The 263,858-nt window shown below is 38.9% G+C and overlaps 6 protein-coding genes and 1 long non-coding RNA gene across 32 annotated transcripts in view; 4 read left to right on the top strand and 3 right to left on the bottom strand.

Annotated features, from left to right (window-relative positions):
• Nucleotides 1–26,013: 26,013 nt before the first annotated feature.
• On the bottom strand, nt 26,014–154,109 carry CLHC1 (clathrin heavy chain linker domain containing 1). 2 transcript variants are annotated; one of them, XR_014235115.1, is made up of 14 exons: nt 153,218–154,109; nt 149,113–149,300; nt 146,205–146,335; nt 144,407–144,608; nt 144,179–144,291; nt 143,703–143,787; nt 142,221–142,327; nt 136,110–136,284; nt 129,379–129,581; nt 123,884–124,063; nt 121,037–122,525; nt 107,756–107,903; nt 78,509–78,573; nt 26,014–27,423 (listed from the first exon to the last, which is right to left on the bottom strand). XR_014235115.1 is itself a non-coding variant. In XM_082358172.1 (11 exons), the coding sequence occupies exons 1-11, from the start codon at nt 153,392–153,394 to the stop codon at nt 122,329–122,331; spliced, it is 1,758 nt and encodes a 585-aa protein (XP_082214298.1). In that variant the 5' UTR covers nt 153,395–154,109; the 3' UTR covers nt 117,340–122,328. The 2 variants fall into 2 exon arrangements, 1 of the variants encoding a protein (XP_082214298.1); XM_082358172.1 differs by lacking the exons at nt 26,014–27,423; nt 78,509–78,573; nt 107,756–107,903 and having other exon boundaries at nt 117,340–122,525.
• Nucleotides 46,707–72,531, top strand: LOC309612496. 3 transcript variants are annotated; one of them, XR_014235213.1, is made up of 3 exons: nt 46,707–51,492; nt 51,687–51,867; nt 52,411–72,531. It is a non-coding gene; the product is annotated as an uncharacterized lncRNA (long non-coding RNA). The 3 variants fall into 3 exon arrangements; XR_014235214.1 differs by having other exon boundaries at nt 46,707–51,867; nt 52,411–52,695; nt 54,342–72,531; XR_014235215.1 differs by having other exon boundaries at nt 46,707–51,867; nt 52,411–54,491; nt 56,648–72,531.
• A 5,123-nt stretch (nt 154,110–159,232) lies between the features above and the next one.
• Nucleotides 159,233–162,255, top strand: RPS27A (ribosomal protein S27a). The gene is made up of 5 exons (XM_082358378.1): nt 159,233–159,297; nt 159,777–159,831; nt 160,239–160,324; nt 161,007–161,138; nt 161,524–162,255. The coding sequence occupies exons 1-5, from the start codon at nt 159,250–159,252 to the stop codon at nt 161,671–161,673; spliced, it is 471 nt and encodes a 156-aa protein (XP_082214504.1). The 5' UTR covers nt 159,233–159,249; the 3' UTR covers nt 161,674–162,255.
• Nucleotides 162,256–162,669: 414 nt separating this feature from the next.
• MTIF2 (mitochondrial translational initiation factor 2) lies at nt 162,670–188,699 on the bottom strand. Of its 14 annotated transcripts, none has more exons than XM_082358155.1 (16): nt 188,573–188,699; nt 188,090–188,179; nt 187,451–187,570; nt 186,458–186,683; nt 185,977–186,088; nt 180,002–180,173; nt 179,377–179,537; nt 178,293–178,469; nt 176,193–176,332; nt 170,370–170,494; nt 168,865–169,069; nt 168,262–168,514; nt 167,467–167,607; nt 165,695–165,859; nt 163,464–163,604; nt 162,670–162,887 (listed from the first exon to the last, which is right to left on the bottom strand). In XM_082358155.1, the coding sequence occupies exons 4-16, from the start codon at nt 186,674–186,676 to the stop codon at nt 162,715–162,717; spliced, it is 2,184 nt and encodes a 727-aa protein (XP_082214281.1). In that variant the 5' UTR covers nt 186,677–186,683; nt 187,451–187,570; nt 188,090–188,179; nt 188,573–188,699; the 3' UTR covers nt 162,670–162,714. The 14 variants fall into 14 exon arrangements, with proteins under 14 accessions (XP_082214281.1, XP_082214277.1, XP_082214279.1 ...); XM_082358151.1 differs by having other exon boundaries at nt 188,090–188,258; nt 188,573–188,683; XM_082358153.1 differs by lacking the exon at nt 187,451–187,570 and having other exon boundaries at nt 188,007–188,179.
• A 5,559-nt stretch (nt 188,700–194,258) lies between these two features.
• LOC309612338 (brefeldin A-inhibited guanine nucleotide-exchange protein 1-like) lies at nt 194,259–201,274 on the top strand. The gene is made up of 2 exons (XM_082357953.1): nt 194,259–199,376; nt 199,678–201,274. Exons 1-2 carry the CDS (start codon nt 194,730–194,732, stop codon nt 199,978–199,980), a joined length of 4,950 nt encoding a protein of 1,649 aa, XP_082214079.1. The 5' UTR covers nt 194,259–194,729; the 3' UTR covers nt 199,981–201,274.
• A 10,741-nt stretch (nt 201,275–212,015) lies between these two features.
• Nucleotides 212,016–213,962, top strand: LOC309612451 (prolyl-tRNA synthetase associated domain-containing protein 1). The gene is made up of 2 exons (XM_082358361.1): nt 212,016–212,171; nt 213,445–213,962. Exons 1-2 carry the CDS (start codon nt 212,088–212,090, stop codon nt 213,874–213,876), a joined length of 516 nt encoding a protein of 171 aa, XP_082214487.1. The 5' UTR covers nt 212,016–212,087; the 3' UTR covers nt 213,877–213,962.
• Nucleotides 213,963–216,161: 2,199 nt separating this feature from the next.
• CCDC88A (coiled-coil domain containing 88A) overlaps nt 216,162–263,858 on the bottom strand; it is a 127,075-nt gene continuing 79,378 nt past the window's right edge. Inside the window, exons 14-34 of one of the 10 annotated variants that reach the window (XM_082357926.1) lie at nt 259,716–259,853; nt 257,282–258,352; nt 255,815–255,942; nt 252,944–253,082; nt 249,134–249,298; nt 245,336–245,497; nt 243,952–244,229; nt 243,577–243,720; nt 240,716–240,902; nt 236,607–236,752; nt 233,419–233,511; nt 233,075–233,289; nt 229,665–229,748; nt 228,465–228,668; nt 227,781–227,852; nt 227,143–227,229; nt 226,717–226,797; nt 224,579–224,838; nt 223,921–224,383; nt 219,657–219,756; nt 216,162–219,130 (exon numbers count right to left, since the gene is read on the bottom strand). In XM_082357926.1, coding sequence (XP_082214052.1) covers nt 219,692–219,756; nt 223,921–224,383; nt 224,579–224,838; nt 226,717–226,797; nt 227,143–227,229; nt 227,781–227,852; nt 228,465–228,668; nt 229,665–229,748; nt 233,075–233,289; nt 233,419–233,511; nt 236,607–236,752; nt 240,716–240,902; nt 243,577–243,720; nt 243,952–244,229; nt 245,336–245,497; nt 249,134–249,298; nt 252,944–253,082; nt 255,815–255,942; nt 257,282–258,352; nt 259,716–259,853 — 4,182 coding nt within the window. In that variant the 3' untranslated portion in view covers nt 216,162–219,130; nt 219,657–219,691. Of the gene's footprint in view, nt 219,131–219,656; nt 219,757–223,127; nt 224,384–224,578; nt 224,839–226,716; nt 226,798–227,142; nt 227,230–227,780; nt 227,853–228,464; nt 228,669–229,664; nt 229,749–233,074; nt 233,290–233,418; nt 233,512–236,606; nt 236,753–240,715; nt 240,903–243,576; nt 243,721–243,951; nt 244,230–245,335; nt 245,498–249,133; nt 249,299–252,943; nt 253,083–255,814; nt 255,943–257,281; nt 258,353–259,715; nt 259,854–263,858 lie in introns of those variants that run through there. The other 9 variants (XM_082357927.1, XM_082357928.1, XM_082357930.1 and 6 more) reach the window with 9 other exon arrangements.

Raw genomic sequence — 263,858 nt, 5'->3', positions numbered from 1 at the left:
AGTACACTTGAAAGCCACTGCTTGAGTTGTGCCAAGGCACCAGGGGTTCTCATTACCATTCCTTTGCAAAATGAGTGAGGAGAGTGGTACAGAAAAAAGAAAAGCAAATAATTTCTTAATATCATTATGAGAAAAATTTGGACCTTTCAGATTCTCTTAAAGCATCTCACGAGGCCCCAGGGGTATGGGGGCCACACTTTGAGAACTGCTGAGCTAGATGAAAATTCAGCTGAAGAAACTGATACATTTTACCTAGTTCAGAGCCAACCCTAATGAGACTGATTAAAATAGTCGTGGTTAGCCCAATCACGTTCAAGAAGTCACTTCTTTAAGACATGTAGTTCTAATCTTTATTACTGAGATGTGGATAATGCTTCTCATCCATGTCAGCATTCTTTTGGAAAATAAAATACCAAAATAATTTGGCCCTCTCTACCTCCTTCCTTCCCCCCAAATCGGAAACTCTCTTTAATACTCTAATTGCTCCTCTTATTTAGTACATTCAATTCTGCCACTGTCTAAGAGCAAGCTGAAAATATCTGAATGTCCAGAGACTACCTATGCATAGTTCACTAATATTAAGCAAATAGGGTTACAATGTGTAGGGCAGTGTGGAATATAATTGTTTGTCCTCTTCCCAAGAGAAGCATAGTTTACTCTGCTTTTGGGAAAATTAGCCTGTGGGTTTTCTTTAAGGCACTCTGGGCAGGCTTTCAAAAATAATAGCAGAAGCTCTGAGATAGGCAGTTCCCAAGAGAGGCCCAGTCAGCATTCCTGGTGGTGCCTTCAAGGGCCTGCAACTTCATCCATCACTCAGTCTCTTCCAGACTGTGTGCTCAGTCAGAGAGCAAGTGAGAGGGGCCAGAGTGGAGAGGTACCGCATCAGTTTGACATCAACGAGGAAAAGGCTGGGGGAAACACGGAAATATGAATTAAGCCGGGGAGGTGGGGAAGATGACAACTGGGGAGCAAGGACTGAGCAAGGAGGTGAAGAATTAAGAGGAAGAACCATATGGGACGGAAAGGGAACACATTATTGAACTCTCTTTTTAAAAGTTTTGCCCATCATTAGTTTATGTAATTCTGATGGCAGAGACTGAACATGTGACTAATTGAGAGCATGCCAACCACCATTAACCAAGGCAGAGAGACATCTAGAGCAGGGTTCCTCAAGTCTCAGCACTGGTGACATTATGAACAGGATAATTCTTTGTTGTGGGGTCTGTCCTGTGCTTTGTAGGATATTTAGCAGGAGGCCTAGCTGCTACCCATGAGATGCCAGTAATACTCCCTCCCAGTTAAGACAATCAAAAATGTCTCCAGGCATTGCCAGATATCCCTGGGGAGAGGGTTGAGGGGAGGTGGCAAAATTGTCCCTGGTTATAAACCACTGGTCTAGATGTATCATTACCTCAGCATAGAAAACTCTCCATTTCTTTGTCTCCATCAAAGACAAACAGCTACTCTGATTTTTTTTTTTTAATGGAACTGCAAAACTATAAGCCCAAGCTGAGTCCCTGGAAATAGTTTCACATTCTACCTCACGTCTATAGTAATAATTTACTGGCTAGAGGGGCTCCTGCTTGTGATCTATAAGAGAAAATGTCCAGCTCAGAGTCAGTCACCCTGCGTCCTATTACTGCTCTACAATTAAATCCTTGTGTCTCGGTTTCATCATTTCTCAAATGGGTGCAATAATATGTCACCTACCTTCTGTACGGGTGATTATAAGGATACAATGAAAGGAGATGTAAAAGTGCTTTAAAAAATTAAGGGAAAATATACTCAGATGTAATTAGTCATGTTCTTTGCAAAAAGGGAAACCCATTAACAAGCAGCCTCAAAGTGTTTGGTGCCCTTTTCTACTTTTAACTGCATATGATTTGCCTTGCCAGTGTAGGAGTGGGACAATTTGCCACTAAAAATATCAGTTGTTTGCTACTGCTAGTGCACAGAACAAATGTGATCTGATTCTATGAAAAATACTGCAGGCACTCACTGACTTCAAACACTTAATTTCTAGATCATCTCTTCTTAGAAAACAGTAACACAAACCCTTCATCAGAATCCCAGCACTGCTGCCATGTTGTGATTGTAATGAAAAAAATCCAAACAAAACCCCAGAATCTTTTGAGAGATTCTGTGGATTTATTAGTGAAGGAAGGGAAGAATCATAACAGTTTAGGAGAGATGAGTCTACATAACTTTGTGACATAGAGGTGTTATAGTGACTGAGTTAGCTTGAGGATTTTAGAATCCAAAAGGAGAGAGAAGAACAGAAAGGAAAGTTGAAAGATTTCTAAGATAAACTTCATTTATCTGAGAATTTTCCAGAATACAAGAAAGTAGAAATGTTCACCATACTCCTCCCCCTGCTTCCTGCACTAAATAGCCCCCATCTTATCCTGTATCATTAAAATAGTCTCCCTTTGTATGGGTGTGCACAATTTATGTAAACAATTACTTATTGATGGAAATGTGAGTCATTTCTAGTTTTTCTTTCTTTCTCTTTTTAATTATAAATAAAACTGACTAAATACCATCAAAGAAAATTGTCATGTGTATCTATATTTCCTTGGGATGCATTCTTGATCACGAAGTTTCTGCATCACGGGGCACACACATTTTTAAAGCTTTCATTTTTGATAATAAGTTTTTTGAGGAAGTCCCTTTCTTTAATTATCATGGTGCCATCTTGGTGTTCTAGATATATCTCCACCACTTAGCACTTGAGTACATGCCTAATGAGACTTGATATACATTCTAATTTTGAAACTGTCCAAAGGAATGTTTACATGATCTTCAAATTTGGAAATCTCTAAATATAAAGATTATAATTATAGCCATTCTTCATCTTCTTTTTCAGGGTTATCATTTGTGCTTTATACTTCCTCAAATGTGCCATATTTCTTTCAGATAATCAAAAGATAAATTGTTAGTGTTCTTGGGGCTTCCCTGGTGGCACAGTGGTTAAGAATCCGCCTGCCAATGCAAGGGACATGGGTTCGAGCCGTGGTTCGGGAAGATCCCACATGCTGCAGAGCAACTAAGTCCGTGCACCACAACTACTGAGCCTGCGTTCTAGAGCCTGCCTGCCACAACTACTGAGCCCACATGCTGCAACTACTGAAGCCTGTGCGCCTAGAGCCCGTGCTCCGCAACAAGAAAAGCCACCGCAATGAGAAGCCCGTGAACCACAACAAAGAGTAGCCCCCGCTCACCGCAACTAGAGAAAGCCTGCGCACAGCAACGAAGACTCAACGCAGCCAAAAATAAAATAAAATAAATAAAGTTATAAAAAAGAAAAAAAAATGTTAGTGTTCTTTCTGTAACTCTACCCCCTGAAACAAGATTCTTCAGTTGCTGTGCTTTACCATTTTTTCTCTTATTCAATTGCCTCTTCTAGTTTCGATTCCCCAACACAATTATTTATTTCTGCAGTTTTATTAGGCAATGCTACTAAGAGGCTAAGCTGAACTTCATATATTTTAAAATAAATCATAAAGAAAAGTTTTACTGTACATACTATACAACAAAAAACAAGACAATTCTAACTAGCTCTATTTCCCACAGAAACCATTTTTAAACGGAGTTTATTGCTATGCATACACTTAAATGACCTTTTTCTTTCCTGCTGGGGATAACCTTTAGCTCAATCTCATTATTTATTTCTCTCTATAAATATCAAACAACCAAGAGTATCAATTTAATCAGTGTGCATCTCATCATATTTAACTATCTATGGCATTGTCTACAAATAACTTTATAGGAAACATAAATATGCAGTAGCATAACTTTTGGTTGTGACCATTAGAAGAAACAGTGTAGTAGTTCAATTCTCATGTGCTGTCCACAGGGCTAAGAGTAGAAGGAGAAAGGGGAATTTGGCAACAAATCGGTTTACTTAAGGAAATGGTTAATGACTGCTCCAACATCTTCTGGGAATTATAGCAAAATGCTAATATGTGAAATCTATATGAAGCTATATCATGGTGTCAATGTACAAAAATTCCAGGGATCCATTAGGTACCACTTTAAATACAATCTCTAGAATTCCCATTTGTCTTCAGACTGCTCATACCAAAGGCTTTCTGAAAACATTTGCTGAATCGTGTACTGAAAATTATAATCTAACAGCCTGATTCACAGATATTGAGAACTGAAAAGAACTCTATAGGTAAAGCACAATTTTCTTCACTTAAAGGCAAAGAAAGAGACTGATAAACTTGTCCAGATCACTCATTGGTAAGTGGCAGTGCCAGAACCTGAGCCTCAGTCTCCAACATGAGATCTGGCACACCACTCACATCACCACACGCCCTGAGGGCCACCTGCCCCAGTCACTTCACCAGGTTATATTAATTGTAAGGCTAAGCCAAAGCCACAGCATGTCCCAAAGCAACTCACTTGCCTAACTCAATCAATGAAATTAGGTGGCAACATTAGCACAATCCACCCTTGGCATAAATTTCAAGTCTTCTCTCAGACACTCACATTCGTGAAGGTGATGTGCTTCAGTAATTCACTTGCATTGCAGGATGTTGTGAAAGGTGGTAGTGACTCTAAAGCTAGCTCACAGATGAGCATCATAGAATAAGAAAACATCAGAGACCTTCAAGATGGTGGAGGAGTAAGACGTGGAGATCACCTTCCTCCCCACAAATACATCAGAACTACATCTACATGTGGAACAACTCCTACAGAACACCTACTGAACGCTGACAGAAGACCTCAGACTTCCCAAAAGTCGTGTGGCTGACAGGATCTTTGTGCTCCAGCCGGGTGTCAGGCCTGTGCCTCTGAGGTGGGAGAGCTGAGTTCAAGACATTCGCCCACCAGAGACCTCCAGGCTCCACGTAATACCAAACGGTGAAAGCTCCCCCAGAGATCTCCATATAATCGCTAAGACCCAGCTCTACTCAATGACCAGCAAGCTACAGTGCTGGACACCCTATGCCAAACAACTAGCAAAACAGGAACACAACCCCACCTATTAGCAGAGAGGCTGCCTAAAATTATAATAAGGTCACAAACACCCCAAAACACACAAACGGATGGGGCCCTGCCCACCAGAAAGACAAGATCCAGCCTCATTCACCAGACACAGGCACCAGTCCCCTCCACCAGGAAGCCTATACAACCCACTGAACCAACCTTAGCCACTGGGGGCAAACACCAAAAACAATGGGAACTATGAACCTGCAGCATGTGAAAAGGAGACCCCAAACACATTAAGTTAAGCAAAATGAGAAGACAGAGAAATACGGAGCAGATGAAGGAGCAAGGTAAAAACCCACCAGACCAAACAAATGAAGAGGAAATAGGCAGTCTACCTGAAAAAGAATTCAGAGTAATGATAGTAAAGATGATCCAAAATCTTGGAAATAGAATGGAGAAAATACAAGAAATGTTTAACAAGGAACTAGGAGAACTAAAGAGCAAACAAACAATGATGAACAACATAATAAATGAAATTTAAAATTCTCTAGAAGGAATCAATAGCAGAATAACTGAGGCAGAAGAAAGGATAAGTGACCTGGAAGATAAAATAGTGGAAATAACTACCACAGAGCAGAATAAAGAAAAAAGAATGAAAAGAATTGAGGAGAGTCTTAGAGACCCCTGGGACAACATTAAATGCACCAACATTCGAATTATAGGGGTGCCAAAAGAAGAAGAGAGAAAGAAAGGGAATGGGAAAATATTTGAAGAAATTATAGTTGAAAACTTCCCTAATATGGGAAAGGAAATAGTCAATCAAGTCCAGGAAGCACAGAGAGTCCCATACTGGATAAATCCAAGGAGAAACATGCCAAGACACATATTAATCAAACTATCAAAAATTAAATACAAAGAAAAAATATTAAAAGCAGCAAGGGAAAATTAACATAAAAGGGAATCATAACAGCTGATCTCTCAGCAGAAACTCTGCAAGCCAGAAGGGAGTGGCAGGACATATTTAAACTGATAAAAGGAAAAAACTTACAACCAAGATTACTCTACCCAGCAAGGATCTCATTCAGATTTGAAGGAGAAATTAAAACCTTTACAGACAAGCAAAAGTTAAGAGAATTCAGCACCACCAAACCAGCCTTACAACAAATGCTAAAGGAACTTCTCTAGGCAGGAAACACAAGAAAAGGAAAAGACCTACAATAACAAACCCAAAACAATTAAGAAAATGGTAATAGGAACATACCTATCGATAATTACATTAAATGTAAATGGATTAAATGCTCCAACCAAAAGACATAGACTGGCTGAATGGATACAAAAACAAGACCCATATATATGTTGCCTACAAGAGACCCACTTCAGACCTAGGGACACATACAGACTGAAAGTGACGGGATGGGAAAAGATATTCCATGCAAATGGAAATCAAAGAAAGCTGGAGTAGCACTACTCTTATCAGACAAAATAGACTTTAAAATAAAGACTATTACCAGAGACAAAGAGGGATACTACATAATGATCAAGGGATCAATCCAAGAAGAAGATATAAAATTGTAAATATTTATGCACCCGACATAGGAGCCCCTCAATACATAAGGCAAATGCTAGCAGCCATAAAAAGGGAAATTGACAGTAACACAATTATAGTAGGGAAATTTAACACCCCACTTTCACCAATGGACAGGTCAACCAAAATGAAAATAAATAAGGAAACACAAGCTTTAAATGACACATTAAACAAAATGGACTTTATTGATATTTATAGGACATTCCATCCAAAAACAACAGAATACACTTTCTTCTCAAGTGCTCATGGGACATTCTCCAGGATAGATCATATCTTGGGTCACAAATCAAGCCTTGGTAAATTTAAGAAAACTGAAATTGTATCAAGTATCTTATCCTACCACAACACTATGAGACGATATCAATTACAGGAAAAATTCTGTAAAAAATATAAACACATGGAGGCTAAACAATACACTACTAAATAACCAAGAGATCACTGAAGAAATCAAAGAGGAAATCAAAAAATACCTAGAAACAAATGACAATGAAAACACGACGACCTAAAACCTATGGGAGGCAGCAAAAGCAGTTTTAAGAAGGAAGTTTATAGCAATACAATCCTACCTCAAGAAACAAGAAACATCTCAAATAAACAACCTAACCTTACACCTAAAGCAATTAGAGAAAGAAGAACCAAAAAAACCCTAAAGTTAGCAGAAGGAAAGAAATCATAAAGATCAGATCAGAAATAAGTGAAAAAGAAATGAAGGAAAGGATAGCAAAGATAAAGAAATCTAAAATCTGGTTCTTTGAGAAGATAAACAAAATTGATAAACCATTAGCCAGACTCATCAAGAAAAAAAGGGAGAAGACTCAAATTAACGGAATTAGAAATGAAAAACGAGAAGTAACAACTGACACTGCAGAAATACAAAGGATCATGAGAGATTACTACAAACAACTCTATGCCAATAAAATGGACAACCTGGAAGAAATGGACAAATTCTTAGAAAAGTGCAACCTTCTGAGACTGAACCAGGAAGAAATAGAAAATATAAACAGACCAATCACAAGCACTGAAATTGAGACTGTGACTTAAAATCTTCCAACAAACAAAAGCCCAGGACCAGAGGGCTTCACAGGCGAATTCTATCAAACATTTAGAGAAGAGTTAACACCCATCCTTCTCAAACTCTTCCAAAATATAGCAGAGGGAGGAACACTCCCAAACTCATTCTACAAGGCCATAATCACCATGATACCAAAACCAGACAAAGATGTCACAAAAAAAGAAAACTACAGGCCAATATCACTGATGAACATAGATGCAAAAATCCTCAACAAAATACCAGCAAACAGAATCCAGCAGCACATTAAAAGGATCATATACCATGATCAAGTGGGGTTTATCCCAGGAATGCAAAAATTCTTCAATATACGCAAATCAATCAACGTGATACACCATATTAACAAATTGAAGGAGAAAAACCATATGATCATCTCAATAGATGCAGAAAAAGCTTTCGACAAAATTGAACACCCATTTATGATAAAAACCCTTCAGAAAGTAGGCACAGAGGGAACTTACCTCAACGTAATAAAGGCCGTATATGACAAACCCACAGACAACATCGTTCTCAATGGTGAAAAACTGAAACCATTTCCTCTAAGATCAGGAACAAGACAAGGTTGTCCACTCTCACCACTATTATTCAACATAGCTGTGTAAGTTTTACCCACAGCAATCAGAGAAGAAAAAGAAATAAAAGGAATCCAGATCAGAAAAGAAGGAGTAAAGCTGTGACTGTTTGCAGATGACATGATACTATACATAGAGAATCCTAAAGATGCTACCAGAAAACTAGTAGAGCTAATCAATGAATTTGGTAAAGTAGCAGGATACAAAATTAATGCACAGAAATCTCTTACATTCCTATACACTAATGATGATAAATCTGAAAGAGAAATTAAGGAAACACTCCCATTTACCATTGCAACAAAAAGAATAAAATACCTAGGAATAAACCTACCTAAGGAGACAAAAGACCTGTATGCTGAAAACTATAAGACACTGATGAAAGAAATTAAAGATGATACAAACTGATAGACAGATATACCATGTTCCTGGATTGGAAGAATCAACATTGTGAAAATGACTATACTACCCAAAGCAATCTACACATTCAATGTAATCCCTATCAAACTACCAATGGCATTTTTCACAGAACTCAAACAAAAAATTTCACAATTTATATGGAAACAGAAAAGACCCCAAATAGCCAAAGCAATCTTGAGAAAGAAAAACGGAGCTGGAGGAATCAGACTCCCTGACTTCAGACTATACTACATAGCTACAGTAATCAAGACAGTATGGTACTGGCACAAAAACAGAAATATAGATCAATGGAACAGGATAAAAAGCCCAGAGATAAACCCATGCACATATGGTCACCTTATTTTTGATAAAGGAGGCAAGAATATACAGTGGAGAAAAGCTACCCTCTTCAATAAGTGGTGCTGGGAAAACTGGAGAGCTACATGTAAAAGAATGAAATTAGAACACTCCTTAACACCATACACAAAAATAAACTCAAAATGGATTAAAGACCTAAATGTAAGGCCAGACACTATACAACTCTTAGAGGAAAACATAGGCAGAACATTCTATGACATAAATCACAGCAAGATCCTTTTTGACCCACCTCCTAGAGAAATGGAAATAAAAACCAAAATAAACAAATGGGACCTAATGAAACTTAAACGCTTTTGCACAGCAAAGGAAAATGTAAACAAGACGAAAAGACAACCCTCAGAATGGGAGAAAATATTTGCAAATGAAGCAACTGACAAAGGATTAATCTCCAAAATTTACAAACAGCTCATGCAGCTCAATATCAAAAAAAACAAACAATCCAATCCAAAAATGGGCAGAAGACCTAAATAGACATTTCTCCAAAGAAGATATACAGATTGCCAACAAACACATGAAAGGATGCTCAACATCACTAATCATTAGAGAAATGCAAATCAAAACTACAATGAGGTGTCACCTCACACTGGTCAGAATGGTCATCATCAAAAAATGTACAAACAATAAATGCTGGAGAGGGTGTGGAGAAAAGGGAACCCTCTTGCACTGTTGGTGGGAATGTAAATTGATACAGCCACTATGGAGAACAGTATGGAGGTTCCTTAAAAAACTAAAAATAGAACTACCATACGACCCAGCAATCCCACTATTGGGCATATACCCTGAGAAAACCATAATTCAAAAAGAGTCATGTACCACAATATTCATTGCATCTCTATTTACAATAGCTAGGGCATGGAAGCAACCTAAGCGTTGATCAACAGATGAACAGATAAAGAAGATGTGGCACATATATACAATGGAATATTACTCCACCATAAAAAGAAATGAAATTGAGTTATTTGTAGTGCGGTGGATGGACCTAGAGTGTGTCACACAGAGTGAAGTAAGTCAGAAAGAGAAAAAGAAATACCGTATGCTAACACATATGTATGGATTCTAAAGTAAAAGAAATGGTTCTGAAGAACATAGGGGCAGGACAGGGATAAAGATCCAGATGTAGAGAATGGACTTAAGGACACGGGGAGGGGGAAGGGTAAGCTGGGACAAAGTGAGAGAGTGGCATGGACATATATACACTACCAAATGTAAAATAGCTAGTGGGAAGCAGCTGCATAGCACAGGGAGATCAGCTCCGTGCTTTGTGACCACCTAGAGGGTTGGGAGGGAGACGCAAGAGGGAGGAGATATGGGGATATATTTATATGTATAGCTGATTCACTTTGTTATAAAGCAGAAACTAACACATCATTGTAAAGCAGCTATATTCTAATAAAGGTGTTAAAAAATAAAATAAGGAAACATCAAGGTAGAAATAATAGTTTTGCCATATTATTCTTAAGCCAAATATTGTAGATTTAGAAATGATATTCCAGTTTTTCTTTAACATTATAGAGGCAAGGAAACAGTAATAAAAGATAAACAAGTTCCTATTACTAAATACTTCTTTGCTTTGTAGAAGACTTTAACCTGCCTTCCTTTTCTTCTCTACTTCAACAAATATTGAAAACCTGCTAAAAAATACTTGCCAGATACCATTCTGGGAGTTGTGGGCAATACAAAATGAACATACCGAATGGTTAAAATATAAACTCAAAAATGAAGTTTCAAAAGCTTTGCTGTCAAGTAGGGACATTATTTGTAAACACAGACTGAAGGCGGAAGTGCTTTAGAAGGGGTGCATGTAAAGTGCTGTGGGAATTTGAGGGAGAGGGTAATTACTTCCAGGTAGGATCACAGAAAGATTCAAGGAGAAAGTAAAATTTAAGGCTATTGAAGAGAGTTAAATTTGAATAAATGGAAGGGAAGGAAGAGAATTTTAGTTTGAGAGAAATGGAATGATAGCACAAGTAGAAAAACCCAGGGCAGGTACTGGCAAAAAAAGAGGTTGAGTTCATCTGAGCACTGGGGATAAGGATGAGAGATGGGAAATGGAAAATAAATTCAAAAAGATAAACTGGAGCCAATAGACTGCTAGGAGGTCATGGATTAGTATGGTCCAGGCAAGGGGCGAGGACAGCCTGTATTAACATGGTATCTTGGAGGTGGGCAAGGAGAATATAGAGGAGGTTGTGGGCATAAGAGGTTTGCTGGTGTCTCTATGGTTTAGCAGTTGATTGATCTACTAGGCAAAGACAAGGGAATAACTAAAAAGGTTGCCAAGGCTTCAAATCTCAGTGTCTGGAAAGATGGTAGGGAAACCCAAACCAATCTTGGTCTTTATGGAAGCAAAAAGTTTACCAGTGCTAGTGAGAAATTAATTGCGTCTGGGTGGTTGACTTATCATGAAGGAACAAGTCCTATTTCTTCTCCCATCTCTTGGGAGGGCAGACATATCTTTGTGTCCTGGAAGGCTAGGCGTAGATGACATTGTTTTTTTTTTTTCAAGTCTGGCCTACTGAGTCTGTCAGGTAACCTAGATGAGTAAAGAGCTTGAGTATAACCAGAGAGAGCTACTGGAGCACAAATTCCTGTGTAAAGTGGCAGAAGACAACGAGCTCCAGCCTATGGTCCAGTGGGAACATTGGCGGTGTTGCCAGACCTTGTGATCTTTCAATAAAAGCTAGAAATTTTGACTTTTTAATGAATTCTCTATATTTTGAATGTTGGCAATTAATTCAGAATGTTGAAAGATACTACAGTCACTGAACAAAACGTGTCTGCTCTCAGATCTGACCAGAGGCCACCAGTTTTCTGACTGAGTGTCAGATCATGGAGCAACAGATCTAGACTCTCTTACAGAAACATGGTGCCTAAGATTAAAGGGATGAAGAGTCTGTCCCAATGTTCCTGAAATGCATAAGCTCTAGAGTTGGTATTGTCATTAAGAGAACAGATTCTCAGACTGCCTGAGTCCAAATACTCACCCCTTACTAGCCAGGTGATCTAATGCAAGCTAATCTCTGTACCATAGTTTCTTCAATTTAAAAATGAGTATAATACCATGACCTGCCTCAGATAGTTGTGATGATAAAATGAATTAGTATGTCAGAGCAGGGCCTGGTACAGGTTGTGGTCTATGTAGCTTGCATTATAGTTGGCCTTCCCTATCAACAGATACGGAACCCACAGATATGGATGGCTGACTAAGGGACTTGAAAATCCGTGGAATTTGGTATCCACTGGGGGTCCTGGAATCCCCTATGGATACCAAGGGACAACCGTACTTTTGTTTAATCTCAAGGGGAAAGGAAGGGGCCCTACACTTTTGAGTGTAGGGAGTGGATCCACACTGAGTGGATTTCCAATCATCCTGGTTAGGTGGAGGTACTGAGTCAAATTTAATTTGATATAGAAAAAGAAAGAAATGTGACTCCTTGTATCTGAGTGACAAAGAGCAAATTCATACGAGTTACCATGATTCTGTTGTCATATTTCATCTCCATCACGATATTTCTCTCCACATTCTGTGTCAGACTTATAATTTTCATACCCTCTTTTAATGCCTTAGTACCACATTCCTCAAAGTTATTCATAACAAGAATAGACCTTGTTTCATTTCAAACATGATTATGCTTCAAACTCCTCTTTGAGAACTTTTCAATGACAAGTCTCTATTGAAAGCAAAGGGCATTGAAGAAAGGGTAGGAAAAATTGAGTAGACTGAAACCACCTTTCTATTAAGAAAAGATTTTTATCTTCTTTTAAAATATTCTATTTTTCCTAACATATAGGGCATATGGTCCTTCCTCTGTCTTTTATTTATATCCAATAAATTACAGTGTTTTTGCACATTTATACACATGATACGTACCATAAACTATGCTTTTGACGGTATCTCTCTAGTCAGACTTAATTAAATTGATTTGAAAGAACTTTACACTATGTAGACAATAGGTAACCTCTATCTTTCAAAAATCTTTTGGTCTTAAAAGTGAAAAAGAAAAAAAAATTTTCTTTCGGGAGTGACATAATACTTTTTTCCCTGTATTTAGATCTTTCAAAGGGGCACAGTGCCTTCCCCCTCTCTTAAGCTGCTACGCACAAGAAAATGAAAAAACTCACTCTTTGTCTAATTTAAATGTCACATTTGCAACACAGCATTATATGCATATAAATGCACAGATAACATTTTGAATATAAACATTCCTGATTATTGCACTAATTGCAAATCCAGAGAGTTTATTTCATCTCGGTGATAGAAAAAATGGAAAGCTCCTGCCTTTCTGCTAATCAAGATTGCTAATTCATTTTTACCAAGTGTGGGGAAAAGGAGACCTGAACACACATAAATTCTGCTGTTTATCCTCATGCTGACTTTAAATACTACAGCCATTTTATTCTTCCCAGTAGGTGGGTACGTTTCTTAGTAAAAGGCCTAAATTGAATTTCAATCTTTGATGTAATCTCTAGGCATAAATGTGCAAAAATTTGTATCTATTAAGATTGTATTTGTAATTTCTGAAACTACAGAGATTATTTCTCACTGGATCTACTATGTGCTTGTTTGGAGCTCAGGATCAGGCTGATAGACCTGTACCCAAGGTGCTTGTTAATATAGGAACCAAGACACGTTCACCTGACACTTTGGCTTTCCATAAACGTAATAGTAAATAATCACCTCTGTCATTGTTTTCTACACACTCAAAAGTTATGTCACAACTAAAATGTTATTGGAGATACATTTCCCCCCAAAGTCAAGGACTCAAGAACAGCCAATTCAGGAGTAGCCCCCAGAAACACATTCCTAAATAAGTTCCTAAAACAGGTAGTCCCCTGGTGGGCTGCCATAGCAAACCAATCTTGGTGACTAGCCCAATTTTACCCACCCGTGGCCTGGTGGTCCTGGTTTGTTCCCTTCCTTATAGGACAGGAAACTTCAGTGCCAGCAGGACTCAGAGCCAAGCCCCGTGGTTATGACTACGGTCATGATTCATGGCAGATGAGGCCTGCTGCTTTCATGCATAGATACACTTCCTATTTGTATAACAGCACTTAAATCGATTCAAACCTTTTAGGAGACCAATCTATAACATGTTTAAAAGGCCTTCCTTTGACCCAGTAATTCCACTTAAGAAAATAATCCTACATTTCTGCAAAGCTCACTAAAGCAGTCAATAGTTCAACAAATACGTACTGTACTGAGTATGATGCACCATAAACCAGATTAGGTGTTGGAAATAATAAAACCACTGCTTGCCCTTGGGAACTTTACGGTTGACTGGAAATTTTATATTTATCATTTACTGAATGCCTACCATGTGCCAGGTACTCCACTAGGCATTTTATGTTTTCTCACTTGATCATTATAACCTATAAAGTAAAGTAGTAGCCTCATCTCACACTAAAATGGCTGAGTGACTTGCCCTGAGTTATACAGCTAAGTAGCATTTCTGAAATTCAGACCCAGGTCTAAAATCTCCAAATTTTAGGCTTTACCCACTAAACTTTGCTGCATTATGATTTAAAACAATAGTAACAACAATCAGTGTATCAACAACCATCAGAGGTAAACAATAGAAGGATGAATAAATAAATTAATATCATTAGGTTGGATATGCAGTCATTAAAAGTGATGTTTTCAACACTTTGTCACAACATAGAAAAATGCTTATATATAAATACAACAATAAAAGCAGGACGTGAATTTGTATATGCAGAATGATCTAAACTATGTTTAAACACACACACATACACACACACACATATATATTGGAAGGAAAAATACCAGTTTTGTTAAAATAGACAAATCTATATGTTCACTTAAATAATACAAAATTAAGGGGAATTGTAAGAGGAAACGCTGTACTTTCATATGTAATCCAGAGAAAACAGTTCACCCAAGCCTGCAGAATTCACTTTTAAAAAAGGGCATTGGATCTTCCTTTCTCTAACAGCCATAAAAATTTCCCTCTCACCCTCCTGTCATCCTTCCCTCACCTAACCTGTATTAGTCAGGGTTCTCCATAGAAACAGAACCAATAGGATATATGGAGAGAAATATAGAGAGATTTAATCTAAGGAAATGGCTCATGCAATTGTGGAGTTGGCAAGTCAGAAATGTGCAGGGCAGGCTGCAGCTGGAGGTCCGGGGAAGAGTTGGCATTGCAGTCTTGAGTCCAAGGGCAGTGTGGAGGCAGAATTTCTTCCTCCTGAAGGTGTCTTAGTATTTTCTCTTAAGACCTTCCACTGACTGGTAATGTACACTCATATATCGAAGGGTAATCTGCTTTACTTAAAGTCTACTGATACAGATGTCAGTCTCATCTAAAAAAATACCTCACAGCAATATCTAGACGTGTTTGACTAAACAACTAGGTACCATAGCCAACCAAGTTGACATTATAAATTTAACCATCACATGATCGTTCCCCAGTCTACGCAGAAAAAAATGAATTTGTGTTTCAGATCCTGTCCAGGCTCATCCCATCCTTTGACACACATCATTAAGGACCCCAGCTTCTGTCTGACATTAGGCCTTATGAGACATGAACATCAACTCACTATACATTTGTTGGATCATATTAAATCACATTTGTAGCTCCTTAAGGTTTAAAACATATGTTCATGGATATATCTTGTGTAATCTTCACAAAAAGCCATTATTGTAGTCCTAACTGAGTCAAACCTAAGGCCAGAGAGAATATTATGACATGTCCAAGATCACAGAGTTAACAGATGATAGAGCTCAGACAAGTCGGGACTTCCAACTTCAAGCCCTTACTATCAAATACGTGCCATGCACGGAAGTGCCACACGCCCCCAAGGACAGCAGCTATTTTAATTTAATTTAATTCAATTTCCCAATTCATCTAAATTGAAAACACATAAAGATTAAGGTGCCTGCCTGGCTTATTGCCCAGTACGGGAATATAAAGCTGTATAACAAGTTCAGAAACTGACCACTGTCTACAAATACATGTTAGGTTTGTTTGTCTTTTAACTTTGATTAAAGTATAACATGCTACTCAGATTATAAATTTACAGCTCAATGAATTTTCACAAGATGAATACCCCCATGTAACTGCTACTAAAACCAAGAAATGGAACATAACTGGCATCTCTGAAGCCCCTTAGGGAGCCCTCCCAGACATCACCTTTCCCCTAAAGTTACCGCCATCCAAAGGTCTATCACCATCAACCAATTTTGCCTGGTTTTCAAGTTTATAAAAATGGAGTTCTATTGGATGTGCTTTTTTGTGTCTGGCCTCCTTTGCTCTACATTACGTCTGTGAGATTAATCCACTACTTTGTTCGGTCCTGTTGCTGTTGTGTAGTATCCCATTGTATAAATGTAACACAATTAGTTCATCCAGGCAACCATTTGGGTTGTTTCCAGTTCGGGAATGCTGTGAACAGTGCGGCTAGGAACATTCTTATACATGAGTCGTGGCCCATCTATGTATTTCTGTTCAGTACATAGCTAGGAGTGGAATTTCTGGGTCACACATCTGCATATATTCAATTTTACTGGAAACTGCCAAACAGCAATGGTTGTACTAACTTACACACCACTAACAATTGATGAGGTTTCCAGATGTTCCACATACTCACTCATTAATATTTGTTATTGTTATCTTTTCAATGTTATAATTTTACAACATATGGATAGATCCATAACAATAACATTGGCTTGCATTTATAAAAAGTTCATATAAGTGGTATCACGCCGAAAATATTCTACAACTTATTTTTTGAGATTTATCTATTTGATACAAATAGTCCAATGTATTCTCTTTCACTGCTATACAACACTCTGATTTTTCAAATCTGAATCCTGTTGATGCCTATTTTGGTTGTTCCCATTTTTTCACAGTTATACATGATGATGCAAAGACTGTTCTTATTCATGTATCTTTGTACCTTTGTGAATTTCTCTAGAGAGCAATGGCTGAATTATAGTATATGTATATCTTCAGTTATACTAGATATTGCCAAAATTGCTTTCCAAAGTGGTTGTACCAACTTATACTGCTACCAGCTGACTTCAGGGTGTCCTTGCTCCAGATCATTTGTATGGTCAGGTTTTTAAAAAATGTTTGTCAAGCAAATGGGTATGTAATGTTCTTAATAACTCTCTTAAGCTTTCCAAATCATTTATAAATACAGACACTTGCATTTGCAAAGAGAAAGACAGCCTCATTCCCCTTCTCGGTTCCCACAGAATTGTGGTTCTAGAACCTTAGTGCTCTTCGTCTAAGTAGGGCCAGGAATCTGCCTGACTGTACATGCAGATGTCTGAGAGCTTAGGTCAGGGAATGCGCCTCAGGGCCTTGCATGTCCAGCTACAGCAGTTCTCTCAAGTGGTTAGTGGTTAGTGGTTTACGTTACCTTTGCCCAGCTGGGACGTGAGCTGCCGGGGGGCAGAGACAAATTCTATGCACAGTCTTGTATCCCTAGGGCCCAGTCCACAGAGGGGACTCAATGAGTATTCAAGGACATAGGAAAGGAAGGGAAAGTGGAAACGACAGCTTTTTCCCTGCTTGGTCTGCATCACAACTTAGAGTATGTGGGGACACGTAAAGTTTGTTTATTTAAAAATACAAACCACACATGCATTCTTTTGGATTAACTGTCAGGTGATTTGATAATACTCTTTAATATAAATAGTTTTCAACTTGGACTAATGGCACATCAAAACCTGTTATATTATTTTCTCATATATTCTCTCAGGAGGACTATATATTGGAATGTGTTCAGAGCAGGGCATTCCCTGGATCTAATAACTAATAGCACATGATATGGGGCTGGCAGGGACGGACAAACCAGGAATTGTAGTCAGAAGGCACCTTAGAAATCATCTAATCCAAACACCTCATTTTACAGAAAAGGGAATAAGAAGACTTGCCATGTTTACCGATGACGAAGCAGACAGTGGGGTTTCCAGGGCGCCCACAGTGAGGCCAGACCACGTCTTCCCAGGCCAGGGTCACTGCTCCACCAAAGGAGCAATAGTTCATAACCATAACCCAGAGCTCATAACTCCCTCCTCACTTCCTTCAACCATTGTGTTGCCCCTCAGAGTAGAGTCCTTAACCTGGGCTCCATGGATAGATTTTAGCAGCCTAGACAATGAATTTTCCTTTACATACATTGTTCTTGGGTAAGGTCTATAGCTTTCCTCAAAAGGGCCTGGGAAGCAAAATAGGTTAAAAATGACCACTTGGATTTGGTGAAAGGCAGAAAGAAAAGAATCTTCTGAAAGCAAAGGAGCAGAGACGGTTGGAGACAGAGGGAGGAACACAGAAAAGGAGAGAGAGAGCCAAAAGTGAAGTTTGTACAATGGTGGCGCCATCAATCAGGAATGAGTCCACATTAGACAACATTTTTTTAACGGCAGCCTATCCGGTTTCCCATCCTCTGGCCGATTTATCTCAGGATACTACAGAGGAAACAAAGTGTTTGGAAGAACTGAATCCACAGCACATATTCTATCATTAACTTAAACATCAGCATGAATGCTAAAAACCAGCACTAATGTACCCAGTGCAGCGGCAAGATACCCACCCCTTCCAGGGTAGCACTGCTAAACGCTTAGCTCTGGGGCCAGGGAAAGGTCTCTGCTTTGGTTCTGAGGTCACAGAACCCTGAATGTATCTTGTCCGCCTCCACAGTTCTTTCTGGTCACAACCGATTTTGATCAGCCCAGCCACTTTCTTGCACTGTCTGCATTAATGGACATATCAATTGCAGAAAAACCTGTCTCCTTGTCTGGATGTGCTGAAAATTCAGTTAAAGAACAGAAATGTTCTGCTCCAGCAAAGCGAACGTTGTCAACTGCATGTTTTGTGCTTTAGCTATTTCTGTTTCTAGTTGTCATTTCCTAAATCTGTGAAATGCAGAAGCACTTGAGGTACAAGTCTTTTCCAAAGCAAAATGCCTTCCCCGGGCCGCCACTCCTCTGCAAAGCACTGTGGTCCCGGTGCCGAGGGTGGGGTCTTACTCCTTTCCCTGCCACTGGTCTCTCCAGGCGTGTGGTTACGAGATGCCTCCTGGGATAGCCGGGGCATGGAACCATTCCCCCATTACCCACATCAGTGATCAGGGAGCGGCAACGAGACTGTACGCCCTCCTCTGCTCCCTGCCCCCACAAGCTGTCTGAAAGTCAGAATAGGTACAGGGGTCAAGACTCTTCAGGGATTGTTAAAGTTGAGAAAGGCTTACTTTTTACAAATAGCAAATGTTTTCTAGGGAGAGATTTGTTTAATGAATGTTCTTTTTTTTTTTTTTTCTTTTCTCTTTTGTTTTTTCCTGAGTACTTGGTAGATTTGAAAAATGGGTCTGGAGCTACTGGGGAGAAGGATGAGGCAGGGGTAGAGAGAGCCTGGAAAGTCCAGTAGCTGGGAATGTGAGGTATCATAAGACCATAGAAATATCCCTAAATATGCCTCAGGTAGAGTGAGCCAAGACATTTTAAAATCAGGGAGGAGTAATATTCCATTTAACGTTATTACTCCACGCTATTCATACACTCTGTCTGAGGCACTCACCTCTGTCTCCAGCAAATCTTTAGTGCAGTTTCCTGCACACTCTCTAGCTTGACTGGCTATGGAAATCAAGGAAGTGGCTGAATTCCTTCCCTTGGGGGAAGGATATTGCAGAGGAAGAAGAGACAGTCCATAAACTGCACTGATTCAACAGAAGCAGACGCGGGAGCTAGGCAGAGGTGACAATGAAAGTGAAGCCACCTCCTCCCCTCCGTCCACCCGGAAGTTCCGCCACATCATCTTAAGCACTGTGGAGATCCACGAAATGTGGAGTAGGGTTTTGAGCCCATTCGAAGGGGCAAGGTGACTGCAGCTGATGATTCCCAAAGACCTGTCTCTAGCACTTGACCTTGGATCCAATTGCCTAATCAATTTCTCTTCTTAGATGTCTAACAGATAACTCCAATTTAAAGTGGCCAAAAGCCTATCAGGCAGGAGGTAAACACATGAGCCACGAGATGATTCCTTGTGCTGCAACCAAGCTGGGAAATGTTGCCTGGGGAATGCATGGGAGATGTAATTTTCACAGTCCATTGTCTCTGGACTTCAAGATACTACTTTTGAATAATATAATAGCGTGGATACTTACTTGACTCCTATTGGAGGAGCCCAGTGTTCATCAGAGAATGAAACGAAGCCTTTATTTCAACTTCTCCTTCTGAAGAGGATAATAATGAAACATTTTTTCAGTGTTGAATAATGGCATTTCATAGCATGTGATTAATAAATTGGAAAAAGATGGTCAATTGAGTCAGTGAGTATGAAAAAGTTTGTCTTAATTACATAATGAGTTTTTTCAGAAATTTAGGATCTTAAATAATCTGAAGATGGAAACATACTGAGAACAATTTTCTCCATTCTCTCATACCCAGGTCTGAAAAGATAAATAGAAAAACATATGTCCTTTTACAAATGGGAGTATTTTAATGGAAAAAGAAGAAACAAGCACATTATTCACCTGTGTATGTAAAATACCTACTCTTATTGTCATTGAGTGAATGTTCACAAAGTACAGTTAATACGAAAACTTAAAGTTGTAGAAGATTAATGACTAGGTAAAAGTTAAGTTTTATTAGTTGAAATCCCCTTAAATAGTGTATTTTGATATATCTGTGCTGGTTCTAACCTCAAACAAAGGCTTCAATTTTAAAATATAACCAGAGTTGTATTGTACTACATTTTAATAGGAGCTATTGCTGAGAAGTCTAAATATTGTGGCTTTTGTTTTGTTTGCAATAGAATGAGTTTAGATGCACCAGGATAAATCTTATTTAAAGGAAGTCTGTTTATAAATCACCACCTTTAACTTATTGCTTATATAAATTCAAGTTTTGTACTTGATCTTTACTTAAAATTAGGTTCATATCTGTAGTGTATTATGTTCTTTGCTGTTACATTTGACTCATGTCCTATATATTCTGTAATGTCTTAAAATAGTGTTTTGTATTACTTAAGTGCTGGATAAATTGGATAAACATTGAAGACAAGAATCTTTCCATCACTGCCTTTAGCACAGTTAATTGCTCTTGCCCTAGTGAGGTGTTCCAAGTCTGATGTCAGATTTACTAGATATGATATGCTTGACAGTGAAATTTTTTAAATAAATTATTTGTTTATATATTTTTTTAAAAATGGCCAAAAGCTAAATTCAACTCCACCTCATAAACATGCCCCTCCCTTCATCTTCCTCATCTCAGTTAACAGCCCTGTATCCACTCAGTTGCTCAAGCCTCACACTTCAAGTCATCCTTGATTCCTCTTTCTCTCGTCTAACCAAGCCATCAGCAGGCCCTGACAGCCCTGCCCCCAAGACACACCCCAAGTTTGGACATTTCTCACCTTCTCCATACACCTCTGATGACCCCACCCAAGTATCAGCCACCGTTCCTCAGCTGAACTAGTGCAACAACCTCCTTACCTCCTAGTCATCCTGCCTCTATTCTGGCCCCCAGTGGTCTTTTTTCTACATATCAGTAGCAGCCAGATAGGGGGGGTGTGTGTCCAAGTCAGAACATACCAGTCCACAGTGTAAAATCATCCATGGCATCCACTGAAATTCAAACTCCTCCCCGTGGTCTATTGGGCCCCTTGTGACCTGGCTCTGCTCACCTGTCTGACCTCATCTCCTTCCTCTCTTCCTCCATTCCTGGGGTGTCATGCACACTGACCCCTTCTACACACACGCACACACACACACACACACACACACACACGGTGCTCCTTCCCTCAGAGCCTTCGTACTCGCTATTCTTCTGCCTAGCATGCTTTTCCTGTAAATTTTTGTATAGCTGCCGCAGTCCCAGAACTTCTGCCCCCTTGTCACTCTCTACGTTTTACCTTGTTTTATTTCCTAATAACACATATTTGCTGTTTGTTTACATATTTTCATCTTTCTCTCCCCATTAGAAAGTGAGCTCCTAGAACAGCACCTGGCACAGAACAGTCATGATGTGTGAAAGAACGCATCTGAGTTTCATTTGTTTCCTGTTTTCCCTCCACCAAAGGCCATCCTGAACTGTGGCATCTGCTAAAAGCCTCACTCATTTAAGTTCTGTCATTTAACTGTTCCCCTAAGTCAGGTAAAATGGACCAGGGCCTCCCCTGGGAAAAACAGAGGCGTTGCTAGAGCTGGCAGAGGCCTGAGGAAAATTCACACACAAAGTTTCATTCTTTCCAAGTATCCAGTTTTGTTTCTTTTTATAACTTTATTAAAATGTTCTGCTCTTGCCATTTCATTTTTCTTCAGACCTTTTCCCAAAGGGTAAAACATTTGTGTTTGACTTTTAGTCACTAACCACAGTTAATGACTAAAAAATTCACTTTTTTATTTATCAATTCAATGTTGCTTAGGATCCTGATAACTAACATAAATAATCATGTGTATGTGAGTGTGTGAGTGTGTAAACAGCACATGATGAGGGCCTTGCCTTGTTCTGGTTGGTTGAAAATGCTTCTGATAGCCTGTGATGTATATTCATGAGGCTGCAAATTGCAGTAGCAGCTCTTGTAGAGAAGGAATGTTGCACATGTTTATTTTTTTATGCAATACAGAATTTCTATTTGTTCTTAGTAAATACCTGTAAACACCTAGTTCAACAGATTCTGTGCTTGAAGTGCTCAAAAATACATTTGAACTGTCATTGACCTCTAACTGGCCAAAAGCACATGTGCAAGTATATTGTTTCGTGTGTGTGTGTGTGTGTGTGTGTGTGTGTATCTTGAATAACTTAAGCAGTAAGCTCCCTGGGCCTCAAGAAAGTGTTTTACATTCTCCTGTTAGGCCAGAAAGGTGTTTGTTGTGGTTGAGGGAGGCCCTGGCCCCCATAATCCCTAAGGGATCCCCCAGCTCGGCTTAGAAGTGATGTTTCTCTCTGAGCAAGGCCTGCATCTCGCTGAGACCTGGAGTGTGCAAGGTTACCCACAGCTCTCCCCCACAAGGGGGAATTAGGAGAGAGTTAAAGATAAATGAGGGTAGGAGGGAAAGAAAAATTGGTAAGAGGAAAAGGGTAAAAGGGTAAATATGGCCAGTTTTGCCCTCCCCTAATTCCAGCAGAGCTCTTTACTTAACTTCCCTTTAAGGTCTGCTAAGGAAAAGATGCATTTCATTTAGATATACTTCTGCTGTCTGCATGCTTTGCTTTGTTTAAGGAGAAAAAGAATGGGAAAGAAATTATAAAGAAAAACATTTTCTTGCTTTCCCTTTTTTAAAACAGGGAGTATGAGTAGGACATGGAAATACCATAAGAGTCGATTTTCCTGCAATCACTAACGTATCTGGGTGGCAGAGGAAATGGAACCATAATGGATGGTGCTATAATCTTTCTTTCTCTCTGCCATGTGAGGACACAGCAAGAAGAAAGCCATCTGCAAGCCAGGAAGAGAGCTTTCACCAGGAACCAAATCAGCCAGCACCTGTTCTTAGACCTCCCAGCCTTCAGAACTGTGAGAAATAAATGTATGTTGTTTAATCCATCCGGTCTATGGTATTTTGTCATGGCAGTCTGAGCTGACTAAGACAGTGATTTGCATGAATTCATTTAGCAGATATTTTCTGAGCGTCTCTGGGTACTATCTCAGGGCTGTGGACAGAGCAATGATAAAGCAGATGGGGTTCTGCCTTCCTGGTGGGACTTGGATTCCAGTGGGGAGATCTGCCACAGACAATAAACGTGTAAACAAACAAGCAAATTTTAGATAGTGATAAGAGCCATGAAGGAAACACAACAGGGCAATACAGTGCAGAATGACTGGGGAGGGGTTACTTTAGATCAGATAGTCAAAGGAAGCTTGCTGAGGAGGGAATATTTGAGTTGAATGATAAGGAAGGGCCAACTAGGAGATAACCTGGTGGAATAAAGTCCGAGGCACAGGGAACAAAGATGTTAGCATTGTGCTAACTGATTGTTACCTCTGAGTTAGGCCAGGTGAAGAATGAAGTAGACTTGAGAGAGTATTAATATCCAGAAGTGGAAGTAAGAGATGCATAGCAAGAGGGGCTTCCCTGGTGGCACAGTGGTTGAGAGTCTGCCTGCCGATGCAGGGGACACGGGTTCGAGCCCTGGTCTGGGAGGATCCCGCATGCCGCGGAGCGACTGGGCCCGTGAGCCACGGCTGCTGAGACTGCGCGTCTGGAGCCTGTGCTCCGCAGCGGGAGAGGCCGCGGCGGTGAGAGGCCTGCGTGCCACGATGAGGAGTGGCCCCCGCTCGCCGCAACTGGAGGGAGCCCTCGCACAGAAACGAAGACCCAACACAGACAAAAAATAAATAAATATAAATAAATTAAAAAAAAAAAAAAGAGATGCATAGCAAGAATACTTACATAAGAAGCTTCAGACTTTGAATATCAATGAAATAATAATGGTCTCAGAATGACCTCCTAAACACTCCCATTTACCATTGCAACAAAAAGAATAAAATACCTAGGAATAAACCTACCTAGGGAGACAAAAGACCTGTATGCAGAAAACTGTAAGACACTGATGAAAGAAATTAAAGATGATACCAACAGATGGAGAGATATACCATGTTCTTGGATTGGAAGAATCAACATTGTGAAAATGAGTATACTACCCAAAGCAATCTACAGATTCAATGCAATCCCTATCAAATTACCAATGGCATTTTTTACGGAGCTAGAACAAATCATCTTAAAATTTGTATGGAGACACAAAAGACCCCGAATAGCCAAAGCAGTCTTGAGGCAAAAAAATGGAGCTGGAGGAATCAGACTCCCTGACTTCAGACTATACTACAAAGCTACAGTAATCAAGACAATATGGTACTGGCACAAAAACAGAAACACAGATCAATGGAACAAGATAGAAAGCCCAGAGATTAACCCACGCACCTATGGTCAACTAATCTATGACAAAGGAGGCAAAGATATACAATGGAGAAAAGACAGTCTCTTCAATAAGTGGTGCTGGGAAAACTGGACAGCTACATGTAAAAGAATGAAATTAGAATACTCCCTAACACCATACACAAAAATAAACTCAAAATGGATTAGAGACCTAAATGTAAGACCGGGCACTATAAAACTCTTAAAGGAAAACATAGGAAGAACACTCTTTGACATAAATCACAGCAAGATCTTTTTTGATCCACCTCCTAGAGTAATGGAAATAAAAACAAAAATAAACAAGTGGGATCTAATGAAACTTCAAAGCTTTTGCACAGCAAAGGAAACCATAAATAAGATGAAAAGACAACCCTCAGAATGGGAGAAAATATTTGCAAATGAATCAACGGACAAAGGATTAATCTCCAAAATATATAAACAGCTCATTCAGCTCAATATTAAAGAAACAAACACCCCAATCCAAAAATGGGCAGAAGACCTAAATAGACATTTCTCCAAAGAAGACATACAGACGGCCACGAAGCACATGAAAAGATGCTCAACATCACTAATTATTAGAGAAATGCAAATCAAAACTACAATGAGGTATCACCTCACTCCTGTTAGAATGGGCATCATCAGAAAATCTACAAACAACAAATGCTGGAGAGGGTGTGGAGAAAAGGGAACCCTCTTGCACTGTTGGTGGGAATGTAAAGTGATACAGCCACTATGGAGAACAATATGGAGGTTCCTTAAAAAACTAAAAATAGAATTACCATATGACCCAGCAATCCCACTACTGGGCATATACCCAGAGAAAACCGTAATTCAAAAAGACACATGCACCCGAATGTTCATTGCAGCACTATTTACAATAGCCAGATCATGGAAGCAACCTAAATGCCCATCAACAGACGAATGGATAAAGAAGTTGTGGTACATATATACAATGGAATATTACTCAGCCATAAAAAGGAACAAAATTGAGTCATTTGTTGAGACGTGGATGGATCTAGAGACTGTCATACAGAGTGAAGTAAGTCAGAAAGAGAAAAACAAATATCGTATATTAATGCATATATGTGGAACCTAGAAAAATGGTACAGATGAGCCAGTTTGCAGGGCAGAAGTTGAGACACAGATGTAGAGAATGGACATATGGACACCAAAGGGGGAAAACTGCGGTGGGGTGGGGATGGTGGTGTGCTGAATTGGGCAATTGGGATTGACATGTATACACTGATGTGTATAAAATTGATGCCTAATAAGAACCTGCAGTATAAAAAAACAAACAAAACAACTAATACTAAACTTTCATTGGGTTATTTGTATGGAAATATGTTAACATAAATGTTTCAGACATTACATGAAATTTCTAAAAATCTTATACTTGTATGTGTATGGAAATATGTATGGAAATATGTTAATATAAATATTTCAGACATTACATGAAATTTCTAAAAATCTTATATGTTCTGGTATGATGTTATATGTAATAATCCTAGTTATTACTTTAAAATGTATATCTCAGAAATAACTAATTTTCTTGTCAACTGCATTATTATGAACTTTCATCAAATCTTTAACTGTGGTCATTTTTAAGTCTTTTGTCATTTACAGACAGTTCTGGGTGTACTCTGATGCTTTTGCAAATATGTTCCTATAAAAGGCTTTCATCTTCAAGAAATTCATGGAAAAGACTCTGACAAGTACAGGTTTCTGGTAACTGACTGTACTGCTGAACTGAATGAATAAGCATTTTCAGAACTCTAATGAAAAACTGATGAACTCATAAAAGTGCTAACAAAAGATCAAGATGAAAAAAAAAATTAATTACATGGGACTGAGTGAACTGATGAGGATGAGTATAATTTTTGTGACTTTCTGTCTGAATTTAAAAAAAAAATCCCACAAGGACTCAGAGGCAAAGAATATACAAATCAATTTTCACTGCAAAGTAAAGGAGCTGTTACAGTAGAGGATTACTGGACTGAATGTCAATATTATGACATAGTATGAGTGTGTTTCATGTTTGGTAATTGCAATCATTGTTGCTTTTGTTGTGGTCATCCATGTACAATGTTTGGTGTCAGTCTATTTATCTCTTGTAAAAATAAAATACAGTGTGTGTGTGTGTGTGTGAAAAAAAAAAAAAAAAAAAAGAATGACCTCCTACTCCACACAAATCCTCCCCTGTATTTCCTACACCATCATCATCTGCCATCCATATAACATGTAACAGCCATACAATATCATGATGTTAATCACAGCATCACCCACCTCCAAGTCAGTTTTATTAGATCAGTGGGGTACATCTGTTACAGTTAACAAACCAATGGTGACATGTTATCACTAACTAAAGTCAATACTTTATTCAGATTGCTAATGTATTTTTCTGTTCTAGGATCCCATCCAGGGCATCACATTACACTCAGTCATGTCTCCTTGGGCTCCTCTACGCTATAACAGTTTCTGAGACATTCCTTGTTTTTGATGACCTTGACAGTTTTGAGGAATACTGGCCAGATATTTTGTAGAATGTCTCTCAATTGGGATTTTCTGTGTTTTTCTCATGATTAGACTAAAGCGATGGGTTACTGAAAAAAAGACCACAGAGGGAAAGTGTCATTCTCATCACACCATATCAAAGGTACATACTATCAACATGATGCATCACTACTGATGTTGACCTTGATGCTTTGGCTAAGGTTCCAAGTCATTTTTGATTCCTCACCTCTCATCCCTGGCATCCTACCAACCACCAGCTTTTACCTAATATAGGTCCCAGGCCCGAGTTCTCATTGGCATCATCCCTACAGCCTCAAGTCCAAGCTCCCGGTCCCTCCCCAGCATCCTCCATCACACTATCAAAGCTGTCCATTCTAAGACAAGCTCTCGTCATGCCCTTTCTCTGGTCAAATAATCCCACTTAGGAAAAAAAAACAAAAAAACCTTTGTTTTAGTTGGAAGATAAAGTCCAAGTTTTCCAACATTACATGTAGGCTACTGACCATAAACTACTTTCTCGTTTCGTCTCCTGTCTTGAGCTCTGGGATTGGCACTAGCACTCGTCACTCACAACCTGCTCATTCCTTCATGCATACTGCATGGGTTACTGTTTACCAAGCTTCTGTTCCATGATGGTTATCCTTCTAAGCCCTGGAGTACAGAAACTGCTGAGAAAGGGTTCCCTACACTCAAGGAGTGTGGGGTAGTTAGAGTGACAAGCCTTGTAAAGGGATAATTGCAGGTTTGTGGGGTAGATGCTAGGTGTTAATTTAGGTGTGTACAAATTGCAAAGGGAGCATCTAGGCCAAAGTTCCTCAGTGGCTCCAGTATGTTGGGGAGATTACACAGGGGAGTGATATATGAGCAAAGACTTGAAACAAGAAAAAAGTTCACCAAGTGGCCAAGAGGCCAAGAGAAGTTCTAGGCAGAGGAAGCCACAACCATGAAGCAAGTTAACACGGAAGTATTTGCAAAGCATGAAAAAATAGCTAGATTGTGACAAAACAAGCTAAGGAACTTGGATGTTAACCCACCGGATAGTGTTTTCAAACTCTGGGTCTTAAAATCCATTTAGTAAGCCCCTGACTATCATTATTTTAGAGTGAAAGCAAATAGAGGAGAAAAAATTAGTTCTGTGAACATTTAGTTTCTGTTACTGAACACGTAAATGTTTGCATGTCTTGGTTTGCAATGTAATCTCTATTTCTTATTGGAAATCACCTTTAAATAAGTTCTTTAAAACACTGCTATAGGGAGGTCTTACAAGGATGGTATCAGGCACGTGTGTTCAAACAGTATTTCTCAAACTTCCCCAATAATAATACTAATTCAGAGCCTATGTTATAAAAACACAGATTCCTAGGCCTCAACCCAGACTCAGAGACTCAGAATGTCCAACTAAACACCTGGTAATCTGCATTTGTTACAAGCACGTTGGGTATTTCTGATGAGGGAAGCTTGGAACACTGATACTCTGACCGCAGAATAGAAAATAGATCAGAATGAGAAGAAACTGGACAGAAGGAGCAGTTAGAAGACACTTGTTATTGTCCAAGAGATGCAAGCCTTGAACCAAGGCAAGAGCAGTGGAGAAAGGAGGAAGTGGTGGCTTCAGGAGACCTTTAGAAGGTGGACTGTAGATGTGGAGGTGCAGGACACGAGGGCACCTGAGTCTCGAAGGTTTCTATCTTGGACACTTGCACAGACATTGGGAATAGAGAAAGAGTAGGTTTTGGGGGAAAGGTAATGAGTTCAGTTTTTGGACATGTTGAATTTGAGGTGAAACCCATAATGAAAAGCAGGCATTTGGACATACCATTCTGGAGCTCAGGATAGAGGTTAAAGTTGGACATAGGAATTTCTGAATTGTTAGCATATAGGTTAGAACTTGAAAAATGAGATTTCCCAGGAAAGGGAGTGGAGTCTGCGGGGCCAAGGGTGATGTGGGGGCAGGGCTTGCAGCACTCACGGCTCCTCATCTGTCCTCAGCCTCCCATCTTTTCCTGCCATGAGATAGCCCTTCCGGCACTCCCTTTCTCTGCCTAACACAATCTAACCAAAGGCTATCTCTCCAGCTCTCACCACCCCAGAGAGAATTAACCCCAGCACTGTGCTACATATCATATCTCCAATCATTTTGGATTAGGGCTGGCGTTGTCCTATTTCCCTTTTCTTCCTGTTAGAGGCAGAAATGTGTCTGGATTCCCAGCACCTCGCACAGAGTAGCTGCTTAATACCTGTTGGTGACACTGTGGAGAAGATTTAAGGAGACCTCATTAATTTGGACTTAAAACTCTAGTATTGGGAGATTCAAGATGGCAGAGGAGTAGGTGGACATGGAGTTTCTCTCTCTCCACAGATGCATCAGGAATACATCTATAGATGCAACAATTCTCACAGAACACTGGCTGAAAACTATCAGAAGCCCTTGGACACCAGGCTATAAAGATCCCTGCATAACTGGGTGGTGTGGAAAAAAAAGAAGGGAGAAGGGGGAGGAGAAGCGGGATGGGACCTGCACCCCGGAACAGGGGAGCTGAAGCAGAGGAGAGATTCCTGAATTCTGGGAAACCCCCTCTCTGACGGGGAAACCCCCTCTCCATTGGGGAAATTGATTGGGACAGAAGGGAAGCATTTGAGGCTGTTGGGAGAGGGTGAAGCGGCCAACCTGTGGCAGACGGGACAGAGTGAGAAATACACAGATGGTCCATACCTCAGCCCTAAGTGCCCTGGACTGGGACGTGTGTTTACAGGTGTGCGAGAGGGTTGGGAGCTGGTGTGTGGGGATTGGAGAACAGGCCCAGAGCGAGAGCTGCTGTTGGCTGTGGGGAGATGGACTGGGGGACGGGAGCGAGGAAATCTGCAGCAGGGAACGCCTATGGAGGAAGACGGGACTGCCATGGAAGCAGGGCGCTACTGCTGAGTCACACACAGTGGAAGGAGCCACTATTGTAACCTCTCTCTCCCCACACACCAGTGCCTGCCTAAGATAATAAAAGAAGCCTGCTTAGGGCTGGCTCTTGTGCGCCGGCTGCTGGGCAATAAAAAAAGCCCCCTCAGAGCTGGCCCTCACACACTGCCTGCAGGGTAATTAAAAAAAAAAAAGCCCTCTCAGGGCTGGCCCTCACATGCCTGCTGCTGGGTGCCAGAAAAACCCCGGCCAGGACTGGCCCTCACGTGCCTTATGCCAGGTGCCAGAAAAGGCCCTCACTAGGGCCATATCTCTCGCGCCCGTGGCCACCGGCTTCCCTGTGCATTTGGCACCACTGGGGCTCCTGCAATCCAAGCAGTCATACCACCTCTGCGCCCGGTCCTCACAGGGGCAGACCCAAGAGCTCCAAGGCAGCCTCAGGACAAGACTCCTGTGGGTGGACCACACACAGAGGTGGGGATAAAACCAAAGCTGAATCCCAGGGATGGGGTGACTAAGGAATAAGATTGAAAATCTTTCCATCAGCTGTACAAGCTGCAGATTAAATCCCCATGATCAGCTAGACGCAGGGTAGACCCTGCGTCTATGGAATATCTGAGTAGACAATAAGAGTTCCCACAAATGAAAACTGTCTACCTCTGGCAGCTGTGGACTTTGGGGGCAGCACACGCAGGAAATGGGCCAGATCAGAGGCTGAGTGGTCCCCACAGGGCACACAGCAGGTCCAGAAACCATCCCAGAGGCAGAGGAGAGCCTCTTGGGGAGGCGGAGGTGGGCTGTGGCTCACGGCATGTGCAAGGACACTTACAGCAGAGACAACAGGAAAAGATAATTATTACTATTAATTTTATTATGTTTTGATTCATTCTGCTGTTGGTTCTAACTGTTTTTTTTTTTGGTTTCTTTTTCTTTCTTTTTTTGCTTGTTTGTTGTTTTAGTTTTTTTAGTTTACTTTTTTTTTTTTTTTTTTTAGTCTTTTGGGATCTCTTATAACATATTTTTATTTTTTATTTTTTTACACGTTTCTATTTTTACTTTGCTTTTCTATTGTCCTGTGTTTTTCCCTTTTTATTTTATTATTATTATTTTTTCAATCATTTTTATCAGTTTGTTTTGTTTCCTTGCTTAATTCTTCAGCTGGCACACTGCTTGGTTTTGTTTTTAGGTTATGTGTTTTTGTTAGTTTTAATCCTAATTGTTTGATTTCATTTTTGAGTTCTTCTATTTGTCTGTTGTCCTCTTGCTTTTCGTTTTCTTTGGCTCTGTTTTTGTTTCTTTTATGTGTGCATGTGTTTCCTTGTTTCTGTTTTTATTTGTTTGATTTTGTTTTTACCATTTCTCTGGGGTTTCGTTTGTCTTTTTTTATCTTCAATATATTTTCTACTTTTTAAAATATATTTCTGTTTCTATGTTGCTTTTCTGTTGTTGTCTTCTTTCCCCTTTCTCGTTTTCTTTCTTTTTTTAAAATATATATCGTTTTTGTCAGTTTGTTTTGTTTCTTTGCTTCATTCTTCAGTGGGCACTCTGCTTTGGTTTTGTTTTTTGCTATTGGGTTTTTGTCAGTTTTCTTCTTAATTGTTTCATTTCATTCTTGGGTTGTTTGTCTGGTTGTTTCCTTGCTATTTGATTTATTTGGTTCTGTTTTTGTTTCTTTTTTGTGTGTGCGTGCTTCCTTGTTTCTGTTTGTTTGATTTTACTTTTTACCATTTGTCTGGGGTTTTGTTAGTCTTTTTTTTTTTTTTAATCCCCTTTATTGCTGGGACAACTGATGTGTGGGGTCTTGGTCCCTCAACCAGAAGTCGGGCCTGAGGCTCTGGAGTGGGAGCACTGAGTCCAGGATGCTGGACCAATAGAGAATTCCCAGCCTCAGGGAAGATTAATCACTGAGAGCTCTCACAGAGGTCTCTATCTGAATCCAAGACCCGGCTCCACCCAACTGCCAGCAGCTCCCAGTGCTGAACCACTCACACCAAACAACAAACAAGACAGGACCACAAACCCACCCATCAGCACACAGACTACCTAAAGACATACTAAGCTCACAGACACCCCAAAACATACCACCTGGCACGGCCCTGCTCATCAGATGGAAAAGACTCAGCTCCACCCCCCAGAACACAGGCACCAGTCCCTCCCATCAGGAAGGCTACACAAGACACTGGACCAACCACACCACCGGGGGCAGAGAACAGAAGCAAGAGGAACTATGACCCTGCAGCTACAGGGAAAGGAGACCTCAAATACTGTAAATTAGACAAAGTGAGAAGACAGAGAAATATCTTACAGGCAAAGGAGCAATATAAAAACCCACAAGAACAAATAAATGAAGAGGAAATAGGCAAACTACCTGAAAAAGAATTCAGAGTAATGATAGTAAAAAGGATACAAAATCTTGGAAATAGAATGCAGTAAATACAAGAAATGTTTAACGAGGACCTAGAAGAACTAAAGAGCAAACAAACAATAATGAACAACACAATAAATGAAATTAAAAATACTCTAGAAGGAATCAATAGCAGAATAACTGAGGCAGAAGAACGGATAAGTGGGGCTTCCCTAGTGGCACAGTGGTTGAGAATCTGCCTGCTAATGCAGGGGACACAGGTTCGGGCCCTGGTCTGGGAAGATCCCACATGCCGCGGAGCAACTAGGCCCGTGAGCCACAATTACTGAGCCTGTGTGTCTGGAGGCTGTGCTCCGCAACAAGAGAGGCCGCAATAGTGAAGAGGCCCACGTACGGCGATGAAGAGTGGCCCCCACTTGCCGCAACTGGAGAAGGCCCTTGCACAGAAATGAAGACCCAACACAACCAAGAATAAAAATTAAAAAAAAAAAAAAAAAGAACGGATAAGTGAACTGGAAGAAAGAATGGTAGAAATAACTGCTGCAGAGCAGAATAAAGAAAAAAGAATGAAAAGAATGGAGGACAGTCTCAGAGAACTCTGGGACAACATTATGCACAACAACATTCGAATTGTAAGTGTCCCAGAAGAAGAAGAAAAAATGAAAGGGTCTGAGAAAATATTTGAAAAGATTATAGTTGAAAACTTCCCCAACATGGGAAAGGAAATAGTCAATCAAGTCCAGGAAGTGCAGAGAATCCCATACAGGATAAACCCAAGGAGAAACATGCCAAGACACATATTAATCAAACTAACAAAAATTAAACACAAAGAAAAAATATTAAAAGCAGCAAGGGAAAAGCAACAAATAACATACAAAGGAATCCCCATAAGGTTAACAGCTGATCTTTCAGCAGAAACTCTACAGGCCAGAAGGGAGTGGCAAGATATATTTAAAGTGATGAAAGGGAAAAACCTACAACCAAGATTACTCTACCCAGCAAGGCTCTCATACAGATTGGACAGAGAAATTAAAAACTTTACAGATAAGCAAAAGCTAAGAGAATTCAGCACCACCAAACCAGCTTTACAACAAATGCTAAAGGAACTTCTCCTTTAGCAGGAAACACAAGAGAAAGAAAAGACCTACAATAACAAACCCAAAACAATTAAGAAAATTGTAATAGAAACATACATATTGATAACTACCTTAAATGTAAATGGGTTAAATGCTCGAACCAAAAGACATAGACTGGCTGAATGGATACAAAAACAAGACCCATATATATGCTGTCTACAAGAGACCCACTTCAGACCTAGGGACACATAGAGACTGAAAGTGAGGGGATGGAAAAAGATATTCCATGCAAATGGAAATCAAAAGAAAGCTGGAATAACAATACTCATATTAGAAAAAATAGACTTTAAAATAAAGACTGTTACAAGAGACAAGGAAGGACACTATATAATGATCAAGGGATCAATCCAAAAAGAAGATATAACAATTGTAAATATCTATGCTCCCAACATAGGAGCACCTCAATACATAAGGCAAATGGTAACAGCCATAAAAGGGGAACTCAACAGTAACACAATAATTGTAGGTAACTTTAACACCCCACTTACACCAATGGACAGATCATCCAAACAGAAAAGAAATAAGGAAACAAAGTTTTAAATGACACATTAGAACAGGTGGACTTAATTGATATTTATAGGACATTCCATCCAAAAACAACAGAATACAGTTTCTTCTCAAGTGCACACAGAACATTCTCCAGGATAGGTCACATCTTGGGGCACAAATCAAGCCTTGGTAAATTTAAGAAAACTGAAATCATATCAAGCATCTTTTCTGACCACAATGCTGTGAGACTAGATATCAATTACTGGAAAAAAAAACTGTAAAAAATACAAACACATAGAGGCTAAACAATATGCTACTAAACAACCAAGAGATCACTGAAGAAATCAAAGAAGAAATCAAAAAATACCTAGAAACAAATGACAATGAAAACACGATGACCCAAAACCTACGAGATGCAGCAAAAGCAGTTCTAAGAGGGAAGTTTATAGCAATACAATCCTACTTCAAGAAACAAGAACCATCTCACATAAACAACCTGACCTTACACCTAAAGCAATTAGAGAAAGATGAACAAAAAAACCCCCAAAGTTAGCAGAAGGAAAGAAATCATAAAGATCAGATCAGAAATAAATGAAAAAGAAATGAAGGAAATGATAGCAAAGATCAAAAAAACTAAAAGCTTGTTCTTTGAGAAGATAAACAAAATTGATAAACCATTAGCCAGACCCATCAAGAAAAAAAGGGAGAAGACTCAAATCAATAGAATTAGAAATGAAAAAGGAGAAGTAACAACTGACACTGCAGAAATACAAAGGATCATGAGAGACTACTACAAGCAACTATATGCCAATAAAATGGACAACCTAGAAGAAATGGACAGATTCTAAGAAAAGTACAACCTTCCAAGACTGAACCAGGTAGAAATAGAAAACATGAACAGACCAATCACAAGCACTGAAACTGAAACTGTGATGAAAAACCTTCCAACAAACAAAAGCCCAGGACCAGATGGCTTCACAGGCGAATTCTATCAAACATTTAGAGAAGAGCTAAAACCTACCCTTCTCAAACTCTTCCAAAAATTTGCAGAGGAAGGAACAGTCCCAAACTCATTCTATGAGGCCACCATCACGCTGATACAAAAAAAACAGACAACAATACCATAAAAAAAGAAAATTACAGGCCAATATCACTGATGAACACAGATGCAAAAATCCTCAACAAAATGCCAGCAAACAGAATCCAACAGCACATTAAAAGGATCATACACATGATCAAGTGGGGTTTATCCCAGGAATGCAAGGATTCTTCAATATATGCAAATCAATCAATGTGATACTCCATATTAACAAACTGAATGATAAAAACCATATGATTATCTCAGTAGATGCAGAAAAATCTTTTGACAAAATTCAACACCCATATATGATTTAAACTCTCCAGCAAGTGGACATAGAGGGAACATACCTCAACATAATAAAAGCCATATATAACAAACCCACAGCCAACATCACTCTCAATGGTGAAAAACTGAAAGCATTTCCTCTAAGATCAGGAACAAGACAAGGGTGCCTACTCTCACCACTGCTATTCAACATAGTTCTGGAAGTTTTAACCATGGCAATCAGAGAAGAAAAAGAAACAAAAGGAATCCAAATCAGAAAAGAAGAAGTAAAGCTGTCACTGTTTGCAGATGACATGACACTATACATAGAAAATCCTAGAGATGCCACCAGAAAACTGCTAGAGCTAATCAATGAACTTGGTAAGGCAGCAGGACACATAATTAATGCACAGAAATCGCTTGCATTCCTATATACTAACAACGAAAAATCAGAAAGAGAAATCAAGGAAACATTCCCATCTACCATTGCAACAAAAAGAATAAAATACCTAGGAATAAACCTACCTAAGGAGGCAAAAGACCTGTATGCAGAAAACTATAAGACACTGATGAAAGAAATCAAAGACGATACAAACAGATGGAAAGATATACCATGTTCTTGGATTGGAAGAATCAACATCGTGAAAATGACTATACTACCCAAAGCAATCTACAGATTCAATGCAATCCTTATCAAGATACCAATGGCATTTTTCACAGAATGAGAACAAAAAATTACACAATTTGTATGGAAACACAAAACACCCCGAATAGCCAAAGCAATCCTGAGAAAGAAAAACGGAGCTGGAGACTCACACTCCCTGACTTCAGACTATACTACAAAGCTACAGTAATCAAGACAGTATGGTATTGGCACAAAAACAGAAATATAGATCAACGGAACAGTATAGAAAGCCCAGAGATAAATCTATGCATATGTGGTCACCTTATCTTTGACAAAGGAGGCAAGAATATACAATGGAGAAAAGACATACTCTTCAATAAGTGGGGCTGGGAAAACTGGCCAGCTACATGAAAAAGAATGAATTAGAACACTTCCTAACACAATAAACAAAAATAAACTCAAAATGGATTAAAGACCTAAATGTAAAACATAGGCAGAACACTCTTTGACATAAATCACAGCAAGATCTTTTTTGACCCACCTCCTAGAGGAATGGAAATAAAATAAAAAATAAACAAATGGGACCTAATGAAACTTAAAACCTTTTGCACAGCAAAGGAAACCATAAACAAGATGAAAAGACAACCCTCAGAATGGGAGAAAATATTTGCAAACGAAGCAACTGACAAAGGATTAATCTCCAAAATATACAAGCAGCTCATGCAGCTCAATATCAAAAAAACAAACAACCCAATCAAAAAATGGGCAGAAGGCCTAAATAGACATTTCTCCAAAGAAGATGTACAGATTGCCAACAAACACATGAAAGGATGCTCAACATCACTAATCATTAGAGAAATGCAGAGCAAAACTACAATGAGGTATCACCTCACATCAGTCAGAATGGCCATCATCAAAAAATCCACAAACAATAAACGCTGGAGAGGGTGTGGAGAAAAGGGAACCCTCCTGCACTATTGGTGGGAATGTAAATTGATACAGCCACTATGGAGAACAGTATGGAGGTTCCTTAAAAAACTAAAAACAGAATTACCATATGAGCCAGCAATCCCACTACTGGGCATACACCCTGAGGAAACCATAATTCAAAAAGAGTCATGTGCCACAATGCTCATTGCAGCACTATTTACAATTGCCAGGACATGGAAGCAACCTAAGTGTCCATCGACAGATGAATGGGTAAAGAAGATGTGGCACATATATACAATGGAATATTATTCAGCCATAAAAGGGAACGAAATTGAGTTATTTGTAATGAGGTGGATGGACCTAAAGTCTATCATACAGAGTGAAGTAAGTCAGAAAGAGAAAAACAAATAACGTATACTAACACACATATATGGCATCTAAAAAAAACGGTACTGATGAACCTAGTTACAGGGCAGGAATAAAGACGCAGACATAGAGAATGGACTTGAGGACACAGGAGGGGAAGGGGAAGCTGGGACGAAGTGCGAGAGTGACATATATACACTACCAAATGTAAAATGGATGGCTAGTGGGAAGCTGCTCTGTAGCACAGGGAGATCAGCTCGATGCTTTGTGACCACCTAGAGGGGTGGGATAGGGAGGGTTGGAGGGAGGCTCAAGAGGGAAGGGATATGGGGATATATGTATACTTATAACTGATTCACTTTGTTGTACAACAGAAACTAACACAAAACTGTAAAGAAATTTTACTCCAATAAAGATATATAATTAATTATTTAATTAATTATTTAAAACTCTAGTGTTTACATTGTAAATGAATTTACTCAAATAATAGCTACCAAACTATTATACATTATTGCCATTGATATTTCTTGACACAGTACCATCTGGGTTCTGTCTTCCTATTTCTAGCTTAACATTCTCACATTTTATTTTAACAAGAGCTACTCAAATTTATCTTTTTCATACCACTGCATAGCATAGAAAGGGTATACATTAAAATCATGCGTGATAGAATAAGTTTCATTTTATCTTAGTATCTAAAGGATTTGGGGCCAAATTACTCATGTATTCTTTGATCAGAAATAGTGTGTACCTTGTGCAACCCCAAAATTAGTTATTTCATTAAAAAATTTTATGATAATTTTTCAAACATATATAATAGTAGAATATTAATAAACTTCCATGTACCCATTATCCACTTCAGTAATTACCAACTCAGGGCCAGTTCTGTTTCATCTCTATCCCCCACTCCTTGCATATTATTTTGAAGCAAATGCCAGAGAGCATGTCCTTTCATCAGTAAAAGAGAAGCCTTTAAAAAAATATATCATTATTACACCTAAAATAATTAACAGTATTTCCTTAACATCATCAAATATTCAGTCATCATTCATATTATCAATTTTTCATAAACATAACTTCTTTTTTAAAAAAATATATTTATTTGTTTACTTAATTTTTGGCTGCGTTGGGTCTTTGTTGCTGCACACGAGCTTTCTCTAGTTGCGGCGAGCGGGGGCTACTCTTTGTTGCGGTGCGTGGGCTTCTCATTGCAGTGGCTTCTCTTGCTGCAGAGCATGGGCTCTAGGCGCACAGGCTTCAGTAGTTGTGGCACATGGGCTTAGTTGCTCCGTGGCATGTGGGGTTCTTCCCTGACCAGGGCTCGAACCCGTGTGCCCTGCGTTGGCAGGCGGATTCTTAACCACTGCGCCACCAGGGAAGTCCCAATATAACTTCTTTTACAACTTAAAAAATAAGATCTATATAAGGTTCACACATTGCAATTGGTTGATATGCCTTATCAATTGGTTGATAAGATATAAATAAGGTTCACACATTGCAATTGGTTGATATGCCTCCTTATGCCTTTTCATCTGTCTCCCTCTTTTTTCATTTTTCCTTGTAAATTATTTATTGACAAAATCAGTTCATTTGTCCTGTAGCGTTCCCCACAGTCTGGGTCTTTGCTGCTTGTGTTCCCACAGTGTAGTGTAACATGTTCCTCTGTCCTCTGTATTTTCTAAAATTGGTAGTTGGAATGAGAAGCTTGACAAGATTCAGATTTTTTGGCAGGACTTTTTCATGGGTGGTAGTGTCTTCTTCCTTCTTCCATCAGGAGGTAAATATTGTTTGGTTGTCTCTCTTTTTTGTTATGTTAGTAATCAGTGACGTTCAATGTCAAGATCCATTAGTTCTTTAGGAGTTGCAGAAAGGTAATACTCTAATTTTACCATTCCTTTGTCATTTAGCAGCTGAAATACTTCTGTAAAGAGGAGCTTCACTGCATGTATTATTCAGTTACTCAGGGATATTGTTCACATAGGGAAGAGAGGTAAAAATAATAGAATTTATTTACCAGTTTTCAAATCAATAATGAATTGCTTCCCAATCATCTTTTAAACGTGATGAATTTTTTAAGCATCATTATGAACTCATAGATTTAAACATATTTGTATATTTCAATCCCCTGCTGTTGTTATTCCTATTGATGCTCAAATTGTCACATCTTTGGCTAATGGGAGCCTCTTTAGATTGGCTCTGGAGTCCTTTAGGAATGACCCTAGTAGTCTTTGATAGCTTTCTTGCCATCTGTATGACAAGATGTTTCAAGTTTCTCTCGTTCATTTCCTGCCCCAGACCTTGAATCAGTCTGGCTCCTTTTTATTTTTTTTAATTTTTAAATAAAAAAAAATTTGTTTTTAATTTTAAAATGAAAAAAAATTTTTTTTTCATTTTAAAATTATTTTTACATCCTGGCTCCTTTAAATGGAAGATGGTATTTCCAGACCTCCATCCAGGCTCTGGGGGTGGTCACTGCCCTTGGGTTGATTTGACATTGACTTCAGAGTTTTAAATTTCTCAGACATACTGGTGGCTAACAACGCAGGCTCCAGAGGTAGACAGGCAAGCAGCAGAGGCTCCTGGGTTTGAATCAGGGCCCTACCACTTATTAAGTATGTGACATTGGCCCATTTTATCAACTTATCTGTGCTTCAGCTTTCTCAGTTGTAAAATGAGACTAATAACAATGCCTAAATTCACAAGATCCTGGTGAGATTTAAATGAGGTAATTCCTGTCAAGTGCTTAGAATGGAGCCAGACCACAGGACTTGTGTAAGGGTTGGCCATTAGTATTCTTATTACTACTCTCTTTTTAGCCTTGTCATTGTTGTCTGCTCATACTGTGGGTCATCTTGTATGTGACACAGACTTAGTGTTATTCATAACTAGTGACACAGTGATTTATTTTAAAAAATGATTCTAAAGTTCCATCTGCAACTTTTATCCCACTAATGTGCAGCTCTAAATGATGTAACACTCACACATATTAGAACATTTCCTATAAAGGAATCCAAATTCAACAAAGCTAATAGCATTCGTAAGGTCCCCAAGCACCAGGGTACTTCCTGCTTTTTATACTCGTCTGGAAAGGGGCAAGTTGGCAGGAGCCTGGCTGGGAGTGGCCCAACTGGGGAGTTAAGGTCTCACTTTCCACTGGAGTCACTGCCAAGCCCCATTTGTCTGGTCTTTCATAGTGGAGCACAGGGAGCTATTAGGGGCGGCATCTCCCAAAGCCCTCCAGCTCTGTTTCTAATCAAATTGGTGGAGCTGTGAGACATATCTCAGGTCACATAACACTGGTCCCGTCTGGATGCCCATCCGTATTATCAAATATCCATCCATTCAGCTATTTGCAATACAACTCTTTCTTCAGGTTTGGGGGTTAAAACATTCAGGGCCGCCGCCACTGAATAGTTCAGAATAAAGACAGTGAAAGAGAAGCCGCAGCCTGGGGGCTGTTTCCCTGGTGGTCCGCTAGATTCCAACAAGGCTCCAGGCACCTCGCTAAACCGGAAAGCCCAACAGAGCCCTAACATGAAGAGTGTCTAAACTGCTTATGCCATGGGTTCCTTGAAACAGAGGCGTTTGCTTGCAATTATACCTCCTTGCATCACTGACATATAATTGCACTGTCATTGCATCAGCTATGCCAAGTTGTCAGCAAGGCTCTGGCCAGAAATTCCCAGGATGTACCAGGTCTATCATTGCCTAAATAAAAACTTACTCAGTTGTTTTCCTCTTTTTTTTATATGTGAGTGTGTGTCTTGATAGAAAGCACTCAGGATTTTTTTTTGAGTAGCTTATATGTTATTAAGATGATAAAGCATTTAAAGCACTTTAAAAATAATAATTGTAATCCAAATGTTTGTCAACAGGGACGTGTCTGTGGATAAATGATGGTAGATTCATATAATGGAAATGATTCAGTCACTAAAAATAATAAAGTGGATCTTTCGGTGTTGACATAGAAACATGTTTTTGAGAGGAAAAAAAAGTTTAAAAACAGTATGTATAGTGGGATCATATTTTAGTAAAATAATAATTATTATACATGTTGGCATATGAATAGAAAAAATCTGAAGGATAGCCCAAGCTGTTAATAGGGATTATCTCTAGGGGTGAAATTATAATTGTCTTTTCTTATATATTTCTATAGTCCCTGAATTTCTTATGAATAAGTATTAAATTTTTTAATCAGAAAAAGAGATTTTTGGAAAAATCAATGTTGTTATTGATATATCTTGTTCAGAACAGCGAAAGAATATATTATCAATTGTAATAATATTAGTGAGATTTCTCATGGTAGCTTCTTGGTTGAGTGGTATAATATTAGTAAGCCTCTGTGAAAATAGAAGTTATTATTAATATAGTAACTGATGTGTTGAAAAGCAATATACCTAGCCTTCACTGAATCCAAAATAATTTAGTGTATGTTTTTATGCATATATACAACCAAAAAGTTTGATAGAACAATGAACAAATCACATTCATTCATTAAACGTATTTTCCACTAATAGTATGTTCCAGTCAATGTGCTAGATGTGTAAGTACTAGCTAGACAGTGGTGAAAAAGATAAACCCAGTTTCTGTCTTCCTATGGTATGAACAACCGTATGTATATCCTGGAGCATAGCAACAATTAACTAGAAGAACTGCTGCATGTGAATAAATAGTAAGCAACTAAATTAATTGTACTGCTCAAATTTTTATGGCTACAGTGAATTTTTCCTTTGATAAGGGCTAAGTGACTAAAACTGTATATTTCATCAGCATATTCAAATTTTACAAAATTATCACTCACTGTAGGATATAGTATCATATACTTTGACACTTCTAAATCAAACGTAAAATTAAAAGAACATAAATAGTTGGGAAATCTTCTTTCTTACTGGTATTTCAGTTTTAGATGTGATATCTGAATTCTAAAGACATGAAGAAAGTCTCTGGTCTCATTTTGAATTATAAAGTTAACAAGTCAATTTTTAAAAATTATTAATATTAACTTTCCTTAAAGATGAGATGTTCTTATTTCATAACCTTCAGTCCAAACCATGCCCACATATTTTAGTCCTTTCTTTGCAACAGATGGCGATTTAGGGGGAAAGAGAAGGGAGGCTCAAAATGTCAAGTGAAATAGCATTGGATTTAGATTTGGAGAGTAGAAATTCCTTGAAGATGTCATATCTACTATTACTCTACGCCAGGGGTCAGCAGACTTTTGCCGTAAAGAACCAGAGAGTAAATGTTTGGGGCCTTGTGGGCCATAGAGTCTCTGTTGTGATGGGGTTCAGGACATACTATCCCAAAAGAGGGCACCTTGGCATATTAAATATTTTAAGCCAAAGGAATTTTAAAAAACAGCAAAAGCAGGAAGGTCACTCAGGCCTCTCCCTACTTGTCCTCTTCCCTGAAACAGGTTGTAAAACTCCCATGTGAAAGGTGCCTTCCCTGTACCAGAAGGAAAGAAGACATTCTTAGCACCAAAAGCAGGGAACTGAGGACCGAGAAGGCTGTACAAGCAAACCTGATTAAACTAACCCTTATCTTCCTACTTATTTCTTCATCATTTACTACCCCAGCCCAAACCTCTTTGTCTTGTCAATTCTTCACAAATGTATTTGTGAAGAAAGTTATAAAAGCTTCCCATTCTGGTCACTTTGGGTCTTTATTCACTTGTAAAGGCTCCTACATACACATAAAAATTCAATAAAATTTATATGCTTTTGTCTTGTTCATCTGTCTTCTGTCAGTTTAATTTTCAGACCCAGCCAGGGACCCTACGAGAGTTAAGGAAAACTTTTTCCTCCCCTACCATAGAGATGACTCAACTCTGCTATTGTAGTACAGAAGCCCCCATTGTCTACACATAAACAAATGGGTGTGGCCATGTCCCAATAAAAAGTTATTTAGGGACCCTAACATTTAAATGTTATATAATTTTCAAATGTCATGAAATATTGTCTTCTTCTGATTGTTTTCAATCATTTAAAAATGTAAAATTCATTCTTAGCTGGCCAGTCTGACAGAAACCTGGTGGTAGTCAGACTGGACCCATGGCTATAGGTTACTGGCCTTCGCTGCAGGCCAGCCCTTGATGGCTGCTTCTCTTTATACCTGGAATCGGGGAGGGGGGTGTGGTAGGTAGGGGAAGGAATACAAGAGATTTGTAAAACAAAACTTCATAATGTTATGTTTCTAAAAGCAACTTTGTCTCTTTATTAATCTAAGAAGTTACTAACATAAAGTACATTTTTAAACCAAGTTAAGAAAACATTTAAAGAAACAGTGAGGCAGCTCTGAATGAAAGAGCTGTCCATTCTTTGCCAGTGTTCTTGCTGGACATTGGTTAAAAACTGAAAACAAAAACAAAACTTTGCTTGTATTAAGAGGTGAGAAATAGCATCTCTCTATTGTTTTCATTTACATTTCTTTGATTACTACTCATATGGAATTTTTCCATGTTCATAAGCCATTTATATTTCTTTTTTGGTGAATTGCTCATTGCCTTCTGCCCATTTTTGTGTTAGGATATTTATTTTTCTAATTTAGTTTACGCAAGCTCTTTGTATTCATATGAACCCTTTATCTACTATTATAGGTAACAAATATTTCCCCATTCTCCCTAGCTCTCTTATGTTATATAGTGTGTTTATGATAGTTCATCTTTTTAGTCAAAAGCAATCTTTTCACAACCTACAGACTGGGAGAAAATATTTGCAAATGATGCAACCAACAAGGGTTTAATTTCCAAAATATACAAAAAGCTCATAAACTCAATAACAATAAATAAATAAATAAATAAACAACCCAATCAATAAATGGGCAGAAGACCTAAATAGACTCCAAAGATTTCTCCAAAGAAGACATACAGATGGACAATAAGCACATGAAAAGATGTTCAACATCACTAATTTTTAGAGAAGTGTAAATCAGACCTAAAATGAGGTATCACCTCACACCAGTCAGAATGGCCATCATTAAAAAGCCTACAAATAATAAATGCTGGAGAAGGTGTGGAGCAAAGGGAACCCTCCTACACTGTTGGTGGGAATGTAAATTGGTGCAGCCACTATGGAAAACAGTATGGAGGTTCCTTAAAAAGAAAAAAAGAAAAACAGAGTTATCAATATGATCCAGCAATCCCACTCCTGGGCATATGTCCAGACAAAGCTCTAAATCCAATAGATACAGGCACCCCGATGTTCATAGCAGCACTATTTACAATAGCCAAGACACTGACACAAACTAAATGTCCATTGACAGATGAATGGGTGAAGAAGATGTGGTATAAATAAGATGGAATACTACTCAGTCATAAAAAAGAATAAAATAATGCCATTTGCAGCAACATGGGTGGACCTAGAGATTATCATACTAACTGAAGAAAGTCAGACAAAGACAAATATCATATGATATCACTTATATGTGTAATCTAAAATATGATACAAATGGACTTATTTACAAAACAGAAACAGACTCACAGACATAGAAAACAAACTTATGGTTACCAAAGGGGAAAGGCGGGGGAGGAATAAATTAAGAGTTTGGGATTAGCAGATACAAAATACTATGTATAAAATAGATAAACAGCAAGGTCCTACTGTATAGCACAGGGAACTATATTCAATATCTTTTAATAACCTATAATTTAAAAGAATATGAAAAAGAATATATATATATGTATAACTGAATCACTTTGCTGTACACCAGAATCTAACACAACATTGTAAATCAACTATGCTTCAATTAGAAAAAAGCAGTCTTTTCTTTTATATTTTATTTCTTTTATGTTTAAAATAAACTTCCCCGCTTCAAGATCACATAAACAATTGATTATGTTTCCTACTATTTGGGGAGTTGCATTTTGTTTTTCTTTTTGGCCACAGTGTGGGGCTTGCAGGATCTTAGTTCCCCAGCCAGGGATTGAACCCAGGCCCTCAGCAGTGAGAGTGCGGAGTCCCAACCACTGGACCGCCAGGGAATTCCCAGGAGTTGCATTTTCTATTAAACTGTTGGGACTTGGAATTTACTTTGATGTATAAGCTAGGGATCCAAAGTAATATTTTCCTAAATAGCTCATCTATTTTCCTATATTCAAATCCTGCCTAATCTTCAATCTCAGCTCAAATGCATGTCCTCCATGAAGGCTTTCAGGATCTCCCACTTGGGAGAGAGCTCACTCTCCTCTCAATTCCTACTGTCCTATGGTTTTTCTTTCTTTCTCGTATTATGATTATCTGTGCATCTCTCTTCTATTGTACCACACTGTAAGTTCCTCGAGAGCTGGGACTGAGTGGTATTCATCTTTGTATCCCCCAAAGGTCTCACACACTGGTGGAAAGAAAGGGTGAGTGATGGCAGCTCAAGGCCCTACCCCCATGCCTCTGCTGCCTCTCACAGAGGGAGGGTGGATCAAAGCTCACAGCCAGGAGGGAACTGCCTGCCTAGTGCATCTGGGGGATTTGTGGTGGCCATGAGTCCAAGGCAGCTGTTATTTAAACAAGACTGGTATTTATAGAACAAGGTCATGCACTCTGGGCTGAGCAGATACAAAAGTGAGCAGAGATGTCAGTCAGGCTCTGGGTAGATAAAGGGCCCTCTGGGCACCCGGAGACCTCATATCCGTGAGCATCAGGAATGTCCACGCCACTCCCAGGCAAACAGGGATCCCGAGACAGGATTTCTCACCCTTGACCAAGTATAATTACAAAAACAGAGTTTGGGAAATACTTCTGAGTGACTCGGGAAAGCCTATCTGCCGTGCACGGAAATCAATGTAGACTAGGTTCTGAAAAATCTCACTGTGCCCTCCGCTACATTAGAGACTGGGCTTTAACTATAAATCTCACCTTTCTTATCATGTTAAATTCAGGTTTTTTTATATACACACACGCACGTGCACATGCACACATATATAGCTTTAGGGAAGTATGATTAAGCATTTTAAAATACTGGCCTATTTCAGTTGTAATTCTCCAAATTCTAAGCTGTAGAGCAAGCACTTAGTAAATTGAGTGTTTATTTCCTCCCAGGGTAGAAAGGGAACAGGATGGAGAGGGCTCCAGGGTGGAGGATGGACCTGGAATTCCACGGGTGTTTGTGCGTTTTGTGTGTGTGTGTGTGTGTGTGTGTGTGTGTGTGTGTGTGTGTGAGAGAGAGAGAGAGAGAGAGAGAGAGAAAGAGAGAGAGAGAGAGAGAGAGGGAGAGACGGAGATTGAGATTGAGAATGGGGATTTATTAGAGGCAGGAGTCCCTTGCAGTACATGCGTGAGTGGGGTTTTTTGGTTGTCTCTTTGTTTTGTTTTCACTGTATTTTGAGGGGAAGAGTCAGCAAGAGTGGCTCCGGTGGAGAAATTGGGGAAGGGGTGTTGATAAAAATCGTCTATTCTGGATTTGGAAATAAAAAACCACTAGGCCTTGCCTCTATCTTTACCGACCTCTCCTCACTTATTACTCTGATCCCCCAAAGAAATAAGAGAACAAACTCTATGACTAGAATCCAGAAAATAATAAGAACAGAGGATCTACAGGAACTCTTAACAGTTATATTCCTCAGAGAATAGTTCCAGGAGCTCTGTGCTGAACACGTTCCTGAAAAAAAATGGCAAAGAGAAGGTCAAGGCCAGAAGTTTTTCAGGTCCACAGCCTTTTCTAGTGACCGCAGGCTCAGCTGGCTATTGCTCCAAGTACCATTTCTGAATGATGAGAAGCAGAGTTGTTTTAAATCTACAGATTGAGCTATTATTTTTAAATGCATCCACTTGTGAAATGTTTCAGCCACAACTCTTCAAAGATTGGTAAATTATAAACTCTTAAAATCTTGAAATTTGAAAACCCAGCTATATATGAAAAGAGTGCTAAATTCCTTTTAAAATGCAGTAAACGTCCAAAATCATAAGCCATAACACAGAGTCCGACAAGTAGGTACCTGCATGGGAGAAAGTCCCCGAGCAGCTTGAGCCCTTCAACAATAGATGCAAAATTGGGCAGATGTCAACACTGATGATAAACCAGGGTGACTGAACACACCTTGGACTCCATTGATGACTCCTGGTATTATCGGTGCTTACAAAAGCCAAATCCTCACATTTCTTACAGAAGGACCACCAGGTACAGTATCACGTAGCTAGGTGAGCCCTGAATAGAAAAGGGATAACTCAACTTTAATGAGAAATCCGCCCCTGGAATTTCTGTCCTCTGAAATTTTTCACTCTGGATATTGACTTGGCATTCACCAAGCATTCTGCTGAAACACCTTCTAGAACAGGAAAAACTTGAGCAGGATGGCTATTTTGCTGTTATGCCCTAGAGCAAGAGGGTGTCATTATGTAAGCACCCTGTTAGGAGTTTGTCAGGGGAAAAGCAACAGTGACTCAGAGCATGGGATGGCCTGGGCGCCCTGCAAGCGCACAGCATCTCCAGGCAGAGAGCAGACAGCCTCTAACTATCTGAAAATGAGGATCACTCAGTCAAGGAAAGAGGAGACTGAGGGCACACCCACATAAAATCTCAGACTTGTGCAGGGGTATTATTACTCGCAGGGAGCAACTGTGTGCCTCTACACTGAAGAGTGAGACATTTGGCTTACACCCATAAGTAGGAAGAGAAAACTTCGGGTAAAGAAGGAATGTTATCAAAAAAAAAAATTCTGGCATCTCAATTTCAGAGGGTCTCTTTCATCAGTAGAAAGTACAACTGTAGCTATAAATGAAGCAGGGGCAAGGCCAGGTGACCCCTTCTCACCTTCCATTTTCTTATGACGATAGGTATTTACTCAAGGTTACAATAATATCAAAAGAAGCAGGGAATTCCCTGGAGGTCCAGTGGTTAGGACTCTGTGCTTCCACTGCAGGGGGCACGGGTTTGATTCCTGGTTGAGGAACTAAGATCTCGCATGCCGCACAGTGTGGCCAAAGAAAGAAAGAAAGAAAAGCTATACTTCAATTAAAAAAAAAAAAAGAAGCAGAACAATCAAGAATAACTTGTGATATATCAGAGCCAATAAAGGCTGGAAAAATTCTTGCTGATGAAGAAAACAAACGTTCCCAAACAGCATTTCCTGATTACTTATTAATAATGCAGACCAATGTCAATCTATCTTAAGAAATATATACATCCATTTGGATCCTTTTTTTTTTGTTTGTCTCATTCTTTAAATAAATACCAAATGTGTTCACTCCAGAAATAAAACTAAAACCCAACCTCAAATCAGAAAAAACACAGGTTATAAAAAAAAAAAATTACATTATCTTTCTTTTTACTCATTTGCTTACAAACCTTGGGAAATCTGCTAGTTGCAAAGTTGTTTTTTCTTTTCCAATAATTTCTGAGAGAACATTGGAGTATTTGCAGGAAAGAAACCACTTCACTTTAACCTCACTCTTCCACGATTTCCAAACAGAAAGTAAGGATAGATAATGATGAAGCAGTTTTAGAGACATCCTCATATCGTAGGCCCAAATAAACAGTGGTATTACCAGAAACAACTAAATTTCCCCAGCAACTGTGGAAAAGAGATCTCACGGCATAGTCCTTATTGCAAGTCACTTCCTTCTGTGATGACCTCAGGGAGAAATCAATGCTTTCCTCTCTTGTTCCTATAATCCCACCTTGAAGGTTGTGTGCATGCGTGGGGTGAGGGGAGGAGAGGGTTGCCCCCCCGTCCAGGACCACACTAGTGACTTTCCCCTCACAGCCACCTCCCACCCTCCACTGGGTGTCAGAGACTAGCCCCAGGGACCCCCCTCAGGAGGGTGTCTGGCTGTTTGAGAGGAGGGGGTCCCCACTGGGCAGTTTGGGTTGGGCTCAGCGAAAGCAAAGTCCAATTGTGGAGGCCAAGTCGCTGGTAAGTGTTGAATAAATGTTGACACCCACCCAACCCTGCCTTCATCCGGACACATTAAAGAGAAATATTTGCTAAAATCCCCTTGAAAATTGTTGTGTACACCACAGTCATTCGTCTTCCTGACTGCTGCTGCCTTTTGTCTTGGTGGCTGGCTCGGCACACACCCTGCAGGATGACTCAGCGAGCTGAAGTCTGCCTTGTGGGCATGCACGGCTCTAAAAACTGCTGTAACTACCAGAAGCAGCTGATTGCAGTGGTCCTCTGGGGACTCTGCTCCAAGGATGACAGTCAAAAGGAAGTGAGCACTTGGGCAGTGCCTTCCAATTCAGTGCTGCTGAAATCAGGGAAGGGTGCACCTGAGCCTTGGGAAGAGCTCGGGGGCCAGCTCGAGAGGCTGCTTGGGGGTGAGCTTGCTGAGGACTATACCAGGCCCACCTCACCAGCTCATGATATTGGGTGGGGTGACGACCGTGATGACAACAAATAACACTGCTAATAAAGGCGCTGTGGACCGCACGCTTATCACTCGCTAAGCACTTGGCACGGACAGCCTCGTAGCAACCTTGGAAGGCAGACATAAAACCCTCGTTTTACAGGTGTGGAAACTGGGGGTCACAGAGCCTACAGCCAAGTGGTGATGAAGCAGGATTTGAGCCCAGACCTGGGGATTAGGAGTCCAGGCTCCTAACCCCATCAACACTCCTGGCTTTCAAGAAGCTACACGGTCCATACCTATACAGTTCCAAACCTAAGTAAGCATGGCCAGCGGAAAGGCTAGGAAGCCCCCAGCTGGCCTCTGAGCTTTTTATAGAGGAGCCTCTCCCCAGGCACTGCCCCTGCAGTGAACTTGGAGCCGGACTGCCTCAGTTATGCCTGCAGCAGCCCTCAGAGGCTCTTCCGGAGCCTGACCCTTCAGGGCACTGCATCCACACTGCTGCTGGCTCCCAGCCCAGCCTTGCAGCTCAGGCTGTCTTATGGAAACAGATTTCCAAATGGATAAACACTGAGGTTTCAGGGGGAGGCCTGCACTTCTATAACTGAGTAAGTAGGGCTTGAAGGGGCAAGGATAACTATAACAGATGACCCCCGACTCTCATCTAACGCTAGAATCAGAGTTCTCCTCTGCTAGAGGGTTCAACAGAGCTGCTCATGACTCTGGCTTACTTGTTTGATTTCTTCTGCAAACCCTCAACTGGAGTTTGTGGAACTACAAAATAGCTAAAAGTGAAAAGGGGAAGTGGCAAGAGTCTGGCACCTACAAAGATGGGAAAATTGGTTTCTGAAGAACACACTGTAGAATGAAAACTTGTGACCAGAACAACGTGGGCAGCCAGGAGCTCAGAGGATGGTCCAGAGAGAGCAGGCCTGGTCACACTGTGATTCCAGGGCCTAGAGGAAACCTCAGGGCTGGCATGAGAAGGAGGAACACGGTGACCTGACAAGGAGAGAAAGGCTCTGTCCTGTGCTTGTCACTAGAAAAATAGAAAGACTCACCACCAAGAGGGACCCCCGCACTCTTTCTTCCGGGAGGAGGGGAAGGGGCTGGGGCCGTGGCTCCCTGAGATGGGGGAAGGCGTGTTCTCTTCCTTGCTGGAGGGGGGCATTGCTTACCTACGGAAGAGGGACCATCAGAGCCCCAGTGCTGGGGTTTCTACAGTCTGGGGACACTCAGGCCAGTGTGGAATTGAACACAAGCCTCATGGATACTCCCTGACAACAGACTAGGACCTCGGGTGAGGCTGTGTTTGCCTTTCTCCTCATTAGCAGCCCTGAGTGCTCAGCCCTCCCGGGAAGCTTCTGTCAGTCAGTCTACAGTAGGGAGAGGAGACAGGGTGGCAGTGGCAGCTGCTCTGAGAGGCAGTGACCCTTGTGGCAGTTGGACAATATTATAGGCTCATCAGCCTGGTTTCCTCTCACATAGCACCTCCCCCCACGTAGGAGTCGCAGAAGCACTTACTACCCTTGTGGGAAGATGAGGGAGAGGTGACCTCCAGTCCAAAGCAGCTGGGGGCCAGAAGGCCAAGGAGCCCCTGGCCCAACAGTCTGGTGCCAAATGTAGGAACTTCTCTGATCCAGGAATGTTCTTGGCCACCCCTCCCCGGCCAAAAACAGAAAATCAACTCCTTCTGACCTGGGTCCTGAGCAAGTAAGCCAGGTTGGGAAAGAAACGCTCCAACGCTCGGCCTCTTGGCCCCTGAAATGGCCTCACAGCCTTGCTTTGGGAAACCGTATTTTACTTAAAACTTGATTTTCTTTGTACTTGTTGAAAGTTTTGCTTTCCTTTTACAATGCTAAATATTCAGTTTATAGAAAAATATAACTAGGCTTCTTTTTTTCCAGTCAGCAGTGTGGAATCAATTGTCTTTTCATGAATCTATAATAAGACAGGCACAGTTGAAGCATTTTGTGATGTCACGTCTTTGTTCCGGGACTTGGTGCATCTTTTGCTCCTAATGATCCTGGCTTGTTCTTCCTCCCACTGCTGTGAATTAGTCTGCGGCTCCACTGTGCAGCCTGAGAGGTGAGTCAGCACAGGGAGAAAGCTCCCTTCTCTAAGCGGGGGCTGGAGCTGGAAGGGGACAGGAGGCTCCAAAGTCTAGGTCACGAGAGATGCCATGATTGACTAGGGTCACTCTGAGAAGCAGAGAAGGTTACACACCCATCAGGCTGCCTTTGACAACTGGTCCTACTGTGTTCTCCTCTGAAGCTTCTCTGGGTGCAGACGCTCAGGGTTGGTGACAGCATGAAGAACAGCAGTCCCCATCCCCTCCCCGTGTCAACCCCAGGGGACACCAGAGGGTGTATCAGCTGACAGGCAGCATTAAAATCAGCTTGAAAAACAGAGGTACTTACTGCACTAACACCTACATCTGGGCTTATAGGTCTCATGAACTTGGGATATAGAAGCCAAGACTGAGAGAGAAAATTAAAAATTCCCCCCTCAATCTACCAAATTATATTCTTGCCATATGGGTTAAACTGTGTGTATTAGATTTCTACAGCTTTTGTAGCAACCTACAACAAACAAGTGACGTAAAAGAACACAAATCTTATACTCTTACAGCTCTGTAGGTCAGAAGCCTGACAGGGGTCTCACTGGGCTAAAATCAAGACGTTGGCAGGCCCACATTGCCTTCTGGGAGCTTCAGAGGACAGTCCCCTTCCTTGCCTTTTCCAGCTTCTGGAGGCACCCACATTCCTTGATTCGTGGTCCTCGTCCTTCATCTTCAAAGCCATCAATGGCTGGTTGAGTCTTCCTCGCAGCGTATTCCCCTGAAACTGGCTTTCCTGCTCCCTCTTCTTGGAAGAACCTTGTGGGTCCACCCGGATAAACAGGTTCCAGGGATTGGTATGTGGACATCTTTGGTAGGGGGGATGATTCTACCTACCATAACTGTGGAAGGTCTTTAGAAATTTGAGAATAAAGAAAAAAATGCCCTTATCATAAAATAGTGGAAAAAGAAGGGAAGAAGTCCACCCCACTGTCTCAAGCTGCCGATGTCACTGCCCAGGAAACACAGTCTGTTCCCAATATCCCTCAGTAGTCTACTCCAGGGCACTAAGACTTTGTCATCAATAGAAGGAAAACATTCTGTCAAGCTCATCCCTTTCGGCAGTTGCTTCTTCTCTCAGCACATGTGAGCAGGGGAAACTGTCAACTTTCATATCCTGTTCAAAGTTAGAGTCACCAATATGCCACTACCAAATGACCGCCAATTCCTTTAAGCTGTCCTTTCAGGACCATTTTCCAACCTTTGAACCATTTTGACTGCTCATTGCTTGCAGAATCCCAATTCAGTGAGGCATGAGGCTTTGGGGCAAGCCAGTGCTTATAAAGTGACAGCTAAGACCCTCTGGCATCTACTATGGCTACCATTGTCGTCACCAGTTTCTGTTGTGAGAGACAACCCTCAAAAGAGGATCATATAACAAGGAGACGGGACCATCCTCAAATTCCAAAGCCAGTCTCATTTGTTTCAAGAGGCTGATCTAGAACAGGCAGCTGATAGGACCCTGGCTGTGCTAGAAGTCACGTGAGAGGTTTGAAACAGATAACGAGAAAAACACACCAAGAGTACCAAAGCCTAGACATAAAAAGATGATAAAAATAGCTAAGAGTTACTAACACACACAGTGGTTAAGAGCAAAGACTCTGGTGTTAGGCTGCCTCCACCACATACTAGCTGTGGGATCCTGAGCAAGTTTTTTAACCTCTCTGGGCCTCAGTTTCTTCATCTGAAACTGAGGGTAACAATAGAACCAATCATATAGGGTTGCAGAACCTAGCACATTGGAAGCATTCACTGTTAGCTGGAATTATTATTAGCTAGATGTTACGCTAAGGATTTTTCAAGCATTTCCTAATCAATCACCAAAATAGCCCCATGAGATATGTACTATTATTATAATCTCCATTTTTAAGGTGGAGATGAGCTTAAGGTCACCTAGTTGGTAAGTAGCAGAACCAGAACCAGAACCCAGGTTGGACTGACTCAAAGGCCTTGCTCTTAACCTCTGTGAAGAGCAAGAGTCTAGGGGGAAAGACTGACAGAAATTGTGTCTTAGATGTCTTGTCTCTTCTACTCTTTCTAGCATGTGCTTTAAGCACAGTTGTTGTTTGTGTGATGGATGAGAAAACCTGAATGAAACTAGCAGGAAGACACACATGTGTTGCCTTGAAACAGTCCTGGGTCACCCTGTACCTGATCCAATGCCACACACTGGTTGAATGTTGGGTTTTGAGGTCCCTCAGAAATGTTGGGAGCTCAGAGTTCTGAGCATTTCCTTTCTGTAAAGGAGAGGTGCCCCCTCCTGAAGGTCCTCCTAACCATCTCCTCCATCCCCATCCCTGGCACAGAGAAGACACAGCTGGACACCTGGAGCAGTCATTCCCAGTCCTCATTTGGCAACATCCTGTGGAATCCACGATTGGCTCAAGGAACACCATGAAATTCTCACTAACCAAATTAATTTTAATTTGCTGTCATTTTAAAGGAAAATCTGTGCAGCTTTGAGGCGTTGCTCTGGATCCAAGCAATGAGAGGGTACGGCAGCTTTACCAAGGGCAAGAATCGCTGTGTTGAAAACTTAATGAAATCTCGAAGACAAAATGTTGAGCAAAAGAAACCAGACACCAAGGAGAAGGTACTTAGTAATTCCATTTAGATAAAGGTCAAAAATAGACCAGACTACGCTGGCCTATCTAGGGGTACAGTTTTAGACTGTAAAAATATACAGGAAAGAAAAGAAGTGATTACCACAGGAGTCAGGAGAGTGGTTCACTTTAGGGTAGAGAAAGGGTTTGGGGTTCCACTGAGAAGGCGCCTCCTAGGGTTCTTGAGCTGGGTGAAGTGACCAAGGGTTACTTTTATGATAATTCATTTAGTTTTACAGACTTCCCTTTATATAATTCATCTATGTGCTCTTATGTGCGTTATATTTTGCAATAACAAAGGCTGGGTTTGGCTTTGTTTCACTAACGAAATTTTCAGCAACCCCACCGGAGAAGACATAGAAAAAGTTATAGGAACAATTAACTTTTAGTTGGACTGTTGAGACCTTGAGAGATCACCTAGCTCAGTAATTTTTAAACTTTAGCATGCATAAGAGTCACCTAGAGAGCAGGTTAAAACACAGATTCCTGGGCCTCACCCTCCAGGGATTAGGATTCAGCAGGAAGAGTCTGGGGCCCAAGATTCTGAGTTCCTGATGAGCTGCCCGATGATGCTGATGCTACCACACTCAGTAGCACTGATCCAGTCTGTTCCCAAAGTTTTGCCCTATCCTTTAAAAGACACCCAAGGAAGACAGTCCGCATGACACAGGCTGTAAGATATGGTCCTCAACTTGATTGTTAATGCAGAATCTGTCTAGCTTCTAGTCTTGACAGATTATTGAATCTAATTCATTGTTCTTACAGGAAGTACTCCTCCCTGCACCCCAAATACACACACACGCACTCTCTCACTCTCAACACAATCAATGATCTGTGTCCATTTGAACTTCTACAAAACCAGAAGTAAGTTTAGTGGTGTTTGAAATCATGCGACCAGCCATCAGTGCAAAGGGAAAAGGACAGAAAGCTTCTAGCTCCTGGGATCCTGAAAAGAGACTGCTCCCTAATGCAGATAAGGGCACAACCATTCTGCCGTTCCCTGTTCTACTGACTGCTCTCAGCCAACAGCCATCAATATGGATCGCTGCCAATTGATCAGGGAGAAAACAGCCTGACTTCCCTCCTGCCTAAATTCTGCATTATATTTCCTTGTATGCTATGCAAAATGCAAAACAGAAGCTAAAATTAGAAGCTGAGGTGCTAGTGAGGCTGATGTGTGCTGGGGGGAAGGCAGAGAGGAGAAGTCATAGGGAGGGGTTCAGAGGAGAGCTGCCTGGGGCCCCTTCCCAAGCTGTCACAGACAGCAGCCTGGAAAAAAAAATACAAGGGAACCGGGATGAAGGTGGGAGGCTGCTGGACCGCCCAATTATCACACCTGCAGAGAATCCTTGTGGGTTTTTTGGGTTCCCTAAAAGTGCCCTGACCTACTTTTCAAAATGTTGTTTCCTTATTCACCAAAATACATTCTTAGTGAATTGCAGTCAAATTTTCTGCAATTATCCAATCTAAAGTTTTAGTTTCCACTGTGAGAGCTATCGTATGTGTCTCCATGCATAATAGTAATATATTCAACAGTATCAGGCTGATGGTGGATACGATGAATTTCTTAAAGTGACAGGCAAGCTGCAGTTTTAAATGAAATCTATCTGGAAAGCTTAGAGCAAAGCCTTGGGTCTATTCAAGAACACGTGATGGCTGCTGGCTTCATCCCTCAGCTAAGGGGCCCAGGCTCACCAGATGTGAGTATAAAAGCCTTAAAGTGGAAGTAAATACAATGATGCCTTGGACGTATAGGACCCTTTTCTTCACAGAACCTCAGGCATCCCTCGTTACAGTGTAATCCCGTATTCTCTGGGCAGTGACCAGACCACCTTGGAATCTCACTCAGCCACAGTGGAAATTTTGGAAGTATTACAGGGAGCAAAAAAAAAGAACAAAAAAACAAAAACAAAAAGCTGGGGGGAGAAGTAAATACCTCCCCTGGGATGTCGCAGAGCAGCCTTGCTCCCGGGCAGGTGGGGCAACACTAAGATCCAGGGCATGTGGTTTCAACAGCTGCCTCCTCCTCCCTTCTGTCAAAGGGCTGCTGAGAAAATGAAATGGAACTCGTGGCCAACCCATAATTATACAGGGGCGTAGGAATCAGGCCACTGACTAGTCAGCTTCCTATTTCTCCTTCTCTTAGCCCCTGGCCAGCCTGAGAGCTGGGAGGATGTGGACGGGATTCTGAAAGTGCCTCTCCATTTGCTTCTCAGGAGCTGGAAAAAAAAAAGCGCGGTCAGTGCAGCGGCTGTCAAGTGCAAGCCCATGGCTGGGTGTGGGCCGTGTGCACCTGGACCGGCCAGGAGGCTGAGAGGAGGGTGACGGACGAGTCCCACGCCCACCCTGGGCGCCGGCCTGGCCCCCGCAGCACCTGAGCAGGGCCGGAGCATCACAGAGCCTCTCCGAAGAGCAGAGGCCCAGGCAGAAGGAAACAGAAGGTTCCTAGAAGGAAGGCAAGCCTTCCTGTCCTCTGAGGCTGCTGCTCCCAGCAGGCCTTCCCCACTCCCGGGTTCAGGGCGCGGGCACATGCAGGAGCAAACTGCCGCTGGGCCCCTGGCAGCCCCAGGGAAACTAGAGCCCAGGCCCCAGGCCTCCCCAGGGGCCCTCCTCGTGGCCTGGAGCTGACACCTAGCCTCTCACTGTGCCCCAGCTCTGCTTGCCCCCTACCCACTGCTCAGCAGCCAGAAGTGGAGCCGGGCAATCAGAGAATGTGAACCTGAACAGATTAACGTGGAGATGGTTAAATAAACGTCCAGATGATTTTTCTGTGTTTCAATGCTCCTCTGACTCCCATTCTAAGACAAGTGAACAGTGTCTATGTGAGTGAAGGCCTGGAGCTCTGGCTACGAATATAGTGTTGTTATTATTACAACAACTGGGAGGGAGTCATGCCACCTCCGGGCAGGGCTCTGGTGGGCCGTGTGGGAGGCGACTGTCAACAGCTGCTGGGTGGAAAGCTTGTTTATTGTCAGAAGCCTGGCGCAGAGATCAAGACAAGCTTGGTCTCCAGATCACACCCACGTGGCTGCAGGCAGCGGCTTCTCCAGATATTGCATCCAACTGCAGGGGTCCCCAGGGTCTCCACTCAAGGATGATTCAACCAACAAGGAGACCCAGGAGGCCACCAGGACAGCTGGGAGAATTCCTGTGGGACCACCCAACTGAACACTCCCAAGAGAAAAGTGCAGCATACAACGCCTTCCCCAGCAGTCCAAACACAAGAACCCAGAACCAGCTGCAAATCCCACACAATAGCTCCATGTCCTGAGACAGTTTCTCATTCATTCACCGAATACTTATTGGGCACCTTCTCTGGCAGATACTGTACATGGGACAAGGAATAAAGCAGTGGACTAGGCAGCCCCAGTCCCTACTCTCAGAGTTTACAGTCTAGAAGAAATCACTTGCAATTAAGCTGGTTATTATGTGATGACTGTTTTGATAGCGGAGGGTCAAAGAGCCAAGAGCACAACAGTAGGGGAAATGCAAACTGACCACAAGGAATTGCCTTGATAGGGAAACTGTCACTAAGAGATACTGTGAAGTTCAAACTATTAGGGTCTCAAGAGATGTCAGCCTAAGGCTGTCACTGCTTTCTCTCTTTCTTCAGCTAATTAAACTTTTAGCTAATATCTACCCATCTGGTGCCTGTTCTATTTCAGTACCAGTCACTCGAACATAAAGCTCTGGGAATAAATAATTATAACCATAGGGCATCCATCAACGTATCCAGAGTTCTCCGGGAAGCATGACTGACCCCTTTATCCATTGAGGTCATTATAGTCAGCATGCTATCATCATGTTCCATTATTCTTACTCTTCCCCTGACAATGATAATCACCAGGAACCTCTCCCCCAAGAGCGTCCAGCCCTTTGTGGTATCATACAAGCAGCCTTGTATCAACTAAGAGCAGAGGATGCATTAGACACCCTCAACCACAAAGACAGAAGAAGCGAGGTGATGAGAAGTTTCACCAACTTCCTCCAGCGCAGCAACCAAGGTGAATCCTTTAAAATGTAAGTCAGATGATGTCCTCTCCTGTTCAAAACCTTGCAATGCTCCCCAGCTTGCTCAGACTAAAAGTTGAAGTCCTGACGACGGCCCACAAGTCCCTCCACAAGCCAGCTCCTCATGACCTCTCCGACCTCCTCTCCTGCTAATCACTCTGCGTCAGTCATATGTGTCTCCTGGCTGGTCTTCTTGAACACACCAAGCACACTCCCTCCTCAGCACCTTTGTACTCATCCCTCTCTGCCTGGCACTTTCTTCCTTCATATAGCCACATCCTCATTCTCTCACTTCCTTCAAGTCTCTGCTCAGATGTCACGATACCAGTTTGTAAGGGGCTTTCTCTGGCCGCCCTATTTATGATAGCCATGCTTCCTTCAAACTCCTTGTCCTCCTGCTCTGCTTTATTTTTCTTCACAGATGATATCGCTATCGGGCACACTGTATGCTTTGTTTATTGTCTGTCTCCTCTGCTAGAATGTATACTTCTTTAGGACAGAGGGGATGTTTTCTGTATTTTTTTTCCCCCTACTGTTTTCAAGTGCCTGGCACATAGTAGAACCTTAACAAATATTCATTGAATGAATGAATGGATTAATCAATTAATTAATTAATGATAAATTAATTGGGAAAGGAAGACCTTTAGTAAATGGTGTTGAGACTTGGTATTCCAGACAGAAAATAATAAATTCAATTCCTATCCTGCACCACACACCAAGCAAATTCTAGATGGATTAAATACCTAGATATAAAAAGTCAGGGCTTCCCTGGTGGCGCAGTGGTTAAGAATCCACCTGCCAATGCACGGTTCGAGGTTCGACACAGGTTCGAGCCCTGGTCTGGGAAGATCCCACAGGCCACGGAGCAACTAAGCCCATGCGCCACAACTACTGTGCCTACGCTCTAGAGCCCGCGAGCCACAACTACTGAGCCTGCGCACCTAGAGCCTGTGCTCCGCAACAAGAGAAGCCACTGCAATGAGAAGCCCATGTACCGCAATGAAGAGTGGCCCCTGCTTGCTGCAACTAGAGAAAGCCCGTGCGCAGCAATGAAGATCCAATGCGGCCAAAAATAAATAAATAAAATAAATAAATTTATTTTAAAAAATAAAATAAAAATAATAAATAAACAGTAAGTCAATTATATCTCAATAAAAAATGGAAAACATTAAAAAATATATAAATAAAAAATAAAAAGTGAGGGCTTCCCTGGTGGCGCAGTGGTTGAGAATCTGCCTGCCAATGCAGGGGACACGGGTTCGAGCCCTGATCTGGGAAGATCCCGCATGCCGCGGAGCAACCGGGCCCGTGAGCCACAATTGCTGAGCCTGCGCGTCTGGAGCCTGTGCTCCGCAACAAGAGAGGCCGCGATAGTGAGAGGCCCGCGCACCGCGATGAAGAGTGGCCCCCGCTTGCCACAACTAGAGAGAGCCCTCGCACAGAAACGAAGACCCAACACAGCCATAAATAAATAAATAATAAAGTAAAAATTAAAAAAAAAATAAAAATAAAAAAAAAATAAAAAGTGAAACCTTCAAACTTTCAAATCATAAGATAGGAATCTATCTTTATGATTTCAAAATAGGAGAAATTTTCTTAAATAAGAAGTAAAAAGCACAAGCCATACAGAAAAAGATTCATACATTTAACTACAACAAAAATTAAAACTTCTGTACATCAAATGATACCCAAAACAGCAAAAGAAATTTTAAAATAAAATTTTAAAACCAACAAAGTAGGATAAGAGATCTACAACACATTGGCCTCACAAAATATTAGAATTTGGAATATATAAATAATTCCTATAATAATAAAAGGTAAATCCCAGTAAAAAGAAAAGAAAGGCAATCACAAAAGAAGAAATTTAAATGGCCAATAAATGTAAGTAAAGCTGCTCAACTTCACTAGAATACAGGGAGACATAAATAAAAGCCATGAGCCACTCACCTCTATTAGACTGCCAGCAGTTGAAAATCTGATAAAATTTTATGTTGATGAAATTTTGGAAAAACTGAGACCTCTCATTTACTGTTAGTTTAAGTCTGAATTTGTATAGCAACTGTGGAGGGGAATTTGGCAGTCAAACTGCAAATGCACACACCGTCCAACTCAGCAATTTTCCTTGTTCTAGAGAAACCCTTGCACATATGCATAGGAGGACATATGCGAGAATGTTCATAGCAGTTCTGTTTGAAGAGTAAAATATTGGAAGCAACCTCAGTGTCCATCCATGGGGAATGGATTGCCATATGTTCATAGATAGGGTTACTATCCAACAGGGCTTCGTATACTTTTTCTGGGTCAGATATTAAATGTTTTAGGCTTTGTAGATCACCTAAGTCTGTATTGCAGATTTTTTTTTTTAACAAATTTTAAAAATGCAAAACCATTCTTAGCCAGATTTGCCCACTGGTTGGATGCTTGTAGCCATAGTTTGCCAGTCCCTGCTATAACAGCAATTAAAATGAGTCAGTTGGGTCTATTTGTATCAACTTGAATAAGTCTTAACAACAAACAATGAGTGACAAAAACAAATCCAGAAAAAGTATGTACAGTTTAGGGAAATATTTAATCTTCACAAAATATAAATATACATACATATGTAGTAAATCTATAAAAATGTGTATGTAAAGGATATATATAAATTCACAGTAGAGGTGAATTGCTTTTAGGGAAGGAAGAAGGAAAACAGGATTTGAGTAGGACACCAAGTAATACTATATTTTTTTCTTTTATATAAAATAATCTGAGGCATATATGATAAAGTGTAAATACATATTCATTCAGGGTATTGGGCACATGAGTGTTTCTCATGTTATTCCATGTACTTTCCTATAGCTGACATTTTTTCCTGAAATACATAGAGAAAAACAAACAAACAGCAAGATTGCTAGATCATATATCAAAATTTTAACAGTAGTTTTTTCTGCTAGCTGGGATTTCTTATTTTTACTTATCTGTATTTTCTAAATCAACTTCTGTCTCTAAAAACTGGAGTTGATTTTTTAATAAGAAAATAAAGTTATACTAGCCACAGCAATCAGACAAGCAAAAGAAATAAAAGGTATCCAAATTGGAAGGGAAAAGGCAAAATTGTCATTATATGCAGATGATATGATACTATATATAGAAAACCCTGAAGACTCTGTACGAAAGCTACTAGAACTGATAAATGAATTCAGCAAGGTAGCAGGTTACAAGATTAACATACAGAAATCAATTGCATTTCTTTATACCAACAATGAAATATCAGAAAGGGAATGTAAAAAAAAACAAAACCTTTTAAAATCGCACCCCTGGGGACTTCCCTGGTGGTCCAGTGGCTAAGACTCCATGCTCCCAATGCAGGGGGCTGGGGTTCAATCCCTGGTCAGGGAACTAGGTCCCACATGCTGCAACTGAGAGTTCATATGCCACAACTAAGGATCCCACATGCTGCAACTAAAGATCCCACATGCCACAACTAAAGATCCTACATGTTGCAATTAACAGATCCTGCATGCCGAAACTAAAGATCCTGCCTCCGCAACGAAGATCCCGCACTCGGCAACGAAGATCTCACGTGCCACAACTAAGACCCAGCACAGCCAAATAAATAAATAAATCTTTTTAAAAATAAAAATAAAAAAATTAAAATTGCACCCCCAAAAATAAAATACTTAGGAATAAACCTGACCAAGGAGGTGAAAGACTTATACATTGAGAATAATAAAACATTAATAAGGGAAATTAAAGAGGACTCAAAGAAATGGAAAGATATTTTATGCTGTTGAATTGGAAGAATTAATATTTTTAAAATGGCCATACTACCCAAAGCAATCTACAGATTTAATGTGATCCCTATCAAATTACCCATGACATTTTTCGCAGAACTAGAACAAATAATCTTAAAATTCATATGGAACCATAAAAGATCCAGAATTGCCAAAGCAATCCTGAAGAAAAAGAACAAAGCAGGAGGCATAACCTTCCCAGACTTCAGACAATACTACAAAGCTACAGTAATCAAAACAACGTGGTATTGGCACAGAAACAGACATATGGATCAATGGAACAAAATAGAGAGCCCAGAAATAAACCTAGACACCTATGGTCAATTAATCTTTGACAAAGGAGGCAAGAATATACAATGGGAAAAAGACAGTCTCTTCGGCAAGTGATGTTGGGAAACTTGGACAGCCGTGTGTAAATCAATGAAGTTAGAACACACCCTCTCACCATTCACAAAACTAAACTCAAAATGGCTTAAAGACTTAAACATAAGACACAACACCATAAAACTCCTAGAAGAGATCGAAACAGTCTAGACATAAATTGTACCAATGTTTTCTTAAGTCAGTCTCCCAAGGCAATAGAAATAAAAACAAAAATAAACAAATAGGACCTAATCAAACTTATAAGCTTTTGCACAGCAAAGGAAACCATAAATAAAATGAAAATACAACCTACAGAATGGGAGAAAATATTTGCAAGCAATACAACTGACAAGGACTTAATTTCCAATATATAAAAACAGCTCATACAACTCAACAACAAAAAACCAAACAACCCAATCGAAAAATGGGCAGAAGACCTAAATAGACATTTCTCCAGAGAAGAAACACAGATAGTCAATAGGCACATGAAAAGATGCTCTTCATTGCTAATTATTAGAGAAATGCAAATCAAAACTACAATGAGGTACCACCTCATACCAGTCAGGATGGCCATCACTAAAAAGTTTACAAATAGCAAAGGCTATAAATGGTGTGGAGACAAGGGAATCCTCCTACACTGTTAGTGGGAATGTAAGTTGTTGCAGCCACTGTGGGAAACAGTATGGACGTTCCTCAGAAAACTAAAAATAGAATTACCATATGATCCAGCAATCCCACTCCTGGGCATATATCCAGACAAAACTATAATTCAAAGAGATACATGCACCCCTAAGTTCATAGCAGCACTCTTCACAATAGCCAAGGCATGAAGCAACCTAAATGTCCACTGACAGATGAATGGATAAAGAAGATGTAGTACATATATACAATGGAATATTACTCAGCCATAAACGAAATAATGCCATTTGCAGCAACATGGATGCAACTAGAGTATCATACTAAGTGAAGTCAGTCAGAAAGAGAAAGACAAATATATGATATCACTTATATGTGGAAACTAAAATATGACACAAATGAACCTGTCTACAAAACAGAAACAGAATCACGGACATAGAGAACAGACTGGTGGTTGCCAAGCGGGAAGGGGTTGGCAGAGGGATGGAGTGGGAGGTTGGGGTTAGCAGATGTAAGCTTCTCTATAGAGAATAGATAAAAAACAAGGTCCTACTGTATAGTACAGGGAACTATATTCAATATCCTTGATAAACCATAATGGAAAATAATATTTTTAAAAAAGAATGTGTGTGTGTGTGTGTGTGTATATATATATATATATATATATATGTAACGGAATCACTTTTCTGTACAGCAGAAATTAGCACAACATTGTAAATCAACTATACTTCAATTTAAAAAATTAAAATTAAAAAAATTATAAAGTTATAAAAACTTTCTAAGGTACCAGCTTCACTATTGAACATGTCTTATTTGGGGAATCCTGGATGAAGAGAGAAATCCCACTTCCATCTTTGGAGAACTTGAGTGTCATCCTGAAGAAAGCACTTGGACTGGGTCAAAACAAGTACCAGTCATCTCACCTAGACATAAGACCACGTCTGCTTTTCTGTCTCCTGTTTCTCCATCCAGTGAACATTCTTCTCCTTGGCTGGGCAAGGCCTTAGGACACTGCCCACATTCTCTAGCACTGTTAGAGGATGAGGCTGTGATGATAGTTAAGCACCAGTGGGAGATCTGCTACCTGGCACCTGGCAATGGTCATCCCCTATGCTCAGCTGGCCTCTCACTAGGCCTAGGTCACCAGCTCTTGGGGCAGGAATGGGGAGAATAAGTACCATCTGTTACTTATTGTGACTTCCTCTCTACCTTGGGAATATAAGTTTTTCAAGCTGTTTATCGGTATGGAACCCCTACTTTACAACTTAGGATGTGCTGGGTTTCCATTTTTAGAACACAGTCCTGGTGTTTATGGGTCCCCGACTTGGAGCGCTTTTTGGCTTGCAGTACAAAGATGCTTCTGCTTCCCCACCAAGGTTTGCATCCATGCCCTGAATCAGGGCTGACTCCATGGGTTTGTAACCTGTGCAGTCATACAGGGCCCAACTCTCAGATTTGGTTCAATTCTCTGTGGCCACTCTCTTGAAATACCTCATAATTTTACCTTTGAATTTGTGTTTTGTAAGCAAAGTCTGATGATACAACAAAGCATGTGGGTGAGCAGAGGAGATACTCTGACAGCAGAGCACAAAGACACACACACACACACATACACACAAACACACGCACACACTCCAGCCTGTGGGCACAGCAGGCAATGTGCTGAAGGGACAGCCAGGCCCAGATCTGAGCTCAGATTAGTGACAGTGGTGGTAGCAACAGAAGAAGCATTGATGGCAGTAGTGGCCACAGCCCCAGAAGAGGGAGAAGCTCCTCATGGAAGCAGTGCCAGTACAGCAGTGGGAGGCCAGCAGACCCACCATCCCCAGAGCCCATCCCTGCAGCATCCACACAAATAATAACTCTCCAGTCTGAGCTCTGGGATGGGAACTATTGCTCAGTCAATAAACAGGTGTCAGTAAATTATTATAAAATAAAATTGTGCACATGGACATTGCAATAAAACCTATCAGAAAGTTATTAGAATTCTTTAAATAGTTTAGAATTTCTGGTTTTGAAAAATGTTACAGCACTACAAAGCAAATATCCACAGACTTAGAAATAGAAAGTAAAGTTAAAGACCATTGCATTCAACAGAAAGGACATTATTTTCATATGAAGCTTCAGATAAGCCAATTATTAATAAGAAATAATTTTAAATTAATTAATTTTATTATAATGAAAGATAAAGCAATAGAATTCATAAATAAGCATTTTTAATTATATACAAATCATGAATTGCTTTCAATTTCTTGTACGACCTCTGCAAGTTACTGGAAATACCAGAGGAAACATTAAAATGCTATTGTATAAATTTATATTTAAAATTAAATTCAGACTTACATGAAGCTGATCATCAGCTCTAGACGTACTAACATTTCTATTTTGAAATAATTTACCCTATTGTTTCAGTCTCTAAAATATACCTAACATTTCCAGTAAGAGTTGTACCACAGAAGGATCCTTCTCAAAATTAACGATTTTCAAAAATTATTTGAGATCTTGCATTTGCCAAGAGTGACTAAAGTCACTTTCAATTACATCAATTGAAAATGAAGTTACTAAAAGTACAACTTTTGATGACCTAATAAATGAATTTGCAAAAAAGCAAACCAGTAAAATCTTATGATCAAGTTATTGCATTAATAAAGTATGATCATTTATTGTATTATGTAATATTATATGGCACCAAAAGTATGTGTTTGCATTTTTAAGTTTATGTTGTAATTTATGTAACATTATTATGCCTATTATGTTTATAAGCTACAAGATCTTTTTAAAAGAAAAAGTTTTATATTTTAGTATAACAGCACTTTTCTTTCCTTCTTTTTGGACAGGGGACCCATATTTTCATTTTGCACTGGGTCCTGCAAATTATGTAGCCAGCCCTACCCTGGACCGTTTTCTAGAGGTGATCTGGCCACCACTGCTCTTTGTAAAGGAGGTCAGACAACTATCTCTTAGGCAGCTGGTCTTGGGAAGCAAAATGACCCATTCAGAGATGGACTGGGGACCTTGTGTCCCGATTACACTGGCCCACAGCTGAGCAAAGGCAAAATAACACACAGGTCAGTCACAGGCCTCTTCTCTGTTGACCACAGTGGAAATGCCAGCTCCCCATACATAAGCTCCGCAGCCAGTTATGGCTGAAAGCATCATCCCAACCTCCCTCTCCTTCATCAATGTCTTACTTGTCCTTCTCTGATGGATATCTGCATTACTCTGGGGACACAGCACGGAGCAAGACTGAAAACCCACTGAGAGGACTCAGCATAGGGTATGTTACCTTGTTGTTATTCAGACCCCAACAGCCAGTTTCTCAGCCTTTCCCTCTAAATCCTGTTTGGTGACTCCTGTTAGATACCCAGAAGCTGTCATAGGGTCACTTCACCAAGACAGTCAGAGTCTTGGCAATGGAGAAAAGCCCTGCAGGCACTTAAGGCTAAATCAAAGGAAAAGACCGTCATCCTTAGAGTGAGGAGTCTGGGACAGAAGCTGCCCCACGTGATGCTCCACTGTCCTTCAGAACAGGGCGGGACAAACAGATTCTGCTGACAAGGTGATCTCCTTTGGATCGCTTCATTTCACTTCACACAAACGACTTTGGCAACTTTTGTAAAAAAACAACCATGCATAGGATTGTACTCGGGCCATCTGAACCCTTCTCCAATTTCCACTACCGTACAGTTTGACAACTTGATGATTTCCTGCCCTGAGCTATTTTCTGTTTCCATGTGTCTTCATCACAAGTTCCTTGAGGACAGAGACCATGTCTTCTCCTTCACGTGTCCCTAAGGCTCCAGGTAAAACAACAATGCTATAGTTTCTAGAACACTAACATTCACTTTCTCATCCATTAACCCATCAATCCTCACAGCACACACCACGCCCTCAAGCCAGGATAATGCCCATTTTACAGAGGAGGTGATCAAGACCTGGAGAAGGTCACTGGTTTGCCCACACTCCACAACTGCTAAAGGGCAGAGCTAGGACCCAATCACAGACCTGTCTGATTCTGATCACAGCACCTCTGGGGAAGGGGCCATCTCTAACAAGGCAGGCATCACTCCTTTTTTGCACACTGCCTAGCACGGTTCATTACAAATGCAGATACTTGAGCGAGACCTTGTGATGATAGATGTTTTCATGTTTAGCAACAGAACCACAACTGCGTGTCTGCTTTTTCTACTACATGGCAGCACATCCTAAAAGTACCTCTCCTGTTACGCCCATCTGCACTGTTCCAGGACTGCTGAGTGTGTCAAGGACTTTGGGCAGGAAGGGATGGGACTCTCCACAACTCTGGTCTTCCCGGTGGCCTCACACTTTCTGCACCCTCCCAGGATGGAGTGGGCAGCAACAGCAGCTTGAGGCGCTCTGTCTAGACTTGCTTCATGGCAGCAGTGACTATCTACAAACTGTGGCTTCTGTTCTTTGCCCTCCTAAGATGAAGGAAATGTGGAGGTGTAGGCCTCCAGGGCATAGCGCCCCGACCTGGGCTTCTCTCCTAAGTGTCTAAGACCAAGCAGATGCTGGCCCACAGGATAGTCGCAACTCATTGCAACTTTAATAAATGTTTTCACATGTTTATAACCATGGCGTGAGGAAGGCCTACTTAAGGTTCAAAAACACAGAAGCCATGAAGAAAAAAGACTAAAGACCTGGGCCACATAATAATCCAAAATTTGGAACCATAAAAGATATCACAAAGTTAAAAGAAAATAACATATTAAAATATCTGCAGCATGTATAACAAGCTAGGGTTAATATTCAGCATATCAACAATTCTTACAATTCATTAAGAATAAGGTGAACCATTTAATAAAAAGGGGGAAAGAATATAAAGAGGCACTTCATAGTGAAAGAAATAGAAATGGCAAACAGCAAAGGAAAATATGCCATATCTCACTGTAAACAAAAATACAGTTAAAATACTAAAATATCATAGTTCATTAAATTAGCAGACATTAAAAAGAATATTAATATCCAGTGCTGGAATTTTAGTTGGATTTGCCAAGCAAAAAATGAGAGAAGACTCAAATAAATAAAATTATAAATGAAAGAGGAGACATTACAACTGGTAACACAGAAATACAAAGGATCCTAAGAGATTACTATGAACAAGTATAGCCCAGCAAATTGGATGACCTAGAATAAATTGATAAATATACAACCTACCAACACTGAATCATGAAGAATTAGAAAATCTGAACAGACCAGTAATGAGTAAGGAGATTAAATCAGTAATTTAAAATTTCCCAGCTAAGAAAAGTCCAGGACCAGATGGCTCCACTGGTGAGTTCTACCAAACGTTTAAAGAAGAATTAATGCCAATCCTTTTCAAACTTTTCCAAATAATTGACCTGAATAGACTTCCAAAGAAGACATACAAATGGCCAAAAGGTACATGAAAAGGTGCTCAACGTCGATAGCCATCAGGGAAATGCAAATCGAAACCACAATGAGATATCAGTTCACACCTGTTAGAATGGCTATTATCAAAAAGAAAATAGATAAGACAAATACTATATAATCTCGCTTATATGTGGGAAAAAAAGCCAAACTCATAGAAACAAAGTAGATTGGTGGTTGCCTGGGGCTATAGAGTAGGGAAAATGAGGAGATGTTGGTCAAAGAGTATAAACTATTACTTATAAGAGGAATAAGTTCCGGGGATCTCATGTACAGCATAGTGACTATAGTTAACAATTCTGTATTGCATACTTGAAAGTTGTTAAGAGAATAGATCTTAAATGTTCTCACCATAACAACAGCAAAATGGTAATTATGTAAGGTGATAGATGTGTTAACTAACCTTATTGTGATAATCATTTCACAATATTTTTGTGTAACAAATCATCACATTGTACACCTTAAACTTACAGAATGTTAGACATCAATTATATCTCAGTAAAGCTAGAAGAAAAGAGAGAAAAAAAAAATATCCGGTGTTGGGAGTTAGGAGGGCAGTTAGGTTGCATCAAACTTTAAAATGTGTTCTGCTCTTTGACTTGGCATTCTACTTCTAACAGCTAACCTAGAGAAACATGTGCACTTGTGAATAAAGAAGCACGGGCAGAAATGTTAATTATAACACTGTTTATAAAAGCATAACATTGGAAATAACCTAAATGTCCTCTAGTAAAGGCATGGCCATAAGGCACGGGACAGACATCGCAGGGAACGTTATGCAGCGGTTAGAAAGAATAGGTGATATGCTGAGCACTGACATGGAAAGATTTCCAAGACACAGGACGTGAAAAAAAGTGAATTGTTTAACAACATGCATAGTGTAATCTATATTTTAAACATGTAACCCCATAAAACCACACATTTCTATATGTACATATATGTATGTGTAAATGGATAGAAATACCTCTGGAGAAAATACTAAACTGGCAGTAAGTTCTCTCTGGGTAGCAGAGTGGGTTTGGGGAGGCAGCAGCGGAGGGGCTCTTGCTATGACTGTTCTGTTGGCTGATATTTTTACAAGAAGAATGTATGCATATATTACTTGTGCAATTTTAAAAGAAAAAGGAATTAACATAGGTCCAGGGTTGCTAAAGGACAGACCTATCAAACCCATTAGGTCTACCCTCCCTTTGGGGGCCCAAGTAGCCCAACTGGGGTCTGGAGAGGGGGGACGGGGTAGAGAAAAGGAGCCACTACCTGCCCAGTGTCAGTCCCCACCCACGTGCCAATAAGTCTCCTGACTTTCTGACAGATGTTATTCTATTTTCCACTGTGTCTCAAGTCAGGCTCCCTGAGAAACAGACTCTGAGACTGAGATTTGCATGCAAGAGGTTTGCCGGGAAGAGCTCTGGGGAACAGCACCTCTGGGGGAGTGAAGACAGGACTGAGCAGAGGGAGAAGCTGGGCTGTGGTGCCGTCACAACAAAGGTCTTAGCAGGTCCCAGAAGGAGCTCTGGAGCTGAGAGGGCTCTTCAGAGTGGTCCCAGCATGGGGGGAGGGGGCTGGGCCTTTGCACCTCCGCATGACCAGTCACTGGATGGGGGCTGCCTCTGGGAAAGGAGTGCAACTTTGGCCAAAGCAACTCACTTCAGCTGAGAGGCCGGTCCTGGGACAGACTAGGCTGTGGGCAGCAGTTGGGAGGAATGAACACCTCAGCCCTGAAGGGGAATCTGGAGCTAAGTGAGCATTTGTCTCAATGTCGATTCCTTCAAAGATGTCAGGTTGCAAAAATGAAGAAATAATTCAGACTGACCTAGCACCAACTCTGGCAGGTCCAGAGCTAAGCCTCTAAACTGCATTGTCTTCTTTAAACGTCACAAGTCTGAGCTGAGTACTAATATTATCTGTTTTACAAGTACTAATATTATTTGTTATATAGATGAAATTGAGGAAATTGAAGGAATTATACAATAATTTTACAATACAGAGGAAACTGAAGCTCAGAGAAGTAAAGTAATTTGCCTGAGGTCACACAGCTATCAAGTAACACAGAAAGGTTTCAGTCTAGGTCTGGCTGATTCCAGAGCCAGCAAGAGGGGAGGTGGCTTACAAAAAGCTCAGCCAGGACAAAGAAAAATAAGAGCAACAATGGAGAGGTGTTAAGAAGGTAATTAATACCATTCTTCTGAATAGCAGGTTGGAACAGAGATGTCCAGGAGCCACACAAAAAGTCCTGGGCCCCCTGTTTGTCTTCATTGTATACAGAAAATCAAGTATTTAATTCCCTACATATCGTATGATGCTAATTTTAGCATGTTTTAAAACATGCAAATATTTACTATTTATTATAGTTATCAATATTTACTATTATTTATTATTGATATATATATTTTTTAATACAAACAAATTAGTATAAGTATAAAGACATGCAGGAGAGAGATAAACACCTATGGAGGGAGGGGTGCTGGATGAGAAACCATTTAAGAAGCTTCCATTTATATTTATATTATACGAATTCTTAAGCTGGGTAAGGAGTACAACAATATTTGTTATATAATTGTCTCTACAAAAAGTAGAACGAATAATGCCTTTTGTATTTTGAAACAGTTCATAATAACTGTTTTTCAAAAAGAAAGGTGTTCAGATAAGAAAGCTTATAATAGCTAAACAGTAGCCCATTATTTAAACTTGTATTTGTTGTTTGTTTATTTCGATCCATACTCTAATTTGAGGCATTATATGGCTTAAAAATAGAAAGTACCTATTAATAAATGTGCAGGTCCTTTAATGAAGACTCATTATAGAAAAAACCCTGGTGAGTGTGTGCAAAGACAGCCCATGTGCCAAGTCTTTAACCTAATTCTAATGATGTACCTACTATCCACCTGGATCTTTTATGGAAACAGGATGAAAATTATAAACACACATGTAATGTATATACAGGATTGAGGAGGGCTGGTTTTAACACAGGAAGCCACTGCCTCCCTTCCCCCACACACCCTGATCACGTGATCCACCGCCCTTCGTTCTATCACAGTCTTCCACTCATGGGGGGCACAGAACAGTAGACCTCTGGTTGCCAAATATACAGGCTCCACCTGCCCCACCAGCTGCCCCAGGGTTTCTACTAATCCCTAAGGACATCCCTAGCTCTCCTGGGCTATAGATGACCCAACTTCCTCCTCCTAAGATTTGACTGCAAAAGTGCTTGGGGCCATGTTCCTGCACTAGGGGCAGTGGAGAAGGGGGTGCAGAAACCAGAGATGAAGAGCACACCCCACACTGCTTTTGGGGAGTAAAAGCCCAGCGACAGCTGAATCTCTGAAGCTGCCCATTCCCTTAAGAATCTGGAGTGTCAGGGACACCAATTCCCCCTCCTTGGCTCCTTGGGGCCTCTGGGTTCCCGTGGGGGGCCCCTCTGGGGAGCAGGTTGGCTGGGAACCACACTGTCACGTGTGGCCTCTGGCTCCGCGTCCACTGATCAACCACAAGCCAGTGAGTGTCGCAGTCGCACAGGACAACAAGAAATGACCTTCAAGCAGATGGCTCACAGGCCACAACCAAAACAGCAGTTTTTAAAAGTGTTTCTAACAATATTTTGTAAAGCTCCCAGTATTCTTTTACTGGTTCAAACAAACAAATGGAAAAAGATTTTTTAAGTCAATCAGGAAAATTTAACACATTATTATATAATGTTTTTTAAACTACTGTTAATTGTGTTGGTTGTGCTAATGGCATTATTTTGTTCTGTCAGAAGTCCTTACCTGTCAGAGATACTTATTCAAATATTTATCCATAGAATGACGTGACATCAGGAATTTGCTTTAAAAACCACCAACAAAACAAAGTAGTGGTGTGAGGAGTGAAAGAAACAAAAATGGCAGTGTGTTCATTGTTGAAGCCAGGTGATGGGTACTACACTTTCTACTTTTGTGTATGTTTGAAGATTTTAAATAAAAAATTTAAAACTGATCTCTTGAGGGGTTAGTTTCTCACCACACATACATACCTTTTTTGTTTGTTTTTTTCCCTTTCTCTGCCTTTTTTCACTTACAAAAGTAATATGTTCTTGTAAAAAATGTCAAGCAATACAGAGGGCTATAAATCCACTTTCCAGTAATAAAGGCAAGAACTGTGTCATGTGTGTTTCTTGTCACCTCATCCTTATGCAGGACACTGTCCAGCACCCGTATGTGCTCAATTTAATGCAGTTAGAATCACTGCCCCTCACACAAGACTGGAAGGGACCTTTAAGGTTGTTTATTCCAATTCCTTCATTGTACATATGGGGAAACTGAGACCCTGAGGAGAAGGTAACTTGGTCAGGGGCCCTGAGCTGGTTAGTGGCAGAACTATAAAAGGCTCTCACAATCCTTAAGGTAGCATTTGTTGGGTAACTCCCAAGGAGATCCCTCAACCACAGGGCTGGTGAAGCCCCGATTTGTCCTGTCACCAGCACCTCCCATTCCCCCCACCCTTCTGACTCCTTCTTGACAGGAGCTGAGGGCATTGAGAGGGCAGATCCCAGACTCAGAGAAGGCCCCTGGGTGAGGTCCAAGGCTGTTCTGCACCTGCACTCTCCCCAGCTGCAGCCCCAGACTCACTCCACCTCTCAGAAGCTGATACCCACACAATGGGTGCCCTCCTTAGCTCCGGGCAGCTCCTCTTCCTACCCCAGTACCCACCCCCTGCATGCAGTCAGTGAAGTAAATTTGTGACCTCATGCAAAAGGGAAAGTATTATAAGATGGTGTTCTCTTAAAGCAAACAGATATGCTACTTTTCAGGCTTAAACAGAGAGTAGGATGGGAGGTGGGAATTCACACAAAATTCTAGGTTTATGATCCAGACTTTCCAAAGCCACTCTCTGACCCACAGCCCCACAGGGCCCAAGAGCTTCAGAGCCACAGAAAGGGCCAGCTCAAAACTATTCCAGCTGCAGATTTGAGCTGTTTGCTCAGGATTTGCCCAATCTGAGGAGAGGGGAGGGAGATTCACGAGAGGGTCTGGATTTGTGGTGTCCAGCATGGTAGCTACCGGTCAGTGCGGCTACCGAACACTTGAAATATCCAGTCCAAAGTGAGATGTGCTGTCTCTATAAAATGCACGCCAGATTTCAAAAACAGTACAAAAATAAGAATGTAAAAAATCTCATTACTAATTCTTATATTGATATGTTAAAATGATAATATTTTGGATATATGGGGTTAAAATATATTATTTAAATTAATTATTGTTTCATTTCTATTACTTTATTGAAGTATAATTGATGTACAATCAACTCCATGTACTTAAAGTGTTCAATTTGACAAGTTTTGACATGTACACACTGTGAAACCATCATTACATCATATAATGTACATGTCCATCACCCGCAAAGAGGTTTTCTCATGCCCCTTTATAGTCCCTCCTCCCCACTGCCCCCCCATCCTAAGATAATTAAGGATATTCAGTCTGTCTCTATGGAATAGCTTGCATTTTGTAGAATTTTATGTAAGTGGAATCACATAGTATGCATAATTTTTTACTGCTTTCACTCAGCATAATTATTGTGCGATTCACTCACGTTGTTATCAGGAGCTCATTTTTTTTAATTGCTGAGTGTTATTTCATTATATGAGTCTATCATAGTTTTTTTATCCATTCACCTGTTGATGGACATTGGGGTTGTTTCTGTTTGGGGGCTATTACAGATAAAGTAGCTATGGACATGTGTTTATCTGTTTCTTTTAACTTTTACCTTTTTTTTTTAATGTGGCAGCTACGAAATGTAAAATGTGCTCACGTTGCATTTCTACTGGACGGGGCACACTTAGATTCTCTTCTCAGCCTTCTGCTTTCCTGGCTCAGGCCAATTGTGTTTAATTCAACCAACTGGTGCCCTGGGCCAGGTGCAGAGCCAGAGCCGGGAGCTGTTGCTACAGAGGTGAAGGGCCTGGGGAGAGGGGGACCCTGAGTACGTCACCCCTCTGTGGCCCCCAGACCCCCTTTTCCAGGAACTGTCTCAAGGCACTAGCCACGGGGCAGGGAGGTGGGAGGCAGATGCATAAAGTCACCTTGAATTCAACATCAGAAGCCAGAGAGAGATGCATAAAGGCTCAGGTGATGCAGAGGAGGAAGCATGTGTGTCTGGGGAGTCTGGGAAGTTTTCCCCGGGAGATGACATTTGCACTGGATCTTGGAGGAAGAGAATTCACCAACCAGAGTGGGGGGAGGAGTTTCTAAGTGCAGGGGAAAGTTCTGAAATTCCCCAGGGCAAAGCAGGTTCCAGGAACTGGGAACTCTGTGCAGAGAGGAGGGCATCAGCTGGGGTGGAGAGAGCTCAGGCTGGAGAGGGGCTGGTGGGCCAGAACAAAGGGCCTGCTATGCCATGGGGGAGAGGCTGGTCCTTACCCTCCAGGCAAGGACACTAGGGAGCCAGGAAAGAGAACCAGGCCAGACTGCACTTTAGAAGAACCTCCAGGGGAGGCAAATAGGAGTGATGAGTATTTGGACCATGCCAGTGGGAATAGACAACAGGGACTAAGTCCTGGAGAGTTCAGAAGCTGGTTGGACACGAAGTGGCAACTAACCGGATGTGAGGCACACAGAAGAGCACAACCCTGGGGTCCTTACAGCTGGCGCTCCTGTGTGGTTGCCATCCTCTCTTGCCTAGATTCTGGCTACATCCCCCCCACAGGTGTCCCTCTCACCCTATCCAGGCCACCCACCCCAGTGTTGGCACAGAGAGATTTAACTCCACAATTGTCTCCTCCCAGCTCAGTGTCCCCTGTGGCTTTCCACCACCTGTAGGATGAAATCTCACTTCCCTTAGATAGGCACAAAGCCCTGGGCAAGCTGGGCCCACCCACCCAGGTGTGCGCGTGCACGCACACACACACACACACACACACACACACACACACACACACGGTGCAATAGTGCCCTGGCTCTCCATCCCCATGGTCTCTCGGCCTGAGGGCCTTGTCACATGTCTTAGCCTAGACTGAACACAAAACCCTCCTCCTCTTCCAGGCACGGTTTAAGGCTCCTTCTCCAGAAGCTCTCCCTGAGGGCTTCAGACCCCTGTGCTCAATACACACTGTGCATCTATAACCTCTTTCATGCTCACTAAACTGTCACTTCTTGAGGGAAATGTCTGTCTTTTGTTTCTGGAGCTGGAGTACTGGAGACAGAGATATGAGGGTAACCTGATGTTGGCAGTAATTGCCTTAGGAAGGCTGAGATGAGGGCAGAGCCCCAAGGGCAACACTCTGGGCACCAGGATTTCTGACCCAACACAATGTGGAAATAGGGTCAGAGGCGATCGCTATTCTCTGCTCTGAAAAGTCTTGGGAAGGCTTATTTTGTCACAGGGGAAAGAGCTGTATGGAGATAAGAAAAAACAGCCAAAGGTCCCTGCCCTTAATATGTTCATAATTAAGATGAGGATGATAAAACAAGCACACATAAAAGGACATCAAAACAGTGGATGTCCAATGTTTTAAAAAGAGCAACAAATAAATGTGACTTACAGGGCAAATCTGCATGGAATTAACCAAGTATTTATTGAGCTCTTACAATGTAGTCAGGTCATCCTGGAGCTGTAAAGGATGCCACAAGTGAACCTAAGTTGCCTGCCTTTGTCTCAAAGTGTTGCCACTCACGGTAAATGTCACAGGTGTCTGGAACGGGGCTTTCAAACTTTACTGTGCATTTGGAATACCCAGGGGTCTTGTCCAAATGCAGATTCTGATTCAGTAGTTCTGGGGTGGAGCTCAAGATGCTACATTTCTCACAGGTTCTGAGTGGAGGTCCCAGCTGCTGGTCAGGGCCCCATTTTGAGTAGCCAGGACCTTAGTGAATGAAGAGAACCACGTGAGCTGGAGCGTTCAGGGAAGGCTCCATAAATGGGACTGAAGGAGCGGGGACGAGACGAGGCAGGAGGGCATTCCAGGGGCGGGCAGCCTGAGCAGGGACATGGGACAGAGGCAAGCTCACAGAGGGGGAGAACCACGGCGCAGGAAGTCCATACGCTGGAACTGAAAATTCTCATTAGCCAGCAGCAGGAAGTGCAAGGGACTAAGTTATGTGGAGTCTTCAATGCCACACTAAGGAGCTGCAATTTAATTAAAAAGGGAAGAGTGAGCTGGGGTTGGTTCTTGAGTCATATTTGGCTGACACATTCAGGAAAAGTAGAAAAAGAGTGAGGAATATATATCCATGCAGAGGATGAGGGGAGATGGAGTACAGTTTCTCTCACTTCTTACTTCAAGGCATTCAGTTCAGTTCCTTGAGGCCGCGTCTCCATCCCCTACCCTCCATCCCTTTGCCTCAGTCCAGGCCTTGCTCCCTGAGTCCTTGGCTCTAGAAGCCTTTTAAGTCTCAGATGATCCATGAACACTGGGAAAGAAACCTGCGGTTCTGTGCAGCCTTTCTTTCTCTCCACGGATGCATAAACAATTCAACCGCACATGATAAAAGCAAGGGGAGGGGTACCCACATTAATTTCCTCGAGGCAAATGATAAGCTGGCAGATTTGGCTCTATGGGAGGAGATAAAAGCTCCAGACACAGCCGAATGGCTCTCGGGATCCGAGCCTGGTACGGATGCAAATTAAAATAAAAACTATATAAACAGCAGCACAATGGCACCATTCAGGGCTCCTTCATTAGAAGCCAGCTCTCCAGCACCACTGCCCACAAAGACAATTTCCCTTTCTTCTCCCTCCTAACGAATTTCCAAGCTGGTCAACAAAAGGAGGCTAAGGACAAAAGCAGTTCTAATTGATGAGGCTCTTGGGAGAGGGTCGTTGGGGAGATTCATTTTATGTGTGCAAATCAAAAAGCAAATGTGATGTGTCAGACCAGCTGAGGACAGGCCTCCCGCTGGGGGTGGTAGATGTGCCAAGTCCCTCCTCTCAAGGCTCCATACAGCCAGATAACAACCCAAAGGTCACATGCACCAGCCAGGCCTCCCAGAGCCCGAAAGAGCCAGCTTCCTCAAATGCTGCCTTGCACAGGGGGACCCCATTCAGCATCCACGCGCAGGATGCAACAACTCGCTACCATGGCAGCCTCTCCTCTGTATTGCAGAGGACAAAGTTCATTCGTTATATTACCATGAAGCATCTTTAAGGTGGGCAGTCACTGGGGTGAGGAGACTCAGTTTTAGCAAAATCCACCACGTATTGAACGTTCAGGCTCTGGGGGGAATCTCTGCTCACAAACCACAGGTATCCCTGATTTTTTCATTTCTAATCACCTACGCCACTTCAGAAAACTTTTCAAGTGACAGTGCTCTCCACCTGTATCGTTCATCCGCATGACTTGCTCTGCAGCCATGAAGACTTCTTCACTTCCAGATCCCTTCACACTCATCTCCCAACCCACACGCCTCCCCAAACTTGGAATTCCCTACTACATCCCTGCTGTCCATCTACATCCTCTTCGCCTCATGAACCTCATGTTTCCTCATTATAAGATGGAGTGATAATCCTTGCTCCACTCATCTCATGGGCTATTGGGAGACTCAAATGAAATGAACATGAAAGCAACTATAAACAGCATACATATTTCTGTTTTAACAGAAATGTCTTAGCTGAGGCTGTAGCACTGGACCATTTAGTGACTGCCAAAAATCTCTCTCTTCATTGTTAAATGAGACTTTTTTCAGCCAATAGGACAAATGAAGATTTGTCCTATCCATCAACACCAAAAGGAACTCCCAACATTTGTAAATGATGGAAACCCAAACAGCCAAAGCGAGCCATCCCCCACCTTGGCCCCTTCATGGTTCCCCAGATTATCTCACCAGCACATGCTTGGTACTCACTCTCTGCTTCACCCAGTTTATGCTTCCGGCCACACTGATCTGACGTCAGGCCAAAGGGCTGGTGCCTGGGAGAGGGAAAGACCAAAGAGAGTAGTGAGGCTGGGAGGATGTTTTTTCTCCAACTCTGAATGTTGCTTTACTTTGCCCCTTTAGGGAAGAGCCCACCATTTAGAAAATGAACTGTGTCTGCAGTCTAACCGGCAGCAGCTGCTGTGGATGGGAGGCCCTTTTCCCACTTGTAGGCTAAGAAGCAAAGGAGGAGTGAAGAGAGGAGAGAGATATGAAAGTCCCATGACCAGACTGCCCTTTCTAGCCCTCCACAGCCAGCCGGGTGGTCACAGAGCTCTATAGTTATTCTCTCATTTTCCCAGCTGATAAGGATAAGGGAGGTGCTATCTGCCACAGTCACCCCCGGCTTTAGGGCTGGTGGTTAATAGCACATGACCCAGCACTATTTTCCTCAACACTTCCAAGCCCTGGCTGCCCTGGACAATGCTGCTGAAAAGATAACAATGTGGGGTTGATACGCTCAGGTCTTTTCCGAACCACACTCACATTACCACTTGTGTGAGTTTCCTAGGGCTGCCATAACAAATTACCACAAACTGGGTGGCTTAACACTATAGAAATTTATTCTCTCACACTTGTGGAGGCCAGAAGTTCAAAATCAAGGTGTGGGCAGGGTTGGTTCCAGCTGGAGGCTCTGAAGGAGAATCCATTCCGTGCCTCCACCAGGGGCAATCTACGGCATTGCTTGGCTTGCGGCTATATCGCTCTAATTCCTGCCTCTGACTTCACATAACCTTTTCCTGTGTCTCTGTGTGTCCTCTCCTCTTCTTATAAGGGCACCTGTCATTGGACCTAGGGCCCACCCTAAGCTCAGGATGATCTCATCTCAAATCCTTACATTATATCTGCAAAGATCATTTTTCCAATAAGGTCACCTTCACGGGTTCCAGGGGTTAGGACTTGGACATATCTTTGGAGGGGACCACTATTCAACCCACTGCAGCCCCCAAGCAAAGGGGAAGGGACAAGAGAAGGACACTACACTGAGCCTCTGTTGAAACCTCCAAGAATTCATGGGGCAAAGTGGGAAGGGGAGTTATTCAGCCAAATTATGGTGGCAAGGGCTGTGGGATACTGAATGGGACTTCAGCATGGCTGCAGTAGGGAGGAAGGGACACTGGCTTGGGATCTGCCCTCCACTGAGACCCACAGAGGGCACCAGGTGGCTGCAACAACAAAATAACAGGGAAAGAGCCACACCATCCATCTCTCCCCCCACTTACCCACCATCTTCCTCCCACCTCACTTACCCCTGCTGGGTAACCTATGAATCAGCCTCCTTTTTACCCTCCTGGGGGTATAAGCGAGGTGGCAGCCTGTGATGAGCCCTGGAAACTCTCCCAGCAGCCTGTTAGTGAACTTTGCCTGCCTGCCTGCCTGCCTTGTGGAAGTCAGCCAGCTCTGTCCACTGAGGGGCTGCTCAGATGACTGTATTTCCACGCCTGGTTTGTGAACACAGATTCAGCACTTAACTGTCTTCTGCTGCTGTTCATGCTTACAAAAGGAAAAGCCCTCCAAAACTTAGTTCACAAAATCCAATTTAAGGATCAGAAAAAGGTATGCCAGGTACAAAAATTCTAAAAGGTCATTTCTCCAAGGAAGAAAATATTGACTGAATCACCAATCCCAAGTTTCAAAAGGAACAGTTCCTTAAGTTTCCCGCCAAGAAATCCCTGAAATGTGTAAATAGAGAAGATTTGTCAGTGATAGTTACCAAGAAAACTTCTGAGGCCTGAGATGGCAGGCCTTCAGTCAAGACCATGCCTATAATATGCCGTTAGGTCTTGTTTTTTAGGCCTGGAGTTCATTAACCGTCAGAAGTCAAACTTTTCCCTACAGTGCTAGGAAGAGGAAGTCTGGCAAATGGGGTCTGAAAAACTTCTATGGATGAGTTGAGGGGCAGGTATTTGTTGAGTGTGTACCTTGTGTGGGTCACTCTGCTAAATGCCAGGGATATAGCCAGGTACAGCAATTCAGACATGGCCCTGCCTTCATAGAGAGGGAGGAGGGGAGACGGTAAGCTCACTATCACAAAAATAACCATAGTTGAGCTAAATGGTACAAAGCAAGAGTATGGACTGTCATGGAATCATACAACAGGGCACTTGCATACCTAAGAGATGATTTGGATGGAAGGTTTTGTATAATACATACTCCCTCTCCTTCTTTCTCAAGGATAGTGGATGGAGGTCCTTGCCCCTCTAGGAGCTACAAGTATTTGAAGCAAACCTTCAGACAGATTTTGGGACTGTGTGCCCAATGAACCTAGAGGGGATACTAGAGTCCTTGAGAGTGGAAGAGAGATGCTCTTGGAAAGATGAAAGCGATAGAAGCGGGTCCCCAAGGCTGAAATCAGAAAATAAGACTAACAACCTCATACTTAGGATGTATGTTAGGATGGCTATTATCAAAAAAGCAAAGGAACAAATGTTGGCAAGGATGTGGAGAAACTGGAACTCTTGTATATTTTTGATGGGAATGTAAAATGGTGTAACTGCTATGGAAAACAGTAAGAAGGTTCCTGAAAAATTGCCAAAAAAATTACCATATGATGCAGCAATCCCACTTCTGGGTGTTTATCCAAAAGCATCAAAATCAGGATCTCAAAGAGATATTTGTACTGCCATGTTCACTGCAGCACTACTCAGAAAGAATCGGCCACATGCCAGAAGGAAAGTTTGACTTTCAACTGTTGATGACAACAAGGATAAACCTTAAGGACACTATGCTAAGTGAAATAAGCTGGTCACAGAAGAACAAATACTGCACGAGTCTACTTATATGAGATATCTAAAATAGCCAAACTCATAGAATAGAGTAGAATGGTGGTTGCCAGGGGCTGGGATGAGGGAGAAATGGAGTTGTTGTTCTACAGGTATAAAGTTTCAGTTATGCAAAATGAATAACTTACAGAGTTGTAGAGATCTGCTGTACAACACTGTGACAATAGTTTACAACACGCAGTTCAAAATTTGTTAAGAGGGTAGATCTCATGTTAAGTGTTCTTACAAGGGAAGGAAGGAAGGAAGGAGGGAAGGGAGGGAGGGAAGGAGGGAGGGAGGAAGAAAAAGAAAGAGAGAGAGAAAGAAACAGTAAAAGAAAAGAAAAGGAAAGGAAAAAGAAAAGAAAAGGAAAAGGGAAAGAAAGAAGATAGGACTTTGGACCAGGGGTTGACTAACTGTGGCCTATGGTCAAATCCAGCCTGCTGCCTGTTTTTGTAAATAACACTGTACTGTAACATGGCCACACTCATTTATTTACATATTGTCTGTGGTTCTTCGGCACTTCAACAGCAGAGCTGAGTGGTTGTGATAGAGGCTGTATGACCCACAAAGGCTGAAATACCTGACCACTCTGTGCAAGGGTGTCAGCTGTTGGCGGTCTTCGGATTCTCCACATTTCTGTTCTTGTTATTCTCCTACAGGAAAACTTGAATCCTTTCCCTACTGCTTATTAGTTTGTCACTCAACCCAAGGACTGGGCTTAGCCTTTTTTTGGCCACAATTCTAATTCACATGCACCTAGGTTGCTACCTGTAGTCGCTAGACACACGTGACTACTAAAATGCAAATTTAAAGTATTATAATTACCTCTGGGCCTTCACAAAAAGAACTTTGCCACCTCTTGCTTTGGATTCCTCAGTACTCTTATCACCACACCAGAATGTCTTAAACACCTTTTATCTGGGCTGCTTTGGAGGGAGGAGGGCCAAAACCTCAACAAAAGTCCATGTGCTAAGAACATCAGAGTGCACTCATAAGCACCTTCTGTGAGCCAGGCTCTGTTTTGGAAATAGCAATGCATTTAAGCCCTCACATTAACTTTTTGAGGTAGGAATGATCATCCTGATTTTACCCATGAGAAAACAGAGGTTCAGAGATGTAAAGTAAATTGCTGAAGTGGCAGAGCCGTATTCGAACTTAGATCAGTCTCCCTATGCATGTTATCACTACATCCAACTTCCTACACTGCCTGCTGCTTAAACATTTCTATAGAATTACTGGGAAGAATTCTATCACTTTGGATAAAGAGAGGATCAGTAGGAAATACACCAAGTGAATTCATTCTGCATAACAAACAGTATCAGGCTGCCCTCATAGCCCAATGTCACTGTGTTGGTTGGTTCCTTAGAGCCTTGGAAGCTTGGAGGGTCAGTTACCACTGGGTTCTTTTTGAATTCCTGTAGTTGTGTGCTGCAGTAAGGGTGCAGGGAGGAGGGGAAAGTTTGCCTTATTATAAGACCATCTTCCTGCCAGTTTATTATTACCCCAGCAATCACATCATAAAAATTCATGCTCCTCATCCAGACAAGGGAACCAGGATTGGGAGGCAGTTTTGGAAACTACATCAACAAAGGAAATTTACAAGACCTGGGGATGTTTAGTTCAGAGAAGAGAAGCAAGCTAGCTGTGCATTATGTCTTCAGGAAGCCCTGCCATATTGAGAAGAGCAGCCTTCTGTGCTTTCTGTCAGAGTTGAGAATGTAGAACAATAGTTTGAAGTAAAATGAAAGATTTTGGCTCAAAGTTTGAAAGAATGTTCCAACAACTGGAACTATCTAACAATGCAATGCGCTTCTGAGATGAGCTCACTCAACTCTGGAGATGTCCAAGCAAGAGCTAATGACACTTGTCAGGGATGCTGTGGCATGGATTTCTGAAACGTGTGAAGGTTAGACTAGGTCACCTCTACAGCACCCTCCAATTCAAAGAGCCCACAATTCTGTGAACAAGAGATCAGCCTGAGGACCACACTGGGAAAAATCAGCACTTTGAACCAAATGTGTTCTTTCTAACTCCTTCCACATCCTAATCACAACATCTCACTAAAAGCAACTGGCTGTTTTCAACCAAGCCCCAGTCACCTCTGGGCATATTCCAGGACTAACTGAATATTTATGACATAACTATAAGAATGATTTTTCAGTTTGTCAAGTGAAGCTATAAGATCTCTGGCTTTGGAGGAGGCAGCAGGGAGTGGGTGGTCAAAATAATAATATTAGCTAACATTTACATTAACTTTGCCATTTACAGGGGAACCTACGATCCAGTTAATCTTCACAACAGCCCTGTCGGACATGTTAGTCGTTATCATTCATTCGTGCAGGAAGAGGCTGCCCAGTTCCCCCACAGCTGCAAACGGCTACAGACCTAGTGAGTGACACCTTGAAGGCAGGAGGGATCACGTTGGTGGACAGCATTTTGAGAAATGTACTACAGAGACTAGCTGAGAGTTTAGGATTATTAGTCAGGATTTGTTTCCAGTTTTTGTAAGGAAGGTGGTCATTTTGGCTCATGAAACCTGGCAGAAGCGAATGCATTGCTCAGAACATCGTGTATTTACAGTTTGTAGTTTTTACAAAACTACCAGTGTTTTCCAGTGCTTCAATTATCAGAATGAGTTTCACTTTCACATCCTGAGGAGGCATTCAGCTTGGGAGGCTAGAAATGGCAAGAGACAGTTATCAAGGCTCATGCCGTTGAATTATAGGCTGTCTTTATTGCTCATTGCTCACATCAGCAGCATTGGATTTTGTATCCTGTTTATCCATCAGGTCTGGACTGAATTATCCCCTCTTCAGTCACAGCGCTTGCCTTTGGAGGCTCCCGGAAGGGAAACAACGAGCAAATGTTAGTTAACCTATGTGAGGCCTAGAGGATGCTTGCAGACTGTCACCTGGAGAAACCCTCCAGTGTTGCTGGGGTCCTATCAGCGTGATGAAAGGGCCTGTAAATAACTGGGGATGGCCATCTTTGCTTCTAAAAATGAAAAACATCCCTCATCAGAAACATGTAAGGCAGGCAAAGCTTTTAGGTAACGAATTGGGTAGACAGGTACAGGGTAAGGCAGGGGAAAGCATTCCAGGCAGAGGATCCACTTGAGTAAAGGCAGGAAGGCATGAAAATGAAGTGCCTCTTCTCTTTAACCAGAGTACAGGGTGCGTACAGGGGTGCACACAGGAGGCTGAACAGGTGGCTTTTAGTTTATAATATGATGTCTCTTCAATGGCGGGCTCCAGAGAGCTGGGGTCCAGTGCTTGTCAAACATGCATCAAAATCATCTGGAGGGCTTGTTAAAGCACAGCTTTCTGGTCTCCACCTGCAGAGTTCCTGATTCAGTGGGTCTGAGGTGGGGCCCAAGAATGTGCATTTCTAACAAGCTTCCCAGCGATGCTGACGCTGATGGTCCAGGGACCACTTTGGGAACAACTGCTACAGCTAGTCAGCAGCTGATAACTGTTTTGAGTAGGGAAGTGAGGTGATCAGAGCTGAGAGCTTACTGTCTTTATCTGACCAGTTTGAAGGGCCGATAATTCTGTGAGAAGATATGTAAGGAAAGGAATTTGTGAGAGAAGGAATTAGCCCAGGCAGTGAGCATATGTTCAGTGGTGAGATCTGATTCAATGCATTTGATTTTTCACCTACCTGGCAGTGGGGACTAAGGGAGATGAACCACATGACCCATGGTCCTCATAGGAGAACAATGGAACATCAAAAGTTCTTTAAGTTACCAGATAAAGCATGTCATTTATAAAGCTCTAGAATGGAGTTTTTAACCCCTGAAATGCATTTTCCTTTTTTTTTTTTTTGAAGTATAGTTGATTTACCATGTTGTGTTAATTTTTGCTGTACAGCAAATTGATTCCTATATTATATGTGTGTGTATATATATATATATAAAATTCTTTTTTATATTCTTTTCCATTATGGTTTATCACAGGATACTGAATATAGTTCCCTGTGCTATACAGTAGGACCTTCTTGTCCAAATGCATTTTCTTAGTGTCAGTTTTTCTAAAGACACTGACCATGTTAGTCATCAATGACCCCACTGGCTGGAAGAAGGAATATTTCATGGCTTTTCCTCCTCTACTCTTGATCTCTTAGGTGTGAAGAAGAATGACAGATTATGAGATTTAATCTAAAACGTCTTGAGTTTCACTTCCATCACAGAAATGGCAACTAGAAAAACACAGGAAAGGCCCAAAGATCTGCCTTGTCTAAGAAATCCTGACATGGCCCAAAGAGGAAAGTCAACATGGTGTACTTCTAGGCTCAACACTAACAAAGATGCTGCCCTAACTAAGGTGGGTATGTGCTTTAGGGCAAAGCAGAAGGAGGAAAGAAGGGGGAAGGTTTTCTACTGGTAGTAGGGATGGGAGCAGGTTATTCTTAAATCCTATCCTATTGGCCTGGTTAATGTAAGAGAAAGCTGTCACCCTCCACACTAAAGTATTATTGATGATTGGAGCTTAATGCATGGCTTCATTTTGTATTTTATCAAGGTCTTCATGAGTCAAATGCAATAGCCCAGTCTAGCTAGAGAACATTGTATTCTAAGGTTACACTGCAGAAGAGAGGACACCCTGACCCAGCAATTGGAGGACTTGGGGTTTTTTCCCTGGTTCTGCATCTCTGAATTTGGGCAAGATCTTATCTTCACTGGATCTCAGATTCTTCAGGTGAGAGAGGACAGAAATTGTACCTGGTCATCTGTATGATCCCTGCCATGACTGGTCTTCAGCAACTCTGTACCATCTATGCTGAAGCCAGCTTTACGGAATGAGAGTGCCCTGAGCAGTGGTCATGGCACCATCCCCCTCTTGCCAGCTGGTTTTACCTGAACTCTGCTAAGTTTAATTCCCTGGTGTCATAAGCATTTATCTCTGTGTTGGCCAAAGAAGACCAGGGTGGGAAAATTTCAGTATCGACTAGTAAGAAAATGATCTAGGACACTAATGATCTCATCTGGTTAGAGTGAACGAGGAAGGTTCAGTCCTCATGTCCTCATCAGCAGTATTGAGAGCATTTATGCCACAAAGAGGAACAAACACCATCAGTCACTTTAAGGGATTTCCAAGGAGGCCACAACACGACTCTTCCCATTCAGATCACTAAGGCTGGCCAATCCCATACTCAGCTCACACTCAACACTTTCTCTCCTTACCCATCACCCCAACTCTGTTCACTCCCCTGTATTACATGTGTATGTGTCCATTTCCCTAACCACCCATCACAATGTCATTCTCTATGAGGACCAGGGACATAGTTCATTCTTCTTTACCTAATCTTAGTTTTCTCTACCCACCAAGTCTGGGGAAACAATTAAGGGCACAACTGTAATACCTTTGAGTCCTGATTCTCCACCCAGAGTCACTGCTGGAAGTCTAAGCTCCCCGTGGGTCCCCACCATTCCCAAACATGCCCCTTGACTCCACTGCCCAAGGATGATGGTCCTTCTCTGTAACTCTTCACTACTACCACGGGTGGAAGAGGAGTCCACAGAGCTCACTGCTGCTGGCAGCAGGAGACCAGGGCCCTGCCTCTGCCTGGCCTAGTGCTCACCATGGGTCCGCTCTCACAGTTTTTGCTCCTGTCTCTCATCACAGAAGGGGAAGCTTCCTTTTTCACCAGTGATAACAGTTCCTATGAGACTCCTCCCACCTCCCAAGGAAACCCGCTATTCTTCATTTGCAGCTCTGTCTGCAGGTGAGCAGAGCATTCCCAGAGCTAGACAAGAGGGTGTTGAATGATACCTTCTCATGTCTTACGCCCACCAACCATGGTAGAATGAATGGGTAAGAATGTACATTTTCTCCCGCCTCACAATAGGTTCCTTCTCCACCTAAGGGTATTAGGATCACCCATTGTCTCCCCTCCTAATACATAATTGTGAAATGTTTACAATATTAGGGCTCAACTTAAGTCCCAAAATTCTTCTATTTTTTCCCCAGAAAGTCTTAGGAGATTCTCAGATACAATAACTGCCAACGGTCTGTTCTGAGTTCCTGGAAAGGTGTATCTTCATTACATTACTTCTCTGTGGTGCCCTTCACAGCACCTGGATCAGAGAAGGTAAATGTTTGACAAGAAAATAAAGGTATCAGATAATTCACTCTCATCTTGGAAAATGCAAAGCAAAGCTCAGAAGTGAAGGGCCGTGGGTAGTTAGTTTGCAGGAAAACGTGAGTAGAAGGAAAGGTGAACAGACTCCTGCCTGGGTGGTGCACATTCAGATGGGCAACAGGGTGTGGGGGGAAAGGAGGCTAGCGGTCTGGGAACTGGGAAGGTAGGAAAGGACACGTGAAGAACACTGAAATACTGTGGCTGAAAGAGGGAAACAATGAATAAGAAAATGAGACAGGAAAAGAGGAAATCAAGGTAGGAAGATACCAAATAGCTATTTGGCCCAGACTGCAGCTATCTCACCAGAGAAGATGGGGCTAGAGAAATGGCAGTGTAAACAAAGAAGAAAATGATGTGGATACTGTGCAGATAACTCTGTCCTCTAAAGACAGGCAGGAGGTCGGAGGCTGAGTCACCAAATATTGAAGACTCCACTGTCGGGGTCCTAGTCTTAGCTCCAGTCTCCATCCATCTCTCTGTCCTTTCTGAATCCCACAAGACTTCTGCGTACTTAACATACTTCCCCGTGAGGCTGCTGTTGCCTCCCTGTCTAGGGTATAAACTTGTTCTTGGCAAGCGCAAAGTCTCACAGTAGGTCTCCAGTCGTCACAGCCCCTAGAAGAGTGCCAAGCACAGGGTAGCCACTTACTGATTGGACTGCCATCACAGACTGGGGACTTCCCTGGCGGTCCAGTGGTTAAGACTGGTGCTTCCAATGCAAGGGGTGTGGTGTTCGATCCCTGGTCGGGGAACTAAGATTCCACATGCTGTGTGTTGATAAGCGATCACAGACCGAAAACCAGAAAGACAGCATGGACCTTCCCATCAGCCTTGCAGGGGAGAGTACAGATTTTGCCACCCTAAAAACATTCCTTCATGCTCAAACACCTGGTCTGAAGAATATCCGTGTGCACTAAGTATTCTTGCAGGACTGTTCAGATGAGAAAGTCAATGAAGGACCTTTTCAAACTTAATCCAGCATCTATTCCCTGAATGCCCACGATGTGTCAGGCACTTTGCGGAGGCTGGGGCCACAGAGAATAATGACACGATTCCCTATTTCTTGGAGCTCACAGTTTGGTGGGGAAGATGGGCATTAAAAAAGAAATTACACGTGTGACGAGGGTTACCAAAGGACCCTCAGAAGTGCTTAGAAGTTGGGCAGCCAGTTCTTTGCTATGGTATTGGCATCTCCTGCCCATCCAGGGGGTGGTACATAAGGGCCAAAACGGAGACTGGAGTGAGGAAAGCTTCGGTTGCTCCACGAACCATCAGCTACTTGTAAAACAGAAATCAGAGCAGGGGTTTCTGTCAAAGTCAGGCCAGGAAATAAAGGACACATCATACATACAATGAATCTATAACCTATGAGGTCCCCATACAGGCTGAGATGCGTTTCCCCAAGCGGCAGGCAGCTCTGCTCAGTGTCAAGGCCAGTAACACCCAGGAGAGCAGGAGGCTTGGCCTTCCTCTACCTTCCACCATCTACAGCAAAGCTGTGAATTCCAGAGTAAATGAAGAGGACCCGTAAGCAGTGGGCTGCTGTCACAAAGCCCACGTGCTGAACTTCTCCAGGGGAATAGAGCCATTGCCGAGTCCTTACTCCTCTGTGAGAAATAAGGCTGTGGATTAGAAGCAATAGAACATGTGGCAGCAGGGAGAAATGAAAGTGGAGAATGCGAAAGGTCCAGGGGAATAAGGGCTCACAACACTCTAGCTAACGGGGGAAAAAGGGCCAACTCCATGTGTCTCAACTGCCTTGAGAAAATCATTGACTGACAGCAGTATTGCACAATTTCTGGTATCGATCAAGTCATTAAAATAAAAATTATATTACATTAAATATATAATATTTAAGAAATCAAGACTATACTACAAAAGTTTAAAATCTAATTTTTAAACATCTAAAAATTAATTTTTTTACTTGAAGTGGTAAATTTTAGATACCAGAAAAAACATGGTATTTGGAATACACCATTGCCTGAGGAGGCTAGAAAGTTGGAAAAATAGAATGTTACTGTATATAAGAACTGGCTCTAAATTTCTGCCTTTTTGTGCATCCTTACCTAAGTAACTAAGTATTAAAGTGGTGATTACCGCAAATAGGAAAAAGAAAGTCTTACACATATGACATTGACGGTGATTACATAATATAGAAATTTGACAAGTATTCTGGATATTGTATATAAAAACTCTGAAGAGCTAATGATAGGCCCTAGGGAATTCTGGTCCTAACAAAGCACCAATACAACCAGCAGCTTCTCCCCAAGCATCAAAGGCTATGATCTCCCCCAGAGGGGTTGCTGACAGCCCAGCCTCTGAAAGAGCTACCAAAATCAATACCAATCACTAGACAATGACATTCAGAGGACATCGAACACTAGAATGATTGTGTCAGGGTACCATTTGCCAGAGCCAAATGCTTGCATTTCCAAATGGCGAATCCTTTTCGGGAGCAGATGTATGACCATGAAGGCCTGGCTGTGCTGAGAGCCATGGAAACTGTTTTGCAAGCTGGTATCGTTAAGCAAGTAATAACACTCCTTAAGCCTGCTTCAGTGCATAATTAAGGCGGGTTTCAACTCATCAGCCACCACACCTATTGTCTGAAAGCACCACAAAATGGGTAAGAATGCATGCAATAAAATGAACTACGGCAAAGTTAACAGCTTCCAGGTAAGCTATGTTGCCAGAAAACTGGGCCTTCTAGAAGCAGCACAACAGAGGCACAATCCCCAGCGCCCCATGACACCACCTGCCTTCATCCCTCTGAACAAGCGGTCGGGTGGGCACATAGGCGGCTTGCTGCAAAGTACAAGAGGGGAGAGGGACCTGGATGTGGGATGAGTCTGCCCCAGAAAAGAAATTCATTCCTTTTCAGAGCTCCTCCACACAGCTGGGAACTAGGAATATGCAGCCTTCTACACAAAAAAGGATGGGTTCAGCTCAGATAGCATTTCTGCCAAAGGCCAAGGAAAAGCCACTGCACTGCGGTGTGTCCACCACAAGCAGCCTCAGGCACATCCTTGGGGTGAGTGTGGGCACCACCAACGCTGTGCTAGGCACCACACACTCCGCGTCCCTTTTCTGCTGGGAGCTGCCTCCTCTAGCAGATTCCACTCCTTTGCCCTCAGAAATCTGAGAAGAGTGGCCCGGAGCCGGTGGCGTGTAGTGGAAAGGGTATGGCTTTGGAGTCAGGTGGACCTGGGTTACAATCCTGGCTCTACCACTTACTTGCTGGCTCACCTCTATCCTTTCCACCCGCCTCTCTAGGCCTCAGCTTCCACATTATAAAGAGGGATTAATAATACTTATCTTTCATAGCTGTTTTAAGAATTCAAGATAATATCTAGCAGAGTGATTGGCATAGAGGAGTTGGTCAATAAAGAGTAGCTATTATTATTACTAATAAATTATCACATGGGGTGTATGACTACGTGGGGATGATTAGAAGAGAGGTGGGAAGAAAAGAGACATTGGCACAAACAATGAAATGGGCTTCACTTTGAAGAAAGATTTTTCAGAGCACCATGTAGCTCTCCTATAGAAATCCTGCCTCCCTCAAAGGTATTACGCGTGTGTAAACACTCTTTACTTTCTTTAAGCAAGTTTCCCACAGCCTTGTGATCTGCAGCAGGCAAGTTTCATCCTGTTTTCATGGGTAAGAGAAACTGAGGTACAAAAGATCACCCGATTCTCTGAGTGAGTCAGAGGAACCACCCAAACATCAACCCAGGGGTATCACAGTCTCCACTCCTTCTGGACCCAAACTGTTCTAACAAATTATTCATATTGGGTAGAACTCCCAATTAAAAAAAAAAAAAAAGATTAGTCCTCCAATGGAGAGCCCTAGGTGTGGGGCAACCAGGAAGTCAGTGTGCAGAAGACCCAGGCTGGGCTTCCACAGTGCATGCCCCAGCACCATCCTGTGCCAACCTCTCCTCTCTCGGTCGTGTCTGGTTCTCAAAGGCGTTGACCAGGAGCACACACAGGTGGAACCCACAGTATACCTTCCTCCCTACGGCCTTCTGGCCTCAACCACAGGGGGCCGTGTCCACGCCAGGCATCTGCCTATCCTCAGATCCTGGCTCTTGGACCCCACTCACCGGTTCGTAGGCACACACCTTTCCACCCAGCAGGCTTATTCAGATTCGGTTCACCCAGCCTGGGCTGAGAACAGGCAGAGTGCCCTGCTTGCTGTTGTAAAAGGAACCAGCTTCATCAGAGGCAAGCCAGCTTCCACCACTTTGTAGAATGTGACAGCGGGTTTTGTTTCCTGCTTTGTTAGGTTATTCCCCCACCTCTTGGTCTCATTGCCTCCTGCATACACAGCCCTGGAAAAGGGCCTTTCCTTGTGAAACTTGGTAGCCTCACAAAGTCCGGAGGGGGATGAGGCCAAATGGCTACCACAGACCACTGAAGAAATCCCTTCTCTCATGCCCTTCTATTAGATGGACAGTTCATGCTTCCACTGGAAGAGCTCGAACCTGGCATTCCTTGCTCATTTAGTTGAGTAGTGTCCTGATCTTGTGCATGTAAGAGCATTGTACAAGGGAGGCATTTATAAATAGGCACCTGGTTTTGTGCCCAGCAGGGTGACTTGAACATAATAGGGACAAAAATGTCTGCTGAATGAATGTTCATTTTATTGGTATACCTAAGCCCTTATTTCATGTCTTGCTACTTTTTAACTGTACCTTTAAGTGATGATATACAGCTTTTAGAAATGCAAATTCAAATTAAGTTCTTTCAGAGAAACCATTAGAATTTAGCGGTGTTGAGGAGAGCAAATGCAAGGACCCAGTCACCTATCTCATTAGTAATTTTCCCTGTGAACATGACGCAGAGCTCCGTCAACTGTTATTCTATTTCGGGGACCACAGGCATTCCTCTGTAGTCAGGGAGAGGAAACCAAAGCAACTTCTTGCGACAAGTTCAAAAAGCCAAAGAATCTAGCAACCTAGAAAGGTCTCCCCAGGCCTGTACGACTTTGCTGCCAAGGTCACCAAGACAATAGCAACATAACAAATATCAGGGACATCAGCTGGCTGGAGAGTTTGCTGTTAAAATACATCTGGGCTCGGTCCCTGGTACCTTCTCTTTCCACTTTTGCTAAATGTACTGCAGCAGGTCAGAAGCTCTGTGACACGGAACTGCTCCCTCTCCCTGCACATTCTTCATGCCAATCCTCTTTGTAAATGTTTACTTTAAACATAATCTGCAGCTTTACTAAGATTATGTCCTGAGCACATTTTTTTTTCGTCATCCATATCTGTGCTAAGAGAGCTGATGCCTTCCTGCACCCTGAAGTCTTGCCTCCAGATTTATTCCTCAGACTTTCCCCAGGCCTTTCTGTTCTGATGGGGGCATTTCAGAATCAGAACGCTGCAGAATCCTTGAGGACAAGGATCACTCATTACCCTTCCTTTGTATCTTCTATGTGCCTCACACATAGGAAGCACTTGATAAATATTTTTAGCAAACCGGTCTATTCATTGCTCCCTGAACTCGTGAAGCACATTCCCATCCCTGAGCTCTTGCTGAAGCCTTGTCTCCTGCCAAGAATGCACTCTCTGCTCCTTCCCATTTATGCAAATCCTGACTGTCCCTCGGGACCAAAATTAAGCCCTCTGAGATCTTACAATTAACATACTATTTTTTAAATTAGTCTGGGTCTACATCTCATCTCCTCAACTAATCTGAAGTCCTGTAAACTCTGTCTGGGCTGAAGCAACTTGACAGAACCAAAACGAGGTGAGAAAGGGGGTCCAGTGCCAAAGCTTTGCCTCAAGGGTGATGTCAGGGGTCTTTCCAAATTAGACACTGGGATAGCAAATGAAAGATGCCTACTTGGAGGTAGAATCTATGTAAATGATTTAGACTCAAAGGCAAAAGCAAAGGAACAGAATGGGTGCAGAAGCTGAGGTTAGGATATGGTCAGTCCAGAAGGATGCCCTAGGACAAGGCTCATTGGCCCTGACACTGATATTGAAAGTCCAGGTCCTGCCCCCTCAGGCAGGAGGACTTGGCCCTTAAAGTAGTCCTCCCCAGCTCTGGCACTGGCACTGACACTGCCCAGTAGGAACTGCTGAATCCCTTATTAGAACACTTCCATCCTCACCCAGGATCTAGCACAGTGTTATACAAACAGCAGGAAGGAAGGGAAGCAAAGAGGGCAGAAGGGAGGCGAGTGGATCATTGGTCCACTCCCCTCAGCCAGTTCAGAAGGCCAGAGCGAGCCCAGGCATCCGCCATCCTCACACACACCCAGTTGTTTTTAGTAACTGCCACATCTTTCATGCTTTGGGGATTGCTTTGATCTCTCTGGAAGGTTTTGAGTTCCTCAAGCATGGGGACGTTATCTGCTCTTTTTTGTATCTACCACTGAGGAACAGGTACTGGTTCCAGCCTCCAGGGGGGGCAGGGGGTGGGCGTGGGGTCTCACTGCACTGCTCACAAGGGGCTCTGGGAAAGATTCTGCTTCCAGTTAAGCAAGGGCAGCTGGGACACCTCTGTGGGTTCAGCCACTCTGCCTTTTCCTAGTTTCCCACAGTTGTCTCTTTCTCCATCCCACCCAAAACACACAAGGTCAACCATGCCAAGAGGGGAGCAGAGTCCCGCCTCCAATAGGGCTTCCCCAGGCCTCTGCCTATTTAGGGATGGGGGTGGGGGACTGGGTCCTCATGATTCTTCCCATAGCCAACAGCAGAGGGATGGGGCCTCACCCCAGGTCCAGTTTATGGCCCCATCCAAGTTCTGCCAAACTCATGACTGCCAAGTGCACCAAGAATGGGCATGGTCTGAGCATGACTTGAGGCCGGGCCTGCCCTGTCTCCCTCCTTACTGTTTTTCAAGGCAGAATCACACCTAGGGGAGGGGACTGTTAGCACTGTGATGGCTTCTCCCTCTAATCACATGCAAAGTTGAAAAACTAAGTGTATCAGGGGAATTCTGAGCAGTAAAAACAAAACAAGCTTAAAAAACAAAACCCAAACCCCGCAAAAACAAAAGAATGGGAAGTTCTGCTCCATTCTGTAAAATCCGATTTCAGATCAACTGAGTGTAAAAGGAGAAGATAGTCCGCGTTACAGAAGAGTGAATCAGCCAAGCAAAATCCAAATGGCAGAATGAAGGAGGTACGTGGTTATTTTTATAATCAATGTGAAAGAGGCAGGACTGCCAGAGAGAGAGGCTGATGGGCCACAGCCACAGAGAAGCAGCTCCCTGAGCAGACAGATGGCTGGGGCTCACCTTTCCTGTTCCAGGCCCTGAGTGTTATTTCTGAGCAAACAAAAGCTTGTCTCATTATCAGCTGACAGTGCTGACCCAGCACTTGATGCACACAGAGGCTCCCCCTCGGAACCTGGACCACAACCCTGTGGGTAGGCAGCACAGGGGCTGTTAAATCCATTACACGTAGGAGAAAACCAAGTCCTAGAATGATTTGCTCCAGGTCTTCGAATATAAAAATGAGATAACCAGAACTTGAATTTGTCTGTTATAAAGCCAAGGTCAGAGCTCCCTGCACAGGCTCAGGGGCCCTGGGGCCTCTGCTGGAAGGGAAGGAGCTTGGCTGCATAGTCAGTGTGGCCCCCTGGGCTTTTTCACCCCTTCTAAACAGGAAGTGAGAGCCCAGACTCCTGTCCAACCTCCAACCTGCCCTATTATTCCAGTGAACCCCCAGGCTCAACAGACTTTGGATGGCTGTGAACTGGCCCTCAACCAAAGGCATGAGTTCAGCCGCACTCTTTTTTGCCAAAGCTGCTTCTGGTAAAACAAATCTATAAAGAGAGGTTTCTCCTAAGGAGGCCCCACCCAGCTCAGCCAAAGGGAGAGAATGGGTGGGTGACAGGGCTTCCTATTTTAGGAAATCCATCAGTTCTCTATCAGCAGAGCCTGGGCCTCCAGCCAACAGGTCCCTGGAGGGAGGAAGAATGAGGAGTCGGGTCAGCTGTAGAGAATGAACGCATGTCCCCAGCCGCGGGCTCCAGGGAGGGGCAGTCTCAGCCCCTCTGAGCTCTGGCTACAGAGAGGCCGCTATGGCCTGGCTCCCCTTCCACTTCCGCGGGGCAGAGGCACTGCTTCCCGCAGCCTGGCCCGAGGCCCCTGGGGAAGGGGAGGGGGGGTTGAGGCTGTGCCCCTCCCCCAGCAAAGTGTCCAGACGCCAACAGGCCCACATCTGTCCTCTACCCTCGGAAGAGGTAGCCCCCTGCTCTGTGACCCTGGGCAATTTCCTCACCTGGAAAAAAGCGACAGCGGCACCTCCTTCATAGAATACTGTGGCACTCACGCAGGAACCACTGTCCCCTCCTCCCAGCAGATACTCTGAATCCTGTGGTCTCAGCCCCTCAAAGATCTTGTTCTGTGTCATCAAATACAGTTTTCCCTAAACCCCAAACACACTTCTCTCCACCCCAGCCACGTATTGCTGTGTGTAGCTCCGGCAGTCCCATTTCCGGCCCTCAGTTCCACTGGATATTTCATCTACCAAGCACTTACGTGCCAGCACCAACTGCACTGGGGAGGAGCACAAAGGGAAGAGTGTTGGGGGCAGTGTGGCGGGAGGGAGCAGCCCCGGGGTGCAACCCTTTTACTTAATCGTCACCTAATTAGGCTGCCACCTAATGCTCCCACCAGCACGCAAGAAGTGCTAACTTTGCAAAGGAAAATTTGGTGCCTAACCCTCATTTCTATCTCCAGATGTAGTATATTTCTTCTCTCGGGGTGTTTTCAAAATCTTATTCTGCAGATTTCTGATGTTAATGTGTTATCTTTCTTTAAGAACTTCCCTTGGATCAGCACCCACCCTCGCCCTCCCCCCTCCACCATTCATCACAGGACTGAAGCAACCTCAAGAGCAGAAGCCAGCCTGCTGGTCCAGCAAATGAGTGTGGACGCCCTCTCCTCTCAGGCCTCTTAGCTCAGCTAAGGAGGACATCAGTTACAAGCTGGGGGCCGCAGCCGGAGGAGTGAGCGTCAGCAGCTTCCAGAGAATGAAGCAAGACATTTCAAGTCAAAAATCTCTGCACGGGCCCTGGGCCAGGGCAGCATAGTGCAGTGCGATTACAGGAAACAATCTAAAAAAATCAATCTTGAACGGGCAGCCAGTGCAGTGCCTCTGAAAACAGACAACCACTGGGTCCTCTCCTCTGAGAAGCTGGCAGCCACTACCTGCGGCAGCACAAACAAGCGAACTTTCTAAACCAAAATAGTATCCTGGATCTGAGAAACAACGAGGGACAAACACCAGAGCTCAGGGAAGAGTTTTATGAAGGTTTAAATCACCTCTGCAAAGGGAAGCTAAAATAAGGTAAACCTGCTGAAGGGCTGTCAACCCCCATCATCATTGTGCCCCTGTTAACTAGTGATAGTGACGAGGACGAGGTGGTGTTGTGTCGTCATCATCACCATCATCCCCCGCATCATCATGGCCCACCTTCACCGCTGGACACAGCTCCTATTCAGCCTCTGGGCCTGCCTGCAGGTTTGATGAGGCAAAAGAGGAGGCTAGATTTGTTTAAAGAGGTCGGTGTGGGAATGACAAGAAAGCAAGATAAAAGGAGAGAGACGCAGAAGCACAAATTCCTAGCAGACAAGGCCTACTACCAAGTATTTGAGACTCGGCTGATTCCGCCAGAACCATGAAGTGGTGCGTGAACGAAGGCAAGGGTTTTGCTTGTCAGCTCCCCTACTGGCACCTGCCTCCCTGGGGTCCTGGAGGTGGAGCATATTTTGAAAGAACCAAGGGACACCAAGTTCCCAAGACCCTGTTTCACATTTATTTCCTTTTCTGTTTCAACAAGGACACTATTTTGTACTTGTTTAGTGATTCTTCACAGACAATTTTCTTCTGGACTGAGGCTGGTTTTATCAGATAATCCAGGCAGCTACTGGGTGCCCACCAACATGTCCTACTAGGAAATGAGAGCTGTAGGAGGGTTGATTTATTAACTAAACAAAGGAACAACAAAATATCACACACCCGGAGGCAATACATCTGGGGACAGGAAGGCAGGACTAACTCAGGAGGATTCCCCTTCAGGACAGGCAGGGAATTCTGAACTTCCCCACCATGTGGGAGCCCCTCTACTCCTATGCTTTTTTTTTTTCTTTTTTTGTCTTGGAATTTTATTTTATTTTTTTATTGAAGTATAGTTATTTTACAATGTTGTGTTAGTTTCAAGTGTACAGCAAAGTGATTCAGTTATGCATATGTATATTCTTTTTCAGCTTCTTTTCCATTATAGGTTATTACAAGATATTGAGTATAGTTCCCTGTGCTATACAGTAGGTCCTTGTTGCTTACCAATTTTATATAGGTAGTGTGTTTATGTTAATCCCAAACTCCTAATTTATCTCTATCCCGCCCCCATGCTTCTTGCTCTGAGGCAAATGTCCTGAGAAGACATCCCAGGATTTAATAACCAAGCAGCATCTGTGCCTTTCTCCATGCTGGGGCCTGGCCTCCCGAGTTCCCAGCAAGCAGAGGTTCCACTGAAAGGGAAAACTCCCCTCTGATGAATATCAGCATATTCATCAGATGCTAATATAGCCCTGCCTGAGCTGCGTCCATCACACCTGCCTCTCTTCCTTTTTTCCACCTCCCAGAATGGGGAAGGGCTTCTTTTCTGCTGGGCCCACAGCTGATGAGCTTCAAGGTGCAACGTGACATTAAACTCCCTGGTGGCAGTCCCTCATCGTGGTTGCCATGGTGCCCTGCAGGGCTACTCAGCTCCCTACTCACACCCAGCCTGCAGCTCCTTAGGCAAAAAGGCAGAACCTCAGTAAGACTGGAGGTAATGAGCAGGGGCATTGAACTCTCATTTCAGTCAATATATTCCTCATCAACCCCAACAAGCATTCGACTTACTTATATACTCCCTGTCAACCCTGGAGAGCAGAGGTTAAAATAAAACCTCTAAAGGGCAGGACTGGTGAATGGAGAAACGAATACAGAGCACCCTGCCAATCCATAAGGCAGAAAATAAACCCCTGGCACATGGCAGGTACTCAGTAAATATCTGTTTAATGTATAAATGAATGAATAAAAGTAGCTCAAGTATGGTTTAGGCCTCTTGAGGGACATTTTCTGAAAAGACACTGTTGGTATTAATAATTGGTACACTTGATGTGTCATTTTCTGCCTTCCAAAATGCTTTCCTGTGTTATCACACTTGGTCTCTGCAACAAGAAAGGGCCCTAGAACTGGGCTGGGAAATCATTTCCATTTTGCAGCTGAGAAAACTAAGGCGCAGAGAGGCGATCTACCTGAGTGACTCAGCACTTGGGTGGAGGTTATGGAGGGGAAGCCCTCTCCCACCTCCTCTAACGGCTCAGCCACAGGCCTTCCTTCTCCCCCCGCCCCGGGCAGGAGCCACTGGACACCTGAGAGGGGGCAGGGGACTCAGGTGTGCACCGAAGCCCTGTCCATGCCTCGATTCACTGGGGCCTCGAATGATGAAATATTTATTTGGTGATAAGACCTTGCCCTTCAGATCAAGTGGCGGCTCTTGCTTAGATTACCTTACAGTAAAGTAGACCCAGTGTCAGTGTCTGCTGCCCCGAGTTGCTGGAAGGTCACTCACTCCAGCTTGCGCCTATGCCTCGGAGAACAGCTCCCAGCTCAACCTCAGGCAGGGAAGCAGAACCACCAGGAGGAGATTCCTGGCTCTGAGGAGTTAGAGATGGAGCACAGGCCCTGCGCCCCCGGGCCCAGCCATACCCCCTCCTCAGGACAGCTGGCTTCTGGCCTTTCTGCTTCCCTTTCCTCCCTCAACCATGACTCCTGGGACCTGGCCTGATCTTTCTGCAAAGCACTGTCACTTCCCACAGCAACCCACAAGATTCTCTCCCTGACAGGACTGCCTACTGAGCAGAAGACAACCTTCTTACTGTTGGGAAACATTCAGGATAAAAAGCATAAATTACAAAGGCTGAAGAAAGCGGACAAATTGTTCACAGTCACCGTCCCAGTGTCTTACTTTCTAAGTGACGTTTAGAGTCCCTTTGGCCTCAAGCTCCTGATGATGGGTTTCAACGCACTTCCCTCCTGTCAGCTCATCAGCCCGAACACGCCATTAGGCAAGAGTGTGCGCTATGCCCACAAGCTCTGGTATGCTGCAGAACCCCAGGCTCAGCCAGCTTTAGAGTACCTTTGAGAATTAAATGAGATAACATGTAAGAAGCTATAGGAAATGGCTATATGGTAATCAGGTTAGTGGTCAGTGTACTGGTCTTTCTCCATCTGACTCACCTCCACGTGTTCTCAGCCCCAGGAGCTGACCCCTGAGGAAGGCACCATCCTGAGCACCCTTGCGGGCTGGCTTCTGGTTTGGCCAACATGAGGCAGCAAAAACGGGCAGGGATTTCTTCCCCACTCCCTCCTTGCCCTGGAGCTCTGTCTCTGGAGGCCCTTCCTCCACAGCCGCAGTCCCACTGGGTCAGGCACCAAGACTTCCTTCTTCCCTTTGCCCTTTGGCCTTAGGGAGGTAATGGCTCCCCCGATACATGTCTCCAGGTACCTCAATGCTCCGTATTTGTTCCCTCAACCCTGCCTGCTGCTCTGTCGATGCTTTTATCAAAGTCTTTCTATTTGAACCACCTGGGATAAATTCTGTTTTCCTGCCAGGCCCCTGACTGATAAACTCAGAGACATCCACATCTGTGTCTAATCAGCTGAAAGGCCCAGCCTTGGCCTCATTCATCACCAGGAGCAGAGAAATGATAGTGTCCAATGCTGGTTAAGGTATCTTCAATGCAGAGCTTCCAAACCCCCAGCAAGGCCAGCTGGCCTTTCCTCCCTCCTCTCATCTTTCTAGTGGCCTAACTGCATGTTGTTATAAAGCAGCTCAGCGTGGGCTGCCAGCAGTCTGACATCAGGATGGAAGAATACAGAGGCCTCAGAGGTTCTGCATTTTCTGCAATCTAATGATTCGCTGATCCTCTGGTGTTTGGCAATAGCTATTTCAATTTCAAGATGCTTAAATCATTTCTTTGTTCTTTCTGCTGTGTAACTAGGGCACCATTATGAGTCTGGAGCAATTGTTGTTTGGGGTAGGCATTTTTATTGGCAGGGGTGGAGAATTATGTGGGTTGTTTTGTTTTTGTTTTTTTCCTTGTTCTGGGGGAGTCAAACCATGCACTTGGAAGAAGGTCAAGTTTGTTTGGGATTTTCTCCTGCAAGAGGTCCACAGCTGACCCCTTCTTCAAATGGCGCTTTTTCTGTCTCTCTGTTTCTAACTTTACTTCCTCCTCTGGCTTCAGGGTGGGTGTCCAGTTTGGGAGCTCCAAGTCCTCTCCTCCTCTTTTGTATTTACCTCCCTCCAATGTCCAGGTAGTTGCAAACTTGGCTGCCAAATGCCATTCCTGACATATGTATTACTGAAGGCCTGCCATTCTGCCAGGTGAGTCGCTGGGCACAGGGAAAAAATGGTGACCAAACACTGTCCCTGACCTCCAGGATCTCACAGTCTAGCAAGAAGGGAAGACAAGAGGAAGCTCAGGGAATTAACAGGAGCACTAGGGAGGGGGTATGGGGAGGGTTAGGGGGGTCACACTGGGCTCTGCTTCCTGACCATGAGTGTTCAAGGGCAAAATCAGATTCACAGCCTATTTTCCACACCTCAGAGGAAATGTGCTTCATAAATAAGTAACCACACCTGAGTTACTATGCAAATAAGCTCAACTCTGCTCTTTAACAGCCAGGTACACTTTTCCACTAGCCATTTCTCTCCAGCTTCCATGCTCTGTGCTATATTTACTGTATGCAACCCATTTATCATGGTCTGTCATTACTGAATGAGACAGTCAGCCTCAAGAAGAAAGGACAATTACAGGAAAAAATCTGTAAAAAATACAAACACATGGAGGCTAAACAATACACTACTAAATAACCAAGAGATCACTGAAGAAATCAAAGAGGAAATCAAAAAATACCTAGAAACAAATGACAATGAAAACACGATGACCTAAAACATATGGGATGCAGCAAAAGCAGTTCTAAGAGGGAAGTTTATAGCAATACATTCCTACCTCAAGAAACAAGAACCATCTCAAATAAACAACCTAAACTTATGCCTAAAGAAATTAGAGAATGAAGGACAAAAAACCCCCAAAGTTAGCAGAAGGAAAGAAAACATAAAGATCAGAGCAGAAATAAATGAAAAAGAAATGAAGGAAACAATAGCAAAGATCAATAAAACTAAAAGCTGGCTCTTTGAGAAGATAAACAAAATTGATAAACCATTAGCCAGACTCATCAGGAATAAAAGGGAGAAGACTCAAATCAATAGAATTAGAAATGAAAAAGAAGTAACAACTGACACTGCAGAAGTACAAAGGATCATGAGAGATTACTACAAGCAACTATAGGCCAATAAAATGGACAACCTGGAAGAAATGGACAAATTCTTAGAAAAGCACAACCTTCTGAGACTGAACCAGGAAGAAATAGAAAATATAAACAGACCAATCACAAGCACTGAAATTGAGACTGTGATTAAAAATCTTCCAACAAACAAAAGCCTAGGACCAGATAGCTTCACAGGCAAATTCTATCAAACATTTAGAGAAGAGCTAACACCCATCCTTCTCAAACTCTTCCAAAATATAGCACAGGGGGGGACACTCCCAAACTTATTCTACAAGGTCACCATCACCCTGATACCAAAACCAGACAAAGATGTCACAAAGAAAGAAAACTGCAGGCCAATATCACTGATTAACATAGATGCAAAAATCCTCAACAAAATACTAGCAAACAGAATCCAACAACACATTAAAAGGGTCATACACCATGATCAAGTGCGGTTTATCCCAGGAATGCAAGGATTCTTCAGTATATGCAAATCAATCAATGTGATAATCCATATTAACAAACTGAAGGAGAAAAACCATATGATCATCTCAATAGATGCAGAAAAAGCTTTCAACAAAATTCAACACCCATTTATGATAAAAACTCTCCAGAAAGTAGGCATAGAGGAAACTTACCTCAACATAATAAAGGCCACATATGACAAACTCAAAGCCAACATCATTCTCAATGGTGAAAAACTGAAACCATTTCCACTAAGATCAGGAACAAGACAAGGTTGTCCACCCTCATCACTATTATTCAACATAGTTGTGGAAGTCTTAGCCACAGCAATCAGAAAAGAAAAAGAAATAAAAGGAATCCAAATTGGAAAAGAAGTAAAGCTGTCACTGTTTGCAGATGACATGATACTATACATAGAGAATCCTAAAGATGCTACCAGAAAACTACTAGAGCTAATCAATGAATTTGGTAAAGTAGCAGGATACAATATTAATGCACAGAAATGTCTTGCATTCCTAAACACTAATGATGAAAAATCTGAAAGAGAAATTAAGGAAACACTCCCATTTACCATTGCAACAAAAGGAATAAAATACCTAGGAATAAGCCTACCTAAGGAGACAAAAGACCTGTATGCAGAAAACTATAAGACACTGATGAAAGAGATTAAAGATGATACAAACAGATGGACAGATATACCATGTTCTTGGATTGGAAGAATCAACATTGTGAAAATGACTATACTACCCAAAGCAATCTACAGATTCAATCCAATCCCTATCAAACTACCAATGGCATTTTTCACAGAACTCAAACAAAAAATTTCACAATTTGTATGGAAACACAAAAGACCCCAAATAGCCAAAGCAATCTTGAGAAAGAAAAACGGAGCTGGAGGAATCAGGTTCCCGGACTTCAGACTATACTACAAAGCTACAGTAATCAAGCCAGTATGGTACTGGCACAAAAACAGAAATATAGGTCAATGGAACAGGATAGAAAGCCCAGAGATAAACCCATGCACATATGGTCACCTTATCTTTTATAAAGGAGGCAAGAATATACAATGGAGAAAAGACAGCCTCTTCAATAAGTGGTGCTAGGAAAACTGGACAGCTACATGTAAAAGAATGAAATTAAAACACTCCCTAACACCATACACAAAAATAAACTCAAAATGGATTAAAGACCTAAATGTAAGGCCAGACACTATCAAACTCTTAGAGGAAAACATAGGCAGAACACTCTATGACATAAATCACAGCAAGATCCTTTTTGACCCACCTCCTAGAGAAATGGAAATAAAAACAAAAATAAACAAATGGGACCTAATGAAACTTAAATGCTTTTGCACAGCAAATGAAACCATAAACAAGATGAAAAGACAACCCTCAGAATGGGAGAAAATATTTGCAAATGAAGCAACTGACAAAGGATTAATCTCCTAAATTTACAAGCAGCTCATGAAGCTCAATATCAAAAAAACAAACAATCCAATCCAAAAATGGGCAGAAGACCTAAATAGACATTTCTCCAAAGAAGATATACAGATTGCCAACAAACACATGAAAGAATGCTCAACATCATTAATCATTAGAGAAATGCACATCAGAACTACAATGAGGTATCACCTCACACCGGTCAGAATGGCCATCATCAAAAAATGTACAAACAATAAATGCTGGAGAGGGTGTGGAGAAAAGGGAACCCTCCTGCACTGTTGGTGGGAATGTCAATTGATACAGCCACTATGGAGAACAGTATGGAGGTTCCTTAAAAAACTAAAAGTAGAACTACCGTACGACCTAGCAATCCCACTACTGGGCATATACCCTGAGAAACCATAATTCAAAAAGAGTCATGTACCACAATGTTCATTGCAGCTTTATTCACAATAGCCAGGACATGGAAGCAACTTAAGTGTCCATCAACAGATGAATGGATAAAGAAGATGTGGCACATATATACAATGGAATATTACTCAGCCATAAAAAGAAACGAAACTGAGTTATTTGTAGTGAGGTGGATGGACCTAGAGTCTGTCATACAGAGTGAAGTAAGTCAGAAAGAGAAAAACAAATACCGTATGCTAACACATATATATGGAATCTAAAAAAAAAAAAAGGTTCTTAAGAACCTACAGGCAGGACACGAATAAAGACGCAGACATAGAGAATGGACTTGAAGACACGGGGAGGGGGAAGGGTAAGCTGGGACGAAGTGAGAGAGTGGCATTGACACATATACAGTACCAAATGTAAAATAGATGGCTAGTGGGAAGCAGCCGCATAGCACAGGGAGATCAGCTTGGTGCTTTGTGACCACCTAGAGGGGTGGGATAGGGAGGCAGGAAGGGAGACTCAAGATGGAGGAGATATGGGGATATATGTATATGTATAGCTGATTCACTTTGTTATAAGGCAGAAACTAACACACCATTGTAAAGCAATTATACTCTAATAAGGATGTTAAAAAAAAAAAAGAAAGGACAATTTGAAGGGTCTTTACCTGGACCCCTGAGCCTGAGTTCCCTTCAAGGGCCAACGTTTACCCTGGCCCAGGGTCATGCAACAAAAACAAACAAAAGACAAAGACTACAGAAAATACCAATAGTGATAGCTAAATCCTCTAAGATTAAGAAAAGGGGAGGGGGACCAGTAGAATAAAACCAGCAGGAAACCACTCTTGCTGCAGTGGACTCCCTGAGCATTTCAGGAATTGGGTTACAGCTCAACACAAGTCCTGATTCACATTCACTCACCTCACAGGAGAGCCTCACAGGCAGAGGCTAAGTGCAGCCGCAAGATGGGCTGCTAAGAATTTTCTGATTTCAGTTCAGACTGGTTTCCAAAATGTTCTGGGGATTCTAAACTTTCACTCTCCCAGACACTTCAGACTGTGCCATAACTAATCCCACATCTTGTATTTATTTGGGAAAGGAGGCTCCAATCTCCTATGTGGGTGGGATAGGAAGTGAAGACTGTGGAATCTGGAATCCCTTTTTGTTCCCATTTTCCTTTGTGAAAATCCTTCAAATTAAAAAGTCATTGAATGTTGGAATTAAAAAGAGATGTTGGGGATCACTTAGTCCAATGGCCTCTCCTCGTTTTAGACAGCTAATCGAGAAAACAGGCCGTGATCAAAGTCTCACAAGCTAGGGGCTGAGCTAACCCAGGCTCCAGGCCAGCTGCACTATTGCCCTGGGAATTCACACACAAGGTATTGGCAGAGGGCAGAGGGGGAATATGTGGCTATTAAGGGAATAATGGAAAAACTCCAAAGAGGAAGAAATCAGCTGACACGTAGCTTGCCATCCAGGCTGGCTGTCACGAGGCTCAAATTGGAAGCAGGTGAGTCTGCCTGATGAGAGTTGAAGGAGGGAAGTGAGGAAGTGGGGGAAGGTGGGAGGGAGGAAAGAATACATTTCAGAATCAACAGAATCTGAGACTCTGCATTTACTCTGTGTACTAACTAGGGTGACAAGGGTTGGATGGGAACAAGATTAAGGGAGATATGTTCCTGGAGGAGGGAAAATGCTTCTTGTATTAATAAGTAAAGGGTAAAGGCAAGTCTCAGATGTGAGTAGAAGGTAGGGAAAGCTGCCTGTGGTGAACACAGGGATGCACCCCCAGGTCCCCTTTCCTGAATGGAGGGTTTATTCCCCATGGTGGGAATGCTGCTGGAAGAAGACCTCCAGCTGTCAAACCCTCTTTGGGGAGTGCCTGGGCTAAAGGAAGCTGCTCTGACCAAGGTCTTGCCTTCTTCAGGGGCAGTGACTCATCCACAGGCAGATAAAGGCCCAGCCCTCTTGCCTCAACTGGGGACACCTGAAAGGGTCCATCCCAGCCTCTGAACTTTCCATGTGGTCAGCTGAGCTCTTTGTTGGGATTGCTACAGGGCTTACCTTCTCCCTCTGCTGGATCCTACTTTCTCCCCCCTCCTTCCATAGTGTTGATACCATAGGTGTCACCCTAGAAAATAGCCTCCATCTCAGAATCAGCTTGGGGGAACCCAAATGGCAGCTCTGCTTATCTAAGTAAACATACAGAGCCCCACTGAAAGCAGAGAGAAAACCTCCATCTGTTGAATCTGGCCAAGTAAATCACACCTGATTAGTCCTGATTTAGAAAATGCAGTTAAGGCTCTGTCTAAGTGACAGGCTGTCACCTCATTGCCATCCACATGCCCGAGCAGTGAGACCAAACAGGCCATTCCTCTCCTTGCAGGACCACACCCTACCTGAGCCAGGCAGCCAGAATCAAGTACAGGCAATTCTTAAAGACCTTTAAAGAAGATTCCAAAACCACCCTTGGAGCTGGCGCCTCATGTAAAGTTGATAAACCTTAATTAACTATCAGAAATGTTCTCCTACAGTAAATTTAAATTCCTCACATCCTGCATGTATTGATTTCTTTTTGATATCTTAGGCAGAGGTAGAAAACATAAGCTTATTGGTTTAGTGACATCTCATGATTCATCTTCAATCTCTTATTCAAGGTGAATGATCCATTTCCACTATTTTTTTTTTTTTTTTGCAAAAGGTTATACTTTCCATCCCATCATCATGTCTGTGGCTTTCTGTAAAGGCCACAGAGGAATCTCTTTCAAATCTTGGTCAATTTAATGGCTATCAATTTTTCTTCTATTAGAGTCAGCTTTATCATCCTGTGTGGCAAATGGCACAGTAACAAGGCACCATCAATAAGTCAACAAGGGCACTGTCCTTGGTTTCTACTCTTCAAAGCCAGCATTCCCACAGCCTGAAGAACCTAACAGGGCTTCTAACTGAAGAGGTGGGAAGGGATCAAGAGGTGGGAAGAAAAAAAGCTAGAACTGAGGCTGTATGGTTCTGGGAATAGAGAAGCTACTGTGCCCCCCAGAGAATGGGGTGGGGTGGGGGGATTCTGCAGAGCACAGCCAGAGGCAGGCAGCTCATGTTGGGGGGGTCGCATGCTTCTGCCTATGAGAAGAATCTGAGCACATTAGCTATTTCTTTCTTGCCAAGAATCCTTGAGATATTTAGATTTGAGTTATGAATTGAAAGTGAGATAAGCCCTATTTTATTTGCTTGTTTCCCTGCACTTATCTCAGGATGCTTCCTGGATCTGTATGGTAAATAACGATTTATGTAGGAGAGAGAAATAAAGGAGGTACATTCACTTATTTGGTTATCTTTGATCCACTGAATAATTATTATGTTTAACTGTGGATTGGTAGGGTTTTTATACTCATTAGGAAAACTTAACACCAGTGGTTTTCAACCACTTGGCAAGGCCTAGAGACATTTCTGCTCGTCTTGACTGGTTGAGGTGGCGAGTAGGGAGAGTTACCGCCATCTAGTGGATAGAGGCCAGAATGCCGCTAAACATCCTATGGGGCAAGGACAGCCTCACACAACACAGAGTTTTCTGTCCAAAATGTTGATAGTATTGGGATCAAGAAAGTCTGACTTACAAACGATTCCATGTCCTCCAAATGTATTCACCTCTTCAAGAAGCTTCAGGCATTGTTGTTTCTCCTCCTCTCTTCACACAATGGGCCTGGAGAAATTACAAGCTGCTTGACCCACAAGCTCACTGTCTTATTTTTGATGGAGGCAGAGCTGAGGAACAAAGACAAGAGAAACCCAACTGTGAGGTGAAAGCAAGCTTGACCTTGGCTCATGGGCTCCCTTCAAAAGCTATGTTTTATGTTGGGATCTCTGATCAGACAGGCTGAGTCAGAAAATAACAAGGAATTCTCAGAATTACTTCCTAGGTCAGGGTCTTGCTTTCAACTCTGTAATAATCTCATCCCCCCACTTTGAATCAAGGATTGAACACTGTGTAAGCAGAATAACCAGGTTCTCTCTTCAACTGGTTCTGAAACCATCTCAATGATTTTGAGAAAATAGACTTTCTACAATCCGGCAGTAAATTGACCAGCCTGGGATATTTTTGTGTATACATTTCTTACTTTTCTAAAGAATAGACTGAACATGCCAGAATTTTTCAAAGCTGAAATCATGGTATAAGCAACAGCTTTGCAGGCAGCCTGTGCTTCAACGTGGAGTAGCAGAAACAGGAAAGTCAGCCAGGCCACGAGGGTCTGGTCTAACAGTGTGGGATTGCTGCATAACGGGCAGGATCCCACTACAATACAGCCTTTGAAATGTCTTGAAAAGAAATCTTTTGTCTAGAAAACAAAGCCCTCAACTCCAGGCCCAAATTCACCCCACTCACTCCACCCTCATCCCTGCTTCAACTTGAAAAGCTCAAAAAGAGAAAAAGCGCTAGAATTTAAAACATTTTAATGTAGAGTAACTTTTTTTTTTCTTTAAAGGGCCATCTTCTTATGAATACAAATCCCCCAAGAATAGGACTTTAGGACACTTCTGGGAGGATGACAGAGTAGGGAGCACCAGGAATCTGTCTCCCCTCCTAAACAACAGTTGCTCTGGCAGAACCTGTCTGATGCAACTGTGGGGACTCTGGAGTCCACTGAAGGCTTGCAACTTCCAGGGGAAGGCTTGGACAGTAAAGTGCAGTTAATTTCAGTCAATTTTAGCTCTTAGTACAGTAGCAGCTACCCATCCCACACCCACAGCCCCATCGCAGGCAGCTGTACACCTGTTCCTGGAGCAGCTTGCACGTAGCTTGCAGGAGCCAAGGTGGTCAAGAAGAACCATGTCTTCCAAACATAAGGGATCTGTGCCCTGAGTACTGATTGCTGCTCCAGATCTCTAGCTGCACCTCCCTCCACTGTTGCAAGTCCCTCCCCGCTCCAGCTGAAGTGACCTCTGGGGATTTAAAGGGCCAATACTCATTCTTTTCCTCCTTCCATTTTTCTCTTTTTCTCTTTTTGGGGGACAGATATGAAAGAGTAGGACATTCAAAAGCAATTCCATATACAGGGGAAATTAGAAAGTCATCATGCACACTCAGAGGAAAGCACGGGCTCAGAAAAGATCTGAGAAAACGTTAAGTTTACACCTCAAGCAGATCCCTGGCACAGAGACAACCTACAACAATCAAAACAGAAACAGAAACAAAAAAAGAAAACCCTGGGGAAGGGAGAGAAACTGATTTCCAGAGTTACCAAATTATTAGATTCAAATGTCCAGTTTTCAGGAATTCCCTGGTGGTCCAGTGGTTAGGACTCTAGGCTTTCATTGCTGAGGGCCCAGGTTCAATCCCTGGTCAGGGAACTAAGATCTTACAGCACAGACAAAAAAAAAAAAAAAAAAGTTCAGTTTTCAACAAAAAATCACAAGGCATATAAAGAAATAGGAAAGTATGGCCCATCCAAAGGAAAAAAAAGAAAATCAACAGAAACTATCCCTGAAACAGAACTGATTTCAGATCTACTAGACAAAGACTTTAAAACAACTGTCTTAAAGGTGCACAAAGAACTAAAGGGAGAGGTGAAGAAAGACAAGAAAATGACGGCTGAATGAAGTAAAAATATCAATAAAGAGATAGAAAACCTAAAAATAAACCAAAAAGAAATTCTGGAATTGAAAAGTACAATAACTGAAATGAAAAATTCACTAGAGGGATTCAAAGGCAGATTTCAGCAGCAGATAGAAAAATGGAAATATTGAGTCTGAGGAACAGAAAGAAAAAAAAACTGAAGAAGAAAAATACTAGAGCCTAAGGGACCTATAGGACACCATTAAGGGGACCAACATATACATGTGGGAGTCCAAAAAGAAGAGAGAGGGAAAAGAGCAGAGAGAATATTTGGTGAAATAATGGCTGAAAACTTCTCAGATTTGATGAAAGACATGAAATAAATATCCAAGAATCTCAGTGAACTCCAAACAAGATGAACTCAAAGAAACCCACACTGAGACATAATATAATCAAACTTTCAAAAGACAAAAACAAAAAGAAAATCTTGAAAACAGCAAGAGAGAAGTGATTCATCATATACAAGGGATCTTCAGTGAGATTACTGAAGATTTCTCATCAGAAACAAGCTTTGGAGGCCAGAGGCAGTGCTATTCAAAATGCTAAAAGAAAAAAAAAAACTGTCAAGTAAGAATCCTAGATCCAGCAAAACTGTCCTTCAAGAGTGAGGGAAAAATTAAGACATTCTCAGATAAATGAAAGTGGACAGAATTTGTTACCACCAGACCTTCTCTGAAAGCAGTGCTCCAGGAGTCCTGCAGGGTGAAATGACAAGACACTAGACAGTAACTCAAAGCCATATGGAGAAATAAAGATCTGAATAAAGTAAACAGGCAACTATAAAAGCTCATATTATTGTAATGATGGTTTGTAACTCCTCCTTTTGTCATCTACATGATTTGAGACTAGTACATTTTTTAAAATTATTAGCCAAAATGCTAGTATTATTGTGACTTTGGGGGTTTTTTTGGCTGCATTGGGTCTTTTTTCTGCATGTGGGCTTTCTCTAGTTGCGGTGCATGAGCTTCTCATTGCAGTGGCTTCTGTTGTTGTGGAGCATGGGCTCTAGGTGCATGGGCTTCAGCAGTTGTGGCTCGCAGGCTCTAGAGTGCAGGCTCAGTAGTTGTGGCGCATGGGCTTAGTTGCTCCACAGCCTGTGGGATCTTCCTGGACCAGGGATCGAGTCCATGTTCCCTGCATTGGCAGGCGGATTCTTAACCACTGCCCCATGAGGGAAGTCCCTGTGACTTTGGTTTGTAACCCTAAATTTTGTTTTCTACATCATTTAGGAGACTAATGCATTTAAAAGAATTATTAGTTTATGGTTTTGGGCACACAGTGTTTAAAGATGTAATTTAGTGACATCAACAACCAAAATGGGTGGGGACAGAGCTATTAAAGTAGCATGGTCTTTTTTTTTTTTTTTGGTAGTAAAATACGCATAACAAACTTTACCATCTTAACCATTTTTAAGTGTCCAATTCAGTGGTATTAAATACATTCATAATGTGCTACCATTACCACCACCCATCACTATAACTCTTTCATCTTGTAAAACTGGAACTCTATACTTATTAAACAGTAACTCCCCATTCTGCCCTCTCCTTAGCCCCTGGCAACCACCATTCTACTTTCTGTCTTTATGATTTTGACTACTAAGTACCTCGTATAAATGAAATCATACAGTATACGTCTTTTTGTGACTGGCTTATTTAACTTAGTATAATGTCCTCAAGGTTCATTCATGTTGTAGCATATGTCAGAATTTTCTTCCTTTTTAAGGCTGAATAATATTCCATTGTACACATATACCATATTTTGCTTATCTATTCATTGGTCAATGGATACATGCTCCCACATTTTAGCTATTTGAATAATGCTGCTATGATCATGGGTGTACAAGCATCTCTTCAAGACTGTGCATCAAGTTCTTTTTGGTATATATCTCAAAGTGGAATTGCTGGGTCATATAGTAATTTTATGTTTAATTTTTATGCTAAGTGAAATAAGCCAGTCACAAAAAGACAAATACTGTATGATTCCATTTATATGAGGTACTTAGTCAAAAATCATAGACAGAAAGTAGAATGGTGGTTGCCAGGGGCTGTGGGGAGGAAAGAGGGAAGTTACTGTTTAATGAGTATAGAGTTTCAATTTTATATACAAGATGAAAAGAGTTATGGAAATGGATGGTGGTAATGGTAACACATTATGAACGTATTTAATACCAGTGAACTGGACACTTTAAAATGGTTAAGATGTATGTCACCACAATTTAAAAATTAGGGGAAAAAAAAAAGAATGGTCCTTAAATTACCAAAGATTGCCAACAGAATGCTATATTTTAAAATGTGACTAGCGGGATTTCCCTGGTGGCGCAGTGGTTAAGAATCCATCTGACAATGCAAGGGACACGGGTTTGATCCCTTGTTCGGGAAGATCCCACATGCCATGGAGCAACTAAGCCCGTGCGCCACAACTACTGAGCCTGCACTCTAGAGCCCGCGAGCCACAACTACTGAAGCCCACACGCCTAGAGCCCATGCTCCGCAGCAAGAGAAGACACCACAATAAGACTGCGCACCTCAACAAAGAGTAGCTCCCCAGCTCACTGCAACTAGAGAAAGCCCACGCACAGCAACGAAGACCCAATGCAGCCAAAAATAAATATATAAGTTTATATTTTAAAAAAATGTGACTAGCAACAACCAGACCAGCATCACGTCTTCCCCATAAAAACAATTTAATTCGCTGAAAGAGGTGAAAGTCTTAGTGGCATCTCTATCGCCATCTACCAAATCGAATTTGTACTATATTCTAGTAAATCCTAACCAAAGAAAGGTCTTTGTAATATATGTGCTTTCATTTAAATTCTAGCCACTGGAGCCTCTTGGTCAACGTTTTGCCCACTCTCATTATTGATCCTAGTATCAGCACAAACCTGTTTCTGGATGTTGTGTTCAGGAAATGATTATTTTAAGTGCTCACTCTAGAGAAGCTGGGCAAAAATTGCATGCAAACTTTACATGCAGACTGTTTGCTCTCTGGTCAGGGTCTGCAATTCAAAACCCATGATCGTTAAACCATACATGCCTAGATCTTTAAGCAACTTGGCAGGGATCTTTGACAATTCAGTCCCATTGCTTCCAAAATGTACATTGATTCTCTGTTTTCAAACTGTGTGAGCGTGTGTGTGGTGAGGAAAGAGTTCAGGAGGAAATGTCTGGGAGTTTTTTTGTTTTTGGCTGCGTTGGGTCTTGGTTGCTGCGTGCGGGCTTTCTCTAGTTGAGGCGAGCGGGGGCTACTCTTCGTTGTGGTGCGCGGGCTTCTCATTGCGGGGGCTTCTCTTGTTGCGGAGCACGGGCTCTAGGCGCACAGACTTCAGTAGTGTGGCACGCAGGCTCAGTAGTTGTGGCTCGCGGGCTCTAGAGCACAGGCTCAGTAGTTGTGGCACAGGGGTTTAGTTGCTCTGCGACATGTGGGATCTTCCTGGACCAGGGCTCGAAACTGTGTTCCCTGAGTTGGTAGGCAGATTCTTAACCACTGCGCCACCAGGGAAGTCCCGATGGGAGATTATTATTAGACATCTCCATCTGCATATAACCAGAGTTCAAGGGTGACATGCACTTCATGTTAAGCACAAATCCAACTAAAGCTGGCCTTATTTATAATAGTACATACTGTATGATTTGACCCAAGAAAACAAGATAACAGAATATAACTCATGCAACTGTTCCTTGGATGAAAAAGGTGTATCCTCCTCAGAGGCCTTAAGATGTCAACACACATGAGAGCTTGAAGGTACAGTTTGCACTGATTTCCACTGAAGAGCTAATTGAATAGAAACAAGGACCCATTTAGGAAAATCTTCAAAATTTACCTTAGTAGCCTCTTTTTAAAAACTATAATATTGCTTCTTTACCATCCTTATGGTAATAGAGTTGGAGAATACTGATAGATTAATTCTTTAGTGTGAGAGAAAAAGTTGTCAAATTTACTTAAGAAGCATGTTTCTTTTCCTCTTTCTACACACAAATTACCTCTGTGCTACTTTCCAAGTTCCTCTGTGTTAGAAATCAAAATGGCCTCCATTTTGGACCAGTGATACATACAGTAACTGTAACTTGTAGGTTAAAGAATCCTGCCTTCTATTGCCAGGGCATCAGTAAATCGGGCATCCTGTAGCAGCTTTTTCTGAATGAGAAAACATGGTAGCATTTTATTTCCTTTAACCATTCAAAAAGCTTCATTTAAAGTCAATGGAAACAAGAAATTAAATCTGGCCTCCTGAGTTTAGGAAAAAGGTTTTAAATTGGTGGTCTATAGGTCAAGTTCTGTCTGTAGATATGTGTTCTGTGTGGCCTACACAGTACTCTGAAAATCAGGACTGCTCTCATCAAATCTACATTTCCAGCTTCTGATAGGGTAATCCTAAGTCCATAATCCTGCACGACAAAATTGGCTGGAACCTACCACAATTGTTCCTTTTAAAAAGTCCCTAGATCCCCCTATGCCTGGCTGTGAAACATCTCACTCATTTACAGTAGGACCAGACCTCTATAGATACTTGAGAGTGACCTTTTATTTGGAGGCTAAGAAAAGAATATCAAGGAGAGACTGACATAGATTCCCAAGGCATGGAGGGTACCTGTAGATAACTGACAATAAAAAAGAAGCAAAAGGAAATTGCTACATAAATAATAGTATCTTTATTATGTATCTAATTTTACTTTTATTCAAGAACATAACAAATTGCAACTACTAGCAAACTGACAACTTTCTATGGGTTCAGTGGTGCTATATTGGTTTACTTTTGTTAAAATGCTGTTTTCTCTGAGAGGGAATGAAAGAAATTATGAGCTTACTGTAAAATGGGAAAAGTTGAGGGGAATTCCGTGGGCAGTCCAGTGGTTAGGACTCTGTGCTTCCACTGCAGGGGGCATGGGTTCAATCCCTGGTTGGGGAACTAAGATCCCTGCATGCCACGTGGTGTGGCAAATAAATAAATAAATAAATAAATAAATAAATAAATAAATAAATAAATAAAATGGGAAAAGTTAAAAAAAAACAAATCATGAGGCCTGTACTTTGACTTTTAACTTATGTTTTAGCAATCTTAACAGAATTGAAGGCAACTGAAAAATAACATTTTCATCTGTTAAGGTTAAAAAAGTGATTGAAAATAACGGTTATTTTCTAATTATCCAGGATTTTGAAAAAGTTTTAAATGTTAAGAAAATTTTTTGATTAAATTTGTTTCAGAAAATCTCTAAACCTTTGCAAATGAATGAAATTAATGGAAATTCATTTTGATAAATGCTTGACTACAATAATTAAACAAAAATGTAACTAGTACAATTAAATCTTTCAGACTCTGAAACATTTTCCTCCCTTCTGTTGCTATGGTGGACAGAGCACCTAATTTGAGTCAGAGAAACTTAGTTCATCATGGTCCTTGCTATGTGATCTTCAGCATGTTACTTTGCCTTCTGAATTCCCTTTTCTTCACCTATGAAAATGGGGATAATAATATCTATTTCACAAAATTTTTGTGAGGCTTTAATAAGAATACATATTAATAGTACTAGCACAGTGTCTGGCACAGAGAGAACACTTTAAAAATATTTGTTCTCTTCATACATGGCAGGCAAAGAGGTGCCTTGTATAAAAATGAAAAAAGCCATGGGGGGGAGTGGGGATTAACCAAGATGGCGGAGTAGAAGGACGTGCTCTCACTCCCTCTTGCGAGAGCACCAGAATCACAACTGGCTGCTGGACAATCTTTGACAGGAAGACCCTGGACTTCACCAAGGAGGATACCCCACGTCCAAGGACAGAGGAGAAGCCACAGTGAGACGGTAGGAGGGGCGCAATCAGAGTAAAATCTAATCCCATAACTGCTGGGTGGGTGACTCACAGACTGGCGAACACTTATACCACAGAAGTCCACCCACTGGAGTGAAGGTTCTGAGCCCCACGTCAGGCTTCCCAACCTGGGGGTCCGGCAACGGGAGGAGGAATTCCTAGAGAATCAGACTTTGAAGCCTAGTGGGAATTGACTGCAGGACTTCGACAGGACTGGGGGAAACAGAGACCCCACTCTTGGAGGGCACACACAAAGTACTGTGCGCATCGGGACCCAGGGGAAGGAGCAGTGACCCTGGGGGAGACTGAACCAGACCTACCTGCTGGTGTTGGGGGGTCTCCTGCAGAGGCGGGGGGTGGCTCTGTTTCACTGTGGGGACAAGGACTCTGGCAGCGGAGGTTCTGGGAAGTGCTCCTTGGCGTGAGCCCTCCCAGAGTCTGCCATTAACCCCACCAAAGAGCCCAGGTAGGCTCCAGTGTTGGGTTGCCTCAGGCAAAACAACCAACAGGGAGGGAACCCAGCCCCACCCATCAGCAGTCAAGCGGATTAAACTTTTACTGAGCTCTGTGAACCAGAGAAACAGTCAGGTCTACCCACCACCAGAGCCTCCCATCAAGCCTCTTAGATAGCCTCAACCACCAGAGGGCAGACAGTAGAAGCAAGAAAAACTACAATCCTGCAGCGTGTGGACCAAAAACCACAGTTACAGAAGGAAAAACAAGATGAAAAGGCAGAGGGCTATGTACCAGATGAAGGAACAAGAAAAAACCCCAGAAAAGCCATGGGGGGGACTTCCCTGGTGGCACAGTGGTTAAGAATCCACCTGCCAATGCAGGGGACACGGGTTCGAGCCCTGGTCCGGGAAGATCCCACATGCTGCGGAGCAACTAAGCCCGTGTGCCACAACTACTGAGCCTGCGCTCTAGAGCCTGCAAGCCACAACTACTGAGCCCACATGCCATAACTACTGAAGCCCGCACGCCTAGAGCCTGTGCTCCACAACAAGAGAAGCCACTGCAGTGAGAAGCCAGCGCACCGCAACAAAGAGTAGCCCCCGCTCAATGCAACTAGAGAAAGCCCGCACACAGCAACAAAGACCCAATGCAGCCAAAAAATAAATAAATAAACAAATAAATTTTTTTTAAAAAGCCATGGGAGATGAATAGGTAAAACACAGAGAACTTTTAGGGCAGTGAAACTATTGTGTATGATACTATTATGCTGGATACATGTCATTATAAATTTGTCCAAACCCACAGTATGTACAACACCAAGGGTGAAGCCTAATGTAAACTATGGACTTTGGGTGATAATGATGTGTCACTGTAGGCTCATCCATTGTAACAAATGCACCACTCGGAGCGGGGGGGTATTGATAACGGGGGACGCTATGCATATGTAAGGGCAGGGGGTATATGGGAAATCTCTATATGTTCTGCTCAATATTGCTGTGAACCTACAACTGCTCAAAATAATAAAATCTGTTTTTTAAAGCCATGGGTTTAGAAAAACATGACTAATTTTGGATATTTCTAACCCAATGGAGAATTTCTATTATAGCTATTTCATTACAGCTGTCAGAGAACAATGTCATAAATCAAACATTAATGCAGTGTTGACCCTGAAAATTATAGCTACTAGTATGACCTAATACCCATCAACATACAACCTAAAAAATAAAGCAGGAATCCAACAGAAATGCACATATATGTTCATGAACAAGACATGTACAAAAATATTCATGAAAGCACTATGTGTATGTCCCACGCTGGAAACAACGTAGATGTCCATCTATGGTAGAACTGTGGTATACTTACACAATGGAATAATAAATAGTGATGAGAATAAACAACTGCACATGACATGGATGAATACCACAAAAATAATAACTAAAGAACCAAACACACAAAAATAAATACATTATGATTTCATTTATCTAAAATTCAAACTCAGGCAAAACTCATCTAAGGTATGAGAAGTCAGAATAGTGGCTATCTCTGGGAGGGGGATAATAATGACTGAAAAGGGGCTTCTAGGATTCCAGGGGTGTTATTTCTTCATCTGGGAGTTGGTTACATAAATGTGTTGACTTTGTGAAAAATTATTGAGCTCTACAGTTATAACTTGTGCATTTTTCAGAATTTATTATTGTGTATATGTATATTTATATATCAATAAAATTTACCAACAAAATAAAGCGAGAGTAAAGCTAATTCACAAGACTGGCATTAAATATGAAAGATTCCAGGTCCAACTTGGTATTTATTCATTGACCTACTTATTGCAACTTACTTTGTACCCAATACTGTGTTTGATTTTGGTGATATAATGGTAACTGTTATAGGTTGAATTGTATGTGCCCTCCCAAAATTCATAAGTTGCAGCCCTAATCCCCAGTACCTCAAGATGTGACCTTATTTGGAGATAGGGTCTTTACAGAGTTAAAATGAGTTCATTAGGGTGGGTCCTAATGTAATATGACTGGCATACATGTAAGAGGAAATATGGACACACATAGAACACATAGAGGGAAGATGACATAAGAGACATAGAGAAGGTGGTCACCTATAAGCCAAGGGGAGAGGCAAAGGTCTGAAACCAATTATTCCCTTACAGTCCTCCAAAGGAACCAACGTTGCCAACACCTTATCTCAGACTTCTGGCCTCCAGAACTGAGACAATAAATTTGTGTGGTTAAGCCATTCAGTTTGTGGTGCTTTGTTTCAGCAGCCCTAGAAAACTAACAGAGTAACCTTCCCCCATTTTCGACACCCTCAAAATGTGCTGTCCTTGCCATCAATAAAAAGTACTGTCCCTGATTGTAACCATGATAATAGCAATAAAGGACAGCCTAGAAAAAAGAAATGTGGCATAATTAAGGAAGTCATAAAAGGTTTCCCTGAGGAATTTTTAACCAAGCTAAAGCCTAAAGTAAAAGAAATTATTAACTAGGTAAAAAGAAAGGGATGAGCCTTCCAGGTAAAACAAACAGCATATTTTCAAGCCCCTTACAAGAGGAACAGAAAAAATACAAGTGTCTGGCTCAAAATAATGTGTAATACGGTAGGAGATGAGTCTGGAGATCAGCTGGAATTCAGATTATGCAGAATTCGTTAGGCCATGTTAAGGATTTTGGACGTTATCTCAAAAAGCAATGACATGAGACAACTATTTAGTGCATGATAATATGATGAAATGTCAAATACTCAGCATCACCTATGAAGCGTCCTTGCCAAAATAGTTGAAACTAGATCTAGTTAAGTTTTTACAGCTAACTTCCAGTTACAGGAAATATGGGAAAAAGAAAAACAAGTTAAATAATACCATAAGGAAGCAATCAGACAAATCTAAAATGTGGAACATTCCCAGTAACAACCAAGCCAGTCCAATCAGTCAATAGCAAGAGAGAAAAAAAGAGAGGAAGAATACTCTATATGCAGAGACACAACAACCAAATAGAATACATGGACCTTGTTTAGATCCTAATTGGAACAACTCAACTGTAAAAAGGCATTTTTAAGTAATTTGTGAAATTTGAATACAGACTGGATATTAGATAACACTAAGGAATTATTTTTAGTTATTTTTACAATATTCTGTTTCTTCCCACTGAAGTTGTAATCTTGATAGCACAGACCATACACAAAACAGGTATCCAGAATATGCTGGGTTTGTTTTTGTTTTGGCCGCACTGTGCAGCATGTGGGATCTTAGTTCCCTGACCAGGGAAGCGCAGAGTCTTAACCATTGGGCCGCCAGGGAAGTCCCCACAATATGTTGCTGATGCTGATGTTGAATCCTGGTATTTACAATTTAGGCAGAAGGCGAAAAAGCACTGGGAAATCATCTGTGGAACTACTGAATTTTTGAGTTGTAAATGACAAAAGGAATTATCTAGCCAAAATAAATTCATGAGGAAAAGGACACAAAACTAGATCGTGGTAGAGCTGGTCTAGAACACAGGCTCCTATGCCACGAGGCTCATGTTATACCTCTTTCAGTGCAGCTTATAGGGAGGTTCTCACAGCTTCCAAGCCCTGTACAGCTCACAACTCAACTCTTTCTCCTTCCTCCACTTGACTTTATATCCTTGCTCTTCCTCCCAACTCCATCTCCAGGCATTTTAATTTAGATTCACTTGACAAATTTCACTTTCCTTGGGTAAACTGCCAAAGCTAATGCTAACAAAGAAGAATAATAATGAGTGGAGGAAAAAACATTTTAAAACCAAAGCAAAATTAGCAGTAACAACAACAACAGCTGCTGTTTCAAGCTTTTTCCAGATTTCTGTACCTAATTCATCCTCTTGGCTTTCATGAACACATTTTTTTTCCAAGTTCTGTCAACGGATACATAGTAGCTTTCTATCAATCATACAAGTCTCAAAGAAAAAAGGGTGTTAAGCCACTGGTACATAAAGAATCAGTGCTGCTGAAATACCCTCTCTCCTTCCCTTCCTTTTTTCCATTCTTCATATTTTCTTTTCAAAAATCATAGCTAAGGACTTCCCTGGTGGCGCAGTGGTTAAGAATCCGCCTGCCAATGCAGGGGACACAGGTTCAATCCCTGGTCCAGGAAGATCCCACATGCTGTGGAGCAACTAAGCCCATGCGCCACAACTACTGAGCCTGCGCTCTAGAGCCCACGAGCCACAACTACTGAAGCCCACACGCCTAGAGCCCATGCTCTGCAACAAGAGAAGCCACCGCAATGAGAAGCCCGCGCAACGCAACGAAGAGTAGCCCTCGCTCACTGCAACTAGAGAAAGCCCATGTGCAGCAAAAAAGACCCAATGCAGCCAAAAAATAAACAAATTAATTTTTAAAAATCATAGCTAATATGAAGGCCAGAAATAAAAATATTATTAGTTATTATAAGCCTTTTATAACTAAATTGCAACTTAAATTGCTTTTAAAATTGTACATAGGTATTACTTCTAAAAAATATTACATTTTAGAAAACTGAATTATAGTTATCCAGTACTGTGTTTACCAATATACAGAAAAATTGAGAACTCAGCCAGTATTCTTCTGGATTTGTAAGATAAGCCCAGCAACCCAAATATTAGTGGAAACAGATAGCTTAATATAGGCAATAAGGTGTGTTATATCAAATACTCCAAAGAGGGATAATTATACAAGTACAAATGGATAGATATGCGGGATTTGGGAAGTATAAACCAAGTAGAGGAATATGTGTTTCTGGAACCTCTTACATTGAAATAAGGGTTATCTTCTATTAAGTTCTTCCACTATGTAATATATTTATACTGCACATACGTATCACTAAACTTTTTGGGGAGATATTACTGCCCATATTTTACAAAGAGTAAGAAGAAGAATTTGAACTTGAATATGAACCTGTCTGATTCCAAGTTCACATTCTTTCCACTATAAAATAAAATATATACATTCAGTTTAAATTTAGGAGGGGAAAACTTATGCTCTTTTATTCTGTCTAACAGCAGCTCACTTTTACCATGTTCCATGATCAAGGCTGACATTCAACTGGTGTGCTCTGGTATGGCATAAGGGCTGAAAGCTGTTCTGATGAGTTGGGTATCTGTTCTGTTTGATTGGTGCCTATGCCATGCTGATCATTTAATATTTTGAATATCACACCTGTCCATGACACAGAACTCTGAGTCAAAATCAAATACTTACTCAAACACTTGAAATCATCTAAAACCACTTTGTATGGCATATTCCATGCCTACAGGTATCCTGGGTCTAAGATGTAGAACTACTACTTCTTTGCAAAATTTGGCTATTCTCTCTCTAGATAAGAACATGCTGAAATTCCCAAGTTTTATAGTAGAAGCTTAACATTTGCCATTTATATATGCCAAAGCATGGAGCACATCTTTGAGTCAGTAGTACAAAATTACTATGCTCTAGGTTTTTGCCAGTGAAAACCTTGAAATGGCATCTTGCCTTTCTTGTTACAAGTCAGGCTTATAGCATTTGATATTTGGGAAATCAGTCTGACAGGATACTATTCACACCTTCCTCAGTTCTTGCTATTAAATTAGATCACCAGAAAGGAATAAAGCTAGACATTAACTTATGCACTTAGATAGAAATGCCTAAACTGAGATTTATACACTTACATTCTTAGATTTTATCAAGATTCAATATACAGGAGGGATAAATTAGGAGTTTAGGAGTAGCATATACACACTATTATATATAAAATAGATAATCAACAAGAACATACTATATAGCACAGGGAACTCTACTCAATATTCTGTAATAACCTATATGGGAAAAGAATCTGAAAAAGAATGGATATGTGTATTGGGTTGGCCAAAAAGTTCATTCAGTTAATGAATACGTTGTTCAACAAAGTTCTTGGCAAAAATGAAAAATGCCTTTTATTTTTACTTAAAACCGAATGAACTTTTTGGCCAATCCAATATGTGCATAACTGAATCACTTTGCTGTACACCTGAAACTAACATAATATTGTAAATCAACTATACTCCAAAATAAAATTAAAATTAAATAAAAAATTTTTAAAATTAAAAAAAGAAAAAATACATAGGAATTTTAGAAAGATTCAATATACAAAATGACCATATAAAAAAAGGAAGCAATGGTGTAAATATTTCAAGGACAAATCTAAATGTCATCATAACAAAAGAAGCATGATATATTTCTGAGAACTTCATACTCCAGATTTATTTATAAGTTAGTTATACCAAAATCAGTTTGCCTAACTGATATATATAAAATGTTGTAGAGGCTCCCCCAACTGGTTAAGATGTAGAACTACCAAAAAACATGCTGCATTAAGTTGACTGTATCATCCTCTTCAGAAATTTCTGTAACCCCAGCTTGAGATAGAAGGACAGACATGATGTCATTAGATAATTTGTCAAAGCCATTCTGTAAACATATATTTGCTAATTCCTGCCACTTTTCTAGGGAGCAAAATGGATCATTTATCATAAGATGTTCAACTGCATCTGAGGAAATAAAAATACAATATTATAATATAGCACTTATTTGATAATCCACACTTAGCAATTCTTCAAAAATAAAGAGATATCATTTCAACTCCATTACTATTAGACCTGATTCCTTTAAGTGTAATGTGGAGTGCCCAGTCGAGCTCATAGTAAGTACTCAAGTGTTAGTTCCTTCTCCTCCTCCTTTTTCATTAAACTTTTCATGCCTCAATTCAACTCTCCACCATTTCTCACATTACTTATTCCTCCACTCATCTCCTTCTTGGTAAGGTCAGCAGATGCTGAAGGTTGAAAGGAAGGGAGTTCAGAAAGTGACGAATGTGGGCTCAGCCTTATTCACAGTCTATAAGGTACCACTAGGAACTATCAAACAAATTTGATGGTCAAGTTTTCATGATCCTTCAAACACTTTTATAAATGCCCTATAGTGCTAACCTAAGGGTTTAAAAAACTCTTTGGCAAAACCTCCATCCTATCTCTAGACAGAGACCTCTTAATGATGGGGCTTCTTTAACAAATATTTTTCTAAAGGAAATAAAAGAAGGATTTTGTTTATTAAAGAAAACTAATGATATTATTTACTTTTGAAAATCAATTATAGTGACCCTCTTTGAAACTATTTATGGAACTCGTTTATCTACTACTTGCATTACTTATAATACTTGATGAAAGAGGATTTCTATTCAGGTTATTGTAATCACTATTATTTTATTTCCACCATGATTACTATTTTTCTATCAAATAAAATATTTTAGTTGATATCTGTAATGATAATTTCTAAATTATCTTCCCAACTATGTTTTCATGTAATTTACTATTCTTTCTTTGGCCCCATATGATAATTTAAAATCAAGTTGTCTGCTCAAGTTTCTACATTAAATTAGAGAAAGGAAAGAAAAAAGTGAGATCTAATTAGTTATTCCTGATCCCACTCCAGAGTGAGGTTCAGAGTAAATAATATATGTAAATAATATTTTCATATATATTTGGTTTAGGAATAAAAAACATAAAGTTTATCTAAATAACATTTTAAAATATATATATAAATTATTAAATATACACATATGTTAATATATATAAAGATTTTACAGTAGTCATAACTATTATAATTATTATGATGTTCCCCTCAAGCTTCAGAAGGAGTCTCTCTTCATTCTAATCCTCTCAACAAATATATACTATTGCCAACAGAGTATTATTAACATGGTAATCTTTACATTTATAAACACCTAAAGTTAATTCTTGCCAAGAATAAACTCTTAGGAAGATAGAGTTAACTCAAACATAATAATCTTGAACCTTTCCCTAAATAACCCACTACTATTTCTTTCACTACAAAATTTTACTTCACTTACCTTTCCCACCTTTATTTATTTCTTGAAGTAGCTTAATGCCAACTTTTTTCATATCTACAGAGAACAGGTGAAGTACAGCAAGACCAAAAGATAAATATGGTGGTTTCCCATTCCATTCGTCAGTGAGACACTGAATTAATTCAGTGTGGGGACATAACTTTATTAGCTGCATCAGGTCATCTGAAAGCAAAAATGAAAAACTGTGTCTCAACATCCTAATATGATACATCAACTAGAAACTGGGACTAGCTAATGTCTATATTTGCCAATCAACTCTTCTTTTTCCAGTCCTTCCAAAGCCCTCAATGAATTCAACATTACTATCTCCAATCCAAAAAAAAAAAAAAAAAAAAAAAAAATCATACTCAGCATAGCAAAAAACAAAGGAAAACTACCTAAACATAGTACCAGGAAAAAAAATTTATCAGAGAACAGTCTTGGAAAGAAATGTGGTATAAAAAAAGGACCAGGTTGACAATCAAGAATCCTGAATTCTAATCATAGCTCAATCAGTCACTTAATCTTTTGGACCTCAGTTTTTGCACCTTAAAGTGCTAGAATTAGTATCTCCACAATTTCTAAGCTCCCATCTAATACTACGTTATTTTTGTCTACATCTTGTTGCTCATTTGGGGGCCAACTTCTACTGAGTATATCTTTCTTTCTGTGCCTTGTATAGAAAAGGGGCTCAGTAATTTTTCCTAAAAATATCAAGTATTTAGAAACCCAAATATGAAGATTTTAAGAAGCTGTTAGCTAGTTCAGGTAGCTAGAGGTTGAGCCATATGAAGTTGCGTACACTTGACCATTTTTTACTTCAAAAAAAAAGCAATTTCGTATGGTTTAATGTACTAGTTAACCATTCAGATAATTTAAAGCTACAATCATGATTTATATTCTTAAATTTATAAACTTTGTGTTAACTTACTAAATTTTTTTAAGTAAAAGTATTCTTCTTGGGCCACAACAGAGGTAATTGGCAGAATAATTTCTGAGAGCATTTCAAGAACTACGTGTAAACATAACTGCACTCTAAAAGGTAATACAAGGTAATCTAGTGTTTATTAAACACATATTATTGTACTGTGACCTTACATATATTAAATTACTACATCTAATATTCAGTATAAGTCAGACATTATTATTCTCACATTACAAGTGAGGAAACAGGCTTAGAGAAGTTAATTTTCCCAGAATTAGAGACATAGTCTAAAGAAGAACAGTTCATCGGACCCCCAGAGTCCATGACCTTCCAATCTATGGTGCTGCTCCTCTAAAATAATAAATACGTATGTGTGTGTGCGCTGTGTGTGTGTATATATATATACATGCATACACACACAAAGAGAGAGACAGAGACAAGGAGAAAGAGAAATGGTAAAAGATGAAGCAAGGAATAGCAGAATATAATTCTATATCAATGAAGTCAAATAATTTTTAAAAAATTTTCCCTAGAGAAGAGGTAGAAGTTTATGATTTGGGTCGCTCAATCTGGCCTCCACTAAGGTGAAGTTATTTATGTAGGACCCCCCTGTCTCCAACATTTCATAACTCATCCATCTCTCTCTATTTCATTCAATCAAGTATTCAAATACCCTTCTCCATTAATTGATTAAACAATATTTACTCCATTATGTACAAGATATGGTCTCTGACTAATTAGAAAGGACACAAGTTCAAATCCTATGAACTTACCCCTCTACTTACTTCAGAATGCATTTCCTTATTCCTTGGTTTGACATGTAATAATGATCATTATTTATCTTGTATGTTCTATTTTGATAAGGTTATAAGGGTCTATATATCAACCATGGTACTATTTAACTCACAAATACCTAGATACTTAGAACAGTGGTTCTCAAAATATGGTCTAGGGTCCATAAAGTCAGAACTATTTTCATAAAAATACTAAAATTTGCCTTTTTCATTCTCCTTCTCTCACAAATATACAGTGGTGTTTTTCCAGAAGCTACATGACATATTACAATAGACTGAATATAGGATCAGATATGGGAAGCCAGCTATCTTCTATTAAACCAGACATTACAGAGATTTACAAAAATGTAAAACAGTGTCACTCTTTTCCTTAAATTGTTTAGCTTTGGAAAAGTTATTTTTCATAAAAATATTTTACTTATGACAATACATAATTGGTTTATTGTTGTTGGTTGTTTTCGTTTTTGGTCTCGCGGCACAGCTTGTGGTATCTTAGTTCCCCAACTAGGGATTATTAAACCTGAGTCCTCAGCAGTGAAAGCACAGAGTCCTAACCACTGGACTACCAGGGAATTCCCTATTGTTATTTTAAACGAAAAATAAATAATGAAATTTGCAGCAACATGGATGGACTTGGAGGGCATTTTGCTAAGTGAAATAAGTCAGGCAAAGAAAGACAAATACTGTAGGATATCACTTAATATGTGGAATCTAAAAAATAGATGAATCTGACTCACCTCACTCAGCTGCACCTGGGAAAGAGCCAGCTGACCAGCCTGCAGACTGATGTGACACTGCCCTGGCTGGAGACCCTGATTATATCCCACAATAAGCTGAGAAGCCTGCCCTTGCTGGGATGGGCACTGCCGACACTCAACACCACGGAAGTCTCCTTCAATGAGCTGGCCTCGTTGTCTCCTGACACCCTGAATGGCCTGAGCAACCTCCAGGAGCTCTACCTGTGAGGCAACAGGCTGCAGACTCTGCCCCCCGACTCCTCTCCCACCTCCCCACCCCCCAGCTCCTGGCACCCACGCCCCAGCTGAAGAAGCTCAACCTGGCTGAAAACCAGTTGAGAATATAACAAAACAGAAGCAGACTCACAGATATAGAGAACAAATTAGTTGTTACCAGTGGGGAGAGGGAAAGGGGGAGGGACAATATAGGGGTAGGAGATTAAAAGGTACCAACTATTAAGTATAAAATAAGCTACATGGATATATTGTACAACACAAGGAATATGGCCAATATTTTATAATAACTATAAATGGAGTATAACCTTTAAAAATTGTGAATCACTATATTGTACACCTGTAACATATTAATATTGTACATCAACTATACTCCAATAAAATTTTTTTTCTGGTTTAATTTCCTTTTTTTTTTTTTTTGTTAAAGTCTTTATTGAATTTGTTGCAATATTGCTTCTGTTCTCTGTTTTGGTTTTTTTTTTTTGGCTGCAAGGCATGTGGGATCTTAGCTCCTGGACCAGGGATCGAACCCACACCCCCTGCATTGGAAGGCAAAGTCTTAACCACTGACCACCAGGGAAGTCCCTGGTTTAATTTCTAATAAGATAAATATCAATTGATTATAACCCACATAGACAAAAACTCTTTGGGATCTTCAATGCTTTTTAAAACTATGAAGGAGACCTGAGACCAGAAGGTTTGAGAGCCTTGGATCTAGAATAACCCAGTTTCTAGATTGTTTCTAGCCTCGGAGTTTAGAATTCCAGATCTAGAATATAACCAGATAGGTACATTCACTTGTTTAATGATAATGGGGAAAGTGAACAAACAAATCATTTCAGGCTTTATTCTAGAAATCATTAGGGAGGAAAAACGAAGAGTTTTTCCTTCTAAAACAGATGCTCTATGAGTCAGATTTATGCTTTTGGAACAAAAGACTTTTTTAGGACTTCACCGTTTTTGTTTTGTTTCTTTGATTTGTAAATGTAAAGCTGATAGTCTAAATCTGAGAAAGACCATTTTCTTCTGAAACCAGAAAGTATTAACAAACTGAGTCTGTCCCCTGAGGCCAAGGATGATACTTTGGAAAGCTGTGGTTGTTTGTCATTAAAAAGTAAAATAAGCAGAGTAATTTTTCAAACATTGTTTCTACCTTTTAAGCTTAATTTTCCTCAGGTTATTATTATCTTATGATGTTGTACTAAATAAATTCTGAGGATAAATATCAAGGTTCTAATTATATAGGAGAGTTAATATTTCTTAAATTAGTACAATATACAGTTGTCCCTTGGTATCCACGGGGTTTGGTTTCAGGACCCCCTGCAGATAGCAAAATCTGAGTATGCTCAAGTCTCTTATACAAAATGGCATAGTATTTTCATATAACCTACACACATCCTTCCATATACTTTAAATCATCTCTGGATTACCTAATACAATGTAAATGCTATGTAAATAGTTGTAAATACAATGCAAATGTTATGTAAATAATTGCTGGTGCACAGCAAACACAAGTTTTGCTTTTTGGAACTTTCTGGAATTTTTTTTCCCTCAAATATTTTCAATCTGAAGTTCATTGAATCCATGGATGTGGAACCCATGAATATGGAGGGCTGACTGTATAATTATTTTACAGTGTAATGCACTACTAGAGGAACAGGATAATATGATAATGAGTCAATCATGTTTCTATATACTCATGCAAGGCAAATTTTGCAAGCAAAAAAAGAAACGTCACATTTCATTCAATGAAAATTCCAAGAGTAATTAAAACCTTTATTCCTTGACTAAAATAATTCTATGGAAAAATAATACTTAACACAGAAACTGAATCTGTATAACTTACATAATATTAATAAAATATATAATTCATTCAACAAATATTGTGTCGTAACTACTCTGCCAGATTCTGTTCCATTGCTGTGTGTATATAGGCAAATTACTTACCTCTCTGTGCCTTAGCCTCTCTTTGGACACAGTTATTTTTCATCTATAAAATAGGGATAATAACAAAACCTAGTTCATATAGTTAACATAAGGATTAAGTGAGATAAGACATGTAAAAAGCTGAACTATAGCTATTATTACACTAATAATGTCGGGCATGCTGTTACATAATGAATGAAAAAATTAATAACTCTAAAAAACAGATTCTAAGTAAAAGTCAATTTACTCTTTGAAAATGATCAGATTCTTTTTCCTGGAAAAATGTGACCTAAAAGTGCTATATTTTGTTCCATTGTGCAATTTCTTAGAACTGGAGTACACAGCTTGCAAAATCAGGATTGACACAGGCCTGGGATATGGGGATATGCCAGGACTGCCTGTACATTAAGGCTACTGCTGAACTAGACTATAATAAGAGATCAGCTCATTCAACTAGGGTCACCCTAAGGTCCACAATTCTCTCACATCACTGCCCAGCTGCAACCTAGGTGTTTCAAACTTTTTAAATCAACATTATTTCACTAAGTCTTCATTTCTAATGCTTATATTATAGTTCAGAATGTTATATATAAGTTCAGTTATGTTTTAAAAATCCTTTAAGTAGCATGGTCCAAATATCTGCAAGTTTACTAAATGTTTATGTACTGAAGAAATATATAATGTATTTGAATGTCCACCATCAAAGTCAATCAGCTTCAGCTTACCTGTTTTCACTAAAAATTACAAAAGAAATCTACTTACCGGTATACACAAAACAAGCTTTATAATGTATAAGTCCAAAATATTGCCTACTATCATGGGTGATCTTACAATTCAAGTCCAGAATTCGAATGTATACAAATAATAGGCTTTTTCACTCACCAGAAGTAAAGTCCTTGAATTGTTGTATGTATTCCATGGCCCCATGAATTTGACCCTGTTTACACAGGCAAAGAAGAGCTTTCTTGTGCAGGCCACATTCACTATAGATAATCTGAGCTAAAGCCAGACACTTGGCCTTGTTATAAGTATTCTGCTCCCCATAATCAAAAATCACATCCCCAGCCTCCTCAGAAAATGTCAGCCTAGAGCAAGCAGATCAATAGGGCACATGTTAGTGAGCTCTTGATGAATGGATGAGAATGAAATATTTGAAAATTCAGCACAGTAGAACTGGATTTTCTATGGTCTATAAGGATTCCAAGTTAGTAGGCAACTGATGAAATTAAACATATCCAAGACTTAACAACAAGAACAAAAACAATCAGCATGTCTTCCTTTGGGGGAAGTAATTTTGGTGAAACTGAGCTCAACTTTAAAAAAATCTACAAACAAGGTTAAAACTCTCCTGAAAAGATTGGTGGGATTTAAAATTTCAAGGTAAACAAAAATTCTCTCATAATTGAGGCTCTCAATGTTCTTAGCTGTTATCTAGATTCCAAAAACCTGCAGAATGTAAGAACTTATTAAATGTTGGTTAAAGATAGTGACAAAATCTTTAGCTCAAAATTACCAACAGATCTTGCAAGCATTTGTACTAAAAGGAAAACAGAAAGTGCAACAGCAGTGTTTTTTTTTTTTTTTAATTGTTATAGATGTGAAAGAAACAACGGGGGAATAAAGGGACTTAACTGTGTCTATTAGGAGAGACTGAAGAAACAGTTCTTTTGAGATGGCTCAAATAAGTAGATTTCACTTTTCATCAATTTTAGTGCACTATCTTCATACACAATTGAAGGGAACCATCTGTACTACTAACTCCACCTAGAAACTATCAGCATAAGCCAAAAAACATTTGGGTATCATTAAAGATATCACTTCTAATTACTGGCTGTACTGAAACTGGGCTTTATAGTTTGGGTTTTTTTTGGCCACGCCATGCAGCATGCAGAATCTTAGTTCCCCGACCAGGGATCGAACCCGTGCCCCCTGCACTGGGAGCATGGAATCTTAACCACTAGACCGCCAGGGAAGTCCCATAATTATATTTTTAATTAATAGCTACAGAATAACAACAGTCACATAATATTAGTGTCTATATACATGTAATAAAATGCCAATAACAATAAAATGAAATCCTGAAACCCCTACAAAATGTCTCTTTATTGAAAATTAAGTAGATAAAGCCCTCTGTGTTTGTTGGGGCAGGCAGCAGAGAGTTGGGTCTAAAATCAAAAGGAAGCTCCTGAGTATGAATCAACTATTTAGGAAGCAATTCTTCGACTTCCACATTTTAATACCAAAATATAAGTTTTGGTAGTTAAAGCCACAACGTTTCCTGAGACTGAACAAGTCATTATTTCAGTTGTTGTAGTGACTGCATTACTGGAGCAATGAAAATACCAGTATCTTAGTATTTATTTCTCTTATTAATACCATTATTTCCTTATTTTCAGTGGTCACCCTCACGATGCTGTTCCACCCGAGAGAAGGCCAGAGTTGAGACTAAGGTTGCTCTGTCTTCGTTTGTCACTTTCCAAAAGGATGATCAGAAGCAAAGAGTATGATTAAAAAGAAAATTATCCAAAGGGAGGAGGAGGATCAAGCCCCAGAAGAATGGAATTGGCCCCGAAGGAAAAGCAGGTGGCGGGGGGTGGGGGGGTGGGGGGGTCGGAGGGTGAGAAAAACAAGGATTCTAGCCCTGGGGTAAGAGAGGTAGCAGTGAGACACCCAAAACAAGGTTTTGCCTTGTTTTCAGTTTGTAGCACTTTTTCAGTAGTAGTCATCCAATAATTTTTTTGAAAAAGGCCAGATTTTTGTTTTTATGAGTTCCTAATGGAGACCTGAAATGTATGAATAGGTATAATTCATAGTTATCCAAAGCCTTCTAATTTTAGTGCATAGTTTTACCACACAGTTCCATCAAAGCTTAAGAAAAAATAAAAATGCTGCCAGAAGATTCAAATCTAGTATTTTAAAATTAATCACTACCAATATGGTATGGAGTAAAGTTGTAATGATTTTTATAGTGTCTAAGGTATCTAAATAGAAGAAACCCAAAACATGGAAAATCCAAACAATATTAATTAGCTCATGAATGCTCTAGAGTTGAGTGGGTTAAATCAAATTGTCCTATTTAGAATAAAGACATTTATGCTAAATGGTATCTCCAGAAAAATATAGAAATACAAATATGAATAATTCAGGAAAAATGTAGTGGTATTTTCCCACTTTATGCACTCAGGGAAATGCATAAGAGTTTAAATTCTTACAACTAAGAGGTAGAATGGGCCAAGTATATGTAAGGAAATTAATCTTGTCTGAAGTGTCTTTGCACTAGATAACAGGTGTTAGTAATGAACATGCACTTTCTGATGCTGTCCTTATGCCTGCACCATTTCCAGGGCTCCCTGACAAGTACTTTTTGTGGAGAGTGTAGAAATGTGACCAGGCAGAGAAAGAAAGAAGGAGGCAAAGACTGAAAAGAGGGGTACACATATGGAGAAGTTTCCTAAAACAGGAATTACGTGAACATAATTATCAATTATTATGTGCATAATTAATTACTATGTGAACAGTAAGCGAAGGCATAACAAGACAGGGTGAGAGAAAGCTACTTTGCACTGGGAAACAATAGTGAGATCAATCCAGGACAGTTTTATGACTATCCAGAGTTGTGCAGGGAAATGATGAATTTGAAATGGGTAGCAGTAGGTAGTAGTATGCAAACTTGCCATTTTTGTTTGGGACATTTCTAAGTCATGGATTTGTTATTTAGGGAGTGCTTACATTTGTCCATCTACACCCTTATGATACACTTCTTAAAAATGAGAACTGTACCTACTCTCTAATATGTATTCTATGTCCCTATGCATTTAGAGCCAAGAAAGCATAGCCCTTAGGCTGCAAAATAAGAAGGCCATGGCTACTAGAGAGATGACAGGGAGGCCTTTCGTCACTCTGCCTGCCAGTACTCACAGCCCAACCCATGCCCACATAGACCCAGCAAAAGGAGCTGTTATCTATTTCCAGATTGATCTTCATAAGCTGGTAGACACAGTTTTGGTGCCTACTCAGGTCCTCTTTACTGGGCCAGTGCCCCTTCTCCAGCTGATTATTGACAGCTCATAGCTGCCCCCTCTCCAAAGAATTGCCCTCAGCTGACTGGAGCCAGAAAATTATGCCTATCTTTCAATAGCCAGAAAATTATGCCTATCTTTCAATCCCCTAGTAATCTAGAGCTGATGACTGACTAGTAAGGGATACAAAAAGCCAGTCCCATAATCAAGCGGTAACAACTTTGCGGTATGGCTTATGCTCCACAGCTCTCTCCTTATAATATTGACTAATACTAGACTTCACCTGAGTTCACATCCTTGCTTGGCTCTTTCCCTATCCCATCTCACTCCTTCCCTTATAAAATTTCCCAAGCAGTAAATGACATCACCTAAATCCAGGTATCCTGCTCTCTTCAAGGGCATAGGGAGCCTGAGTGCCAAAAATATTCCCCTTTGCCCCATTATTTAGCAATAGTCCTACCTTCTCATGATAAAGTCAATCAGGACCTCCAGACTCACAGAGCCTAAACTTGCAGGCATGGGAAGCACAAACTCCCTGTGCTGATGGTTCATTCTAAGTGTCAACTTGATGTTGTTGGTCAAATAATATCAAGTTGACACTTGATATTATTTGACCAACAACAGATATTTGGTCAAATACTATTTTGGGTGTGTCTGTGAGAATGTATTTGAAGAGAGTAACATTTTAATTGGCAGGGTGAGTAAAGCAGACTGCTCTCCTGAATGTGGGTGGCCCTCATCCAATCGGTTAAAGGCCTGAATGGTACAAAAAGGATGACTCTTCCTCCAGTAAGAGGGAACTCCTCCTGCCTGACTACTTAGCTGGGACATCAGTCTTTCCTGTCTTTGGGTCTCAAGGCTGCCGGCTTTCAGACTGGAAGTTACAGCATTGACTCTCTTGAGTCTCTGGATTGCTGATTGCAGATCTTGGGACTTCTCAGCCTCCATAATCATATGAGCCAATTTTTTATTTATATATATTTTTTCTGTTTCTCTGGAGAATCCTGACTAACACACTCTCCAAGCAGGCTCCTGGGAGTAATAGTTGAGTAGGGCCACTCTTTACTTCCCAGACCCAAGTATTCTACCTATTGGGAATACAGCACTATATAATTATCATTGGTTTAAGGAGTACATGTCTTCCTAAAGGATGTTCCTCTGTCTTCGAAAGATGAAGTGACAAGTTGGCATCACCTGGACACCATCTGAACCTTCCATGAACCAAGTTTGGGTTTGTTTTTTCTTCTCCTGTCTGTTGGTCTTAGGTAACCCCACCCTTGCATGAGCCCATAGGTGTGAGCTGTGGAAGTAGTGTCCATCAGGCAATGGTAGTTGACATGGAGTCTGAGCCACTTATTCATGAAGCTTACTTGTGTGCTCTGGAACTGACTGAGCATGATCTTGGTTGTACTTGATTTTACATGGACTCTCCTGAGCCCACCTGACCTTATGACTTGGTGAGTCTGTCAGAATACAGTTCATGATGGGCATTTCTAGTTACACTCACTGACATTCCATGGATAAATACTCCAACTTTAGCAGGACCCAATAGCTGTTTTTTGAATGGTATACAGTTGTCTGTTACAGGTGGCAGATGATCTACTGGTATATCTCTGGGTAGTCCCAAGACAATTGAACACTGTTAGTGGGTAAATCAATAACCATGGTTTATAAATGGGAAAAAGAATTTGGGGACTTCCATGGCAGTCCAGTAGTTAAGACTCTGTGCTTCCACTGCAGGGGGCACAGGTTCGATCCCTGTTCAGGGATCTAAGAACCAGCATGCCACGCAGCATGGCTAAAAAAAACAAAAAAGAATAGATACGTGTGTATATGTATAACTGAATCACTTTGCTGTACACCTGAAACTAATACAACATTGTTAATCAACTATACTCCAACATAAAATCAAAATCAAGAAAAAAAAAAAAACATGGTTTGATAAAGGTATGGTTAACCACAGTCATTCTACCAGACAAGCCATCAAGACCAAAACTGTAAGTAAGAAGAATCTATAATGGGTGATAGAGAAAGATAATGAGCACTAATTAATATGTATGAATCTCAAAATAAATGTAAGTGAAAGAAGCCAGACCAAGGAGAGAAAAGAATATACAATGTGTGATTTCATATATATAAAATTCTAGAAAATGAAAACGAATCTAGAATAACATGAAGTAGATCAGTGGTTATCGAGAGGTGGTGGAAGGAAGGAGGAGGCATTACAAAGGGACATAAGGAAACATTTGAGGGTCATGGATATGTTTATTATCTTGATTGTGGTGATGATTTCATGGAGATATATATATACATATATATGTCAAAACTTAAATTGTACACCTTAAATATGTGCAGTCTACTGTGTATCAATTGTGTCTTCATAATGCTGTTTTAAAAAACTCATCAAATTGTACACTTTAAACATGTATAGATTATTGTATGTAAATTATATCTCAATAAAGTTGTAAAAAAAACAAATTACAGCCCTAGGACCTAGCAACAAGGGCTATAGTTCCTCCCACTAACCCTCCTCTTATAAGTTTCCCCAAGAATTGACCACAAAATCCTAGAGAAGATATGCCTGGATGGAGTGAACTTAATGTGAGAAGCATATAAATCTGTATTGTGCAAATGGTTGACTAAGGCAGATGCTGTTTTGGTGTCCTGCCCAAATCCTCCTTACTGGGCCAACGTACCCTTCCCCAGCTACTCTGGGTGTTGGCTGCCAGTGGCTCACAGGTCCTTCCCTTCCATAGGGAATTGCCCTGGGCTAGTGGGAGCCACCATGCCCAGACTTATGTATTCCCATCTAGGCAGCCCACAGTCCTTGACTGACTGATGGAGAAGCAAGGAAGGCTGGCCCCTTGCCTCAAGTGAGAACAGCTCTGTGATGTGTTTTATGCTTCAGAGCCATCCCGCTATAAATAAGGTCAAGGTTAGAACTTGCCTGAGGTCACGTCCTTGCTTGGCTCTTTCCCCTTCCCTGTTCTGCTTCACTCAGTCCCTTATAGGTTTTTCTTGAGAAGCCCTCCTTCTATCAACCATGTACACCCAAATACCTGTTTCAGGCTTTGGTTCCAGGGAACCCAATCTAAGGGAAACCTGGTACAAATCTGCCAATTTGTGCCGAGACTCAATTCCAAGAAGCCACCTCCTGCCTGTCCTTGCTGGTTTGCATGTTCTTTTAAATGCTACCTTGGGTCCATGTCCCTCCTGCTTACAAGTTTTCTCCTGGGTTTATCCTTTACATGCATCCACAGCCTGCCTGAAAACAGGTTCCTGCCTTATCCCTCTGAGCAGCATGATACTGATCAATCCTTTTCTGTCCTTACCTATCAACTTCCATGCAGCATTAAGTGGTCATGAATAATCTTGTCAACTGCCTTGAGTCAACTCCTGATCTGGGCTCATTGTGACTAGGCCCTATTACTCTATCCATGAATGCTTAGTAAATACTTTGTGACTGATTAGTTGCAATAGAGATTTGAAATAAATGCTCAAATAATGTACTGATAAGAAAACTATTAAAATTTGAGAACAAAAAACTTTATTAAGCAAATTTCAAAATTAAGTTAAAAGTTTAACTTTGCTTACCTTTCCTGGGTGACCCAATTGATAACTAAATCTAAACGTTTTTCAGATAATCCACATGTGATTCCTTCGAGGGTTAGTTCTGCATCAACAGGATGTCTAAAAGCATGACTTATGCTAAAGATAGCCTCAAAAAATAAGAGTAATGGGAAAGGCTTTCCTCTAATTTTTCCAACAGCTACAAAGAGAAGAAAAGTTTTTGAGTCAAATACTTTTAAGTCATAGTTTGCTTTTCCTTACTTCATATTCTTATTTTCATCTCATTGCATTTTCTAAAAATTTTAATCTAAAATTACTTATTTATAATTTTTAAGTAATATTTGTGGATTAAACTTTATATTTTGGATAATGACTAAATATCATGTGCTATGTGAAAACCTAGGCAGAGGTTGGAGTGATGGGTCTACAAGCCAAGGAATGCCAAAGATTGCTGACAGCTACCTAGAAGCTAGGAGAGTAGCATGGAATGGAAATCTACTTCAGAGCCTCCAGAAAGAACTTTAAAAAGCTATAAACTGGGAATTCCCTGGCAGTCCAGTGGTTAGGACTCAGCGCTTTCACTGCCGTGGGCCTGGGTTCGATTCCTGGTCAGGGAACTAAGATCCTGCAAGCTGCATGGTGTAGCCAAAAAGAAAAATTTTTTTATTTACAAATTTTAAAGAAGCTGAAAGAATATACCACCAGCAGACCTGTACTATAAGAAAGGTTAAAGGTAGTCCTTCAAGCAGAATGAAAATGACACAAGATAGAAAAACAATCTACACAAAGGAATGAAGACCAGAAATGGTAAATGCTATGAATATAAGCATTTAGAAGTAGAGTTGACCCCTGAACAATGCAGGGGTTAGGGGCGCCGACCCCCACTCAGTCAAAAATCCATGAATATCTGTATCCACATGGGTCCTCCATATCCACAGTTCCACAACCACAGATTAAACCAATGATGGGTCACGTATTACTATAACAAGTATTTATTGAAAAAACTCCACCTATAAGTGGACCTGTGCAGTTCAAATTCGTGTTGTTCAAGGATCAAACTGTATACTGTTTTCATACAATGCATGAAGTAGTACAATATCACCTGAGTGTAGAATGTGATAAGTTAAAGATATAACCCATAAAGCCTAAAGTAACAACCAAAATAAGACAACAAAGAGTTATAGGCTCATAAATCAACAAAGGAGAAAAATGGAATCATAAAAAAATTCAACTAACCCAAAAGAAGGTAGAAGAAGAGAAAAAAAAGTAACAGAGATGAGAAAAACAGAAAACAAAAGTCAGCCATGTCAACAATCACATTAAATGTAAATGATCTGAACACCTCAATTAAAAGACAAATATTGTCAGACTGTATAAAAAAGCAGGATCCAAGTACATGTTGCCTAGAAGACACTGACTTTAAATACAAAGACACAAATTAAGTAGATTAAAGTAAAAGTATGGAAAAAAGATATACCATGCTAATACTAATCAAAAGAAAGATGGAATCACACTTCCAATTTCAAAACTTACTACAAAACTACAGTAATCAAGACAGTATGATTGCACAGGATGGACATCTAGAGCAACAGAATAGAATTAAGAGTCTAGAAAAAAACCTCAAACATTTATGGTCAATTGATTTCTTACAAAGGGGGGCCAAAACAGTTTAATGGGTAAAGAAAAGTCTTTTCAACAAATGGTGCTAGGAAAACTGGATATCCACATGCAAAAGAATGAATTTGGACCCCTATCTCACACCAAACAAAAAATTAACTCATAGTAGACCATAGACCTAAATGAATAAAACTCTTAGAAGAAAATATAGGCTCTTAAGTTAGGCAAAGATTTCTTAAGATACAAAACCAAAAGCACAGTCATAAAAAAAGAAGATCGGTAAATGGGACTTCATCAAAATTAAAAACTTTTGCACCTCAAAAAAACACCAACAAGAGGGACTTCCCTGGCAGTCCGGCAGTTGGGACTTCGCCTTCCAGTGCAGGGGGTAGGGGTTCGATCCCTGGTAAAGGAGCTAAGATCCCACATGCCTCGTGGCCAAAACATAAAATGGAAGCAATATTGTAACAAATTCAATAAAGACTTTAAAAATGGTCCACATCAAAAAAAATTAAAAATAAACAAACAAATAAACAACAACAAAAAAAACCACCAACAAGAAAGCAAAAATGCAATCCACAGACTAGAAGAAAATATTTGCATATCATCTATCTGATAAGGGATCTTTACCTGGAATTAAAAAGAGCACTTGCAACTCAATAATAAAAACACAAATAAAACAATTATCAAATGGGCAAAGAATAGACAATTCTCCAAAGAAGATAAAATGGCCAACAGGCACATGAAAAGATGCTCAACATTGTTAGTCATTAGGGATATGCAAATTAAAACCATAATGAGGGAAAAAAACAAACAATGAGATACCATTTCACACAGATTAGAAAGGCTTTAATCAAAAAGATAGACATTAGGGGCTTCCCTGGTGGTACAGTGGTTGAGAATCTGCCTGCTAATGCAGGGGACATGGGTTCAAGCCCTGGTCTGGGAGGATCCCACATGCCGCGGAGCGACTAGGCCCGTGAGCCACAATTACTGAGCCTGCGCGTCTGGAGCCTGTGCTCCACAACAAGAGAGGCCGCGATAATGGGAGGCCTGCGCACCGCGATGAAGAGTGGTCCCCACTTGCCGCAACTAGAGAAAGCCCTCGCACAGAAACAAAGACCCAACACAGCCATAAATAAATAAATAAAAATTAAAAAAAAAGAAGACATTAACAAGTATTGGTAAGGATGTGGAGAAATGAGAACTCATACACTGGTGGTGGAAATGGAAAATAGTGCAAACAGTTTAGCAGTTCCTCAAAGTATTAACATAGAGTTTCCATATAACCCAGAAATTCTTTTTTATTTATTTATTTGTTTGTTTGTTTGTTTGGCTGTGCCAGGTCTTAGTTGTGGCAGGCAGGATCTTTGTTGCCACATGTGGGATCTTCATTGCGGTCTGTAGGATCTTTAGTTGCGGTACACAGGATTTTTAGTTGCAGCATGCAAACTCTTAGTTGCAGCATGTGGGATCCAGTCCCCTGACCAGGGATCGAACCCAGGCCCCCTGCACTGGGAGCTCAGAGTCTTAGCCATTGGACCACCAGGGAAGTCCCTAACCCTTTTAAAAGAATTCTACTCCTAGGTATCTATCCAAGAAAAATAAAAACATATCCACACAAAAACTTGTACAGAAATACTCAGTTACACTATTCATAATAACCAAAAAGTAGAAACAACCCAAATGACCATAAACTGATGAATGGATAAACAAAATACAGTACATCCATACAATGGAATATTATTTCACCATAAAAAGGAATGAACTACTGATATATGCTATGGCATGAATGAACCTCAAAAACATTAAGCTAAGTGAAAGAAGCCAGTCACAAAAGACTATTGTATTATCATATTTATATGAAAGGTCCAGAATAAGCAAATCTATACAGACAGCAAGTAGATTAGTGGTTACCCAGGGTTTGGAAGAGAAGCAATAGAGAATGAGGAGTTAATTGGTACAAGGTTTCTTTTTTTGGAATAATGAAAATGTTCTAAAATTAAATTTTGGTAATGGTTATACAACTCTGTAATTATAATAAGTTTATTAAATTTTGTGGCATTTTCCCCACATATGCCATATGCATATGCCAATTTAAACCTCAGACTTATGAAAGTTACTGTTTAACACCCAAAATGCCCAGTGTCAGCATTCATGATATAAGAATACTTTTGCAGTGTAACACGATCTGATAATCACTCAGTTATTAAATTGTAAATAATTGGGATGGTTTCTTGACTTCAAGTCCACTGAATAAAAACTATAAAATTACACTCTGTGTTACCGTGCACTAGGATCAAATACTGAAAACTGTGTGGGCAAAAATATGAGACACGCCCATTTGCACACAATTCATAGTCATGCAGTCTATTAATACATATGTTTATATACACTATGTGTAGACAACAGATTTTCTGTGTTTAGGTAAAAGCAAAAAGAATGTTTTTGTTCAAATTGCTGAATTTAAAGGTATTTTTAAGAAATTTATTTAAAACAAGCTGTATATATTTGACATCAAGAATTTCCACTTAGAACTAAGATAAGACTAATTAATCTCTATATTTGTAAGCTACATTGAGTATACCTCCCCTTTATGTATACCCCTGCATTTCCTTCTGAGCTTCTCATCTTCTAAAAATGCATCTTAGTTTTAAAATAAAAGAATATTTTGTGATTCTCAGAAACACTCAGTAAGTACCACCAGTCTAGTATTGGTGAACTTCTCAGAATAAAATCCACATACCTAGAAAATGAATAAAAGTTGGCTGTTTTCCAATTTCACTGGTAATTATATTTATTTAAGCATTAATTGCAAGCACTGAGTTTTACTGAAACTTGCAATCCATACTTTGAGCAGACCAAGTCAAAGGGAGAAGAGAAATAAACTCAGGAATATACTAATATCACTTAAAAAAAATTTTTTTTTAAGTTTTAAATTTTTTTAATCACTTTTAATTTATGCTAAATTCAGAGCATATCCAAAGAAAGAGTTCCTGGGTATTTGTAAGATGTCTGAAACTTCTGAGTAAAAATTAAACATTTTAACATTTAACATTTAAAATTAAACGTCAACGTCAAAAAAAACAAACAACCTGAACACTAAAAACTACAAAATACTGCTAAAAGAAATTTTAAAAGGCCTAAAAAAAAATGGAGAGATATACCATATTTAAGGGTTCACTGGATCAGAAAATTCAATACTGTTCAGTGTCTGTTCTCCCTAAGTTGAACTACAGAGTCAGTGCAATGCCCAGCAGGTCTTTTTGTAGAAATTTACAAGCTGATTTCAAAAATTTAAACAGAAATACGAAAGACCTAAAATAGCCAAACCAAATCTGATAAAGAACAGAGTTCGAAGACTAACACTATCTGATTTCAAGACTTACTATAAAGCTACAGTAATCAAGACAGTGTAGTATAGGCATCAAGATAAATAAATAGATCAATGAAATAGAACAGACCTATGGACAACTGATTTTCAACAAAGGTACAAAGGCAATTCAGTGGAGAAAGTCTTTTTAATAAATTATCCCCGAACAACTGAATAGCTATCAGCAAAAAAATAAACTTTGACCCATACCTCACACCATATATAAAAATTAACTCAAACTGGATCCTAGACCTAAATGTAAACCTAAAACTATAAAATCCTTAGGGAAAAAAAAAAATAGGAGAAAAATCTCTTCAGATTAAGCACAGATTTCTTAGGTACGACACTAAAATCTCAATCCTTAAACGAAAAAAACTCATAAATTAGATTTCAACAAATTAAAGACTTCTACTCTTAGAAAGACACTGTTAAGAGAATGAAAAGACAAGCCACAAACTGGGAGGAAATATATGCATCATATATCTGGTAAAGGATTTTTATTCATAGAATGGAACACTACTCAGCAATAAAAAAGAATGAATTATTGATGCAATAACATGGATGAATTTCAAAATAATTAGGCTAAGTGCAAGAAATCAGTCAAAAAAGGATACCTACTATATGATTCCATTTATATAAAATTCTCGAAAATGCAAACTAATCTTTGGTGACTGAAAGTAGATTAGTAGTTGCCTGGGGACTGGAGGCAAGCTCTGGGAGACCAGTGCGAGGGGTGGGGAGTAGTGGGAGGGAGGGATCACTGGGGGAATGAGGGAACTTTTGGAGGATACATATGTCAAAACCTAACAAACTGTACATTTTATGTACAATTTAGTGTATGTATGTCAACTCACCACAACAAAGCTGTTTTTTAAAGGAAGTGGAGCAAATCTGACAAAATATTAACATTTATTAAATCTTGATAGTGAGTACATGGCTGTTATTTATGTTTCTCACACTTTTCTGTATACTTGAAATATTTCATAATTTAATTTGGAAAACCTAATCAAACCCCTTAATGTTACAGGTAAGGAAACTGAGTAAATGGTAGATCTTGTTTCCCAGTTCAATACTCTTCCCATTCTATCAGGAAAAAAAAAAGTATAATTAGCATACATATGTAAGGTTCAGAGAGAAATGCTTACCCTTAAATTTACTCACTGTCCCAATGTTTTGAAGAATTCTTCTAGGACTGTTTGCAGCAAAATAAACTGCCTTTTCATATTCCCCAAGTGAGATTAATTCATTGAACCTACAGCCAGTGCATTTCATTATATATTAGTACACAAAAAAAGTAAAGAAAAGTGATTAGAAATGTCTAATACAGACTAAACATAGTAGCATAGTAATACAGAAAAGCACCTCTAATAAATTACAACTAGATTCATTCACTCTGTGAGATATTCTTTCACTTCCTTCCCTAATATTGTTTTTTGTAGCCTCAGAATAAGACTCACCTGCCAGGTGACTTGAACCTGATCCTGTACCTTATTCCTATAGTGCTGAGAGCAAGCCATAGAAAGAGCAACTGAATTTATTCAGTTGAAAGGACTTCAACTGAATTTATAATGAGCTCAGATTTTTTTTCTCTCATATCATCTCCAGAAGAAAAGGGGAACCAGGGGAAAGAAGGGCAATCTGCTTAAAGGCTCAGCCTAGGCGAAATATTAATTGCACACAAAGGCTGCCAAGTTGAAGATCAAGAAGTGTCCTTGGTATTCAGAAGCCTTAGTTGCTCTGATAGGAATCAGACTCCCAACTAAATGTGAGACTAATACAAGAAGAAAAGATAATGGTTCAGATAACTTAAGCTTCTACTCCTCTTCCTAGGGCAAAACATCTCCAATTCAGTCCTTACTCACAATTAATAAAACTATGGCAAACAGGATTTAAAGAGTGTTGCAAATGAATGTGGAACCCCAGAGGAGAAAAACACCAAAGTAACATTAAGCAAAATACATAAAACTTTTAACCTCAACCAGGATTTTTCTCTCATATCTGAAGCTGATAGACTTAGAGAAGCATAGGGTGTAAGGAAATAATCCAGGCTTTGGTGCCCCTCAAAATGATCTTTACCCCTTTTTTGTACCATATCAACAAGCAAATCAACAGTTGAAAACTGTTTAACATAGAAGACTAGGAATATTACATATGTTCACTACATACTGGCCTCATAGCCTATGAATTAACCTCTTAAAGAATAAAGTCTTAGATCTCTAAGCCTCTACTATAAAATATATATAATAATTTAATAAGTATTAGGAGGAAATATGCCTTCCTAATATGTCATAGGATGGAAATAATGAGAAGAAAAGGACTAAGTTGGCTAGGATAATCTGACACAAGAAGGTCAGAAAAAAATAAATAAAAAATATAAAATATAAAAATAAAACTTAACACTACAATCCACCTATATCCTCTGAAAAATCTCTTAGACTATCAATCTGGTATTTTTTCCACAAAGAATCTATTTTTTAAAATTCTAGCTTATTTTCTAATTTGTCTACCAGAGTAGAATTTTAAAATACTAAAGCTAGAGACTACAGCTCAAAAAGATGCTAAATAAATATTAAATAAATGCTATAATATCTTAACAAGGACCATCAAAAAGCTTTTAAAATATTTGCCTTTCAACGTAGTATAGCAAAATTTCAGCTTCTTTTGCCTTGCCTGGGTCATCTTCAAGTAGTTGTTCAACAATGTCTTGTTCACCTGTAAATATTGAAAGCACCACTGGATGACATTTAAGGTTATCAATCAATAGAAAATAACAAACATATAAATGTTTAATACCAACAACTTAATGCTATAGTTTCTAATAGCACCAACCTCTTCCTAAACTGAGTAGCTTCCCCATCCCTTTCTTCCTTATTTTCAGGTACATTTTCAGGTATTCTCTCCTTGGCTAAGCAAGTCTACTCTTTACCAATTATTTGTCAGCTGTTGAAGGAAGAAGCCCACAGGGTATCAGAGACCTAACAGAAGTAAGTACATTTTTACTTTCTTTAAACTCAGCCTAGGAAAATCCCCATTCTTTAGCTTTCTGGGGAAAAATAAAATGTTTTCCATTATTCACGTTAATTAAAAAATATAGATCATTTACCGTGTAAATCTTTATTGTTCTGAATGTGCTCCATGAAGTCTTGAAATGATCTGCTCATATCAGATTTTACCCACAAAGTAAGTGCCTGTGAAATAATCTGCAGTCTTTGATGACTATAAAGATAAAAAACATTAACAATATACTGAACCTAAAATCAAATAGTGGAATATTAAAATAAACACAAATAAAAGCTTCAAACTGTAAAAAATATATATTCAACTTTCATACCGAAACTGTAATTCATTGTTCAGATTTTCAGCTAAATCTCGCCGTTCTAACACCACAATCATTTCCTCATCTAAATCTGCCTTCCTCTGAGCTGGTAAATATTTTTTTGACATAAGTTGCTCAATTTCTGCATATTTATCTTCAAGATGTTTCAAGTATTTAGTGAGAGCATCTAAACTGACAGATTCTTGGAGAGTCATGCCTAAGGGAGAAGGGAACAAATCAAACAAGCCAAGCCATGTGTGGGACTCTTGTGCTCAAACAGCAAGTCTTAGCACAATAGGTCAGATGGTTGACTACGTTAAGAAATAATTAAGAAATTGTAGCATGCACTCGAAGATTATTGAACATAAACAGAATTAGCATACATTTCTAAATGGCTGGTAGTTTTAAACAAATCATCAATGAAGACTTAGTGAAGACTGATTGTCCAAACCTTAACATTTTAAGAAAAAAAATTTTAATGACCGCATCACCACATCTTGCAAACCCCTAAATATCAATCTTATTCAGTAACACCAAGAACTTCTGCCTAATAATTCAGGATTCCTGTTCAATGATTTTTCCCTAACCAAACCTTCCATTAGTCTACTACAACTAACCCCAGGGTAATCTGTTTATTCTCTCCAATGCAAAGTTTATAAATGCTTGCCAAATCTTCAGTCTTTTCTCCCTTGTTCATTGTCCCCTCTATTCATTATTCATAACTGCCCCCCACATACACACACACTTCAAATGACTTTCATTCTCATTCAGACCAATTGTTGCCTTTAAAGGCACACCTCAAAATTCTCTTCAAGAAACCCCCCTGGATTAACCCTAATCAATTTCAATCATTCTCTTACACCCTGAATCCCTTCAGCATTTAATCAATTTGTCAGCTATTTTGTACTTATTCATATGTATCTTATTTGTAGTCTGCTAGTCATAATTTTATACTTGAAAGTGAATCTAGTCCCTGCTTCAACCAATCATAGGATGCTCATTCAACCTCAGTTAAAATCCTCTGGTGTGGGGTAGCTCATTATCTCAAGACATAGCTTCTTCCATTGAAACCAAATCTGACTTCCTAAAATTTCCACTTTTTGATTCTGCCTCTGGATAAACACTAGTTGGAATTTTGAAAAGTTTTGAATACAGTTATCTATTCTCAAAGTCTTTCTTTACTCCAGGATGTATATTTGCAATTCCTCTATCCATTCATCATACAAATCTCTCAATATTCTGGAGGAATTCCAGGATATACTCCAATTTCTTAAAATGTGGCTTGGCTGAAAAGGAGGAACCAGTGAACGCTGACATCAATGTGAATCAACAATATTCACCAGAATTTAACGTACCACAGTTTTTTCACATATTCCATGGGTTCTCAAACTTTATAAAATGCATCAGAATAACCTGGAGAATCTGTTAAACCACTGACTGCTGGGCTCCACCACCCAACCCCGACTCCCATCCCTGGAATTTCTGACAGAGTAAATCTGCAGTGGAACCAAAACATTTGCATTTCTAACAAGTTCCCAGGTAATGCTGATGTTGATGAAGGAACCACACTTTAAGAGCCACTGTACTATACTTTATATAATCCAGCCAGACTGGAACTCTTTTAATCGTTTAGGGTTGTTTAAGTTTTCTCATTCCCTTGTATGTACCTAGAGGCCAGACTAAAGCTGTTTGTAAAGTCTGGCTAAAGTCCTGGTATACTTGGAAGATATATACATGGTAACACATATATATTAATTTGTGTAACTGGAAACAGTTGGAATTTCTCTCAAATATTTTAAACAAAATACTGTACCTGGAATAGGTTTTGAAGGATCTTTGCAGAAAATACAATATTGTTCTTTTGTGTCATACTCTGCCCTAAGTTGTTTCATTTCATCTATTTGCAATTGAATCTTTGAGGAATTATTTTCAATAAGCCTCATCCTGAAAAACAGAAAGGCTTTTTTATGTTTCTTTCAATGAATTATTTAATCATACAATTCAAAGTAAAACAGGTTAAATTATTACTTTAATTTGGCTAATTATCATTTTGTACCGTTATGAACGTAGACGGAAGTTTACAAAAAAATGCCTAGGAAGTTAACTAACCTCACAAGTGAGGAACAATTTTCTTTCAAAGTATCAGTAAAATCTTATACTGCCTATGATTCGTAACCTTATTGGAAATTTGTAAGTGTTAAACATAATAATCTGGCCACAAAATACTATGTCTATTCCCTTTAGTTGAAAATTACCTTTGCAATTTAAAAATTACTTTTGTTAAGTAATCGTATTAGTTTCCTGTGGCTGCTATAACAAATTACCACAAACTTGGTGGCTTAAAACAGCAGAAATCCGTTCTTTCACAGTTCTGGAGGCCAGAAGTCCAGTATTAGTATCACTGGGCCAAAATTTGTGTTTTCAGGATTGTGCTTCCTCTAGAAGCTCTAGGGGAGCTTCCTTGCCTCCTCCATTCCTTGCCTCCTCCAGCTTCCGAGGGCTGCTGGCCTTCTGTGGCTGCATCGCTTCAATCTCTGCCCCTGAGGTCATGATGCTTTCTCCCCGTGTGTCTGTGTCAATGCTCCCTCTACCTCTCTGTATAAGGACACTTGTGATGGTATTTTGGACCCACCTGGATAATCCAAGATAATCTCCCTAGCTCAAGATCCTTAATGTAATCATATCTGCAAAGACCCTTTTTCCAAATAAAGTAACATTTCCAGGATTAGGACCTATTTCTTTGGGGACCATTATTCAGCCTACTCTATTAATTTTGATTTTAGAGCTAGAGGAATGATAGCATTTTGAGATAAAAGTGAGTTCATCCAGAAATGGAGGTTTTAAAGACCAAGAAGTAAATAAAAACTTCTTTTAAGCATTATTTGAAATTTACTTCCTAGTTTATCACCAATATTTTGGTCCAGGGAGGAAATAACAGATTAAAATCAGTTAGCTACATAAATGTTACAGGGTTTTTGGCAAATTAAAAACAAGTTTGTCAGTAGATAACCGCTACCCAAGTCTGATTACTATGTAGAGTTCTTGGTAACTACAGATGGCTCAGAGTAGGAGCTTGCAGTATTTATGAAAGAGGGACTGTGGAAATAAAATATCCTTGGCTTTCATCCAAATAGTTATGCTTTAGGAAGAAAGACGTGTTAAAAGTAAACAGACTTTCGAAAAAATTGAAAGCAGGGACTCAAACAGATACTCGTACACGAATGTTCATGGTGGCACAAGTCATAATAGCCAAAGGTGGAAAAAACTCAAGTACCCATCAACTGATAAGTAGATGAAATATGGTACATACATACAATGGAATATTATTCAGCCATAAAAAGGAATTAACCTCCAATACATGCTACAACATGGATGAGAAGGTATCCAGTCATTGCTCCTATCCACAGCTACTTTTATGATCTCTTTATCTTTGACAATTTCACTACAGTAAATCTAGTTGAGTATTTCTTATTACTTACAATGGGATTCTTTGGTCTTCCAGAATCTGTGAATTGGTATCTTTCACCAGTTCTAGAAAATTCTCAGCCATGTTCTCTTCAAATATTGTCTCTGTCCCATATTCTCTTCTCTTTGAGTTGTGATTAGACATAATAATATAACTTTCTCACTCTGTCCTCCATGTCTTTTTTTATAATAGCTTTATGGAAATATAGTTCGTATACCTTAAAATTCACCCTTGTAAAGTATACAATTCAGTGAATTTTAGCATATTCAAAGAGTTGTGCAAATACTACCATTTCTAGTTCCAGAACATTTCATCACCCCCAAAATAAGCCCTGGACCTGTTAGCAGTCTGCTAAGCAGAAGGCAATTTTCCATGCAGTCCTCAAAGGTGGAGCAGTTTACCTCTTGTTCACTCTTCAAGGGTGCAGCCCTTTATCATCCCAGCTTTATATGGGGAAGATTTCCCAGTAGACTACACCCCTTGGGCAGATAGATCCTGGGCTCTGTCTTTTGTACCCCTGTGCCACAGACTAAAAACTAAAGCTTACGGTCACTAGTTTTAATAAACGCTTTCAGGGTCAAAGAAGCTTTAGTGCTTCTCTATCTTTTGCCTTCTGTTATGATTTTGCCTTAATATTTCTGTCACTACCCTGTCAGCTTCCTGTTACTTTTGGAAAAAAATTTTTTTACCATCTTATGTAGCATATTGCCCCAATAGGAAGATCTATCCCAACATCTAGCAAGCCACATTAACAGAAATGGAGGTCAAATTTTACATAACTTTCCAGGTTGACTTGAAATTATCTATAAGAATAATTTACCCATCAATTACCAAATGGAACACTGAAAATCTGAGACTACTTAACAAGAGTGAGCATTTTATCCTCTCCCACTAGGTTATTTACCTTTGTGCATCAGAGCATTAAGTGCTCTATTTCAGATGGTAATCATGAAATTGTACTATTAAACCTTCCATGCAAGAAATCACCTGGAGCAATTATCTGTATCCTTCATTTTATGATACTACAATGTGCCTCCAATTATCCTAAGAGATATTATAAAATTCTCAAACAGAATTAGTATTATTTTTCAAGTAAAAATATAGTAATTTCAATAGGAAGGGTAACATAAAAACATGGCTTTAAAATAAAATTGAAATTGAAAAAGACTAAGAACCACTGGTTATAGTTACAATGGCTAGCTAATATAACCAAGTAACAATTATCACCTTTTGGGCTACTTACTAATATACTTACTTTGCTTGAAGTTGAGTTATTCTTTTCCTATGATATACCAATGCTGTGGGCTCTCCTGCCAAAACTTTAAGTTTTCCATGAAGATAAAATGCAGTTCTTCGGCTTTTCTTTATTGTCTCAATAAAGGCATCGTATTCTTTTTTGATTGAAGTAAGAATGGATTTGTATGCAGTGACATACTCTATTACCTAAAATATGATTTTTCTAGAAATGGATCAAAAGACTTGCAAATATATAGATTTTTTTTTAATGAAACATGATGGGCAATTAGAAATCTAAAATTTTACAAATTTGAGCTTGCATTCATATGCAAATACCACTGACTATTAAAGACAGTTAATTGTTACTGAATATATGCTCTTTGTGAATCATTACAATTCTGTGAGCTTAAATATGAGGAAAAAAAAAAACACATGTTTTTTGCTCTACTAGGAATTAACACATACATTATATGAGGTCAGATAAAACCAATACCAGATCTAATTATCCCAATTCTGGATCTCTTAAATACTATTACATATCGTCCCTCATTACCTCCAAGTCTAGTCTCTGACTTCATTCAGACCTTAAAATCCTGGACTCCCTTCACTTCCCTGTTTTTCTAACCCATCTGCTCCTACTAGCTGATCAATACTCTCAATTACCAAACTGCATTTCTAATCCCAAGATGTCAAGTGCAACTGGAGAAAACCCTTCATACCTTACATTCATAGTTTACAATGGTGTTTAAGTACATAATGTCTCTGGAATGATAATGGAAGAGAATAGAAACCTACAGAGAAGGAAAGGAAAACAGAAACATACAGAGAAGGAAACCTACATAATATCTCTGGATCGATAATAGAATAAAATAGAAACCTACAGAGAAGGAAAGGGAAGTAGGGTCTAAGATGAGAAGGACCAGACTTTCCACTGTATACTCTTCTTATTGGTTCTTTTACTTTTCTTTTCTTTCTTTTTTTTTTTCCTGGTTAATCTTGTGTAGGCATTACCCATACAAAAAAACAATAATAACTAAGGAGCACTTTAAAGAAGTTGAAAAACAAAAAGTTAAAAATAATTTATGGTTGCCAAATTCTGCTCACAAGGATTTCAGAAGGTGTCGAGGCATATAAAGAATAGATGTGATCAATCCACAGTTTTCTCTGAAAGATACAATTACGCTTTCTACCCTTACTACATCTCTAGTCTCTGGTATACCACACCGTTAGCTAGAAAATACCTAGAAAAAATTATCCAGGAAGACATCTGGTCTATCAAGAAATGGTATAAGGAGGGGAGTTCCCTGGTGGTCTAGTGGTTAGGATTCGACGCTTTCACTGCCGTGGCCCGGGTTCAATTCCTGGTAGAGGAACTGAGATCCTGCAAGCTATGCAGCCAAAAAAAAAAAAAATGGTATAAGGAGATAACTGATCAATGCCAAGCACCAGGAAAGGATATCTGAATGGGAGATACTGGTCATCTTTTTGACATGACCGACCATACTACCTATCCACCCAAAGGACTGCCACCCAGCAACTTTCAATAAAATAGAGATCATTAATCTGTGGTCTTCCAAATTAAATACCCCACGGTTCCTGGCCATCCTCCACTCCACAAGCCTCTATGTTGTGCTGCAACAGTTCAAGACAACTCAGATATGTTAATGGATAGAAAACAGACTTGTAGTAACATCACGATCAGCTCCCATATGGGTTTGCTAGAAGAAGTAGATTTCAGAACACCCATAGGAATCTTTAAGAATGCACAGAAAATGCATTAAAGTAAAGGAGGGAAACTTGTATGCCAGAGGTAGAACAGTTTTGCTAGGTCCACAAAATATTTTAAAATTTAGGAAATTTCACCCAAAACCCAAATTTTCAGCTTCTCTTGAAAACTGAAAAATCTACCAACGTGGAACCCCCATTCCTTAATGGCAGTAATCAGCTGGAGCTTTAGATTGGACTGGTTTTTCATTTTACCACAGTCCCCATGATTCCTTATTCTGTTAAAGCCAGTCCACTTAACTCTTTTATATGACCTTCTTGGCCTCTAGGGATTCAAGTTTCAGACTCCGGTATTAAGGTTTCCATTAACCCCCCCAAAACAGAGCCATCCTTACCAGGTACAGGGATCTGAGGGAGAAGAGGAATGGTATCCATTCCACCTCAGCACCTACACACGAATATACACGATTTGTACAACACGCTACCAGGATGCAAAAGGCCAGTCAATTTCCGGAGTCCAATTACCTCCATAATTCACCCATATCTGTTGAAGCTCACTCTTCCTAGCTTTGGTTTTCTTTGCTTACTAAGTCCTTGGCTCTCTCTGCAACGTACCCTCAACTCTTGTTACACAGCCTCAGGTCCTCCTTGCTTTGATTTAGGCATGGTTCTCTAGGCCAAATCCTCTATCTTTGATTTTAAACAGAATTTGGTATTTGTTTTCTGGTTCTAAGTACTCAGAGATGCAAGCTGACACTTTCATCTTTTGCCCAACCAGATCCTTCCAAGAGAGAAGGAAGATTAGAGAAGGCAGGCATTAATAGTTTATTAACAATCAAATGTGTTAGAATAACATGAAAATGGAAAGGCAGATTATCTTATTGAGAAGCTAGAATAAAAGTTTCTCTAAGTACCAAATGATTTCTATTTCAGATTCCCCTCTCAGTCCTGAAGAATAGGATACTTCACAATGTACAAATGTACAATTTATAACTGTACAATGTACAAACAGTCCAAATGGAAATCCTGGGGGGTAGGGAGAAAAGGACTAAAGATACAGAAATTATCTTTTATTTAATCCCATGTCTTTTCTCTAAGAATTAAATTTACCAAAGCTCCTCCAAAATGACTTCACTATAACTATACTAATTTAAAGCAGAGAGCTCTTCATGTAAGAAAACTTCTGACAAGTGTTAGCATTTGGACATGCAAAGATAAGTATGTTACAATTATGATAACTTTCCTTTGCTGATTTCACACAAGTAGAGTCTCAGCATGATTCCTGATATTTATAAAACCTATTCAATACACTACCTTCACTACCTTTAAACATTCACCTAATACATTCCTTAATGACTAAAACACCAAAACAATTTCATTGATCATAACAACTTATAAAATGAAGCTAACCTGCCAGTGTACCAGTTCCAAAAGACAGATTTTCCAGATGACTTAAAAGGAAGAAAAGATTTTTTTTTCCGTTTTATACTTTTATGGAAATGCATCAATTTTCTTAATTCCACTTGTAGGTATATATCACTATTTTGTGTTCACTTTTCCTTAGAGTGAGGCACGATATTTTTATTTAGAGGAGAAATAAGACTCAGTGTGTAATGTTTAAAATTTAAACAAAACACTGAGTTCCTATTTTGCCTATGGCTGTTTTACTCAGAGACCAATAGTTTACAGAAGTCTTCACATAAGTAATTACTTCTTCTAGGTAAGGAGGAAAGAGTGCTGACTTCACTGATTTTACTGTCAGGGCATCTTACGTGGGTAAAAAAAAAAGTGAGATAAAAAAATGAGGATCGGTGGCCATATTGCAATTGTTTTTAAGGAAAAGCAGGTATTTCTAAAACCTTGAAAAGCAAAATCAAATGTTACCTAAAGCCGCAGCATTTTCTGACCTCCATATTTCCAACATTCAGTGCAGTTAAACCCCTTGTTTACCATGCCTATCTAGACCTCTAATCTACAAGGAGTCTCAATTTAATATGCTAGATCAAATCTAAACCAAGATTTTAATTATACCACAAACCAACCCAAAACGACAAAGAACTACCAGGTTCGTGCTTACAGCCCAATTCCTAACAAATCAGATAATGATTCGAGATGGAAGGTCAAAATGATATTAGAGGGCACAGCTAGGTTGTTGTTCAAAAACTGATAGCCTGCACTTAAGCTACAATAACTGAAACACTCATTAACTGTCTAGTAATATAAATCCAGCATTGCATTTTCCCCATTCATCCCTTTCTGACAAATTGGATGAACTTCTCAAAACTGACAAATGGAATGTACTCAAACAAGCAGTGGTGTTACTAAGGCAGGAATATTAGTTGTCAAGATAGACCATTTCTACTACATAAAAACTCTGTTGTCTTAAAGCATTATGATACCTTATCAAAAACGTTTCGGTATATGATGTAATATTCATCAGCAGGTCCTTCCTCATTACAGCCCACTCTTTCAGTTTCTGTAATTATGTATCTTTGCATTCTTTCCAAAAATTCCTTGTCACTTCTACTAATGATAGGAGGGAGAACTGCATGTTTATTTATTTCTTGGACGGACATATGTCACAGTCTGCACACCTGTTCACCAGAGAAAAGTCTTGACTTGCTTTTGCAACAAAGCCAAGACTTTGATAAGCCTGAAAGAAAAAGACCATCAATTAATCTAAAGCTTAAAATAAATTAAGTCAAATATTGATCTAAATAAAACATCTATTTGTTTCAGAAAAAAAAAGTCTCATGGATCTCTGAAATAAATATTTCAACCTATGAATTAAAAGGTCTGATCATTCTACTACCATGTGCTATACTATACCTCTGGGATAGAATACCAGTCAATAAAGAACTCATTTCTTACTAAACAAGTATATGTATCATATGATTGAATGGTTTCTTTAACTCAACACTTTCTAACAGGTTTATTAGCATTTTATTTGTTTCATGTGGGAAAACTAGTTTGGAGGGCTCCTGATGAAGCAAACAAGGTCAAATACTCCTCTACGCATGTACCTACCTGGCCCAGTCACAGTTATCTAACACACAATAGCTATAAATAATTCATGAATTTATTTTTATGATGAATTTTATTATAATTCTTATCTTTACTATGAACGTACTAACTGAAAAGTAAGAAGTCAGGACTTCTGCTAAAATCTGTACATCAGTGATGTCAAAGATAACAAACTGTACCTTTCTGAGTGAGGTTTTCAAGCAGCTATATTTCACTGCTCTTTTAGTAAAGAATTATTATCCAACTAGAGTTGGATACAAAAGTTGGTTCCTGAGATCTAGTCACATCAACATTAAACAGAACCCATGATTTGCTTAAAAATGTGTGGCAAGGTAAAACATTGTAACTCCCCTCATTCCCATCACAGAAGTTTATACTCATGGTATAAGATTTGGAAAATATAAACCAAATTTGGAAAATTAATGAACAACCAAAAATCATCCAGAATCCCACCACCAAAAAATAATGACTACTTAATGTGGTGTATTTCCTTCCAATGCTTATAATTATAAAAACTAGGATCACACTCTATACTCAGTTTTGTATCCTATTTTTTTCACTTAATATTAAAAGCAGTTTTCCATGTTGTTAAATATTATAGTTTTCAAAAACATGACTTCTAATGATTGCATAGTACTTCATGGTATGATACACAATAACTTACTTAACCATTCCCCACCTGTTGGATATTTTCACTATTATAAATAATGCTGTGAAGAATAAATGCCTAAATCAATTTTACCGTGTTTTGGCAATATAATTGATACTTAGTTATCTAAAATAACATATATGGCCAATAAATACTGCCCATAAGCCACATATTGGAGGAAGGAGACACCAAAATAATTTCAAAGTTTAAAAGACCTAATTTATCTTTATATTGATGAACTGGATAATGAGAAATCAATTTATAAGTGAACATAAAGTAGTTCCAACAAAGCAATAATCCATAAATGGATCAACAGTTTTCCCAAATAAGAAATCAATTTCTTTGTTCATTCATTCAACCAATATTTACTGAGTGTCTATTAAGTGCCAGGCATTGTTTTATAGCTAGAGATTCAGCATTCCCCATTATCCTTCCCCACTCCAGTGCATAATACAGTTATAAATAAGATAAGTCCCTGGCTCCTTAGAGCTTACGATCTATTAAGGGAGACAGACTATAAATAATGTAATTTCTGGGAATTCCCTGGCGGTCCAGTGGTTAGGGCTCAGCGCTTTCATTGCCGTGGACCCAGTTCAATCCCAGGTCGGGGAACTAAGATTTTGCAAGCCGAGCAGCGCAGATGGGGAAAAAAAAAAAAAAATGTAATTTCAGATAGTAAAAGATAAAAGTCAAAGGAGGAAGGAATGGGTGTGATCGCTGGGGAATGGGTGGTCACATCTGAACACCAGTGGCTTCCTATTACCCTTAGGATAAAATCCAATTTCCTTTCCTTAGTCTATGAATGCCCTATAGGAACCAGGGACTTTTTCTCTGACCAAATCTAGTCTTCTCATGCCCCTGTCCTCCTCATAACCCCCATCCACTCCTATAAACTTGCTCTCTTACCTGAGGGTCTTGCATAATTCTCTCCCCATCCCTGCATTCCCTTCCCGCATCCTCACCACTCTCCTCCTCCATAAGATACGCACAGTACTTCCACTCTCATTTACTTGGCTTTGATTTATTTTTCAGATCTCAGCCTATACAGCTCCAAGAAAGCTGCCCTGGATTCCCTTAAATTTGATCAAGTGCCACTGCTATGTTCTCCCACGTACTGTGCACTTCCTCTATCATGATATTATCACTCAGAATTCTGGTTATATTCTCTATCTCTCTCAGTAGGCTCTAAATTTGATAAGATCAGGAACCAAAATGTTCTCATTCCCCATCTTCCTTCCCCACCCATATGCATTCCAGTGCATAATACAGTTTCTAGCAGAGCACATGCATCACCCACCCCACCCCCCAAAAAAAGAAAGTTGATTATTAATCAGTCATCACGGAGCAATAATCTGGTCTGCTCAGAAGACATGACTTGTGCCCTCAAATCAGAACACAGCTAAAGTGATTGTTCCTCAGCATCTACAAAATGCCACTGAGTTACACAGACCAACTCAGATTACCTTGCACTCACTCATTCAAATTAGACACTTAGGGATACAGAGGAAACAAGTCACAAGGGTTCCTAGACAAGTATGGATTCTAGTTAAATGAACCTCTGCCACAGAGCAGAGAAGGCAGTATGACCAGTGGGCACAACGGGCTACAAAAGCCCAGAGAGGCACCTCACTAGTCTGTGGGAGAGGGCAGGGAAATATTAGGGAAAACATCTCATGAAACAACGTCCAGGACAATGCTTAATCTGTGCTGCATTTATTTATTCAATAAATATTGGGGGGGGGGGCACCTACTGTGTGTCTGCCGCTATTCTAGGCACTAGAGATATAGTACTAAACAAAACAAAGCCCCAAACTTGCCAGAGGTTACATTCAAGTAATGAGACAGAAGACACACAAGTAAAAAACAGTATAACAGATGGGGGTAAGTTGTATGGGGAAAAATAAAACAAGGAAAGGGGTATAGAGAGTAAAAAAGGTGGGAGGGTGCCATTTTACATAAGGCATTAAGTCAGGAAAGAGAATAGCCCTCACTGATAAGGTGACATTTCAGAAACCTGAAAAAAGCAGGTAATGTAGATTCCTGGGAGGAGAGTGGTTGAGGCAGAGAGAGATGCAAGTCCAAAGGCCTCAAGGCAGGATAGCTTATCTGCCACCAAGAAGGCCAGGAAGACTAGAAGAGAATGAGAAAAGGAGAGAAGAAAGATGAGGTCAGAGAGGTAGCTGCCAGATCATGTAGAACATAGGGCCTTGAAGGTAGCGGCACTACCAGCCCATGGGGCACCTTTGTGCAGGTTAGAAAAAGATGCTCCTTTCTCTGCGCAGACTCGGCAAGAGGAGCAATGAGCTGAATTGTGGCCTCCAGTCATTCCAGTGTGGGAGTGACAGCCTTGCTTATAGGAACTTAGGCTTAACTCAGAGCGAGATGAAAGCCATTGGAGAGCTGCAGGCAGAAGAATGACAGCTGACTCCCATTTTCAAAGAATTGCTCTAGCTGCTCTGTGAAGACAAGAGTCAAAGCCACAAGAGCTACTGGGAAGCTACTACAATAGTCCAGACAAAAGATAACGGTGGCTTGAATCAGAGTGGTAGCAGAGATGGTGAGAAGTGTTCTGCATATACATGAAAAGTAAAACCAAGATTTGCTGAGGGATTCGATGTGGGTATGAGAGAACAGTCAAGGATGACCATAAAGTTTTTGGCCTCAGCTACTGAAAAGATGGAATTGCCATTTATGAGATGGGAATATCAATTTCATAAGATCAGGAGTTTGGGCCTCCCTATTAGACATGTTGAAGTTCAGGTGAGTCTGAGTGAGAAATAAGTTTATAAATTATATGCATATAAATGACATTTAAAAGTTATGAGACAGAATGGAAAATGATCTGGGAAATGTAAACAAAGCAGAGGTCCAAGGACTGGGCATTGGGGGCACTCCAAAGTTTAGAGGTCTGGTAGATCAGGAGGAAGCAACAAAACAGCCTGGAAAAGAGCATCCAGGGAGACGGAAGAAGAGAGATGGAAGTCAGGTGAAGAAAGTGTTTCAAAGAGAAAAGAAATGATCAACTGTGTCAAATGCCGCTGACAGGTCAAATAAGATTAAATGGCCATTGAATTTAGCAACACGGAGGTGATTAGTAACTACAAGAGCTATTCCACTGGAATGGTGGAGACAAAAGCCTGACAGGAGTGGGTTCAGTCAATGGAAGGAAAAGAATTAGAGACAATGAGTATAGACAACTCTTTCGAGGAGTTTTTTTGTAAAGGTGGAGATTAGCCGGCAGAATATGGTATGAGAGCGTTCCGCAGAGAAGAAACGGATTCTTCAGAAATGCCAAAGCATGAAAGAGCTTGTCAGGAACTTCAATTAGCTCAATGGTAAGTGAGTAATGGGTTTGGCAGACTAGGCTGTAAGGAAGGCAGAGGCTGACTATCACACTAAGGAATTTGGATTTTATCTTGAAGGTGAAGTAGCATTAATGACATAATCATTTTTACTTTTTATAATATGTTGGAGGCAAAAGTGAAGGTGGGTTAGAAAAAGACTGGGGACAGAGAAAATTAAGGAGCCTGAATTTGGGGATGGAGATGCAGAGAGGAGGGCACAGAGAGATAAAGAAAGAAGACATTAGGAAGGTGCACGCACAGGGTTCTGCGGTTGCGCCGCGGTGAAAGGCCAGGGGAAGGGAGTTAACTCGCCCGCCTTGCCAGGACAGCCCCCCACACATACTCCAAAAACTTCCTCTTAGGACTTTCACCACAACTCCCAACTCCAAACTTGGAAATTCTACAATAAATAAACCTTTCCGCGGGTTTCCTTCCCATGTGGCCTCATTTGAAAATTTGAAAACTCCTGAGATTTTCAACATATTTAACCGTTTCACACTGCATAGTGACATATAAGACAGAACCTTCCTTAAACTAGGAGAACCTCCGGGGTTGAAGGCGGGGAGGGGCTACAGGGCGAGACAAGGACGGACAAGAGGTTTTGAGGATACCACCTATTTTTCAGTTTGCCTGGAGTTGGCCACAGGTGTGCCCTTCCCTTGAAGGCCCAGGGGATCATCCGCCCCTCACCGCCTCATTAAGTGGGTGATGACACTTTCGGGCCCCCACTCTTCCCCAGCCTCTTAACCTTCCCTCCGAGTCACTTCCGACCCGTTTCCATCTTCCCCGAAACCATTACTGCGCTTCACCCTTGCTCCCTCCTCACCTTAACCCCTTCCTCCAAACCCCGACGCCAGGGCTAGGCGATAGTAACTAGGGAGCCCGGGGCTGTGGAACTGCATCTTGGGACGAGTAGTCCTAGAGAAAAGAAAGCAGCGGAAAACTACAATTCCCAGAAGACACTTCTATTTCCTCCGTTTTCCTCATGAGGCCCCCTCAACCCCACCCCTTTTTAAAGACCCTCTTAGCCACGTCAACTACGGTGGAAAATTCTTTTAAAGACATTTTTAAGTTGCTTAAATCTGCTATTTCAAGAGCATTCTGAAAGCTAAAGTGAGAAATAAGCCAGGCTACCGGGAGGACAAATGAGGTCACGAGCTGGTCTGGCACGTGGCTGGACAGCCGCTGCGACAGCGCTCAGGCATTTGGCGTGGCCGCCTAGGAGGCGGGGCCTCCGCGGGGGCCCCGGGAAAGCCCGTGGGCCGGCGCGACGCCCTTCTTTTCGGATCCGCCATCTGCGGTGAGTATGTGCTCTCGGCCGTTCTCCGGCCCGCGGCCTACTATCACGCCTCCTCTGTCCCTAACCTCACCGGTTTCCTCCTTTTCCTCACTCTCAGGTGGCACCGCCGCCAATATGCAGATTTTCGTGAAGACCCTGACGGGGAAGACCATCACTCTCGAGGTACGGGCCAGGCGGTGGGAGAAGCCGCGGCCTGAAGGAGGGGGGTGTCTGAGGCGGGTTTCGGCAGGCGCGCTGCTTTCCGCCTTACAATACGTTTCCGAGCTTGGGTTCTAAAACTTGGCCGTAAAGGGAGGGTTGTTTTGCTGAGCTGGGGAATAGGGCAGGTTTCCGATGCCTAAAGTCCGAGTCTGTCGCCTCTGGTGGTTCCCGCCAGGTAGCCGCTGCCGGGGTCGCGAGGTGGGAGGGTGGCGCTCCCCGCAGGTGGGCGCGAGCACCATGTGGCCCGGCCGCCGCCGCCCGGGGCTAGGGGAGGGAGCGTGCGCGCCGGGGAGCCTGTCTCCAGCTGCGTGAGCCAACGGCTCTACTAGGTAGGCTTCAGCCCCCACCGGCTCGGCTCCCGGATGACCTTCTAACTGAATGGAGCGATTACTCTAGTTCCTGATTGTGTTACCTATACGTTTGCACTTCAAAACTCCTAGGTCGAACCCTCGGATACAATAGAAAACGTAAAGGCCAAGATCCAGGACAAGGAAGGCAAGTTAATATTTTCTGATTCAGAAAAACTAACTTGCAGAGGCTCTGTCAGGCGCTAGACATATCTGCTCTTTGTGGGGTGGGAAGAGGTTAGATTGACAAAAATCCTTTTGGAATAACACAGTAGACAGACGTTTATCAGCGTGGAGCCAAGCTGTAGTACCTTTCACGTGTGTGATTTTGGACATGCTAGTTAATTTACACATGTATACTTATCTGTAAAGTGGTTAACGTGTGTTAGGATTAAATGAGATAAACTGTTTAAACATTTACAATTATATTTTCCCTGTAGTAAGAACTCACTGATGGATGGTAGTACCATTTATTTGATTCAGGATTATAAATCTTGAGCAGATATGCTTGTTTTGCAGTCAGTTAATTTGTTTGTTCAACTTGTTTCCCATTAGGAATTCCTCCTGACCAGCAAAGACTGATCTTTGCTGGCAAGCAACTGGAAGATGGACGTACTTTGTCTGACTACAACATTCAAAAGGTCTGTTTGGAGAAAAGCAGCCCTTTATAATTTATTTTTTTATTTTTGCCTGTGTTTGGTCTTTGTTGCGGCATGCAGGCTTTCTCTAGTTGCGGGGAGCGGGGGCTACTCTTCATTGCGGTGCGCGGGCTTGTCATTGCGGTGGCTTCTCTTGTTGCGGAGCACGGGCTCTAGAGCGCAGGCTCAGTAGTTTTGGCCATGGGCTTAGTTGCTCCGCGGCGTGTGGGATCGTCCTGGACCAGGGCTTGAACCCGTGTCCCCTGCATTGGCAGGCGGATTCTTAACCACTGCGCCACCAGGGAAGTCCCTTAAGTATGAATATTTGTGTCTTAATTTGGAAATTTTGACTAATACTCAAACAGTGGGGAGAATAGCATTAGAATTAGCAGTAGATTCCCAGGTGATTTCTACACCAACATTTGAGAAGTGCTGCTATAGTCTTCTACATTTTGGATTTTGCGTATTGCATCCCATGGTGTAATTTAATGTGTTCTTTAATCTCTCTATGAACTAAGAGTGTATATAGGAATCAGATACCTCTTTTTCTAAGACTCCCCCATCTGTGGGTATACTTCCTGTCATCCAGTTAGAATGTGCATGATGCTGGTTGTCCATTTTCCACGGAGCACTAGCATTAATGTAACCATTTTTAAAGGCTGTTCTGTTCTCTGTTCAATAACAGGAGTCCACTCTTCATCTTGTGTTGAGACTTCGTGGTGGTGCTAAGAAAAGGAAGAAGAAGTCTTACACCACTCCCAAGAAGAACAAGCATAAGAGAAAGAAGGTTAAGCTGGCTGTCCTGAAATACTATAAGGTGAGCCAAATTATTAAAAATAATAATTTATCTCTGGTTTCAAACTCTTTAATATAAAAGTTTGGGGTTTTTTCCTGTTTGGTATTTGAATAAGCTCTATATAATGGGGTTTACCTCTAGCTACTTTATTCCAAACTAAGTTTCTGATTTTGAAGTCAGATCTGGGTTCAGGTCTTAACTCTGTCCACCTCTTGCAAGGCTGGGCTTTAAAAACTCTGAACTTTTTTGTTGTAGTAATTATTGGTGAGAATTTGGGGTGCTTCGGTTTGTAAGTACTAAGAAATATCACTGTTGTGTGATTAAAAGGTTAAATATTTTGAGTCATTTAAGCTAGACTTCACAGTATGTTGTAAGATTATCTTAACAGCAAGTTTATGCTTTTTAGGTGGATGAGAATGGCAAAATCAGTCGCCTTCGTCGGGAGTGCCCTTCCGATGAATGTGGTGCTGGAGTTTTTATGGCCAGCCACTTTGACAGACATTATTGTGGCAAATGTTGTCTGACCTATTGTTTCAACAAACCGGAAGACAAGTGATTGTATATTGGTTAATAAAAGACATGAACTAAATGAACTAACGTTTAAATGTTGAGTTTTATTCCAGTGATTTTAAAAGTGGGTTTTAAGCATCAAATTAATCGCACTATTTTCTTAGGTAACCTGTACTTGGCAGAATTATGTTGTATTTGATACCAGCTGTTTAGATACAGGCCAGTTTCTTTGTACCTCAGCAGTATTGACATTTTTGACTGATAATCCTTGGGTGTAGGGACTTTCCTGTGTATCATAGGGTGATGAACAGCATCCCTGGTCTGTACCCACTTGCTGCCAGTAGCACACCACCACCTACTGGAGGTTCCAGTAGGAACCTTCCCCGCCCCCAGATTGAGAAACATTGGTTTGTGTGAATTGGTATTATAACCTTGCCTAAAAGGAAGCTACAGTGTATTGACACTTGTTTCCTACAAAGGAAGTTTAAAGGCCGCAGAGCTGTCTTAAGAAGTTATCAGTTAAAAAATTGATCTGCATATGGCTGATTCACTTTGTTGTACAATAGAAACTAACAGTATTGTGAAGCAATTATACTCACTCCAATAAAGATCTATTAAAAAAAATTCACCCAAAGTCCTTTAATGTTGAGTGTGAACTCCTCTTTGGAATTTAAGTTCTGAGGTTTGCTCATTGGTACTCTTGACACTGAAAAATAATGGTTTTACAGTATTTGACTGGTACCATATATTTTATCTATGGAGCACAGTTCAGGGAAGCCTGCTTCTTGGTATCAATGAACTAAAGTAAGCACTTGAAGTTTATTAAACTGATTATTAGATTCACTGATGATATACCAATAATTAACAATTCCCTTTAGCCATATTCTTTCCCTACTCCAGGATTTCTAGTTGGACGCGTCCTTAAATAAGGTTTCCTAATTCTGTAGCGTTTTGACAGTTACACCTGTTAATGCTTGGTAGAACTTTCTGACCAGTAGTGAGTGGTGAATTATTACCTTTAGTAAGACAAAACTAGTTGCTCTGTAATAAAGCAAAACATTTAATAATCTACATCTTTAACATAATTTTAAAATCCTGGATCCCAAGAAGTCTTGGCTAGAACTTCTTTTTCTTCATAACAGACAATATCATCTCCCACTTTAAATTCTATCTTCTCTTCATCCAAACTAAGACCACAATCCATTCCAGTTTTGATGACTGAAATATCATCTTTATGGTGTTTCAGTGAGATTAATGAGCCTTAAAAAAAAAAGAAAAACTTAGGGTTCATATAACTCAAATAAGTACCCAACAAGTGCAGCTGTAGTCTGGTGTTAAAAGGAAAATTACATTGAAATTCTTAATAGATTTTACAGTCCTGTCATGTTAAAAGATGGGATGAAATACCAGGGAAACCAAAGAAAACTGAAGTTTGCTATAAACAAGATGTGATTTGTAGTGAAAAGTACTGTCTCCCTTTTCAGAAGTTAACACTTTACAGGGGATGGGGGTTATACTCGGGACTTGAAGAATGAGTTACACCAGGATGAAGACGATGCAGGCACAAGGTTGTTAAGAAAGGATGAAAATATAATGATGTGGATCCAGGTGTAGGAGAGACACGGCTGGAAAGGTAGTTTGGGGCCAATTTTTAGAACCTTAGAAAGTCAGATTTGGGGATGAACAATCCTGGGGGAGTCATTAGGACTGGAGGCCAGATATGAGTTAGCAAGAAGTGGCCTGAACTAGGATTATGGGAGTGAAAGATTTCAGTTACCCAGGATCATCAGGTTTTGGTGACTGGGTATGATATAGAAACAGTTTTATGTTGCTTACCATTCCAAATAACATGTCCATTACGTATTAATTTAAATTTTTTTTGCTTTTCTAACTGTCCCTTTTGGACTCTGCAGCCGGCCACAGGAACTTTTTTCTTCCCTTCTGTTATAGAGAAGGTAGCTAGTATAGAAGCCTCACCTTTAGGAAGAAGAGAACATTAAGTATACAGAAAACAAAAATTCTGAGAAATACATAATTTCTGACATTCGGCAGAGTAACAGTTAAAGGTGTGAGAAAAATTAGGAAGTCCTAATTTTCTCTGACTCAACCAACTTTATTTTCCTGGCCAATATTAAAAACATGAAAATCCTTGGGTATTCTTGGAAAAGAAAATCAACAAAACTATATGTGCTTACTAAAAGAATGAAAAAAAAATGAAATGTTCACTTTTTCAGATGAATAAAATGCAATAGAAGATGCTATCAGTTGATAAGATTAGCATAATTCCTGTCTGCTCCATGAAAACCTAATTTTCAGTTGTCCCTCAATATATTTTCCTGAATGGACCATCCGTTGTTGCCTGATTTATTTTTAATCTCACCACGGGTAATTTATATACACTTAAGAGTACTAATTCTGTGAGTCAGCTTAATTTTTTTTTTTTTACTGACTGAAATTTAAAACAAATTCCGATAATGACACGGTATCATACTATAATGTACCAGTTTTCTAGGGTTAGTGTTATTTGGTGCTCACTCCCGGAAACCCTCATATGACTCAGTTTTCCAAATTGCTCTTAGCACAAGAACATACAAATCTCTGTGTGATCATGTTTAGTAAGTAGATCAGAAAAGCCTAAAATAAATCTGTACTGTGGACCAAAAATGCAAATACGGAGTCTCATCTTGAGGAAACAGACACATCCAAATTAAAGTACATTCAGCAAAATCACTGGCCTATATACACTTCAAAAACGTCAAGGTTGGGGCTTCCCTGGTGGCGCAGTGGTTGAGAGTCTACCTGCCAATGCAGGGGACACAGGTTCGAGCCCTGGTCTGGGAAGATCCCACATGCCACGGAGCAACTAGGCCCGTGAGCCACAACAACTGAGCCTGCGCGTCTGGAGCCTGTGCTCCCCAACAAGAGAGGCTGCGATAGTGAGAGGCCCGCGCACCGCGATGAAGAGTGGCCCCCGCTTGCCGCAACTAGAGAAAGCCCTCGCACAGAAACGAAGACCCAACACAGCCAAAGATAATTTAAAAATATATTAATTAATTAATTATTTTAAAAAACAAAAAAACTAGGAGTGATTAACTCTTTTAAAAAAAAAAATGTCAAGGTCAAAAAAGACTGAAGAACCTTATCTGTGATCCTGGACTGAGGGAAAAATATATATTTATAAAGTACATTATATAGGGACAATGAACAAAACTGGAACATGGACTGTGACTTAGGTAAGAGTGTTAATGTTCAATTTCCTGAGTTTGATAACTTGTTCTGCAGTTTCATATAAGAACATCCTTGTGTTTAGGAAATGCAAATATTTAGGGGCAAATGAACACAATATCTCAAATTTACTATCAAATGGCCCAGAAAAAAAAAAGTGTGTGTGTGTGTGTGTGTGTGTGTGTGTGAAGGGGGAGGACTAAAGCAAATGGGGCAAAATGTAAACTGGTGAACTGGGAGGGAGTTGCTTATACTTTTCCAGTAATTTTTCTGGAAATATAAAACTATCATCAAAATTAAAAGTTAACCAAAAATATCTGGATGTGGGGAGGAAAAAGAACAGATAAACTGATTCAGTCCATCTGAAATAAATTTAGCCGTTAAACTGGCCAAGGGATATGTTAGAAAAAAATATTTTTAAATGTTTAATATTTAAATGTAAAGTAAATTTTCTTCTCATGGTGGATTTCTCTGCCAGCTGCTGGACAAAATCAATGGCTCCTTCCACAACACTGTTAATAATGTTTATGCCTCCCATCCCAGTCTACTCAGTGTTACAGTTAGTGGTTTATGTCTAACTAGAGGGCAAGTTCTTACTGCCTTATTTGCCTTTGTATCCTCACAGCCAAAAGCACAACACCTTGCAGAGGGCAGGTGTTTATAATTCATATGAAGTTACACTGAAACTTTATCTATAGTAGTCATTTTTTTCTAGAACACAGGATATGTGTTGGAACAGTGAACATATTTAAACAGCAAAATACATTTCCCTTAAACTTTGCTTTCAAGTGTTATTTACAGCAGGTTAGATATGAATGTTTAAACATTCAGTGAACACTCACCTATTGTGTGCTCTTCCACAATGCAGGGCAATCTACTGCTCAGTTCCTCCTGCAAATCTTCAATAAGACGGTAAATGATTTTGTGAAGTTTAATTTTTACTCCTTTTTTTGCAGCCGACTGCTGGATAACATTGCCTGCATTCACATTGAAGCCGTATATAACACCTGGCAAGCATAAATACAATAAAGTAGTACAAATATTGCATTAAACAGTTTGTCTTTCAAGCAAAAACTCAAATCTAAATTTTTTGCTTCTATGTAAATTAAAAGCGAGTAGGAGAGGTAAATTCTATAATTTTTTCTCACAAAAACTAGTTAATTTTTAAATTAATGAAAGGATTTTATAAATTCTATTGTGGCTTATTAAACAAGGAAGATTTCTTTATGATTTTTAAATCCAATCATTTAAGAAACATTATTTTAAATGACCATAATGTGCAAGGCAATATGCTAAATGAAGCTTTCATACCAGAGAAATAAGAAAAATGATTAGAACTGAAATATTACATTATTTTAATAACAATTCCGTTATTAATTATAATCTTATAGTCTACAACTTTTGTTGTTTGCTCTTAGGTATTCAGCTGGCCAAAAGATGTTCAAAAAATAGATGACCCTTGAGCAACACAGGTGTTAGGGGCACCAATCCTCCGTGTAGTTGAAAATCCGAGCATAATTTATGGTTGGCCCTCCATATAAATGCGGTTCCTCCACATCCGAGGAGTTAACCAACCTCGGATCTTGTAGTACTGTAATATTTACTATTGAAAAAATCCACGTATAAGTGGACCCGCAGTTCAAACCCGTGTTGTTCAAGTGTCAACTGTAGTTACTTAATTGGTAAAGTTCAAGAGTTGTTTAAGAAATGAAAGAAGTTCCATGGAGCTGACCATTTTACCAAAGAACAAATGATGTATTTAACTGCAAATACCTTGGGGGTGTGAAAGAAAATTTATGCAAATGGCTTAATCAGGAGAAAAACAGAACCACCTTGAAAGTCTTATTATCATTAAGAAATCATTCAATGCATCATACTATCTACATTAATAGAAAAGTCAGTGCCCGTAAAATACTCTGAAATAACCAACATTATTGAAAACACCTTTTCAGTAGTAAAGGTAACATCTAATTCTAATCAAGTTAGGTCATGAAGTACCCCCTTCCTAAATGATTCATTAATCACTCAATAACACTGGTGCTTTGCCTAGATGTTAAACCTAGTTAAAGCGACAGTCATGAGTCCCCTTTCTGTGTATCGTAAGTTTGACTCATAAACAGTCCCCTTGTCTTCAAGGCATATAAAGCTAAGAAGAGCTTTTGATTTAAGAAAAATATAATTTGTAAAATTATAAGTAAACAAAAATAGGCAACCAAAAGTAAAAGATGAAGGAAAGTACTGAGTAGGCTGATTGCAGATTAAGGAGCATTCAAAAAGTCTAAATGAAAGAGAGAGAGAGAACCAAGCCTGGGTTTGGTGGGGAACTGGAAGGGGTGAGGAGGCAGTAATGGTACATTCAAGAAATACTACTGGGGCTTAAAATAGTTCCCCAAAGTTTCAGTACAACAATGACACCCACAATGGAGCTGTGGCTGCAATACTGCACATCACGTTTGCCCTCAATCCCTAGCTGAGACTGAGCTGCAACAGGAAGGGGGATACCGATGGGGGTAAAATGTCAGGTGTGACTAGCCCAGCAACAAAAGACAGAAGCTAATGGTTCACAGTATGCTCTAGGGAACACAGTTAAACAAACAGGAAATGGAATCCTCACCATGAAATGTTTCAGCAAGGTTAACATCATTTTCACTAATATCACCCACACCAAAATGTACTAACTCTAGTTCACACTCATGTGAAGCATCATAGGTATCCATAATGTTCAAAATGGCCTCAACGGAACCGTCAACATCACCTAAATGCAGCAAAAGTTTAAAATTATTGGTGTTAGGAGTTAGAAATTAACAGACACAAAAATGACAATCTATTTAAAGCAATAATAGGAATAGCATTTACCACAAAATCCACTTTTCTTTAGGTTTAGCATTATAAATATCTACTTAACTGAATAAAGTATAAAGAACCAAATGTACATTTACAACAAAATCCACTAGATAAATGTTTACTAAGGAAATCTCCCAGTGAGGGGGTGGGCAAAAAGGGTGAAGAGGGTCAAAAGGTACAAACTTCCAGTTATAAAATAAATATGTCATGGGAATATAATATGCAGCATGGTGACTATAGTTAATAACACTGCATTGCATATTTGAAAGTTGCTAAGACTAGATATTAAAAATGCTCATCACAAGAAAAAAAAATTTTATAACTAAGGATGGTGACAGATGTTAACTAGACTTATTATGGTGATCATTTCACCATATATGCAAATACTGAATCATTATGAAACTAATACAACGTTACATGTCAAGTATATCTCAATTTCAAAAAATCCCCCCCCAAAATACTGAAATCATTTTGGCTTAAATTTAATGGCCCAAATTAATTGTGAGAATGACGAAATACATATATTCCTAAAATGAGCTCTAAAGTAAAATCTTTTAAAAGTCACCTTTAATAATTATAGGAAGTACATTTGAATCTCCTCCTGCTTTTTCTTTTGGCTTTAAGGGTTGCTGCTGTTTTTTTATTTTGTACTTTATAAATGACCTCTCCTTCCAGGGCAAAGTGCCATACTTCTCGCGGGCTTTCCGATGTGCTTCTTGGTGTTCCTTTCGCTTTTCTTCTATTAATTCCAGATCCTCTTTATTTTTCTCCTGTTCTTGCTCATACTTCCTCCAGTGAACAACTTCACGTGCCCTTGGCTTTATAGGGAGAAAAAAAAAGGGAATTATTTAACTAAATAGAAACCAGTAACTGCTGGTTTTTTCCTCCACTATGAAATTAGCCTAGTTCATATATGAAACCACTAATTTTAAAGTTTTAAGAAACTTACAAAACTTTAATATGGAGGCTCTGTGTAAATTTGAAATTATTTAAAAATCTTATCTCAAATTTTAAAAAATTCTACAGCCAAACTCTAAAATGACATCACTGGCCCCCTCACAGCCCGTTATAGTACTGAATTATTTATTACTTATTTGGTATAACATTATAGATTGATATTTTAAATCATTATATCATATCTACTGTATAGGAATTAAGCTTGATATACCTCAGATTCTACTTCAAGAATTTCATCTCCTGCAGAAGGGAGGTCTCTCCAGCCTATAATTCCCACTGGCATGCTGGGACAGGCCTCATTGATTGCTTTGTCATTTTCATCAAACATTAAGCGTACTTTTGCCCAACTCTTTCCAGCAACCAGAATGGAGCCTTTTCTCAAAGTTCCTCTTTGAATTATAGCTGTAGTAACAGGACTAATATGAAAATAAAAGTATATACTCTTAATGCCATAATCAGGATGTAATGGCACTTTCTCAGTAAAGATATCTTTATGAGATTAAAAAATATATAATTTGAACACACAGGGTTAATTCCGCCACTTCTCAACTTCTCAAACAGTTTTTCATACTATAAAGACATTTCTTCATAATTACAACCTAAATGTCCATCAATGGAAGAATGGATAAAGAACATGCAGTATATATATATAATGGAGTATTATAAAACCTTAAAAAAGGAAAATCCTGTCACATGCTAGAATACAGATGAACCTCCTGGATGAACATATGCTAAATGAAATAAGCCAGTCAAAAAGGACAATATTATATGATTCCTCTCATATGAAGTATCTAAAGTAGTCAAAATCATGGAAACAACTACTGAAAGATAGTTGCCAAAGGCTGGGGGGAGGAGGGCAGGGAAATTAGTGCTTCATGGGTATAGAGTTTGTTTTGCAAGATGAAAGAATTCTAGAGATCTGTTGCACAACAATATGAATATTCTTAATACTACCGAACTGTACGTTTCAAAATGGTTAAGATGGTAAATTTAATATTATGCACTTTTTACCACAATTAAAAAAAAAAAGAAAACAAAAAACATTTCTTGTAAGGTTATGGTAGTGAAGGGTGCAGCTAAGTGTTCTGACAGAATCCTAATCTCCTTTCTACAACTAATTTGTTAAACAGTGAAAAGACCTCTTTTGCTAATAGGGAGGGAAATTAAAGAAGAGAACACTATTCCAACAATCTTACTATATATTAATGGGTAAGGACATAAAGAATTTAGAAACCCTAAAATGCAACAATTGCTATTTTATTCCAAGTTATGTTAGTCTATAAGACTTAAGCAATTCAGTTAAGTCAGTGGGGAAAAAAAAAATCAAGCAAATTGAACTACTAAGTCACCTAAATATGACTAGTAAATGTACACACATATTTGCTATTATCTACTGATAACTGCATGTTTGTGTTTTGTGTGCCAGTGCAATAAAATACTTTTTTTAATTTTTTTTTATTTTTTATTTTTTTGGCTGCACCGCAGCGGCAAGCAGAACTTCCCCAACCAGGGATCGAACCCGTGCCCCCTGCAGTGGAAGCGCGGAGTCTTAACCACTGCACTGCCAGGGAAATCCATATTTTTTAAAACAATGCTTTGAAAATATTGTTCAGGGACTAACAATAATCTGCAATAAACATAAGATACTGTTATATAATCAAGTCACAAAAACAATGGAATAAAATTATTAGAAAGCAAGCATTTTAACAGACCTACCCTCTTCCTTTGTCTGTGAAAGATTCTATTACTGTTCCTTCAACTGGACCAGTAGGGTCTGCTTTCAATTCTAACATTTCTGCAAGAGCAATTGTTGCCTCTACCAAAGCCATCAGGTTATCGCCCTTTAATAACAAAAAAAACTTAATATACATTAATAAATAATATCTGTAAATGTAAATACCAGGATCAGAAAGCCAAATAATCCTCGACAGTTACACTTTTCTCTTTAAGGATTAAAAACATGAATTACACAATACTACGAGACTAGATATCAATTACAGGAAAAAATCTGTAAAACATACAGACACATGGAGGCTAAACAATACACTACTTAATAACCAAGAGATCACTGAACAAATCAAAGAGCAAATCAAAAAATACCTAGAAACAAATGACAATGAAAACACGACGACCCAAAACCTATGGGATGCAGCAAAAGCAGTTCTAAGAAGGAAGTTTATAGCAATACAATCCTACCTCAAGACACAAGAAACATCTCAAATAAACAACCTAACCTTACACCTAAAGCAACTAGAGAAAGAAGAACAAAAAAACCCCAAAGTTAGCAGAAGGAAAGAAATCATAAAGATCAGAAATAAATGAAAAAGAAATGAAGGAAACAATAGCAAAGATCAATAAAACTAAAAGCTGGTTCTTTGAGAAGATAAAACAAAATTGATAAACCATTAGCCAGACTCATCAAGAAAAAAAGGGAGAAGACTCAAATCAATAGAATTAGAAATGAAAACGGAGAAGTAACAACTGACACTGCAGAAATACAAAGGATCATGAGAGATTACTATAAGCAACTATATGCCAATAAAATGGACAACCTGGAAGAAATGGACAAATTCTTAGAAAAGCACAACTTTCCAAGACTGAACCAGGAAGAAATAGAAAATATAAACAGACCAATCACAAGCACTGAAATTGAGACTGTGATTAAAAATCTTCCAACAAACAAAAGCTCAGGATCAGATGGCTTCACAGGCGAATTCTATCAAACATTTAGAGAAGATCTAACACCTATCCTTCTCAAACTCTTCCAAAATATAGCAGAGGGAGGAACACTCCCAAACTCATTCTATGAGGCCACCATCACCCTGATACCAAAACCAGACAAAGATGTCACAAAGAAAGAAAACTACAGGCCAATATCACTGATGAACATAGAGGCAAATATTCTCAACAAAATACTAGCAAACAGAGTCCAACAGCACATTAAAAGGATCATACACCATGATCAAGTGGGGTTTATCCCAGGAATGCAAGGATTCTGCAATATACGCAAATCAATCAATGTGATACACCATATTAACAAACTGAAGGAGAAAAACCATATGATCAACCCAATAGATGCAGAAAAAGCTTTTGACAAAATTCAACACCCATTTATGATAAAAACCCTCCAGAGAGTAGGCATAGAGGAAACTTACCTCAACATAATAAAGGCCAGATGTGACAAACCCACAGCCAACACCTTTCTCAATGGTGAAAAACTGAAAGCATTTCCACTAAGATCAGGAACAAGACAAGGTTGCCCACTCTCACTGCTATTATTCAACATAGTTTTGGAAGTGTTAGCCACAGCAATCAGAGAAGAAAAAGAAATAAAAGGAATCCAAATCGGAAAAGAAAAAGTAAAGCTGTCACTGTTTGCAGATGACATGATACTATACATAGAGAATCCTAAAGACTCTACCAGAAAACTACTAGAGGTAATCAATGAATTTGGTAAAGTAGCAGGATACAAAACTAATGCACAGAAATTCCTTGTGTTCCTATACACTAATGATGAAAAATCTGAAAGAAAAAGTAAGGAAACACTCCCATTTACCACTGCAACAAAAAGAATAAAATACCTAGAAATTAGCCTACCTAAGGAGATAAAAGACCTGTATGCAGAAAACTATAAGACACTGATGAAAGAAATTAAAGATGATACAAACAGATGGAGAGATATACCATGTTCTTGAATTGGAAGAATCAACATTGTGAAAATGACTATACTACCCAAAGCAATCTACAGATTCAATCCAATCCCTATCAAACTACCAATGGCATTTTTCACAGAACTCAAACAAAAAATTTCACAATTTGTATGGAAACACAAAAGACCCCGAATAGCCAAAGCAATCTTGAGAAAGAAAAACGGAGCTGGAGGAATCAGGCTCCCTGACTTCAGACTATACTACAAGGCTACAGTAATCAAGACAGTATGGTATTGGCACAGAAACAGAAATACAGATCAATGGAACAAGATAGAAAGCCCAGAGATAAACCCACACACATATGGTCACCTTATTTTTGATAAAGGAGGCAAGAATATACAATGGAGAAAAGACAGTCTCTTCAATAAGTGGTACTGGGAAAACTGGACAGCTGCATGTAAAAGAATGAAATTAGAACACTCCCTAACACCATACACAAAAATAAACTCAGAATCGATTAAAAACCTAAATGTAAGGCCAGACACTATAAAACTCTTAGAGGAAAACACAGGCAGAACACTCTATGACATAAATCACAGCAAGATCCTTTTTGACTCACCTCCTAGAGAAATGGAAATAAAAACAAAAATAAACAAATGGGACCTAATGAAACTTAAAAGCTTTTGCACAGCTAAGGAAACCATAAACAAGATGAAAAGACAACCCTCAGAATGGGAGAAAATATTTGAAAAAGAAGCAACTGACAAAGGATTAATCTCCAAAATTTACAAGCAGTTCATGCAGCTCAATATCAAAAAAACAAACAACCCAATCCAAAAATGGGCAGAAGACCTAAACAGACATTTCTCCAAGAAGATATACAGATTGCCAACAAACACATGAAAGGATGCTCAACATCACTAATCATTAGAGAAACACAAATCAAAACTACAGTGAGGTATCACCTCACACCAGTAAGAATGGCCAACATCAAAAAATCTACAAACAATAAATGCTGGAGAGGGTGTGGAGAAAAGGGAACCCTCTTGCACTGTTGGTGGGAATGTAAACTGATACAGCCACTATGGAGAACAGTATGGAGGTTCCTTAAAAAACTAAAAGTAGAACTACCATATGACCCAGCAATCCCACTACTGGGCATATACCCTGAGAAAACCATAATTCAAAGAGTCATGTCCCACAATGTTCACTGCAGCTCTATTTACAATAGCCAGGACATGGAAGTAACCTAAGTGTCCGTCGACAGATGAATAGATGAAGAAGATGTGGCACAGTTACACAATGGAATATTACTCAGCCATAAAAAGAAATGAAACTGAGTTATTTGTAGTGAGGTGGATGGACCTAAAGTCTGTCATACAGAGTGAAGTAAGTCAGAAAGAGAGAAACAAATACCGTATGCTAACACATATATATGGAATCTAAAAAAAAAAAGAAAAAGTGGTTATGAAGAACCTAGGGGCAGGACAGGAATAAAGATGCAGACATAGAGAATGGACTTGAGGACACGGGGAGGGGAAGGGTAAGCTGGGACAAAGTGAGAGTGGCATGGACTTATATATACTACCAAATGTAAAACTGATAGCTAGTGGGAAGCAGCCACATAGCATAGGGAGATCAGCTCAGTGCTTTGTCACCACCTAGAGGGGTGGGATAGGGAGGGTGGGAGGGAGATGCAAGAGGGAGGAGATATGGGGATATATGTATAGCTGATTCACTTTGTTATAAAGCAGAAACTAACACACCATTGTAAAGCAATTATACTCTAATAAAGATGTTAAAAAAAACCCAAAAACATGAATTACCCTATTTGAAGGAAGGAAAGAAGGAAGGGAGGGAGGGAGAAGGGAGGAAGAGAGGGAGGAAGGGAGGAAGGGAGGGAGGGAAGAAGGAAGAAGGAAGAAGGAAGAAGGAAGGAAGGAAGGAAGGGAGGGAGGGAGGAAGAGATAAGCAAGAAAATATGACCCAGGGACAGATCTTGCAACAAACAGTGATTATACATATATAGATAGATATTATATATCTATAATATATATATTATATATATATTATATATCTATAATATATATTATATATATATATTATATATCTATATATATTTTTTAAGAATAGCTACTAGAGTTTGTTAATACCCTTTTATAAACACATGCTTCTTTCACCCTCTGTCCTCCATCTGTCTCTACAATTGTGTTTTCTTCCTCTCACTTTCTTTACAATGCTACATTACAATTGAAGTTCTATCCAATTGAACAAGCTTTCACTGATTTCATCTGATCCACTCAAGAATCCTGTAAAATAAGTAAATCAAACACTATTTACTCTTATTAAATAAATAAGGAGAAAAAGCACTGACTAGACCCAAGCTATAACCTATACTCTGCAACTACCCAGCTGTACAACCTTGGAAAACCACTTCACCGCCTGGATCACCTTTCCTCAACTGTAAAATGAAGGAGCTAGATTAGATGATTCTTTCACCTTTAATGATCTATGTGTACTATGCTTTCTAAGGCTCCAAGATCATGCAGCTGATTAACGGGTGATGGAATTGGAACTGATGGACAAGGGATTTTTCCATTCTCCATGTCAGCTAAGAGCTTGCTCACAATTGTTACAATATAAAGCAACAGAGACAACTGTAACAAAACTAACTAAACACTTTGCTTACCCATCTACTTATTCCTAGTATTTATTCCAATTTACAAAATGCTGCTCTGAAAAGCAGAGCTGGGGTTGTTTCTTTGCATGAAGAGTCTTCTATTCTTCCTTGGAAAAGAAGGCCTCATCTTACTTCCCTGCCACTCTCTTACCTCCATTCCCAGGATTCATCTCTGCCATGCCTCCAAATTTGCCTAAGCAGCTTTACATCTATCTATCTACTCATCTAATATCTGGGCAGAAAAGGTGGTCATGTCTTCAAATGTTCTAATCTTGCCATCTGGTTTTCACATTGTAGTAACAATCAAGGTATAGTAGAAAGATGACAAAGTAAGGTGGCATTTCATGAGTTTCAGAGAAAAAGAGGCATAGTTTTACTATTAACAGAGGCATAACTTCTAATCATCTTGGAGGTAACAAATTTAGGAAAAGTAAAGATAAAATGAGACTTAATTGGAGGAAGGTGGCCAAATAAAGTACAATTTCTTCACCGAATGATCAGAAGAAAAAAAGTCCATATTACGAGTAAACCATGGAATATGGTAAGAATGGACAAAAAAGGAAATTTTTACTTAGCAGCAACCTGTATAGGACAAGAGAATTGGAAAATGCTATCACAAAGCAGGTACTGAGCTTCCTTGGTGTATTTTATCCAGAAGAGAATAATTGATAATTTAAAAGAAAATGGAATTCATCATAAATAACATTATAAAACTTATAGCAATTTAGTTCATAGAAACACTGAGTCAATCAATAACAAACTGAACCCAAATATTTCAACACTGTATTAGTAAAAAGTTTCATTTGTTTAAATTTCTCTTAAATGCCCTAAGACCTATTCTACAGTTTTTTACTTTAAAAACAAGCACTTTTCATTGCCAACTGAATTTCGTTTCTGCTTAAAACAGTCTTTATCCTACTATTATCCTATCCCCACATCATTCACCACTTATTCTCCTCATTCTAAGTACCTCGTAGTAAGAAAAGCATAGGTAAACCCGACCCCTCTGGATTGATGACTAATCTTTCTGAGCCTAATTTCTAATCTGCCAAACTAGGATAATGATACCAGCTTTGCCTAGTTCTCAGAGAATTTTTAAACAACAACAGAAATTATGGATGTCAAAATGTTCTCTAGGTATAAGGCACTGTGTGCATGATGTGTTGCACTCCCATCTGAACACACTGTCTCTGAGGTGCCCGCACTTACCGTGAGTGCAGAAACATGCACTGCTTGAATGTCGCCTCCATAATCCTCACATACCACATCATAAGCTAGCAGTTCTTTTTTCACTCTCTCAGGATCAGCCTCAGCTTTGTCACATTTGTTTATGGCAAGGACAACAGGAACTGAAAGAGACAGAGTTAAGAAGAGTGCAAACGATGACACTTCAACTCCAGGTATTCACAATGAAAGACGCCAACGTTTTCTGGCTTTCTCTTGACCCAGTGGATGTATTTATCTAACAAAAGACCTAAAAAGACCCAATTTACACCCACCTACTCTGCTTTATACACATGAAGGATTCCAGATGAGAGATGTCAAAACTGCAATTATAAGATTCTGAATTAAGAATACGCAATTATGATGATTAAAAAACAAAAACAAAACACACAACAGTGTTTAGGGTAGAGAAAGGACTACCCTTAAATCTGAAAGCAAGATCAGCAACTACACTAGAGATAATCTCCAGAAAAGAAAAATCAAGAGAAGATTCTAATTCTAATACTAGATCATTTGCCTCTTCTTTCCAGGAGTTTAATTCCCTGTTAAAACCCAACATCTCACCCTTGGGTGAAACTAAGTACCATTATTGTAAACTTTCTTTTAGGATTTACAGCAACTCTTTCTTCATACACACTTAGCTGAGTGACTGACACAAAGTAGATTCTCAATAAATGTTTACTTAATGAATGAACCAAATAATCTTATAATCTACTTGTCATTACTGAACATACCCTTTCATTAGAGAACTCACACAAAATTCTAGGAGATAATTCTCTGATTGAGTTTCACCAACTCTGCAATTTTCTCAGGTATCAAAGGAATAGAAATTGAAAACAGACACGAAAGAGTTATGCAATCCATAGCCTATTATTATGAAAAAGTACATTCTATATTGATCAGCTGGAACTTAACAGGCACCAAGAGAACAGGTACAGAAAGCATGAAGTAAGGAATTTATCATATCTCAACCAACTGCTTTGTTATGGGGTCCCTGACAGATTTACCACTCTTATTTTTATTATATTCCCTAGGATCATTAAGAACATAGCCCATTCCACAAAGGTAGTTTTGAGGAAATAAAAAATAAAGAGGAACACTGAAGCTAGAAGACCAGATTCCAAATGCAGGCATGCTGCGAATTAACTGTAACTGGGGAAGTTCCTGCCACCCTCTGGGTCTTAGTCTTCATGTTGTGAGATGAAAAAAAAACTGGACTAGATCAATGATTGTCAACCCTTTCTTTTTTTTCTTGCCAACAAACCTAGGGGAATATGACGCATTTCATCAGGTACATTTTCTCAAGACAACAGTATTTTCTCAGTGGGTGTAGGGTCATATCACAATAAGAATGAATGTACAAAGTATGTGTGTGGTGTTTATTATTACAAATTTTTTTTTTTTCTTGGCCACGCCATGTGGCTTGCAGGATCTTAGTTCCCCAACCAGGGATTGAACTTGTGCCCTCAGCACGAGTGTGCAGTCCTAACCACTGGACTGCCAGGGAATTCCCTATTATTACAATCTTTAAATGGAGAAATAAGGGAGAAGATAGCCAAATATTTTCCAAAAGTTTCAATTTTATACCTTTGACCAAATAAGAACTTATTTAAAGCAGATGAGGGAAAAGTCTCTTTTAGAGAAGAATTCCAGAGAATAAATGAATAAGGAATAACAATTAGAATATCACCACTTTGTAACTCCTAATGAATTGAGGTGATGGGTACATAGGGGTTCATTAGTCTAGGCTTACTTTTATAGCTGTTAAACGTTAAAATGTTTTTTAAAAAGTCATTTGAGACTGTTAAATTGTCACACCATGCCAAGTAAGTAAACAGTAGAGGAAGGAATATACTTGTGGTCACAAGTCCCAAGTTGAATCCTGCTATACTCTTCTTAGTAGTTAATGTCTTTGGGAAAACAATTCAACTTTCTTTGCACCTTACCTGTAGAACAGGTATAATAATCCTGGGATTGCCAGGAAGATTAAATGAGCGACATGTACAAACAGTGACTCTGTAGTAGATCCTTTAAAAAAAAGAAAGCAACTTCCTTCCTGATACATGTAAGTCAGCCACGCAGTACCTTGAGCATCTTTGGCATGCTGAATGGATTCTACAGTTTGTTTCATCACTCCATCATCTGCAGCTACAACCAATATGATAATGTCAGTGATGTGAGCACCTCTGGCTCTCATTGCTGAGAAAGCAGCATGTCCTGGAGTATCAAGAAAGGTTATCTTTTCCCCAGAAGGCAGAGAAACTGTGGAAACAGAAATCCAAGAACACTAAGCACTCAAATATATACTTCCTTAATACAAAGGAATATACATGACCTTATCAACACAATCAATAATTCTTCAAAATAATTTTATTCTTTATATTAATCTTAATCAGAACAATGCATATGGATCATCATTCCACAATGAAAAGTGATAACATACCAGTGAGACCTTTAGGGTTTTCTTTTCATGTAATAATTTCAAACTAAAACTCGTCCTATTTCTAGAATATAACTACTTTCATAAATGTACCAACTGGAATATATTCTGGAGAAAAAACCAGACTGATAGTTGTCTAGGCAGCCACTCCTGCATTAGCAAACACCAGCTGCACAAACTGTCTTGAGCAACAGAGGCAATTTAGTACACAGTTAGAAGCTTAGGATTTGAGTCCAACAGCCTTGGGTTTAAATGCTGGCTTTGCCACTTTACTAGCTGTGTACTTCGAGCAAGTAACTTAACCTAAACAAGCCTCAGCCTCCTTATATGTATGTAGGAATATTAATACCTACTTCATGATGTTGTGAAGATAAAAAAAGATAAAGCATACAAGGTGCTCAGAACAGTGCTGGGCACATGCTAGGTGTTCAGCAAATGACAGCTGTTATTCAGTTATGAGTGGTAACATTATGACAACCTAGCACTGAAGAGTCTTAGGCTCATTAAACCAAACTAAGAATGAGCTAGAATACAAAAGGTATAACTTTCTTCTTATACACTGTACAAAATAACCTTTATTAACCACCAGCTCTACATTTCATCAAACCAATGGCTTTAGGCTTTAGCCTTCCTTTTACTTTAAATTCATATATTTCATACTATGACACTATTTTAAGAAAATAATATGTGGGGTTCCCAAGCATATTGTAAGGTGATCTGTGTTCATACCAAGAAAGGCACCAATGTGCTGAGTGATGCCTCCAGCTTCCATTGCTGCCACTTGAGTTGTTCGCAGTTTGTCAAGCAACGTCGTTTTTCCATGATCAACATGGCCCATTATAGTAACAACTGGGGACCTTGGGATTAATAAAGCTGGATCTGCCTGGGGCCTACAATTAACAGCAAAGGAGTTTCATTTCTTAAATATCAGAAACACTTTATAGCCAGTGAACTGATCTGCAGTTATCTCTGTGAACTACCATTAACAACAAAACCCAACATTCAGCTTTGATTAGACATAACTATTTTCCTCTTCTATACATACAATGACTTATGATAAAATAATAATGACTGCCCACCTACTGCAGGCATCTTCATAACAATGAGCAGAACTGAATAAAATTTTAAAATTCAGGATCAATATACACACTCAGCAAACTAAGAAAAACAACTCTTAGAGTTTTATAATAACCTGAATATACTTTTTGATATTTTAAGCACTTTGAAGAAAAGTTTAACCTATACTCACACATCATTTTAATTGCAAAAGAAATTTTAAGGCAAATCTTTCCATTAAAAAGTGTGAATAAAACAATGTGGTCTCCTTCCCCCAATTTATACAGTTAAGTTTTACCTTTTTACAGCATCTTTATTTTCTCTGACTTTGTCCTGTTTTAATTTGCTCCATTTTAACTTCATCCCTGACTTCTTTATCACTTCTTTGATCCAGACTTCATCTAAATGTGAGTGTGCTTCTAGTGAATCTATGTCAATAGCAGTGTTCATTAAAGATTCATATACACAATCTGGTGAAACAAGATAAAACCTTTTAGGATCATGAATTAAATGTTCCAGAAAATGACCTCTATTGATAAACATCTATATAAACAATACACTCAATGAGAGGAATAACTATATAAGCTATCTGTTTCTCTAATGTTAACGAATCACAAAAAAGTTGAAAAGAAAATAATCTTTAAAATATGATACAGGGACTTCCCTGGCGGTCCAGTGGTTAATACTTTGCCTACCAGCGCAGGGAGTGCGGGTTCGATTCCTGGTCGGGGAGCTAAAATCCCACATGCCTCGAGGCCAAAAAACCAAAACATAAAACAGAAGCAATATTGTAACAAATCCAATAAAGACTTTAAAAATGGTCCATATCAAAAAAAAAGGAAAAAAAATAAAAATAAAATATGATACATTTATATTAATTGATATTTCTGCATATTCATAAATATTTGAATATTTACCATGTACCTTATGAACTACCTGAGCGATTAATAAAACATTAAATTGCATGTCGATTCTCATTATTCAAGGTAATTATGTTCTATAAACTCACTGGGAACAGTGAATTAGCAAATACTGAATCATTGCTCTGAGGGGAAATACAGGGTTACGTTCCTTCAGCCTCTGGTCACAACATTTTCATCAGCTATATCTTGTTTTACGTGTTTCTGTTTAAAGACACCTTATTCAGTATGTGTTGTTGATTTATTAACGTTATAGTCATGGTCAACAGCACTATACTATAACTAATAAAGCTTATCTAACACGTATTTTCTCTGTAAGGCACATTACAGCCTTCTTGTAGTTAGTAACACTAAACAGCACTTCAGCACCATGCTGAGTGGCCATTTTAAACAGCGAAATCACCAAAAAAAAGCACAAAAATGAGAAAAACATGGCACTAAATAAACCACAAAAATGACACTTGTTTACAGTATGAGAGGAGAGAAGGCAGAGTGTTTGGTGCCTTGTTTGAACCTCAGCTAGTAATATGTGATCAGGTCAGGCAACTCAAATTTTTCACCGCTCTGTGCATGTCCAGGAATGACTAAAAAAGCACTTCAAGTATCAATTTTGGGGCTACAAATACATTTTAGGGAATTTGCCAATTCAGAATCCCCAAATAATAAGGATTGACTATATTTACATATGTATATACATAAATATACGCACACACACACACACACATACAGTATCACAGAATACATGCACACACTATTTATTTATGTATCTATTTAGGATGTCCAAAAAGTTGCGAAACATAGGAAAAAGAATTACTTGTTGCTTTCATTTTGTTTAATGTGCTTTAATTTCTGTAATATTTTCCTGTGGGTGATAAAGTATCAGTGGTGATAATGAAATAAGTAGTTTTATGCTTCCAGACTTTCAGTCACCCTATAAATAAATATTTTGAGAGACAGATATAAAAGAAAGGCATCTTCAAACATGCAGAACATTACACTAAAAGAACTTCCTATTCAGTAGTGTGCTCGTAAATGTTTACTCTGAGGCTCCTAAAAAAAAGTCCTGATTTATAGCATTTCCCAGTTTCCATGGTACAAATACCCGCCACCAGGGGTGCCCAACCCCGTTAGGAACCAGGCCGCACAGCAGGAGGTGAGCAGCTGGGGAGCAAGCAAAGCTTCATCTATATTTACAGCCGCTCCCCATGCTTGCATTACCACCTGAGCTCCACCTCCTGTCAGACGAGCGGTGGCATTAGATTCTCATAGGAGCGTGAACCCTACTGTAAACTGCACATGCCAGGGATCTAGGCTGCAGGCTCCTTATGAGAATCTGATGCCTGATGGTCTGAGGTGGAGCTGAGGTGGTGATGCGAGCGCTGGGGAGTGGCTGCAAATACAGATTATCATTAGCAGAGAGGTTTGACTGCACAGAGACCATAATAAACCAATTGCTTGCAGACTCACATCAAAACCCTATCAGTGAGTGGCAAGTGAAAACAAGCTCAGGGCTCCCACTGATTCTGCATTATGGTGAGTTGTATAATTATTTCATTATATATTACAGTGTAATAATAATAGAAACAAAGTGCACAATAAATGCGCTTGAATCATCCTGAAACCATCATCTCCCCCCACCTCACCCCCCCTCAGTGGAAAAATTGTCGTCCACAAAACCAGTCCCTGGTGCCAAAAAGGTTGGGGGCTGCTGTCCCCCACCACGTTTGACTTCAAGCCACCAACATGAAGTCACTGAACACAGAGATGAAAAGAGATGTGAAGCAGCACACTATTAAATAGTATTTCCACCATATAGGTACAATATAGGTACAATTTACATATAGGTAAATAACCTCAAGAGCATAGATTAATAGTAAAATGCAGTAAAATAATTAAGAAGTGACAATCTTAATGAGTATTTATTTACCTCCATTTATGATTTAATTTTTTAAATGGTTGTGTTTACACCAGCTCCCATAATTCCTTATAATTTAGCAATAGGCTCACAAACTGGTACAAGCCAGCCTCAGCACCTCACTGATCCTACTCCATAATAATGCCAAGAAACCCTTTCTTGTGGATTTCCCTACCACACCTTTCCCCCAAAAAACACATTTTAAATTAGGAGTATGGCACTACTGATACTATGTATAAAATAGACAACTAATGAGAACATACTCTATAGCACAGAGAAATCTACTTAATGCACTGTGGTGACCTAAATGGGAAGGAAATCCAAAAAAGAGGGGATATATGTATATGTATAGCTGATTCATTTTGCTGTAGAGTAGAAACTAACACAACATTGTAAAGCAACTATGCTCCAATAAAAATTAATTTAAAAAAATAAAATAAAAATAATAATAATAATAAATAAATAAATTAGGAGTATGGGATTAACATACACACACTACTATATATAAAATAGATAATCAACAAGGGCCTAATGTATAGCACAGGAAACTCTACTCAATATTCTGTAATAACCTATATGGGAAAAGAATGTGGAAAAGAATGGATATATGTATATGTATATGTATAACTGAATCACAATGCTGTACATCTGAAACATCGTAAATCAATTATACTCTAATATAAAGTAAAAATTAAATTAAAAAAAAGAATGCTACAACATAAATTTTCTATACAGATATGCTCTCAGAGAACAATAAAACTCTTTCTAAACGTAAAAATTATAATGAGTACAATTCTAATAATGCTAAAAATCCTTAATAATCCAGTAACTATAGTTTTCCAATATGTTATCCTAAACTTTTGAGAGGTAGCTTATACATAGGGATAATCTTTTTCCCTCTACATTAAATGCATATAATATTAATATATTATTTTATCTTTATCCAAAACTTAAACATTTACATGTAGAAAAGTACCCAAAGCATTTAAACCAGAAATATTACATCAATTTTTTTTTTTGGCTGCACCGCACAGCTTGCAGGATCTTAGTTCCCCAACCAGGGACTGAACCCACACCCCTGGCAGTGAAAGCGCAGTACTAACCACTGGACCGCCAGGGAATTTCCACATCAAGTTATTTTAACTGACCCAGGGCAGGGGGGTTAGGATGTATGTACATTGCTAATATAGCAGTTAAAAATATTCACCATATGAAAACTATCTTAAATTCAAAAGAGGTATGATTATAATATTAAATAAGTTTCAAATAGATAACTTTTATTTAAATCATAGCAAATCAGTTTTGGGTTTAGAGCACTGATCCATAGGATTAAACCTGTATTTTAATTATTCTATTTATTTGGTGATTCAAAGGAATTATTATGGTTATGCATGTCTGTGTTAATGTTTAAAAAAAAAAAAGAATTATAATTTAGCAATATATAAGTACTCATGGATTAAATGATATATTAATAATTGTTATCACTGGCTTATGCAAACATTATGCTTATCATTCCATTCTTTCTGCTTTCATATATATATGAAAAATGCCAATAATAAAAAGTTCTAAAAATCAAGTCTGTTATCAATATCATTTATAAAATCATATCAATACAGTTTTCCTTGGAAAAATTCTGAATGATATGGCCATGTCCATTTGTTCTCTTAAAGTTTTCTAGTTATAAAATGATTACATAATCCAATGCAAAGTTTAAAAAAAACACAAGATAGAGTGCTAATTTTCTATTCTTTGTGAGGATGTACTATCACAAATAGTGGTAACACTTTCAGGCAGGATACACATTAAAACTCTAGCTCTGCTGTCATTTACAAAATAACAATTCCTGAGAGAAAATTTGGTCTGTGAATAAGAGCATCTGCTCGAGCCATACTCCCTGGGTTCAAAATCCTGGCTCCACCACATAGTAGCTGTGAAATCCTGGGCAATTATTCATCCTCTCTATGCCTCGGTTTCTCAATCTATAAATGGGGATAATAATCATACGTGCTTCTAGAGAATTGTGAGAATTACATGAGTTAATACATATAAAGTATTGGTATATAATAACAGCTCAGTAAGTATAAGTTATTATCAGTAATTCTTTTTGCCAAAAGTCTGCTTCACTTGTTACTTTATTTTGCTACCATAATAAGCTATTTCTTGTTTACTAAATTTTAATGTCAGTTTATAATGAAAACGAAATGAAAATTTTGTTCCAACAATCCTAAATTGGTAATAAATACAGTAGTCCCTCAGTATCTGCAGGGGGTTGGTTCCAGGACATCCCCTGCATACCAAAATACATGGACTTTATATATAAGTCCCTTATATAAAATGGCACAGTATTTGCATATAACCTACACACATCCACCCATATATTTTAAATCATCTTTAGACTACTTACAATAACTAATACAATGTAATGTTATATAAACTGTCGCTGATGCATGACAAATTCAAGTTTTGCTTTCTGGAACTTTCTGGATTTTTTTTTTTAATATTTCTGATTCACGGTTGGTAGAATCCACGGATACAGAACCCATGGATACAGAGGGCTAATTACAATTTTTATTACATTTCTAATAAAAATGGTATTATTAAAAGTTGTAGTTATGGACTTCCCTGGTGGTGCAGTGCATAAGAATCCGCCTGCCAGGGCCTCCCTGGTGGCGCAGTGGTTAGGAATCCGCCTGCCAATGCAGGGGACATGGGTTCGATCCCTGGTCCGGGAAGATCCCACATGCCGCGGAGCAACTAAGCCCATGTGCCACAACTACTGAGCCTGTGCTCTAGAGCCTGCGAGTCACAACTTCTGAGCCCGCGTGCCACAACTACTGAAGCCTGTGTGCCTAGCACCCGTGCTCCGCAACAAAAGAAGCCACCGCAATGAGAAGCCCACGCACCGCAACGAAGAGCAGCCCCCGCTCGCCGCAACTAGAGAAAGCCCGCGAGCAGCAACAAACACCCGATGCAGCCAAAAATAAATAAATAAATTTATTAAGGAAAAAAAAAGTTGTAGTTATTACTACAAATATTTTTCTGCTGGCACTACACTACAGATATTGTCAAAATGAGCGCAATTAGAGAATTATAGAGAAACAAAAGGAAAGTAAATGAGTATAAATACGGTCCCTCAGTCCAAAAGCATTCTTTGGACTTATCTTAATAGCCCACAAGATTTCTGAGAAAGAAAGGTTAGTTCAAATTAAAAAAATCTTTTCCATTTTTATTAAAAGCAAAATCTTAGAGAACTAGATTTGGCAAAAAGCCAAGAAACTAATTAGGATTTTTCATCTAAAGTGAAAAATATTGGAATTACTTAACATCTTTTTAAACCACTAGTCTAATTTTCATCCTTGAATGCCTTAATCTCACTGCAAATAAAATACCAGGTATTCCACGTTTCCATATTTTTCCTTATAAAATTATCTGGCTCACCTATGTCTTTTTCCATTGCTCTGGCCAGCTCCTCGACAGTCATTCCAATCCATACCTCCACCTCCTTTTTAGATTTTGTTGAAGATAACTGAGATTTCTGCGATTTTTTTTCCTATTAAATATTCAGAACACATAAAGAAGAAGGAAGAAAAAACTTTGAAATTTATTCTGGAATATCTACCACAGTCAGGACTCCTATTTCTACCAACACTCCCATAAATTGTTAAACCTTAGACTAAAATTTAAAATCCTGATTCCTTAATTCACTGTTATACACTGATATAAATAAGCAAATTAATCAACATTACTAAACAACTAACTAGAACCTCCCTTCCTCACAAAGATTTATTGCCTGGAATGTAGAATTAAGGCATAAAGATTTCAAAAATGACAAAATACTCAAGATGGATTTCTACTCATGGCCCTAGGCACTTTCATCTCAGACCAAATAATAGAGAAACTCAGAGAAATCTAGAACTACCTTCTTTGTCACCAGAAGCCTATGTTGAGATAAAGCGGCTCTGATGAGCGCATCTGTTTGCCAGGGCTGGGCATACAGCTGAGCTGGCCACACCGGGTAAGCAGATGAAAACACATGCCTCCACTGTGCCAACATTCTTCTTTGATACAGGCTGTGCAGCTGCCTACAAATAGTGTGAAATCGTAGCAAGTTCTCCAACTTAAGTATCTTCTGGTTCATCTTTCTCCTAGAAAAAAAGTTTTCAAATACTATTTTGGTTAATATTGAAATCAAGTTAGCAAATATTAATTGGATATCTACTACACACAAAACACAGTGCTAGAGTTACAACAATGAGTAAAACTGGGTTCTCGCCCTGAAAGAGCTCACAGTCCAGTCAGAGAGATGGAATTCCGTACTAAGTACTCTCTAGATATTAACTATAACTATGGTTAATGTTCCTACCATAATAACACTGAAATACAATAACAAACTTGTAAGGGTTCTTTTTTCACTCCTGAAACATCAACTAACCAAATCACAACTAGAATCATTTTTTTTTAAATTCAAATTTGAACTAATCAACTCTTTGCCAAACATTCTTTGGGAGGATGGGGGGAGATTATCCCTAGTTTAATGTACAGCTTCAAAACATGCTATATAAGGACTCATTATCTGATCTCTGTTAACCTCTCACTCCATCTCTTACACTCTTACAGTTCCCTCACTCTTATCTCCCAAACTTTTGTTATTCTGTCTCACCTGTAATCTCTGACAGCTGTCTTCTAATCTTTGAAACTTTGCATATGCTCCCTCTCCTTGGAACTGTCTTTCAACCCTAACATTTTCCCCTCTTCCCAACCCCCCCCCCCCGCAAAAAGATGCTTTAGAGTGGGAAGAAGGCACCCAATAAATATCTACTGAATAATGCCAATAAATACCTATTGAATAATGCCTTTTGAATATTACTCTTGGGACGAAAGAAGAGTTTACTGAGAGAAAACCACAACAGACCTCAACAGTATAGCGCAGAACTCAGTAGTATAGTCTCTTCCTCCTGGAGTCTTCTATTTCTTCTGATCGCAAGACTGTATTTCTACAGCTTTGCTTTTCAGTGTTTAAGGGAAGGAGCAACTAAAATAACGTAAGAAGTACTAGTTTTCTCCTCAGCAGACATTTCATGAGCACCATCTTCCAGGCACTGCATTTGAGGTTGTTGAGTCAAAGTTTAATAAGCAAGAGTCCCTTCCTTTGGGGTTCACTGTCTTTAAAATGTTCCAATATAATGATTCTTAAACACCTCAAGAATGGCACATGTAAAAAATCTTATTTAGGTACATTTCCCTGAACTAAGAAGTAAAGAGTGCTCAGAAAGCACAGAATTGCTTAGGCAAAAAAAATTTTTTTAATGAGTCTAAAACCAGATTTAACAAGGACACAGATTAATATAATGGGAGGAAAGGTCCTACACGGAGATTAACCAAAGCACAGCTATTTCACTGATGCAGGGATTCGAAAAACACATTGGGGGGGTCAATAAACCAAATACCAAAACTGGAAGGAACCTTACTTGCTACTTATTCCAAGCCCCTCATTTTAAAGAAAAGGAAAATGGAGTCCAGAGAGGTCAAAAAGCCTTCTCCTATGTCATACCGCTAGTTAATGGCAGTCAGGACTAGAACCCAGGCTTTCTGACTCCCAATTCGGTGTTCTTTCGCCGCTAGTATATTCTTATCATGGAACCTGGAAAAGGATGTTGGAAATAATGTAGTTGCGTTGGTGAAAACGTCTGAATGAAACAGCTAGAAGCCTTGGGTGTTATCTGAAAGGTAAAAAGAAGTCACTGTAGAATGTCGGATCTAGGGTGGCTTCGCCTGGAACCCGAACCCAAAAAGCCTTGGGCACAGGGGAGGTCGGGGCGTGGAGGACACCTGCCGCGGCGCGCGGGGAGAGCAAGCAGCCGGCCGCTTCTGGTTGGATAACGCTTTCGTTATGCCGAAAGTTAAGAATCACGCATGGATTAAGTGCATCATGGAAAGACTCCCGAATGCGCAATGTTTGTCATCTGTGCCGCTAACGCTTTAGGCCTAACAATACACGCCCGCCGGGACGACCCGGCTAAGAGACCCCACTCACTTAGCTCCTACGTAGGGTCCAGGGCGCCGGAATTCTGAAGCAGGGTAAATATCTCCTTCCGGACCCGGGAGGACTGTCGGTCAGCTAGTCCGTCTCAAAAATGGTCCCGCTCGGGCTTCCAGTGCTGCCGGAAGCGGTTCTACCCGGAATTCAGAAGTCCGATTTCGGAACAACCCTGTTGCCGCTGGTACAGTCCGAGGGTGTATCCGGGTGGCGTGTCAGCAGCGCGTCGATAATCGTTTCTGCAGAACCCTTCGCTTTCTAGGAAGTAAATTACTGCTACTCTGGGGCTGTGAGCGGCCTCGATGTGTACAGCTCAAGGGAAAGTGAAACGGGGAAATGTGGGAGAAATGCTAAGTCCTTAAAAGACACACTAACAAAAAGGGAAGAATGCAAGGGAACGTGGCGATAGAGCCAGTTAGTACTGGGCGAGGAGCGCTTTCTCTTTCAAAAGTCACCTCGTGTGGGTGGCATTTGAAGTAGTAAAGCTAGAGTGGGTTCCAATCCCAGCTCATCCCCAGTTGTGTAGACTTGGGGACGTTATGTAAACTCCCTGTGCCTCCCCCCGCCCCCCATAGTCTGGCCGCCTAACTCATGCCCCTCCCCTTTTTTATGTTTGTCTCCCCAGTGCCACCGCAAAGATGTGTAATCAGTGTTGAATGACTGAATAGAAACCTCTGTCCTGAAAAATCTTTTTTTTTTATTTCTGAAAATCTTTTTAATGAACCTGAACACTCACACACTTGAAAACTATTGAAGTGCATTTCAACTGCTATCATTTTACTTACCTTTCACACTCACTGAAGTGCCAATTTCTGCAAGAAAGTATTCTTTGCTCTCTCTGCCTTGCCAAGTAGTTGAGAAGCAGAAATTGATTGAATTGAACATCAAAGTAACAGTCATACCTTTTTTCCCCAATATTAAAGTGAAAATAACCAATATGTTTCTAATCATGAAGAAAATAAATACTAATGTGGAAAATTCAAGCAATACACTAAAATATAGAACGTGGAGGGAGGGAGGGAGGGCCAAAACTGGAAACACTTGAGCAACAAAATAACATAGTATTAGATTATAACAAATAAATGGGGGAGAAGGGACAAATCCTCCTTACAGAAAAATTCCACATAATATATGTGTATAACTTCTACTAGGAGGTAAAGCTTAACCCCCGCCCCGGCCCGCCTTGAGTGTGGGCTGGACTTAATGACTTGCTTCCAAAGAATAGAATATGGAAAGGGAAAAATAGTACCTTCATAATGGAGAAAATTGGCAGACACCACCTTAACCAACTTATCACAGTAAACATCACCAGCAATGTCATGTTGATATCATGTACCCCTAGAAATGATGTGATGAGGACATTTCATCTCTGTAATATTCGTCCCCAAAACCCACAGCCCTCCTCTAATCATGGGGAAAACATCAGACAAACCCAAATTAAAGAGCATTCTACAAAATATCTGAGCAGAACTCTTCAAAGCTGTCAAGGTCATGAAAAGCAAGAAAAGACCAAGGAGCTATCACAGATCAGACAGAAGGAAATGTGATGACTGAATGCAGTGTGGGATCCTGTATAGAATCCGGGAACAGAAAAGCACACTAGTGGAAAAACTGGTGAAATCTGAATAAAATCTGTAGTTTAGTTACTTGTAATACCCCAGTGTTAATTTCTCAATTTTCACAAACATATCATAGTTAATATAACATGTTAACATTAGAGGAAACTGAGTGAAGGACATTCGGGAACTCTCCACTATCTTTGCAAATTAAAATTTATTTTTTAACTAAAGAAAGTGAGTCAAATCCTAGATCCCACCTCTCCGGAAGTAACCACTTTGTGCGTGTGTGTGTGTGTACACATTCCATTTATCTCTGTATAAATACACGTATACATACAATTTTATGTAAATGAGATTCATGCTATAAATGCTGCTTCTTATCTCTGCAACAATATATACTGGAAATCTTCCACGCTGATGAACATAAATCCATATCATTCTTTTAAATGATTTTGAAAGATTCCATTGTTTATAAGTGCCATACCCACATAGATGGACATATGTGCTGTGTCCAGTATCTAACATAATATTGCAATGAATATTCTTGGGCATACACTTCTGCATGCCAGTCCAGTTCTTTCTCTAGAATAAATTCCTAAAAATGGAAGCCCTATTTCCTTTCAGTGAAGAATGGTATTTATAATCTAGGCTCAGGGTGTCAGGTATGTTCATTGTTACTGGGGTTTTGATGCTCACAAGCCCTCCCATTGGTCAAAGCTGGGGAATATTATACACATGTGTGCACACATTTCCATCTACATACATTGAAAACCATGCATTCCCACTGATATCGTGAAGTCCAATCTAACACCATAGGGTTCACACTAGGCTTTTCCCTTTATGTGTATGTAACTTCCTTTTCTGGCAGTGAGAAACCTGACTCGCATCAGCCTTAATATATTTACTTATTTAAGCAATTCCCCTGTATGAAACCAATCTCCAATCTGGCCACCACCCCATCTCCTGCACTCAGGCCCTCCTTACCTCTCTCCAGCTTGGACTCCCAAGGCCAGTTCACCCCTTGAAGTGGACATCTTCACCCTGATTGGATGTAAAATGTTAACATTAGGGGAACCTGGGTAAAGGGCATTTGGGAACTCTCTCCAATATCTTTGCAACTATTCTGTAATCTAAATTTACAGCAATACAGGGCCACTGGAGCCCCCCACTCCTGCCCTACATCTGTGGATGGGCTGCCTTGCCCTTGCCCCTGATGGCTTTAGGACTGAAAACTTGCGGAAGGGGAGGGATGAAGAAGGGCTCCTATTCCCACTTCACCTTATGTCCTTTGTTGGCCTTCTAATCTGATCATATTAATTATGGAACATAATAAGTTCAGAGACAGGTGGAGCCAACTTAACCACAAATAATGTTTCATATTGCCATCTCCTTGGTGAGAGTTATGTCTCAGAAGTATTAAATGATAGGTCTAAAACACACTCAATGAGCAAACTTGAAACCAAAGAACAGTGGAAAAAAAAAGAAGGAAAGAAGGAAGGGAAGAAAGAAAGAAAAGGAAAGAAAGAAGGAAGGAAGGAAAGAAAGAAAAAAAGAAAAGAAAAGAAAGAGAAAGAAGGGAGGGAGGGAGGGAAGGAGGGAAGGAAGGAAGAGAAAAAGGAGCTGTATTGTGGCTATCTCTTTCCTATCTAGAAAATGGTTTGAACTCTTGTTAGTTCTGACATTCAACTTGTTCCCTCTCCCAACCTTTTTCTTGCCTTTCAAGATCTTGGCAGCAAGCTCCTTTTTAAGGGGCTAGGTTACTTCAATATCCAGACTAATTACAGTTCTTGGTGATAATTAGGGGTAAACGGCCTTCTTGCAAGAGGGATAGGGTATGAGTTGCAGCCCAGCACACACTGGCCTGACAGTACTAGAAGGAACTACAGTCATGTCTCTGAGCTTATTCTAGGAGAAGGAAATCACAAGGAACAACACAAGAATTAGGTATCTTCCAAAGAGAAGCTGATCAGGGCTGCAGTAAAGCAGAACAAAATTACAAGGTTTAAATCTGTTTTGTTTTCTGTCTCAACTGTGATTTGCTGGCTTCACAAAATAAAGCAAAACACCCTGCAATATAAATTGCTAGAGGAATGGTACCAGGAATTTTAAAACTAGAAGAGACTTGAGAACCTGAATCATGGCAATCTAAAATTATCAGTAATAGTTACGATCATAACTATTATTTTCACTGCCATTTATGTACCAGTCACATAAGTATTTTGTTATATTTAATATGTTATACAGCAGTTCCTGGCACATTAGCAGGTCTGAGGCCAATTGACAACTCAGTTTTCCTTGACTCTGATTTGGCAACTTCCCCTAGAGAAAAATTGGTAATCTAGAGGTCAAATTTTAGTAAGGTCAATTTATTTTAAATGTGTGGCTTCGTTGAAGATCACTATGCCTTAATAATAGTAATAATAATAGCTATCATTCATTTGACGTACTAAGGATGAAGCATTGTTCTTAATGCTTTATCATTATCATCTGATTCAAGCCTGCAAGATTGAATGTCTTATTTTTGAACATCAATTTTAACAAACCAGAGAGATTGCACTATCACTGGAGAAGTTAAGTAACTTGTCCCGGTCATACCCTTAGTGATCGGTGAGATGGACCTAAATTCAAGTCTGTTTGATTCCAAGACTGTTTCTCAACTACTGCCATAACTGAAGAAGTTGAATTAAAGATCTTTAGGGGGAAAAAAAAAAAAGATCTTTAGAGTCCCATCCATCTTTGAGATTTTACCTTTTGAACATATGAAAATAAGCATTTTTTAACTTAAATTTGATATCAATCTTTACTACATGATATATGGTAAATATTTGTGTTTCTATTAGTATTGAAGCTTCTATTAAAGCAACAATTCTCTTTATGGAAAACAATAAGAGTAACAATTCTGTATATTTCTAGTGGAAAACATGGCATTCATCTCCAGTAACCTCTATATCAATACTGATTAAAGATCTGTGCATTGGATTTTCATCAGCAATGAGATAGTTTCTCTTTAACCACTGGCATTCAAATTACACAAAGCATTTCTTGGGTTTCCTCTTGAGTCTCATCAAATTATGCTTCACTGATTTCTTCATACATGATTACATCTCTTACAAAAATTTTTTTACTATAAAGTCTTTTGTTTCAGTTTTTCCCAGCTTTATTGAGGTATAATTGACAAAATCGTAAGATATTTAAAAGTGTACAGTGTGATACAGTGTACAATTTGATATATAAACACATTGTGAAACAATTTCCCCCCATTGAGTTAATTAACCCATCCATCACCTCACATATTTACCTTTTTGTTGTTGTCATGGTTGAAAATGTTACATTCTATTCTCTTAGCAAATTTCAATCATACAATATAGCATAATCATCTGTAGTCACCATGTTATACTTTATATCCTTGGACCTTATTCATCTTATAACTGAAAGTTTGTACCCTTTTACTAACCTATGTTGCTTATTTCTACATTCTTGTCCCATCTCTTCCACTAACTAGTATTACAACTTCGAATAAGACAGCAACCTTTCTGGTGTTCAATATCTTCATTACAAAATTAAAAAGGTTACATTCTTGCAGTATTATTTCTGGAAAGTTTAAAAATATAACTTTTAAATAAATATAAAATGAGTATGTGTCTAAAGATGCATTTAACTCATTAATGGGAGATCCAGAAAGATGGTAAGCCTTGGTCAAAGAGAACTGGGGAGTACCACATATTTACAGCTGCTGAAAGAATGAATACTTGAATAAGACTGCTAATATAGGTACAAAAGTGATTAATATCCTGCAGCACAATAAACGGTTACCTTTTCTATGGGACAAAAATCATTTGCACCTCTACTGGACAAAATTCAATTGTATTACTATCAGTTTTCTACATGTTAAGATTTACCCTTACAGAGTTGTACAGTACCTCTGTACTAAAAAATAATAAATATCAAGTCAGGAGACAGACAGACAGAGAGAGAGAGAGAGGTCTCCCTGGTTACACGCTGAGGAAAGGCCATGCAAAGACATAGCAAGAAGGCGGCCAGCTGTGAGCCAGGAAGAGGGTCCTCACCAGAAACTGAATCAGCCAGCACCTTGGTCTTGGACTTCCAGCTTCCAGAACTAGGAAATAAAAGCGGAAACTGAAAAGCAGAGTCCTCCTCATGGAGAAGCAAAAGCTGGATCAAGCACTCTTCCACCAGTGAAATCAAAGACAAATTTTATCGAAGCAGACAAGTACTTCCTGCCCTTTGAATTGGCATGCCAGTCCAAGTGTCCCCGCATAGTTAGTACATCTCTAGATTGTTTACAGAAACTTATTGCTTATGGGCACTTGACTGGCAATGCTCCAGATAGTACAACACCAGGCAAAAAATTAATTGATAGAATTATTGAAATAATTTGTGGCTGTTTCCAAGGTCCTCAAACAGATGAAGGAGTTCAATTACAAATAATAAAGGCTTTACTTACTGCAGTAACATCTCAACACATAGAAATTCACGAAGGAACTGTACTGCAAGCTGTGAGAACATGTTACAATATCTATCTAGCAAGCAAAAATCTCATCAATCAGACAACAGCCAAAGCTACTCTTACTCAGATGCTAAATGTTATCTTTGCACGCATGGAAAACCAAGCATTGCAGGAAGCCAAACAAATGGAAAAAGAAAGGCATCGACAGCATCATCATCTGTTGCAGTCTCCAGTAAGCCATCATGAGCCTGAATCACCTCAACTTAGATACTTGCCACCTCAGACTGTTGATCATATATCCCAGGAGCATGAAGGGGACCTTGATCCCCATTCACATGATGTGGATAAAAGCCTTCAGGATGATACAGAACCTGAAAATGGATCTGATACTTCCAGTGCAGAAAATGAACAGACTGAAGCTGATCAGGCAGCTGCAGCCGAAACATTATCTAAAAATGATGTATTATATGATGGAGAAAACCATGACTGTGAGGAAAAGCCACGAGACATCGTGCAGAGCATTGTAGAAGAAATGGTGAACGTCATCGTTGGAGATATGGGAGAAAGGACTACCATAAATGCAAGTGCAGATGGCAACATTGGAACCATAGAGGATGGTAGTGACAGTGAAAATATTCAAGCAAATGGAATTCCAGGAACACCAATTTCTGTTGCATATACACCGTCCTTACCTGATGACAGATTGTCTGTCTCTTCCAATGATACTCAGGAATCTGGAAATTCTTCAGGACCTTCACCTGGTGCTAAGTTTTCCCACATTTTACAAAAGGATGCCTTTCTAGTATTCAGGTCATTGTGTAAACTGTCAATGAAACCACTGTCGGATGGACCACCAGATCCAAAGTCTCATGAGTTACGATCCAAGATACTGTCATTGCAGTTACTTCTATCCATTCTGCAGAATGCAGGACCTATTTTCAGGACAAATGAGATGTTTATTAATGCTATTAAGCAGTATCTGTGTGTTGCACTCTCAAAAAATGGAGTTTCTTCTGTTCCAGAGGTTTTTGAGCTTTCCCTTTCCATATTTCTTACTTTGTTGTCAAACTTCAAGACGCATCTGAAGATGCAGATTGAGGTGTTCTTTAAAGAAATTTTCCTATACATTTTGGAGACTTCTACCAGCTCATTTGACCACAAATGGATGGTTATTCAGACGTTGACAAGGATTTGTGCAGATGCTCAGAGTGTAGTGGATATTTATGTAAACTATGATTGTGACTTAAATGCAGCAAACATATTTGAAAGACTAGTAAATGATCTATCAAAAATTGCTCAAGGACGAGGCAGTCAAGAACTCGGTATTAATAATGTTCAGGAACTGAGCCTGAGGAAAAAAGGTTTAGAATGCTTAGTGTCAATTTTGAAGTGTATGGTTGAATGGAGTAAGGATCAGTATGTGAATCCCAACTCTCAGACAACTCTTGGTCAGGAAAAACCCTCAGAGCAAGAGACGAGTGAAGTAAAACACCCTGAGACAATAAACAGATACGGAAGTTTAAATTCCCTGGAGTCAACATCATCATCAGGAATAGGCAGCTACAGCACACAGATGTCTGGCACTGATAATCCAGAACAATTTGAAGTCCTAAAGCAGCAAAAAGAAATAATAGAACAAGGGATAGATTTATTTACTAAGAAACCAAAGAGAGGAATACAGTACCTCCAAGAACAAGGGATGCTTGGCACTACACCTGAAGATATTGCCCAATTCTTACATCAGGAGGAAAGATTAGACTCTACTCAAGTGGGTGAATTCCTGGGAGATAATGATAAATTTAACAAAGAAGTCATGTATGCATATGTGGACCAACATGACTTTTCAGGAAAGGATTTTGTTTCAGCCCTTCGTATGTTTCTGGAAGGATTCCGTCTTCCAGGGGAAGCTCAGAAAATTGATCGATTGATGGAAAAGTTTGCTGCAAGATACCTAGAATGCAACCAAGGACAAACCCTTTTTGCTAGTGCAGATACTGCGTATGTTCTGGCTTATTCAATTATCATGCTCACCACAGATCTTCACAGCCCACAGGTTAAAAATAAAATGACAAAGGAACAGTACGTTAAGATGAATAGAGGTATCAATGACAGTAAAGATCTTCCTGAAGAGTATCTATCAGCCATCTATAATGAAATAGCTGGAAAAAAGATATCAATGAAAGAAACAAAAGAACTAACAATCCCTACAAAATCAAGTAAACAAAATGTAGCCAGCGAAAAACAAAGAAGACTTCTGTATAACTTAGAAATGGAACAGATGGCCAAGACAGCTAAAGCACTCATGGAGGCCGTGAGCCACGTTCAAGCACCTTTCACAAGTGCAACACATTTGGAGCACGTGAGACCTATGTTTAAGTTGGCTTGGACCCCTTTTCTGGCTGCATTCAGTGTGGGTCTACAAGACTGTGATGATACTGAAGTAGCCTCTCTTTGCCTGGAAGGTATAAGATGTGCAATCAGAATTGCATGCATTTTCAGCATTCAGCTGGAAAGAGATGCATATGTCCAGGCGCTAGCAAGATTTACCTTACTTACAGTGAGTTCTGGGATTACCGAAATGAAACAGAAGAACATTGACACAATTAAAACACTTATCACAGTGGCTCATACAGATGGAAATTATCTAGGAAATTCATGGCATGAGATTCTGAAGTGCATCAGTCAGTTGGAGCTTGCACAACTTATAGGAACTGGAGTGAAACCTCGGTACATTTCTGGAACAGTGCGAGGCAGAGAAGGATCTCTTACTGGAACAAAAGATCAGGCTCCTGATGAATTTGTGGGTCTAGGGCTAGCTGGAGGAAATGTGGACTGGAAACAGATAGCAAGTATTCAGGAATCCATTGGAGAGACCAGTTCTCAGAGTGTCGTCGTCGCTGTAGATAGAATATTTACAGGGTCCACAAGGCTAGATGGAAATGCTATTGTGGATTTTGTCCGTTGGCTCTGTGCTGTGTCTATGGATGAATTACTTTCCACTACACATCCAAGAATGTTTAGTCTACAAAAAATAGTAGAAATATCATATTACAACATGGGAAGAATAAGATTGCAGTGGTCTCGAATTTGGGAAGTTATTGGAGATCATTTTAATAAGGTCGGCTGTAATCCTAATGAAGATGTAGCTATTTTTGCAGTAGACTCCTTGAGGCAATTGTCAATGAAGTTCTTAGAGAAAGGGGAGCTTGCTAATTTCAGATTCCAGAAGGATTTCTTAAGACCTTTTGAACATATAATGAAACGGAACAGGTCTCCAACAATTCGAGATATGGTTGTACGGTGTATAGCACAAATGGTTAATTCTCAAGCTGCTAACATTCGGTCTGGATGGAAGAACATTTTCTCTGTATTTCATCTAGCAGCATCCGATCAAGATGAAAGCTTAGTTGAACTTGCATTCCAAACAACGGGGCATATTGTCACCCTTGTGTTTGAAAAACACTTTCCAGCAACCATTGATTCTTTCCAGGATGCGGTGAAATGTTTGTCTGAATTTGCATGCAATGCAGCTTTCCCAGACACAAGTATGGAAGCAATTCGACTTATTCACCATTGTGCAAAATATGTGTCTGATAGACCTCAGGCTTTCAAGGAATACACAAGCGACGACATGAATGTGGCACCTGAAGACAGGGTGTGGGTGAGGGGATGGTTCCCAGTTCTCTTCGAGTTGTCCTGTGTCATCAACAGATGCAAGTTAGATGTAAGAACCAGGGGTTTAACAGTAATGTTTGAAATAATGAAAACTTATGGCCACACTTATGAAAAACACTGGTGGCAGGATTTATTTAGAATTGTTTTCAGAATCTTTGACAACATGAAATTGCCAGAACAGCAGACAGAGAAAGCTGAGTGGATGACGACGACATGTAATCATGCACTTTATGCGATCTGCGATGTGTTCACCCAGTATTTAGAAGTACTCAGTGATGTACTTCTGGATGACATTTTTGCCCAGCTCTACTGGTGTGTGCAGCAAGACAATGAGCAGTTAGCACGATCTGGTACAAACTGCTTAGAGAATGTTGTTATTCTGAATGGTGAAAAATTTACCCTAGAAATCTGGGACAAAACTTGTAACTGCACACTGGACATCTTCAAAACCACAATTCCACATGCGCTCTTGACCTGGCGTCCTGCTTCTGGAGAAGCGGCTCCCACACCTCCGTCTCCTGTGAGTGAAAAACGGCTGGATACAATATCACAGAAATCTGTAGATATTCATGATTCTATTCAGCCAAGATCTGCAGATAATAGACAGCAAGCTCCATTGGCTTCTGTCTCTACTGTGAATGAAGAAGTCAGCAAAATTAAACCCACAGCAAAATTTCCAGAACAAAAATTGTTTGCCGCCCTGTTGATTAAATGTGTTGTGCAGCTGGAACTCATCCAGACCATCGACAGCACTGTGTTCTTCCCCGCCACAAGTAAGAAGGAGGACGCGGAAAACTTAGCCGCAGCGCAGAGAGATGCCGTGGACTTTGACGTTCGAGTTGATAATCAGGACCAAGGAATGTATCGCTTTCTAACATCGCAACAACTCTTCAAGCTGCTGGACTGCTTGTTGGAGTCACACAGATTTGCAAAAGCATTTAACTCCAACAATGACCAGAGGACGGCTCTGTGGAAGGCGGGCTTCAAGGGCAAATCCAAACCCAACCTCCTGAAGCAGGAGACGAGCAGCCTGGCCTGCGGGCTGCGCATTCTCTTCCAGATGTACACGGACGAGAGCCGGGCCAGCGCCTGGGAGGAGGTCCAGCAGAGGCTTTTATTTATTTTTTATTATTTTATTTTTGGCTGCGTTGGGTCTTCGTTTCTGTGCGAGGGCCTTCTCTAGTTGCGGCGAGCGGGGGCCACTCTTCATCGCGGTGCGCGGGCCTCTCACTGTCGCGGCCTCTCTTGTTGCGGAGCACAGGCTCCAGACGCGCAGGCTCAGCAATTGTGGCTCACGGGCCCAGCTGCTCCGCAGCATGTGGGATCCTCCCAGACCAGGGCTCGAACCCGTGTCCCCTGCATTGGCAGGCAGATTCTCAACCACTGCGCCACCAGGGAAGCCCCAGCAGAGGCTTTTAAATGTCTGCAGCGAAGCCCTGAGTTACTTCCTTACCCTAACATCGGAAAGTCATCGGGAAGCCTGGACTAACTTACTGCTTTTGTTTCTAACTAAAGTCCTGAAGATCAGCGACCATAGGTTTAAAGCTCACGCATCATTCTACTACCCTCTCTTATGTGAAATTATGCAATTTGACTTGATTCCTGAACTTCGTGCTGTTCTTAGAAGATTTTTTCTGCGAATTGGAGTAGTTTTTCAGATATCACAACCACCTGAACAGGAACTCGGAATAAACAAGCAATGATGGGAAGTTAATAGTCTTCTGTTGGCGTTTACATCCCTCCGTTCTTCAAAAGGACCCCGGAGCTGAGGTTTCCTACCTGAAAAATGGTTTCTCTGAATTGCAGTGTCTAAGGGTTACTGGTAAAGAAGCTTAGAACTTCAGCTCGAACCTGCAGTGCTCCAGTCCCTTTTGTAACCTGATGGATTGTTTGTTGTGTTGGGTTCACGAGCTTTTTTTCCCACAGTGTCAGCTTATATGCTCACATGTCCTTCCCTGTCCTCGGTGGCAGGGAGAGCCCCACATATTTCTGGCAGGTGTGGAAGTGAAATTTACCCAAAGAACTCTAGATCTAAAGATTTGAACTTCTGCAAGAAGTACAACTCAGGAGAGCTGTATTTTGAAGGATAAAATGTTTATAATTGGGGGTTGGGGGGAGAAGAAGAAATTATTGTTCATGGTAAAAGATATTTAGCAACTATGGTATTCTTATTCTGAAGATTTTTGCACACTCAGGCTATCTGAGATACTGGTAATCATCCTTCTGTGAAAAACTGTACAGAGATGCAGGTCTGTAATATAAAAATTTTAAACATTATATAGTTCTTCCTGCACTGTTTTATTTTATTTCTTTATTTTCTTATTCATTTGCTAAGTACCTATAATATTTTGTCAAATGCACTAAACATTTGGGTTGAGCTTTTTGTCTTTTTTATTTTGTGAGGATTTTGGTTTTGCCCTTTTTAGGGGGTGATTACTTTGAGGGTTTAACAAGCCCAGAAGCTGTTGTGGCTGACACTTGTAATGATCAACAACAAAGAAGGTAGAAAATATCCCTGCTGACATAACCACCTGTAATACACTTCTCTTCAGGCTTTTAAAGATGAGCCATTAAAATAGAATGATCCTTCATGGACCGAAACTTGAATCACTGCAAAATGACTCTCGGTTGCTGTCACTTCCTTTTCTTTTCTTTTGGGTGGCGGGGCTTGATTTAGATTTTACACTATGTACAGAATTTAATGTTGAATATATTAAAATAACAAATCTGGCATGGTTTGGGGAGGTTAGATTTACTGGAAATGTATTCATACTGTGAATTGTGCTCTGATGGTTAAACAAAACGACAAGATTGTCAAGCATTCCGTATTAACAGTGGATGTAGAAAATTTTTTCAGATGGATAAAATGTATATGGTACAGATGTAAAGTTTTCTATGTAAAAAAATTCTGTACAACTTTCTGTACAATACTGATTCTCATCTGGCATATTCTAATCAGGTTATAGGTCAATAAAGTTTTTGGATTATTTCAAAAAAAAATAAATAAAATAAATAAATAAATATCAAGTCAAACAAAAGTGCACATTCCTGGAGAATCAGACAATCCCAGGAGTGCCTGCTAGACAAAACCCAGCAGGACACTGAAAGAACAAATAGTCATCCCTTCGCCTATTTCCAAGTTTCGGATAATTTTTCTTAATAGAACTAAGAATCCTCTGAGTTTTAAAATTCTCTTTTAGGAACCAGTGCCAAAAATGTAACATCACTAAGAATTACAACACTAGCACACCACAGTAAGCACACACTGATTACATTTATTCTACTTAGGATTGTCATTTGCCATTTTAAACCACCAGACTAACTGAAAGGCTAACTGTAATTTGCTGATATTTATGGCTTCCAGGAAAGCTTTACAAAGGATGTGTCTCATCTTATGCTGAAATTAAGTAGTTTGTTCAACAATTAATAAATATATATTAAGAACGCATCATGTACCAATCACAGTTGTAGGATAAAACAGAGAAATAAAATAGATGAAGACTCATGTCTTCAAGAAGATTATATTCTTGTAGTGGGAAATTCCATATGAATTAAACATTTAAAGGTTGAGTAAAAATTAGGAGACAACATAAATGATATCATTTGTAAACTTGGGTGGGAAAAACCTTTCTAGTCATAATTCTAAAATCAGAAACTAGGGAATTCCCTGGTGGTCCAGTGGTTGGGACTCTGCTCTTCCATTGCAGGGGGCCCCTGGTCTGGGAACTAAGATCCCACAAGCTAGGCAGCAGCACGTACCCCCCCCCCCCCAAAATTCAGAAACTATAGGGGAAAGAACCATTAGTTAGACCAGTGATTCCCAAACTTAAGCAGGTATCAAGTCACCCGGAGGGCTGAATAAAGCACGGATTGCTGGCCCACCCTCCCAGAGTATCTGATTCTGTAAGCGCGAGGTGGGCTAGGAGAATTTATTTCTAACAAATTCTCAGGTGATGACAGTAACGCTGGTCTGAGGACTACATTTTGAGAACCTGGATTAGAATACATAAATATTTTAAATGTCTGTCCTGTCAAGACATTATAAATAAATAAATAAATAAATAAATAGCTATAACTGGGAAAACATTAGCAATCTATGATCAATTAATGGTGTAAATTGGGAGCATTTCTTCTCTACTCTTGAAGTTCTACTCTTGAACTCTTGAAGTTCTTTTCTGTGAAAGGAGCTCATTTCATGCGATTTTAGGCCTTTTTCAGCCTCTTTACTCACTCCGATTTCGAGGAGATGGGTCCAATTACTAAATTTGAGACTAACTAAGCATACATTCAACTCAACTTCCTTTCCCTCGGGGGAACCGGTCTGCCACTGGCAAAGAGAGCAGACAAAAATCACTGTGCTCTCCAGCAATTCTCCTTACATTCTAGTGGAGAAGTTTATATTTTATCTTTATGGTACTAAGTTGATATTTAACAAGTACAGACATACCATCCTACATCAGTAAACATAAAAGTGATATTGATATTTTTCCTAAATCTTAAAAACACAGTGCAAACGCGTGTTTGCTTATTTAATAGTTTTGACTCTGCTAATCAAATGATTGCTAATAAAGATGTGGAGAATGGAATGTTCTTGTACTGCAAATTTATAAAACCATTCTGGAAGGCAATCGACAATAGTTATCAATTTAAATGTATAAACTGTGTAACTTTGCAGATTCTAAGATTTATTCTAAGGAATAAATGAAATAATTATGCAAAGATATATAGATATAGAACTACAGATACTTACCACAGCCTTCTTTATAATACTATGAAAAATTTGGAAATTATTAACATATAAGTCATTGGACATTGGACATTCCCAAATTTGGAGCTGAGTGAATAAATGAAATACTATACAGACATTACAAGTGATAATGTAGTTCTCTGTTGACATGGAAAGATGTCTACTGGGTGAAAAAAGGAAAGATCATAAAATATCATATGTTATATAATCAGATAAAACTAGAAATAAACAGCATATATAGAGTATACATACACACCATACATGTGGTGTGCATATATATGTATATATACCTGTGACATAAATGTTTGTGCATCTTTTTGTGTGGTCTGATTTTTTTTCAATAAACATGTATCTTTTTATCTTCTGTGTTTCTTTTTAAGTATGATTTTAAAACATTTATTTAAAGAAATAAAGTCATACAACTTGTTAAAAAAACATTAACAGTATTTTTACACTCAGAAAAAGAAAGCTACTTTATGTTTAGGAGAAATGCTGAATATGAGTTTGTTTCTGATTGACCTGGCTCTTTTTGTTCTTACATTATACCCCATACTTTTCAAAAATATATTTATTAATATTTACTGAAATCAGCACTTATCATAAATAGGTAAATCAAATCAGCAAGGGTAGAGGAATAATATGTGATTAGGAGTAATCTGGTCTCAATCTTATATTTTATTAAAATTTATGCAAATATACTCAATTTACAAGTTAATTTAACTCATTAAAATCACAGGAAATTTCTCTTTTTAGCCAGTAAGACTAGGACAGAAATTCCAAAGTAGTTCCCATAAACCTAATCCAATCAAACTAATTATTCTGAAATGCTAGACCTAAAGAAAATATTCCCCAGTCCACATGCAAAGTAAGAAAAAATAATCTACCCCATAGTACTTTTGTATAGAAGTCAGCTTTCTTGGGTTGCTGTGAGAACCACCTACAGACCATGTAATAATAAGGAGTATAAGGCTCCGTTCACTCATTTAGTGGTTCACTAGATCCAGAAAGGTAAGACTGCTTTGAAGAGCAGCTCAGAGCATGTCTTGCTGGCCTGGCCTCCTTCTGCAGGGGTTCCTGAATCACAGCAATTGCTGTTCCACCTGGTTCAGGGTTAGGAGGTCGGAGCTACTCACCATGTATTTACAGTACAGCCTGGGGCTCACAGCAGTGTCTGGAAATACTTCCTTGTCCAAAGTAAAGCTTCCTTATGACTATTTAATTTTAAATGAGTGTTTAAAGTGAACAAAAGAAAGAAGCCTGCTACTTCTCTGCTTAACCAAGTTGTCATCTACTGCATGTGCTTTTTTCATATTGTATGAAACCAGTATTTTCCCAGACGAGAAAACTGAACATCTTTACCCGTTTCATATTTTAATTTGGAGGTAATTAAATTCCATCTGCCCACTTACTAAATTTTTTATACCTTAACTTTCTTCTCTTTTGAAGTGTTGTTTGAAAATACCCTCACGTGATCTTAATTGTGGAGACAGTTTACATTTCCCTTTGTTTGTTTAATAACATTTTTTGATCTTTTTCAGACTTGGTTTACATTTCTTTATTTTTAACTTATTGATTCCCCCCTCCCTGTTTTTAGCCGGAGATAACCGCCTCAAGAAGTGTATTTTTAGCAGGTAAGCATTTTAGTTCTGATGAAACAAAAATTCACATTTTAAGGCAAGACAAAAAAAAATTTAAACATAAAACTTTTAATCTACTCTTTGGCCTCCTCCCTTCCTTCTAGTGTGCACTGTGCATCTGCATTATGTGTTAACCAGAACTCCCCAGCGGCAGAAATACCTGCTCAACCATGAAGATCAATTTTCCTTATTTTGGGGCCAGCCGTGTAACTCCTCAGAAGATAATATTCCTTCCTCAATCCTGTAAGGGGTCACAATGACCCACCACTCACCTGGTATGTGCAGACATCTTTGGTGAACAATGCCAATATACTATTTCCCTTAAAGATAGTGATTGGTGCAGAAGAGACACTTAAAGGACGTTCTTAGCTTAAATACTTACTTGTGACCTTATTAATGTAACTAGCTATATTACTTGTATTCTGCCTATTTTACAAGATTATTGTTTCTTGCATTACCAAATATGTGACGAGCCTCAGATAAAACTAATGACGATTAGGCTAACTGAAATGATTGATCAAACACATAGTTCCGCAAGATCAATGATTGTAATAGTGTAACTCTAGATGTGAGAAGAAGCAACAAGAGGGAACCACTTCCTGGACCATAACAGACTAGTAAGACAGGCAGTCCAGAGGCTTTTGGTTACTGTTAACAGGGTCTAGTCCAATTACAGTAGCACATTGAGTGGCCTATCAATGAAATCCTCACCTGACCTGGGAATCGCCATTAGGCAAACTGGTCATGAAATGCCTCCCAAACATTGCTCAAAATTAAGACCAAAAGGCAGGGGACTGTCAAATAAAGAATATTGCCCACCGTACAGTTCTACAAGAATCAAGTCATTAGCTACTGCAGTCGCTGACCTACAGTACATCCTGAAAGGAATTCAGGGTGGAGATCAGGATGAGACACTTTGTATACTGGAAAACTGACAGAACTGGCCCTCAGATAGATCTTTTCAGGAGAAAATTTTATGAACCTAGTTTCCTGCATCTTCCCATACTTAGAAAAGCACTAAAACCATTAACTAAGATATCTCTTCCTCTCGAATAGCAGTAACCTTCTACTAAGATGAGTGCTTGATGGCATGTACCACTTTGCCAAAATCATACATACTGGCCTCACCCTTTACCTCTTTGGAACAGTCCCCAGAGCTTTCTGAAAGACTGCCTCCCGGGTTATAATCCACAGGTTGGCTCGAATAAAAGTTTCCATGTCTTTCTTAGATTGACTAGTGATTAATTTTTTCATTGATAGTTCCCAGCTCCAGTGTGTAGGAAATGAACAATGTCCCCAGTCCCCGTGCTCTTTGCATGCCAACCACACTGACCTCTTTCAAGGCCTTAGTTTGCCTTGGCCTCTGCCTTGGTTTGCTTCCTCCCACCCTTGCACAAGGTGTCATGCTGTTTCCTTTGCCTGGGACACTCTTCTCTCCTTGCTTTTCCCTCTTAATTCTTACTTATCTTTCAGATCTTAAACTTCACTTCCTTGACCACTCTGCCCTCCCATAAACTAGATGCAATTCCCCTATTATATCCTTCTTAGCACTTGTCACCCAGGCAACTTAGCATTTGTTTCTGTATTTGACTAAAGCTGTATCCTCCAATAGATTGTTTGCTTTACAAGGTCAGTGTCTCTGTCTGGTTTTGCTCACCACTGTACCTTCAGCACTTAGCTGATCTTCAATCATATTTTACTGAATTTAATTAAATCTGGCCCAACTCCCCACATGATGGAGCTGGAAGGAAAGTTAACCTGAGGCTATTATTGAGATTTTTCTCCCTTCTCCATGGTATCATGCAGGAACCTAGGAGGAGCCAGGGAACTGGACTGTGGGATTATTGTCCTCTTCTTCACGGCTCCTCGTTGAGCAGTGAAGCTCAGAGGGTGCTTTGGCAGGGCTGCCCCAGGTGGACTGCCTTCCACTGACAGCAAGTTCCCAACTTGCCACCCACTGGAGGGACAAAGTGCCAAAAAAGGAACTGTCCTCCACCGTCCCATCTTCCCCACCCCAGTCCTCACCCTCTTCTGACTCTGAGGAAACCTAAATTTCCTCCTGGATGTAGATGCTTTCCCCTCCGTTACTCTAGGAACTAACCTCCATCGTCTCCTGTCCTGGGATGAATTCTCCTCCATGGGCCTTTAGAAACCAGTTTTCCTGGAATGGGTTAGAGAAAGAGGATGCTAATAACAGGTTTTTTTTTGTTTTCTTTTTTGTTTAAGTTACTCTCCTCTACAGGTATGTGTATTTTGAAGCAAAATTGGGGGCATATTGTCTATACCCTTCTATAACTCATTTTCCCTATTTACCAAATTGTATGTCCCTATAGCCTTAAATATTGAGAGTACGATTGAGAATATAGAATTCCCTAGGAAGAAGTCACCTAATTTATTTAACACGCCCCTTTATGGTGGGATATTCCTGGTTCTGTAGCCTGACAGTTAGGATCCTTTGTGCCTAGTTCTAGCCTCGTCTCCTGCTGGCAGGCCTCTCATTCTGCTCTACCGTCACACCAAATCATAACGCCCCAGGACACGTCGTGCTTCTCCTCCTCCATTCTTCCAGAGTTTCTTCAGCTGGATCCCTTTTTTTCTGATCAGCTCTTACTTATCCCTTCAAATTGGTGTCATCTCCTACTGCTTTCCCTGACGTACCACCCCGGTCTGCTTAGTGCCTTCTGGGCTCCCAAAGCATCCTCATTATGCCATTCTCATTGCACTGGGCATATTTTCTTGGATTTATCCTCTGTGAATGTTTCAGTCCTCTTCACTAGATTTTAAGGTCTCTGAGGGCAAAAAGCATGGCACATATAGATGTGTCATAGTGTACCTGGCACATAGAGTTGTTCCAAAAGATTTGTTGAAGAGACACAGATTGCAGGAAGCATTTTTTTTTTAATTGCCTTGCTTTCTTTTTGGGTATGCACAGCTTCTTAGGATGGCTTTGAACTTACCTGTCCTGGAATTGCCCTTTGTTTTATGCAATTATGGGGGTTTCTAACATTCTTCACCTAATAAACGCAGTGATGCCCAGTCCCCTTGGTGTTGATAAATATTTTCAGTTTTGGCCTTTTTATTTCCTTTGCCAGGTAGGCTACAATTGTAGCTGTTCCTTTACTTTGAGCAGACGTAAGATGAGGTGCCCTTGTTTCATGGACCCTGGCACAACTCCATCTTCCAGATCTCCTTTTCAGATTCGTTCTTTATCTGTCAATTATCCACACTCTTCCTAAGGATAACAAGAGTCTTTCCTTCGGTGTGTTCTTGGAGAAATGCCAGAAGACTTCTTTTTGTTTGTTTGTTTTGGCTGCGCCATGCAGATTATGGGATCTTAGTTCCCGGTCCAGGGATCGAACGTGGGCCCTCAGCAGTGAAAGCCCAGAATCCTAACCACTGGACTGCCAGGGAATTCCCCCAGAAGACTTTTTAGTAAGTTTTCCCCTGTTTGTAAAATAATTTGGTAACCCCCATTTATCAGATACTACCTCTTCTCCTAGAATCATGAGATTTCATATTCAAGTTCTGTGACTAGATGTCTAGTTTCTCAAGTTCATGCTGATAATTTTGAATTTAATGTTTCATGTTGTTTTTTCCAATGTAAATTTGAGATTGTATTTGCTCTGAGGACAAGGGACTATGCAAAGGATAGCATTTCTTTTGTATTTAATACAATGCTGACATGTATGTTTGATAAATAAATATAAATATGCATTAAACTTGGGTTAGGATAGTTTCTAAGCAGTGATATAAGGTTCTTTTACCATAGACAGATTTAGCTTCATTTTATAATAAAAATCTTTGGTGGTAAGACTCATTGGGAGCAGGGTACTTGGTCATTCAACCATAGGTAGACTAAAATTAAGAGAACATTAGTGTAGACCAGGGGGAGATGATAGTCATTTGGGCTAGAGTGATGGAGGTGGTTAGAAGAAGAAGGATTTAAGAAACTGAACTGTGATGGATTGGCTATGGGTGGGGGGAGGGATTCACACCTTGCATACCTGATGGATGGCAGTTCATTTCCAAAGAGATTTCCAGATCAGAACACCCTATTTGCCTAGACAATGTGCTGGATGCCACGGTCAATTTTTCCTCTCTGTGTTCCTCCTTCGTAGCTGTCATGTAGACCTTATCCTTGGTTAATTGTTTCCCTAGTTTTGGACATGATTCACATTTCTTAGTCACAATCAGATTCCAATTTTTTCCCGTTTATGCTCAGGTCAACGTGATTGAATTTGGGTATTCTTGAACGTCTTCAAATATTTTAAGGACAGTCATTTGGGATAGGCCATCTCTTCATATAGGTGGTCTTTGGTATTCTAATGCTTTCTACTTCCATTCTTAGACGGAAACCTAGTGAAAAAAATGAGCCTCACCACATCTTATACGCCAAAGTAAATTTTAAATGAATTAATGAATTGAGTATTAAGAAAATAAAAAAGAAAATAGATCGAATAGTCTATTGCTGGAGGTTAGCTTTCTATACTTAGATCAGAATAACTTAAAAAGAATGACATTTGGTTGCACAAGAATAAGTAGCTTCTGTAGATAAAACCAAACTTTAAAAAATCCCTTCTTGGGAATTCCCTGGCGGTCCAGTGGTTAGGATTCTGGGCTTTCACTGCCAGGGGACCGGGTTCGATCCCTGGCTGGGGAACTAAGATCCCGCAAGCTGTGCGATGCAGGGGGAAAAATATATCTTCTTAAATGGGAAAAATGAAAAGCATTTGGAGGATATATGACAAATAAAAGGCACATAACTTGATTATTTAAACAGCTCAAGTAAACCACTGTGAAAGCCATTAACATTCACTCCATAGCTAAATGAGCCAAGACATAAACGAAGCTAATTCACAAATGGGGAAATAAAATAATAAACATGGAGAAAATGTTCTGAGTGATCCGTTCCCCCTTATCTAAGTTTTCTAAATACTCTGTAATGTGGTACATTGCTTTTGCTGTTGACGTGAATTTAGGTGGCCATGGGCAGAGGCCTGTTGTTGGTTCTATAATCAAGGATCAAACAACTGGATGGACTGTTTGAAGGAAAACATGGCTTAATAGTTTTAAGAGGTGCGTTAAGCTTAGAACTTTTAAAATTGTATTATCCAAGGCCAATTCTGGATGAAATCGTGAAGTTGGCTCTGATTTCCTCTTTCACAGCTTCCTCCAAGGTTGTCATGTGGGTGAGGACTCAGATATAGCCCTCCCTCGGTATCCAAGGTATCCAAGGGGGATTAGTTCCAGGGACCACCCCCCCCCGCAGATATGAAAATTTGTGGACGCTGAAGTTCCTTACATAAAATGGCATAGCGTTTGCAAATGATCTATGCACATCCTCCTGTATATTTTATTATTATTATTTTAAAATAAATTTACTTATTTATTTATTTTTGGCTGCGTTGGGTCTTCGTTTCTGCGTGCGGGCTTCCTCTAGTTGCGGTGAGCGGGGGCTACTCTTCATTGCGGTGCCCGCGCTTCTCATTGTGGTGGCTTCTCTTGTTGCGGAGCACGGGCTCTAGGCGTGCAGGCTTCCGTAGTCGTGGCACGCAGGCTCAGTAGTTGCGGCTCGCGGGCTCTACAGTGCAGGCTCAGTAGTTGTGGTGCACAGGCTTAGTTGCTCCGCAGCCTGTGGGACCTTCCCGGACCAGGGCTCAAACCCGTGTCCCCTGCACTGGCCGGTGGATTCTTAAACCACTGTGCCACCGGGGAAGTCCCTGCAGTGTCGTAAGAGACTTCCTCTCCAGGCCTTCAATTTGCACCCCAGAAATGACCTAAATATTATATATTCCTACTAGAGTTAAACGTCCCTAGGAATATCTACGTTTTATCTAGGATTCTATTCCTGAATTGGTTGATTTGGCCTGCGCTGGGGTCCTAGCCCAGACCGAGACCCCTTGTTTCAGCCAGGGAGGTTCTTTTTCCGATCGGATTCACACAGCCAATAACAAAACCTATGCTGAGACTGGAACAGCACGAGCTTTATTTAATGGCTAAAGAATGGAGAAGCGGAAACCTCGTTTGCAAATCAACTTCTCTACCCAATTCCAGGGGAGACACTATGTTTATAAGAGGGTCGAGGTAGAAGGGAGGGAATTGGAAAGAGTGGGAGGAATATTCATGACTTATCCGAGAACGGGGGTGTGGTTTGGACCTGGAACTGATGCAACTCTCCTTTTCAGTCCTTGTATGGGCTTTTCCGGTTGTTGTCATGGCAACTGTCAGCTGTCATTGCACCGGCGGGTGTGTCATTTAGCATGCTTAGGTATTACAATGAATGTATCATGAGGCTCTAGGTCTACTGGAAGTTAAATCTTCAGCCATCTAGTGCCTAATTGGTTCTAACTAGTTCTTGTGTTTTTCTTTGCAGCTTCCTCCCAAAACTTAGGTTAAGAGCAATTGGTTTCCATTCAAGCCAGGGGCAAGAGTATGATTCTGGGGCAACAGCTTTGGTAACAGTTTGAGGCTTAATCTAAACTCATAAGTGAAACTCTAGTGGAATTTCAGGCCTCGTTCAAGGTGGGGAGTGAGGGTTTTGCAGGATAGTGGAAAACACCCCACAAAGAGGTAGGAAAAGTGCCTCTGAAAAAGGTAGAGTTGTGGTTGCCACAGCTGATTATTTAAAAGGAGAGGGATTTTGGCCCCTTCTCTCCCTGTTGGTTCACGACCTCAGGTAATTACCCAGGTGAAACCTCCGCCCCCACACTAACACACACACCCTAGGAGGTCATAGAATGACTGAAGAGGCAGGACATTCCAGATTGGTAGGTGGCAGTTTTAATAAGCAAGGGAACTTACATAGGTGGTTTGCCTTGGATATCCACTCGCCAGAATCTTAAGAGTTTATACAGAGGCCTTAAGTGGGGGAAGGGGGGTCGCACTTACCAAAAAAGTCCAGATGGTTTCAATAACACCTTACTCTCTCAAGGCTGCATCCTTCAAGTAGCACCTAGCTCAGGAACAGCGGGCAGAAAGTACATTCCAAGGACAGAGGGGTAAGGAGCCTCTGACTGCCTCAGTCCACCTCCTGGGTCAAGCCGAGCCCACGTCCAGTCGATTACTGCTATGTGGCTCTGATTCTGTTTAAATGGAAGATATGCTGTATCTAGGAAACCTGAGGCGGGGCTAGAGAGGGCTGTGAGACTGCAGGCGCCTTCTTCTCGTGGGACTCGAGGCAAGGAACTCTGCACGTCTGGTAAGTCTGTCCCTGCGGACGCAGACAAATTTAAAGCACGCGGGGAGGGAGGCAAGCGAACCCAGCGCAACACCGCCTCCGGAAGGCGCCCACTCTTGGGCTTCCGGCACCGCCCCTCTCCCTCCAGGCACTTCCGTCTGGGCTGGCAGTTCTTGGACTGCGGGAGGCCACGCCCAGTTTTTCCGTCCGGTCTCTCGGCACCGCGTCCGCTAGCGCCACGAGGGCAACATGGCAGGCGGCGAGTTGCGGGCAGCGCTGGAGCAGCTCCTCGAAGCCCTGGCCATCCGCACGGAGGTCGTGGAGCACCCGGAGGTGAGGCGCTCCCGCCGGGACCACCCCGGGAGGGGGTGGGCTCTGCTGCAGCTTCTATGGGACGAAGGCGCTAAGCCTAGACGTCCCAGGGGTAATGTGCCGCAGAAACTTCCGTTCTAAGGCATTTCCCGGGATCCAGAGTACGAAAGGGACCTGAAAGCACCATCAAGGGCCTGTCCACTTCGGACGCTGATGTTATTGTGAAAAAACCTGTTTTCTTCTTGGAGTGATTTTTTTTTTTTTTTTTTTTTGGCCGCGCCACGTGGGATGCGGAACCTTAGTTCTCCACCAGGGATCCAACCCGTGACCCCTGCAGTGGAAGCGCGGAGGCGTAACCACTGGACCGCCCGGGAATTCGGAGTGATTTTTTATGTTGAGAACTAGTACAACATATTGAGAACTTGAGCATCTCAAACTGGCTAGGGATGTTTGGTCAGTGTGTCAACTTTATGCGTATGTAAGTTGCCAAGCAGTAAACCCGTCTTTGCAGTGGCTGCAGCAGGTGCATACAGGACGCCAAGGTTAGAGCTTGGTATTTTTTTAACATGATTTATAGATGGGAAGATTTTTTTTGCACATATCTGAAGGAGCCAGTATGTAACCTGAGTGGTGCAAGGACAAAGCTTTTGCCCAACGCTTGAGTAACAGCTAATGATAATTAGGTAGATATGGTGATAATCTTCCAAGTTTAGAGAAATTCATCAAAACTATATTCTTTGACCCTTTTGCCTCCCTTATAGACCACATACTCTCCCCCTTTTTACTGTGCGTATTGCCAGCTTTTCTGATTTTTTTTGTATATTAGTCCAGGGTCTCATTCCCTGCCCTCACTCCCTCTCTGTGGTTATCTGTATAGAGTGGAGATCGTCATATGGCCTGGATGTAATGGAATGCCAAGGAATAGGAGTCCGGGCTGCTATAAACTTTTTTAAATTAATTTTTATTGGAGTATAGTTGATTTACAGTGTTGTGAGGGCTACTATAAACTTTACCAAAAGTTTAATGGAAAAACAAAAAAAGCATTTTAGGAGTGAGAAGGCTTGGCCTGCACATTGGAATGGAGAACTGGCCTAAGAGAAACTATCAATACTTCCTGAGGTCCTGAGATGAGATATATTTGCTAATGGGCTGGGGATGGATGTCCACCAGTGAAATCCAGGGCACTGAGTACTCCCTAACCTTACACCCACCAAGCAATATACAGATAACTGTATGTGTGCAGTGTGTGTATACATGCATATTATTTTTAAACTTCTCATGTGATATTTCACAGGTGTTTACAGTTGAAGAAATGATGCCTCATATCCAACATTTGAAAGGAGCACATAGTAAGAACTTATTTCTTAAAGACAAAAAGAAAAAAGGCTATTGGCTGGTGACAGTTCTTCATGATAGACAAATTAATTTAAATGATCTTGCCAAGCAGTTAGGTGTTGGAAGTGGAAATCTGCGGTTTGCTGATGAAACAGCCATGCTAGAAAAACTGAAAGTTGGCCAAGGCTGTGCCACACCGTTGGCACTCTTCTGTGATGATGGAGATGTGAAATTTGTTCTGGATTCTGCTTTTTTGGAAGGTGGACATGAAAAGGTGTACTTTCATCCAATGACCAATACTGCAACCATGGGATTGAGCCCTGAAGACTTTCTCACATTTGTGAAGAAGACAGGACACGATCCCATAAGACTAAATTTTGATAAAAACTAATTGGGCTAATGTTTAGAATACATTTATTTCTGAAAGCTGTTTTTCTTACTTGTAATTATAAAAAGCATTAAAAGTGGTAAGATATATATGGCACCTTGGTTTGGTGACTACCTAAACGACTTAAGGAGCTATTTAACTATTTCATCTTAAAGGAGCTGTTTTTAAAAAGATATATTGAGGTAGTTTTAGTCAGCTCAGAGATTCCACCCTCCCCTTCCCCCATGACAATTACTTGTTACAGGAATGCCTTCAACAATTAAGGATGAATTAACGTAGGGAGTTCCCTGGTGCCTAGTGGTTGGGATTCTAGGCTTTCACTGCCATGGCCCGGGTTCAATCCCTGGTCAGGGGAACTGAGATCCTGCAAGCTGTGTGGCAGCCTAAATTAATTAATTAATTAATTAATTAACATCAAAACTAAGATTAGTTAACTATCTAAAATTAACTATATTACATCTTCTGTAAGGTGTTTATTATACTTGAAAAAAGCAAGCTGCAAAAACAGCATATATAAAATACATATGACAGTGTACATACAGGGGAAAAAGAGGAATATGGGAATATATTCAACTGTTAATAGTGGTTATCTTTGGGGAATGAGGATTAAGGAATAAGAATTCCCCAGCAATATAATTAAACATGGGGGCAAGGGCAAAACCTTCCTATTACTGGGTGTTCGTTTTTAAACCAATGCTTTTTTTTTCAGTGAAAAGCTAATTTTTAAATAAAATTCTATCTTTAGAAAATTTTAATCTAGAAAAACACTCAAAGTAGGGATGGAAAATGTTATGTCATAATCATTATACTAATGAAATTGTATTTTAAAACTCAGGAGCAGAATATACATAGGCCATTAAGAAGGATTTGCTTAGTCTTCGGAGGTTACAAAATGTGAACATGCTTGAACAAGGTTCCTCTGTCCTCTAGGCTATATTAAATTTTACTCATCCCCTTTCAACTGTGGCATCTAAAGCAGTATAAGAACCCAGGATTATGTATTGTCAGTTGTCATATAGAAGCTAGTTCAAAAACAGAGGAAAATTGATGTACTTTTCCACCTCACTTAGATTCAAACAAAACCCCAGTTGAGGGTATGACTAGACTAGGCTACAAAATAGCCTAGAGGTCTTAGGAAAATTCTCGTTTCCTCTAGAGTACAATCAAGTGGGATATTTGAGGGATAATCATATTTTCCTAAGGTTGAACACTCAAAAAAATAATTTGCTTCTGGTAGAGAAATTGTACTTAATTTGTACCAATTTGCATTACTGAAAGGCAAAAGTGAAAACTTGTCATTTTTGGATATATTTGGTTAGAAACTGCAAGGCAGAATTTTTATAAAATACAGAATGGATTTAAGAGATGAGTTAGAAATATTTTCCATAAATGATAACCTTATTTCTGAGGTGCTATGTTAGTTTTTGCCTACTCTGTACCATATCTCTAAGAAAGAGGAAATTTTAGGTTCCTTTACATATAAAATTAAGGTTTAACGAATAGAATCAAAGACACCGAGGACCTTAGATAACTGGTCTAACTGTCCTCCCACCTTATGGTGAAAACAGGCCCAGAAAGACTGACCTGCCCAAGGACACAAGGCAGGTTGCCATCTCTAACATTATGCCTCCTAAAGTCTAGATGTGAAAATGAAAGAGACTGATTTGTACAATCTATTATTGTATTTAAACCTATTTTGAGGTTGACAAAACTGATAGACTCTCAGTTCTCTCCCAAAACCTCCAATACTCATCCCAAAGTGATTAGAACAGAATCATCTAAACAAGGTTATATGTTATGAAACACATAAAATAGGTTTTCTAGGGCAAAGGGAAAGGAAAGAATAATACTTGGCTAAATTATAAGTTATGATTGCTGACCACCTGTTACAAAAATCACCTCTTTTTATATTAGTTTAAAATTCACCTCTTGTTATTATCAGTTTAACAAGTGAATGTTAAACCAACTTAATTTTTTTAGGAGAAATAAAGTTAAAAACTAAAATGAAAAATAATGAACGTTTTTAAAAAAAGACAAATCTGCCAAATGATGGTATCTATTTTGTTATAAACTGGATTTTTTGTTATGACCTGTGGCTTATATTAGGTATAGCCAAGCAATAAACATTTTGCCATTCAACTCCAAATTTCTCAGTAGCATTACTTTTAAAGGAACTGTTACATCTTTTATATTATTGGATTTGATATTTAATAACAGTTACAAGTACAATGGCAAACACTGAAAGAGAGAACCCTTAGTAGAAAAGAAAAAGACAATTTGAAATCACGTTTTGTTAAAGGGTGTTGTAAGTGCAACTTTATCCATAAGCATTCCTTTTAAGGCATTTTCATTGTCCAGATATCTCAACATGTACATCAAGGTTTATATTATAAAATGGGCTCCTTTTGTATTATTCATTCAAGGCTTAAAGAAAAAAATACATCTCAGGACTAAGTGTAGCAGAAAAGAAAACACAAAAATTCACTTTTCTCATAAAAAGTAACTTAAAATACAAAAGTCATTTAGCATACATTATTACTCCTCATTGTAATTCCAGATTTGGTACAATATCTTTTTCACTTCCTGACATAAAATTTTAAGACAGTGCAGGCTGTAATACTTCATTTGTGAGGTGGCTGCAATTCCGTAATATGCACAGTGATTTTTAAATAGGCTTTTACCATGCCTTGCATGAAAGGTGCTACATACAAACCTGTTTTGTGTACTCTTTGGTAACCACCAGTTCAAAAACTTGGACCGAACATTTCCACATTGCCAGATCTGAAGCACTTTATTGGAGCTCTGGGCCGAAGCTATTACCCTGTATATAAATTCTTTAGTTTCCGAGGGGGTTTCGGTATTGATTTAGAATAGAGCCAGATCATTTAAAAGCATGTCAGGCCCCAGTCCGGAAAGTGGCCCCAGTTAGTTTCTAGTTGGCTACACTATTTTGTTTGGCAGAAGTAGTTTATCTAAGGGAAAAGCATGACTTCATACTAAGTTTGCTTCTGATGGTATCTTTTGGAGACGGTAAAATATTCATGTGGTTATCTAATCCTTTCTTGAAATGGTATGAAAAAGGTGATTAATATAATTGAGAATATTCCGCTTTTGCAGTCTCAAGTATTCTCTTGGTTGTCTTGCTGCATTTTCTCAGGGTCAGCCCACTCAGATTTAGTACTTTATAGGCTACCCTTAAGCATTTTCTAATTGAAGCAGTAATGTGCTGCCTCAGTCAGCATGTTCTCTATTTTAGGATATTAGTGTCCTGGAGAGACCAAGCTGTGATATCATACACCCTCACTGGGCTACCTCCTACTCATTAAATTTCAACTTTCAGTAAATGTCCTGGAATGTGTCCTAGTTGTGCAAATTAGATGCTAGTTAATATAAATCTAAGTTACTCACTTACTGTATTTAGCTAAAACATAATTTCTATATTTACTTTCAATTTATCCACCTAAAGATGAATTTACATTTTTTACATGCAAGTGTCTCTAGACTGCCATGATACCCATTATCAATCTGATACTTGAATCTAGGGAGTCATGATGGAGACATGTTTCAAAGTCTGGAGAATAGGTTTTAAATATGTCTGTTGTGCAATATTTGTATTTTAGTAAGAATCCTTTGTATTTACATTTACATAGCACCTTTCATCCAAGGGTTTAAAAGTGATTTAACTTTACAGCATTATTTGGTGGCAAAACCTAAGTTAATGATGGCATTACGAAGTCCAGGTTCTCTAACTTCCATTTCAGTTTCTTTTCAACTATACATGCTGTATTTCTTTTCATTAATGGTCTTTCTGAAAGTAGACTATGAACACAGCAGTGTTACTGGCCTACCAAAAAGAGAAAGAAAAAAAGAAAGGTGTGAGGAAGGAGGGAGAGAGGGAGACATGTATCTCATGGTTACTAGGTTAGTGATGAAACACACAGTTCATAAACCACACACTATAGAATTATTCCAAAAAGATTTTTAGAGCTGGTAGTGAGAGCCTAAGAAGTATATTGTTAAAATTAAAAAGTTAGTATCTTTCTCATTTCAGACCTTTAAGATTATTCTGATATTTGTTAAATAATGAATTTGCATTAGTAAGTATCAATGCAGTTTTTTGACTTCATAAGAAAATAAAACTGTGATATAAAACTGGAACTACAAAAAAATTGATGTTTCCCTGGGTTGACTAAATTTACTTTTTTTTGTGCTTCTTTCAAATGTTTAAGGTAACAAATGCATACAAATATTTCAAAAGTACCGATAACAGTTACCAACTTTAATGTAGTATTATAAAGGACAAAAACAGAAAAATTTTTATTAATAAGTGATAACCTTAATAATAAATGAGTTCCTGGCAAAATGCAGATCATAGTAAATTATTTACATTATTTTTGCCATAAGAAAACTTCTTAAGCAACAGTCAGCTCTCAAGTTAAAAAACAAACACATACATAACCCAGTACTCAAGGAGGGAAATGAGTTCAAACACAACAGCTTTATCTTGGGAATGCCATTTGCTAGAAAACCACCTTACTAAAAAAAAGTTTCAGAAAAACACACTTTAATTACCTTAGATCCATGTGTGAATTGCTTAGTGTTGCTAGTGGGGAATACGGAAAGATTAATATCACTGTAAATTTTTTATAACTCCTATCTTATGGATTTTTCAGAGTTATCTCATAAACTGAATTTATTTTGCAGTGCATCAAAATAATTGGCTTAAAAAAAAAAAGAATACCAACACATGCAGTCTGCTAACCAAATAAGGCTCTGACATGCCAAAACAATGTTCTCTGTATCTTGATATATAGTACATCCCACAACATACTACAGCATTTAATTTAGGTTTACACAACTAAATATAAATGGCTAGATTTAGACTAATACTTAGCAGAAGCATTAAGCAAACATGGATAAATTCATAAACAAATGATGAAAGAAGTATATATATTGTTCTTGGAGTACTTCTTGAAACCTTAAAACACTTGGTCCTTAGTGAGAGAACATCCTTTATTCAGTAGATCTTAACAGTACAATGTACGGTAAGTCACAAAACCTTCTAAAAATTTTGGCAGTTGACTCCAGTAGTGCTCCTTGATTCAAGGAAGGAATGAAGGTTTGTATTTCTTTCCTGCTCTAGTCACGAAGGATTGTTAAAGTCTTAAAGATTTTAAAAAGTGATTCCTATAGTTGGGTGTCTTGTTACTTCAGAAATAAAGGCTTCACACTGAGAAACTGAAGGACACTTTTCTCTCTGTATTTAGTTGGAAGGTAGAAAGAAGAAAGAAAATATAAGAAAAGCTTGAAGATAAGAGATATAAAATACAGAGCAACCACTAAAAGAACAGCATGCACCAGATACTTCTATAGGGATGAGTGACAGAAAGTCAGAGACAATTTTTCTTTGAGTGGCTCTTCATAGAAAAGGCATTTAATTTATTCTCCTCAATTATCAAGAATGTTGCACAGAAGTTGTATTCCTACCACAAAGAAAGACTTCAAACTGAAAAAGTAATTTCTAAAACATTACTCATTAGTAAAATCAAATTTAAATTGAGGGGAAAAAAGAAAAATAATTTTTAAAGATTGGTTTCCTGCACTGATGGGAAAAATCTTTTGGGACTCACCTAATCTTGATTTACTAGTAAGACAGAAAGTCATGAATTAAAGCAAGCAATATTTACATTTGTTAATGCAATGTGCACTTGTTCTTACACTTAATGCCAGTTAGTTTGTATAAATGAGATTAATCTCATTTACATTTTAAGCAAGAAACTCACCACTTGGCCCACATGTCATGTAGTGGGTAATAGAATTAGGAGCTTTGTTGCTCCCTAGACCTGCTTTTTGAATTTCTGCTTTCTTGTACTTTGTCCACATCTGCAGGAGAAAAGCATTTCATGTTATTTAATGAAAGGCTAAACAGAATACAATTCATGAAGATAAGAAACTAAAGAGCTCTCATTGAGTAGGGCAAGGAGAAGGAATCTAACTCTGGAAATGTTATTAATCCGAAAGACATCTCTCTACTTAAAGACTGATTTTTATATTTTAAAAGCTATTAAGTAATATACTTATGCCCTCTTAGTGTCAGATAGGTTTACTTACTATGTTTATTTAACTAAATGGTCACATATAGTTTTAAAGTAAAAAATAATCTTGCATGCAGCAGCAGAAACATCCACAATGAAATAATTGTATTATTTACTAAGAAAACCAGGGCTTGAGGCATAATTTATTGGCAAATAATATACCTATTTACACTGTTAGAACTAAAATTGCTTTGATCAAAGGGGACCCAGTGCCTCACAACATAAATTTACAATGTCACAAATAATAAGGGTGTAATTTCTAGAAATCTAAGCTAGGAATATGAAAGCTATTCAATTTCATCTAAAACTGGGGTACTAATACAGGCATACCTCGGAGATATTGCAAGTTTGGTTCCAGACCACTGTAATAAAGTGAATATTGCAATAAAGCGAGTCACAAGAATTTTTAGTTCCCAATGCATGTAAAAGTTGTGTTTACACTGTACTGTAGTCTATTAAGTATGCAATAGCATTATATCTAAAAAACAAAGTACATACCTTAATTTAAAAATACTTTGCTAAAAAGTGCTAACCATCATCTGAGCCTTTAGCAAGTCATAATCGTTTTGCAATAGTAACATCAAATACCACTGATCACAGATCACCATAACAAATATAACAATAATGAGAAGGTCTGAAATAGTCTGAGAATTACCAAAATGTGACACAGAGACACGAACTGAGCAAATGCTGTTGGAAAAATGGCGCCGATAGGCTTGCTCAACACAGGGTTGCCACAAACCTTCAATTTGTAAAAAAATGCAGTATCTGTTAAGTACAATAAAGCAAAGTGCGATAAAACGAGGTATGCCTGTAATCTGTGAAGCCGCTAGAGTATTTATGGAGCTGTCTTGGAGGAAAAAAAGTGCCGCTGCTCAATTGAGTCAGAGTTGCTTCACTTTTATCCCCCCCAAAAAAATTTTTTTTTTAAATTGGGGCATCTTTGTAAGATTTCATTCATAGAAAATATTATGTTGATTTTTTTAAAGTTTGGGAAACACTAGCTCTATATGATTTCTAAGGTTCTTCTCACTGCTAAAATTTTGATTTCAAGTGCTATCAAGAAACACAGGTAAAATAGTGTTTGGGGGGAATTTTATGACTCTACAGCTGGTGACAGTTTCTGGCGGAAGTCTAACCTGTATTCTTTGACATCAAGACACATGGATATGGTATGTATCTATCTGTCTTACATGCACAGTGTGTATGTTCTTTTGCAAAACATGCTGTATATATAACTATAGCCATTTGGGTTAGAAATACTTCTTTCCTGTAAGTCTAATATTGTAAAATAATCAGTTTTTACTATAATAGCATATGATTTCTCAATATATTTTTATAAATAAATTTAATATTTTAAACAAAGTATAAGGCCAGACTTATCTGAAAAGTTGAAATGGTTGTGAAATAATCTTCGACTAAATGTGGAAATTACACTAATTATTACATTTGTATCATATATGGCCCCATGTAATCTCACCTATATTTACCATTAAGTTTTATTATCAGGTTATGAAAAAAGGGACACCAAAAACATTTGAAATGTTCGGACTGATTATGAAACAAGTGACAACAAAACAGACTGATGTATTCATGTAGATACTAAAAAATATGAAAAAGTTCTGATTGTGTTTATTTGATTACCTGCATTAAAAGCATTTTTAGTAAGAGCTGGCTATGAGAAAAGAGAATAGCTTAATTTATAAAGGATACAAATGTCTTTCTTTCTTTTTTTAAAAAGTTTTGGCCGTGCCACACGGTTTGCAGGATCAGGGATCCCTGGTTTCGCGACCAGGGATAAAACCTGGGCCCTCAGCAGTAAAAGCGTGGAGTCCTAACCACTGGACTGCCAGGGAATTGCCAGGATACACATTTCATTAAGCAAAGATTCTCTATAAACTTTGTTTTCTTTCGCCCAATTAATAACAATAATAATTTAATACAACGTGTAAAATAATAATTTCCTCCCCATTTTTAAAGTTACATTTCAAATAATTTCTTCTAGATGCCAGGCTGCATGACTGTCAGTAATATTTAGGCTGAATCAAGATGGCAAAAACATTTCAGAGACAGAACTAAGATATACTTCTCTAGAAGTAAGTGAGTCAGGGTTATGGGTTTCTTGAGGTTTTCTTTTGTTTTGTTTTATTCTGGAATAAAACAATTCAAGTTTAGCTGATTCTGCTTTAAAAGTGCTATGACCACAGCAAGATAATTTTAAAGTTTATGACATGAGTCAGAGTTAGCAAATATTTTCTCCATCTTTTATGATTAATTTTTAGTTAAGAGCTTGCATTTATTCTTAATTCTAAAATTTGTTCTACTAAAAACATACTTGTTTGTTTAAGTGATTACAAATACTAATTTTGCATTTTATTTTAGCACAATGTACTCCTTTTAGAAAATTCTGTTTTAAGGACAGACATATATAATTTAGTAATAAATTATAGAATTATATAAGTAACAATCTTCACCACTTTATAAGCTTGCTACCCTTTTTGAACAGAAGTAAAAATGCAAATTTCTCACACATGGAGTATGATTTGCTTTATTTCTCTTTGACTCTCTATAAAAAAAAAACCTGAAAAAACTACTGTGTTAACTGATGCCAAGTAAAAAAGTCATCTTGAAGGAAAGATAGTACTTGAGCTCTTACATTTATCAAATGAAGAAAAGTGCAGAGAAGAAACAGAATACAAATACTCCTAGTCCCTGTATGTCACATTTAAATTTGATGTTTTTTTAAAAAAAAAAAAAAGAATTACGCTAAATTTATGAGTATTAACAAAGTTTTAAATCTGAACAATTTTATAAATATGAGCAGTAGTTAATAACTATTTCTTTGAAAATAAAACAGCAGGGCAGAAGGCATAATTAAATGGCAAAAGAAAATGACATCTTTTTAACATGTTTTCCTTACTAATACTATACACGTGCAATATGAAGTGCACATTTTGGGAAAAAAAAAAAGAAGAGGAAGAGAGGTAGGGAGAGAGGGAAAGGGGAGCAAAGGGAGGGAGAGAGACAATGAGCATTCTTTTTTGGAACCAATGAAGTAAATATGACTTGGAAATGCCTTGTTGGTAATTATAGCATGCAACCATTTTAACATGCTTCTAGGTATCAAAGTAACAATCTCTTATTAGGTGACAAGAAATGTCAAAGAGGAGCATGTATTGTTAAGGTTCTTAAAGTCATGCAAAAAATGTACAATGCAATTAATATTTCATGCAAGCTTTGTTGTGGTTACATAATCACATTTATATACATGCCACAATGTACACCTGAACACTATCTACAATTTAAAAATAAAAGTATAAACCTAGCCAAATGATACTTTTCAACAGCAGCTCTTCAAATCAGATTAGAGAAGCATAGAGCATATCAAATGACATCAGTATTATATTGTGCAGTTTTGATCATACACAACCATATTCATACCAAACAGTTTGATTATCCTCAGAAACCAACAATGCAGCTTCTGTGTCATCAGGATACAGGCATGCAGGAGTGATAAGATTATTGCTAACTACAGAAGACTGTGGGTTACTGTTACTGCAGTTCTGATTATCAGAAAACTGCTCAGTATCTTTCTGTGCAGCTTTATCCAAAGAAGTAGAGGCCTGGTCAGTTAGCCTGGTGACTGATCTGGGAGGTAGCCCACTTATGTTACTAACTAATTCTGTATTCAGGGATAAAAATGGCTGAGATGGATGAGCCACAGTAAATGAGTCTATGCTATCTTTAGCTGATATTCCAAATGCATCATTAGACATATTAACAGTGGCAAAAGTTTGGTTTAGAAAATGTGACCTTTCTGTTCTTGAGTTTCTGGCCTGGGCATATGGAGACGTGGGCTTGTCTGTAGCTAAATCATTTTGTGCTTGAGAACCTACAGCATAAGTTGGACTGTGAAGTGGATGAGAGGACCACTGGTGTAAACGGTACTCACTAGATGTTGCAGTGATGCTGCTATCAGCAGTAGCTGGTGGTGAATCAACTGACATAGGTAGTCTACTGTCCTTGGTCAAAAAGTCATGGATGCTTGTCCTTCGGGTAGTTCCTTCAGCAGTAGAGATCACACTGCTTGCACGAGGTAAAGTGGCATAGGGATTACTATCTTTTGATTGTCGTGACAGAGAAGTTTCTTTTACTACTTTTATCTTTCCTTGAGTGCCTAGTGTAGGCTTTCCTGAAGAACTAATGAAATAGGTATCTTCAGTCTTTTGAGGACCAGGTCTCACAAATTGTTCAGGCTTAGTTGTCCGTCTATCATAGAAGTCTCCTGGAGTTTTTCCACTTACTGACCTGGCCAGACCACAGCTAACTGGTTTGTTTTTTCCCAAAAAGTCAGAAGAGACAGACAAACTTTTCATTACTTCATCTAAAAGATTCTCTTGACTTGAGGGCTTTATCTGTTTAAAAAAAAAAAATCAAAGCAGATTAGTGAATACAGCCATGCTTTTACTTTCCTGATACATTAGACTGTGCAATAAAAAAATTGCTAATGCCTCTAAACCCTCCTTAAAAAAAAAAACCTCTAAAGTTCAACCATAGAAATTTAACTTGTAGTGTCCATCTAAATTAAGGTCACCATAGATAAAACTAACCTGTATTGAGGTAAGCTTGTTGCTTTCTTCCAAAAACTGTTGTAGAGTAACAACTTCACTTCCAGGGGAACCAGTTTTGACCTTGTGATGTGCTCGACTCTCTAGTGTTTTGTGCTGGAGCACTGGACTTGATTTGGGCTGTCTTTTCAAGTATTGGATTGGACTGCTACCACTGCTGGACCACGCCTCATGCTCATGAAGCAGGCTAAATTCTCCACTGCTGTGGCTCTGTGGCCTGCTTTGGATATTAACTGCACCTGCTTTTGGAGTAAATGGTGTGTTAAGAGTTCAATAATAGAAACGAGATTAAAACTATGTAAGTACTGACATCTGTTGACTGGATTCTTACGAATAGCCAAACTGACTTTCAAAGCTTTATTCAGAAATGCTTAGTAAACCATGTTAATCTCCCATCAGTCTAACAAATGTCTACCATAGCATGCTTCCTTATTTGTCAAGTTGACAAATATTATAAGCTCCACAAGGGCAAAGACTTGCCATCACCACCATACCCACAACCTAAACATATAAAGCAGGCACTCAATACATTTGATGAGTAAATGAATGAATAAACAAGGAAATAATACATTTTTTAAAAGTCAGGTTCAAATAATTGTAAAACACCTCACAATTTAAAACAAAACATGATTATATGAATTTTAAATTATTTGAGAATGTTAAAACCAAAAACTCTTCTAAATGCTAAAAATTCTAATTCTTTGACTTTCTATGAGGTCTGTATTCCTTATTTGAAGGCTTATTTGTTGATCCTAAATGAATAATCTTAAAGAAATATTTTAAAAATTTAAACAGCAAGCATCTAAGGAAAGTCAAATGGAGACATGATGTAATTACTTAGAAAATTCCAGTAAAAATATAAAATTAAGTATGTAGTATTTTATTCTTTAATGTCTGAATCATTCTGCTGAATGATTCTCCCTGATTCTCCCTGCTTTCCACTGTTGGTATGGTGGCTATACAGCTTTCAAAGACTCGGTTGAGGCTGAACAACTATACAGAATGCAAATTACTAGTTCTGGAAAAAAGCTCCCTAAAGTTTATGCTATTCCTTAAGAGTGCTTATTCATTTTGATCCATTGCAAACTGTGTAGATACAGCATTAAGATAGAAAATGCAACTTTCCATGGTTTCCTAATCACAGAGAATAAAATGGGTCAGGAAAGATTTTGGTTCAAGCTATGTAACATTTTACAGGAAAAAGATTTTCTTAAATTTTCAAATCAGAAAAGACTTATTTACATTTCAGACTATATTTTTCTACAGAATATAAAAACATGATTATAAAAAATGAAAAAATAATCCCTCCTTGAAATCAGATTTTTCAGATCATTGCAACAAAGTCAAAGCATTAATAATAAAATATAATCACAACTGAGACAAAATGATTTTATAATATGAAAAAGCAACAGAACAAATGCACTCATTATAATTTAACAATTCTGGACTGTAGAGAACAACTACTTTCACAAACCTTTATAATCTATTAATTCCAGAATCTGAGTAAGCAGTATACCTTTAAGGAAAAAGGTGTTAGTCAATACTTCCAGACATTTACATAAAAATCTCACCTTGGAATGCATATTAAAAAATTGAGGAAAAAGATATCTTGAACTAAGTCTTTATATGAACTATATGCACCCATTTGGCTCTTGTTACACTTACACACACACATACACACACACAATTGTCTTTTCAAATTAAAAAAATATATTCCTCCTTATTTCGTGGATAAGAAAAGCTAAAAGTATTTCTAAAACACCTTCTGTGAGTTCAATGTACATGTATCATGAGAAAGTTAAGGACAACCACTTTCATGACAAAGACAAAATGTAAGTAAAATAAGAACCTATAGATATTTTGAAATATAAAGATTACAAGAAAAAGATTTTATCTGTGAGGATGAAAAATGGAAACTAAAATAACTGCTCCTGTTTTTACATTTGTACACATTGAAATACATTTGTATTGCAATGTGAAAAGTATAAAATATTCCAAGGAACTATGTTCCAAACATAGAATGATTTGGATTTCATACTTTACCCCAGAAACTTCATCAATCTCCCACTTTTAAATCTGGAAATGGATGGAGCATATTAATAAATTTACCTACAGCATACCTTTGACTTCATGGAGTGAAGCATTATTATTGCTATTGCTAGTGGATGTTCTGCCACTATCAAGGCTGGCTGGTCTCGAAGCTAAATGAAAAAATCAGGAGACAGTGATAAAACTTCCAGCTGAAGACAATGAACTTTACATTCTGATTACAGAATGCTTTGAGGAAGCAATCATGCATACTTTCACAGGCTGAGCATGCCCACAGAGTTGACTCTTACAGATTAGAGAGCAAAGGCATTTCCAGATAGTTCAGTTAAACAGTTGAGAACAGGACACTTCTCAGACAATAGCTGAGATTCAAAGAAAAGAAGATAAAAGTGCATAATTAGATTTGGAAATGGATTTCTAGATGGATACCAGGACTGTTTTAGTTGAACAGAATGACATGCCCCCCCAAAAAGAAAGCTGGTGATTAGGTCACTTACAACAGATCAGACAAGGAACCCTGCACATTGCAGAGATGCCACGAACAGGAGGAATATGAGCATCTGCACAGTTAATGTCCTGTATTCCTATCCATACAAGGGAAACAATTGCACAGTTAACATGGCCCTATCCTACTTCTTAAAGTCCTGCTTACATATGAAATTCCTTTAACATATTCCTTTACATATGAAATTCTGTTATCCACTATTTGTTAATTTAGTTTGGTAAGATATGACTTTCCAGATAGAAGCTAAAAACTCTGAAATGCTCAACAAAGCAGAAAATGTGGTTTCTTAGAGTTTGTCCTTTGCCAAAGTGAATATTTTTAAAACCAAACATAAAATGTATCTCATCACTTTAACCTTATGCCAAAATGGCAACAAAATTACCTTTGAGCATTGTGCAGGCATACTTTATAAATGACCTTGATGAAAACAGAGTCAATTTGGATGAAATAATAACCTTAAAAAAGGCAAAAGGGGGTAGTAGGTTTGAAGAAATAGCAGAGGTAGCTATGAGATGCAGGTTAGAGAAAACATGCTTGCTGGCAGCGCCACATTCAGCAGGTCAATGCAAGAGTCTTAGCATTCTCATTCTGTATGTAATATGTACTCTCTAAATAAAGTTCATATCTTACCATGAACTCTTGATCCCGTACTAGAATCATCACTAATACCTTGTGGACTTACGTCTTCAAAGGATGTAGTATCTACATAAAATAGCAAAATGAATATAAAAATATTTTTAACAAAAAACTTACAAAATTTTATTTATGCAGAATATGGAAATTCTTTTTCAACCATGTATATATAATACATCTTGATTTAACATATTTCATAGATTCAATCAGAAACGAATAGGAGTAAGAAACAGAATAGCTCTGATGAGAGTTGACTTGCTTAGGGAAAACACCAGAAGCACTGAAACAATCTGCCTGTGACCCTGCAAAGCAAAGCAAGAGCCTGGGTTGCTCTATATGGTTCTCTGTGATGCTATAGTGTTTCTAGGTTTTTTTGTGTGTTTTTTTTTTTAAAGCTTCTATCACTCTCTCCTTTTCTCATTCTTTTACTTGGTTTACTTTTCCATTTCTTGTTAGTTCATTCATTATCTGTTTGTTATGAAAGGCCTAGGAAAAGATTTTAGTTATTTGTTCGATGTTTTAAATTTTTGACATGATTTGAAAATTCCCTCAGATCAAATCCAGATTGTTTTGATCATTATTTCAGGTTGCTGCTGTCAAAAAAGTAAACATGGCAAAGTCAAATTAAAATTCCTGTTGCCAACAGTTAACACCACAGCGCAAATAGCAGACGGCCTATACCTTTATTATTAACCAACTGCTTGGATCTGAAGCCTGTAGAAGAGTTGACAGTTGAAAAGTTGATGGCTGTAGTAGAGAAGGCCATAGCTCCCAATTCTTTTCTCCTTTTACCCGTTGAAATATCATCAGGAACCTCCAAATTCTCAGTACTACCTGTCCACTGTCCTCCTGCTAGGACCATGGACTGCACCAGGTCATTCATGGCTGGGATGCAAATGAAAGCAAATGAATCAGCATGGTTAATGTATTTGCTCTTATTTCTATTTTGTATTATAAATGATATGACTTTTGTCTATGGATTAATGCAAGTGAAATAAAAAACTAACCACAAGGTCATTTGAATTATGACATGCATTCAGCTGAATGAAATGAGTAGGCCGAAGGCTGATAAACTTCAATAAATGTTTTTATCACCCTCCACCCCCTTTAAAGATAGGAAAAGGAAATTTACTCTGTACAACTGCCATGCTTTTGAGCAGTGATGTACAATATAATTAGAAGCCTTCATAATGTGGTTCTGTGGTGACAAAAATGGCATGAATAAAGGTAATATGGAGAGCAGTTCTTTACAGCATCACTACTGAAAATGATAAAGAGTCCTTGGTCAGAGCAGATTACTGAAGAAATTATTCATTTTATGAATCAAATAAGTATACCATTCAATAAAAACCTGAAAGAGAGGATATCCAAAGTGACAGACATTTAATATGATTATGTATTTACCTATTCCACTTAAAAAAAGAAAAACCAGAGTATTATTATATAAAGAATGACAAACATTCTCAAGGGTTACAGGCCATTTTATTTATTTATTTATTTAATCCTAGTTCATTAAGAAATTAAATACCTAATGCTAAAGGTTTTGTTATATTTTCTTTAAGTAAATTTCTTTGGGAAGAAATCTCTATGGCATATAAAATTAAAGGTTTTTTTCTGCCAACTTTTAGAAAGTACTGGAAATTTCCAAGTATATTACATGTATGACTAAACATATGCATGTATATGTATAAGTGAACATACATATAATGCAAATTCAGTGCCAGTTAAGAAAAAAAATATTCTTCCAGCTCCTTGTATTACAGGAAGACTGCACTTTGCAAAATAAGAAAATTGGCACAGTCCAAAGAATGGTTAGTGAAAAATTAGTAATGGAAGCCAGTGTAGTCATTTGAAAGAAGCTGAACTGTCATAAAGTCTTACACATGGAACGACGGTAGCAGGCCTTCATTTTGTCTTTATCCTTCGGTCTGTTCCTCAAAAAGGGCAGTCTTTTCAGTGCAACCACTTTAATGTCAGAGCATGAGGAAAAACAGAAACAGAAAAATGAAAGAAAAAAGGGAGAAGAACAGATGGGAGTTAAATGTTGAAATTAAGGACAGAAATGAATGTCTGAGCTTCAGCTATGTAAACTATACTAAAGCTATTATTCTCGTGCTGCTGAGTGATAATGAAATATGAAATATGTACTTTGATACTTTAAAATACTTGAAAAAGCACTGAAGACAATGATGAGAAACATATACTTTGAAAGCTTGGATTGACTAAAGTCCTAGAAATATAGGAACTGATTAGAACTACTTACAGAAGGAACAATTTTCCTAGTTAAGTTGTAAAGATACACCTTTATTATTAGGGCCATTATTGGTGGATCACAGAGTACACATGATGAAAATGTAGAAGGCTTTCAGTCCTCTATTTTCTTTAACTTTTTAAATTATAAGATTTTATTTTGGAAAAAAGGTAATTCAGAAAAATGTACATCCTGTACATTTTTAGTACAAGCATTAGGTAAAATGCCTCAACAAAAACTAGGGGATGTTTAAAATAATCTAAAGAAACTTAAAAAAACTTTCATTATTTCCTTAAACTTCAAAAAAGAAAATAGGGAATTACTTCTTGGTTTAAACTGAATTCTGGTGCATTATTTAGCAGCACCACAGAAATATATACTCTTCTAAGAGAAGTCTTTCAAAAGATGACCATTATATTAATTTCATTTTGCAAAAGGTTGGCTGGGAGAAAGAAAAAACAGTATTTTGATAGTAGCTTTTAAGCTTTGATAAGCCTAAAAGATAAAGAGGTAACCTAAAGCAAGCAAAAATGACAGAAAAATATGTATTTATAACATTTTTAGATATTTTAAAGGGCTTTTGGGGTTATTAAAAAAATCAAAGGTAGCACTATGCAGGAAAATTATATGAAGGAAAATTAGGGTTATACTACAGTAGGAGTCATTAACATAAAAATTAAAATGTTCACTAGAGTCACTAACATTCTTAAGCTACACTTTAAGAAGATTTTAATACGAAAAACTGTTACACCTTTTTGGAACTGCAATTTAAGAGCTAGGGGAAAAACTCACATCAAGATTTAAAAGCATACTGTACACAGCCTTAATAACTATGCTGTTTCTCAGGGTTTGCTGTCATCTTATAAATAATAAAAAGCTCTTCTGACAAACTGACGAGTATCACTCATTAAGGAGAATGCAAGGACATACAGCTTATTAACTTATTTATTTGATTGCTATTAAGAATACTCATGATTCATTTAAGCTTTTATTTCATTTCTAGCTTGGTAAACACAGCTGTTTTCAATGATTAAAAAGAAATGAACTGAAAGCAATGTAAAAATGGACACTTAGCTAAAACAAAGCTGAATGGTTGCAGCATGCACACGTTGTCTTGTTTAGATACTTTCTTTTCCTGTTTTCAACTGTTTTCCATAGACTGCTTTACTGACAGACAGGCACTCATCCAAAATGGACAGGATAAAAGGAGTTATAAATCTGCCAGTGGTGGAATGTGATCCTTCTTATGGCAATTAGTTTGTAGATATACAATGTTCTCTTCCCAAACTATATTGAAATTAAGGGAACATTAGAATGGTTGGGTTTTGTGTTTATTTTTAAAATTCTAAAACTGAACAACTGATGGAAAGGAGAATATTACTTCCTTCTGATTCTTACTCTGGATGTTTCAGCAGAGAGTATGAAGGAATGACAGATTTATATTTAAAACAAACAAGATTACCTCAAAAAAGACTGTGCCTTTCTTTTGTATATTTTCATATCAGAATTGAAATATCTTCCTTTAATTAAAAAAAATAAGTATACCCATGACCATTTCTCATTAAATATGATGTCAGATATTTTATATCCAAAGGTAGCAGATAAAATTGAATCATCTGGCACCTTTTTAAGGAAAACTTGATGATCTCTCTACCATACTCACAGGTTTCATGTAGATTTGACTGACAAGACTAATCTTCTATGGATATATAGAATTAAACCACTTTCTTATACACACACACACTTGTACATATGTATGTATGTATGTATGAATATGTACTCAGGTATGTGTATGATTTTTTTGTTGCTTACTTGTGGATTCTAGTTTACAGGGTGCTATAGTTGCATTCTGAAATATAGCCTATAATGAATGTCTAATCTCCTACACTCTAAAATACTGTTTTTTCAGAGATAATTCCCCTGAGGACAAAACAACGTCTATATAGTTTTTTGAGTGTTTTGAGAGCTGCCCATATGGAGAGTCTACCCCTGGGGGAAGTAGTAGCTGTTTTTGCCTATACTATACTTCAGAAGAATAGTACTGAAATTCATATATATATATACATACATACACATATACACATATATAGTTTACTATATGTATATATGTTTATATATGTGTAAACATATATACATACATATACTTTTAAATTTAGTGATTCTGGTTATAGTGTGAGTGGATTCATAGTATCCTGTTTACATATTTTATAAGAACATTGCTAGTAGTCAAATTCTTGTATATCTTCAAAGGGCCTACCATTGGATTTTCTTTCCCTTAAAATACACTTTTTTAGGCTTTTACTTTGCTCTTGATGTTTAGCAAAGTGCACTAATAATGAAATCAAGAGAGTATTAATTGTATAGGGCACGTTATGATATTATACTTCTACATTTGTAATTTAAAAAGTTAAATGGCTAGTTTATGCGCAAACTTACATCTTTATTTTCATTGAACCTTTACCAAACAATCCCTCCATAACTTTTATAACCTTCAACTATTTCTAAATCATTGAATAACATTCTCTTCAAATTCATAGCGATATTCCTTTGCTTCCCCACAATGTAACTTTTCTCCAATTTGACAGCATCAAAGTATGAGTAAGACGTCATTATAAAAAGCCTTACTATTAAGTTATAAATAATTTCGAAAATGAGCTCTTATAAATATTTCTCGGTTGCTCCTCAAAATTGCCCTGTGAAGTATGACACAAAGGTAAAAGGCTTGCCCATGTTAACAGAACTAGCAAGTGGCAGAGGTATACTGGCTCTCATTTCACTGGTCTTTCTGTACTATTTTACCTCCCTGGCCAAATGATGGTATCTCTGTGTATGGTATTTCTCTAAATACACAATATAGAAAATCATGTAGTTATGCAGTATTGCAGTAGGCAATGAATTTAAAAATGATATGGAGTTAAAAAGAAACACATTCATCGACTATTATCCCAAAGGACTGTGGAAGCTATTTAAAAGAAATCTTCAGTAAGGATTCTAAATCAGTACTAGAGATCACAAATGTTTAAAGAGTTTAAGCACTCACTGCTGCTTTTCTTGGTCCCCAGAGTTTGGCCATCTTCTAAAGAGTTTGAACCTACTGAAGAACTATCTTGACTATCTTGATGGGGGAGTTGAAGAAATCCTTCACTGGAGTCTGAGCGGGTTGGTGTTAATGTTAGTGATTTCTGACGCTCCCGATTAATGTCTTTCTTAGACTTTATCAATTTTCTCATTTTTAGAGTAATCCAGTTGCCTCTCCTAAAAAATAATTTTAAAAGATTCTTATCAGTCTAACATTCAACATATGAGTCCTTCTCAAAATCAGAAGCTTCTCTGTTTTGTTTTGTTTTTTTAAATAAAAATGAAAATAAACCTGGTTAATAGTACCTTCTAGGAGGAGATGGGTCATAAAATTTGTATTGATCCATAATTTTCTCTTCTAATTTCTCCTTTTGTCGTCTTAATTCATTTAACTTATCACTATAAAAATAAAAGGACATGCATCATATTTTGTACAGTTATGAATGATATTATTTGGGGACTAAGATCTAACTTCTCCCCAAAACATAAGGAAATACAGATACCACAGTTGACAACTAAGAATTTAGTAGGTAGTAACAATGGAGTTTTTTCTAAGTTTCTCATTTTCTTTAAATTTACGACTTACTTAAATAAAAGGACATAGGACTTAAAGTTTCAATTCTTCAATAGGATTTTTGTTTGAAGAAAATCTTCCATATTACAATATCATCATGACAAAAGAATTCTCTCAACATCTTTTTACAGCTATTAAACAACATTGTATCAACACTGACTATTCCCCTATTCTTGGATCTTTAGTATATCAAATCATTTTTGGTATGAAGGGTGATTTATCATAATTTATATAGGCAAAAAATTTAAATGTTGGATAGCTTGCTTAACAGTTACAAATATAATAAATAATTCTACAACGACATCTTCATGCAAACAGATTTTTTTCCTTTACGTCAGAATTATTTAGGCTTAATTTACTAGTAGAGAATTATTTCCTGCCTCCAGCAATGCATGAATACACTAGCTTCACCACATCTTAGTTTCATTTTTATGTTCTTCACAGTATATATTATATAGGGAAATGAAAGTAAAATGATCTAAGAAAACTGTGATGCCAAAGAATACTATTTATTAAACAAATATTTAGCAATCATTCACAGTGAGGAAGGCATGAGCCATGAGGTGTATATAAAGATGAATAGTAAGTTGCCCAGCTCTGCTTATAGTACAGTAGGAGAGAGAAGATATATACACAAGTGACTGTTACAATCCAAAATAGTAGGGATGACAAAATAAAAGTACCGTGGAAGTACTAAAGGAACTTATAAAAGGGAAAATATTTCCATCTTGGATGACCAAGGAAAGCCTCATGAAGAAAAAGGCCATATCAGATAGACTGAAACAAAAAATAAGAATGCTAAATTAAACAGCTGAGCTGAGAATAAGGAGTGAGGGACTTTCACGTTTAGATTTCGCTTAACAGAAAATCAGAAGTATTGAAGGTTTCATTACAATGTGACATTATAAAATCTATGCTTTACATACCTTAACTCAATGATGGAAGAGGATATTATCAGAAAGGATGGAGGTAAAGAATGCATTCAGGATGCTAATGGGGGTAGCCTAGTTGAGTGGGAGGGAAGAATTAGGGTAGTGGGAAACAGAAGGAAATGATTTGAGAGTTTATATGGAAGAAGAACTTTGTGAACAGTTGTTGCCATTAGTTATACCACAGCTCAAATAGCACACAGCCTATACCTCCCAGTTCTTTTCTCCTTTTACCTGCTGAAATATCATCAGGAACCTCCAAATTCTCAGTAGTACTTGTTCACTGTCACTCCTACTAGGACGATGTGACAGAGGCATTCAGCTAGAACTGTCTGACATGTGAGATGATATTTTAAATTTAAATTCAAAAAGTCAGAATAGGAGGTACTAATATTTATAAGTCAACTGTATAGATACGATCACTGAAACCTTGGAAATGGATTATTCACCAAAGGTCAGAATATTAAGAAGATGAAGTGTTGGATAATACCTCTCCTTAAGGGACAGGAAACTTAAATGCTAAAATTTTAGATACACTCACTGCTTCTTAAGCTAAAATACCTCTTATGGCAGAGAGTAAAGGCATACATGCTGCCAAAAGGATTAAAGATCCAAAGTGGCCAGCCACAAATGTGAAATTTCTTTGAAATTTACATTTACCTTAAAAGTTCACAGAAACTCTACCTTTTGCTCCATGATATACCTGTGTATTAATATAAAAATAATGTTCCTTGCCCCAAATTTTGTAGTAAAATCGACGCTTCAAAAAATGTATGGTGTATCCTGGCTTCATATGTGCCCTGAGGCTCACCATTATATACATTAAGCCTGAAAGTCACATATTATTTCATGTACTCCTTAGGATAATGGTGGAAGTAGGTGTTATATCTCTATTTTAGAGAAAAAGAAACCAATGATCAAAGAAATGAAGTAACTCGTCTACAGTCACATAACTAGTAATGAGAAGAATTGGGATTTGAATTAGGAGCTGTCTGATTTCAACATCTTTGCTATTTCTATTATACTATGATGCTTCTCATTTAGGGAACAAGAGGAAGAGAAGAATTTAGTAAAGGTGAATCATGGTGTATTACAAAGACAATCCACTGAGCTAACCTGGCCAAAATCTCTGATTTTACCAGATTCCTCCACTCTCAACAGAGATACAACTTACCAATAATTAAGCTCTGTCAATTCTATCTTTCACATCTCTCTTGTATTGATATTTGATTTCAACTATCACTGCTTGTGAATTATTTTTCATTAGATTATTGCAACAGCCTTCTTAAAACTTATTCCTTGTCTCTATTCTCAGAACCTCCAATCTACACTCTAATGTCATCAGTGGTTTAAACAAACAATCAATCAAACAAACAAACAAAAAGCACAAATCTGATCACATTACTCCCCAATCAAATTTTTCAGCAAGTCCTTTGTACGGCAAAGAAAACCTTTGTCAAGTGGCTCCTGAGTGTTTAGCCACTTCTCTGCTACTCCTCCTTCCTCAATTTTGTTCCAGCAAGAACAATTAATTTTTAGATCCTATACCACAGTAATAATATACTTTCATCTCACCTCCTGTTTCTGCATTTGCTGCTCTCTTGGCCTGGTATGCCTCCTTAGGCAAACTCCTACTGAACCTTTAAGTCTCAGCTCAAGCAATCATCTTTAGAAAGCCTACCTTCTCTTGCAGACTAAGGTATTCCTTCCCTTATATTTGCTGTATTTCTATGGTTTCCTATACACACCTCCATTACAGAATTTATTTGTATTTCTTGCTTTATATTAATAGTTCATTAAGTGCAGGATCCATGTGTTTTTATGTCAGTATTTCTGGTTATTAGGCCAGAACATAAACATTAAAAAAATATATATCGAAATAATAATGTTGAAAATCAAGAAAAATTAGCATTGCATTTTCTCTGCCACCAGGTATGGCAATGATAAAATCATGAGTAATATTTCAGAGTGCAAGATTATTTGGTACCTACATGTACTGTCTTTGTTCAACATGAAAAAGATCCTTGCTTTCCATATTCTGCTCCAATAGTGTTCTGTTCTGTAGCATTAATGTCTGAATTTGATCTAGTAGATGTCGATTTTCCTCTTCTAAATTTCCTTTAAGTTGGCTTAGCAACTGTTTAAACACAAACATTTATTTTTTAAAATATCAACATTTATATTTAACATAAATCCCCCAAAACATCTGAAAAATATAAGTACTTCACAAAGATTTAAGTCTTCTGCTATTTGAACAATCAGATGGTTGTACTCTGATTAGAACATGAGTGATTATTTTAGTAATAATGACAGCTAAAGTACTGGGTTATGTGCTGGACACATATGTTTTCTTAATTCTCACAAACACTGGGTTTAACATATAATAAATTATCTAGTTCCAAAAACACTGCTTTCTTTACAGCTGTTTGACTTAGAGTCCAAAGCTAGATTCCTATTTCTGGCCTTCCATTTAAGTAGCTATAAAATGCTGAACAAATTAGTAACTCTCTGAGCCTCAATGACCCCACCTATAAATTGAGGATAACAACTCCCACCCCCCAAGACTGTTGCAAGGATTAAATAATATATGTAAAGTACGTGGTGTCATGCCTATGGCACACAGTAGGTACTTAATATACCTCATTCTTCCCCCAACCACTGTTTTCAAGAAACCTTAACAGTTTGTGTATAATTTTTATGGCTCGATCCAAGGGAGTCAGGTAATCTAGTATCAATAAATGGGTGGTATTACTACTGATTATTACTAGTAGTTAGACTGCCAGCATGATTGAGCTGCTTCTTCTCTGTAGTCAACAGAAATTAGAAATATGCCTTAGTTAGGCCAGAGGTTTCAGTAGAAGTCAGAGAGCCCAAAGTAGTGATTGTCAAAATTTAGTGTCACTTGTAGAATATATTTTTTAAACGTAGGGAAAAAAAGCAAGAAAAAAAAAAAAGATAAAGCAGATAGTATAATACTATGAATATCCATAAATAGCCATCTATATCTAACAACTGTCAATACTGTGCTATATTTGTTTTATTTATCTATATGTTGTTAAATTGAAATGCAACATATGTGGTAGACTCACTACAAAATTGAATGCAGTGCTCCTCCCTGTACCCTCTTGTGCTGTGACTTCTCACTTTTCCTATCAAGAAGTGGAATCTACTTCCCCTCTTCTTGAATTTGGAATGCCTCTGGCCAAGGGAAGGAGGCAGAAGTGATGGTGTGATAGTTCCAAGCCTTGGCCTCAAGAGGCTTATGTGCTTCCCCTCAGTCTCTTGGAATCCTATTGGAGGATGAGAGACCACATGGCACAGACAAGTTACACCAGCTGGGGCCACCTTAGACCAGGCAGCTCTCAGGGTACGTGCCAGCTAACTGCAGATACAGGAGCAAGGCCTACCAAGATCAACTGATGTTAGTGCACACATCAATGCAGATTAGCATATCTGCTCAGCTAACCCAGACTCATGAGCAAAAATAAATGTTTACTGTCCCTTACCACTGAGGTTCTATGGTTCTTATACAGCATTACTGCATCAGCAGACAACTGATAAAACATATATACAGAAAAAAGAACAATTTTAAGTGTATATACAGCCCAATGAATTATCACAAAATGAACTCATGTGTGAAGGAGCACCCAGATCAAGAAACAGCACATTAATTGTATTCCAGAAACACTTGTTGTGCTCTCTTCCAATTACCACCCCTTCCCACAAAGATTAACTACTATATGAACCTCCGACACTATGGATTCATTTTTCCACTCCCTCCAAGTCATGTTATTATATGACTTAGCCCCTAGCCAAGGGTTAGCATTTGACTCAAGTTGGGACAATCAGCCAGGGATAAGGTAGTTAGGGCCCTTTCTGATCTCTCCTGAGAAGTCTTCTAGACCACCAGTGACATGTAGGACCTTATCAAGACAAATTATGGCTAGCTGTCTCATTCCTTGGATCTCCACATTAAATTTCTGAGTAGTTTGCTGGTCTGTGACTTGCCACATCCAACATTCCAACCTCAGGCTATCTGAGAGTTGGCCTTTGACAGCACTCCTGGGTGTGGAACTCTCCTGTTCTCTGCTCAAATCAAGCCAGTCCCCTCCAGTAGCAAAGTGGTTGGTTTTCAAGGCTTGCCCCTTGCCTGAACTACCAGGTATGGAGAAAAGGGAGGAGGGGACTAAGAACGGGAGAAGTCACATGATAAAATGCCTCAAACAACCTCCTACCCAAAGCTGAGTAGTTTTTCTTTAATAAATTCTTCTCAACTTGTTGTATGTCTTTGCTTGAGTTCCAGAGCCCTAAAATGGTTGTTTTTGATAGTTCTGTCCAATTTTATTGTTTCCGGGGAAGTTGATTTTGTCATGTTCTTCACTGTACGTCATGTTCCTCTGTTAAGTGTATTACCCCAATTATATTTTATTTAAACTTTTATAAATCACAGGCAGAATGAATGTTCTATAATTTCTGAACTCTGTTGGGTAATTAAATATGTATGATTTCAAACTAATTTTTCTATTAGTTTGTGATTTCAGACAAAAAGCTTTCAAGTATTACTTTTCTGATGCAGTCTATTCCTAATTCCATTTAAGGGTTTGCTTAAGTGCCGGTTTCCTAAAAGTTCCAAGAAATTCAGACGTTAAGCTATACTCAAGCTTTAACAATTTAGGGACCAATCATAAAATTTAAGAATTATTTAAGGCTTTCAATATCCTTTTTCTATTTCAAAACTTTTATCGCTTTATCAAACCATCATGGGAAGAGGCATGGAATTATGTTAAGAGTAGAACTGTATACATAAGGCATATGTCACTTCTGTTCAAAACTCTCCCATGGCTCCCCTGTTTTACCCAGAAAAGTGTTTTACAAAGGCCTATAAAGGCAACGTATCTGGCCCAGGCATATCTCTGAGCTCATCTCCTACTACTCTCCCCCCTTTGCTCATTCCACTCCAGCCACACTAGCTTCCTTGAGTATTCCTCAAACATACCAGTATTCCCCTGGCCTAGGTTCACTGTGTGGGCTGTTTGCCTGGAATGTTCTTTCCCCAGATATCCACATAATAATACACTAATCTTCAAATCTTTGTTCAGGGATGCCTAGTTAAAATTTCAACCTATACTCCCTCATCCACTTTGGGGGTCCTTATCCCCCTTTACCCTACTCCATTTTTACTTGCACATAACTTATCATCTTGTAACATACCATATGTTGCAGACTAATCTTCAAAATGGTTACAGCAGTATTTCCAGTCCATATGCTCTTCCGGAATCTTGCCATTCACCATCAAGAGGCTGAGTCTATTTCTCTTGCCCTTGAACCTGGATGGGACTTTGACTGCCTCGGTGAATAGAATGCAGGGGAAATGATGCTGCATGACTTCTGAGGCTTGATCATTAACACAGAGATGGCTTCTGTCTGGTTCTCACCATGTTGTGAGAAAGCCCAAACCAGTCCATGGGGAGAGATCATGTGAAGAGGAAACTGATGCTTCTAGCCGACAACCAGCATCAACCACCAAACATGCACTCAGCCTTTCAATCTTCCAGCTGAGGGCCCAGATGCAAGTGGAGCAGAGACAAACTGGCCCCACTGTCCCTGTCCAAATTCTGACCCACAGAATATGTGAGCATAATAAATGGCTGTTTTATACCACCATGTTTTGGGGTAAATTGTTACACAGCCATATGTAACGAAACACTGAAACACTATATATTTCACTTACTTATTACGTTTATTGTCTACTTCCTTCCACCAGAATATAAGCTCCACAAGGAAAGAGATTTTTACCTTTTTGGTTTACTAATACATGCCAGGTGGTCAGTAAACATTTTTTCATTAAACAAGGGTTAATTTTTCAAAGTATCTGAACATATAAGTTTAAACTAATAATAAAAATTGTTGAAATTAATGATAAAGGAAGAAGGAAGTTTTTCTGAATGATCTGTGAATTTCAATTATCCCTGACCAATTTTTAGAAAGACCCTACTAAACATATACTGCTATTATCATTATTATAATATGATTGTTTACTTTTTAGGCAAGTCTTGATACCTAAAGAGAAGGAAACAGCAATTAAACTTATTAAGCTCACCTCACACTGGTTATTTAGCTTGGTGGATGTGATGTCCAGGTGTTGGTATTGTTCCTTTAACTTTGAAAATTCAGCTTCTAATCTTGTTTGTTCCAGTCTGGAACTATTTAGAAGACTTTTCAAGTTTTTATGGTCAGTTTGTAAAACTTCAGTCTCTTTTAAAAGCTGATTATATGTATGATTCAACCTATAATTAGAAATCATGATATAAATAGAGTTAGATTCTCTTAACAGATTTCATTATAATTTACACAGTGTGAAAATGCTGTAAATCACATTCAGACATACTGAAAGAATATAAAAGATTCTCTTGCCAGTGATTAAACTCATCAAGAATCAGTTTCTAGTCTGTAAAAACTATACTTTAAAACTTTTAAGTATTAATACGAAAATATTTAGATTAAAGGACAAAAGAGAAAATAACCAATCCAGTTTTGATTAACCTAGAGAATTCAAAGATTCTACAATTCAACATGAAAAAATAAAGAAAAATCAGATCGAGCAAATTAATCAATCCAGTATGAGACGTGGTAATCTATCAATCTGTTGCCAGATAACTGAGATATACAAACTTCAATCAAGATTTTAGTTATTGAGATTTGTGCAGTTGTGGCGAATTGTTCATATTTATGCAGTCCTCAATTATTCATGATAAATTTTGGATTTTTTGGTAAAAATCACAGTATAGCCTTTTCTGTTCCTTTCCACTATTATACCTTTAGAACAAGGTCCACTGACCTCTAAGAGGGAGATCAGCAAATTCTTTCTATAAAGGACCAGAGAGTAATAAATACCTTAGGCTTTGTGGGTCACATGCAATCTACAGCATGCTCTTCTTTTTTGTCCCCCACCACAACGTTTTAAGATGTAAAAATTGTTCTTTGTTTGGGGGTTGTACCAAAACAGGCTGCAGACTGGATGTGGCCTGCTAAGCTAGCTGTAGTTTACTAACCTTCATCTTATGGAAGGAATTAAGATCAGGAACCCACAAAAGGGCGGAGGAAGCCAAACAAAATAAACTTTTGCTCAGGATGGTACTTGCTCAGAACATCTAATAACTTAATTCAACTCATTTTCCAAAGAATTTGAGTAAGCTTATAAGAATTATAAATAATAAAATAATACATTTTAAAAAATCATGACTTGGTAAAAAAGTAAAATGGCAAGACCAGAAACATACAATAAACACTCCATTAATAGGTTGAATCCATGTATGAATGCATGCCATGTGTGTAACAGCTGGGCAAACCTCACTGAGGCATACAGACAGCTACATAATGCTTCATGGCAGGAGGGGATATAAAGAGGTAGAATATACCATGTCCTCAATATCATCCCACTGGCAAATACTAAAATAACCTCTTTAAGAGAGTTTTTTTACATTGTCCCTCAAAGCTGAGAACGTTAACACCAAAATGCAATTCAGTGAACATAATTCTAAAGAGACCAAGACAACCTAGTCCACCAACTTTCTTGGTTTGGCATTATCTAAGATTAAAACTTAAGCTATTTAGAGAAATGGATAAACTACTGTTCTTTAGATTAAGTCTTCACAAATATCTTTTATTTGTAAAAGAGCTCTTTCAGGTTTTACTTAAAGCCTTTTCTTCCCTTAGAACACAGGCATGAGTGCATAAAAGCTGGGCAAGAACAGCATTGAGAGATAGAAAATACTCTACTCAGGACCACTCTTCCCTTCCAAGCCTGCATAATCTTCTGGTTCAAGTTCATCATGCTCAATTTCTTCTTATCATTTAGGCTGAGTTCTTTCTGGAGACTCTTCATTAATGTATGCAAAACAGATTTCTGGAAGGTCTACTCAAGTTCACAAACTGTCCCAGTTTGGTGTGAATCCCAACAAGGAAAAAAGGTTAGGTTGAAGATGGGACTTCCAGACTTAACGCATTCCCCAATGTTATGTATGTAATATGTCCTTGTATCCTGTAAACTTGTCACAATTTGGTCTTCTGTTGTTTATACTGTACAAATACATGTTCCTTGATTCTAGCTTGGTGTTGAGCTTGTTAAAGTTCAAATCCATCAGTACAGAATTTCTAGTTGTAAAAATTCCTAAATTAAAAACTACTAAGTATGAAAATGAAAATGGCTCTAGAAGCCTAGGGATTTTTTTAATAAAGGAAAAGAAATAGATGTTTAATTCTAAAAATAGATTGCATTAAATCCATAATAGGACAAATACTCAATGAATGTTCCCCATTGAATTTTGTGTGCTGTCTTTCAGCACTTCTGCTACGGCAATGTAAAAGCAGTACAAATGTTTAGGCTGTTTAAATTTTTCAAAGGCTTCTAAAAATTTTTTGAAAATGTACTCTTATGAAGTAGGCTGATCACCAGTTGACAAGTTATGATTTTCCCAAGGCTTCAAATTAAAAAATAATTGCCCCATGGCAATATGAGACCATTAAAACCTAAGACAGTTAAAACTAAAAGTACAAACAATGAGCGAGAAAATGATAAGGCTGCTCACTTTTAGCACCTTCAAAGACAAGAATCAGGATACCAGACTAGCAGAAAGAGAAAGACAAAAAGAATCAGGTTTAATTACATTCTGTCTCAATAAAGTATGTAAATGCTATCGACATACATCGAAATTTTGTTTTATAATGTGGCTTAAAAACTTAATTAGTTGAATAAATCAAGAGAAACAATGAGAGAAAGCAGAAGATCCAGGTTTTCATCTGAGTCATTCTATAACTAGCTACATGATTTTGTTGGGTAATTTACTTATTGCTCTGGGGTCTTTTTAAAAAATTCTAAGTTATGGATGGTACTACAAAGGGGCAACATACACGCTGGATATAATGAATAATACAAAACTAAAATATATAAATATTTATTACCTATCATTTTCACCACAAAGTTTCTTGTATTCTGCAGCTACAGTTTCATGGTTTTTGTTTTTAAGCAGCATTTTTTCCTGTTCTACTTTCAGTGTTTTTTCCAAATCTTCCAATTGTCCTTTCTGTTTCAGTAACTGATTGTAACTGGAAAAAAAAGTTATGTATTTGGTTTATAATATTTCCTTAGAAAAAAAGAAAACATTTTAGAAATAAAGGAAACAATAGTAATTTATTAATATGTATCACATAAAACATGTAAATTTATATACATTTCCTACATAAATTATCTCAGAGCTGTTTAACATATACAATTTATTATATTACCCAATGAAAATTGGTTTTAAGTTAACAACACAAGAAAAGATAATAAATTACCGATCTTCAAGGTCTTTATGTTCCACCTCAAGATTTTTGTGGGCAGACTTTAGAGTTCCATGTTTAGCAATGAGAGACTCATACTCTGAAGCCTGTCGTTCATGCAGAAGTTCCAGCTTTTCATGATCTTTGATCAGAGAATCATAGAGAGATTTCAGGTCTTCTCGCTCTTTGATTACAGATTCATTTTCATTTTCTAAGGAAGACTGCTGGATTAGGAGTTGTGCATTCTGGTTCATAAGTGAGGTACTTTGGGAATTAAGAGTGGAATTTTCAACCTACAAGAATGCATACTGTATTAGACACAAGAAAAATAGCTTATAATGTTCTTTTTTTTAAAGTAAAAGACAATGTTGACTTTAGGAAGCACTAAATAAATCACTGCGTATATATTCATATTATACTGAGAAAATTTGGATTTTAGCACGCTAAAGAATAAGGTTACCATTTAATTTTGATTTTTGGTAGGTGTTACGATATATATTATGATATACATATCATATATATGTTTTGGGTTGAATTATTTAATTTAATTAATTTATTTATTTTTGGCCGAGCCGCACGGCTTGCGGAATCTTAGTCCCCCGATCAGGGATTGAACCTGGGCCCCCTGCAGTGGAAGCGTGGAGTCCTAACCACTGGACTGCCAGGGACTTCCCAGGGTTAAATTATCTTAAATGAAGGTGATTAGCAACAATTCCATGAAAAAGAACAAAATTTGAAATGCTAGTTTATCATTTTCTAGAAGTTGAGAGTTGATAGAAGTAAACAATTACTTGTGAATATTCAATTGGTAATTTTCTCAAGTCTAAATTAAATTAGTATTTGCTGTATCATTTGGAAAAGAGTTAGAGAAAGAACGACGTTTAGATTCAGAGGGGGAACTTCTTCACTGCTTTTTAAGAGGTTTCAGAGAGTTGCACTTTCCCCCACTTGACTGTTCTATTTGAAAAGACACTGGTAGTGTTAAGTGCAAGATGGATCATTTGAATTAAGGATAAGTCCAAAGACAAAATTCTCATGCTGTGTTGTTTTCCAGTAACTTAACTAATAGATATGCTGCAATCATACTCTAAAACAAGGGTTTCTACCTGATTAATTATTAGCAGCTTGATGAAACGGGTAAAAGGCCATAAAGTCAATATAAATAAAATTATCTTTATTTGATGAGTAAATTTATTACTTAATTTAGAGGCTCTGACATTTAAAAAATGCTGATATCCGAAAATTTGGCAAAGCACATACAGAAATACTTTATCTTCAACTAACTGTTAAATTCTCTCACTAGGAAACAATGTTACCATGTCTAGTCATCCTTATTTTAATAGCATAATAGCATAATTCAAGAGTTTTGTTGCATATCCCGATAATTTTACATTACAACCTGAAGCTTGGCATTCTGTGTTTGAAGAGTGGTATTCTGCTCCTGTAATGATACTGTCTGCCTCTGAAGTGCAAGAATCTGAGCCTGCAAATTATTGTTCTGTGTCTCAAGTTGCTTCAGTTGAGTTTTCAGTGCTTGCTTCTCTGCTTGCAGTGTAGCATTCTGAATAAAGAAAACACATATTAAAAAAAAAGCAGCATCAAACATATTTCTGTTTAACAAATACTAGAATGTTATACAAGTGTTTATTACCATTATAATCCAAAAAAATCTCAACAATCTTGAAAAAGAAAAAGACAAAACATTTCCCCTCTATCCCAAATTGTAAAAAGATATTTAATCTAAGGAAAAGAAAGCAATACTAAAACCTTAATATACTATTGTGTCTGTGCTCTGCCTGCTTTATAATGTCCAACAAGTAACATATTCCATTATACATATATTTATTAACACAAAAAACTAGAATGGGATTGTCAGTTCAATGGTTTTTATGCTGTTCAAAAGTGCCCAGAGTGCCTGGGGCTATGTCTAGCCAATGGAGTGTACCTTTTCAAATTGCCCAAAGGCAAATATATATATATATATATATATATACACATACAGATGTGCGCATGTGCACGCATATGCGTGCGCGCGCGCGCACACACACACACACACACACACACACACACACACACACACGTGGTGGTCCCAGGGGTAGCAGCAAAACTAAGTATTTTATAAACACAAATATTTGGAAGAGAAGCAGGAACAATCTAAGCCATCTGTTTAAAAAATTTAGTCCATAATAGACCTAACAGATGTTACGTATTTTCTTTAGTGTTTTTTTTCATGGCATAAAACACTCACTAAAACTCTATTTCATCTATAGGACTTATGGAGCAAATCCAAACAAAACATACTATTTTCAATTTTTCTAATACATATGGCCATATTTCAATTTTATAGTTAAACAGCTGAATTACTATGTAAATCATTATATTTAATGTGATAGATAATAAAATGTTTGTTATGGATATTACATTTTCAAGATTATTTCTAAATAAAAATTCATTTAAAGATTAGCATCAAAAAGTATAAACAAAGAATCCTTTAGAAAACCAAAACAAAACTTTAATGTACAAGGCCAGAATCTGTATAATTGCAACATGCAAAAAAAGTTACAACTGAATCACAACAGATCACTTTTATCATATCTACCTTATGGGACAAAGACAACATTCACTTTATAGGCTTTCAAGTTATATATACTACATATCACTGCATAAAAGGCAAGTCATGATTTGACCCATATATTATACCATAAAATCAAAGCTGAGGAAGAAAAATGCTTTAAAAATGGGTGTTGATATTGTACTTGTGTTTTGTTCATTTGATCACATACAAAGGATGAAAATAAAATTTACACTGGAAAATAATATGGAATAATGATGTACTTGTATACCATTTTGATACACCAAAGAGGTGAACCATTTTTCACCTACACATGTTAACTACTATTATAGGTCAGCTCTTTAGAAACCAAAATGTACAAACGCTAATGATAAGTCTGGGTATTCCCTAAGAATAAGAAAAATTCCTACAGTCTATAATGAATAGAAGAGATAACTGAGAGTAGATAAGATATCTCAGAACAGGAAAAAGTTTACAATGGAAAAGTATGAAGTCAACAATATATGTACTAGCAAATGCACAAAAATTACCAGTCTAACATAGGATAGCTATCTTTATAAACCCATCATCTAAAATGGCTAAACTATGACAACCAAGTAAATTTTTCCCCCAATGGAAATTTATAGAGGAAGCCAATGGAAAAACAGATTTCTCTTATACAACATTACACACCAAATTTTCTGAAATGTAATTATTAATCCAAGTGATTGATCTATACATATATATCACTGAATAATGAAACACAGGTATTCATATATGGCTGATATATATAAAAAAGACATAAAATAGCTCGCTAATAATATAAAACATACAAAATATTTTCTCCTATCACTTCAATAAAAATTAAAAGGCTGGTAATATCCAATGTTAATCTGAAAAAATAGGTATTCTGTTAGTGGGACTGAAAATTGATATTTCTGAAAAGCTCATACGATTATATCAATTAAAATTAAAAAGCAGAAACTAACACAGCATTGTAAAGCAATTATACTCCAATAAAGATGTTAAAAAAAAATTAAACACACACACATACACACTGAAATATGTATATATATATATATGCTCTTTGTCCTATCAATTCTACTGACAGGAATTTATTACCCTATGAACATGTTATATATGGATTTTCACTGCAGCAAAATCTGAAAATAACTTAAATGTCCATTGATGTGGGATTTATTTAAATTATGGTAACATGCACACAATGGAATAATACAATACACAGTTATTAAATAAAATGATATAGCTCTGTATCTGCTAAAATAGATCTCTAAGATAACATAATTGAAAAATGGAAATAAGATCCCACAAGTGTAAATCTGTAAAAGAAATATACGTCTATAAACAGATAAATCACAAACATTTTTCTGGGAAGATAAAACCGTTTTCAGTGATTATTTTTGGATGAGAAAGTAGAAATCAATAGTGAAGGAGATTAATTTTTGACTTCATGGCTTAAAGTTTTCAATTAATATTAAACTACAAAACCATTATGAAAACCATAACTATTTTACTTGTTAGCATGTTAAGTTCTTTAAGCTCATTTATCTTTGAAGGATAAATGGTTGTTGAATTTGATTATTTTCTACTGTCAAATATTTAGTAAACTCATTTAGTGAATATTTATTAAGTATCTGCTATCTACCAAGCGTTGTTTTACATACTGAAGGCACAGTGATGTAAAAGAAGGACAAGCTACCTGCGTTCAAGGAGGTTTTTTATAGTAGTCAAACAATAAATCAATGAATAAAATAATTTCACCGGTAAAAAGTTCTATAAAGAAACTAAACAAGGTAGTGATGTGACAGTAAATGGTTGAAGTTGGGGATAGCTACTTTACTGGGGGAAGGGGTCAGGGAAAACCTCTTGTAGAGGTTTCTCATATGTGTTACGAGACCTGAATGCTAACAGAAGCCAGTCACATGTTCCAGGTAGGGCAAGCAAACAGAAAAGCCCTGAGATAGGAACAAACGGAAAAGGCCAATATGACTACAATTAATTTACTTATTATGTGCCAGTCACTGTTCCATGTTTTCCACATATTAACAGATAATAATAATAATATCCTCTGATTAATAAAAATGGTTGGTGGAAGAATAATATGGTATAAGGTCAGAGATACAGGCAGGGCAATATCAAAAAGGATCTTACAGATGCAGTAAAGAATATGGATTTTATTATAAATGAAATGGGAAGCCATTGAAGATTTTATGTAGGAAAATGACATGACCTGGATTATGTTTTAAAAATAACTCTAGGTTACTACATTGAGAATGGGTTAGTTTGGGAGTGAAAGGGGCAGGCCAGTTAGGAGGATACTCTAATAGTCCAGATGAGAGATAACGGTACCTTAGACTAGAGTGGTAGCAGCAGAGATGAAGAGAAGTAGATGAGTTTGGGTTATATTTACAAGACAGAGTTGACAAAGCTTGCTGATGGACTTACATGAGGGTGACGAAGAAAAGAATATTAAATTATTAGTTTTTCTGTGTGTTTTTAATATTAAAAAATAAACCAGTCAAGAAAGTATAAAATGAACAAAGATACAAATTAGATAAATTTTCTGAGTTATATATTCAATGATCCTTTTCTTCTAGAAAACCTTATTCCTACTAAACTACTTACATTTCTTTCAACTTCAATTAATCTGTCTTTAACTTTCAGAAGCTCTCTGGTTGTTTCTTGACTTTCTCGCTCCCATTTGTTATCTTCACCAGAAATTGGAGGAGAGCTCTGTACCATCCTTTCCTCATCTTGTCTCTGCTTGAGAGCTTCATAATTCTTTTTCACCTAAAATTTTATTTAAAATATTTTAAAAAATTGAAGTATAGTTGATTTATAATATTGTTTTAGTTTATTTAAAATATTTTAATGGGGAGAAAACATACCACCAAGGTTATAATATTTATCATAATTAGTTTGACTCCACAATGGTCTGGTGAATGTGAGAGACAGTTCATTTAAAAATATGATAAGTAATATATATGATTATAATTATTATTATGATCACAATTTATGCTTTGTAAAATTCAAATCCTTTCCTGTAGAAATATTAAATATACTCTGCTTATATGCCATGTTCCTACAATATATTTTGTAATTTCAGATCCTACTGTTTATGACGAAAATATCACTGAAGGATAGATTAACTGGATATAGACATGCTGCTAAATACTAACAATTGTTTTTAGAGCTATTTATAGCTGATTTAGAGATTTCAGAGATTCCCATATCAGGAACAAATAAAGACTTGACACATGTTAATTCCCCTTAAAAAGATACCTGAAGTTGAAGAAGTATCTACATATGTCTGGCCTTTTAAGAAGGATTTTGTTGCTCAGAATGACCTATGTTAATAAATAAATGACTTCTTTATTCAGATACTGACCCACATAAAATTTCTGTAATTCATTTTTATGAAGAGTGAGCAATCCAAGGATATATCTTATCTAGGGTTTTCTGGTTTTCTGGTATAACCAAATCCTACTTTAAGAGAGCAAAATCAAAACTAAAAACTTGGGGACTTCCCTGGTGGTGCAGTGGTTAAGAATCCACCTGCCAATGCAGGGGACATGGGTTCGAGCCCTGATCCAGAAAGATCCTACAAGCCGCAGAGCAACTAAACCTGTGTGCCACAAATACTGAAGCCTGCAGGCTCTAGGGGCCGCATGCCACAACTACTGAGCCCACGTGCTGCAACTACTGAAGCCCACGTGCCTCGAGCCCATGCTCCGCAACCAGAAGCCGCCACAACAAGAAGCCCATGCACCGCAACGAAGACTAGACCCTGCTCGCTGCAACTAGAGAAAGCCTACGCGCAGCAACGAAGACCCAATGCAGCCAAAAAAAAAAAAAAAATTAAAAAAAACAAAAAAACTAACAACTTGGTAATCATCTAAAATTAACTATTAACTTAATTACTCTCTTCAATTTAAATTGATGATTATTATACTTATCCTGAATTACTAGTTTATCCTAGGAAATGATTATCATAAATTTCTAAATTAACCCCAAACTTTCTATTGAGACAAGGATATAAATGTTTAAAATAATTCAATGTCTGATGCAACCTTAAGAAGGCTTATGGCTCAAACTTTGCTACTACTACTGAGTTAGAAAATAATGATGTGAGACTAAAGAAAAAAAGATGCCAAGATAGAATGTAATTTAAATCTTGGCAAGTGACCTAACAGGTGTTCTGGGATCCTGATTTTCCATTTTTTTTTTTGAGCTAAAGACATATGTCATTATTAAGAAGGGGACCTGAGAAAAAAACTCAAAACTTCTCATTTTTAGCCCATTGTTCTTACAACTAAGTTTCAAAAATGGTTCCTTTACCTTATCTATCATTAATCAGAATCTCTAACTTATGTTCATATAGAAAATGACATATTTTCCATCAAGGTTTCTCAAGAGGCAGCATATAGGTGCCTTTTTATCTAATTTATTACTCTTTGCCTTTTAATTGGGGATGTTTAGACTGTTTATATTTAATGTGATTACTGACATGGTTTGGTTTGAAACTGCTATCTTGTTACTTGTTTTCCATTTGTCCAACCTGTACCTTGTTCTCCCTTTTTTCTTTTTCTGCCTTCATTTGGATTTTTTGATTCTAATTTTATCTCCTTTGCTGGCATTTTAGTTATACCGCTTTGTCATGCTATTTTAGCAGTTATTTTATGCCTATTACTCATATTTAGCTTTCATAGTCTATGTTCAAGTGATACACCTCTTCACATATAGTATTAAAAATTAGAACAGTATAATTCCAGTTGAATACATGTTTATGGCAGGAAGCTAGTCCAATAATAGTCCAATTATGCCAAAATGGCTGGAACTGGAAGATAATGATGGAATTTTAAATCTCTACCTTTTAGACTTGAAATACATCTTATACTAACCCATCCTCAAACCCATTTATTTTCTGGCTTAGTAGCTTCATGAAATTGACTTTATTTGCAATGTAGTGATATTGCTTAACAGGGCAAAAAATTCAGAAAATAAAGCAGATTAATGGCATCTGGCACCAAGTTTTATTTAATTTTTTTGGACAACCCTTTATGTTAACTAAACAAAGTTCCAGAATTTTTTCTGTAACAAAATATGTTTCATGTTAATGTCTGAGACAAACACCAGCAATGATGGTACTGGCAAATGAGGAACAAATCCTTTTCCCTTTCCTGCATGAGAAATTCATCTTTGGGTAACTGTTTCTCTGGAAACCTGGTAAAATTGGAATGTTCTATGTTACCAGGCAAGACTGCTTATGGGAAAAATGATCTCTGATTGCTAAATTGTATTTGTAATTAAGATAACTATAAATATCTAATAGGCAGCTACACCTTTGAACTTCTCTGAGTGCAGCAACTCTTAAATCTTAAGCCTGTGAAGATCTTAAATCCATGCCTTGGAGTTGTTGCAAGAGATGATGACTGCTGTGAAGCATGAAGTCTCAAAGCCAGGGCAGCTCCCACACACAACCAACAGTCATCTGGTGAGAAGATGACTCTCAGACAATTATGTGAAGAGGGACACCTGATAGTGCCCTACCATCAGCTTATATTTCCTATAGTGTTCTGAATCATATGGTTCTAAATGTGGCCTATAGTAAACTTGCTGGTCTGAATGTTTGGTTGACTGTAAAACCATTCCGGGTATGACTACAGAGCTGATAAAAGGGAGAATAAGGCAGAACACGACTCTACCAATCTACCATACACTAACCCTATGGAAAGGGCAAGCCCCTTCAATTTCAGTTTATTCAGGTGGGGAAAATAGTAGCCCCTGCCTCACATACTTCACTGAATAATTCCAAATATCACAAGAAAACAAATTTAGAAAAGACCTCAAATTTTTGAGATCAAGTGCTTTCTTATACCACACATACTATTTCCCTCTACTTGCTATCCTCACACCCATATCTTTGTCTATCAAACTTTTACCTGGATTCTCAATAGGAAAAGAGTGCCCGTGAAGTGTCAGAATCACACTGAGAGTTCTTCCCAATGAAATAAGCCTGCCTCTTCCCCATCCCACTCGCACAATTCTGATATGTCCCTTACTGCATGAGGGACATTCATAGATGAAATAGGATTGAATAAATTATAGTGTATAGACAAAATAGTTTGTTACAAACTACACGACAAAGATCTGTTTAAGAATATTCTAAAACTTAAGAAAAAGAATAGACAAAATGTTAATAAAATTATGTTTCATTTTTATTTTCTACTTTACACTTTTCTGTCCAAATATTTGACAATTAGGGAGTTCCCTGGTGGTCCAGTGGTTAGGACTCGGTGCTTTCACTGCCAGGGCCTGGGTTCAATCCAGGATCAATCCCTGGTCAGAGAACTAAGATCCTGCAAGCCGTGCAGTGGGGCCAAAAAAGAAAAAAAAAAAGACAATTAAAATTCTTTCCAAGGAAGTCACACTTACTGTTTTAAGTTCTTGGCGCAACTGCTGGTTATAATTTGTGGACTCTTCTAATCGAGCTTCTAATGCAGCGATTTTTTCTTCTTTTATTTCAAGGGACTTCTTTAGAGTGGATTCTAATTTTGATTCCAAAAGTTTGTATCTATTATCCAAGTATAAAAATAATATAGTTCATTATTGGAGGTCAGAAAATTATTTTTAAAGATAATTTATGACCACAGATACTGATATTATAAATAGACTTTATAAAATAGTCTTTCTAAAAAAGAAGCAAATTAAATTATCCTGCTCTTACTGCCCACTCCCCCTTTTAAACTATTCCTGGTAATGAAAAAACAAAAAATCACTGAGTAAATCAGTAAATCACAGCTCCAAATTACATTTTAGGCTGTCAAAAGCGAAAATTAGTACTCAAAAAAGGCATCTGGAAGATCTGAGTCTCAAAATATTCCTTTCAGTTTTGTGAGAATAGAATCTATACAAAGAGTAAGTGGATGGATTTATCACATTATTAAGCATTTGTCTATGATATTAATATGTAATGTATTTATACAAGTACATATGAATAGTTGACTTAAAGCTCACTGAAGACTTTACATTCAAGGCATAGAGTACTTGCAGAATACTAAAAAAAAAAGGAATGATATGTTAAGACACAAGATACTGGTGACAGAACAGGAAGAGGAAGATAGATCTGAGTGTCAAAATTTTAGTTATCTTTTTGAATGGTGGGTTCATGAATATTTATATTATTCATAAGGTTTTTTTTTTTTTACAAAAAAGGACAGTTCATGAACACACTTTGAGAGTGAACCACAGACTAGGAATTACGGATTAATCTATTTCTACACCTAAGAACCTCAATGACTAAACCAAATAAAAACCTAAAGTACAAATATGAGAAATTTTTATCATACTCTGCCTCTTAGTGTAACTAATTTGTGTGTATATATTTTCTGCTCAGCCAGATTTTAAGTTCATTGAGAAAAGAGAACAAATCTCACTCATTTTGGTATTGGCTTGAGTCAACAAACAATTTTGAAGCATGTAATGAGTGTGACTTTGGATATATTAAATTTGTGATGCCTGAGTTCTGGACTGTCCAGATAGAGATGTCCAGTAAGCAGAGAATAATATGGGTATTAGCTGAGATGATGGACAGGAATGCTCATGGAATGGATAAGAGGCTTAACAACATAACCCTAGGAAACCATATTGAAAGAGAAGGCACAGGAAAAAGAGCTGTTAAAAGAGAAAGACAAGAGTGATCACATTGCACTCTGTTTGCAATTCCACCACTAAATTTACTTTGTTGCACTCTATCTATTTATACATTCAATTCCACAATTAGACTGTATATTCCTTGATGGCAAGAATAAATATCTTAATAATAACTGTATTTTCAAAGGGGGTCAGACGGAACAACATCAACTGAAAGATGAAAAGGTTAGACTAACAAAAGAATTAGGGATACCATCTGAGATTAGAGGTAAAGACAGATGCAGATACACATAATTCCAAGATGGAGGGGATGGAATGTTAAGGGAATTTATGTCTGTGAACTCTAATTTTCTTTGTGATGTTAAGGTTAACTTACTTGCTGAGAAAGAAGCAGGTTTAGTGGCTTAAGACACTTCGTTTCCTGATCCCCCCGATACGATCATGGTTATTAACTGCTTTCAATTCCCTTTCCTAAAAGTTTTATTTCAATATACATACCCTTATCTCCATATCTAATGCTTTCATTATAAATGAAAATGTGTGGATTAATGAATACACTTACATCTTGCCTAGACTATTACAATAGCTTCCTAAATGGTCTCTGTACCTTCAAATTTGTCCCTTTTCTAATCCATCTATAATGTCACACAGGACTGCTCAACACACCTTTGTGCTTTATTTGCATGGAATGCCCTTCCCCATTTCCACCTTGCAAATTTCTGTCATTCTTCAAGATCCAGCTGAAACATTATTATTTATTTGATGCCTGATAATCAGCAGATAATAAAAGCTTAATTAACATTGATTAATTGTATGAAGTAAGGTTTGGGAAGAGATACCACAGTGTGAAGGGCCCCTCAAGAGCTGGGTTTATAAATGTAAAACAGGGTCAGTTAAGGCAGATGCATGGTTTGCTGTACTTTTTACTCTACATTTAAAATGTCTTACACGTGACAGGTAGAAAATCTGTCTGAATAAAGCAGAGATGCATATTCAGTATCTATATTAAAAGATAGTCAACTAAATTGTCCCTTAACGATGTGTTTAACTCAAAAAATATTTTCTCATGAAATACCTATATAGTAATTAATTCAATTAAGATTGCTTGAATTGATTGCTAGAATAAATGCCTCAAATTACTTCTATTTGTTATTATAGAATTTTTAAAAGTATCAATCTATTCTATTAACTTTGAATATTCTCGAAATTACATAAATAAATCCCATAAAATCAGCATTAATTTTTCCTATATACATTTAATATAAAATATACTTACTAGAACAGTAATAATGGGTAGACAACAAAAATACAAATTATATAGTTACAAAAATTCCAATGAATTAAAATCTAGTGTACAAAAAACAATATTCTTAACAATACACACTTCTATTCTAGCTGGAATCATGTGGCCAACTAGATGCCAAATAGTAGACTACTTGAAAATCCAATTAACTGATAGACTATATTTACCATGGTAAATTCTCTTTAAACCTGTTGAACATTCTCAAATTAAAGTATATAATTTTTTATTCTGTTTGTCAAGCCTTAGTTTTTCACATTATTTTCAACCTTAATTGCTTCTCAGTCTCAAAATTAATGTTTGAAAAACAAAAAAATTATTTCCACTGTTTCTCAGATAGACTTAGTACTCACCTGTCATCAGTACTCTGCTCATCATGTAAGAGTCGCTCTTTATTTAACCCTATCTTCTCAAGCTCATGAGTTAATTTTTCAAGATCATTATTCATTTGCTGAGTCTTCAGTTTTTCACTCACCAAATCCTTATTTTAAAAGTAATGCAAAACTCACATGAGTGTTATGAACATAAACATCCAAGAAATTCAAACAAGATTCCAACTACCACCATCCAGGAATACATACAATTTAAACCAGGAAAGACAGAAATGCTGTTGCTGAGCTTTTCCTTCATGAATAAAAAATAGTTAGGCAACAAAATTATCACCTAGTTCAAAGAGTATTGTTTTCCTTCTTTTATTTTGCTAATAGTTCGTTTTAACTTTTTAGTGTTTAAAGACTAAAAGGAGAAACTTGTACTTGTGATTACACACCTTAGGCTTGAAAACTGTGGGGAAAACAACACATATCCATTAACTTTTTAATAATGAACTAGAACCTTATTGCACATTTCTTCCTATGAATATATGTTGGATATAACACCCTTCTCCCACCACAAGCACCCCTCTCCCAGTGGAAGAGGCCTAAGATATTGAACTGAATAACTAGGGGGAATTCTTAGAGATGGGTCCAGGAACCTATTGTTCATGTCTGTAAGACTGTAGAACAACAGAAAGAAAAAAAAAAAAAAGAAAGGATAATAATGGTCCCTTCTCAATGCCTCTTTAGCAGAAAGGCATATTTCCCAATGTGAACTTCTGTCAGAATGCTAACTAAGATATTTTTCAATTGAACTTAAAGGGTTATCATATATAGTATAGCATAGGGATAGCAAGTAAGAGCCAAGCATGCTATCTCCTGAGCTATACCAACAATTTATTGCCAATCTACTCATAAATTTCAGAATTCTTCTCAACACACAGATCCAACCAACTACCAATTGTTCAACGTTGACCTTTAAATTCAATCTGATTTGCATTCTGTAGCTTAGAAGTCAAAATTCAAGGGGCTTTGAAGTCTGAAAGATCTGGATTTAAATCCAGGAATCCAAATCTACCATTGTGGTCTTAAGTAAGTTACTTAATGTCTCTGAACCTCAGTTTTCTAATCTAATGGAGATAACACCTATAAAGGATTGGCTGTAAAAACTGTCCAGCATTTGGCACATTCAATAACTAGTAGCTATCACATTCAGTAACAGTTTTGATCAAAGGTTTTAATATTACTCTGAAATAAAAGTATAAAATTATAATGTAATAAATAAGTCAGATAACACATGTAAACCTTATTATTACAATTTCTTTAAAAATACAATTTACATTTGCTCCTTAGTTTAACAAAAGTAGGAAACTTGGAAACTGCTTCTAATTCTGAATTTCTACTTTGAACCATAAATAGATGATGCAAATTACTGAGTTAAAACTTAAAGAGCCCTGAGTTAAAAATATAAAAATATTTGTCTGAAATTTAAGTAACTATATTTACCTCTCGTAATGTAACTAAAGTTTTTATATCAATAGTTGCTCTTTTCACGAGCTCCTTATTTTCTTTCTCTAATTCTTTCAGACGAATGCAGGATTCTTTATAAATACCAATCTCTTTGAAAAGTGTTTTGTTTTCTTTTTCCAGATTTCCAATTTTCACATTATTTTCTTCTAATGTGGTATCTTTTATTTCTGCTTGTTGTCGGAGTCTCTTATTTTCCTTCTCCAGTTGTTTCTTATCCTTTTCCAGTTGAGAAGTCTCTTGTTCTAATGATTTGTTTTCTTTTTCTAGCTGTTCTAGTCTTTTGCTAGATATTTTTAACTCTTCTAGGTTTTTTTGCAATGTTTGATTTTCCATCTCTAAGTCTTGTAGTTCACTTTCCAACTGCTGAATTTTTTTATTGCTGTTTTCTAGAGCTTTCTGTAGCCTTTGATTTTCTGTATCTAAACCCTGGTAGCTAACCTCTAAGCGTTCTGTTTTCTTGAAAGATGCTTTCATGAGCTCTAAACCTTTCTTAAGTTGTTCTTTTTCACTTTCCAGTTCTTTGTTTTCTAGTTGTAGCTGAGCCATTTTCATGCTTGCACACTTCAAAGATTCTACATTCCTTCGCAGTTCTAAGTTTTCCTCATCAAGCTGGGAATTCTCTTTCTCTAGGGATTCTAACTGAAAAGTAAGGTTTTTAAAGCTATCCAATGTTTTTTTAAATTTCCTATTTTCTCTTTCTAGCTCTGAATTTTCTTGTTCTAAGGCCTCAATTTTTTCACAAGTAATTTTTAAATTGGTTATCTTTTTCTGTAACAATTCATTTTCTTTTTCAAGATGATGTAACTCATTTTCAAGTTCTTCTGCTCGTTCTCCTTTTTCTTTATAATGTTCCAACTCTTTTCTGATTTGCCTTTTTTCAAATTCAATCTTGCTTAGCTTGCTACTGGTTTCCTTGATAGATTCATGGAGAATTTTATTTTCTTTTTCAATGTCTTTCACCCTTGCTTCAGCACTTATCTGGGAGCGCTGCCTTAAGGAGGACACAGTTTGATTCAGATGTTCATTTTCCTGTTCCAATATTTTAATCTAATTAAAAAAAAGAAAAGAGAAAATTTAAAACTTAACTGAACATGAACTAAATATTTTAACTTACATAGTTTTCCCCCCTCCAAAAACTAACAGAGAAATCACACCATAAAAAGGTGCTAAAACCGTCTACCTTAATTTTAATTCCAACAAATATTTACTGAGAGATCACCATGTACATATACTGCCATGTCTTTAAAGTTCACATCTTTAGGGAATCCATAATGTAAAGGAATGGTTAAGAGAAATGTATTGAATATTAATCAAAATGATCTTTAGATCATTTATGGTTACATGTTTTAAATTCAAATATGAGTACAGGTGAAATGTACATACATATCTTCTTGAAGATACAAGCTTTTACGTTCATTCAATAGATTTCACAATGCGTATACACAGTGAGTCCTCAGTAAATACACTATTTGCTATATGTGCATGTACATTGGTGTGTATCTGTGTGTATTTATTCCCTAAAAGAATTCTAATTTTGAAACATCAAAATAACAAAATCTCTGGTACATTTTAAAACTAGTCCATCCAATTTATACCACGGCCTACTGTAATGGTTCTTAAAATTCGGTGTGTAAAACAATCCCGAGAACCTTGTAAAAGTAGAGATTCATGCTTAGCTCTAGAATTTTTCTTCTGTAGCTCTATGGAAATCTGTATTTTTATAGGTGGCCTGAGGACTATACCTAGATAATACAGAACAAATCATTTTACTTCTTTTTTTTTTTTTTTCCTTTTTGGCCACACCGTGCAGCATGCAGGGTGTGGGATCTCAGTTCCCTGACCAGGGATTAAACCCATGACCCCTGCAGTGTAATCGCAAAGTCCTAACCATTGGACTCTCAGATAAGTCCCCATTTTACTTCTAAAAATTAGAAATTTTAAAACAGCCAGTCACTTAATCTATTCAATTCTCAGTTTCCTCAAGCATAAAATGAGAATAACCAATAAACACTTGAAAGCAAGTACAAAAATATCCAAGATATGTGCTGCCACCACTTGTCCCTCCTTAGTGGGATCAGAGTAGAGCTGCATTTCACCCCAACTTCATTCAGGGACTTTAAAATCTGCAGTTCTATTCCACTGACACTTGAAAGCAATTCAAACACAGGTACCACAAAATTTTATACCAGATAATTATTAAGCACACTGGCAATTTAAAAAATTCTAAGCTTTCCCTTCAACTTGCCTAAAATGCATGGGATAGAAAATGAGGTAAAACCATAGTTATGTTAAAATCTAAAAAATTCTAAAATATTTCCATTTAACATTATTATGAACATTTTGCACAAGCTTTAAAATAACTTGTGTTAATACATTTTAAAATATGTTGCTTAATAGGAAATTTAAGAACCTGTCTCTCTGAATTTTCTCTAAGTGTTTCAATTGTTTTTTCAAGCTGAGCTTTCTCCTTCATTAGATCCTTGCTTAAATTCTGACAATTCTGAAGACTTTGCTTTTCTTGAATAATCTCATTTTCAAGAATTTCAACCTGGAGAAAATGAAATCACAAAACAATATATCATTAAATATTTCACAATAGTGGAAACATGTAAAAACAAAAGCTAATCATTGAATAAAGGATAGAACACAGTTTTAATACTCAAATGGTGAAATTTAAGAATTTCATAGAAAAATTCAAGTATTGATAACATTCCAAGCTAATTTTAGCAGCTGTATAAAACGTACAGAACATGACTATCTTTCTTATCCTCTGCATCTTTGAGGGCAAAGTTCTACTTCTAAACACAAACATAACTAAATATATACACACGTGCCATATGAAGAATGTACAAATCTTATTGAAAACTCTCTTGGCTTGAATGGATTTATAAAGTGAAATTTTAATTAGTCAAGGAATTTCAGTGCTCAAGAAGGAACAGGTGAGAAAATGAGGAAACAAGAAGGGACTTGGATTAAAATAAAAAGAAAAGAGAAAGAAAAAAGGAGACTACTAGAGAAAAATAAGGTCTGAACAAAACTCCAGCAAATACTTAAATTATACATTTAAATTTATTGTGAATTACACATTTTAAAGATATAATAAAGTATGAGGTTAATAAGTATGAAAAAGCAAATTCAACTTCAAAATATGCCGAACTATTGATTTCCCATTATATAACATATTCAAACCAGGTAATAAAAAAAAATAAAGAAGATTTGGGTATGTAAAATACTCCATTTCAAGTTTAAATATTACTTAAATCCTTATATTAATAGTAAGGAACTCTAAGAAGTAATATCTCAAAAGCATCAAGTCACAAATCTAATCCAATAACTCAATTCAACATTAATTTACACAATCAGGAAACTTTAAGCTATTAATAACTAATCTGGTTCTCCCATTATTGATTGAAATATATGGATAGTAGTTATTTAATTAAATGCATCTGTTGTGTTATGGAATTCAAGTGAAACATTCAGCTTACAAAAGATATTCAATGAATTGATCAAAAATTGCTGGAATCATAAGAATTTACTAATTAGATTAGAAGCTAATTTCAAAATCAAATTTCCAGATCCAATTATAGTGACAAAAATAAAACTGTTCCAAATTCTAATTGGTCACTCTTACTTTAACACTATATTTATTGTGAAATACTTATTAAGATTATTTGGTTAATGAACTAAAGATGATGCAAAAATGTTTTAAAAGAGTAAAATCTTGCAAGAAAATCAAGGAGTCTAGTCTATCTGCATTATCAAAGGCAGTAGTTCTCAAGGCATGGCTCCAAAACAGCAGGATAAGCATCCCCTAGGAACTTGTTGGAAATGAGAATTCTTAGCCCCCACCCCAGACCTACCAAATTACAAGCCCTGGGCATAGAGCTCAGCAATCTGTACCTTAACAAGTCCTGAAAGTGATTCTGAGGCATACCTGTTCAAAACTACAGGTCTAAAAATTAGAGGGATTTTCATAACCGAGTCTAGAAACCCAGGATCCATCGAAGGAAAAACTAGGCATGGCTGACTACAAATAGAAATAAAAATTAATTCATAAGGACACATGTTTAAGAATATTTATTACAGTATTGTTCACAGTGACCAAGAACTGGAAACAAAAGTGAAAGCACATTTTAGAGAGTATATGTGATGGGAGGGGTTCATGATAAAAATATCAGGTATGCTTTTATGATTTCTATTTATGTATTGTGTGTGTGTCTGTGTATGTGTGTGTGTGTAGGCAGAAAGATATGCAAAAATAAATTCCTTGGTCTAACTGTCCCACAGTTGGAAAACAGAATATCTCAGAGATATTGCGGGTTTGGATCCAGACCACCGCAATAAAGTAAATACCGCAATTAAATGAGTCACATGAATTTTACGGTTTCCCAGTGCATATAAAAGCTGTGTTTACACTACGCTGTAGTCTATTAAGTGTGCAATAGCATTATGTCTAAAAAAACAATGTACACACCTTCAAATACTTTACTGCTAAAAATGTTAACCATCATCTGAGCCTTCAGCAAATCATAATCTTTTTGCTGGTGGAGGGTCTTGCCTAGTTGTTGATGGTTGCTGACTGACCAGTGTAGTAGTTGCTGAAGGTTGAGGTGACTATGCAATTTCTTAAAATAAAACAATAAAGTTTGCTGCGTTGATTGACTCTTCCTTTCATGAATGATTTCTCTGTAGCATGCAATGCCATTTAACAGCATCAGAACATTTTTCAAAATTGGAGTCCAAAATTGGAGTCACTTCTCTTAAATATTGCCACTGCTTTATCAACTTTATGTAATATTCTAAGTCCTTTGTTATCATTTCATCTATCTTCACAGCATCTTCACCAGTAGATTCCGTCTCAAGAAACCACTTTCTTTGCTCACACATAAGAAGCAACTCCTAATCCATTAAAGTTCTATCATAAGAGTGCAGCAATTCAGTCACATCTTCAGGCTCCATTTCTAATTCAGGTTCTCTTGCTATTTCCTCCACATCTGACAAACTTCCTCCACTGAAGTCCTGAACCCCCCCAAGTCATCCATGAGGGTCAGAATCAACTTCTTTCAAACTCCTATTAATGTTGTTACTTTGACCTCTTCCCATGAATCACGAATGTTCTTAATGGCATCTAGAATGGTGAATCCTTTCCAGAATGTTTTCAATTGACTTTGCCCAGATCCATCAGAGGAATCACCTTCTATGGCACCTATAGCCTTAAAAAATATATTTCTTAAAGAGTAAGACTTGAAAGTCGAACTTACTCCTTGATCCATGGGTTACAGAATGGATGTTGTCTTAGTGGGCATGAAAACATGAATCTCATTGTAAGTCTACACCAGAGCTCTTGGGTGACCAGGTGCATTGTCAATGATCGGCAGTATTTTGAAAGGAATTTTTCTTTGAGCAGTAAGGTCTCAAAAGTGGGCTTAGAATAGTCAGTAAATCATACTATAAACAGATGTGCTGTCACCCAGGCTTTGTTGTTCCACTGAGAGCGCACAGGGAAAGTAGATTAAGCAGAATTCTTAAGGGCCCTAGGATTTTTGAAATGGTAAATGAGCACTGACTTCAGTTTCAAGCCACCAGCTGCATTAGCCCCTTACCAAGAGAGTCAGGCTGTCCTCTGAACCTAGGCACTGACTTACTCTCTCTAGCTATGGAAGTCCTAGACAGCATCTTCTTCCAATAGAAGGCTGTTTTGACTACGCTGAAAATCTACTGTTTAGTGTAGCCACCTTAATTAATTATATTAACTAGATATTCTGGATAATTAAATACAGCTTCTACATCAGCACGTGCTGCTTCCTGTTGTACTTTTATGTTATGTAGACAGCTTCTTTCCTTCAATCTCACAAACCAACCTCTGCAAGGTTCAAACTTTTCTTCTGAAGCTTCCTCACCTCTCTCAGGCTTCAAAGAATCAAAGAGAGGGCATTGCTCTCGATTAGGCTTTGGCTTAAGGGAATTTTGTGGCTCGCATGTCTTCTATCCAGACTACTAAAACTTTCTCTGTATCAGCAATAATGCTCTTTCACTTTCTTATCATTCAGATATTCACTGGAGTAGCACTTTTAATTCCCTTCAAGAACTTTTTCTTTGCATGCACAACTTGGCTAACTGGTGCAGGAGGCCTATCTCTCAGCCTGTCTTGGCTTTCAACACACCTTCTTCACTAAGCTTAATCATTTCTAGCTTTTGATTTAAAGTGAGAGACGTGCGACACTTCCTTTCACTTGAACACATAGAGACCACTGTAGGTTATTAACTGGCCTAATTTCAATATTGTTGTGTCTCAGGGAATATGGAGGGCCAAGGAGAGCGAGAGAGACGGGGGACTCACCAGTCAGTGGAGAAGTCAGAACACACACACCATTTATGGGTTAAGTTCACTATCTTATATGGGTGCAGTCTGTGGCACCCCCAAACAATTACAATACTAACATCAAAGATCACTGATTAGACATCACCATAACAAATACAATAACAATGAAAGAGTTTGAAATATTGTGAAAATTACCAAAATGTGACACAGAGACACGAAGTAATAAACAAA

Source organism: Balaenoptera borealis (genome assembly GCF_965194805.1).
Source record: "Balaenoptera borealis genome assembly, chromosome: 15".
Taxonomy (NCBI): Eukaryota; Metazoa; Chordata; class Mammalia; order Artiodactyla; family Balaenopteridae; genus Balaenoptera; species Balaenoptera borealis.
This window is presented reverse-complemented; position numbering and strand designations above follow the sequence as displayed.

Bases quoted from the DNA above. Each gene is read 5' to 3' on its own strand.
- CLHC1 (XM_082358172.1), bottom strand. From the start codon at position 153,394: ATGTCCGTCCAAGAAATAAATAAACATGCAGTTCTCCCTCCTATCATT. The intron at 144,292-144,406 runs GTATGAAAGTTG...TTATCTTTATAG, and splicing joins AACAATGAATTACAGTTTCG to TCATCAAAGACTGCAGATTA. The intron at 129,582-136,109 runs GTAAGCAAAGTT...TGCTTGCTCTAG, and splicing joins AATTGGGTCACCCAGGAAAG to GCTGACATTTTCTGAGGAGG.
- RPS27A (XM_082358378.1), top strand. From the start codon at position 159,250: ATGCAGATTTTCGTGAAGACCCTGACGGGGAAGACCATCACTCTCGAG. The intron at 160,325-161,006 runs GTCTGTTTGGAG...GTTCAATAACAG, and splicing joins CTGACTACAACATTCAAAAG to GAGTCCACTCTTCATCTTGT. The intron at 161,139-161,523 runs GTGAGCCAAATT...TATGCTTTTTAG, and splicing joins CTGTCCTGAAATACTATAAG to GTGGATGAGAATGGCAAAAT.
- MTIF2 (XM_082358153.1), bottom strand. From the start codon at position 186,676: ATGAACCAGAAGATACTTAAGTTGGAGAACTTGCTACGATTTCACACT. The intron at 179,538-180,001 runs GTAAAACTTAAC...TGTTAATTGTAG, and splicing joins AATAAAGATGCTGTAAAAAG to GCCCCAGGCAGATCCAGCTT. The intron at 167,608-168,261 runs GTGACTTTTAAA...TGCTGCATTTAG, and splicing joins ACTTCCTATAATTATTAAAG to GTGATGTTGACGGTTCCGTT.
- LOC309612338 (XM_082357953.1), top strand. From the start codon at position 194,730: ATGCTAAATGTTATCTTTGCACGCATGGAAAACCAAGCATTGCAGGAA. The intron at 199,377-199,677 runs GTCCAGCAGAGG...CCACCAGGGAAG, and splicing joins GGGCCAGCGCCTGGGAGGAG to CCCCAGCAGAGGCTTTTAAA.
- LOC309612451 (XM_082358361.1), top strand. From the start codon at position 212,088: ATGGCAGGCGGCGAGTTGCGGGCAGCGCTGGAGCAGCTCCTCGAAGCC. The intron at 212,172-213,444 runs GTGAGGCGCTCC...GATATTTCACAG, and splicing joins AGGTCGTGGAGCACCCGGAG to GTGTTTACAGTTGAAGAAAT.